The sequence below is a fragment of the Canis lupus genome, chromosome 11, assembly GCF_003254725.2.
Source record: "Canis lupus dingo isolate Sandy chromosome 11, ASM325472v2, whole genome shotgun sequence".
In the NCBI taxonomy this organism is placed as follows: domain Eukaryota; kingdom Metazoa; phylum Chordata; class Mammalia; order Carnivora; family Canidae; genus Canis; species Canis lupus.
Genome location: NC_064253.1, coordinates 3,625,294 through 3,895,146, shown reverse-complemented (window position 1 = coordinate 3,895,146; position 269,853 = coordinate 3,625,294). Strand labels below are relative to the sequence as shown.

General features: G+C 41.6%; 4 protein-coding genes and 2 long non-coding RNA genes across 16 annotated transcripts; 2 read left to right on the top strand and 4 right to left on the bottom strand.

The window, feature by feature from the left end:
• Positions 1–45,012: 45,012 nt before the first annotated feature.
• Positions 45,013–80,736, bottom strand: LOC112659694 (uncharacterized). 2 transcript variants are annotated; one of them, XR_003136444.3, is made up of 6 exons: positions 80,454–80,736; positions 79,249–79,357; positions 77,366–77,494; positions 51,479–51,574; positions 49,972–50,169; positions 45,013–45,898 (listed from the first exon to the last, which is right to left on the bottom strand). It is a non-coding gene; the product is annotated as an uncharacterized LOC112659694 (long non-coding RNA). The 2 variants fall into 2 exon arrangements; XR_003136443.3 differs by lacking the exon at positions 49,972–50,169 and having other exon boundaries at positions 80,454–80,731.
• Positions 80,737–81,263: 527 nt separating this feature from the next.
• Positions 81,264–133,958, bottom strand: LOC112659708 (uncharacterized). 4 transcript variants are annotated; one of them, XR_003136457.3, is made up of 9 exons: positions 131,783–133,958; positions 130,464–130,575; positions 121,908–122,052; positions 120,599–120,653; positions 110,560–110,862; positions 102,992–103,129; positions 102,872–102,907; positions 95,044–95,178; positions 81,264–85,260 (listed from the first exon to the last, which is right to left on the bottom strand). It is a non-coding gene; the product is annotated as an uncharacterized LOC112659708 (long non-coding RNA). The 4 variants fall into 4 exon arrangements; XR_003136455.3 differs by lacking the exon at positions 121,908–122,052 and having other exon boundaries at positions 131,783–133,954; XR_003136456.3 differs by lacking the exons at positions 95,044–95,178; positions 121,908–122,052 and having other exon boundaries at positions 131,783–133,953.
• A 10,863-nt stretch (positions 133,959–144,821) lies between these two features.
• On the bottom strand, positions 144,822–223,009 carry YTHDC2 (YTH domain containing 2). 4 transcript variants are annotated; one of them, XM_025446603.3, is made up of 30 exons: positions 222,618–223,003; positions 221,031–221,121; positions 214,880–215,076; positions 213,362–213,561; positions 206,589–206,755; positions 205,742–205,844; positions 204,262–204,418; positions 201,051–201,158; positions 199,349–199,497; positions 197,266–197,401; positions 189,731–189,857; positions 189,468–189,533; positions 185,537–185,715; positions 185,192–185,288; positions 185,024–185,111; positions 184,857–184,937; positions 182,777–182,859; positions 179,454–179,559; positions 178,004–178,123; positions 177,420–177,692; positions 174,403–174,529; positions 172,690–172,895; positions 172,148–172,343; positions 166,606–166,715; positions 162,976–163,268; positions 155,153–155,330; positions 148,901–149,104; positions 147,968–148,150; positions 146,670–146,757; positions 146,078–146,571 (listed from the first exon to the last, which is right to left on the bottom strand). In XM_025446603.3, the coding sequence occupies exons 1-29, from the start codon at positions 222,799–222,801 to the stop codon at positions 146,677–146,679; spliced, it is 4,290 nt and encodes a 1,429-aa protein (XP_025302388.2). In that variant the 5' UTR covers positions 222,802–223,003; the 3' UTR covers positions 146,078–146,571; positions 146,670–146,676. The 4 variants fall into 4 exon arrangements, with proteins under 4 accessions (XP_048971921.1, XP_025302388.2, XP_035552778.1 ...); XM_035696885.2 differs by having other exon boundaries at positions 222,635–222,751; XM_049115964.1 differs by lacking the exon at positions 148,901–149,104 and having other exon boundaries at positions 144,822–146,571; positions 222,618–223,005.
• An 11,384-nt stretch (positions 223,010–234,393) lies between these two features.
• On the top strand, positions 234,394–250,254 carry TMED9 (transmembrane p24 trafficking protein 9). Of its 3 annotated transcripts, none has more exons than XM_049115963.1 (5): positions 234,394–234,556; positions 247,413–247,513; positions 248,333–248,458; positions 248,817–248,963; positions 249,381–250,254. In XM_049115963.1, exons 1-5 carry the CDS (start codon positions 234,547–234,549, stop codon positions 249,528–249,530), a joined length of 534 nt encoding a protein of 177 aa, XP_048971920.1. In that variant the 5' UTR covers positions 234,394–234,546; the 3' UTR covers positions 249,531–250,254. The 3 variants fall into 3 exon arrangements, with proteins under 3 accessions (XP_048971920.1, XP_048971919.1, XP_025302525.1); XM_049115962.1 differs by lacking the exon at positions 247,413–247,513 and adding an exon at positions 234,688–234,788 and having other exon boundaries at positions 234,399–234,556; XM_025446740.3 differs by lacking the exon at positions 234,394–234,556 and adding an exon at positions 247,030–247,281.
• On the bottom strand, positions 236,869–239,411 carry LOC112659676 (transmembrane emp24 domain-containing protein 9-like). Its single transcript, XM_025446747.3, has 5 exons — positions 239,141–239,411; positions 238,649–238,749; positions 238,193–238,318; positions 237,503–237,649; positions 236,869–237,364 (listed from the first exon to the last, which is right to left on the bottom strand). The coding sequence occupies exons 1-5, from the start codon at positions 239,268–239,270 to the stop codon at positions 237,215–237,217; spliced, it is 654 nt and encodes a 217-aa protein (XP_025302532.1). The 5' UTR covers positions 239,271–239,411; the 3' UTR covers positions 236,869–237,214.
• A 3,210-nt stretch (positions 250,255–253,464) lies between the features above and the next one.
• B4GALT7 (beta-1,4-galactosyltransferase 7) lies at positions 253,465–262,367 on the top strand. 2 transcript variants are annotated; one of them, XM_025446694.3, is made up of 7 exons: positions 253,466–253,617; positions 255,494–255,655; positions 257,178–257,540; positions 260,130–260,355; positions 261,175–261,258; positions 261,467–261,571; positions 261,967–262,367. In XM_025446694.3, the coding sequence occupies exons 1-7, from the start codon at positions 253,568–253,570 to the stop codon at positions 262,120–262,122; spliced, it is 1,146 nt and encodes a 381-aa protein (XP_025302479.1). In that variant the 5' UTR covers positions 253,466–253,567; the 3' UTR covers positions 262,123–262,367. The 2 variants fall into 2 exon arrangements, with proteins under 2 accessions (XP_025302480.1, XP_025302479.1); XM_025446695.3 differs by lacking the exon at positions 255,494–255,655 and having other exon boundaries at positions 253,465–253,617.
• The last annotated feature ends 7,486 nt before the right edge of the window (positions 262,368–269,853 follow it).

Genomic DNA, 269,853 nt, shown 5'->3' with positions numbered 1-269,853 from the left:
TCCCACAACTAATAAATGGCCAGGCAAAGACTCTAGAGCCAGGCTGGACTAACCAGTTACCTGTGCTCTCACCACTCTTCCTACTACTCTCTCTCTCTCTCCCTCTCTCTCTCTCTCTCCCCTCCCCTCTCCTCTCCTCCTTGTCCTCCTCATCCTCCTCGTCCTCGTCCTCCTCCTTCTCCTCCTCCTTTCTATTTTAGCACCTGTTCACATATCTCCAGAGTCAGTACAGTTCCATTTATTAGAACCAACCCGCCAAGAACCATTCGACTTAAAAATATCTCAGACTGCTCTCTCTCCCACAATATTTTCAAAATGAATTGCCAACAAGTATGTAAATTAGCTAAGCAGCATCCTTAGGACAGAAGAGCCCACATCTGCCAGCCCTGCAGCTTCGTATCCCTTCCAGTTTTGCCAGCGCACCTCTCCTGTGCCTTATCCATAGCTGTTTTACAAGATCTTCATTACTTCATAATTGTTCCGGCTTCTACATTAAGTTTTCCTTGTGAAGACAGATGGGCTACATGCTTGTGAAGTTGGAATAATAAAAGGAAATAAGAATGCTCTATTAGAGCATCCTCCACCCCCGGTACCAATAAATCACTAAATGTTCCTGTTCCAGAGTGCCGTCAGAGCACACCACCTCTGCGGGCCGACTTACAAAATTCTGCAGGGCAGCAGAAGCCGGGAACAGATGAAGAGAATGCTAGGCCCTTTCATTAACCACAAAGTGTGTTGACCACAGAACTGGTCTACCCCATCATTCCCAAAAGTAAGTCATTTGCATCACCCTGGGGCTTAGCTGCATCAAGCCACAGCATCTGGAAGCTAGAACATTCTGGGATAGATGGAGAACAAAGAAGGAGGAGATGCATCTGGCAGCACAGAGGACAGAATGCCTGGTTTACCTTTTTGGTAATGCTAAACACGTGTATTTCCGCAAATAAGTGTGAGCTTTATTCTGGGATCCAGTTAAGTTTCTAGGCAGCACTGTGATTCTTATGGATCTTAGATTTAAGCTTTGTTTGGCAAAACCAGAGCAACATGTGGCTTAAAGTTGATTTTGTTCCATGTTGGGGGCACCATCCTTCTCAGTATTCAACCCAAAACCCCATAATTTATGAGACTTTCAAGTAAGGCTTTGGGGCACCTGGGTGGCTTAGTCAGTTAAGCATCTATCTCTTGATCTCAGCTGAGGTCTTGATCTCAGAGTGATAAATTCAAGCCCCACATTGGGCTCCACACTGATGGTGGAGCCTGCTAAAAAAAAAAAAAAGAAAGAAAAGTAGGGCTATAAGGAAAGGTAGCATTCTCCCTGGCCAAATGTGAGCATCTAGCATTGTTCCCTCTGGTCTGTTAAGGCACTTCTGCCCCAGCCGGGACGGTTCCCTTATGCCCATGTGTGGTCAGCGCTCTCCTGTATGCCAGGGGTAATGTGCGCAGAGCCCCAGTGTTCCTCTGTGTATATTTATCTTTCGTACTCTTCCCTGAGTCATCTACCCCTTTTCACTACCCGGAACCCATAGCTCCATCTTCTCAGCATAGGAAGAACACTAGGCTCAGCCTGAGTACCTCTCTCTGCCTTTCAGCTGGAAACTCTCTGAGCAGTCATCTGGGACGATGGTAGGGACCATCTCACTGGTCTCCCATCTCTCAAGGACTATTCTTCTTCATTGCTCTGTTGTTTGACATCTTGAGAACCACTGTTTTATATATCTTCTCCCATTCATTAGTTCCAGGCAAACCTTATCCCTTTATTCATCCTCAATTAGAAGCGGTTGTTTCTTTCTCTCTTAAAAATGCTACTTCCTGGGGTGCCTGGCTGGCTCAGTCAGTTAAGCATCTGACTCTTGGTTTCGGCTCAGGTTGTGATCCCAGGGTCATGAGCTGAAGCCCCTCATGTCAGGCTCCATGCTGAGTGTGGAACCTGCTTGGGATTCTTTCTCTCTCCCCCTCTCCTTCTTCTACCTCTCGTCCCTCTCCCTCTCTTAAAAAAAAAAAAAAAAAAAAAAAACAACTATTTCCCAAGCAAGCCTGAAGCTTACCTGCATTCTGTACCCCACTCACACTTCACCTCCATCTAGAAAATAATTTTTCACGTTTCCTCACATCTTCAGCTCCTACCCTGCAGGTGAGAGCCAACTAAAATACTACCTGCCCCCATAAAGTCTTTCCTACATCACCAGACGTAATCTCTGAACTCTGTTGGCAACGCTTACTCTCAAATATGTCACATACCAAAACATGCACATTTATCTCCCCACTAGACAGTAACTTCCTTACAGGCACAAATCACTTACTCAGCAATACCTGCTATTACCCAGCCCTACTAGCTGTTAGTAAATGTGAATGGGTGAACAAATAAAAATGCAAAAAGTGTCATCCCATCACAGAGCACTTAATTGAGATTAACTAGACACACTTGGCAAAGTGTAGAAAGATAGATCACAATTTACATATGGCAGAGAAATCTCACCCATCATTCAGGAATATCCTAGAAGTAAAGAGAACATGGGACATGTTATGCTCTTCTTCCAGTCCGAGTCTCACCAGGTATGCCCCTAGTGTTAAAAATCATTCTTTTATGATATGGTCCCAAATATAAACCAAATGTTTCATCAAGTACTTAACTAAAGAAATAATTGTCTGATTCAATGCTGGAAAAAAAATGTACGGCAGGGGCACCTGCGTGGCTCAGTGGTTGGGTGTTTGCCTTTGGTTCAGGTCATGATCCCGGGGTCCTAGGATCGAGTGAGCACACAACTCAAAGTGGTATCATAGGGAGCCTGGTTCTCCCTCTTTCTCTGTTTCTGCCTCTCTGTGTGTCTCATGAATAAACCTTTTTTTTAAAAAGTGTGGTTGAATTGAGAGATGATACATTGACGACAAACATGGTGCCTTCCCTTGGGAATTCTCAAAGGTAGTTTTGACCTCATGTGTTAGTTCACCTTAATCATGATTTCAGAACTAAATAAACATTGGCTTACTATGGGACTCTCTTAATTTTCTAAAGACCAAACCATATGTTGCCCATCTTGTATCCCCCATGCCCAGAAGCATGCCTGATACACTCCAGGGCATTGTTGTATAAGTGGTTCTGAGCTGGATGGAATCTGACTACAGTGTAAGCATCCATCCTAGTGTAGGCTGTGATTGGTAATTATGCCTCTTCCTTCCAAAAATTGTGCAAACCCTCTGCCCAAAATAAGTCATGTATTACTTAATATACAATGGAGTTGTTGGATTGCTCCTATACTTTCTTGAGTATCAAAGAGCTGAGTAGTGTAGCTTCAGGTTCTTCTCCAGTAGGTCCTTATTCCTCTTTTCCCATCATATCCTTCATACAATTTGGTTGGGTTTCACAAGGGAAACACCACAACTAACACCAGTTCTAAAACTCATCACTGAACTAAGCCATCTGGCAATCTGCTCAAGTTCCATATTGATGGGATAGTCTGTTTGAATCTTCATAATCAACATCAGTGATACCACTTTGAGTTGTGTGCTCACTGATATGTAAAAGATTGTCCAGAATCACTAAAGTTAGGCTGATCATTAACATAGCAAGGTCTGACTTCAGTGACAGTTACCACATACTCAGTGGCTTACAATAATGGAAATTTCTTCTCACACGTTCTGGAGGCCAAAAGTCTGAAATCAGTAGCACTGAGCCAAAATCATGGCATCAGTGGGACTCTCTGTTTCTAGAGGCTATAGGGGAGAATCCATTCCTTGCTAGTTTCAGCTTATGGTAGCTGTGGGCTTTCCTTGGCTCTTGACCTTGTCTCTCCAATCTTCAAAGCCAGCATCTTCAAATATCTCTCTGCCTTGTCTTCATATGGCTTTCTGTTCTGTGTTTGTGTGCTCTCTCTGCTTCCATCTTATACAGATACATCCAATGACATTTAGGCCCCTCCTGGATAATCCAGGATAACCTCTCTATCTCCAGATCCTTAATTTAATCATATCAATAAAGATACTTTCTGTATAAGGTAACATTTACAGTTTCCAGGGGTTAAGACCTGATATCTTTGAGGGACTACTCGGCCTATTAAATCTCCTCTGCAAATTTTAGATAAATTAAGAATATTCTGGAGGGTTCTAATAATGGATACTTACTAGAATCTAATAGAGCCAATGCCATAGTTCAAAGCCAATTTTGCCTCATCTCTGACATATCTTTTAATCAGGGTTAGTTTAAATGACTGGTTTCCTTGAGTATAAAAATGTATCTGATTTTCCATGAGCAGTCTTGGCTCGTGTGCCCACCATCATATCACCCTTAACTTTTCATCAATGAAAGGTTTCCCAAACAAGGAAAACCAACTTCATTGTGAGCAATACACACTTTACAGAAGACTGAAGGGGTAAGAGGATGGGAAGGGTGGTGGAAAAGAAAATTTACAACATGCAACATAATTTCATTTTTAAAAATTCCTGGAGCGCTTTGGCGACTCAGTTAGTTAAGTGGCCAACTCTTGATTTCAACTCAGGTCATGATCCCAAGGTCCTGGGATCAAGTCCCACCTCAGGCTCTCTGCCCAGCAGGGAGTCTGCCTCTCCCTCTCTGCTTTCCCTCTCTCATCTTCTCAAATAAATATATAAAATCTTTTTTAAAAACTAAAAATAGAATTACCTCCAAAAATATATAAAAATTTAAAAATAAAATAAAAATAGAATTGCTATACAATGCTAGCAATTCCACTTCTGAGTATTTACCTAGAAAACACTAACTAGAAAAGATATACGCACCCCCTAGGTTTAACATTAGAGCCCAAGATATGGCAGCAGCCTAAATGTCTATCGATAAATGATTGGATCAAAAAGATGTGAGAGTATTATTGGAGTATTATTCAGCCATAAAAAAGAATAAGACCTTGCCATTTGCAATAACACAGATGGAGCTAGAGAATAATCATGCTAAGTGAAATAAGTCAGTCAGAGAAAGACAAATACTACATGACTGCACTTACATGTGGAATCTAAAAACCAAAACAAGTAAACAAGCAAACAAATTAACACAAAAACAGACTCTTAAATAGATAAAGGGGATTAAGAGGTACAAACTTCCAGCTATAAAATAAATAAATCACAGAGATGAAAAGTATAACCTGGGAATACAGTCAGTAATATTGCAATAGTGTCTCAGGGTGACTACACTTCTCATAGTGAGCATTGACTGATGTATAGAGTTTTCAGATCCCTAGGTTGCACATTTGAAATTATTGTAACATTATATGACAACTAACTTCAATAATAAAAAAAAAATTTAAGGAAGAGATGTAAGATAAATTATATATTAAACAAAAATCCTCCTGAGACCATGCTTTCTCCTCCTTCACTTCTGCTCTGGTCATGAACACTTTACCATGCTTCTCTCCTTTCTTCTTCTAAAAGCCTCCCTAATGTCCTAAGCAACTAATCCTTCACTGAGCTTGCAAACTTCAGGCAGCCAAATAAGAGCTAGGCAGTTACCTCAATCTATCATCCTTAGAAAGTAACATGACAAAAGTCTGTGAGTCCCAAACATGCTTTTCTTGTGCCTCACATACCAGCTCCAGCCATTCATCAGCTTATGCATCAACCAACACAGCCCCTTCTAGAAAGGAATCTGCTAAGTAAAATACAATTTTTTATAAAGATTCATGAAAGACACAGAGAGAGGCAGAGGGAGAAGCAGGCTCCCTGCAGGGAACCCGATGCAGGACTCAATCCCAGGACCCTGGGATCACGACCTGAGCCAAAGGCAGACACTCAACCACTGAGCCACCCAGGTGCCCCTAAAAACACAAATTTTAATCATTAACTTAAGACAGTTAATCAACCACTGTTGCTTTCTTCATAGTCTTCAATATCTTGTGCACTGTGTAAGTTGGATGGGAAAGGACTCCTCTATTTCATCAGACTCCATGCAGACGACAAAGTTTCACAAAAACTAATTTTAATTTCTGTTCCTCTCAAGAAACTAACCTTCCTGCATTTTTGTTATCACCGTTCCCCGAAAACATTTTTATAGTAAACACATTTTTCCTATTCAGGGATTATGAGAGTTAAGAAAACATTCCTCAGTATTTGAAACATTTCCTCTGGACATTTCCTCTCACAAACTAGTAGGTTTCCAAGAGCTTTCCAAAATGCTCCAAATATGCCTGACAACATTGTGGAAATAACAGAACCCTGGAATGATTCCCTGGATCCACTTCTCCAACTAGTTTAGCTGGAAAGATTAATCTTTCCAATCAATAGCTTAGTAGCTAGAAATCCATAAATGAAATGGTTGTGCCCTTTTCAATTGTGCATGAATCATTTCCCCAGCTCTCTGACACATCACACTTTTTATATGAATTAAATTAAATCAGCTGAAGTCCCAATTAGTCTACCAGTCAGCATAGAGGGTATGAAAATGAGGTGAGACCATCCTTGCCACCAAGAAGGATCCAGAACAGAAGAGCACAGACAATGTAGCAGCTTACCGGATATTGACAAAAGCAAAGCCACATAAAGTCACCAGTAACAAATGTTGAACTGGGAAGCTGTTTTTCTCAACCTGTTTCAGGACCAAACTGCATTCCTAGATTAGAAGACCCACCTAGATCATCATCAGATAGTTGGAGCGTGCAGCCTAGCATGCTTTTTTTGGCCAGACCCTCCAAAACATCTATGTCAGAAATAACGACATCAACCAGAAAGTGGGTCATTTGTTGGGTTTAAAACCCGTGGGATGGATTGAAAATATCCAAAGGACGAAAAGGGACAGGAGGTGGAGAAAGGAAAAAGAAGGAAGGAAAGCAGAGAAGTATAAAAGGATCCCAACTCAAAGACCTAGCAGTCACAAATCTTGTGTACATGTAACACATTTATAAGCCCAAATTCTGCCCTGCAAACAACCAGGTTCAGCCTGCATCCCTCATTAGAGCCCACTCAGGAACATCAGAGGACCAAGAGCCAAGAGTCTGGTTCCAACGAGGGAGTCATTTCTCAATTGCAATCCTAAATCCTCGGGTAGCTGGTCTTCACATATGCTCCCGGCCTGAAGATTTTAAAAAATGAGGTCAGCCACCTTGGTGGAGGAGGAGGTAATGGGGGGGTGGGGGGCAGTATGTCATAAACAGAAGAAAGCCTGTGTCTATTTCTGACACTCTCTAAAAATGAAAATGCCTTTGGCTTTTTCACTGACCGTTCCAGAAGCTGCACCTCCGAACAAGGACAGGGCACTAGTCTTCACGGCCGACACCTTTTGGGAGCAGAACACTTGTGAAAATGCGGTTTCTAGTCTCACTAAAGAGAAAAATCGGATGCCTCCTGACAGAGACTGCAGCCAGGAGCAGAAGGGGTGCCTGCTAGTAGCTGGCCTGCAGTGAAGGGCATTGGCGGAGACAAAAGGTATTTCCCCTTCTGCGGCAGAGAGAAGCCCATCTGTTATCCTGCCCACCCCACCCCCTGCCACCCCCCAGGCGCAGTGCTGGGGAAATCCTTCATGAACAAGAAGCCTCCTGCCAGAGATCCCTGGAAACACTCCCCAGACGATCCCGCCCACGCATGCTTCTTCCCAGCCTGCACTTTTATGTTTTTTCATTTTGATTGCTTTGTGGAGCTAGGCAGAGAAGGGCGCTTGTGATTTACAACCAGCAGGAGGGTCTGCCTTCAAAGCTGTCAGAAGTGTGCAGTGTTGTTTAGCCCCGGAACGGCACTGGCTGCCTGAATCTGAGACACAGCCACGAAGGATGGCATCTTGTAGATGAGCCTATGGGAGGTGGAAGCTAGCCAGAGCTGTCAGTCTCCACCTCCCAAGCAGAGACCCTCAGAAGATCATGGAGGGATGATCGGGACAGAAGCAGGGTCCCCAGGGTGGCTCCTGCCACGGCCCCCTAGCCTGCTGATGGCCAGGTTTCTCTGAACCAGAGCCAAAATGCAAGTCTGAGCACTAAATGCAGCAGAGACCTGTGCTCCTCTGGTCCCAGGAGGAACGGGGAGAGAGGGCCAGTCTCACCGAGGACCCTGTGCACCCAATAGTTTCAACGGGGAGCACTCAGAATGGGAAGAAACAGTCATTGTTCTCTGGCTGAGGGCACCCAGGGCACATTGAGCCTATACCCAGAGGCAGGTAGATGCATCTCTAGTCTGTCTTTGGAATGCTTCTGCCCAAAATACCTATTAGCCCTTTACTTGTAGGCTTTGGGAATGCAGAAATCTAACCGCTCCACCCACGTGGAAAGCTCTCCTCTCCCTGTGCTTTTTTCAATAGTTAATTCATGTTTTTTATTTGATTGTTGATTTGTGCTTCGGGGAGTATTGGAGAGCTTTCTGGAATGAATGGAATAAGCCCTGGGTTTGCCTCTGCAGGTCACGCCATCCATCAGTTGCCAGGATCTGATGCCTCTCTGTAAAAGGGACACCAGCCCAGCCAGTGCACCTGGTAATCTTGTGGGACACCAGGCACAGGAGCCACGGAAGATGCCAGCAGGTCCTCCCCTGACCTTTAGAAGTCACTGGCTTGTGTCATGGTGTTGAATGGCGCTCTCTTCTTCCTTTACCTCGCTGCAAATGTTGATGACCAGGGAGCGGAAAGCCCAGCCCAGAGCCTGTAAGCATGAACAGGGAAACAAGAATAGGGCAGGAGCACCACCGTTCTTAAGCTTGCAGAACTGCAGGAGAGACCGTGAAAGAAAATCCGGATGCACAAAGATGGTGCTTCTAGTGCTGCCCACAGGAAACCCTTCCCCATAGCCGGCCTTCTGAACGGCAGGAAGAAGTCATGTGTCTCGCTTTTGTAACTATCACACAAAACAAGATGAGTTTTATTCATTATCCATTGCAAGCAACCAATCTGGATATTGTGATTATAAAACAACAGAGAAGGGGCACCTGGGCGGCTCAGTGGGTGAAGCGTCTGCCTTTGGCTCAGGTCATGATCCCAAGGTCCTGGGATCGAGTCCCATATCGGACTCCCTAATCAGCAGGGAGTCTACTTCTCCCTCTAGGTAGGAGTCTGCTTCTCCCTCTGCTTCTGTTACTCCCTTTGCTTATGCCCTCTCACTCTGTCAAGTTAATAGATACTATCTTTAAAAAGAAAACTATAGGAAAGATTTTCAAACTTTTCATTTTCAGCATTTCGATGATGTATAAAGATCAGCAGAGTCGTATGGGCACACCTCGTTTTTTCCCATATACTGCATTTTTTACAAACTGCCACAAACCCTGCACCCAAGAAGTCTATTGGCACCATTTTTCCAACAGCATTTTCCCACTTAACTGTCTCTGTGTCTCCTTTTGGTCATTCTTGCAGTATTTCAAACTTTTTCATTATTACTACATTTGCTAATGGTGATCTGTGATCAGCGATTATGACTTGCTGTGAACTCAGATAAGGGCTAACATTTTTAGCATAAAATAAAGTATTTTAAAATTAAGGTATGTGCTTTATGTTTTAATATAGAATCCTATTGCAAAAAAAAAGAATCCTATTGCACACTTAATGATGACAGTTTAATATAAACACAACTTTCATATGCGCTGGGAAACCAAAGAACTCAAGTGACTCCCTTTATTGTGATACTTGCTTTATTTGCTTTATTGTGGAATTCCGGAATTTAACCTGAAGTACCTCCAAGGATGCCTGTGTAATGATCAGATCTTCCCTTTATTTGCTTCTGTGTAAACACAGCCTTTTAGGCTACTGAAGGAATGTGTTCTGAGAAAAGAACTCATTCTTTTACAAAAATTATAAAGTCAGTTCCATCACGGCAACCACTGTGTATTTTTATACGAGCAACCAGTCCCCAGCCCATGGTGGTCTGTGGTGTATGGCATATTGCTTTTGCAAAACTGAAAAAACAGTCTGAGTTGAGAAGCCTAAAGAACATTATTTCTGGTGCAGTACAGACCAGATTGAGAAAACTCTACCAAAATGATAGATCCAAACAACAGTCAGTCCGTCTTTTCTCCAAGACTGGGAAGCATGATCGAGGACTGGCTCCCTAGGGCATAAAAACAACAAAGAGCCCGTGGTTGGGGTGGCTGGTGGGGAGAGATGTTCTTTCTGCAATATATAATAAGTAGAAGCACATAGCAGTGAAACATTTGCAAGAGTTTAGAAATTTCCCAGTGCAAAGCAATACCTAGGATGTTGCATTTTCTCCCACATGGCTGGCTCTGATATGAAAAGAAACTGTCTCTTCCAAATCTTGATGAGCCTTCATTCAGATTCTCGTCCTTTGAATTCACCCTATGTTCCAGGTGAAGAAATTGGACAAAGATGTGAACAGAAGAAGACATTTGCAGATTCCCCAGCCCAACCCCTTCGTTTTATGCAGAAGGAAGAGAAGCCCAGAGAAGCGAGGCGATAACACAAATCATCGGAGCAGTAGGTTTCAGAGCCAACACTGAAGTCTGGTCTTCTAAGCCAACAGCCCTCTCAAGTTTCATTTCAGGCTTCCTCTGAAAACCGTAGGACCTCATCCTGCCTTGCCTGCCCTGCCTCCCTCACCAGGCTGAAGGGACCAGCAGAGAAGGTCCTTTGTCTCTCTTAGTCCTTAAAACCCATCTTAAGCCTCCCTGGGCCTATCACAGTTTACTATAATCTCCCTCCCGACTGGAGAGATATAATAGCAATTATTTCTCATTCACATTTAGCTCTTTCTCTGTACTCCCCTGTGACCCTTCAGATATAGTCAGCAGCAAAACACCTGCATAATTGATCATAAGACTCGACCTTTCTATTTTGATTGCTACTCTGTACCTGTCTTTCTCTCTAGACTACAAGCTCCTTAAGAATGGCATCCCAATACCCAACACAGTGCCCGGTGAACAAGACTTGGTAAATAAACAGTGTGGTTACCTAGTGTTGTTATTTGCCTATAATTTCAGTTTTCATGGTAAATGCATTATCTGTCCCAACTCCCACGCAGATTTTCAGTTCCTTGACCTTAAGACTCTGTTTTCTTTATATCCCCGAATTATTGCAATATCGATGGGGAGGTGGAGTGATAAGTCAGGGGCATGTTTTATACCTCAGATTCTTTGGCAAGAGTCTGAGTGTCACTACTGGCTGTGTCTGAATTCTGCTTCATTCTACCCCTGTGGCAGAGTAAGAGGAAAGAGCTTCTCAACCTGACGCCATGGCTCATAGCTGGACCTTATCCACCAGGTGGCTCTGGAAAGGAACATGGCAACTGCCGGCATGGATGAGTCCATCAGCTCAGTCCCCTGGCTGTGCTGGAGCAGCAGGACTTTCTGTTAGGTGAGCAGGACTGCGTTCCTTAGCCCAGCGAGGGAAGACGGTGGCACTCCCCGAAGAAGTAATGCAGAACAGAAAACTTGCATCATTCCTCATTCCCTCATCCCAACTATAATGATTTTTCAGCAAACACAAAGTGGCAATCTTCTGCAGGAGGAAGGCTGGAGAATGGGGTGGCCTTAGAAATATTTCCAGGATGATTTATCTTTAGGTTTACTCATAGTGGTATTGTCCTACAGACTGTTTTGCTTCAAGAGCCAGAAAAAGATAATACACCTATCTGAACTAATTTTTCTCTGTGGTAGGCACTTTGCTAAGTGCTCTACATACTTTATCTCATATAATACAATCACCAGCTCTATGAACCAGGCATTTTTTTCACGTGTTGTATGCTAGATGGAACGGAGGCAAATGACATTAGGCACTTTGTCTGAGATCCCATGACCAGTGAATGGGAGAGACGTCCTTAATTACCCCACTGGGCTAGGAGGGTAGCTCCAGGGGAGCAGAGAGCATATCTCCACTGTTTCCAGTTGTAAACACTCCCTCCATTACACACACACACACACACACACACACACACCATAGTTCTTGGCACACAGCAGACGTTCAATTAATATTTGTTGAAGAAACAGGGAAACCTGGGTGGCTCAGTCAGTTAAGGATCCTACTCTTGATTTCACCTCAGATCATGATCTCAGTGTCATGGGATTGAGTCCCAGGTCAGGCTGCCTGCTCAGCGGGGAATCTGCTTCTCTTTCTCTCTCTCTCAAATAAATAAATAAAATCCTTTAAAAAAAATATTTGTTGAAGGAACAATTAAGCACGTGGGAGGAAAAGGAGTTGTCTCAAGAGTAGAAAGACTAAGATTTCATAAGTAAATCAATCTTTTGCCAATTTATGTTATATATTTAATTTTGTACTTTTGACCAAAAAAAAAAAAACTTCCACACTTTTATCACTTAATAAGAAATACATAACGTTAGAGTAGACTTGTTTTTTCCCAGCCATAGTAGAACATGACTAAAAGGATGAAAACTGACCATAATTTGAAATTCCTCCTCCTACCAGAGAGGAAGGAGCCTCTGGACCTTGTGGATTAGGAATGAGCAGAAATTGGGTTTTATGAACAATATACTAGAGTTTCAGCACCATTAATAAATTCTCACTGTCATCTGTTCTGCATCTTAGCTTCTAGCACAGAAACACCTAAATCAGCCATTGATTCTAAAGAAGAGATTTTATAAATACAAAGAAAGCCAGCAAAGATACTCTTTTTACTACATTACACTTCTCACAAAGCTGGAAGAGACCTTCAGGAATCAGTAGTCATTGACTAAGTCATCGAATATTTGAAACTGAATACCTTCCCTCATAGATATAAAAGGTACCTTTTCTTAATACTTCAGTTATGACATAAGAAAGGTCTGTGATAGAGATCCTATGTTCTTTCTATCTTAAAAATTTAAGTCAGGGCACCTTGGGTGGCTCAGTTGGTTGAGCGTCTGACTCTTGATCTCAACTCAGGTCTTGATCTCAGTGTCGTGAGTTCAAGCCCCACATTGAGCCCAGTGTGGAGTCTACTCTAAAAAAAAATTAGAAGTCATTTTGGGGCACCTGGTTGGCTCAATCAGTAAAGCATGCAACTCGATCTAGGTGAGTTTGTGCCCCACGTTGGGTGTAGAGATTATTTAAATAAATAAATCCTTAAAAAATTGGAAGTCTTTTTAATAGTTTTGCAGCATATACCTACTAAAATTAACCAGTATCTCTTACTAAAGAACCTTAATAATTCCTCACTGAAGTGCCACATCGCCTGTGTGTTGTGGATATAGTCTGCTCAAGGTCTGGCAAATTCAATTTACCTATAAATGTTCCCTTAAGGAACAATCTTACTCTAACTGCCTGGGATTTTACCACTACTCTCACTGAGAATGAGCTCCAACTCTTCGTTGAGAAGGACTGATAATTAAAAATTCAGTGGCCTGGCCCTAAAGCTGGCATTAATTAGGTGATCTCCTTGCCAAATGCAGTCATTCCTGATTAGAAATCTTTCCTCTTTCCAGGCCAATGTCAATCCGCCCAACCTAGATCCCATACTAAGAAATGGATGTCATCTAAAGAACTTCTTTTCATGACAATAAATCTTTCTTAACTAGTGTTTTCTCTAAGCTCTCAACTGTCAATGCCAGGAGACAGCAGGGAGGCTAATCACGAGGCTCAAGATTCTGTCCTCTTAACTACCCCATACACACTACTTCAGCTTTGAATCCCTACCCCCAGGGCCACCACGCAGTGCCACTTAATTATGCAAAAGCTTTGTTATCTATGAGACACTTCCAGCCCTGCCCACAGTTATACAAGGTACAGAGCTTCATGGTGATCCATGACACAGTTATTTCTTGCTTTTTATTAACCTCTCTCGTATCATCAAAGAGGAAGATAAATATCCACAGGGCTGGGGAGGAAATAGAGCTGATGGAGAGACTGCATGCAGTATTCAAATTCACCCTTAAGAGGAGTTCTCTCCCAGATGTCACCTCAGTCTTCTCACAGATGCTCTTCCAGGCTGCCTCCCCTGTGCTCAGGGCAACACAGACCCAACTAGCAGCACAGGGCGCTCTTTTGTGTAAACCTGGGGCCCCAGGGCTCCAAATTTTCATCAGAATCAATGGCAGGATAAAGAGAATTTCAATCCAACTGCTTCTGTAGCCACAAAGGAAAACTGAATCCCTGAGTTTTAGAAACTTCAATCCCATGTGCCAATATGCAAATGACAGCCTTTGTCAATTTACAGAGGAAAAAAATAAAATGATCATGAGTGAACAGAGCAGATCATCAGCAAAGCATTGAACTGACACGGCCAAATGAGGTCGTGCTTCACAGAGGGTAGGAGTTGCAAAAAGAAAAAAGAAAAAGAACTCTCTCTGGAATGTGTAATTGGGTTTTGTGATGAGTGATAAGAAGTATGATAAATACATATGCCTGAAAGATCACAGTAAATGTTAAATATTAATTGGATGAAAGGGAAAAAACAGCATTGAAAGAAAGATATGTTCTTTGTTCCATTTGCCATATACAGACAACAGTGAATAATATCAGGAATAAGAATGGATCTGAAAGCCTCTGGCAAATTGTAAATGCCATTCAAACAAAACATATTATTATGCAAATGCAAGATCTATGTTACAATACTTTGAAAATTAATCATTTCTTTCTTTCTACACTCAGATTTAATAAGGTAAAAAGGAAGTACCTGAAGAATGTGTATACTGAATAATAAAACGTAAGTGATCAGGGCTTCCTTTCAATTATCTCTGCCTAGTTTCTCCATCTTTTAGTCCATAGATTATAAAAAGAAGGATTTACATAGCCTACTTTTCCATGATATTTAACCTTACAAAGTATCACTTCTCTTCTTTTAACTTAGCTCCTTTGCTCCATACCTTATTTAAAGAAAAAAAAAAAGTCAAAACAAACTATGGTCCTACAAAAAGTGCCAAGGTCCATTTTGCTACTCAATTCTCACTGCTTTAAAAAAAATAAATAAATAATATTTTATTTATTTATTTGACAGAGAATGGGGAAGAGAGCGTACAAGCAGTGGGGAGGGGCAGAGGGAGAGGGAGAAGCAGACTCCCCTCTGAGCAGGGAGCCTGACAACATGGAGCTCGATCCCAAGAACCTGAGGTCATGACCTGAGGCGTAAGGCAGATGCTTAATGGACTGAGCCACCCTGGTGCCCCTCATTTTCACCTCTTTTACAAATTTCTCTCTTTTTCCCTTTTTTACCAATTTCCTTCCTCCCTCCCTCCCTCATTCTTTCCCACTCTCCCTCTTCTCTTCCCTTTCCTCCCTTCCTTTCTGTTACTTCCAATTCCTCAATTTAGCAACAGACTTATAAATTCCAGTCTTCCAAGTCTCTGAGAGTAGCTTCAGAGTCCTCTGAAGTTAGATGCGATACTCCCTGGGACACCTGGATTTCCTGCCAGTCACTAATTGTCCCTAATCATAATAATCATCATAACCTTCCAAAAATATGGGCCTCTTTTTATATAAATCATGTTGAAGGGCAGGAGCAGAACAGTCGTTGAAGTAATTGGTTTTCCAATTAAAACCACAGTCTCCTGTGCTAAAAAGTCACAATGTTGAAAATCATTCTGTCAAAAGAGTCCTGGGCTCTAGATAAAATTTGTATTTTTAGCTCTGACAAATGTTAATTGAAATCAGTGTTAGAAACATGGGTGGATCGATAAACTGGGGATCTGCAAGCTATCCCATTACAACCGGACAGAAACTGAGCAGCTGTCTTCCATACTGCAATTTTGGAAATTACTTTCTGAGTGCACAATATGAAATTGTAACGGGCTCACAGCATTGAAAGGAAATTCAGTGGCTTCATCATTAAGCTCTGATTTTATTTTATATTTTTCTGTGTTCAAAATAAGATTTACTTTTAGTGTATTTCACTTTTGGGTAGATAATGCATTCACATCATTGAACAGTGTAAAAGTACTCAGTGAAGGGTCTTGCCCCCCACTTTCCATCCCCTGATGGTTCCCTTACACACATATCCCCACCCCGCCAGGCAACCACTTTTTAATCTAACAAAAGGTGGTTCCACCAAGATCACCAACACAGTTTGTTGATTAGATGAAGCTGAGTTTGTTGCTTACTGCAGTGAGCAAAAGGACACCACATCCCAAAGCTCTATTGTGTTTCAGAGAGGGTAAGATAAAGTCAAAATTTATTGAGAATTGGAAGTTGGGCTTAAGGCTTGTCTTCAATGCTCAGTCTTGACTAAAACTGGGTAAGAATCACAATATAACAGCACAGGATAAATATAACCCTCAAGGTGAGAATTTTGAGATGAGGGGATTCAGAATCCTAACACACAAATTGATGTTTTTCCAATGAAGACTTCATGGGTCTTTTGAGAAGTTTGTGTAACAAGCAATCAAGTCATCTGCTTGGTCATGACAGTCCCCCAAAAGGGAAAAAAAATGGTACTAGAGAGAGTGGAAAAACAAAGTGGTGTCAGCTGAGACAGTAAGGTGTCATTTCCATTCTCCATAATCAGGTGCAGTAAGGGAGCAGAGGGTTGGGGCACCTGGGTGGTTCAGTGGTGGGGCGCCTGCCTTTGGCTCAGGTTGTGATCCCAGGGTCCTGAGATGGAGTCCTCTGGGCTCTGAGTGAGAAGCCTGCTTCTCCCTCTGTCTGTCTCTCCATCTCTCTGTGTATCTCCCATGAATAAATAAATAAAATCTTAAAAAAAAAAAAAAGTAGTAGATGGTTTGGGTTCTCAATTAGCTTCTCGTGCAAGTAAGATGAAACATTAATATATATTCTTGTTCCTCCTCCCTTCTATTAAACAAAAGACATCGTACACACTCTTCTGAATCTTGATTTTCCCATTTAACAATATATCTCAGGCATGTGTGTCGGCATTGGAGTTTCTTCTCTAAAATAGCTGTATAAGATTCTATAGTACAGATGTACTAAAACATATTCAACAATTCTCTGTTGTGTTGCTCCCAGGCTTCTGATAATACAAACAATGCAGCAGGAGTTCTGTCTGTCATCTTGCAGTCTGGAGGATGAACCCTCAGAAGTGAGATTGATCAAAAAGTATATGCATTAATTTTGAGAGCCATTGTGAACCGACCTCCACAGAGTCAGTGTTGATTTTCTCTTCTCCCAGTCACTCACAGCCCAGAAAGATCAAATCACCCGCTTAGTTCACCCAAACTGTTAACAGATGTGTGGCTCTCATACCTATGTCTCCTAAATTCTAGGAATATGTTCCTGTGTACCTGAATCTTTCCAAAGATGAACGTGGCCATGCGGACCTCCAGGAATCCAAAGGAAGATCCCTGAAACCTCTTGACACATGACCAGTCTAGCCAACCAAGTGCATTTCCTATTCTATGCTTCCTAACCCAAATGCAGTAGCTGAGTGGATCCTCCTAGAAGAAAAAGAGAGGGAAAAGAAATGTTTAAGTGGAAGGTTGAGAAAAGGAGAAAATAAACAGAAGGAGCAATAAACATAAAAGTCACCTTGTGCTATGAAATAGATTGGCTGTATTAGTGTGTCTTCAAAAATAGCAATCTCATTAACAAATACCATAGTCATTTGCATTTTCAGATATTTCAGACTCTACTTGGTTTAATACCATCTCCATCTCTTGCCATCCAAGTTGGTTTTGCCATCATTCCTTAAACTGTAGCTTACACAAATTAAAACCAGTAGATACATTTTGGAAGCTGTAATACTCCATATGCACAGATTATTAATAAACTTATTGTTTGTTTGATCTGCCTCTCAATGATTGCTTTAAACCAGCTCATCAAGAATCAACTCCCTTGATGACAGGCAGTTTAACTAAAGGAAAGAAAGAAAAGAAAGAAGGAAAGAAAGAAAGAAGAAAGAAAGAAAGAAAGAAAGAAAGAAAGAAAGAAAGAAAGAAAGAAACAAAACAAAACTTTAAGACACCCAGTGTCCCACGACATCCAAATATCTTTGCTTACCTGGTTCTGCTCAAGTCTAAAGCTAAGGACATAAAGTATGTATTTCTCCCTGGTCAAAATAAGCTGGAAATAAATGCTGAGTGTTTTACACAAAGGAGGCAATTAGTCAATGCTTGTTGGTAAGGTCTTTAAAGCAATTAAAAACTAGGGCACCTGGCTGGTTCAGTCAGTAGAGCATGCAACTCCTCATCTCAAGGTTTGAGTTTGAGCTCCACACTGGGAATAGAGATTACTTAAAAATAAGATCTTTCAGAAAAATTGTTTAAATAAGCAAATAAACATATACATTATTATTAGCCACCAACATTTGTTTTTTTTTTTAAATGGGGCATTGGAGGTGCCTGGGTGGCACCAATACTTAAAAGTCAGGTCAGGTCATGATCTCAAGGTTATGAGATCAAGCCCCATGTTGGGCTCTGTGCTAAGTGTCTGCATGAGCTTCTCCCTGTGTCCCTCCCTCTGCCCCTCCCATTCGTGCTCTCTCTTTCTCTCTAAAATAAATAAATAAATCTTAAAAAAAAAATAGGTAACTGGAGTACCTAGCTGACTCAGTCAGAAGAGCATGCAACTCTTGATCATGGAATCATGAGATCAAGCCCCACACTGGGAATAGAGAATACTCAATTTTTTTTTAATTTTTTTTTCTAAAGATTTAAAAAATGAGGGACTCAGGGATGCCTGGGTGGCTCAGTTAGTTAAATGTCCAACTCTTGGTTTTAGCTCAGGTCATGATCTCAAGGTCATGGGATCAAGCCCCATGTGGGCTCTGCGCTCAGCACACAGTATGCTTGAGATTCTTTCTTCCTTTGCCTCTGCTCCTCCCCTGTTCATACACTTTCTCATCCTCTTAAATAAATAAATACATACACACACACACATACATACATACATACATACATATAATCTTAAAACAAAAAATGAGGAAGTATGGGTGGACACAAGCCTGTTTTAGAATCTTATGGCACCAGAAAGAGAAAGACGAGGGAATTCACATGTGTTGACTATTGACTATGGTTCACCAGACTCAAGATTCTTATCCTAAAATGTTGCTGACTTGGTTCCAAGTAGGAGTTGAGGCCCCAAATCCACCTAGTCTCCACTCCACTCCAGGAAGCCCTTTTGAACTCTGGAGAAGACTGACATGCAGAGAGGCACAAAAGCTAGAGAGATTCTACATGGTTTGAGGTGCGGGTAGACATCTCACCATAGAAGGTACAACCTTCTATGCAGACTCTGCGTATCTATCTATAGATCAAATGATCAAAGACAGAGATGGCCTTGTGCCAAAAGAACAAGCAACAGCCTAAAGCATCTGAATTTTTACAAGCAAAACCCAAATATCTACAAAACTAACAAGATATTTGTTCATCTGTAACACAATAACTAGAAAATAATTCAGAAGGCAATGCCTTTTTTCTCTACATTACCATTGATACAATCAGTCCCTCAACCGAGGGTGATGCCTTCCCTGAGAAATCTGTAGTTTAATCTAATTTCCTCCAGGTTTTAGATCCCCAAGATATCTGGATTTAATTTCATGCATGTTCTAGGTTGGATAATTAATTCAACTAGCTATGATTCCTCAATTTAACAAACAGAAGAAGGAAAATGCAACATATAACACATAAAGAAAAAGTGTTAATTTTTTTAAAGATTTTATTTATTTATTCTTGAGAGACATAGAGAGAAAGGTAGAGACGTAGGCAGAGGGAGAAGCAGGCTCCCGATGTGGGACTTGATCCCAGGACCCCAGGATTACGACCTGAACCAAAGGCATCTGCTCAACCATGAGCCACCCAGGTACTCCAAAAAGTGTTAATTTCTTAAGGTATCAACCAGTCAAAGAAAAACAAGGAAGTTGCCTATACTTTTTATATCTAAGTCTGAAGATGTGACTTCACAGTTGGGTAGACTCTGTGTGTGTATTGTATGAGATTTGTCCTATTACCTTCTGGTCCCATAAACTCCATAGCTTTCACATGAATAGCGTGAAAATCACTTCATCAAGTTTTGTTCCTTTAAATACCTAAGCAATGCAGGCAATTCCTCCTTGCACAAACAGTGGTTTTTAGGTGTGTAGATGATATAAGGTCTCTGTTATTCTCCTTCATTACAGTCATTCCACTGCTTTCAAAACCTTCAATAAGATTTTTTAGAAAAAGAGTTTGATCCCATATAGGTAAAAAAAATAAAGTAATTCATTAATGACTTCATTAATTCATTACCCAGGGGGCGCCTGCGTTGGTCCAATTTTAACTGTCTGACTCTTGATTTTGGCTCAGGTCATGATGTCAGGATCATGAGATCAAGCCCCCTCTAGGCTCTACACTGGGCATGGCGCCTGCTTATGATTCTCTCTCTCTCTCTCTCACTCTGCCCCTCCTTCCCTCACATGCACACATTCTCTCTCTCAAAAAAAATTAAGTAAGCAATTAAAAGCTCAGTATATATTCACACATGTGTGCAAATCTAAGGGAAGTACCTGGAAGTACATACTATGAACCTTACCATTAAAAGAGGCAGGAGAATTGGAAGGGGGTATGCTTTTCATGTTAACCTGGTGTGCTTCAGCCACTGTCTTTATTTTTTAATACAGTGAGAATGTATTCATGTATGACTTGTAAGGAATGATCTAAAGGAAAAATTACTTGATTAAATTTCAGTTATAAAAGTTTCAATTAATGCAGCAAAATCTAGATGCTACATTGTAGGCCCCTGAGTATACCACCTCCCAGAAAACCTTTTTAATTTATTTTATTTTTGTGTGGAGAGATAATCATTTGTGTCCAAGGGAAGAATCCAAGAAGCATCATTTTTCTCTTCAAAAAGATTTTTTTTAATTTATTTCTTTATTGTGGGGGAGAGGCAGAGGGAGAGAGAGAATCTGAAGCAGACTCCTCAGCTGAGTGCAGAACCCAATGCAGGGTTTGATGTCATGACCATGAGATCATGACCTGAGCTGAAATCAAGAATTGGACTCTTAACCGACTAAGCCAATCAGACACCCTGAAAAGAGGCTTTTTGAACAAATTTTTTGAAAAGTTCAGTTGCTATAAGCATTGGCTGCTTTTGTCACTTGTATTTTCCTGCAGTGGAAGAGGAATATTATCCATCATAAGGGCTTTCCACATGTCTTCTTTTTTTATACAGTAGAGACTCTGTACAATCAATTCCAATCAAGTTTGTTCCTGTGTCCCTTTGGATTCTTTCAAAGACTGTTCTTTTTCAAAGCCAATCTCTTTGTACTATTAACCTTTGAACATCACCTTTAGCCAGGGCTCTACATCAGATTGAATTCTGACCACTCATTCCTCAACCTATGGCTCCTCTCTCATTGCTCTGCCTGGCTCCTGTCCAAGTTTCCAAGCACCGAACCCGCAGTCAAACACTGGCAAACCTATACAAACTGTTCCAAGAAAACAATCCTTTAAAAGCATTTCCCTGTATTTGATCAGGAAATCTACTCACTCCTCTTCTCCAAGGACAAATTAAATTGAAAAATCCTGTAGGCCACCATCTAATTCAATTCAGCCAGGATTCATTGAGTCTTGCTATGCTGAAGACACTCTAATAGATACTGTGGCATTTACAATGACAAAATAACACTCCTGTCCTCAAGCAGTTGACAATCTTTTTTTTAAGATTTTATTTATTTATTCATGAGAGACACACAGAGAGAGGCAGAGACATAGGCAGAGGGAGAAGCAGGCTCCCTGCAGGGAGCCTCATGTGGGACTCAGTCCCAGGACCCCAGAATCATGACCTGAGCCAAAGGCAGATGCTCAACCACTGAGCCACCCAGGTGCCCCAGCAGTTGATAATCTAGCAAAGGCAAATCAGCATTGTATCAAACCCCTGTATCCCCTCCATGAGAATGACACATACCTTAAGAATCTTCGGAGATGGACTATGTGTGATTAAACATACATAACACAAAATTTCCCATTTTAACTATTTTTAAGTGTACAGTTCAATGGCATGAAGTACATTTGCAATGGTGTGCAACCATCACCACTATCCATCTCCAGTGTTTTTTCCCGAACAGAAACTATGCCCATTAAACAACTTCCCATTTCCCCCACCTCTTAGCCCCTCATAACTTCCATTCTACCTTCTGTCTCTATAAATTTGTCTGTTTTAAGTACCTCCTATAAATGGAATCATACAGTACTTGTCCTTCTGTGTCTGGCTTCCTTCACTGAGCATAATGTTTTCAAAGTTTATTCATGTGGTAGCAGGTGTCAGCGCTTCATTCCTTATTCAAGCCAAATAATATTCCATTATATAAATACACTACGTTTTGTTTATCCACTCATCGGTTAATGGACACTTGTTTTACCTTTCAACTGGAGATTTTCCATGAAGTAAATCTTTCTTTTTCAGATTCCTACAAACTCTATGTCTGGTTTCATTTGAAAGACTCAGCTTAGTCTTTTTTAGGTGTCCTCAGGCTCTCGGATATGATTACAACACTCTCTAGAATAAAAAGCAAGTCACTGTCACAAAAGAGTACAACCATGTGCAGGGTAGATTTCCGTTTGAACAGGGCACAGCTGCTTCTACTGGTACTGATACTTCCATCTTCCAAGCATATGCGTGATGTCCAGTGAAAGGCATTATCAGGCTTGGTTTTTACTCAAGTCTAGACAATATGTCACACAATGGAGCAACCTCTCTGTTGTTGTTTTGGTTTTTTTAAGATTTTATTTTTAAGTAATCTCTACATCCAATATGAGCTCAAACTCATGACCTCAACCAAGATCAAGAGTTGCATACTGTACCAACTGAGGCAGCCAGATTCCCCAGCTGCTGTTTTCTTTGATTTGTTTTGAGAAGACATTAGTTAGTAAGAATAAGCAAGGACATGCTGCAGTAATGAATCAGCATCAAAGACTCTGTGGCTTAACACAACTTGTTTATTTCTTGCTCATGCTTCATGGCCCTCATGGGTTGGCAAACCTCAGTTCCACATGGTCATTCAGGAATCCAGGACAACAGAGCCTCTACTATCTTATAAGGGCACCATGGGGAATATGTGGCTTGCCAACTAGAAGCTTACCCATGGCCTTTCCTCTATCATATGCCGGGAAGAGACACAATCACTGTTCCTCATGTTCTATTGGCCAGCACTCCTCACTGAATCTCATCTCATTGCAAGCAGGCTGGGAAATATAGGAAAAGAAATGTAGCATCAGGAAGCATTACAGTCTCTGCCATGATAGCCTGAGGTGACCAAAGTCAGTGTCAGTTTTGGATGTATAAGAGTGCTTAGCTGACAAAGCTGATTTTTAAAAAAGCAGAATAATAAATTTAACACAAACTCAGTGGGTTGTTTTGGTAAACAAAGTTTTTCAAGATCACCTGAAAAGCAACACACTGAGTATGTCTTACAGATCTCAACAACACACTGAGAATATTTTTTAAAAATAGCTCTGTTAAATAACAATGTTAAGCAAATGGCTACTCTGAACCCAACACCCAACATCATCATACAAGGGTTTAGAAAAGTGATGTCTTCAGTAACTAAGGCAGAAGTGAAAGTGTTGGGACTCTAAGAAAATATGAGCCTAGATAAAAGCAATATCTTTAAAATCATCTCATTTTACATATGTATTTTTAGATTTATAATATTAGCAAATTAATAATTAAATATTATAGCCACAGAGTTGACATTTTATCAAGATCCTAAAGTTCATATACTCAGCTTGTCCTCCAAATCCATTTTTAAATTCCTCTCATAAGAAAAATGATAATATTGCCCTAATTTTGTGCTCATACAGTTTATACAGTGGATAAAAGAGACTACAAAGGAGAATTCAAATAATCTGATTTAAGGTAGCAGCAATATGTACTTAAGGATGCTGGCATCTGCTTAAATTCACCTGAGGAAAGAAGTTATATTCTGAGCTTGAATTCTGAACCACACGGTCTCGTATTGACTATACACCGTTTAGATTTATGCGCCCCCTGCTTCACTTCAGATTGCTATGTCTTGTCTCCCCAAATGGCTGTAAATGGGCAGGAGTCAGGATTGATCTAGTTCAATTATCTTTTTATCCCAGGAGCCCTGACACTGTCCCGGGTGCAGAGCAAGCCCTGTCCTATTAATATTTCTGAGGTATTTGCAGGGTTGCTATGGGCAATGTCACAACAGCTGCAAATTCCTGCAACCTCAGCCATTTTGGATAATGAATGAATTTCAACATCGGTAGTCAAATTGATTGCCAAGTAATTTGAAAATGCCAAAGTGCCATACATTTTTATCAACCTCATTATCCATCTCTTACACCTTCTCTTCTCATATGTATTTTACTCTATTTCATTTGTCTCAAACAGTCACCCTCCTGAGTAATTTCTCTGAAAAGGAGGTCAAAAGGAAGAAAGAAATTAATATTTTCAATAGTGACTCAGCAAGTTTTGGACTTTTTTTTCAATTGTGAAATAAAGATCAAGGTATGTTTTAAAATTAAAATAAAACCATTTGACTTCGTAACTCAGAAAATAAATCACACTCAGTATAAGTCATCGTGTTTACAGGAGCACAGAATTTTTTTTTCATTTATCAGTATTTTCTCAACTCACCAACAGATAGATCAATGCTTGGGTCACTTGAATAATTTAATATATATTTCTTTAAAAACTGTAGGATCTAAGGACATCTCCAAGATAAAAAGACAGAGAATACCCTTTAATAAATATGACATGTGCTAAATACTGACATAAACTCCAGACAGTAATCCCTGGGTTTCCCTTATATTTTTCTAAGGAAGGTAAGAGAATTCTTTGGTGTTCTGGTCATTAGAAAAGCGCACTTAAAAAAAATGCAAACCACAGAGATATTTCTATCTAAATATGTTCCCATTTATGGGACTCCAAGAGGCACTCCAACACAGCTTTTAAAAGGGGGAAAAAATCAGTCCTTCCAGAGAAATTCATTGGTCCCACAGAAATTCATTGGTTATCAAGGGTGAGGGACAGCAGAACATAGAAAGAATCTGATGTTGGAATGGATGACAAGCCTTCATCCCAATTACATTCCTTACTAACCACGTGACCTTGGACAAGTTACCTGGCTGGGTCCTCTTAGCTGTATTACTTATCTGAAACCTCGGAATAGAGTTATCAGACAAAATACAGGACACCTAGAGAAATCTAAATTCCAGTTAAGCAATGAATAATTATGAGGCACCTGGGTGGCTCAGTCAGTTGAGCAGTCGACTCTTGGTAATCAGCTCAGGTCATGATCTCATGGTCCTGGGAACAAGCCCCACTTCCTGCTCCACACTCAGTGGGGAGTCTACTTGAGGATTCTCTCTCTCTCTCTCTCTCTCCCCCTGTCCCTCCCCCGCTAAAATAAATAAATTTTTTAAAGATGAGTAATTTTTAAAAAGATGAATAATTTTATAGTACAAATATGTTCCATGCACACGAAAGAGCAAAGAACAGGAAAATGAAGGATCATACAACTGTGTATAGGAAATGCAAATTAAACTGGGTGTCCTCTCTTTTTATTTGCTATTTCTGGCAACCCTACAAAGAAAATAACAATCCTTACAACATTTGGACGATTCAATAAGTCTCTATTTCCTAGAGAATGTACCTGTGAGCTTTTCAATTAGTTTAAATCTTATTTGATACTGACACAAGTCCAATGAACAATGTAAAGTTGTTTTCATGTTCCAGATTAGCAAAAAAAATTGAAATTGGGAATTGGTACAAAGTTACAGTTGTAATGGCAGAGGCCAGATTCAAGATGGAGCTGTTTAACACCAAAGCCAAGAAACTTAACCTCCATGTTGCTATACCCTCACAGATTATGCCAAGGGTGGGTGATGGTCCATGACCAAAGACCTAGAGATGTTGAGCAATACACAGGCTTATGAGGGGAACTTATGTCTTGGGAGTCCAGGAGCAGAGACTGGACAAAACATCTGCTGCTAACTCTTATGGGATAGCAGCTAGCCTAGCAATTATCTGTAGCCTTTCTCCTCCTTGCATGGTGAGCATTCCAAGGACATCAAGTCCTGCCATCCACACTTTCTTCATTACAAAGGAGATGCTCTGGTTGGCCACCCAGGAACCCCTGACCTTGAATGCTAAACAACATGTTCTTCTACACATTCCACTTGATGGGAATATAGATGGAAGATGGGATCTCTCCGTTCTCTAGACAATGATTAACAAGGGCATTCAGGGTGTGCTTGTACCATCCAGCCTTCTAGCACATACCATACAACCTCCATGCCAACTGGTTCTGCAATTTTAGCATGCATCAGAATTACCACAATAACCTGTTCCAATCAGATTCCTGGACCCAGACTCAGTTTCTGCTTCAGTGGCTCTGAGTAGGACTTGATCATTTACATTTTTCACAGGTTTCCAGAAGTTGCAGATGCTGCTGGCAGGGACTATGCTTTGAGAACCACCACCTCCTGCTTCAGCACTGTGTGTCAATAACCAAGATCACCGCTGTAAGTGAGAACTACACACCAGCACTCATTATGAGACACAAAACAACTCCTGTGCCTAATTTTCATCTACTGGGTTTTTTAGTTTATAGGGTTTGTTAAACTATCATTATTACCTGTATTATTAGAATTATTACTTTCACATCTTTAGGAGCTTTCGTATCTCATAATTTTAGTACAATCTGCTTTTTATTAAAGCATAATTGAATGTAAGATTATATTAGTTTTGGGTGTACCACATAATGATTAGATATTTGTATACATTGCAAAATGATCACCACAGTCTAGTTAACCATCTGTCACCATATAGAGTTATAAAATTTTTCTTATTAAGAGACTTCCAAGGCCAACTCTTCCAAATACGCAATACAATATTTTGACTATTATCACCATGTTATACATTGCAGCCCCATGATGTATTTATTTTGCAACTGGATATCTGTACTTTTTGATCAATCATAATCTGAATTGCCCTCTCCTCTGGCAGCCACCAATCTGTTCTTTACTTCCAGGAGTTTTGTTTATTCATTTGTTTTGTTTTTTATATTCCACATACAAGTAAAATTACATGGTATTTGTCTTTCTCTGACTTATTTCACTTAGTATGATTACTTTCTAGCTCCATCTGTGTTGTTGCAAATGGAAAGATCTCATTCTTTTTTATGGCTCAATAATATTTCATTGTATGTATATGCCACGTCTTCTTTATCCATTCATCCAACAATGGACACTTTTGTTGTTTCCATTTCTTAGCTATTGTAAATAATGCTGCAATGAGCACAGCAATCCATATATCTTTACAAATTAGCGTCTTCATTTTCTTCAGATAAATACCCACAAGTGAAATTATTGGGTCATATGGCAATTCCATTTCTAATTTTTTGAGGAACTTCTGTACTCTTTTCCACAGTGGCTGAACCAATTTATATTCCCACCAACAAGGTTTGAGGGTCTTCTTCCCATATCCTTGCCAAACCTTGTTATTTCTTGTTTTTTTGATACTAGCCATTCTCATTGTGGTTTTTATTAGCATTTCCCTCATAATTAGTGATGTCAAGCAGCTTTTCAGGTATCTTTTGGCCATTTGGAGGATTTCTTTGGGAAAACGTCCATTCAGATCCTCTGCCCATTTTTATATTTTTTTTAAGATTCTATTTTTATTTATTCACGATAGACACAGACAGAGAGGCAGAGACATAGGCAGAGTGAGAACCAGGCTCCCTGTGGGGAGCCTGATAGGAGGCTTGATTCCAGGACCCTGGGATCATGACCTGAGCCAAAGGCAGACGTTCAACCATGGAGCCACCCGGGCACCCCAACTCTGCCCATTTTTAATTCAATTATTTGTTTTGGGAGGTTGAGTTGTATGAGTTCCTTATCTACAAAACCAACACCAAGACCAACGTAAAGGAGCCTATTGCCTATGTTTTCTTCTACTACTTTTATGGCTTCACAGGTTACATTCAAGTCTTTAATCTATTTTGAGGTTATTGGTTTTTTGTTTTGTTTTTTTTTTTAAGATCTTATTTTTAAGTAATATCTCCACCCAACATGGGCTTAACTTACAACCTTGAGATCAAGAATAGCATGCTCTCCCGACTGGGGCAGCTGGGCGCCCCTTGAGTCTATTGTTGTATGTGGCATAAGAGAGTGATCCAGTTTTATTCCTTTGTATGTCACTGTCCAGTTTTCCCAATACTGTTTATTGAAGAGACTATGCTTCCTAATTGCACATCCTTGCCTCTTTTGTTGTAAAATTGACTATATAAGCATGGGTTTATTTCTGGATTCTCTATTCTGTTCCATTGATCTATATGTCTGTTTTTATGCCAGTACCATATTGTTCTTATTACTACAGCTTTGTAATAAAATTTGGAAACAGGGAACATGAAGCCTCTAGCTGTGTTCTTTCTCAAGACTGCTTTGGTTATTAAGGATTTTTTTTTTTTTTTTTGTGGTCCCATACAAATTGTAGCATTGTTTGTCCTAGTTCTGTGAAAAGCCATTGGAATTTTGATAGAGATTGCAATGAATCTATAAATTGCTTTGGGTAGTATGGACATTTAAACAATACTAATTTTTCTAATCCTTGAACATAGAGTATCTTCCCTTTATCTGTGTCTTCAATTTCCTCTCACCAATATCTTATAGTTTTCAGAATACAAGTGTTTCACCTCCTTGGTTAAATTCCTTCCTAGCTATTTTATTCTTTTGATGTGATTGTAAATGGGATTGTTTCTTAATTTCCCTTTTGGATAGTCAGCTGTTAGTAGATAAAAACCACAGATTTCTATATATTTATTTTGTACCCTGAAACTTAAGTCATTTATTAGTTCTAACAGTTTTTTGGTTGACCACATTCAATATCCTGTTTACAGCCATTCTGCAGACAAACAAAAAAACCCTGTCTAAGATTCCAAGGAGTTCTCCAGTTTTTGTACAAAATAACTTGCAGCCAAACAAGTCTAACTAATAGAAATATTAGAATCTTTTCTCTATCCCCAAGTCCTTTAATTCTTTGGAAAAGAGGTAAATTTCCATGCATTTCTGTTTGTGATAATATGTTGATCTAGGATGCCATTACTCAGAGGGCGGTCTGTAGACAAAGTATTGATACCATGTGAGAAAGGCAGAATCTCAGGCCCCACTCCAGACCTACTGAAACAGAATCAACATTTTAACAGGATACCCAAATGATGCATATGTACCTTAAATTTAAGAAAACCTCATCTGAATAATTTTAAAACTTGTACACGCAAAGCATCTAAAGGAGTTTGATAATAAATAAATAAATAAATAATAAATAAATAAATAAATAAATAAATTTAAAAAAAAAAAAAGGAGTTTGATAAAATTCCACTTAAACACATGGCCAAAAACATAAAAGTAAGAGAAAACCCCCAAAATAAAAAGGAACACTAAGAAACTTTTTTCTTTTTTCATTAGAAGGTAAAATGGTAAGTGGGAGCTGAAGCTTCATTGACACCAGGAAACGAAGGGTGAGGAGTGGTAACAGAAGGATTTGCATATTAACAGTTACAAAGCAACAGGTTTTGGCCTGAGGAAGGTAGGTTGGTGGAAAAGACTCCACACCAAGGTGGGATCCTCAGAAGGGATCCACTCTCAGGACATACTGGATTAGGAAGAGATCCTCTCAACCATCAGAACAAAAGGACAAACATATTGGTTGAAGTAACACACAGAACTTTGGGAGATGAATACCATAATGCACAGAACAGATTTGAAATCCGAAGAGAAAACCAGTTAAGAGGAAGACAGATGTGGGGAAATGACTGAGGACAAATCAGAATAGGCAGAGAGATACAAACTGTGAACATGAGGTTAGGGGGAATGGAAGAGAGGATGAGAAGGTCCAATGTATATCTTTTAAGAGACTGGGAGGAGAGAACAGAGGAAATGGGAATGAGAGAGGTAATATTGACAAAAAGAATAGCTGTGAATTTTTTCACAACTGGTAAAAGACAAAACCTCCGTTTCAGAAACCACAATGAGCCCAAGGAGAATTTATACCGCTAAATCTACATATTAACCCTCACGGGACACTACAAGAAACCACAAAAAAGTCACAAGGCCAGAATAAAACCATCAATTATTTATAGAGGACTATTAATTATACTGACAATAGACTTCTTGATAGTAACAGCAGAAGAAAATAATTCAATAACACCTTCAAAGTGCTGAGGGAAAAGAGCCATTGTTCCAAAGTTTTAAATGCAGCCAAACCATCATTAAAGAATGAGACATTTTCAGACAAATGAAACTGACAGAGGAAAGCTCTCCCGTATTGACAATATAATAAAACTACCTCTCACAGCTTACTAAAATCAATAAAACTCTATTCCCTAAACCTGTAGCCTAAAGGGGGAAAAAGGTGACGATGATTCTCTCCATCGATGCCCAATATGACCACCTTGGAGAAGTCACAAGGCACCAACAAATTACTTCTGATGACAAAATGATTTTTGCCACACTAGGCAGTGTCTCTGATTGAAGTCACCCCTTTGTGGATCTTAGATGCTAAGTTAGGAAATCTGCATTCAAGTCCCACCCCAACCACTAAGTGGCTGCTTAACTTTGGACAATCTACTCTGGGTTTTTGTGTGTAAAATTAGGTAAATTGGGCGCCTAAGTGACTCACAGGTTAAGCATCCAACTCTTGATTTCAGCTCAGATCAGGATCTCAAGGTCATGTGATCAAGCCCCCTCTAGGGCTCTGCATTTCGGGCAGAGCCTGCTTAGAATTCTCTCTTCCACACTCGCTCTGCCCCTCCCCCAACTTCTCTCTCTCTCTCTCTCTCAAAAAATAATAAATTAAATTTTAAGATGGGGTAAATGAGCTCATTTGTTTTGTTTTTATGACTCCAATCTCCATTACCCTGAGGTTCACCCTGTACCTTCTGAATGTTGTGAATTGGCATCCATCCGGGGCCACACACAGAGTCATTTCACAGGACACAATCAAGATAGTTGGAATACTCTCACTTTCACTGCAAACCTAAAATCTAAGCTCAAAGAATACTAATTGGCAGGACATTAAGTGTTTAGACCAACTTCTAAAACAAAACAAAAAAAACAAAAACAAAGAAAAGCTCCTAAAAGTTCAAAACTGCAAATCGGTTCTCTCCTCACCCTCCAGCCAACACCCATACCAAAAAGCCCCAACTCTTCTGGGTCTTGCCACACATTTCAACAGATAAGACTCACCAAGACCCCTATGAGCTGGAATCTCTAATTTCCTCGTACCCCCTCCAGTAGCCTCAGTTCTTCCTTCTAAATACCTCAGCACTTTTTTTTTTTTTTTTTTTTTTTTTTGGTGTTTCCAGTTCCCACTCTCTTACTTCCAACAGAGAAAGAAAAGATTTATCGTCTTTCCTTTAATGACCATGAGAAATATTGAATTCCTCTGGCCCAAAAGAACATTTCCCACAGGGCATCATCTTAAATCTTAATTACAAGTTTATGTATTATTCAGGCAATGCTGGAAACTTAGCTTTGGGTCAGCATTATACCATTAGTCTTCATCCACCCTCATCAGTCTCTCCCCCTTCACTTCCAAACAATGGTCATTCCAGTCCTGTTGCTTCTTTAATTACACTTCAGTTAGAATCAGCTTTTCCCTAGAGCGCCTGCCTTTCTCTGCCAGAATGCCCACGACTCTCCAACCAAAGGGCTTGACTCTCTGCTGGGCTCCTTGCTGGCAAGTGTTAGGGATGCAAACAAGCTATTTATTACCCCTTAGAAATCCAGCAGAAGTACTTCTCATAGAAAAGGATTATCAGTGGGCACTTGGTGGCTTAGTGGTTGAGCATCTGCCTTCAGCTCAGGTCATGATTCTGCGGTCCTGGGATCAAGCCCTGCATGGGGCTCCCTGCTCAGTGGGGAGCCTGCTCCTCCTTCTCCTGCTCCCCCTGCTTGTGATGTCTCTCTCTCTCTCTGTCAAATAAATAAAATATTTTTAAAAAAAGAAAGGGATCATCAGGTTAATACAAAGATAGTTTTCTTGTGGTGTACACACACATACTGCACAGATATTCACACACATATAAACCCATACACACACCCTTGCCCAGAGAGTAAAATAAGGCCAGATGATCCTTCACCAGTGGCTCAGAGATGCTATTGGCTTAATCAAAAAACCTAAGATTTGAATAAGAGTAGCTATTACATATGAACACTCTGTGTGCAGGTCATCGGACTACACACCTACCTCATTTAGCCCTGCTCCAAGTACTGCTTCACTGCCTTGCCTCTATGCTTCCAAAGTGCCCCCAGGCACTTCAGCTCCCACTTGCTGTGAGATCTTTGTGGATGAGTCTTTTTCTGTGTATGCTGAGGTGTGATGAACAAACTCCCCCTGCCCTTGCACTCTCTCAAGGAGAGTCCTAAAATTAAAAGAGTTCCAGCTTGAAACTGATGCCATTCCTCACAGGACACAAAAAGGTCAACCTAACAGCAACCAACATTTCCACGTTTCATTCCCTTGTGTTTTGCCTGATGCTGGGCCCATCAGGAGGACAGGAAAGAGCCCAAGATCTCTCAGCACAACCATGGGAAACCCATTGCTGCTAAAGAGCTAAGCCAGGAGCAGGTAAACAAAAAAAAAGACATAATTTTCTTTTTTAGCTTTTCTTTTAAGTTTTTTTTAAGGGTGCCCAGGTGGCTCAGTCAGTCAAGCATCTGTCTTTGGCTCAAGTCATGACCCCGGGGTCCTGGGATGGAGCCCTGTGTCCAGCTCTCTGCTCAGCAGAGTCTGCTTCTCCCTTTCCCTCTGCTCATGCTCTCTCTCTCATATTCATTCTTTCTCTCAAATAAATAAATAAAAATTTTCAAAAGTTTTATTTAAATTCCAGTTAGTTAACATACAGTGCAAAATTAGTTTCAGGTGTACAATACAGTAATTCATTTCCATACAGCACCCAGTGCTCATCATAAGTGTGTTCCTTAATCCCTATCCCCTATCTCACCCATTCCCCAACCTGTTTTTTTGAAGTATGACTTTTTTTTTAAGATTTTATTTATTTATTCATGAGAGACACACAGAGAGAGAGAGAGAGAGGCAGAGGGAGAAGCAGGCTCCATGCAGGGAGCCCGACATGGGACTCGACCCCGGGTCTCCAGGATCATGCCCTGGACGGAAGGCGGCACTAAACCGCTGAGCCACCTGGGCTGCCTGAGGTATGAATTTTATACTATAAAGTGTACATTCTTAACTATACACCTATATAAATTCTTACTTATGTATGCAAGCACCACCCAGATCCAGATCAAGACATAGAACATTTCTGTCACTCCAGAAGATTCCCTTGTGCCTCTTTCCAATGTAATGACCACCTCATCAATAACCACTACTCTGATTATATTTGCCCATCTTTAACTCTACATATGTGGAATCACACAATATATACACTTTTCTGCCTGGTTTGCTAGTTCAACAGAACTTTTTTTTTAAGGTGTCTTTTGTTATGTTAGGGAGGTGACTTTTTTCTTGTTTGTTTGTTTGTTTGTTTGTTTGTTTAAGTAATCTCTACACCCAACACAGGGCTCGAACTCATGACCCTGAGATCAAGAGCCACATGCTCTTCCAACTGAGCTAGCCAGGTGCCCCTCAACAGAACTTTTTGAGATTTAGCCATGCTACTGTATGTCAGTCATTTCTTTTTATGCTGCAAAGAATTCTATTTTATGAACATACTACAATTTGCTTTTGCATTCTTCTGCTGTTAGATATTTATACTGTATCCAGTTTGGGGTTTTATGACGAAGGCTGCAAACAAAAACCTTCTATATGCCTCTTGGTGGATATATGCTCATTTCTCTTGGATATATACCTGGAAGTTGAATTTCTGGGTCACAAGATATGAGTGTGTTTAGCTTTAATATATAGCAACACATAGTTTTCCAAGGTGGCTCAGCCAATTTACACTTCATCAATAAGCTCCAGCTGCTGACATCTCACCAACACATTGAATACTGGTTTTGTGCCATTCTCTCATTGTGGTTTTGAGTTACATGCATTATCCTTATTGATTTATAGGTTTTTAATATCCATATTGGATATGAGTCCTTTGTCAAGTATATACACATGTGTGTATTATGATTATCTTAGCTTCTCCCAAACTGTGGCTTGCCCACCCACTCTCTTAATTATGTCTTTTGATGAACAGAGGTCTTTAATTTTAATGAAGCTCAATTTATCTTTTATTCTTTTCCTTTATGGCTTAGTGTTTTTTGTGTCTTGTTTGAGAAATCTTGCCTACTCCATGGTCATTTTCCTTTGTTATATTCTAGAAGCTTTATTATTTTACTATTCACATTCAGAGCTATGATCCATCTTGAATTAATTTTTATGTTATAAGGTCAAGTTCAAGTTTTTTTATTTCCAAATAGCTACCACTTTCTCCAGCATCATTTATTGAAAGGTAATCTTTTCTCCACTAAACTGAACAGTACTTTTATTGCATATCAAGTATGCAATACTATGCAAGTCTTTCTGGACTCTAGCCATTCTATTGGTCTATTTGTCCATCTGTGCACCAAAATATTATTTCCATGAGGTGGGATTAGCTTGCATGTCTGATGAACATAAATATATACCTCTGCACATTTTCCCACTTCACATCTGACCCATGTAATAGTAGGACAGAAGGACAGATGGGTCTACTCTGCCCCATTTTATGAGTGACTGTTTAATAAATAAATATTCTCTAGGCTTTTTTTTTTTTTTTGAGGATTTTATTCTTAAGTAATCTCTAGGCCCAACATGGGGCTTGAAGTTACAACCTGTAGAGCAAGAATCACGTGTTCCACCCGCTGAGCCAGCCAGGTACTCCCTTCTTGGCTTCTTTTTGAGAAAACTAAGAAGACTAATAATTGAAACAATAGATTATTTTTAGATGAATATGAATTAGAGAGGAGATGAAAGAATGTTAAAAAAAAACAGTACTACTCTGACAATACCTAGCCATCAATAACCTACATGTGTAGGATTCTATTCATTGTGAAAAATAGTCAAAACTTTGCATGAATTACTATTTGGAAAATCTCCTGTCGTAACTATGGCATACAGATTGTTTTCAACATCTGCTGGGCACATAGGCCTCAGAATATGAAAAGAAATTTTAGAAAATTAAAAAATAGAAGACTCAAAGCATAGGTATGTATTTATATGTACACACAGTTTTGTTCTATGAAGGTGCAACAGAACAGATGAAGCAAAAGCAATTTCAGAAGAAATGTTCCCGAGAAGAATAAAGTCTTGAGTCTGCAGATCACAATGAGTAAATTAATGGAAAACAGCTCCTAAGCCACAAAGAAATGAAGTGATAAAGTCGTCAGAGATAAAAAGAGGAGCGCCTGGGTGGCTCAGTTGGTGAAGCATCCAATTCTTGATCTCCAGTCAGGAGAGTATTAAGAAAGAGTATTAAATACTCTCTTAGTATTAAATACTAGGAAAGCTCCAGACTCAGAATTGGCAGGAAAAGAAGTCAAAGGGGCTGTGGGGTACTGTTCAAGGTAATTGTGTAATGAATCACCTTTGACAACTGGGCCAAGCCATCCATCCTCTACCTGGTGTAGACAGAACAGCTGTCTACAGCACCTGCCCTCAGCCGGAACTCTAAGAGCTACTTCCTAAATCCAAGCAGAGGGAAAGGTGTGCTTGACTAGTTTGTAATGGATGTTGGAGTCTGATCTAGCTCCTCCCAGGTGTACAACACACCAAGGCACACATCTCCCCCATCCCTCACCTGTAAAGTCATCCTACAGTCATAGGATGTCCACACGCTCCAAAAGGAAGTCCACCTTTGAAACAGCACCAATTTACAACTGGAAAGCTGAAAATTCACAGGACCATGCAAGGAATCAGTATATTGGACGACCATACAAATATTGGTTGCCCACTCCAATCAGAATAAAAATAAATGTATACCTAGGATAACCAACCGAGTATTAAGCTCAAAAGAAAATCTAATAGAATCTTGAACCCAACTGGTAAAAGTAATACACTCCATTTCTAGACCTGACCTACTTAAATTCTTAAATTCTTTCTTCTCTGTCTCCTGGCCAGATACAGAGGGTAAATTAGAAAATTGTCACTCAACTGAATAACTTCCCAGAAAGACAGAAATTACCAAAATTACTTCAAGAAGAGTTATCAGTAACAATACAGAAACGCTAAAAGGGAATTCTAAAAGCATCTCCGCAAAGAGACACAAGACTTAATTTTATAGGTAAGCTCTTTAATCTTTCAAAGAGCAGACAATGCTCTTGCCATGTAAATTATTCCAAATCATAGAAAAGGTGAAAAGCTCTGTGAATGAATCATACCAAAGTAGCCAATTCCTGATACAAAATCCAATAAACTAGGATGAGAAAGAAAGTTTCTCTTATAAATAGTGATGCCATGATTTAAAAGAAAATTGATGAAAGAAGAAGACAAAAGAAAAAAAGAGGAAAGAAAGAAAGAAGAAAGAAGGAAGAAAGGAAGGAAGGAGGAAGGAAGGAAGGAAGGAAGGAAGGAAGGAAGGAAAAAAGAAGAAAGAAAGAAAGAAAGAAAGAAAGAAAGAAAGAAAGAAAGAAAGAAGAAAGAAAGAGAAAGAAAGAAAAAGAAAGAAAGAAAGAAAGAAAGAAAGAAAGAAAGAAAGAAAGAAAGAAAGAAAGAAAGAAAAAGAAAATTTGGTGTTCCTCACACCTTATTTACAATAGCCAAGACACGGAAACAACCACCTCAGCGTCTATCAATAGATGAATAGATAACAAGATGTGGTATATATACATGCAATGGAATATCACTCAGCCATTAAAAAGGAAGGAAATCCTGGGGGACTTGGGTAGCTCAGTTAGTTAAATGTCTGACTCTTGGTTTTAGCTCAGATCATGATCTCAAGATCATGAGATCAAGCCCCATGTTGGGCTCCACACTCACTGGGGAATCTGCTTGGGCTTCTCTCTCCCTCTCTCCCTCTGCCCTTCCCCCTGCTCTTTCTCTCTCTCTCAAATAAATAAATCTTTAAAAAAAAAAAAAAGGAGAAGAAAGAAATCCTACCGTCTGTGACAACATGGATGGATCTTGAGGGCATTATGCTATGTGAATTAAGTCAGATAGAAAAAGACAAATACCAAATGACATCACTCACTTAGGGCATGTAAGCAAACAAATAGACAAAGACAAAAACAAACTCATGGATACAGAGAACAGATTTGGTAATTGTCAGAGACAGGGTGTCAACTGGCTGACAGGGGTAAAAATGTACAAATTTCCAGTTATAAAACAAGCAAGCCATAGGGATATAATGTACAACATAGTGACTATCATTAATAACACTCTTTTGTATATTTAAAAGTTGCTAAAAGAGGAAATTTTTAAAGTTCTCATCACAAGAAAAAAATTGTAACTACGTGTGCTCATGGATGTTAACTAGACTAATGGTGGTGATTGTTTCGAGACAAATATGGAATCCTTATGTTGTACACCTGAAACTAATACATTATATATCAACCATATCCCAATAAAATAATAATTTACCATATTTATATTTCAGTAAATCACAAAATTCAGTAAGTCCAAAAAAATACCAAATCAAGTCTAAGACTTTTTTTAAAAAATGGACAAATCGGGCAGCCTGGGTGGCTCAGCAGTTTGGCGCCACCTTCGGCCCAGGGCCTGATCCCGGAGACCTGGGATTGAGTCCCATGTCAGGCTCCCTGTATGGAGCCTGCTTCTCCCTTTGCCTGTGTCTCTGCCTCTCTCTGTGTGTGTCTCTCATAAGTAAATAAATAAAATATTTTTTTAAAAAATGGACAAATCAATTTCACTGCAAGAAAGTAAGAATGATTTAATATGAGGAGATGCATTAATATAATTTATCACGTACTTCAACTTTAAAAAAAAAAGAAAACTTGAAATCTTTTGAAACAAATACACAAAAGATATTTTATAAAACTCAGCATTCAGAGGCACCTGGGGGGCTGGTCAGTTGGGCATCTGTCTTTGGCTCAGGTCGTGATCCTGGGATTCTTGGATGGAGCCTCAAGTCAGGCTCCCTACCCAGTAAGGAGTCTGCTTTTCCCTTTCCCTCTGTGCCTCCCCTCATTTGTGTTCTCTCTCTCTCTCTCTCAAATATATAAATAAAACCTTTCAAAAATTTTTAAAAACTCAGCATTCAGTCCTGCTTCAAATTTTAAATATTTATTTTTATTTACTTATAATTATATATTTTCATAGATGTATTTTTGTATTTATATATAAGTATTTATATGTATTTTCATACCCATGAACATATATGTATTTATATATTTTTTTAATAATTTTTTATTTATTTATTTATGATAGTCACAGAGAGAGAGAGAGAAGAGGCAGAGACACAGGCAGAGGGAGAAGCAGGCTCCATGCACCGGGAGCCCGACGTGGGATTCGATCCCGGGTCTCCAGGATCGCGCCCTGGGCCAAAGGCCGGCGCCAAACCGCTGCGCCACCCAGGGATCCCCTGTATTTATATTTTTATATAAATATTTATATATTTATACTAAAAACCTCTTTGTAAACTAGACCCAGAAAGATATTTCAAGCACCTAATAGCCTATGATGTTGGAAGCATTCAATAAATAATTATCACATTATTGCATAAACCATGATTCCTTCATTTGATGAGGAATATTTACCTTAAGGCAAAAGAAATTTTTTCTCCACATTAATAACGGTGAAAACTTGAAAGGAAAAAAAAAAAAAAAAAAAAAAAAAAAAAAAAAAAAAACTTGAAAGGCATTTCATTACCAGGGCTTAAGGTGGGGGGAAATGCTCTCATTACCTCTGAAACAGGATAATTTTATTTAAAGGGCATAAATACCAATTTTAAAAAGAAGGGACAAAATGATTATTACTGACAAGTGATCTGATGGCCTACCTAGAAATTCCTTATCCTTCCATCTTCCCTGAATGCCTGCCCCTCCTCCTGCAAATACTTACACACAAGTAAGTCATCATGGAGCAGAAAGAAACCATTTAGCCCCACAAATATTTAGAAGCCAGATCTTTTTTATTTATTTATTTATTTATTTTATTTATTTATTTTACAGAGAGAGCACACACTAGACAGAAAGTGCTAGAGCATATGCAGGGGCAGAGGGAGAGGCAGACCCGCTGCTGAGCAGGGAGCACGATGTGGGGCTCAATCCCAGGATCCCAGGATCATGACCTGAGCTGAAGGCAGATTGAGCCACCCAGGTGCCCCTCAAACTTTTTTTTTAAACTGTTACCACCTTCCAGGGGAAAGTGGACTCATTGCTTACAGGGAATTGGAAATGAACAAAAGAATGAAAATGGCACAAAAATTCATGCCATTCATAATGGACTCATTTGCTCTCTGTTAGGATTTGTATTGTATAAAATGAAAGTATCCAGAATTTGAGATGATCCTCCTGGAGAGACAAAGAAAGGCCTTGGACTTTTCGGTCTGTTTTCAGTTCAGAAGGAAGAAGACCCACAGCTTCCATCTCCTCAGGTCTACATCATCAGGGACTGTGCTTTTAGTTCTTGATTCAAAGCCATAGAGTGAACACAGTGTTAGATCTGCTCAGTCAGAAAAGAAATTACAGAAATGAGATGGGAAGGACATTTGCTGTCCCAGAACAGCAGTTTCAGGGATGTTGATGGAAAGCCCAGGACAAAAGTCTGCTAGTGAACTCAACGTTAAAGATTTAGCTTCTAGGGGCACCTGGGTGGCTCAGTCACTTAAGCGTCTGCCTTTGGCTCAGGTCATCATCCCGGGGTCCTGGGATCGAGCCCTACATCGTGTTCTCTGCTCAGCTGGGAGTCTGCTTCTCCCTCTCCCTCTGCCTGCTGCTCCCTCTGCTTGTGCTCTCTCTGTTAAACAATTAAAGATTGAAAAATAAATTTTTTAAAGTTGGAGAGTAGATACTCAAAAAAAAGTTTGAGAATTGATACTCTAAGCCATTCATGTCTTTTATGTATCATAGTGACCAAGGACAGAACCTGAGCATAATGGCAGTTGAAGTGGACCTATAACAATTTTAAAAGCAGCTGGTAGTGCACATAAGGAAAAAGGGTAAAGATACAATTTCGGGTTGGTCGTAGAGCAAGTGCATTCAGACTCCACTCATCTAGCACTTCAAAGACTTTAATGTGTTTTGTTATTATTCTGAGTTCACAAACATTATTAGTTTTCCAAGAGTATAAAAGCAAAAATATTTAGGAGCTTACTAACCATTTTTGAAGCTCCGATCTATCTTAAATGTAGATTTCTTCTGAAAAACAATAAAGCTGACCCGTGCCATCAGGAATTCAATTAGACTACTTCACAGGTAAGGGTTTCTTATTTATAGGTGCGCTCATCCATAAAATAGAGTTCTTTCAGAGTTTACTAAGCCATTTTTAATTGTTTCTCCTTAAAGTCAACCTGAAGACTGCTATAAGAAGTAATGATCTATTTTCCTGGGTATGTTCAATATACAACACCTTCAACTGAAAGACTTGTTTTAGGTTTCCCATTCATTTAAAATCCAGACTTATATTTCTAAAGGTTCTGCAATTAAATATGTACACACACACATATATATATGTATATATGAATATTCTGATAGATATTCTGGTATTCTAATGGCAATGATATTTCATATTCTTTTTTTTTTACACACTTTTCCAGCCTTTTTTTTTTGTAAGATTTTATTTATTTATTCATGAGAGACACACAGAGAGAGGCAGAGACACAGGCAGAGGGAGAAGCAGGCCCCCCACGGTGAGTGTGATATGGGACTCAATCCCGGGGTTCTGGGATCACGCCCTGAGTCAAAGGCAGATGCTCAGTCACTGAGCCACCCAGGCATTCCCATATTCCATATTCTTAGAAGTTATTTCTGCTACAAAGCTTAAACTAGTTCTTGCTTGTAATAACTTATGTATGTTACAATGTATCAATGATTACTCACCCTTAGTCATTAAGAATGTCAACTATGGGGGCGCCTGGGTGGCTCAATGGGCTAAGTGTCTGCCTTCTGCTCAGGTCATGATCTCAAAATCCTGGGATTGAGCCCAGCATTAGGCTCCCTGCTCAGTGGGGAGTTTGCTTCTCCCTCTCCTTCTGCACCTCCTCCCTGCTCCTGCTTTCTCTCTATCAAATAAATAAATAAATAAAATCCTATTCATTTGAAGGGGGTGAAGTGGCAGAGGGATAGAATTTTCAAGCAGACTCTCCACTGAGCATGGAGCCCAACACAGGGCCCGAGTCCACAACCCAGGAGATCACAGCCTGAGCCAAAACCAAGAGTCAAACACCCAACCGACTGAGCCACCTAGGGGCCCCTCCAACATAATTACTGATTATAGATCTCTCTCTCTCTCCCCGAGGGGAGCACTTATCTTCAGGTGTAGGACCATGTCATGCTATAAGAGAAGTCTCATAGCATCTGTCCTACCATCAGTACTATAATTTATTACTTATTTTTTATTGCCTAACAATAACTGTGTCCAAAGCATCATCACTAGCATTTACCTTCATCCTAGCATTTATCTACATCTACCTTCCCGATAAGCCTCATAAGGAGATTGAGACCCCAAGAGGTTTAGTGGATGACCAAGGTAACACAGTTGTTAACAAGAAGTAGACCAATGGTGGAACCTCAAGCTCTCTGAATCTAGGACCTAGATTCCTGACCCCTAACCTATATAACTAATGTTTATTTCACAAGCTTTCTGGTAAAGACCCCATTGGCTCCTTACTCTGAGATCATTGGAAACTCACTCAAAAGAAAGAGCTAGAGGTTTTGTGCTTGTTCTTCTTCTTTTCCCTAAAGTAAGATTCTAGAACTCTGGGAAACTGCTGTGTTTGTGAAGGTGTCTTGTTAATGAGGCTGCCTGCCATCATCTTTGCCCTGTTCTGTAGCCAAGGAAGCATCCTTTCCCCACAGCTGTGTAGTTAGGGATCTAGCTGGGGAGACCAGGAAAGTCTGGAAAGACCAGAAATGAACTCAGCCAATCATCCTTTTGAAACAACACTTCGGAAAATTTGTCTGAAAGTTGGGGGTAAAAGGCAAAAGGTGGAAATAGGGCATACTTTCAGAATCAGATGGGGCAATAGCCACCCAAGAATTATGTCTGGGATTGTACTCGTACCAATGATTAAAGATTCAAGACTTAGTGAACTTGGTAACTCTTCAACAGAACAGATAGCTCCCAAAGATTTATGGCCCGCTAGACATTAAACAGTTTTATAACTCAGCAATATTACTCTATTATTTCTTCATGCAGTTGCCTATAAATGTCCTAGCTTCTTAATGTTCTTTCAACCAGTATTAATGTCTAATGGGTTCTTCAATTAATTAATAAATTAAATTAAATCAGTAACACATGTTATGTTTGCCTGGGAATCATAATTTCACCTCTTTAAGAATCATACTCTGTAAACATGTTAAAGATTCCACCTGAGTGGCTCAATGGTTAAGCATCTGCCTTCGGCTCAGGTCGTGATCTCAGGGTCCTGGGATCGAGTCCCACATCGGGCTCCCCAGAGGGAGCCTGCTTCTCCCTCTGCCTATGTCTCTGCCTCTCTGTGTGTGTGTCTCTCGTGAATAAATAAATAAAATCTTTAAAGAAAAAAAAGATGCCATATTCACATGAAGAGTTTCAACTGATAAAACACAATGACCTCAAGTAATCTTTTAAAAATCCATCTATTACTTAAAACTTTCCTTGTGCAAACAATGTCTTTTTTTAATGTGCTAAACTGAAGAATGTTTGACTATCCTCTAGATATCTTTTCAAAGGTACAGTTATCACAGATCTGAGATAATTCAACACCAGGAAATTATACCAGGAGTGTTCTCAGTCTGATGGAAATGACAGGTGGGCTGGATAAAGCTAAGTAAAAATAAGATCTCATGGTTGTTCATATCACATTTTGTTGTGTTACAGGTGAATTCAAAAGCTGTATTTTCTCACTTTCTGGAGAACTGATGTGAAATATTTTGAACTAAATTTAGTTACTACTGCCTTTGGAAAAAAAAAAAATAGTGTTACCTTCAGCAATAACTCCAGAGTCTAGACACGTAACTGCCATCCCAAACGTCTCATCCTTCAGAGAATGCACTCCCAGAACGATTTTAGAAGATCTTCTTCTCTCATTATGTAAGATTATTCAGCGATTGCCAGCCAGCCACGGTCTTTATCAGCACTGAAACTCTTCAGGTGTAGGACCATGTAGGGCTAAGCTGTGGGACAAGGAGTAGGCTAGGTAAGCTGCCCATGAGGATTCAAGATGCAAATAAGATCCTACTTCTTTATTGTAATGTGTAGATACAACTAAATTGTATTACACTCCAGATCCAACCCACTGTGATGAGCTGGCTGCGATGAGAACACACACCCAGAATATCTGACCTCATCTGGTGGCTCAGGAAGGGTTTCTCAGAGGAAGCAAATTTTAAGACTAGAAATAAAAGGCATTTTATGATGGGTAGAAGGAGAATTATAGGCCCCATCATGGTTAAACGGCTTGGCTAAAAAAGAACATGGGGAAAACTGACTATGGCTGGAACGCAGGGAGTGCGGGAGTAAATCACAAGACAAGCCAGAGACATGGGCAGGGCCCAGGTATGCAGGGCCTGTGGCCTGGAAGAGGGAGTTTAGACTTTATTCTGATGAAGCAGGATATGATCACGTTTTCATTTTAAGGAGACTGCTCTGGCCACAGTTTAGCTTGGCAATATTAAATCCAGGGATTCCACAGAAAACTATCGCAGAAGAACAAGTGACATGTGGTGGGAACTTAGATTAGAATGGGAACCATTAGACGGAAGTGGATGGATCCCAGGAATGTTTAGGAGGTGGTCGTAATAATAGCTCATGGGGGTTCAGGAAGAAGGGAGGGGCAAAACCGCCTCCTGGGTCTCTGGCATGAACGTCTGAGTGGGGGCTACTCATCACTTACTACAAGGGAAAGCACTGAGGGACCAGCCATCTGGAGTCAATGGTCATGAGCTCCCTTGGAGGAATATTAAAGCCACACTGAGTGCAATACATCCAAGTGGAAATTTCAAGCAGGCAAACCAACACTTAGAAGAAAGCCCGGATGAGAAAGATGGGAAATTATCAATACAAAAATAGCAAAAAAGCCATGGAAACATGTGCCATCGCCCAGGAAGAGTATACAGAGTAAGGAAAGGAGAAGGACAAGAAGGGAGCTGGGATGAAGAGAGGAAAGGGATAAAGCAAAGAAGATGGGGAAAGAGAAGCCAGAGAGGCAAGAAGAGAGTCTGGAGTCCTCCCGACCGTGTCAGCCTGTGCTACCAAAACAAACCAAAAGGAATCCTATTCTAGACCTATGGGAACATAATGGTGGGAATTTTAGCCCAGGTAGGGGAGGGGAGGGAAGGAGAAGATACCATGTGAGACGTGGAGGCACATTTTACAGTTGGATGTGGCTCCCTCCACACATTGTCCCTTCCCTCCACAGCCCTGCATCCTGCCTCAGACTCTCAACGAGCTCTGCTGACAGAGGGGATCTTGCTGGCTGTCCCTCTTTTTCCTGTGGCTGCACTCAGCCTCCCTCTGTGTGGCTGACCCACATTCCTCTGGGTCCAAGTGAGCAAGAAGAGAACAGAAGCTCCAAGAAGTGAGAAGAGAAATGCCCGCAGCCTCCAAGAGAGGAAGTGGTAAAGTCTGTATCTCCTTCAGAGCTTCTTCTCACTAACCACTCATCAGATTATCAGAATCTACATTTTGGAGGTGCCTGATGTTTCAGTCAGTGAAACATCAGACTCTTGATTTTGGCTTAGGTCATGATCTCAGGATCATGGGATTGAGTTTTGCATCAGGCTCTGCACTCAGCGGGGAGTCTGCTTGAGATTCTTTATCTCTCTCTGCTTCTCCCCCTGTTGATGCACACTCGAAGGAAGGAAGGAAGGAAGGAAGGAAGGAAGGAAGGAAGGAAGGAAGGAAAAGAAAGAAAGAAAGAAGAAAGAAAGAAAGAAAGAAAGAAAGAAAGAAAGAAAGAAAGAAAGAAAGAAAGAAAGAAAGAAGGAGAGAGAAAGGTATGAAGGAAGGAAGGCTCAGTCTACATTTTGGTAACATCCTTGGATGACTGGTATGAATGTTCAAGTTCAAGGCATACTGATGTGTAGTATGGGGTCAGCAAACTTTGTAAAGAACTGGAGTAAATATTTTAGGTTTTGTGGGCCACATGGCCTCTAGGACAAATACCCAACAGAGTGGCTATAGAGCAAAAGCAGACACAGACAATACGTGACAAATGAGGTGGCTGCGCTCCATTAAAGTTTATTTATGGACACTGAAATCTGAATTTCATATGACTTTTTTTACATGTCACCAAAAAGTAATTCTATTCTAGGAGGACCTTAGAATTTTGTAGGTAGGAGTAAGAGATGATTTCATAAAACCTAGGGAGTAAAAGAGACATGCAATTTTTAAAATAAGATCCTGTGTGAAGACTGTGTTTATTCTACAGTTAAAAAAAGCCGCCACATTCAACATTACTCATCACGCAGACGGAGTCCTATGCAGATGTAACTTGGCCTCACACCTAAAAACGGAAGAGCTAGAGCTTTTGCGAGTTGGTTTCGCATAAAAGTTTCATATTTTCTTAATTGCAAAACAGTCGCCTCACCATGCTGTGGTGTCTCAGACACCCACAAAGTTCTTGTGGGCTTTTAGACCAAATATTTCCTTCTTGGGATTAATTTTGTTTTTTTGTATCCTTGTTGGTTTACCATTCTCTCTCTAGACAGGTGGGTCAGAGGTTCATGTGAATTGCTGGCTGTATCCATTAATTTAAATAAGGAATGACCCATTCTTTATCCAAGAAATAAAACCACCAAAATGTCTCTCTTGCCAAAAGAAAGAGATCTTTTTCTTAATATTTGAACTGCTCCACCTTAAAACAGATGATTTTTTTTTGTTAATCCATTTTCTTGGCATTTCACATGACATCTTCCTACTCTTCTTGGATTTATTTTCATCATATCTTGCCAAAAGAATTAAAAAATGAAAGCTGGAACTTTTCATTTCATTTTTAAAGTCATTTGATGAGAAGATCAAATAAAATTCCATCGACTGGCCAAAGTCCATCTCTTCCAAATACTTCACTGTACACGTATGTAAATCACACAAACTTGTAACCTTAAAAAAAAAAAAAAAAAGATGTTCAATATAATACAATAATGGCAATAATTTAAGCAACTATTAAGAATCTGAAATTATTGGGGATCCCTGGGTGGCTTAGCAGTTTAGCGCCTGCCTTTGGCCCAGGGCGTGATCCTGGAGACCCGGGATCAAGTCCCACATCAGGCTCCCCACACGGAGCCTGCTTCTCCCTCTGCCTGTGTCTCTGCCTCTCTCTCTCTCTTTCTTTGTGTGTGTCTCTCATGAATAAATAAAATCTTTAAAAAAAAAAAGAATCTGAAATTATTCAAAACAAAACCCAGTCAAAATCTGCAACCAAGTCCCCCATTTCTTCATGACCTTCTTTTAAAAAAAAAATAACCTGTTCATTTAATATCAAAATATGAATATTTTATACTTAGGACTATGAGCTATAGAATGTTTAGTTCTTCATTCAACTGTTTTTTTTTTTTTAAGATTTTATTTATTTATTGGAAAAGAGAGAGCATGAGAGGGGTGGGATAGGCGGAGAGGCAGAGGGAGAAGCAGACTCTCCACTGAGCAGGGAGCCCAACCCAGGGCTTAATCCCAGGACCCTAGGATTATGACCTGAGCCAAAGGCAGACGCTTGACCAATGGGGCCACTCAGGTGCCCCTTCATTCAACTTTTAAAGAAGGAAGGATAAGGTGTCTTGATGGCTTCCATTTCTTTTCAGGTACTTAGAGACTTAATGATCACCTTTTTCCCCAAAGAGTGAAGAGTTGTTACCTACTCATGGCACAGGAGACTCAAAAAGAAAGTTAAAAATGGGAGATTTCCTGTTTGTCTTCCTCTTAGATGCAGAAAGCTGCAAAAGAACTGACCTTGAACTCACCTTGAAGGCAACAGAAAGCTGGATAATTAATAAAATTATGATTTGCCTTCAGTCCACCAGGAGCTAACACAGCTAGGCAGACAGATGAACTAAATGTCAGATGACAGGCCCCTAGGAGAGACCAGATGCTTGAACTGCTTCACCTATGGCAAAGCACAGCCTAAGGAGGCAATCAGCTTAGAAGAAGGTAAACAGAAAATGGATACATGTTTAAGGAATTCTTCAAGGCCCAGTGTGGACTAGAGTGACATTCACATCCCTGGTTGCTCCAGACAAGAGATCTGCACTCCCTCACCCCACCTCCCAATACCCCCCACCCAGGGCACAGGCACACAAGGCCCCGATCCCCTTCCCTTTGTGAAGAAAGACCTTTCTGGAAGCAGGAGCTGTGGTCTTGGGGAAGGGGCAGGAAGTGCCCACCCCCACCCCTCTGCATAGGCCAGGCAAAGATTCATTGCTTCTGGGCACGGATAGAAGCCAACAGAGATCGAAGCCAATATCACTTGTGGAGGTGCAGAAAACCCTCCATTTCTCCCCCTGTCCCAGGCAAAGATGAACTGTGAGGGCAGAGTCTGGCAGCCCCCCTCAAACCCACCACCAACTATGCATGGGCAACAAGGGCTAGCAATCTACCCCCAGGGCTGGGGTGTGAAGGAACAAAGCAACCCACCGGTCATTAATCTCAAGCAAAGGTTCCCTGCTGCTTCTGTTTTGACACAAAGTAGAGGTCAGCTACCACCCAGGGAAGAGCAGAGAACTATCTCCCGCCCAAAATTCTTCACTGATAGTTAAGAGTCTGGATGCCAGATGAGAGACACGAAAGTTGAAAAAGCCCCAGTCTTGAGATCCATGTCCCCAGGACCTAGCTTAGTGAGGCAGATCAAGAGAATGAAGAGCCCTCACTTCACACCCATCTTTGGCCTCTCACCAAATTACCAACAACTGGCAGGATACAACGTGAGAAAGACAAGAGCCACACAGAAAGACCCTTTATGCAGTCTTTGAAGGGCTGCTTCAAGCTGCAGGTGAATTGGGAACACAGAAAAATCCACCAGCATCCTAGAATCCACATTAAGTACCAGGCAGTGGCAACCCCCCCCCCCCCGAGGAATTAAAAGGCCATGATATATTAATAGTAATTATAGCAACAACAAAACCTACAATCAGCTGAAACTGAGGCTGCATTGGCTCAACCTTCTCTTATGAAACATTGAGAAGAGTCATGCCCATTTCTGGGCATAAATCCTACTCTTTTATACAAAATGTCCAGTATTCAATCAAAAATGATGAGACACACAACAATAACAGGAATGTGTACTATGCTAATGTTAGATGTATCCTATATATGTCAGATAGGTCAAGTTAAAAGTGATTTTCTTTTCTATTCTTATTTTCCATCTAGAAATTCCATTAATTAGATCTATTAAAATCTCCAACCATAATTGCTGAAACATCAATTTCTCCTTTCTACTCTGTCCTGCTGCATCATGTATTTTGTTGTTAAATATATGATCATTTACAAATGTTAGAGTATTCTGATGTATTGACCCTTTATGATTAAAAAATATTCCTCATTGTTTCTAGTAATATTCTTTGTCAAAAAGCCTATTTTGTCTGAAATTTATATAGTCACTCCTACTTTCTTATGGCTATTCTCTGCAAACTGTACCTTTTCCATCACTTTCTTTTCAACCAGTTTTGTGTCTTTAAACAAATGTGTATCTCTTATACACAGCCCATAGTGGGATCTTGCTTCTTTATCCAGTCTGGTAATCTCTGCCTTTTAATATAATTGTCGATGTATTGGACCAACGTCTGACATTTTGCCATTTGTTTTCTATATGTCTCTTGTCCTATTTATTCTATTCCTTTTTACTGCCTTCCTTTGTGTTAAATATATTTTCTAGTATACTATTTTAATTCCTCTACTATTTTCTTAGCTTTGGGGTTTTTCTTGGTGTGTGTGTTTTTTTGTTTTGTTTTGTTTTGTTTTGTTTTGTTTAGAGTTATCTCAATTGCCACAAACCATTAACTCATCACAATCTACTTTCAGGTTTATACTGACTTAACCTCTTTTTTTTTTTTTTGGATTTTATTTTTTTAACTAATCTCTACGCTCAATGTGGGGCTAGAATTCATAACCCCAAGATCAAGAGTCACATGCTCGAGGCACCTGGGTGGCACAGTCAGTTAAGCATCCAACATTTGGTTTCAACTCAAGTCATGATCTCAGAGCCATGAGATTGAGCCCTACATCAGGCTCACACTCAGTGTGGAGTCTGCTTAAGATTCTCTCACTCTCCCTCTGCCCCTCCCTTCCATGTTCTCTCTCTCTCAAATAAATAAATGAATCTTTAAAAAAGAAAGAGTTGCATGCTCTACTGACTGAGCCAGCCAGGCACTACAATACTGACTTAATTTTGATAAAATATAGCAAATTTCATCCAGTAGTCTCAGACAAGAGGGCCACTTAAGCCTGCTGTTCTTACCTAAAACTCTTTCATTTTCAAGGATAAGTTGTTCTCACTCTGTTATTTGCCTTTGGTCAATTTCTAGTGCCTTTCAATAGTTATTTTTGACAGGTTCACTCAGTTTCATACTTGCTTTCACAAAGAGGAATTACCACCATCTTTATCCCACCATAACAGGAAGCTGACCTCCCTCAATTTATAAATATTAATATTTCTAGGAAATTTTATTGATCTAAGCTATGGCAAGAGAATAAAGGGGAAAATGTCAGTTCTCTTCATAACTGGATGCCAGTTTATGGACAGCATTCTCAGATCTTTAAAAAATGGTCCACAGAGAAACTTGAAAGATACAGTTACCTGTGGAGAGTATCAGGTTTCTTGTATGGTTAATGCCAGTTCCCCCACAGTGAAGGAGTCCTTCTGGACTCTCTGCTGGTGGTGAAAATCACAACTTCGAAGTAGTAAATTCTCCACCAGCATGGGGAGTCTTGGGAAGGTCTGAGCTTAGTAACAGTGGAGGATGGGGCAGTAAAGTAGGAGACAAGCCAGCCCAAAGCTGCTTCGGGGCACAAAGACTGGTAAAGACAATGATTTGAGCTTCATTACTTACATTTTGTTTTCCCACTGAACAAGCAAACAAAGGATGCAAAAATACACGTGAGACCAAGGGATTTCCATTACTGTGTATGGATACAATTCTGCTGCCCTCCCTTGTTTCTCAAGAAAGTGCATCTGTTAGTTTTACCATTTTCAACAGCCTGCATGAAACTAGGGATCCTCTCCGGAGAGCCAGGGGAGCCACCAACTGCAGACTCTTGTCTCATTTACACCCGGGAGCTTGCATTGGAGGTAGGCAGGATCCGTCAGCATCAGTACCCAAGGACAGTATGTATTACCATGCATCAAGTAAGCTAATATCCAAGGTCAGGTTCAAAACATACCACTGCACGACAGTAACATAACACAGCTATTAGCATTGACAAAGGACTTTATATAACATAGTTATTGCCACACTTGATTCCTTGCCATGCCACTGGGCTGCCAGATGCTTCTACAGGACAGGCCTGGCGATGGTCTACCATAGAAAAGGGCAGATTTTTTTTTTAAGATTTTTTTATTTATTTGACAGAGGGAGAGCACAAGCAAGAGGAGCTATGGGGGGGGCAGACTCTTCACTGAGCAGGGTGTCCAACAGGGGCTCGATCCCAGTACCCTAAGATCATGACCTGAGCGAAAGGCAGATGCTTAACCAACTGAGCCACCCAGGCGCCCCAAAAAAGATTTTTGAAGTCAAAACCAGGTTTCACCACTCATCACTTGTGCAATCAAGGTTTTCTCAGACATAAAAGGAAATGCAAAGCATAACCCAGGTCTTGAGGGCCTATTGAAGGTTCTCTTAAAATTAAGCAACAGTTTCATTCCTTAAGCATTTCCCCATTTTGCCTCTGTGTGCCTCCAATTCTTTCTCTCCACATCACTGAGACCAAAATATTTTTAATATCTCAGATCTGCTCATTTTGCTCTCTCAACACAGGTCGGGCGTCTTAGAGCCTTAGTGCCATGCTCAGCATAGTGTTGGCAATGCATAATAACATCTAATACAGGCATACCTCATTTTACTACATTTTGCATTAGTGTACTTTGCAGATTTTGCATTTTTTACAAATTGACAGTTTGTGGCAACCCTGCATCAGGCAAGACCATCAGTGCCACTTTTCTACAGCGTGTGCTTACTTCATGTCTCTGTGCCATATTCTGGTAATTTTCACAATATTTCAAACTTTCTCATTATGACTCTATGTGTTATGGTGATCTGTGATCAGTGGTAACAACTCAGATGATGGTTAGCGTTTTTTAAGCATAAGGTATTATTTTTAATTAAGGTATGTACATTGAGGGGTTTTTTAGACATAACATTATTTCACGCTTAATAGACTACAGCAGTATAGTGTGGACATAACTTTCCGTGTGCACCGGAAAACCAAAAAATTCACTCGACTCATTTTACTGTGATATTTGCTTCGTCGTAGTGGTCTAGAACCAAACCTGCCGTATCTCTGAGGCGTGCCTGTACTTAATGACCTCTTACTGCAAGCCAAGCATTGTTCCGAAAAGTTTAACATGCACCAACACATTTAATTCTTAAGATGAGCCATTTAAAAAAATTAATTAATTAATCAATTAAAAAATGGTATGAACTATTATATTCCCAACTTTATGGATGAAAGCAGTGAGAAACAGCGAGTAATTACCTTGCCCAAAGTGATGTAGCTGGTAAATGGGAACACTGGAACTCAAAGACTCTAGATCCAGAGTCCACCCTCTGACCTTGAGGTCCCACTGCCTGGCTTTAATTAAAAGAAGAAGAAGGAAGAATGACTTTATAAAACAAACAAGTGAAATTCACTTCAGCTTGGCATTCCTCAGATCAGAGCAGTGCTACATTTTATACAGTTGCATTTTTAAAGGGAGCACTTCATTTAAACACCCTCAATGGAAAGAAATTTTGATTTATTCTCCCAGATAATTCTAAGAAGATTAGAAGTAGATGCACTAACTTGACATAAAGCTCCTGGGAACAATAAAATCTAAACCAACATAAATTAACATTTAGTTTCTACTAAATGTCATCCAGGCTGGCTAGTTAGCATGTTCCGAGTGTACTGTTTCATTTATCCGCCCCATTCCCTGCATTTCAAACACCCAACCACAGCAATCGGCATGAACGTGCTCTATGTGCTGTTTGCATCACAGCTTCTATTCCCAATCCATATGCTAATAAGGTATGTTTTTACAGTGTTTTTCAACGTATCAATTACCTTCTTATACATCATCTCACCTAACCTTCAAAACAACCCTATAAGACTGGCATTGTAATTCTCATTTTTCTCATTCATGTCAAATGACAAGCAAGGGTTTTAAGTAATTCTTTCAAGGTCACACAGCTTGTAAGTGGCAGGATACAGATTCAACCCTCAACCCAAGCTTCAGGTGTAAGCCCTTTCCTGCTGCCCAAAGCTGGCATTTACCAGGATACTAAATTCGATCCCCTGTGGTGCCACAGTGAGTACAACGGAGTAATAATATGAACAGTTATGTTAGAATCTTGTCTCAGAAGAGCTCAAATACTTTACGCCTCATTGATCTTGCCAAATGTCTCTAATGGCCCATAAAAAGGAAGCCCACGATGTGGACAAGAGCGCCCCGTTGGTCCCAATGCCAATGCCAACAACCCACCCAGCACACCCAGTTCTCTGACCTCCCAGTGGCTCCCCAGTCAGGCGACTTGGCCTTGGCTTTCTTTGCTCTCCAGCCACAGAACACAGAGTAAGAAGTGGAAAGTAACCTCCTTGTTTCCAAAGGAGATATGTTTAGGTATCTCTCTAACAAAAAGAACAAAGTGGAAGAAAGATCACAGATTCGCAGAGGAGTAAGCAGAAGAGGCGACCAATCTGGTTCCTCCGCTCACTAGGCGAACAGCTTTGGGCAAATCTCCTTCGAGGCCCTATTACAAAAAACAGGTGTCTGGAGCACCTGGGTGCCTCAGTCAATCAAGCACCAGCCTTCAGCTCAGGTCATGATTCCAGAGTCCTGGGATCGAGTCCCGAGTCAGGCTTCCTGCTCAGTGGGGAGCCTGCTTCATCCTCTGCCTGCCGCTCCCTCTGCTTGTGCTTTCTTTTTCCCTCTGACAAATAAATAAATAAATAGAATCTTAAAAGAAAAAAAAAAAAAAAAAAAGCAAGCAAGCTGTCTCGGTCAGTTGTCCACAAATGAGGGCCTGCGGGTCAGATCCTGCCCAACACCTGTTTTATAAATCAGGCTGACTCAAGCCTGGCCACATCCATCCATCACTTATCACTGATGGCTGCTTTCACACGAAAGCAGAGCTGCGCTGTTGAGACAGAGACCGTCTGGACTTCAAAGCCTCAGATATTTACTACTTGGCCCTTACAGGAAAGGTTTGGCAAACCCTAGGCTACATCATCCTCAAGCCTTCTGCCTCTGGCTGCAAATCTCTGGTCATAACAGAATATTTTAAAAATGCATTTGAATTCTGCAATAGCCATGAAAAACAAGGACAGTTATGATGTGACACATAAATATGTAAGGACTCCGTGAAAGACATCAGACAAGTGGGATCCAAGAGAAATGGAAAGCCCTGGCAGGTAGCAGGCACAAGAATGGGGCAGCCCCGGAATGTGGGAATGACCCCAGGGAACACCTAGCTCAGACAAGGAGGGCAGAGAGGAGACAGTCCCTGGGCAGCTGGCAGTGTGGCTGGCTGAGCCCTGACCCCACTCTCCATGCTCAGCCTCAGCAGCAAAGGCATCCACCCCCAGGCTGGAGCCATGAGGTAGAAAACATGAGCCACGGGGACACCTGGGTGGCTCCATGGCTGAACATCTGCCTTTGGCTCAAGTTGTGATCCTGGGGTCTGGGATCGAGTCCTGCATCCGTTTCCCTGCAGGGAGCCTGCTCCTCCCTCTGCCTCTCTCTCTGTCTCTGTGTCTCTCATGAATAAATAAAATCTTAAAAAAAGAAAGAAATCAAGCAAGTAAGCCTGAGCCAGGACATTAGGACAGTGTGTCCCCAGGGACTGGTCATCCCTACCCCTGGAGAAAGGGGAACAACATTCCCTGGCAAACAGCTGCTGGTATATGCTACCCAGCGGTGCAGTGCCCCAGGCTGGAGAATGGTGCCATAAAGAGATGAAGCATTCACAGGGGAGCGAAGAGGGAATCTTGGTGATGGGTGAGCACCCAGTGTCTACCATGAGAGGAAAATCAGCACCGTGACTGAGCAGCCCCAGGTACAAGCACAACCTAATTCCTGAGTAGACAGTGTTACTTCAGTAGACAGAATAAGACTTAAGAATGATAGCATAAAATATACAGGGACTTCTTAGAAAGAAATTTAAAAAGGCAATGAACCTTAAAAAAAAAAAAAATAGCCAAAGTATATGAACAGGCAAGGCAACTCACCAGAGAAGAAACACCAATAGCTGTAAATACACTTAAAGGTTCTCATTTAGGAAGATTTGGACTCAAACAACAATTACCTACTACCCCTGCCCCCATCAAACTGGTGAAAATCTAAGAGAATGTCGAGGGAAGGACTGTACTTTAGATCAGCCTATATGTAGATTTTTTTAAAAAGATTTATTTATTTTGGGGAAGAAGCAGGTGCAGAGAGAGAGACAATCTTCATTTTTTTTTCTTTTCGATTTTATTTATTTGACAGAGAGATAGAGAAAGAGCACAAGCAGGAGGAGCAGCAGAGGGAGAGGGAGAAGCAGACCCTCTGCTGAGCAGGGAGCCCAATGTAGGGCTCGATCCCAGAACCCCGGGATCACGACCTGAGCTGAAGGTAGACACTCAACCAACTGAGCCACCCAGGTGCCCCAGGGTGAGAGAATCTTAAGCAGACTCCGCACTGAGCCCAGAGCCCAACAAGGGGCTCTATCTCATGACCCTGAGATCATGACCTGAGTTGAAACCAATAGTCAGATGTTTAACCAACTGGGCCACCCAGGCACCCCTATGCACATCTCCTTTAATCCAACCATTCTTAGTATCTACCAGAAAGAAGTACTATTATGCACACAGAAAAGATGCACGGATGAGAACAGTCACAGCCTTGTTTGAATCAAGAAAATCAAAGCAGCATAAATTCCCACCTACAACAAATCATGAGCAAACTCTGGTACATGGGAGCTAGGAAATACTCTGCATTCTGTGCAGCGGGGTAACTGGGAGCTTCTGATGGACGGTGGCTTTTTTTAAAGATTTATCCATTTATTCATGAGAGATACGAGAGAGAGAGGCTGAGGGAGAAGCAGGCTCCTTGTGGGGAGCCCCATGTGGGACTCGATCCCGGACCCTGGGATCCTGCCCTGAGCCAAAGACAGATGCTCAACCACTGAGTCACCCAGGCGTCCCAGCTTTTATTTTTTTTTAACAGCATTCCCTTGCCCCTAGAACAACACCCATCATGCAGAGGTACCGAGATTTATTGGATGAATAAAATTTACATGAGTGTGCCTGTGTTGTTCTCGGGGTGCTAAGGCCTGTGGACCGACCGCATCAATACACACACACACTCTCTGGCTCTCCAGCTTCGAGTTAGCTTCAGCCCCTGAGACTCCTTCTAATCTCAGGAATGTATTAGTCAGCTAGGGCTACACTACAAAATACCCCAGGCTGGAAGGATTAAGCAACAGACATGTTCTTTTCTTTTAAGATTTTAGTAATCTATTTGAAAGAGAGAACGAGATCATGAGCAGAGGGAGAGGAGAGGCAGGGGGAGAAGCAGACTCCCCACTGGGCAGGGAGCCCGATGTGGGACTGGATCCCAGAACCTCGGGATCATGACCTGAGCCCAAGGCTGATGCTCAACCACTGAGTCACCCAGGCGACACAACAGCAGACATTTTCTTTCTTCCAGTTCTGGAACCTGGAAAGTTGAGGAGCGAGGTCAGGCAGGATTGAGTTTGGGGTGAGGGTTCTCTTCCCTGCCCTCTTCTCCCTGTGCTCTCTCACATGCAGGCTGAGAGCAAGAAAGCCTTCTCATGTCTGCTCTTTTGAGGCACTAGCCCCATTATGGGGACCCCACTCTCATGACCATGCAGAACCCTAACGGCCCCCCCAAAGGCCCCACCCCTGAATACTATCAGGTAGGGGGTTAGAGTTTCAATCACAGGAATTTGGGGGCAAACAAGCATTCACGCCATCATAGGAAGGGAGGAGCAGGAAGGGTTTTTATTTGCCTCCCTTTGGGACTGATGTAGACAGACTGACTACTACCCCCACAGACAATCTCAGGGACATATCCAGGGACATATCTCCCCCTCCCCCCCAGCCCCTTCCCTTCTCTTTTCCCCCCTTCTCCTACCCCTTCTCCCACCTGGTCTACAGGTAGGAACAGCTCCCTGAGGATGACTGACCTCAGGGTGCTGTGCACTCCTATGGTCTCCCTACATCCTGCTTAGTACATCAAATTCTCCTCAAATTACCCGGTTCGACTGAGTCATCTGTTTCTCCCCAGGTTCCTGACAGACACGGATATGTGTGTAGAGCATATTTTTTACATAAAGAAGGAAAGTTCCAGACCAGAGCACAGATAATGACATAATCCACATAGTCAAGAAACTACATATTTCTCTGTGTGCCTATGTGTGTGTGAATTCAGAGAAACGGAGGACAGAGGAGGCCCACGACAGTGATGACAGTGATTGTGTCTGGGAAGAAGAAGACAGAGGAGATGAGCCAAGGGGAAGAGGGGCCAAGCGGCAATCTCGCTTGGTGTATATTGTTAGAATTCCGAACACTGAGCATGTACTTGGTTATTGCACGTTTAATTAAAAGATCTTGAAAGAAATAATGTCTGAAGGAGAGACAATGTTCACTCTATATTTTTATTTATTTATTTTTAAGTAGGCTCCACACCCAATGCAGGGCTCGAATGCACGATCCTGAGATCAAAACCTGAGATCAAAAAAAAAAAAAAAAAAAAACCTGAGAGGGCAGCCCTGGGTGGCTCAGTGGTTTAGCGCCACCTTCAGCCCAAGGCGTGATCCGGGAGACGCAGGATCGAGTCCCACATTGGGCTCCCCATATGGAGCCTGCTTCTCCCTCTGCCTGTGTCTCTGCCTCTCTCCCTCTGTCTCTCATGAATAAATAAAATCTTAAAAAACAAAGTTACCAGTAGCAGTTAGCATTAGACAATAGCATCATGCGAGATCTGTTTTCTTCTTTTTGTCTTCAAAGTTTCCCGACCCAAAAATTACGTGACTTTGGTAATTATGAAATTATTTACATCACAAATTGGATAAGTTAAGGAGAGAGGACTGGATCAGATAGACGATCTCTGAAGTTATTTCAAGTTCTAAACTCCAAACTCTCTGATGTCTCATTTCAACACAAAATTATCCAAACAGCAGACAACAACAGGATATCCGTGATTGATCGAGTGGTTCCAGGGAGCATAAATAAGGAGACCTCAAAATATTCACAACAGGTACATCCACAGTGAGGCCATAGCCAGGGGACCGGCAACACAGGCGCTGGGCCCCAGCGTGCGGGCGGAGAAGGGAGGAGCACCCTGGGTCAGGAGGGAGGCTGGCCTTCTCTCTGTGGGTAAAGATTCCCTCCTGGCACCTGGCACATCACATAGGAAGGGCACACAGATCAAGCGATCCCCCTCCAGCAGAGTCTGGAGGGAAGAAAGAATGGAGAGGGTGTCCAAAGCGCAAGGTCTGAGGCTGGTGCACAGCTCAAAAGTGAATCGGCCTATCCTCTGGACACACATAAGGAACTGGCTTATCCTTTTGGCCAAAAGTGTGTGTCAGAGCAAAGAGGCGATGAAAGCAATTGGCAAAAGGGAGAGGAGAGTCCCTCAAGACCATGATTAAAAACAAAACAACACAACACAAAACAAAACCAAACTTGACTTTATGGAAGAAGTAATTGGGGAAGCACAGCTACGTTCTGGCAGCAGAGACACGCCGGAGCGCACCACAAGGAGATGATGCTGGCCCTCCCATGCAGAAGGGAGCACCTAGACAGGGGGCAGCACTCCACTGAGCCCTGACCTAGGCAGGCCCTTGGCAGGGAGAGTGCAAAAAGGCTTCATGCGGCTGCATGGTTGCATGACGATAAGGGCAGCAGTCCCCTGCCCCCCCCCCCCCCCCCCCCCCGCTCCTGTTCCCTAACTGCCCACCTTGGGGCAAGGTCCGCGCCCTCTCATTCTGCAGATTACATGAGCAGGTCTGGCGCGTGGAAGATTCTCAATCAATATTAGCAGCCTTCCCCCATCCCCACCTCTCAGTTTTCTCCTTCCCTCTTGTATTTATAGATTTATGCAGATACCGGAGATATTTTTGGTGCTGATTCCAACCCCCTGAAATAAATCATGTTACAGGAAGTAATTTGTTTACAAAGCAGCTCTATGAATCTGCATGCTAAAAAGGAATTCCCTTCCCAAGCATAAAAATAACTGGTCTCTTATTGATTAGCAAATAACCTGCTGGCAGGCAAAAGTGGAGCTTGACTTAAATACACCATGATTTTTTTCCACAACGCCTCCCGATCTGAAGACCCTACAGAAGACCATTCAGCAGTTTGGTGAGGAAAGAAAGCCAGATCGATCATCAGAGGAAAAGAGATGGAAACTTCTTAAGGATTAGGATACAACAATCTGCCACTCTGTCATTCCAATTCCACCTCCGAATGGTAAGCGTCTGAGATAGGCTTCTCCAGAGGCAGACTCTGAGACTCAGATCTGCATGAAACTGATTTATTAGGAAGTAGTCTCAGGAACTAACAGTAGGGAAGCAGGCAGGATTGAGATAGAGAAGGAAGCCATGCAAGGGTGAGACTTTGAGCCAAGTGTTAGAGAATATAGCATTCGCTCCACCCCAGAGGGGGGAAACGGTGGCACCTCTGGAGACAGTGTAAGCCATCCCATCAGGAGCAAGGGATGCTGAGAATTTATGGCCTCACACCTGTCTTTCACCAGGTAAGAACTGGCTCTGGGGGCACTGGATTGCCAGACACTCCCTGCTCTCCTTGCACTAAGGCAAACCCATCCCAAGGGCCTCAGGGGCAGCCCTTCCAGAGAGAAAGTACCAAGGAGACAGTGCACACAGGTCAATGGAATTGACATTGGGGAGATTTGGGAAGATACTGTATGCATATGTGGGTGTTCATGTCCTGAAATCTATCCCCAGTACCTCTCCTGCTAAATCATCTTAAAAGAAACAAAACATAAACACTGGCATGTCTCAGAAGCTGTACATTTTGTTCCCATACACGAACACAAATTAATCCATGTATTCATCTAAAACAGATTCCACTGTAAAATGCAAGTCAGTCTTAACTCTGGATCTTAGAAGAAATTCTACATTCTTCTCTTTTACAGCCACATTTGCAAACCCTCAAAAGAGAACCTATTCAAGTGTTGTTCTAGAACTGTGTTTACTCAGGAGTATCAAGTTCTTGAGAAGTAAGATTCATTAGGCCACTGTGATGCTGGACCTTTTTTTTAGAATAGAGATATGTATTGAACATATGATGCAGCATAAAACTCAAATGGAAGGGTCTCCACAAAGCGGCAGTCATTATAGGGGTCCAGCTGCCCGCATGCATCCCATGCTCCTCCTCCTTGATACCCACTTCAGCTCACCAATGTGAGAGTCCTAAGCTGTAGGAGCACAGAGAGGAAACAGTATTAGGTTCCACTCAAAATCATCTGCTGCCAATAATAGACAAAATCAAGCTACTTGCATGAATCATCTTTCACTCTCCAAAGAATCGGCAGCTTGGTGTCTTTTGACTGCTGTGGCACAGAGGATCAAGGTAGACAGCCCCCCCAGGACAGCTTCCCTCTGACCCATGGATCATCCCCCTACTCTTTTATCCATATCCTTTGGTGGTAAAGCATCAGGACCAGTTACTTAGACTATACAGTCTACTCCGCTATGTAATTGAGGGGACTTGCAGACACACGCTATGATTGGGCCTGTCTGTCATTCCTTGGTGATTCACTCACTTCATTTCCATGCAAGAACTGTTTCCCTTGGGGGATCTGGGTGGCTCAGTCGGTTAAGCATCTAGGTCTTGACTTCAGCTCAGGTCGTGATCTCAGGGTCTTGAGATCAAGCCCCATATTGGCTCTGTGTTCAATCCAGAGTTTGCTTAAGACTCTCTCTCCCTCTTCCCCTGCTCTCTCTCTTTCTCTTTCTCAAACAAAAAACAAAACAAAAAAACAAAACAAAACAAAACAAAACTGTTTCCCCTCTGGCTCTTGGATGCAGAGGACACTGTAGAGGTCTTTCTCATCTGGGTCTCTTGATAGGTTTCAGATATATTTGCCCCAATGCCACCCACCATGGAAGCTCTATCATCCCTTTTCTGGAATGCCAGAAAAAAATGCCACTTTTTTTTTTTTTAACAGCTCACTACCTCATCTCTCATTTGGGAGTCACCTACCCCGCCATTGTCTTCACTCAGAATAGTAACATAACCACCATGCATGCACTGTAATTATTAGCTATCCAATTACAATATCTTTACTACAGACACCATCTAAAGGAAGATCCTTAGTCAATCAAAAATCTGAAAAAAATATATCCTTTCAATTATGGGCAAGAGATAGGATAAAGCTTAATGTTCCAATGAGCCAGGAATAAAAGAGGAGAAAAGTGAAAAAAAGAAAACAAAACCAAGGGGAAAAAAAGCAGAGAACCTAAAACAACTGAAAATAGGGAAGAATTACGAAATGTAGAAATATTGAAGATAATTTGCTCAGGAGCTGATAGAAGGTGCTGGGTAGAGACCAGGCCAAGCTCTCCAGCACACAGAGCAAGGCTATGGAGAATGAAGGCCAACCTCTAAGTCTAAATTCCATTAGGGTTTCCCTACTCATTTCTGACTCAAGTGGGTGTCTTGCTCTGCCTATTTTCCCATTTATAAAATATGCATAAGAATTCCTGAGACATAATACCTTTGGCACTCCGTTGTGAGAATTTTAAGTGTGGAAAGTGCTTTGAACTTGAGAAAATGTAGTTTCCAAGCTGCAAAATCATAACTGCCTGCAAGCAAGCCACCTATTCATAGATGCCTTTTTTTTTTTTTTTTTTTTTTGACCCGGATATCAAGACCTGAGCTGAAAGCAAGGGTCAGACACTTAACGGAGTCACCCAAGCACCCCACATAGATGCTTTTAAAAATAACTGCTGGGGCATCTGAGTGGCTCAGCCAGTTAAGCATCTACCTTTGGCTCAGGTCATGATCCCAGAGTCTGGGATGGAGCCCCAGGTCAGGCTCCCTGCCTGCTTCTCCCTCTGCTACCTGTTTATGCTGTCTCTCATTCTCTCTGTCTCTCTCGCCCTCTCCAAAAAAAATAAGTCTCTTTTTTTAAAAAATGTGTTTATATCAAGCCACATCTTCACTGTGCTCTTTGCTAAAAAGACTTCCTCCCATTCCCATTAATGTCATATAGATGGACTATATTATATTAAGGAAATATATCATGATATATGCATTATGATAACTAAAAGAATTTTTTAAAGAGGTCAAAGTGACAGTGAAAGGACAAAATAGAAGCTCAAAGTAGATTTTACCCCTCAACATTTAGCAAATAATTCAACCTCATTCAACAGTTATTTAGTGACACTTTCTATATTCCAAGGCACCATAGCATGGGGGTTATGAAGCTAAAAATCAGACTCTGTGCTACATAGTTGAGGGTATATATCCTACAACAAGTATACTCACTTCTCTTTTCTTTCTTTTTTTTAAAACATTTTTTTATTTTTTATTTATTTATAATAGTCACACACAGAGAGAGAGAGAGAGAGGCAGAGACACAGGCAGAGGGAGAAGCAGGCTCCATGCAGCGGGAGCCCGACGTGGGATTCGATCCCGGGTCTCCAGGATCGCGCCCTGGGCCAAAGGCAGGCGCCAAACCGCTGCGCCACCCAGGGGTCCCCACTTCTTTTTTCTTTTAAGATTTTATTTATTTATTTATGAGAGACACAGAGAGAGGCAGAGACACGGGCAGAGGGAAAAGCAGTCTCCCTGTGGGGATTGCGATGCAGGACTCGATCCCAGGACCCCAGGATCACATCCTGAGCTCAACCGCTCACTGCTGAGCCACCAGGTGCACCACATATCCCCACTTCTGTAAAGGTTGCTGGAAATGCCCTTCCCAGCGCACAGGCCACTATCAAATATTCAGCCCCACATGGACATTTTCCAGAACATGCACTTGAGTACTCAGCCACCCCGTCAGCACGGACACCCAGAGATGGGTCTAGAAAGCATGGAGGCATAAGCTACTCCAGCGATCAGATTCCATCATCATTAGGAAGTCCAGCAATAAGACTGAGATGATCACAAAAATTGCACAGCACCTTGCTCCAACGAATTGTTTGGAGAATTGGCTTACTTAATGGGTACTTCTATCAATGTAATACAAACACAGGGTTGAAGAAAGCAAACACACTGCAAGGCCAACGCAGAGAAACCACACCCACTTCTCTCGCTTTTCCCAAATGTCCACTCGACTTTCAGGGATCAAAAGGTTTCAACTGCCTCAAGGGTCTCCTCTAGTATGCACTTTCCATGTTTCTAAATAATATATTTACTCTGCCATTTACTCACTTCAAAACTTGGGATGTTATCTACTGACTTCCAAATATGGGAAATGATAATTTAGCTTCTAAATTCCTACCACCTATTTACAAACCTCCAGAGGGAGTAACATGACAATTAAGTTTAGATCTATCATGGGCAGTCATATTTTTGGGGTTCAGTAAAAGCATTTTACTGCAGAGGTAAGTAATGTAGAATTATTTTATTTCCCTTATTATATAAGTTTTATGCAATTATTTTACAATTACAATTGTAGTACGTTGGGGGCAGCTGGCTGGCTCAGTTGGTAGAGCATGCAACTCTTGATCTGAGTCATGAGTTCAAGCCCCATGCTGGGTGTGGAGCCTATTTAAATAAATAAATGAGTGAATTAATGAAAGAAGGAAAGAAGGAAAGAAGGAAAGAAGGAAGAAGAAAGAAAGAAAGAAAGAAAGAAAGAAAGAAAGAAAGAAAGAAAGAAGGAAAGAAATCGATGTAGTATGCTGTAATTATATCAAATTAAAGTACATAATATTGTAATATGCTAATTATATTATATAATCATAATGCAATCTATTGCTTTATATATTATTTATGTATTATTTATAATATAAATAGCAAAATACTATTTGATTCCATTTGCTTCAAAATACTTATATTTCATATTATAATTTAATATTTGTTACTTGTTATATTGTTACAAATATGGAAACGATGTTATGATTTATAACACTGTATTACCTGAATATCAAATCATGTTATAATAGGGTTCAGTTTCCTTTATTATACACAAGGTTTCCTATATTATATTGATTTCCTAGATTATAAACAAGAATAGCTTCTTTTTGTTGTTCAACTCTTCAACTGGTGTCAAACTGCTCTGTGTACCAGCTCTCATGCTAAGTACTTGGAAGAATTGTGACCAAAGCCTCCTGGCTCCATGGCTCTGACATTCCAGTAGAACACTATAAACATAATAAACAAATCCAGAAGTTGGTAGGTGGTGTTAAAAAACAACAACAGCAACAAAACACCACTATCGCCTCAATTTTCTACATACGATGCTAGTTTTCTGGGTACCATGATCACTTTTTCTCCACATGCTCCATCATATCTGTCAGATGCCTACCAGTATTACTTTCCAAATGTTCAAACATCATCAGATAATCTATTTTTCTTTAAGTAGGCTCCATGCCCAAGAGGGCGCCCAACGCAGCGCTTGAAATCACCACCCTGAGATCAAGACCTGAGCTGAGATCAAGAGTTGGGATGCTTAACTGAGTGAGCCCCTCAGGTATCCCTATAATCTTATTTTTTTAAAGATCTCCCCACCAGCAAAGAGCTGGGCATTTACTGAGGTTTGTCCAAGTATCAATATCTGGACTTTTTTTTTTAATCTGAACAAGAAACTTACCCCCTCCTCCCTGGTTATCAGTGTCTGAGAAGAGAAACTGGCAGTCTGATTCTCAGCATGCGGTGTTTTGTTGAAGCTTACCATATGCCACGGTGAGCTCTGCCCCGGCCCTCTGTGGTGTACTCCTCCAGCTGGAGGCAATGCTCACTAAGGATGGCTGCCACCTTCAGGATGTGGTATGCATGAGGAATCAGAGACCTCTAAGAATACATGGATCCAGAAACCAAGGCATAGAAGCAGAAATCGCCCCCTTAGCATCATTCCCCATATCCCACTGAGGCATTTCATGCTTCCGTTTCTTGCAGCTCGGGGCTCTGCAGGACTAAAAGTCTTGGTCCACTGATGAGGGGCATGCCCCCTTGGAACCTTCTATCCAGTTGTGAACATAAATGGACAAGTGCCACAGCCCCACCAGAGAAAGCCAGCACCTCCAGGGACTCAGACCCCTCTGGAATGAAGGTTTGAGCCACACCCCCCAGTGAGGCACCAGGGACAGCAGAGGAGACAGCCGAAAACAGGGGAATTTAGAATGGATGAGGGAGGAGGAAAATGATGAGGACCAGAGGCAGCCCCGAGACGATTCCACCACCTGCCCCCTGCTAAGTCTCCCTAATGAAAGAGCCCGCTGCAACCCTTAGGGGGCTGCAACTCCAAGCATGTGGATCCACAGGACACACACAAGGTGTCGACTGTGGCAGCCACGGACATATGGTATTCAGACCTCTCTTCAAGAAAGTATGTGCCATTCAGCTTCAAGAATGAATCCAGGGGACATCTGGCCGACAGCACCCTCGAGATCTGCCTCAGCTTTCAATTGAAGGCTACACTCTTCCCAGGCTGCCATCAGTGCAGGACTCTAGAAGGCACCATTGCCCCAGGGACTCCCTGTTGACTATGTCAGATGTACATCCAGGTCTTCACCTTGCCATCACCAGTCTTGCCTCCTCTCTTCTTTTTTTTACAGATGCCAGATTCCATCATAGCTTTTCCATACCCTATTCTGCTTCATCCCCTCGTAATCTTTCAAAGGCATTACATCTACTTCCAATACCCCCTCACACTCCCCGCTCATTCTCAGCATTTATTCCCTGGAGGACTTGACCGACTCGTCAGTCCAGCAGCTTCTCAATGATATGGGATGAAGTACAGATGCCATGGTCACAGGCCTCCTGTACACCCTGTTTTCTAGAAAGCATATCCCTTGGTCCTATGTGATATAATGCAGGACCCAGTGCTGGTGAGTCATTCTTTGAGCCCTTGAACAGTGGTTCTGAAAGAGGTGTTGCAAGTGGAAGGGTCAAACCCATAATCAGAACATGTATCTGCCCCAGCCATGATGAAGTGTTGCTCTTTCCAGGGTAGAAGGTGTTCAATTTAATCAACTTGCCACCAAGTGGCTGTTTGCCCACCTTGAGGAGTATTGCTGTAACAGGAGCTCAGCATCAGACTCTTGCTGATAGGTCAACCATTCAGCAGCAGCTAGCTAAGCCTAAATGGAGAGACCCCACGCTATGGGTCCATACCTAGACTTCATACCTCCTACCATAATTACTCCAATCACTGCCCAAACACTAGGGTGGCCAACAACGAAGATTAGCAGACCTTAACTGGTTGAATCATTGTGTCCACCTGGCCAGTGACTATTCCCCTGTAGAAGCTATCTGCAGTATGCTAGCATGCATAATTCACACTTTAAGTCTTCTTCCAGATGTCCAACCACTGGCCTCCTCACAAAAATCTCTTCCCTCCTACCTTCCACGTTGCTTATTCCAGGCCCCTGACTGATCAGCTAAGCCACTCCACTGCTCATGAATCCATATATATTCTTACCTTAGGCCACTTCTCCTTCCATACAGTGGATGGCCAAGTCTACTGCCCAAAGCTCTGCCCACAGGTAGTATTTCCCCACACCACTGTTTATCAAAACCAGCCCTCAGTGGGGATCAGGTGTGAGAGCAATGATTTTCACTTTCACTAAATACAGCAGGCCTACTCATTCACAAACCCAGATCTGGTTTTCCCATCTTCAATGGCTGATTGTGGGGAACCAACCCGTGAAGTCACAGGCAAGTGGGACCTAAGGGAAAGGCTTCATTGCAAATCTTCCACAATCGGCCATAGCCAATTCCAGCTTCTCTACCCCATGTAGTGGGGCTGTATTTTTTCCCAAGCTTCCAAGGCCCATCCCAGCAGAATACTAGACCTATATCCAGGGTTCTTGCCAGGCTATTAAATCCTGTATCAAAGGACAGTCTCTTGCAGTTAAAAAAAAAAAAAAAATCTCTTGAGACACCTGGGTGGCTCAGCAATTGAGCATCTGTCTTCAGCTCAGGTGTGATCCCAAAGTTCCAGGATCAAGTCTCACATTAGACTCCCTGCAGGGGAGCCTGCTTCTCCCTCTGCCTATGTCTCTGCATCTCTCTGTGTGTTTCTCATGAATAAAGAAATAAAATCTTTTTTTAAAAAAAATTTTAAGTTAAAAAAGAATCTCCCAGTAAAAAACATGCGGTATATACACAATGGAATATTACTCAGGCATCAGAAAGGACGAATATCTACCATTTAGATCAACATGGATGTAACTGGGGTGTATTAACACTGAGTGAAATAAGTCAGAGAAAGACAATTATCATGTGGTTTCACTCATATGTGGAATATAAGAAATTGTGGAAGGGACCATAAGGGAAGGGGGGGAAACTGAGTGATGAAGAATTAGAGAGGAATACAAACCATGAGAGACTCCTAACTCTGAGAAACAAAGGATTGCAAAAGGGCAGGGGGATGGAGTAACTGGGTGACGGGCACTAAGGAGGGCGCACGATGAGATGAGCACTGGGTGTTATACTATGTGTTGGCAAATTGAATTCAAATTAAGTTAAATTACAAAAAAAAAAAAAAAAAAAAAAAAGGTGCCTGGGTGGCTCAGTCGGTTAAGCATCGCCTTCAGCTCAGGTCATGATCTCAGGGTCCTGGGATTGAGCCCCATGTTGGGCTTCCTGCTCAGCGGGGACTCTGCTCTGCTTTTCTTCCCCTCACTATCCCCCTCCTCTAGGTTCGTGCTCCTTCTTTCTCTCTCTCAAATAAATAAATCTTTCAAAATAAATAACAAAATAATAAAATTTTTAAAAATCTCCTTATGCAACTTTAAACTCCACATCCCCTATTCACTCTCCAGCATGCTCTCCTGGTTGCCAATGGGTCCCGCAGCTCCTTTTGCATTTAACACTCCTCCCCTCCCCTAGCAAGCCTAACTCTTCCCCCTTTGGGTCCTGCTGGGGCTTGACCTCAGCTATTTGGTCGGGTGGCTAGGAAGACAGAAGGGGGGGCCAATCTTAGAGAGCCTGTATGGTCCTCCAGGCACTTCTATCCAATGTGACTCCTCCACAGAATTTAAGCAAGCAGGAGGGAATCTACTGCAGTTTTAAGAATCTAAAGGAATCTGGGGAAAAAAATAAAAATAAAAAAATAAAAAATAAAGTAATCTGGGAATTCGAGTACCTGAGTACAGATCTCAGTCTTGCTCCCTCCCTAACAGGGACCTCGCCTGTCATAGAAGTCACAGACCTGCCATAGACTCATCCTGGCTGACATCTCAGCTTTCTCCAAAGTGCCGTCACTCTTGCAACTTGGTCCCGTGCCTGGTCTGCATTCTGTCACCCCTTTCAATGCTGCCAAGAACATCCTCTGACCTGCACACTTTCATTTGAGTTAGGGATTGATTGCCACGAGCAGTAGGGGTATTCAGCAACAGTCCTTATAATGTGAATGCCCCGGAGCCTCTCCATTCCCAGGGATATTACAGGAGCCACTACATCTCCTTCCATCTGTGTCCCTCCCCAGATCCACACAAGTAAAAGGCTTAACAAGGGCAGTGCACCTGCAAACCAAAGACTATCAGCACATCACCTACCACCAGGGATGGGGACCCCCTGCCAGCCACCTCGGAAGTGATCCAACTTCAGAATCTCCTAGAGTCTGCTTCCTAGGTCCCTCTTCTGGGACCAACTACCACAGGTCAGGTTCTCTAGAAGTAGAGTCTGGACCAGATTTAAATACATGGGTAAAGGGGATCAGGGCAGGACACCAAAACTGTCCACCAAATCCCCCACTCACTAAGTGTTTCAAACATGAGCACTGCTTGGCCAGATTGATACTCACGGGATTAGAAATACCTATTTCAAAATGATGATACTGAGATGGTAATTGTGCCCATCAGTAACCCAAAAAATTGTGCCCAACCATAAAAACAAACGTATCATTTTCACTCCGTGGACTTTGAATGAGAAATCCAGATGGTGTTACAAACTCAGAAAAGGTTAGCAATCATAGATCATCAACAAGGAATCAACTGTAAAACCAAAAACAAAAACACCAGGCACTGATTGTCAAGGAGGCATAGGAGTCCAGGCCACCAATTGTGTAACAGAATGCAAATGATTAAAATAAATAAATTGAAAAATAGGTAGGGATTCAAAATAAAGCATGCCTTCTATTAACTTTACATAAGGCTAAGCATCTCATAATTCACTATATCAGAAAATTAATGTACTCTATAAATTCTAAAGAGAAAATGTGCAAAGAAGGGCTTTAAAGACATTTTTAGCTCATATTTCTCTGTTTGAATTCATCAGCTCCCTTCTGGTTTCCAATCTGTCACAAGAAAAAGTACCTAATTGACTGCAATTTCAGAATTGGTGGAAAACAGAAACAATCCAAAGGCCAATAATAGAGTCGAAATGCTTTTCTTTTTTACCAAAAAGGAGGTTTGCATCCAAAGACACAGGCTCTGAAAAATGCATTATTTATTTAGCACTGAGAATAGGGAAGCCAGGCTCTGCTCAGGAGTTTTCTTGCTATTATCAAAATGTCATTCTGCTTTACAACCACACTCCCTACATAATAGGCTTGCTATTTCCATTTAAAATGTTTAGACCTTTTTCCCAGAGGGCAAAAGAAAAGTCACACAGTAGAGCCTTCTGAGCCTTTCAATATGGAAATGGTCCAAATAACGTACAAATTCAGCACAGTGATCTGGGGGCGGGGGGGAGACCTTGAGAAAACATTGATATATCTGTATTTCAGTTTCCTTCCAAAAATCAGAAATTTCCAGCATTAATGGTGGAAGAAAGTAAAGCTAAGCAACAATTCCAGCATACGTCTAGGGTGTCCACGATTGCCAACATGTGGTCTGGTTCACATATTTAAAAAGAAATGTAGGCGTGGAGCTCAAAAATGGAACAAAGATGGATGTGAGGGAAAGTTTACAACCCTTGGGTGTTGACGAATGCCTCATGCTTTTCCAGTGAAAGAAATATCCATACATGGTTGAATTTCTATACTCTAATCTCAAAATCAAAGAATGTAGTATGCAATAGACTATCTTGAGTAGCGTTCATTCAAAAGTCTAAAGGAAAAGCTTTGAAGAAGCCCAAACCTAGAATCACAAGATTTAGAGCTAAAGAGGTGAGGAAATCATTTCACAGATGAGATAGTTAACGGGCACTTCACTTAGACATTCCTGAAAATGTTCATAGACTCATAGCTGCTCATTAATACGTTCCTTTGGATAGTAGATGCCAGCATAAAACTGAAATTTCTTAGAGTCACAAAAATGTTAAACCAAATAGAAACTTTGACCATGATCCAGAGGACTTGCTGGCTCTCCTATGAAATCCAGATCCAGTTAAGGACATTCACCAATCCTTGCACAAGAAAGGCCAGTACAGGGGTGCCTGGGTGGCTCAGTGGTTGAGCGTCTGCCCTCAGCTCAGGTTGTGATCCCGGGATCCTGGGATGGAGCCCCACATTGGGCTCCCTGCAGGGAGCCTGCTTCTCCCTCTGCCTATGACTCTGCCTCTCTCTGTGTGTCTCTCATGAATAAATAAATAAAATCTTAGAAGAAAAAAATGCCAGTACAAGCCATCCAAGTGTCCACTGTTGGCTTCTCAAATCAGTGGAGAAAACAGCTGTCTCTTAAATAAATGGCATTAGAGTGACAAGCCCAATCAGGGGAGAAAAGGAAGTTAACCTTCTATTCCATCAGAGCTAAAAAAGTAAAATACAGAGCCATGAAAGAGGTCATCTTTAAATTAAGAGTTCTAAATAAATAGAGACAATTCTGTTGATACCTATTGCTGTATCTCAGCAGACGTCTGCATAAGAAGGCAGCATCCAGGTAAAGAAAAACCAGTGCAGAGGCTCTGATGCCAGAATGAGCCTGGCACGCTCAAGGTCAAAGAAATCCAAAGAGGCTACAGTGAAGAGAGCAAGGAAGGGAGCAGAAGAACAGGAGGGCCCAGAGCTAGGAAAGAGCATGATTTGGTGAAGCCTTCTCAGCCAGGTCAGGGAGACTGAATTCTATTCTAAGTATAATGGAAGCTTTCGAGTATTTTCAGCAAGAGTGACACAATCCAATTTATGCTTGAGAAAGATGGGGCAGGAACATGAAAGCAGGAGCCAAAAAGCAGAGCTAGGGACTCGAAATAATACACTGATTGTGTGGACTCTAACAGGGAATCAAGGGAAAAAGCAGTGAAGGAGAACACACGTGTTGCAGTCTAGACTGGATGGTGTGCTGTCTGGGGGCGGGGGCGGGATGGGAAGTGGGGAGTTGGGAGGAGGGGAGTGAATGGTTCTGTTTTGGACATATGACATCCCAGATGCCTACCAGGGGCATTCCTGTGGGAATAAGCAGTGTGATACCTGAGTGAGAAGCCCGGGGAAGAGATCTGGGGCTAGAAATAACAATTTGAGGAATCTCCACCATATAAATGGTATCTGAAGCCATGGGACTAGGTGAGATCAGGGGGATGAGAATTTAGATAAAGATCAGGACCAAGGGGCTCCAGGGTGGCTCAGTGGTTGAGGGTCTGCCTTTGGTTCAGGGCATGATCCTGGGGTCCTGGGATCGAGTCCCACACCGGGCTCCCTGCAGGGAGCCTGCTTCTCCCTCTGCCTGTGTCTCTGCCTCTCGCTCTGTGTCTCCCACGTGTAAAGAAATAAAAATCTTTAGGGAAAAAAAAAGAGCAAGACAAAAGAAAGAGTGGCTGGAGGACTCTTATTTTCAGAGGTCTGGTGAACAAGAGAAGAGCCAGCATTAAGACTGAAGAGGAGAGACCCTAAAGGTGGGGGAAACCAGAATTGCCATGACAGTGAAGCCCAAAGAAAAGCCCTTCAAGGAAGGAATCATCAACCATGTCCGTTGCTCTTGAGAGGTCAGCTGGGAACAAGGAGAGAGAGAAGTGACAATGGACTCTGACAAAGTATAAATCACTGGTGACCTTGATCAGTTCGACAGGAGCTAGTTCATTGAAGCGGTTTGGATGAAAGCCCCATCCACTGAGTTGAGGAGAGAAAGGAAAATGAGAACAAGACAGCAAGTAGAAACTCTTTTAACCACTTTTGCTGTAAAGCAGAGATGAAAATGGGACAGGAGCCAGAGGGGGACAAGAGCCCAAGAGATGTTCATTAATGAGTGACAATGAGGCGTTTTATATGCTGTTGCAAATGTTACTTTTAAAGATTTATTTATTTATTTATTTGAGAGAAAGAGAGAGCAAGAGGAGGGGGAAGGAGAGGAAGAGGGAGAGAGAATCACCAGCAGACACCCCGCTGAGCACAGAGCCCAACACGGGGCTTGAGACCCTGAGATCTTGACCTGAGCTGAAGTCAAGAGTCGGAGGCTTAATCGAATGAGCCACTCAGGTGCCCCACGAATGATTTTTAATAATCTGCTAGTTAACATTTACTCAGCATTTACACTGTGCTGGGCCCTGGCCCCCATACTTCCTTGTATTGCTTGTTTACTTATCAAAAGCATCACCATTGGGATCCCTGGGTGGCGCAGCGGTTTGGCGCCTGCCTTTGGCCCAGGGCGCGATCCTGGAGACCCAGGATCGAATCCCACGTCAGGCTCCCGGTGCATGGAGCCTGCTTCTCCCTCTGCCTGTGTCTCTGCCTCTCTCTCTCTCTCTCTCTCTGTGTGTGACTATCATAAATAAATTTAAAAAATTTTAAAAAAAAGATATAAAAGATATCTATCTTTAAAAAAAAAAAAAAAAAGCATCACCATTTTAGAGAGAAAGTCACTGAAACACAGAAAGTCGATTAATCTGCTCCAAGTCACACAGTTAGTTGCAGGGCCAAGATTTGAAAATTGGCCATATGACCTGTTTACCACCACGCTAGAAGATGCAAGAAATAAAGCAAATACTTGCAGAAATGTGGTCCCTGAGAAAGTGAGAGGAGGGTGACTCCAGCACACAGGCAGAGGGATTGGTCTTAAAAACCAAAGCAGACGGAAAAACAGTATATTGATTCAAACACAGGGAGTTAGAATTTGTGGCAGGAGTAGGTATTTCTCCTCCGGTTGTATCTATTATTTGCATAATTAAAAGCCAATAATTTTAAAATGAACATTTAGGACTCTCCCTGCTCCATGGGGAGATAGATCTGTAACGCAAGTGGGCTAGGTAAGCCCTCGGAACAGCTCCTGGAACAGAGGGGAAACTGTGTGGTGTGGGGTTCATTTCCATTATGCTGCATAATGTGACCCGATGCTCTTGAGAAGCATACGTGGGTTATAGCCAGGACTTAAGAGAGGGATAGGTCAGTTCTACTGTGGGAATGAGAGGAAGGTCTTTGAGGCAAAAGATTCTTTTTTTTTTTCCTAAGATTTATTTATTCATGAGAGACACAGAGACAGAGTCATAAGCAGAGGGAGAAGCAGGATCCCTGTAGGGAGCCTGATGCAGGACTTCATCCCAGGACTCTGGGATCATGACCTGAGCCGAAGGCAGACATTCAACCACTGAGCCACCCAGGAGTCCCCAAAGGATTCTTGAGTACACACTACAAATCGAGTTTTGAAAATTGAGTAGGTGTAGTTAAGGCAATTGGATGGATTACAGAGAGAGGGCAGACAGGAGCCTCAGGGGGCTGCAGAAGAATCCATACACAATTCCTCATGGCTGAAACAGAAGTTTCAAGATGGGTCAGTACAAGAAATGAGGGTTGCAGAGATACATGAAGGGCCTTGCACACTATACAAAAAGCTCCTTTGGGCTCTAAAATGTGGAAGGAGGGGGAGGGCACAAAACTGGAACCAGGAAGACCCCACTATTCACCTCACAGAAGGAAGAGAAATAAGGTAGCTCTAAAGGAAAATAAGAGTGCAGGGGTGCCCGGCTGGCTCAGTCCATAGAGCACGAGACTCTCAGGGTTGCAGGTTCAAGCCCTGCGTGAGGTATAGAGATTACTGAAAAATAAACTCTTAATGAAAGGAAGAAAAGCAGAGACAAATTAAGCAAAAACATAGGGCGTGTACAGTATTAAAAATGGAAATAAGTGAGAGAATGATGAGGATAAAATATAAAAGAATAACTAGGGGCACCTGAGTGGCTTGGTCGGTTAAACAACTACCTGCCTCTTAGTTTTGGCTCAGGCCGTATGATCTCAGGATCCTGGGATGGAGCCCTGCAGTCAGGCTCCCTGCCTCAGTGGGGAGTCTGCTTGAGATTCCTGCTCTCTCTCTCTCTCTGCTCCTCTTCTCCTCTAAATAAACGAAACGGGGGAGGCCACTGCCAAAAGCATACCAAAAGTGTACGGAGAGTTGAAGGAGGAGGAAGAGAAAGAAGGAGAAAACAAAAAGAAAAAAGATGGGTCAGTTACAGCTAACCTCAGAGAAAGATCATGAGCAGGGGAGCATCTATTCCTTGCAGAGTTTTGGGTGCAGAAGCAAACTATTTGGAAGGAAATCAACTGGCCTTTGGGTTATCAGAAATTTATGACCAAGGAATAGCTGAGTAGATGCCACATAAGTACACTGGGCACACCAGGCCACACCCTTCATTAAATATGAAAAATACAAGAAATGGGAAGCAGAAGGTCACATACAAACAGGTGGCTTTGCAAGACTGCCCGAAGGAGATCCAGACAGAAACTACCAAGGGGTTAGGATGTTCCAGGGCACCAGAGCTCTACTGATTCTCCAAAAGGTTCCAATTCAATCCATGTGGATAACACACCGTCTCCATGACGCCAGGAATAGTTTACTAGTTGGTTTCATCATATGAAAGGAACCAAAGATGAGGAAAGTAGAATGTTCATGCTCCCGAGGGGGTCGGCCAGGGACTTAGGTATTCAAAGCAGCCTGGGTCAGACCTAGGACAAGAGACTAACAGTAGCACAGACACAACTGAAGAAGTGGATCTGTCTGAAAGGAGTTAAGGAGACAGAATCTACAGGATGCGATGCCTGAATTGGTTTGCTGAATGAGAGAATGAGAAGAGTCCAACTTGATACCCTATTTCTACAGAAATGAAAGCAGATGCATGGAGAAGGGTAGATACGAATTCCAACGAGATATGCTGTATCCGAGAAGCCACAGAAGCATCTGTCATACGTGGGGATCAGGGGCTCCGGAGAAAGGTCTAGGCTAAAAAAGCGGTTTCTAGACATTGGGACATAAGTGATTGTCACACCATGCATGTTGCCACCAGATCCAGCCATACAGCAAGAGCAGACCAAGAAAGAGGGTCCAGCCAGAGGGACCTACAGATATCGGTCCAGGAGATAGAGTATTTGGGGAAGACTGGATGTCAAGGAGACCAATCAACCAATAATGTCAGGGTCAAGGCTGCCTTTGTACTTTTGCTTTAACTTAGTCAACAAGCAGAAATTATTTTAATAAATGCATTACTGTTCACTTAACACAGCTGACACAAAGCAGGCACAATGAACATTTCTAACAGGAACACAAGCACATCTTGCTGTAACAACAGCATGACCTTCACAGGAGAGCAGCTTTTAGAGACAAACCCTCTCCCTATACTCTCTCTTCTCTCGCAATTTTCTCCCCTGAACAATTTTGAATCATTAAGAGGCACAGCTTCTAATTAACCTAGTAATACCTCCTAATTACTGCATGTGCTCAAGTCAAGACTTTGAAATCTCTCTAGATCGCACAGTCATGAGGCTGCAAAAAAAATTTTTTTGGCCAAATACAATGCGCTTTTAACCAAAAACAGATACCTTCTTTCTCTACGCTGAAATAATAATAATGATGATGATGGTGACGATGATGCTCCTTATACACACTCTTTATCACCAAATTTCATTGCTTTTGAGGGAACTGAAGTGGAGGAAGAAATATTAAGGACCTGTGAGAAAAGCTAATTGATAAGTTAACCATTGACCAACTGCTCTTACAAAAATTTAAAAATTGGGGGATCCCTGGGTGGCGCAGCGGTTTGGCGCCTGCCTTTGGCCCAGGGCGCGATCCTGGAGACCCAGGATCAAATCCCACATCAGCCTCCCGGTGCATGGAGCCTGCTTCTCCCTCTGCCTATGTCTCTGCCTCTCTCTCTCTCTCCCTGTGATGACTATCATAAATAAATAAATAAATAAATAAATAAATAAATAAATAAATAAAAATTAAAAAATTGTGCTTTGAAGGGCACCTGGCTGGCTCAGTCAGTGTAGCATATGACTCTTAATCTCAGGGTCATGAGTTCAAGCCCCATGTCGGGAATGGAGCCTCCCTAAAACAAAAATAATAATAATAATTAATAATTAATTATTTTTTAATTGAATAACTAGAAAGAGAATACATCATATTTCTTCCGACTCTTTGTACCCTGAGAAGCCATAGGCAGGTGCCAAAGACCCTAAAGTACATGCTCTCATTTCCTATAATCAAGCCAAATTTATAAGTGGTAAATTTCTTTTTTTTTTAATTAGTTTTTTTTATTTTTTTTTTAATTTTTATTTATTTATGATAGTCACAGAGAGAGAAAGAGAGAGAGGCAGAGACATAGGCAGAGGGAGAAGCAGGCTCCATGCACCGGGAGCCTGATGTGGGATTCGATCCCGGGTCTCCAGGATCGCGCCCTGGGCCAAAGGCAGGCGCCAAACCGCTGTGCCACCCAGGGATCCCAGAAGTGGTAAATTTCTTCACTGCAGTGGACATGATATTTAGACCCATATATGTTTGTTTCCAGAGTTTCCTATGTCCCCTACACAGGGAAGCCCAAAATCTTCTCCCCTACCTTATAGAGGGTTTTCAAGGTGATACTTTCTGCCACAACAATTTTGTGATTTTTGAGACATTTTTAGGGTCCTAGGACACAGGTTCTCAAACTCTTCCCCAATGCCTTCCTGAATATTCCTGAGAGATAATGACCCTCTTCCCATCTGTGAAACAGCTCGTACAGAATCAATCCCCAAAGCGCACACTCTGTGCAGGGATATAGAGGATTTGAGGTTTCATCTGACCCACAATTTCCCTCCCAACTTCTAGGGACCTTTTTAGAGACAGAGAGAGCATGGGTGCACACACTTGAGCTTGGGGTGAGGAAGGATCCTGGGGAGAGGCAGAGGGAGAGGGAGAAGGAGAGGGGGAGAGAGAGAGAGAGAGAGAGAGAACCTTAAGTAGGCTCTACACTCAGCGCAGAGCCCAACACAGTCTTTATCTCATGACCCTGAGATCATGACCTGAGCTGAAATCAAGAGTCCAATGCTTAACAAACTGAGCCACCCAGGTACCTCGACATATCTTTTTTTAAGCAAGCTCTACATCCAATGCGGGGCTTAAACTCATAAAGGATAGGGTACAGTGACAAGCCCCCCAGAAAGCTCTCTGCTTCAGCCCTCTTTTTGCCACTAGGTAAGAGCTCACTGACATTCGTCGAAATCACTGGGGAACAAGGACAGCTTGCATGCCATCATCATTTTTCTGCAGCTACCAAGACCTGAACCAAGACCCTGCTGAGGAAATCAGACACAAAAGCAAACCAAATACCAACACTCTACACTCCACATGTGTACCTGGCCACATGATTTTATTCCTCAACCAAAGTCTCACTTGACATCCAAACCAAAGATGGATTTAAGAGGGGGCACGATGTGATAAATCACTACAGAGGCAATACCATTTTCACAGCCTAGCCGCATAAACAGTGGACGACATTATAAAGAAGACAAACAGCATTTCGCGATGTAAATCCTATTACTGGCAAACAGACGCAACCTTGAGAGCATCCTTGGGAGCCCCAGCATAACCGAAGCTGACAGCCCGCACACAACGTGCCCATGCTGTGAAATTGCACATTCTGTTTCTGAGGAATTATGACTCAATTCTAAATAAAACCATTTCTCTGCTTATCTGAGCCCCAAAGTGGGGGAGGGGAGCCTGGAACGAACTGGCAATGTGGTCACCTTGGAACCCAAGTGATCCACCCTTTCCTTTTCTTCCCAGGGTCGGAGGAGTGGCAAGTGGTTGAGAAAAAGGAAGAGTATGGCCATTGAGATGATTGTGACATACTGGAGAAATAGAGAAAAAATTGAGTATCACCCCATTAATCTAAAGAAAAGCCTTTCCAGTGGGGTCCTTGAAATCGAAGTGGACAGGGGGAGTCAGCTGGCTGAGAAGCCGCACTTTAGCCTCTGGATCTGCATTTTAGCCTCTAGATCCTGGCATTTCAACTCCCGGAGAGCCAAGATTTGCACTCGCCACCAGAAAAACTCATTCTCTGGCTCTCTTGACTCTCTTCTCCCCACTCCCACCCTCTCCCACATCATTCAGTGAACCATACCTTTACTGAGGGCACACTATGTGGGAAGAAGTGCATACTCTGGCCAACCTGACTGCCCCACGGTCAGACATTCCCTCAGAGGACCAGCTGGGTTGATCCCAGTTCCCTCGTTTCAAGGGAATCCAAGCTCTGAAAGAGAATGAGGAGTCCATTCACGTGAAAAATGAGGTTTGTACGTGTGCTTATGTACTCGTATTTGCGCCCACAAATAGCCGTGCCCAGGTGCACAAATCCACGCAAACATACAGAAATACCCACGGTGATCACTTACCACTTCCTTTACCTAGAGGACTATGTAGCGTAGCCATCCCCACTCAAGCAGCATTTCGGGACACTTTTGCTTTTTTGTGACCCTCTTTTCCCCCCATCTACATTAACGCTAATGTTCATCTTACCCAGACTTCATCCCTATAGAAGTGCTGAGGAAGAAATAATATTTTGTAATATACTGTGATTTGTCCCATATTGGAGCCATGACACTGTGCTGTTTCCCACGAGTAATTCATCGGTAACCCAAGAAGCATCTCTACCACTGGAGAACTAAGAGCTAAAGGCATCACAAAGCACCCCCAGCCTTGGTGTTCCTTGTTGTCTGCTGGCAGGTTTTCTTAATTCAAGCAAGAGGACACTAACACACGATTAGCGACTTCAAGTACTCCACTAAACGCTAAACTACTGTACTCCACCCATGTCACTTGACTCTTCCAAATGTCCAGGGTTTTTGGTAGAAATGATCTCAGTGATCCATCAAGGGTTAAATATCCAAAGTGCTAAAGCCAGTCCGACCAAGCAAGGCTCCTTTGGCTTTGGTCTTCATTTCCAACAGGGAGGGCTTTGAAAAATGGATGCAGTTCCCAGGCAGGCAGAGGGAAAAGACAACTGCGGATTACAGATGTGTCTTTCCTGCCCCACTCACACCAAGCAAACTAGAGGAAATTCGCTCTGCAAGGTTTCCCAGACTGCTGTTTGCCTTACAGGAAAACTATCAGCCTTGCCTTAAACAGCCTGGCTTAATACTAATCGCCTTTCTAAAGGGCAGAGTGTTATCGTAAGCTTCCTGTCAGGTGTCCTTCTAGATCCAGAGTCCTACCACATGCAGAGGAACCTCAGGTGTACACACAGGCACCCACATCCAGCCATGTCCAGCCCAGGGGCACAGACACCATTGAGAGAGCGCAGTTCTAGCCACAGGAAGGGCTGCAGGTTTCTTTAGCCTTTGCTCGAGAAGACTGCAAAAATTCCACTCCGTTTGGCTGCTTTTCCATCAAATGGAAGAAAACCACTTAACCTAAGATTTTTAAGCTTTAAATCCCTATATTCCTTCTCTAGGAGAGAAAGAAGTGTGGACTCTGCCCTGTCTGGTTTGACTGTATTGCTAAAAAAAAAAAAAAATTACCCATAAATCACTCATAAAAAAAAAAAAAAATAGGGATCCCTGGGTGGCGCAGCGGTTTGGCGCCTGCCTTTGGCCCAGGGCGCGATCCTGGAGACCCGGGATCGAATCCCACATCGGGCATCCCGGTGCATGGAGCCTGCTTATCCCTCTGCCTATGTCTCTGCCTCTCTCTCTCTCTCTATCATAAATAAGTGAAAATTGAAAAAAAAAAAAAAACTAAAAAAAAAAAAAAAAGTTAAAAAAAATAATAATAAAGAAAGCTGATTTCTCTTTTAGAAAAGGCTGGGTTAAGAGTAAACTTTTAAAGAAAATAAAAGTTTTATTAAAAAATTAAAAAATAAAAGCCGCCAGGGAGACTCTCCCGGTAAATCGTGGGTGATTTCGAGGGACAGGAAAGCCCCGGCAAGGGGCAGAGGACGCTGGGCCGAACGGGCTCGGGGTGCAGCCCCCGCCCCGGGAGCCGGGCTCTCCCCTCGCCGCGGCTGACCTGTTTCCGACAACCGCGTCCTTGGAGACACTTTAGCCACCAACAGGTGAAAAGTGGTCGGTTCCACCTGAACGAGGAGGGCGAGGGTGAGGGGGGTTCTTTAAGCCTCCTGTTAAAAAAAACAAAAATAAAATGAAATTTTAAAAGGGCCTTCCTGAAAGAGAGAGAAGGCGAAACTGGAAACCGGCGCGGACTCCGGTTGCGGCGCCTCCCCGAGGGCTGTGTCAGGCCCTCCCCGCGGCCCTCCCCTCCCCGCGGCCCTCCCCGCAGCCCTCCCCTCCCCGCGGCCCTCCCCTCCCCGCGGCCCTCCCCGCAGCCCTCCCCTCCCCGCGGCCCTCCCCTCCCCGCGGCCCTCCCCGCGGCCCTCCCCGCATCCCTCCCCTCCCCGCAGGCCCTCCCCTCCCCGCGGCCCTCCCCGCAGGCCCTCCCCTCTCCGCAGCCCTCCCCTCCCCGCAGCCCTCCCCGCGGCCCTCCCCTCCCCGCAGCCCTCCCCGCGGCCCTCCCCTCCCCGCAGCCCTCCCGCGGCCCTCCCCTCCCCGCGGCCCTCCCCGCAGCCCTCCCCTCCCCGCAGCCCTCCCCGCGGCCCTCCCCTCCCCGCGGCCCTCCCCGCAGCCCTCCCCTCCCCGCGGCCCTCCGCTCCCCGCGGCCCTCCCCGCGGCCCTCCCCTCCCCGCGGCCCTCCCCGCAGCCCTCCCCTCCCCGCGGCCCTCCCCTCCCCGCGGCCCTCCCCTCCCCGCAGCCCTCCCCGCAGCCCTCCCCTCCCCGCAGCCCTCCCCTCCCCGCAGCACTCCCCGCGGCCCTCCCCTCCCCGCGGCCCTCCCCGCGGCCCTCCCCTCCCCGCGGCCCTCCCCGCGGCCCTCCCCTCCCCGCGGCCCTCCCCGCGGCCCTCCCCTCCCCGCGGCCCTCCCCGCGGCCCTCCCCTCCCCGCGGCCCTCCCCTCCCCGCGGCCCTCCCCGCGGCCCTCCCCTCCCCGCGGCCCTCCCCGCGGCCCTCCCCTCCCCGCGGCCCTCCCCTCCCCGCAGCCCTCCCCGCGGCCCTCCCCGCAGCCCTCCGGCGTCCAGGACGCGAGTCCCAAGGGCCCGCGGGCAGCCTCTTCACTCTGGTACGTTCACTCGTCCCCGTTACGGGGTCCAAGTCCCTAACCCAGATTTCTGGGGCTCTGATACTCGTGTCTGCGGGGAAGGAAGCTGCCGCTGCGGAACTCACCAGAACACCTTTTAAGATGAACCCGTGGGTTGGCTTTTTGTTGTTTTTTTTTTGTTTGGGGGGGGGGTGTTTTGCGAACCCCCAGGGGAAATTGCGTGACGAGGGAAGAAAACAAAGACGGGGAGGAGGCGAAGGGAGCACCGCTGCGGCTGCCCTGCCGCTCCTCGGCCGGGCTCGGGGAATCCGCAGTGTCACGCGGCCGGGGCTCCGCTGCCAGCCATCAGCCCCAACCGGCACTGCCTGGAACAGCAGCCGGAGAAGGGCCCGCCGCCCGCCGCCCGCCGCCCCTCGGCTCCAGCTTCTCCGGGCCCCCACCCCCACCCCAGGCCAAGCCCCTGGCGGTTCTTTCTAGTTCCTTCTATTACGGGAACTTAGAAATAATAGTCTCGGTTTCCTTTTGTTGTTGCCGCGTTGACTTTGCGAGCTAAAGGAATAATGTGGAGACTCCTGGAGAACCACATGCAGAAATCCAAACTAGAAACATTTTTTTTTTTAAATTACCGTGTTACTCTTGTCTGTAGAAAAAGGCTGCATTCTCTCCCTGGGTTTTTAGACTAAATGCCAGTGTTTATTATAGTGATTCTGTTCATCTCCAAATCAAGACAGGTTTATCCCCTCTGCATCTCTTTAGAATTTAGTCCTCCTGGGGTCTTGTCCATTTTACTGTTTGTTTATATGTCCCTCAGTGGCTTTAGGATTTCCATGGAAAGCAAATGTGCATTTTTCTCCTATTTGTCAGTGATGTAGAAAAAGATGTTAGGGTTTGAAGCAGACGGCCATGAAAGAATTCTTGAGACATTGTTACTGCAAAAAGGTGATTTTATTAAAGCACAGCGACAGGACCAGTGGGCAGAAAGAGCTTCACTGGGGTCATAAGGAGTGGCCTGTTATGTACTCTCAACTGAAAGGGGTAGTGTGAGTTTCTAAGAAATTTTGGAAGCAAGGTCTCCAGGACCTTGAGGGGGCTAGCTATTGTTGGGAAAATGTCACTTATTACCCTCCAGTAAAACCCGAGTCATGAGACCCTGCAGATGTATTCTCAGTGGACCATATGCTTGGGAGGTGATTGCCAACACACATTTTGGGAGGGTACAGATAAAGGAAGTTTCTAAAGGAATTTTTATATTAAAGTAGACTGACAAGGTCCTAGGGATGAGGCTAAAATTGCCTTTTCCCCTTAGGAAAGTATCAACAGGGAGGCAGCTGAGTCCCTATAGGACTGTCACTCTGCCTGTTTCAAGGACTTGTCAATGGGTTGCAGGTAGCAAGGAAATTTAATCATTATTCTTCTGCCTTTGTTTCGCACATCAGTCAACATCTTTGTTGAAAAGTTTTGTGAAGGATGGGGACTCGAACTATAGGTATTACAGTATAGAAAAAAATTAGTTCCCAGTAGGCATGGTTCATGCAACAAAAATGAGTGAGACACTAGCATCAGTGACACTATGTTTAAAGTGTGTGTGTGAGGTAGAAAGACAAACACTCTTCTCTTGACTTAAATTCTACAAAGAAAGATGATGTGTACGTGCTGCAAAAAATTCCAAAGGGAAGTCAGCATTGCTAAGAGGATCATTCAGAATACACTGAGGATACTGAAGAAGCAAAGTCTATGCACATCTCATGTTTCAATTCTCAAAACACTTTTGAGACCTTTGTCAATTGCAATTTGTTGATTTCACCTGGACTGCCTTCTAGAACTTTGGACAGAAATAGAGATAATGTAACATGTTAGCTAAATAACTGTTTCTGTATTAGTCAGTTTAATGCTGTCAGCACCAATCCTAATTCCTTCAATACCTGTTATGTAACCTTGCAGGTTTTGCCTTTATGAGCCTGCACTCACTGCTTGTGTCCAGAGACACTTTGAACTTCAGTCCAATCCCCAAGACCCTAGATGAACACTTTTAGTTGGTTTACAGCCTCTTCCTCTTGGTCAACAATGCTTTACTATAATATAAGAAAAATATGGTAAGGATCTGAAGAGACATAACATTTTTTTCTTTTAAAGTTTTGTTTATTTTAGGGGGCATGAGGGGTGAAGAGCAGAGAGTCTTAAGCAGACTCCATGCTGAGTGCAGAGCTACACTCGAGGCTCCATCCCATCGCACGTCCCTGAAACCACCACTTGAGCCAAAACAAGAATTGGACTTGTTCAATTCTTGACTGTGCCACCCAGGCCCCCTGAGAACCTTTTGAGAGACAATTATTTCCATCTGTGGTGTGGAAGAAGCCAAGATTTCAGGGTGACAATGGCATTTGGTGCAGACCAATGAATGGGTAGAATTTTGATAGAGATCTAAAGGGCAATCAAGGCGGTGGAAATGGAGTCACCAAAGGCATAGAGGGTACGAAGGTACAAGTGACTTCCAGGAATAAATTCGTCAATGGTCCGGTTCGGTCAATACACATGATACAGGACTGCCAATTTCAAATGTGGAATATCAATCAATCAATCCGTAACGATGCCTTCCACATTTCATTCACTCATTCATTGCCCAAATATTTACTCTTCTTGGCAGGAACTTAAGAGAATTTTTTTTTAATTGTAAACCAGGGGTGCCTAGGTGGCTTGGTTGGTTAAGTGTCTGAGTCTTGGTTTCAGCTCAGGTCGTGATCTCAGGGTCCTGAGATTGAGCCCCTAGTTGGACTCTACACACTCAGCCCAGAGTCTGCTCGTCCCTCTCCCTCCTGCTCTGCCTCTCTCCCCAGCTTGTGAGCTCTGTCTCTCTCTAAAATAAATAAATACAATCTTTAAAAATAATAAATAGTTAACAAGTAATCCTGCATTCATTTTTCACAAGATCCTTCACCAGAGTTGTTAATCAAAAAAGACCACACCTGTTTTAAGATTGCAATAATACCACAGTTGCACTAAAGTTGTGTTCAGTGTGATATTCATGAAGAAGTTGCATCATTCCGTGGGAGCAATAGAACCAGCTTGTTGGAAAAAAACGAGTTCAAAGCACAAAGTATCAATGCATAAAGGGTTCATGCCATTAGAACATCCCAACCAACCACACCCAACTGTACCTCCCAAAGTGCTATCTAAAGAGTTAAGTGTTTAAAAGCTTGAAACTTACAGGATGACTGACTGGCTCAGTAGGTGGAGTATGTGACTCTTGATTTCGGAGTTATACATTTGAGCCCATGTTGGATATAGAGAGTAGTTAAAAACAAAATCTTTAAGGGGCACCTTGATGGTTCAGTCAGTTCAGCTTCTGACTCTTAGTTTCAGCTCAGGTCGTGGTCTCATGGATTGTAGGATGGAGGAGCACGTTGGGGTCCATGATTGCAGGGGTTGGGGGGACCTGCTTGGGGATTCTCTCCCTCTGCCCCTCTCCCAGCTCTCTCTCTATAAACTAAATGAATAAATCTTTAAAAAAATAAAAGGGCGAAGCAGCCATTTCTCTTAGAACTAGCCACTCAATCAATTCACTTAAGAGCTGGTCATATACCTTTCATTTGAAAGGAAAAAAACATCCTCAAACAATATTGTCCAACTTGATGGACAAAAGAGAAATAAACACGCTTGCTAGGTCTACCTCATAGATTTAATGTAAGGATAAAAATGAGGCAGCTGGGATGCCTGGGTTGCTCAGTGGTTAAGTGTCTGCCTTCAGCTCAGGGCACGATCCTGGAGTCCCAGAATCAAGTCCCACATCGGGCTCCCCACGGGGAGCCTGCTTCTCCTCCCTCTGCCTATGTCTCTGCCTCTCTCTGTGTCTCTTGTGAATAAATAACTAAAATCTTTTTTAAAAAATAAAATAAAATAAAATGAGGCAGAATATGAGAAGTAACCTGTAACCCCCAAGCACTAAACAAGTATTAACTGGGTCAATGCCTCTACAGCCCTCTCCCTGAAGATACCCCCAGAATGCACTATAGGGCACACATTGTATTATGACAAGTTGGAAGGCTATCATAAGCTATTTCTTGGATTTCAGAAGGGGGTGAGAGGCTGCACTGGTCACCAATCAGTCCAGGGAAGCAGTAGCAATCACACTAGCAATGAAACTGAGCAGATATCTTTGAGAAGCTGCAAATTTGCTAATTGCTCTGTAGTTCATGGAGATGTATCCTGGCAGTAACATTAAGATCATGTGACCTCTTGTAGGACAACTGAATCCAAGGTAGGGTAATAACTATAAACGATGCTTCCATCCATGCGGCTTGACCACGGGAGTCATTTGAGGCATTATCATTGGTTTAGAGTCATCTCACAAGCATATTTTGGCTATACTAGCTGAACCACCAAATGAACAAGGACATTAGGTCAGCATAACTCATTATATCATCATAATTGCTGAAACTGAGTTACCTAATATTTTTCTAAACCATCTTTGCTGGTCTAGGTTATTAATTAAAGACAGACAGATAAAAACCAACAGCTATTAACTGGTTGCTCTGTGCCAAGCACTCTAATTGGCATTTACACATTAATTATCTCATGTCACATCCAAAAGATAGATGCACGCCAAGGGGTGTATGATAAAATGTAATGCTTTTGTTTCTTTTAACTTGTTGTAAACATAAATCTCTAGCCCAATGTCCTTGACCTCTTTTCCCCCCAGCATTTTCTAGGATTTTTAGAGGTCATCTGAAAGACTAGAGCAGAATTTAAAATGAGGCCAAGTTGTTAGGGAGTTGGGTCTGCTTCTCTGGAGAATCAACCAGGAGGGAGGGTCAGCATAAATGATTACTGAGGGCAAATAGAAGGGATTCACCGCAAACTGATCAACGTGACATCATAGCTTCTTCCAGGACGAGGAGACTAAAGGACACAGCTTTGAGATTCTCATGGCCTTCCCTGGGAGAAGAAAGAGAAGTAGCTAAAACAGTGACAGCAAATAGTAAGCGGCATTAAATTAAAAGGATTGCTCCTCTCTATGGTATGTTCTTCAAATCCACATGGATGGACACAAAACTTAAATTCATTTTGTGAAAAGCTTGCTTTCTTGAAAAATCCTCATCAATGGAATTCCATGATTGGCATGTACTAGATTAAGTTTGTATATAACTGATAAATAAGAGATCTGAGGATTTTTTAATTATCATTCACTAATTTCTCTCTTATTCTTACCCATAAAAGACTTTCTCTTTTCATCTTCAAGCCAGTACTATAACCTCAACTTCACCCTGATGATCTCCTCACAAAGTCACTGAGCCCAAAAACTGCACGATGAGACCCCCTGAACAACCCTCCCTTCTTAGAACCAATATCTTCCTCCCTTCACTGCTTTTGTAAGAAAACTAACATTTTCCTTACTGAGTCTGTGTGTTGGAGATATTCAGGAAAGGCATTTCAATTAAAGTATATATTGTAGGATATGTGGAAATTACTCATCAAAACCCACAATAAAACTATTAAGTGTAATACATATAATGCTATGATCCTAACAAGGTATTTCTCTATTATTTAACCATTCTAAATACTTAGACTAATTAGAGAATCAATTTGAGAAAATTTCCTAAGTATTAGCAAAATGGCATTCTAAAACTGAAGATCTGGGCAGTCCAGGTGGCTCAGCGGTTTAGCGTCACCTTCCACGTGATCCTGGAGATCCAGGATCGAGTCCCACGTGGGGCTCCCTACATGGAGCCTGCTTCTTCTCCCTCTGCCTGTGTCTCTGCCTCTCTCTCTCATGAATAAATAAATAAAATCTTTTAAAAAATAAAAATAAAACTGAAGATCTCATTAAGAGATTAGATCCTTTATACACACACGGAAACTCTGTCCATTTTTTAGTTGTACCCTGTAAGAAGCCAAATATCCTTTTGTGAAGTGGATTTTAGGGTGGTATGAAGAGCAGATGAGATCATTTATGTGAAAACATTCTATAACCACAGGACATAATGCAAATCTAAAAGATTAGCTCCGTTTCTATCTTGTCTGTTCTTCAGATGAGACTGACTCACAGTAAACAGGGATAAAATCTGAGTCTGTCCCTCTGGTAAATAACATAATGTCTCAATTGATAAAACATAGTCACTACTGAAGCTTTATGGTTGCATTCAAATTAATATGGCATCTACCAACAGCATCAAATTCAATTATGCAAAATTTCCAGTATTCAGTGGTTTTCAACTTATGAGAGTGTTCATTTCATAATTCCATCAAACAAAGCATTAGCTTTACTTTGAAGATTCTGTAAAACTACAGACATCGTAAAAATTCATTATTATGGGGCACCTGAGTAGCTCAGTCAGTTAAGCCTCTGACTCTTGACTTCAGATCAGGTCATGATCTCAGAGTCGTGAGATTGAGTCCACGTTGGGCTCCACGCTCAGCACGGTGCCAGCTTTGGATTCTTTCTCTCCCTCTCCCTCTGCCCCTCCCCCTGCTCATGCAATAGATAGATAGATAGATGATAGATAGATGATAGATATTTTTTTAGATTCATTATGATTCTGGGATGTCTGGATGGCTCAGCGGTTGAGCATTTGCCTTCAGCTCAGGCTGCGATCCTGGTCCAGGGATCAAGTCCCACATCGGGATCCCTGCAAGGAGACTGCATCTCCCTCTGCCTATGTCTCTGCCTCTCTATGTCTCTCATGAATAAATAAATAAATAAATAAATAATCATTAAAAATAAATAAATAAATAAATTCTAGTTAGTTAACATATATGATAAAAGTATAGCACAAGCCTGTAGTGTTCATTCATTCAATAAATACCTGTCAAGTACTACTATGTGACAGGTATTATTCTGGGCATCCGGATACAACAGTGAACAAGGGACAAATTCTTTCCTTTCAAAAGGCTCACCTTCCAATGAAAGAGTCAGATAAAACAAATAAGAAAATATATAGCATGGTAGATAATTCTAAAACACACAAACACACACACACAAACAGCATGGATGGATAAGGAGAGGGAGTTTGCTTGGGGGACTGGGATGCATACTTGCATATTGTTCCATTAAATAAGAATCGTTAGTTCTAGTACATAACATAGAGTTGACATTTGGGCAAAGACCTGGAGGAAGTGAAGGCACTGAACAATTTGCCAGTGGATGAAATGCCACCACCACTAGATGCTGCCATCACCACAGATGAATACTGAGGGTGGCAGCTACCAACAAATTCTAACCATCTCTCCATTTTTGTCTCTCCCATTCATTCCACACCCTCACTCCAGGAAGAACATCTATGTGGCTGAAGGAAATCAGAATACGTCACCCCAAATATGCCTCTTTAACATAAAAAAGATTTTGAGGGGTGCCTAGGTAGTTCAGTCAGTTAAACATCTGCCTTTGGCTCAGGTCATGATCCTGGGGTCCTGGGATAGAGCCCCACATTGGGCTCTCTGCTCAGAGGGGAGTCAGCTTTTCCCTTTCCCTTTGCCTCTCCCCCTGCTTGTGCTCTGTCACTTGCTTTCTCTGTCAAATAAATAAATAAAATATATTTTTAAAAAGATTTTGAGCTGAAAGCAATTAAGAAACAACAAATGCAGGGAAAGCTCTTTCTATCCTCCCACCCTATTTCTGGAAACAATCTTATCAGCCCAGAGTCAGAACAGAGGAACCTGCAAAAAAATCTCACTTCATTAGTTTCCTCCCATAGGTTTATCTTCCCACAGTCCTGCCCTTGGGATCCTGAAATCTCTTTCCTTTGTCCTGTCACCTCTCCACAAAATTTATTGTTCTTTGTTGAAGATGGTATATAAACTGGAGTTCTAAGCTACCACTGTCAGTTAATCTTTGTAAAAGTTGTATACTATACACATTGACGAGCTGTTTGTTTCTTGTTACTCTTTTTTTTAATATTTTATTTATTTATTCATGAGAGACACAGAGAGAGAGAGGCAGAGACACACGCAGAGGGAGAAGCAGGTTCCATGCATGGAGCCCGACATGGGACTCAATCCCAGGTCTCCAGGATCACGCCCTCAGCTGAAGGTGGTGCTAAACCACTGAGCCACCTGGGCTGTCCCCTGCTACTCTTTTTTGAAAGAGTCCCAGCTGGAAAGCTAGGATGGATAGAGGTAGAGTTTTACCACCACTGCCCCCAAAATGCCAAACCAGGATTACGTATCAAAGATGAGTGGAGGGAGGATGGGCTGTGGTGACATTCACTGGGGAATTCCCTCCAAATGGGAAGAATGGATACCCACCATACTGTTGTCTTTGAGAACCCACTCTGTGACATGAATTCCCTGAGAGGGGATTACGACTCAACAGAGGTTAAATGGCTTGCTCTTGCACTGTGAGAGTCAGCCTGGCTCAAGTCCCAGCTGACTCCAAAGCCTATGACCCTAATCACAATGAGAAGTGCTTCCCTGAGTAACAGACTATTCATTTTCTTGCCAGTGTGTCTGGCAGGAGGAAAGTGATTGTCCCCAGTGCCAGTGTCAACCAAAGACTCCTCAAAAAGCATTTCACATCAAGTCTCAAGACATTCCCTCTCATTTTAGGTATTCCTTCTAGATTTCCTCACCTCCTATTCTCTGTAAGTGGCCAGTTCCTAATCAAGCTAGGTGGTTGTCTGCTTAGTGTTTCTCAAAACGTGGTCCTCAGAACAGCTGCATCAGCATCCTATGGGAACTTGTTAGAAATGCTGCTCTCAGATCCCACAGCCAGATCTGCTGAATCAGAAACCATCTCTGTTTTAACAAGCCCTCTAGGTGATCCTGATGGAGGCTTAAGTTTGAGAAACCACTGCCATAGGTCTGTTTGGGATGCCGTATCTTCTCAGTGTGGTTCTCCACACCGGGAACAGCCATCTACCTGCCTCTTGTCAGACCCCATTCCCCTCTCCCAGGCATCTGCTGATCTCTCTCATGAAGCTTCCCCACCCTGGACAAAGGAAATCTCTACTTTAAAAATTCATTAAGAACCTGTCCTAGGACATCTGGGTGGCTCAGTGGTTGAGCACCTGCCTTTGGCTCAGGTTGTGATCCCAGGGTCCTGGGACCGAGTCCCACGTCATGCTCCCTGCAGGGAGCCTGCTTCTCCTTCTGCCTATGTCTCTGCCTCTCTCTGTGTGTCTCTCATAAATAAATAAATAAAATCTTAAAAAACAAAAAAAAAGAACCTGTCCTTACCTATAAAGTTCACAGCAAGCCTATAAAAAACCTTGAGAGTAAAATGTGCAATATTGTATTTTGACAATCAAAGGTAAGATGGATGCCATGGTACCCAGAGTTATGAGACTGTGGAGAAAAACCATGTATTTTCATTATGGCACCCAAGATGTCAGCAGTGCTTAACAAATATTTTCAAAATGCTTATCTACTTATTGGAACATTTGAATCCTGACTATATTGTTGGGTAACCACCTATTATAGGCTCTCTGCAGGTACAGAGTTCACTCACAGTACAGGAAACTAATACAGTGAGTCAACATGGAGTCTTTTTTTGCTTCAAGTCAACCAAGCTCAGTAACTACCTTCCCTCATTTAGATATGATGATTCCTGCCCTCACAGTAGGATGCATGGCACTTAACTCTGTGAGGTTCCCTTCCCTTTAGAAAGGTCTGAAGTTGTAAATTAACCACCAGAGAGGGACACCTGGGTGGCTCAGTCAGTCTGACTCTGGATTTCAGCTCAGGTCATGATCTCAGGGTCCTGAGATCAAACTCTGCATCAGGCTCTACACTAAGCAGGGGGTCTGGTTGTCACCCTCTCCCAATACGCTTCTCCCTGTTTGTACTCTCTCTCTCTCAGATAAATAATAAATAAGTCTAAAAAAAAAAAAAAAAAAAAACAGAGATCCTTTTCATTCTTTCACAGAGCTAAAGATCACCTCTACTGGGAAACTGTTGAATTTAGTATAGCTCTAGGCTCCTGTTAAGCTAACCTTAAAGAATGGAGAGAACTAGAAAAATCAAGAGTAGAATCTCTGATCTCTTCACTCCTCTTTCTATAAAGCAAAAACGTAAGGATTTATTTAAACAACATCAGTGATTCAGTTAGCTATGCTTTCAATATACACTGGAGGTATAGGAATCTCAAAATAACCCCTGAGCAAGAAAGAGTTCCTAAGGTACTTTTATCTTTATAACTTTTCTATATTTGTTGTATAACAAACATATATGGTAACAAGTATTTACCAGGTTTGAGGTGTCACAGACGATTTTTCACTCATTTAACAAATATTTACAAAGAATTCTATGTGCTAGGCATTGTTCTAAACCCTTTTTTTTCCGTAAGATTTTTAGGGATGCCTGGGTAGCTCAGCGGTTGAGCATCTGCCTTTGGCTCAGGTCATGATCCTGGGGTCCTGGTATCCAGACCTGCATCAGGCTTCCCTTCCCAGGGAGCCTGCTTCTCCCTCTGCCCATGTCTCTGCCTCTCTCTGTATGTCTCTCAGAATAAATAAATAAAATCTTTAATTTTTAGCTAATCTCTACACCCAGAGTGGGGCTCAAACCTACAACCCTGAGATCAAGAGTCACACTCTACCAATTGACCCAGCCAGGTGCCCCCCTAAACACTTTTTAAATTTATTAGTCAGTAAATAAAACAGCAAAGTACTTTGCCCAGGTGACACAATGAGAGGAATAAATAATAAACCAAGAATAATAAACAACTAAGTTATGCCTTTAAAACTGATAAGCACCTGAAACCAATAATACATCATGTTAATTAACTTTAAATAAAATTTTAAAAAATAAAATTTTAAATTTAAAAAAATCAAAAATAAAAAGTAAAAGTGATAAGCATAATTTAAAAATACAGTAAGGAAGCTATAGCTCAGCACTGAGGAGGATAGATGAGGTACAATATAAAAGATGGAGGTGAGCATTGGCCTCCATATGTAAGTAGGAATCTGAGCAAGGACTTACCACAAAGGATGGATTCAGTCAAGCAGACATCTGAGACACATTTCAGATGGAGAGAACAATGAGAGCAAAGGCCCTGAGGCAGAAACATTTCTGCCACTCCTCAAGGAAGACCAGGGAGCCACTCACTTTAGCCCAGAAGTTCCTGAATTTTCTAAGTTTGAGTTACTCTTACTGTTTCAGTAATTTTTTCACCCCTATGCCAAAATAAATACCTAACAGCTCCTTTCATTAAGTCATTACATCCAGAAAGCCAAATAAGCATTTATGTCCTAACCATTGAGTGGCCATTTGGAAAAACAATTCATAGATACTGGAGGCAAAATTGTTCCATTTAATTATTAAATAACTAATTACTTATGAAAGCAATGTAGATGCCTCTTGGACAATGCCTCTTAAACATCGGCATCAGATTAGACAATGCCATCTTTATTAACTATTCCATCTGATTTTTATACAGACTTGTTTTGTATCCCATCACCTCCTGAAGACTCAGCTTCGCAGAAATACTATGTCACCTGAAGGAAAGTAGTGCAACCTAGTATTTCAACTCAGAAGCAGTTGGCTTGCTCTCTGACAGATATTGTTCTGTTTTTCTCAAAAATCAGAATGTTTCAGAGCACCCTTGTGAGTTTGCTGCAGAGCCCAGGGGTGTCAGATCACACAGTTTAGGAACTAGGGAATTAAAATATACCTAAACTTCTTTCTTTCTTGAGGTGCCTGAATGGCTCAGCTGGTTGGGCATCTAAATCTTTTTTTTTTTTTATTGGAGTTCAATTTGCCAACATATAGCATAACCCCCAGTGCTCATCCTGCCAAGTGCCCCCCTCAGTGCCTGTCACCCAATCACCCCATCCCCCCCACCCACCTCCCTTTCCACTACCCCTTGTTCATTTCCCAGAGTTAGGTGTCTCTCATGTTTTGTCACCCTCACTGATATTTTCACTCATTTTCTCTCCTTTCCCTTTATTCCCTTTCACTAATTTTTATATTCCCCAAAGGAATGAGACCATATAATGTTTGTCCTTTTCCGATTGACTTACTTCACTCAGCATAATACCCTCCAGGTCCATCCACGTCAAAGCAAATGGTGGGTATTTGTCGTTTCTAATGGCTGAGGAATATTCCATTGTATACCTAGACCACAGCTTCTTTATCCATTCATCTGTCGATGGACACCGAGGCTCCTTCCACAGTTTGGCTATTGTGGACATTGCTGCTAGAAACATCGGGGGGCAGGTGTCCCGGTGTTTCACTGCATCTGTATCTTTGGGGTAAATCCCCAAGAGTGCAATTGCTGGGTCATAGGGCAGGTCTATTTTTAACTCTTTGAGGAACCTCCACACAGTTTTCCAGAGTGGCTGCACCAGGTCACATTCCCACCAACAGTGCAAGAGGGTTCCCCTTTCTCCACATCCTCTCCAACATTTGCTGTTTCCTGTCTTGTTAATTTTCCCCATTCTCACTGGTGTGAGGTGGGATCTCATTGTGGTTTTGATTTGTATTTCTCTGATGGCAAGTGATGTGGAGCATTTTCTCATGTGCTTTTTGGCTATGTGTATGTCTTATTTGGTGAAATTTCTGTTCATGTATTTTGCCCATTTCATGTTTGAATCGTTTGTTTCTTCGCTGTTGAGTTTAGTAAGTTCTTTATAGATCTTGGAAACTAGCCCTTTATCTGATACGTCATTTGCAAATATCTTCTCCCATTCTGTAGGTTGTCTTTGAGTTTTGTTGACTGTTTCTTTTGCTGTGCAGAAGCTTTTTATCTTGATGAAGTCCCAATAATTCATTTTTGTTTTTGTTTCTCTTGCCTTCATGGATGTATCTGGCAAGAAGTTGCTGTGGCCAAGTTCAAAAAGGGTGTTGCCTGTGTTCTCCTCTAGGATTTTAATGGAATCTTGTCTCACATTTAGATCTTTCATCCATTTTGAGTTTATCTTTGTGTGTGGTGTAATAGAATAGTCTAGTTTCATTCTTCTGCATGTGGATGTCCAATTTTCCCAGCACCATTTATTGAAGAGACTGTCTTTCTTCCAATGGATACTCTTTCCTCCTTGATCAAATATTAGTTGACCATAAAGTTCAGGGTCCACTTCTGGATTCTCTATTCTGTTCCATTGATCTATGTGTCTGTTTTTGTGCCAGTACCACACTGTCTTGATGACCACAGCTTTGTAGTACAACCTGAAATCCGGCATTGTGATGCCCCCAGATATGGTTTTCTTTTTTATTTTTATTTTTTTTTAAAGATTTTATTTATTTATTCATGGCAGAGAGAGAGAGGGAGAGAGAGAGAGAGAGAGAGAGAGAGAGAAGCAGGCTCCATGCAGGGAACCCGATGTGGGACTCGATCCTGGGTCTCCAAGATCACACCCCAGACTGAAGGTGGCGCTAAACCGCTGAGCCACCGGGGCTGCCCTGGTTTTCTTTTTTAATATTCCCCTGGCTATTCGGGGTCTTTTCTGATTCCACACAAATCTTGGGCATCCAAATCTTGATTGCAACTTGGGTCTTGGGATCAGGCCCGCATCGGGCTCCTCACTCAGCACAGACTCTGCTTGTTTCTCTCCCTCTGCTCCTTCCCCTGCTCAGGCATGCTCTCTCTCTTTCTCTCTCTCAAATAAATAAATAAATAAAATATTTTTATAAAACAAAAAATTTTAAAACCTACTTTCTTTCTCACAGATCTAGCTACTCCTAGCTTCATGAGTAGCTTTCTTGGCTTCTTTTCTAAAATTTCTCCTTCTCAATTGCCTTTTTGAGTGGTCCAGATCATCTTAGTATAATAACGATGCATAAATAGGTAGAGGTAAAGATGTATAGTTATAGATAACTATGCATCTCATTACATGAATGCAGCTGTTGAGACGCCTCTAATCTGGTGAAGGATTCATTGCCCTCACTCCCTGGGTTCTTTAAAGGAGCTAACCCTGTTTGAACGTTTTAAACACCAAACAGATCAGAACATAATTAACAAATTAAAACACTCCTTTTATCTTGTAAAAGATGGAAGGCTAAGGGGAATATTCTGTCTCCACAAAGATAATTCTAGGTATGTTGGAAGCCAGTGATCTCATCTGCTAGAATTTGCTTTTAGAGATTACCTTAAGGCTTAACTGTTTAATTATTTCAAAATCATATTAACAGTTTGAATCATTGCAAACTTTTTTTTTTAAGATTTTATTTATTTAATCATGAGAGACACACAGAAAGAGGGAGAGACACAGGCAGAGGGAGAAGCAGGATCCCCGTGGGGATCCCACAGGGAGCCCAATGGGGACCCAATTCCAGGACCCCGGAATCACAACCTGAGCCGAAAGAGACACTCAACCACTGAGCCACCCTGACACCCTGCAAACTATTTTTAAAGGGCAAAGAAACATTTTAGCCATTATGGGACTTTCCAAGGATTATGAGAAAACAAATATAGTGACCTTTGAACTAAGTGGGAGCTAGGGGACCGACCCCATACACAGTCAAGAATTCCCATATAACTTTTGGCTTCTCCCAAAACGTAACTACAAATAGCCTACTGTTGGCCAGAAGCCTCACTGCTCACACAGACCATTAACTCGTTCTGTACATTATATGGGTCATATACTATATTCTTGGAATAACACAAGTTAAAGGCCAGAAAATGTTAAGAAAATCCTGGGCCCAAATACATTTACAGTGCTGTACTGCAACATGCAGAGCAAACCCTGTTGCTCAAGGGTCAACTGCATTTTCATGCCAATGAAAATTAAATAGTCATTAGCTTTCAGAGAAGGAAAGACATTCTCATTGTTAGAATCAATCACGCACCCTCAATTCTCCAAATCTCAAGTCACCTTCGGCGTGCTCATGTGACACCGAGTTAGCGGCAAGAGGGAAGCTGTCATAGTCCATTGCCAAACGCCACACATTGAAACAGGGCAGGCAGCAGCCTGGCATTCTCTCCTGCAACGCGAGAATTAAATCATATTGAACTTGCTTTATGAAGACGTAAAAAAAAAAAAAAAACATACAGTGCATCCTTAACTCACCCTTCCAAAAATAAAAAGGTCGTGATTTCTTATCAAGTAAAATGAGGAGGAAATGAATTAAAACTCTTCCCTTCCTGGCTAATCACAAAATCAGAGAAATCCGGCCCCCACCACCAACCCCAGGGGCCGGTCTTCCACGGTGACATCGCGCCATCTAGTGGCAAGATCTTTCTAAGGGCCTTCAAAAGCGCCTGAGGGAGTCGGGGAGTCCTAGAAAACGTGGGTAAAATAAAATAAAATAAAATAAAATAAAATAAAATAAAATATAAATAAAATAAAATAAAATAAAATAATAAATAAAATAAAATAAAATAAAATAAAATAAAATAAAATAAAATAAAATAAAATAAAATAAAATAAAAATATTTATTGAGCATCTACTATATATAAATACGTTATGCCTGGCTTTTCCCCCGCAACTCTGCACAAGCCTTCTGAAGCTTGGATTGCCCCGAGTTCTGGGGAAATTGTTGACATTATGATAAGAGAAAAGAAAGAAGTCTCTGTTGGAAGTTTTACTGTGATTCTATCAACATTAAATATGCATGTGAAGGTGGCCATCAAGCCTCCCAGCTTGAGCAAAAGCCCTGATTACATTTACTCCACCTCTTCTCTGAAAAATATGTGGCTACTTAGCATTTATATTGGACTTTCCGTCTCCAAACCACTTTATAGAACCTCTCTGATTCATTGCCCCAACGCCCTTCCAAGTAGTTATTACTTCATGCTATTAGCTTCTTTATGAAAGCTTTTGATGATCATTTTCACTGCATGTGGGTGAATTGCATTTACCACAGCAAACTTCTCCCAAACTCGTGTCCAGAGTCAAGGAACCTTTTGTTTTTCCCTTTTTCAGAAAAAAGGGAAAACTCGTGTCCAGAGTCTAAAACCTTTTGTTTTTCCCTTTTTCAGAAAAAAAAAAAAAAAAAGTTGATAGTTAAACAGTGGACACATTACCCACCTTCCTCTTCAAGGGTAAGAATGTTGAAATGGGGGCACCTGGGTAGCTCAATGGTTGAGTATCTGCATTTGGCTCGAGTGGTGATCCTGGAATCCTGGGATCTAGTCCCACATCAGGCTCCTCACAGGGAGCCTGCTTCTCCCTCTGCCTGTGTCTCTGCCTCTCTCTTGTCTCTCATGAATAAATAAATAAAATCTTTTTTAAAAATGTCAAAATAAAGGAAAGTATTGGATCATATTAGATTTCTATCCAGTTCCTCCTTGCTGCGACCAGAGGACTCCCCTCTAAAAGAATGGCATTATTGTGTCTTCAAAATAAAGAAAGCCTAGGGCACAAGTAAGATGGGCAGCCTGCTAAGGAGGACCTTATAAATTAAGACTCTGATACATTGAGGAGTTGACTTTTTTTATCTCCAAGCTAAGCATCCCTCACTCCTAACTTACCTTCCATAAACCAGCTATTCCTTATAACATTTAAATTAGTGGTGTAATTTGGAACCAAACGGAAAAAAATGGTAGAGGTGTTGTAATTTCAATGAGTAATGTTCACACTTTTTTCTGTACATAATTCAAGTCTGAGCAACCTAACCTTCCTTTCTTAAAAAAAAAAAAAAAAGAAAGAAAAGAAAATGATAGGCATTTTTAAAATCACAAAGTACATTTCCTAGGTGACTCCCACGCAGTATGTGATTAAAATGTGAGTGTTCAGGGTACCTGGGCGATTCAGTTGATTCTGCCTTCAGGTTAGGTCATGATCCCAGGGTCTCTGATAGAGTCCCTGCTTTTCCCTCTCCCTCTGCCTGACACTCCCCCTGCTCATGCTCTCACTTTCTCTCTCTCTTTCTCTCTCTCAAATAAATAAATAAATAAAATCTTTTTTAAAAATGTGAGTGTCCCAAGAGAAGGAATACACATTAAGAAGCATCCCAAGGATGGGATGTCTGGATGGCTCAGTTGTTGAGCATCTGCCTTTGGCTCAGGTAGTGATCCTGGGGTCCTGGGATCGAGTCCCACATCGGGCTCCCCATGGGGAGCTTGTTTCTCCCTCTGCCTATGTCTCTGCCTCTCTGTGTATGTCTCTCATGAATAAATAAAACCTTAAAAAAAAAAAAAAAGGGCCTTCCAGGGAGAAGCTGAACACAGCAGGAGGAAGAGCAGGATTCTGAGCAAAAGTGTGATGTCAGGCAAGGGAGAAGCCAAGACAAACCAACACCGTCAATGAACAGCCTGCCCTCACTCCCATTTATTTTTCTGCTTTCATGTTTATTTGCCTTCATCCCTGGGATTACCAACCAAAGAGACATAAATGAGAGTATGTCACAATGCACGTCTGATGATAGGAAAGCATTTCACGTTAGAAATAATCATCCAATGATTTCAGCTAAAAAAGAAAAAAATATTCCAAGGTATGTGGGAAGCAGTAAGTCAGAATTAACGTATCACATGCCATTTCGGAAATCCTTTCTGCAGGCCCAGGAAGATGCTTTTGGTGATGTCTCAATGCCAGTTTTTTAAACAGGCTCTACTTATAGCCACTTTTGTGTAAGGAGATTCATCACCATTCTGTTACCTAATGTATTTTAGTATATTTTAAAATTTAGGAAGAAAAGGTAGATAGTGGGAACTGAAATAAAAACTCCAATGAGCATATTCATGCGGCCAGATTATTTCCTAACCAGAATACTTTTTTTTTAAAGATTTTATTTATTTATTCATGAAAGACAGAGAGAGAAAGAGTCAGAGACACAGGCAGAGGGAGAAGCAGGTCCCACACAGGGAGCCTGATGTGGGACTCAATCCTGGGACTCCAGGATCACACCCTGGGCCAAAGGTAGGTGCTAAACCGCTGAGCCACCCAGGGATCCCCCTTAACCAGAAAACTTAACAATTTTCATTAACCAGAGATTTTACTTTGAGTTGTTGAGGAGAGCAAAGATGGGTCTTTTTCCAAGAGCAGTGAGTCCAGCTTGGACAGATTTGGAAAGTACAAGTGAGTAAAAGGGACAAGAAGGTGTATTTACGATCTAGATAGAACACAGAGAGCCGAGGCTACCAACAAATGCTCAAAGCCCGCCCCCTCCCCCCATTGCAGACCAAATGAAGTCTAACTCCTCAGTGGGTACAGGATGCTCATTTGCTCACACTGCTTTCACATGTGACCAGAAAGCTTAATTTCTTCTTTCTGGAAGGCCGGCCTGATCTTTCACCTCAAGCTCCCACTTAGCTGAGTTGCATGGATAATTTAAATTTGCAATTAATAATATTTTAATTGCTTTTGTTTCAGACAGTTTAAATAACTTGATTTAAATGCCTCTTCAAAGTTCAGTGAGTTTCCATGATCTTTTTTGGATGACATAGACCCTTCCACCAAATTTTCCGTCTTTCAGATTTTGCTCCCTCATCTCCAATTTCCCCAAGATGGCCACTGTGTATATAAGAGGGACTTACTGTTCCTTCCTGGCAGCAGCAGGGAGGAGTCCTCAGGTCACCATTGCATCCTCTGGATCCACTCTGATCATTGCTGCAAAGTGTCATTTGCCACATCTGGCTCTTTGGGGTGTTGTATGAACAACTACCTCTGGGTCCCAGCTGCTTGACCCCAGTGTAGAAGGCCCTACCCATGGTAATCTCTCTCTTGTCACCCCAGACTGCCATTAGCTCCTACCCATCTGGACAGCTTTAAAATTCCTGATGCCTGACCTATGTGGCTTCCCTTCACCCCTTCTGTAGGAGGGATGGCGGGACCTCAGACTTTTCTTCCTCTAGATCAGTGCTTCCAATTCTTTTTCATAACAAACACAAAATGTGGTGATATTTGTACTGCACACTGAGGTAAACTGGAGATCTGGGGACATCTACACGTGGCTTTCTGAAAAATTTATTGCATTGTTTTTATAATATGCAATTATAATAAATAAAAGGCCAAGTATTGGGAAATTTATTAAATTGTGAATGTTTATAAAACATGCAATAAGATGGAGGCTCATGCATTGTGAGAGCAGCCTGGTGCATTCCTAGCATGGGCACTCTAAAAGGGTGCATCTGTTACACTTGGGCAAAAGTATCTGCTATATGGGAAAATAGCCTCAAGAGGTCTACCAGAACTCCTGCTATGCCTCCAACCCCACTTACTCTGAATCTTGACCTCAGGCCTTCAAGTTGCATGCCACAGTCCTGAGCTCACCCTGGAAGAGCAATCCCCCGCAGCATCAGAGACCATGTGTCCACCTGGACAGCAACACTCCCTACCCCTTGGCCAGCTACTGAAGTCCATGTGCAAGTGTAGAGCATCTCCTAGGCCAAGCACAGGGAGAGTGCCCAATTTCATTTTGCTTAAATCCCAGATAAAACTGTTCATGTCCAGAAGCTACCAGCCAAGGAGCATGGCTATGTCAGGTCACACCAGGTATTCCTGAAGACCAAAGGTTGGAAGGTGCCTCTAACCCACACAGGTTGGGAAGCCCCATTCTGTCTCCTTCTTGATTCCTAGATGGGCATCAAGCTTCCAGGCCTAGACAGGCCCTGAAAGGGAATCTTTTAAACACTGTAGCAGAATCATATGACCTGAAGCCTCTGGCATCTGTCCTCCACCTGATAAAGGAAGTCAGAAAGCTGTCTTCCTTTTAAGACAAAACTTGGCTTCCAAGCTAATTGTCTTGCTGCTAAATTCTGTTTTGAGTTTCATTAGCTAAATATTAACACTGGCTTTTCATTTCCATCTTAACTCTCAGAATGCCAACCTCTCTGCTCCCAAGGAGCCACTTGGCTCCACTTTGGCTGAGTGAGTGGAAAATCAAGAACAGGGAAATAAAAAAAAAAGGAAGCTCATCACCACTTTTCAGCTGCCTTGCTACTCAGGCATTCCACATACCTGGGCTACCTGTCCACCCTCATCTCTTCCTGCCCTTCTCCACACGGGAATGTTGCCAAACTAGACAACATGGCACATTTCTCGAACAGGTACCACGCCACCCTCCTCCCCCCGCCCCCGGCCTAGAAAACCCTTCCCTTCCTGTCTCCAGCCAGAACCAAAAACAAAACAAAACAACCAAAAAAAAAATCTTTCCTTTTCCATCTTTTCCCAAGTCTTCCCCCTTTTTTTGCTCCATGCTACACTTATATGTCATTCACCCTGAACCACCTACAGCATCTTGCACATCCGTCTGCATTCTTCCTACTTGACTTTGTGGCAGCGTGAGTTGTGCAGGTTTTTACTCATCACACAGGCTTGTGGAATCCCTGAGAGTAGCAATGAGGTCCCATTTCCCTTTGCATCTACCCGGTACTTACTAACTCGAGTTTGAAATGATTAGGGTAGCAATATCACTTAGAAGTAGATTTGGCTCTACTTAAAGAAAAAAGACTAGGGGATCCCTGGGTGGCTCAGCGGTTTAGTGCCTGCCTTTGGCCCAGGGCGCGATCCTGGAGTCCTGGGATTGAGTCCGACGTCAGGCTCCCGGCATTGGAGCCTGCTTCTCCCTCCTCCTGTGTCTCTGCCTCTCTCTCTCTCTGTATCTATGATAAATAAATAAATCTTTAAAAGAAAGAAAGAGAAAGAAAGAAAGAAAGAAAGAAAGAAAGAAAGAAAGAAAGAAGAAAGAAAGAAAGAAAGAAAGAAAGAAAGAAAGAAAGAAAGAAAGAAAGAAAGAAAGAAAAACTAGGAGCTTAAACACAAAGGAGGACTCTCTCATATAAAACAATCCAAGCGTAGGGCTGTTTGTCTCAGGGGAGGCAGCCCAGGGCAGGGATTTTTGCTCCATGAAGGTACCTAGGCTCCTCTTTGTCTCCTGCCCTGCCAGCCTCAGAATCTGACTTACACTCTCAAGGACATCTTGCAGCTTCTCCAGTTGTCATATATGAACTTTAATCATCCAGAAAGAGAAAACAGGAAAAGGAGCAAAAATAGTACACCTAGATCTCCAAAAACAAAACCTCAAAAAATGAAGAAAACAAGCCACACACACCTACACACACAATATACTTGATAGAAATAGAAGTCACAATTTGTGCCCATTGTTTCAGAGTGAAGGAACATGAGAGAGAGTGTCAGAGACAGCCCAGGAACAAAGGATTCTAATTATTTGCTTTGGTACTTCCAAGTCCAGATATGAGACTCATAGGTGACTACTTGCAATGAAAATTTCTCACCACGCCAGGGGCTGTCTCAGCTGCATCATCAGTCGGAAGGGAAGCAAGAGGACCAGAGACTGGCCCCAATAACTGTGGCCCTGATGACTGCCTCTGCCCTCTTCAGCAGAAAAGGGACCTGAAAAGGACCTGAAAATGTCCACCATTAAATGTGGGGATGTGTGATCGGACAAAATCTGAACTTTCACTTCCTAAGTGAAACCTAGAAGTGACGTGGCTACCAGACAGAGAGAGCTTAAGACAGCCACCACTGAGTTCCCATAACCCACTACAGCTTGAAAGAGCATCACAAGTCTCCTTGACCTGACCCTGTGGAGGCTCTGTGTAGCAGAGACAGCCCAAGCACCTAAAGAAGTCTTGAGGTCAGTCAAACTGAAGAAGGAGAGACTATCTTCTGGAACTTCCACTTGAATCCATTCGAGAAAGCCCATGTTTCATGGATGCCAGCAAGGATGGAAGCTGATGACTGAGACAGGCAGGAAGGAGCCATTGGGATTAAGATAGCCACATGCCAATATGGACCAATGACCCCAGAATAAGATGCCCCTTTCCCTCCCTATAAAAAAAAAAAAAAAGTAGGACGCATCAGAAAGGATGAATACCTATCATTTACATTGGAACAGAGGGTATTATGCTGAGTGAAATAAGTCAATCGGAGAAAGATAACTATCAAATAGTTTCAATCCTATGTGGAATAAAAGAAATAATGCAAGGGACCATAAGGGAAAGAAGGGAAACTGAGTGGGGAAGAATCAGAGAGGGAGACAAACCATGAGAGACTCTTATCTCTGGGAGACAAACTGTGAGTTGCTGAAGGGGAGGAGGTGGGGGGGATGGGATAACTGGGTGACCAGCATTAAGGAGGGCACGTGATGTAATGAGCAATGGGTGTTATTTGTTGACAAATTGAATAAATAAATAAATACATACATACATACATAAATAGAAGTAGGATGACTCAGAATTAACTGAATGGGGCTCAAGTTAAATGTTAAATTCAATTTTAAACAAATACGGTTCTATTTTATATATACAGTGTCTTTAAAAACTATACCCAGGCCAACAGTGATGAAAGTAACTGCCTGACTTTTTTGAGAAAAAGCCGAGGAAGTGGCAGGGTGGCAGGACTGAGAAGGCTTCACAAAGTGGTATCAGATCCAAGAATAAGGACCAACTAAAAGTTTCCCTGGCTGACCAGGTGGAGTCCAGGAAGACGTTCTTGACAGAGAGTCCTTACACATAGAAACGGTGGACCCTCCAAGATGGAGAGAAGAGCCTGTGTGGGAGACAGGACCTGGGCTCTTAGATCATTCCCACCTTCTCCTTCCTTGGGTTTTGCCTCTTCACACTCTGGATCAGCCTGTGTGGCATTATTCTTCTTTTAATTCAGAAGAGCTAGTTCCTCAGGAGTACACTCTGACACTGGAGAGCAAAATCTCCATGGAATTAAAAATTTAAAGGAAGTGCCTTGGATACTAGCTAGAGAAAGTTAAATATACCTGTTTATGGGAGTCATTCTGGATGTTCATCTCTTCCTAAACAGGAGAAAAAGAAACATGATCAAACAGGCTGCATTAGCCCCATCAGCCTAATCTCACCTGATGGGCAGCAGGATGTACCTTGCTGATTTCCCCTGGGCACCATTTGGGAGGCGCTGCTGCATACCACTCCATTCAAAGAGCTCGACAAACACCACTGGATTCCATTTGATCTGATCCGATTTGATTTGATCTTTGTTATCTGTCAGGTGTTGGGACCTACAGAGAAAGCAGCCATGCTTAATGTTGGTATCAGTTGCTAATTTTTTTTTTTGTGCTACCATAATAAAATACCACAGGAGGGGGTGCTTAAACAATAGAAATGTTTTTTCTCGAAGTTCTGGAGGCTAGAAGTCCAGAATTAAAGTGCCAGAAGGTTTGGTTTCCCCTTGGCATGCAGATGACCACTCCTCATTGCATCCTGACAGTCTTTTCTCTATGCACACACAGCCCTGGTGTCTCCCCATACGTCTAAATTTCCCCTGCTTGAGTGCTTAGGTGTCAGTGGGTTAAGCATCTGCCTTCAGCTCAGGTCTTGATCCCAGGGTCCTGGGATCGAGTCCCGTGTCGGGCTCCCTGCTCAGTGAGGAGTCTGCTTATCCCTCTCTTTACCCCTCCCCCTCACTTGTGCACTCTCTCTCTTCAATAAATAAATATCTTATAAATAAATAAATAAACAAATAAAATTTCCTCTTCTTTTAAGGACCCCAGTCAAACTGGATTAGGGCACACCTTAAAAGCCTCATTTTAACTTAGTGACTATCTCTTTAAAGGTCCTGTTTCCAAATACAGCCACATTCTGCAGTACTGGGTGGGGAGGGTAGTGGTTTGGGTCTCAACATATGAACTTTGAGGAGGTACAGTTCAGTGCATAAAAATATAATTGACTATTTCCTGTCGGAGGTTTTGAGTATTTCTGTTACTATTTGTGTAACAAGTCAAGAATACATACACCATCCTCAAGTACCAAGGGTGTGGGGAAACAAGTTTGAGCAAAAGCACCTCAGCTTTAGAGGAATATCATGGGCATGTTTGACAGTAAGCATACTGTTCTTATGTGGTAGTCACTCCTCTTCTAACTTTTCCTCAGGAAGGTCAAATAAATATATTCCTTGAGTACACAGGCATACCCACTCACAGAGACACTAATTTGCAGCCAGACTATGGTTAAAATGGAAACGCTCTTGAAATGTACTTCAGTGGAATAAAAGACACTTGGAAAAGTCACCCATCAAAACACTGCAAATTGAACAGGTGTTCTTTTCCACCACCTGCCCAAATCCCCAAAATAACACTAAGGAATAAAGGGGTTCAACAAACAAAAGGACAGAATATAAAAAGACAATGGATGAGTGATCACAAGAAAATTCTAGAAGATGGTGAACAGAGGAATGAGTGGTCATTGATTGCTCTGGTTATCTATGGTGGTGTAACAAACTACCACAAAACTTAGCAACTTAAAACAACTATTTTTTTTTTGTGCTCACCAATTTTGCAAGTCAAGAATCTGGAAAGGACATGGCAGGGACAGGAACAGCTTGTCATTCCACATAATGTCAGAGACGTCAGCTGGGAGGACTCAGAAATTGGGGTGATTCAACAGCTGGGGTCTGGAACTATCTGGAGGCTTTGTGACTCATGTCTGGGAGGTGAATGCTGATTGCTGGCAGGGACCTCAGTTTGGGCTGTTGGCTGGCATGCCTGCATGTGATGTTTCCATATGGTCTGGGCTTCTTCAGAGGATGGCAGCCCAGGACTTCTCACATGGCAACTCAGAGATCCAAAGATGAGTGTCTCAACAGAACCAAACAGAAGGTCTATCTTTTCTGATCTAGCACTTCATACTATTTCACTGCACTCTACTGGTCAACCAGCCACTGAGGTTGGCCCATATTTGAGAAGAGAAAACACAGACCTCACTACCACCACCTTTCATTGGTAGAAATGTCAAGGTATTTGCAGACATGTTTTTAAAAAGCCCCACATTGGGGAACCTGGCTAGCACAGTCAGTGGAGCATGCTACTCTTGATCCTGAGGATGTAGGTTCAGACCCCAAGTCAGTTGTAGAGATTACTTTAAAAAAAATAAAACGAAATCTTTCAAAGCACCACAGTGACTTAGCAGAGTGGAAAGGGCGGGAACTTTTGAGTTTGTAAAGGAGGGTATGAATGAAAACAAGGCAATCAATCCTGTAGAATTCCACTAAGTCTTGGAAATTAAATACACCAGATACACCAGATACCAAGGTGAGGAGGCAGAAGTTAGGGATGAGGGTGAAGCTTGGGTCAGAGGACTGAGGGAACCTCGTTTCTAAGAAGCACTTAGACCCCGGATCCTTTCCCCCACTTGCACAGATGGCCAACCCATTCCCATCCCAGCAGGAGGAGGAAAGTTTGCTTCTGATAACAGCAGTTCTTACGATGTAGAGTCCCTAAGACACCTTGAGGAGGTCTACAAAGTCATAGCTATCTTTACAGTAATGCCAGAATATTATTTGCCTTTTTTACTCTCATTAGTCAAGAGTGCAGTCTTCCAGAGAATATATGCAGAGCAGATATGAGATTCCAGCTGTCTTCTGTTTAAGCTAGGCACTTAAACAATTTGCAAAACTATAAAATAATGCTACTCTCCTCCCTAAACTGCTCATTTTAGAAATTTTAACTGTTTTTCATAAACATGTGTTTATATTAAAACACAATGTGCTTATTATAGTTATTTTTAATGAATTAATAACTACTCTTTACATTTCTGTTTTAAATTCCAACATGGTATCAATTGATATAATCAACATAAACACTCTTTGGAGGTCTCCATAATGTTTAAGATCATGTAGAGGGATTCTGAAATGAAAGACTTTGAAAGACTCTGGAGAATCGAACTTGAAAGATTCTGGATGTAGGGACATCCTAAACAAAAATAGGCACAAAACAACGGAATTATTAAGAGCCCATGTACTGATCTATAGGATCTCTCTACCGCTTTCCTCCATTCAGCACCCAGGAATCTGGGATTATATCACCCCCACTCGAGGCAGGAGATGGAATTCTTTTCTGGAGAAACCAACCAGGTAAAGGGGACAGTCTGATATTTGGGAGTCCCCTTATAAATAACCCCCCCCAAATCATCCTATACTGAAGCCACCAATAGACAGGCCCTGCCCATGCACAGAGCCTACATCAGCTTGTTAGTGCCTTACTTAAAGATGAATGGACAACTTGGGGAAAGCTTCCAATGTGAGAGGCAAACCAGACGAGAGAAAGGCCACAGAGCAAAAGAAAAACTTAAACAAAATAATCATCTATATCCTAAGTAGGAGATGACTTCAAGAAACAAGGATGGGTTGCTTCAAGAAACAGAGAATTTGGAAATTTAAAACAAAATTTTAAAAAATCAACAGAAGGTTGGAAAATCAAATTGAGAAAAATGTCCTGGAAAATACAGCAAAAACAGAAAAACACAGGAAGCAGGAGAGGAAAGGCAGTTGGAGGCATGGTTTAGAAGGTGCAGCATCTGACTTTAAGAACAACAACAACAACAAAAGAAACAGAAAATATGAGACAAAATTATTAAAGAAATAATTCCATAAAAAGCTTTCCCAGAGCTAAATGACATGACTTTCCATATAGAATGGGCTCATTCAAGTATTAGCCTCCAGAGAGGAAAATGTCATAAACAAAAGATAAGGAATCAAAATGTCATCATAACTTCCCAGGAACACCAGAAGATTCATGACAATTGAATAATGCCTTCAAATATTAAGGGGAGCATTACTCAGCCATAGAAAGAAAGAAAGAAAGAAAGAAAGAAAGAAAGAAAGAAAGAAAGAAAGAAAGAAAGAAAGAAAATCCTGTCATTTTTGACAACATGGATGGATCTTGAGGGCATCATGCTTTGTGAATTAAGTCAGACAGCAAAAGACTAATGCTATACAAACTCCCTTATGCATGGAATCTGATAATAAAGCCCCAAAAAGCCAAATTCATGCTCCCAAAGTGTTTCCAAATGCTAACTGAAGACCAAGACTAAAATGTTCTATCTGCTAGAAGAAATTACAATGAATCAGAACCCTAGTCATTAAAATTTGTCTTTGAGACAGACTCAAATGCTCAGGAACATATCTAGACATGGGTACTCTTCACCGTGGCTCAATCCAGTATCCTGCCGACCACTGCCATCAATCAAGCAATTAGCATCTGGCCCTCCCACCTCAATAAAGTGCCTGGAGTCAGAGGCCATATGGTTGTGAGGACATAAAATCTGTAGCCGCCCTCAAAGGACAGAGCTCATTTGAGCGTGGAGCCCAAGTGGAGAGGACAGAGTTGGAAGATGAAAAGAAATTCTACCCTATTTCCAGAGTTTGATCCCCTAATGAAGCCATTGTGCCTTCCACTAGGATCCCTCAATCAATCGTCCACCTGCCAGTTTGGGGGAGGCCAGATGGACTTTTTTCCTTTGGTCACACCTGAAAAAGTCCCAAATAATACAAAAGTAAAAGGATACTCAAGGTAGAGGAGCTTTCCCTTTAGCAGACAATGGTCCACCCAGCTGTTACTCCAGCCCAGCTCCCTCAGTAGAGACATCTGAGCCTGCGATTACAAAGCTGCCCTCTGGCTACGATGCATTTATGGCACGAAGCCTGCATTTATCAACTTTATTCCTCATTTAGCATCTGTTTGCTGCTACAGCAGCATTAGGTAATAGCTTAGTTTTCTGCAGCTGCCATGACAAATCACCAAAAATTGGGTGGCTTCTAGCAATGGAAATGTATTCTCTCAGAGCTCTGGAGGCCAGAAGTCTGCAATCAAGACACTGGCAGGGCCATCCTTCCTCCAGAGGCTCTAGGGAAGATTCTATTCCTTGCCTCTTTCAGCTTCTGTTGACTATTGGCATTCCTGGACTTGGGGTACACCGTTCCAATCTCTGTCTCTGTGGTCACATGGCTTTCTCCTTCTCTCCTTTTCTGTGACTTATGTCCCTCTGCCCCCTTCTTAAAAAGACACTTGTCATTGGTTTAGGGCACACTCAGATAATCCAAGATGATCTCCCCTCTCAAGATCTTTTTTTTTTTTTAATATTTATTTTTTTTTTTTATGATAGTCACAGAGAGAGAGAGAGAGGCAGAGACACAGGCAGAGGGAGAAGCAGGCTCCATGCACCGGGAGCCTGATGTGGGATTCGATCCCGCATCTCCAGGATCACGCCCTGGGCCAAAGGCAGGCGCCAAACCGCTGCGCCACCCAGGGATCCCTCAAGATCTTAATTTAATCACATCTCTGTGAAGATCCTTTTTCCAAATAAGGTAACATAGGACATGGACATATCTATGGGGGTACCACCAGTGAGCCCACTACAGGTAATTAATGTCTGTCAAACCTGTCACAGATCATGAAGCATCTTTTTGAGGAGATACTCTTTGACATGGTGCTTCCCTGGTGACACCTTGTGCCCACTAAATTACAGTATCTGAAAGTGAGAACTGTGTAATTTTCAAGGATTCCCCAAGTCTTCTGACATGCAACAAAATTTGGGAGACACTTCTTTCTTAAAAGCTCTTTGTTTCTGTATATTTTCACTAACTTTCAAGTTCAAAATTCTCCAGTCTACTTTTTCTGTTTGTTTATTAAAACTCGGAAATGTTTCCCTTGTGATTTCTCATACATTTAAAATGAAGTTGTTGAAAGGGAGACAGAACATGAAAGACTCCTAACTCTGGGAAACGAACTAGGGGTGGTGGAAGGGGAGGTGGGCGGGGGGTGGGGATGACTGTGTGGCGGGCACTGAGGTGGGCACTTGGCGGGATGAGCACTGGGTGTTATTCAATAAGTTGGCAAATTGAACACCAATAAAAAATAAATTTATGAAGATGAAAAAAATAAAAATAAAAAATAAATAAAAGTGAAAAAAATAAAATAAAATACAGTTGTTTTACAAAAGTAAAACAAAAGAATATCTTCTTGGCTATTTGGTTATGTTTTTCTTGAGGCTTTGCTTCTAAGAACTAAGAATAGCCTTCACCCTAGAGACCCACAAATCTGCTTGTCCCTGCCTCAAGTACGCACATCTCTGCCAAAGGCAAAGGCAAGTGGCTTCAGATTTAATTCCTTTGAGTAAAGCTTTGTACCTATTTGAATTATATATCACTTTCAAAGAATTCCCCTAATTCCTAAAAGGAATTTAAACATTCAAATTCCTAAAAGGAATTATTAAACATTTATTTTTTAAAGATTTTATGTATTTACTCATGAGAGACACAGAGAGACACAGAGACACAGGCAGAGAGAGAAGCAGGCTCCCTGCAGGGAGCCCGATGTGGGACTCGATTCTCGGACCCAAGATCATGCCCTGAGCCAAAGGCAGATGCTCAACTGCTGAGCCACCCAGGCGTTCCGGAATTATTAAACATTTAAAGTCTCTAAAATATTAACCCCAGAGAAGAAAAGCAAGGGATGGAATCTATTCCTTCTCTTTCAAGAGAGAGGGTTTGGAATGAGGCCCCTGATCTTCAAGATAATTTTAGGGCACAGCATTGGTCCTGAGGCTGAATACATTCAGGTAGATACTTTGTCTCTTTTTACAAATAGAAATTCACCTTGAACCACACTTGTAGTTAAACTAGCTCCTACATCACCCATCTTCCCGTTCTCCTTATTAATTTTTTTAGATTGTATTTAATTTTTTTTAATTTATTTATGATAGTCACAGAGAGAGAGAGAGAGAGGCAGAGACCTAGGCAGAGGGAGAAGCAGGCTCCATGTACCAGGAGCCCGACGTGGGATTCGATCCTGGGTCTCCAGGATAGCGCCCTCGACCAAAGGCAGGCGCTAAACCGCTGCGCCACCCAGGGATCCCTAGATTGTATTTATTTATTAAAGAGACAGAGGGAGAGAGGCAGAGACAGGCAGAAGGAGAAGCAGGCTCCCCTCAGGGAGCCTGATGCGGAACTCGATCCCAAGATCCCAGGATCACAACTTGAGCCAAAGGCAGATGCTCAACCACTGAGCCACCGAGGCATCCAACCTTGTTAATTTTTTTTAAGATTTTATTTATTTATTCATGAGAGTCAGAGAGAGAGAAAGAGAGGCAGAGACACAGGCAGAGGGAGAAACAGGCTCCGTGCAGGGAGCCCGACGTGGGACTCGATCCCAGGTCTCCAGGATCACGCCCTGGGCTGAAAGCAGGCGCTAAACCGCTGAGCCACCCAGGCTGCCCCTCCTTGTTAATTTTTAACTAAATCTGCCTTCATTCTAGTCAAATATTTTAGGTAAAAATATTTCCCAGTATGCATGTCTCCACTCACACTAAATCTTAAAGTTCTCAGCACAGATATAACCAAAAGATGTTGCATGATCCAAAAGCCCAGAACAAATTAGAACACAGTTTATATTTACCAAAAGAAGGATTTTGTATCTAATGTAAAATAGATTCTCCACATTAGAAGTTTGACACCAGTAACAAACTACTTAACACTATTCATTTTAATATGCATTGACTAGATTTATGAGACTTTTACATTATACTTTAATATTTGCTACAGACTTTCATAAAATCCCAGATATCATACTCTTCTGTCTTCCAAAGTCGTACAGCTAGAGGACACAGGAGAACTCAGAGCAAAGACGTTGTCAACCTTTATTTATTGAGTGCCTACCTTATACAATGCATGTTTCCAGGAGTGAGCTACTAAGAGGTCCAATGCCACAGCTGGGTGGGAAAGATCTGCCCAGCCATGAGGGATAACTAGGATTCGGATAAGAAGTGCAGCTAAGCAAGAAAATCAGGAGGAGGGAAGGGCCACAGATCTGGAACTACTGTACATCGTAGGAGCAGACGTCTGGTCACTGCTTGCCCCACATGCACAACTTCCTTTTCTGGTAACCTTGGAGGATCCACTCAGTGGCTACCATTGAGGATTCCGGCAGAGTGAGACAGTCGGCAGTTACTTAGACAGGAGCTGGAAGCAAAGGCGGTGATAAATATGTGACACATTAGCAGCCTGAGGGCACAGCATCCTAACTTTGTGGCTTTTAAGGTCTTGGCCTTACATTTTCCAAGTACTGGGGCTGACAGAACAGGAGTCACAGGTGCAGAACATGTGCTGTCCTTTTCCATCTGTTCCCCCAGGGTAACCTACAGCTGCTTTATAACACATTTACATGGTTTCAGCACACGCACTCCTTGCGGGGAAAGATGGCCATGACAGCTCTGGCAAGAACTTTGTAGGGCCAAAAGCTCCCTTCCCACCCACCAGAAGGAGCCCTGTAGATGACTAGAAACAACCTCAATGGGAGACACACACACACACACCCCGCCCCAGCTATAATCCATGACCTCTGCAAACGTAAGAAGAAAAGATACTCCTAATCCTGGAGCAGGTGCCTCCTCTGGGCCTGCCTACTCTCCCTTCCGGAGTATACTGTCCTCAGTAAACTGCTCTGTGCTTGCTACCTTCCTTCTGGCTGTCTTGATTTGAACATCGATCCCCAAGTTAATCTTTTCACAGAGAATCCAAGAACCAAGACCTCTGTTCACATGACACAGACTCTCCCACCAGGAACAAGAGGACACAAAACTCTCGGGTCAGAGTCAAAACACCTGTCACTCACAGCAATGGCAGCTGCCAAAATATTTGCATTTTATTTATTTATTTGAGAGAGAGTGCACATGATCACAAGTAGTTTGGCACAGGGAGAGGGAGAGGAGGGTAGGCTCCTAGGCGAAGCCAACTGGAGGCTCGATCCCACGACGCTGAGATCATGACCTGAGCTGAAATCCAGAGTCGGATGCTTGAATGACTGAGCCACCCGGGCACCCCATTATTCGCATTTTCTTATGCCAATTCCCTGAGCCCCAGACCCCAAAGGGCAATGCAGGGGGAGTCAGGGGACACCTGCACACAGGGAAATGTGTGAAAAGTTGACATGACCGGAACCATTTTAAAATGGAGAAACTTACTTCCCCATCTCTGGGCTGGGCAAAAGAGCATTTGTTTTAAACAATTGCCTGGAAAGTTAGTGAAAGAATGAATATCTTGATCACAGGATTGATCGTTGTCGACTTTCTAAAGATAGAATCAATGCAAAACCCAGAGGAGCTTAGCTGTTAACACACATAGAAAGCTTTTCCCTTGTACCTTTTCCTCATAAAAACCTCTTGCTTTTGGGCTGCCTGGGTGGCTCAGTCAGCTAAGCAGCCAACTCTTGGCTTTGTATCAGGTCATGATCTCAAGGTCATGGGATCGAGCCCCACGTCAGGCTCCCTGCTCATCGGGGAGTCTGCTTGAAGTTGCTATCTGTCCTCTCTCCCTTTCCTTCTGCCCCTCCCCCACTTTCTCTTCTCTTTCTCTGAAATAAATAAATCTTAAAAAACAAACAACAACAACAACAACAAAAAACGCTCTTGCTTTCACCCTACAAGCAGGACACTATTTGGATTTCTACTTAAATCTGTGCTCTACAAACTACAGTTCTTATCAGAAGTAAAAGCACATTTGCTTCTCACTGTGACTCTTTATTTTAGGTTAACAGGTATGTTGCAGGAGCCCAGCATTTACAAGGACAGTAAACATGCCAGCTCTGGGTTCCAGAGGGAGATACTGCTTCTGTCTTCAAAGGTATTGCTACAGAAACATCACTGTAAACATAGCCCAAAACAAAGTCTCTCAGTGCCTCTGGTCATAAGACAGGCAGAAATGCAAGAGATGCGGGAAGAATTGTCTGGCAATCTTGTCTGCTTGTTTTCCTTTTTCTTTTTTCCCTTCTTCCTAGGAAGTATGCTGCATACAACCACTCAGTTGAAAATGACTAGTCATCTAGAGCTTATTTCCTTAATTCCCCAGTGAAAAGGAAGGCCCAGAATACCCATATTCTGTGCTGTGCTCAACCACACCTCAGGAAAGCACAGAAGCCTTGCTGGGAAATTCTGTCCCAGACAAGAATCCCCAAACTTTAGCTCTGGAGAGAGAGCTTTGAGTTTCACAGTGAGAGACAGCATGCAGCCGTTTTAAGAAATCATCTTTTTTTTATTATTATTATTGAGGTAGAAAGAACAGTGTTTTCTATGCTTCTGCAAATAATTGATTTCATTTGCCAGGTCACTTTCAAAGGATCTAATTTATTCTTTTTTAAGATTTTATTTATTTATTTGAGAGAGAGCAAGACAGCATGAGCAGGGCCACCTGGGTGGTTCAGTGGTTGACCCTCTGCCTTTGACTCAGGGCGTGATCCCGGGGTCCTGGGATCAAGTCCCACATCAAGCTCCCCAAAGGGAGCCTGCTTCTCCCTCTGCCTGTGTCTCTGCCTCTCTCTCTTTGTCTTTCATGAATAAATAAATAAAATATTTTTTTAAAAAGAGAGCATATGCAGGGTAAAGAGGAAAGGGAGAAACAGACTCCCTGCCGAGCAGGGAGCCTGATACAGGACTCTATCCTGGGATTTGATCCTGGGATTTGACCCTGGAACTCCAGGATCATGACCTGAGTAGAAGGCAGATGCTTAACCACTGAGCCACCCAGGCACCCCCAAAGGATCTCATTTTAAAGACAAGTATGCATCATGGATATAAAAATATGCTTCCCTCATTTCTTTCTTTGATAAAATAACCAAGAAAAACTCTTGTGTTTGAGAGAGGTGGTTTTATTACAACTAAGAGAAATTTATTTTCTTAACCTAGAAATTGTGGGAAAACTGAGAGAGCCCACTACTTTGAAGAGATCATGATAGTGTGCTCGCTTCAACAGCACAAAATCTAAAATTGGAACAATAGAGGCACCCCGGTCACACAGTGGGTTAAGCACCTGACTCTTGATTTCAGTTCAGGTCATGATCTCTGAGATTGCAGAGCCCTGCATCAGGCTCTGTGCTCAGCGTGGAATCTGCTTGAGATTCTCTCTCCCTCCTTTCTCTGTCCCTCCCACTTGTACTCTCTCTAAAATAAGTAAATCTTTAAAAAAAATTTTTTTTAAGGGGACACCTGGGTGGCTCAGGAGTGGAACATCTGTCTTCGGCTCAGGGCATGATCCTGGAGTCTCAGGATCGAGTCCCACATCGGGCTCCCCACATGGAGCCTGCTTCTCCCTCTGCCTATGCCACAACATGCTCCAGGCTGGTGGGGGGTGGGGAAAAAAAAGTGGAAGTTTTTCTTTTTGTTTTTCTTTTTTTTTTTAAGTGGAAGTTTTTCTTTAAAAAAATTTTTTTAATGCAAAAAATTTAAAAATTAAATGTACTATACTGAAAATGCATTTTCACAAAGAACACTTGGGTCTCAAACAGGACTAGTGAGACAAGGGAAAGCCAGGTATCTCCCTCTTTGATTTTAAAATCAAACATTTCCTTTATTTTATTTTTTTAAGACTTTATTCATGAAAGACATAAAGAGAGAGGCAAAGGCATAGGCAGAAGGAGAAGAAGGCTCCATGCATGGAGCCCGATGTGGGACTTGATCCTGAAACTCCAGGATCATGCCCTGAGCCGAAGGCAGAAACTCAATCGCTAAGCCACCCAGGAGTCCCAAAAATGATTTTTAAAAAGAGAGATCATACAGTGAATTTTTTTTCAAAGATTCAGATACACTCGTGCATAAGAAATGGAAACCAACTTACAGGGAATACTTAAATATTGGAGACAATTATAACTAGCCCTGCAATGAACTCTACTATGACATTAAAAATGTGTATACTAAGCTAATCCATAACCCGCTTATTATGTTTCATGTGTGTATTCTGACCTTTGAAAGTGGCATTTAATATGATCAAACCAACAGGATTCTTGCTAATGACCCATTCATATCATTGTCTTTTTTTTTCTTTGCTCTTTACTAACAAAGTGAAATCATGATCCACCATCTACTGAAGAATGTGCACATTTCAGAAAAAAATACTGCCAAGTACACAGACCCAGGACACTCACAGAGAAGCCCCTCTCTCAGGACACTCACCATCTATCTACTCCCAGGCAGTTCCCTCTAGCTTATGATCTCACACAAGGCAACAGTTCACATTTTTTTTAATGAGAGTGAATGTTTATGAGCACTTACTAAACAATTTATGCATATGAATACCACTCAAAGAAGCCGTTGGATCCTTCCACCTTCAGATGAAGACAAAAGAGTCCAGCAACTTCCCCAAGCTCCAGGGAAGAGAATGGTGGAGTCAGGTGTGAAACCCAGTGCCTATGCTCTCACCTCTGCATCCACCTGCCTTAGGAATAGTAGCTATTACTCCCTACCTGGTAAGATACCAGTCAGAATCAACCCCTAGGGCATATACCATTTTCTCAACACATTTCTAGAATTCAAAAATGTCTCAAACTGTCACAAGGGTTCTCTTTCCCTAAATGTTGTGACTATCATTTGGCACACTATATAGTTCGGGTTTTTTAAGTGTTTTATTGATTTCTTGGAGCTATAAATTTCTCACCCTTCACTCAGATGAGCAGAGAAAATGTACATTTTTTTATATTGCCTATAATTCTGATAGTGCTCACAAGCACCCACCAGCTAGTAGCAGATGGAAAACATTTACATTTTTAGTGCAATCTAGCAATCTGTCTGAGACTTTGAGCTATTTCTTTGAGGTATTTCTTTTTTGAAGACTGCAAGGCAGATCCTCTGGCCAGGATCACGCCGGAGATAGAGCCAGATTTCTGCTGGAGACTCCCAGGCTGGGACAAGGCCGGGCTTTCAGAAATCCTTCCATCTGCCACTCCTGCTCTCAAATGGGGCACTCACTCATGACACTGGAGAAGAGACCTATGATCTGGGTAGTATCCTTTTGCTTCTCTGATCTCTACATCAACCCCCCTAGTGGACTAGCTTACTTGGCCCCTGGAAGTCTTGTGTGTGTTAGGGACAAGGGTAAGTCACCCCAAAATGTGCCACTTTGGCATGCTGATTATTTCAAGCTAAAAACAACCAAGGCCCAAAAGACTCCACAAGAAGCCCTGATCTTAACCACCTTAACTTTAACCACCTAAAAGAATTTAGGGTTAGAGGATCTCCTCCAGGAGGAGACTTATCACCATTGATCTCTACGTTATAATATGAACAACGTGTGGTACAGTGAGGAACCTACCAGGGCCTGTTTGACCAAAGTCCTCTCTCTGTCTCATTGTTTCTGAGTGGCCCAGCAAACATTTATTTACCAAACATTTACTCCTTTTATCTTCCTGTGAATTGCATTTCCTTCCTTTGAAGTTCCAGATCCCTTCCACCCCCCTCCCATCCCCTTAGTTCAGGTTGACATATATATACCTCATTTTGCCTTACTGTCTTTGAAATCTCAAGTTTATTTTTTTTTTTTTTTTTTTTTTTAAAGAGACAACCTCTCATTTATTTGAACACAGCTTCTGGATGGAAATCTCAAGTTTATGTGGATTCCCCATAAGTACAAAATTAATGTACCAATGTCAACTCGATTCTTAAACCAGCCAGAAGAATTTTGAAGGGTAGGAGAAAATTTTTCCTCCCTAGCATGTGTCTCCTGGGTGACCCTGGCCCAGGGGCTCTGCTTTACAGCCTTCAACCACATGATGACTCCCTTACCCTCTGCCTCAACCTAGAGGAAATTCCTCAGCTATACTCTTAGCAAAATTTTGTGTCTTGCCTAGAGAATTTTGGAGGCTTCTAGATCTCTTCTAGGCTCCCCACTAACCAAAAGAGAGTGGGAACACAAAGCTCAGGTCCCTTTTTTATGCCTAACACTTCTGAGTCACCAAGTATAATTTGATATGGCTTCTGCAACAAATTACAAATAATCCCCTACCCTCAACACCAAAATACCAATCAAGAATGCAGCTCTCTGCCCTTGGCATTCTCTTCATATTATTTAATATATTTCAGCCCAGAGAGGAAAGGCTGGGATGTCTCTCACTCCCTACCTACCCTGCCTCTATCACTCCATCCCATCCCACAATCAGTCAGGAAATAGGAATTCATTCCATCCTCAGAGCAGCAAGTCTCATGGAATAGCCATCATAGATACATGGGGATTTTTGTTTACTTTTATGGGAGAAACTCTGATACTCTCTCTGGTCCAATTCTCCCCGTTTGGTTCTTGATATGCTTAAAATTTGAGAAAATTGCCTCTTCCTCAATAAAGTCTGTCTTGCCTATTTCCTGCAAAATTCTGTCTGCAGTAGCAGAAACTGAATGTTAATGCTTCCCTATATTCTTTATAGGCCTACTGTAACAATAGCCTATGAATACCTCACCTCAGCCATATGAATCCCACAAGGTGTAGAAGAAAAATACATGGAAAAAGACAAAAAAGAAAAACACAAATATTTTTAAGAATACCAATCTAGGGGCACCTGGGTAGCTCAGTTGAGTTAAGTATCTGGCTTCAGCTCAGGTCATGATCCCAGAGTCCTGGGATCAAGCCCCAGGTCAGGTTTCCCACTCAGCAGGAAGCCTGCTTCTCCTTCTCCCTCTCTCTCTTCCTGTCACTCTTCCTGATTGTGCTCTCTTTCTCTCTCTGTGTCAAATAAATAAATAAAATATTATTTTTTAAAAATGCCAGTCCAGTTGCACTCATATTTCTAAAATTTTGTTTTAACTAAAACAGTGGACAACTTTATTTTCACATTTCACAACACAAATAAAATTGCTTGCTTTCTTTTATTTGGGGGGGTGTCCCACTACTCCCCTACCAAAATTATTCTTTGATAGGAAGGAGGAGCAAGTCTTCCCTGTCACGCTGTTAGAAAACACCCAGAGTCACAGCACCATGATTCCTGGTGAGGTAGAACAAGTATTATAAAAAATGGTATACAGAAGTTCCTGTCTCTCCTTATCTGTCTGGTAGAGTCATTCCTGGCCAAGTGGGCACCATCATGGGACAGGTGGGAGGTCTCATCACTGGGGGCACAGACATTATTGGCATGTGGCCTCCCAAAAGGTGGCCTCATTCTAGGAAGAAAAGGGTCCATCCTTGGCATCATGGGAGGGGCCTCCTATATGGTGTGCTGGTATCATACCAGGATGAGAAGGACCCAGGAGACTGAGGGGAGGTAGGATCATTGCCCAGGCAGGAAGAGGAGCAGGGAATGGAATAGGAGACATCTTTCCTTGTTAAAATGCAGTGGTTGTTCTGTGGATCAGGCTCTGACTCTGCTCTTCCATTTGTTTCTGGTAGTAGTCTTTTACATTCGCTTTGTGTTTCCTACCACTGTAGTGTTTCTTTCTCCCAGATGGAGAGTCATGGGTGAGGAATGTGTGGCAGTGCACACTGTAAAATTTAGGGATGTTGCTCTGCAGACCATTGGCCACTTGGTCCCATACCTCCCAGAAAATGAGGCAAAAACGATGCACTCATATTAAACAGCTATACATGCATGTATATTTTCTATGACTCTTGCATGTAAATACTGCTCCTACTTTCCTTTTTTCCTTTTTTCCTTTTTTTTATAGATTTTATTTATTTTTTCATGAGAGACACATAGAGAAAGGCAGAGACATAGGCAGAGGGAGAAGCAGGCTCTCCATGGGGAAGCCAATGTGAGACTTGATCCCAGGACCCCAGTTTCATGACCTGAGCCAAACACAGATGCTCAACCACTGAGCCACCCAGGTGCCCCTTAATTTTCTTTAAAATGTTCCCCTATTCAACTTTGGAGTCATTCTTTTATCACTTATGCCACCTAAGAGGTTTTACATTGATTTTTTCCTAGAGCAAGAACAGGTACCTGTAAGTCTTTATTATTGAGATAAAACTACTGGGAAAAATTAAATTAATGACAAAAAGTATTCTAAAAATTAAATTAATGATAAAAAGTATTCTTTGGGCAGCCTGGGTGGCTCAGCGATTTAGTGCCACCTTCAGCCCAGGGCCTGATCCTGGAGACCCGGGATCAAGTCCCACATCGGGCTCCCTGAGTGGAGCCTGCTTCTCCCTCTGCCTGTGTCTCTGCCTCTCTCTCTCTCTCTCTCTCTGTGTGTGTGTCTCATGAATAAATAAATAAAGCCTTTTTTAAAAAGTGTTCTTCATCTTCTTCTCATCTTTTAGCAACACTTTGCTTTAGGTATTATTTCATTTCTGAGCTATTTTGACTCCAGTTACTGTGTTTCTGATGGCCTGATTCACAGTATATCCAGTGGGTGTGGATTTTCATGGGTGAGAAACTGACCTCCATAGTTTTTCTTGGTATCAACAATAATACAAGGCAGAAGCAAATATCTAAGAGCTTAACTCTTCTGAAGACAGTGAGGTGAATACAATGCATCAAAGAGCAGCAGCATGAGTTGCTCTAAGAACATGTAGAGAATACACAGATGTGGAGGCCGAGAAAATTAAGGCCATTCCACCTTGAGTTCAGCGTTAGCACAGGTACAGCCATCCCGGGCCCCTGTGAATAAGAGCTGACATTTACATTACTTCAGCTACAGGAAAAAAAACAGCTTACAGCTTAAAGTCCTAGAAAGCCTCATATTAGAATGAGAACAGAGCCCAAGCCAGTGGCAGGAAGCCCCATATTAGAATGAGAACAGAGCTCAATGCCCTTGAAAGCCCCATATCAGAATGTGAACAGAACTTGAGGAATTGCTCCAGCCCTTCTGGAGGTCCCCGAGACCAGCCCTTAAAACTAAGCTGAAACCCACCTCGGGGTCCAAGTCCCTGCTCTGCTGTGTCGGGTACACTTGGACCCAAGCTCGAGCTTGTTAATAAACCATCGTGTGTTTGCATCGGTGTCGGCTCCTTGGTGGTTTCTCGGATATGTAATCTTGGGCACAACAACAGAAATGATGGTGGCTTCTGTGTGTGGTGAGAAGAGCCTAGCTGAGACACAGGGAAATGCTCATTCCAATGAAAAGCCCAGCAAAGTGTGCCTATGGGAGGAGAGGGAGTAAAATACACAGTTCTCCCTTCCCAACACTGGCTAGGGGCAGATCCGAGTTGGGAACCACTGGGTACCCATATCTGAGCACAGACATCTGAGCTGCCTTCTGAAACATTGGAAGCTAAAGCCAAGAAGAAAGTTAGGATTTGGGAAGTCAAAGTGACCAACACTCTCTAAAGTCAATCAGCACAGACCAATCTGAGAAAGATGTCATCAGAAAAACATTTTTCCACTAGCGTTCATTTACAAATTGAGCATCCTGGGTGGCTTAGAGGTTTAGCGCTACCTTCAGCCCAGGGTGTGATCCTGGAGACCCAAGATTGAGTCCCATATCAGGCTCCCTGTATGGAGCCTGCTTCTCCCTCTGCCTGTGTCTTTGCCTCTGTGTGTGTGTGTGTGTGTGTGTGTGTGTGTCTCATGAATAAATAAAATCGTTAAAAAAAATTTTTTACAAGTTTTATGCTTCAGACTACCAGGCTATGTCCTAGTGCTTGAGAAGACCCTCCTTGCTCTTATGCTAGGACACTCTTCAAGGATGAAAACATTAACCCAGATAAGAATAATGCACCAACTCCATACAAACTGTAGATATCATGCTATTTTTTCAAGGTAAAAATCACTAAGCTCCTAAACAGCTGTTCACTCAGGTTCAGGAGTCATTATTCACAACTGCCTAACAATGGAAACAACCCAAATGTGTATGGATAAACAAAGTAGGCCATCCATACAATAGAACATTATTCAGCCTTAAGAAGAAAGGAGATTGTGATGCATGCTAAACATGATATGAAATTTGATGACATGGTAAGTTACATAAACCAGTTCACAAAGGGACAAATATTATATGATTCTACTTACCTGAGGTACCTAAATATTCAAATTCACAGAAACAAGGAACTGAGGTTGCCAGAAGCTGGGGAGAGAGAAGAATAGAGTTCAGTAGGTAGGGAGTTTCAGTTTGGGGTGAGGAAAAAGTTTTGGGGTTGGATGGTTAGTGATGGTCGCACAGCAGTGTGAATGTATTTAGTGCCATTGAGCTGTCCACTTAAAAACTGTTAAAAGGGAAATTTTTATAATATATATCATATAATATATATATAATAAATATCATATATATAATATATATGATATATATAATATAATATATATCATATATATTATATTGTTGTGCCCAAGATTGTGAATCCGAGAAACCACCACGAAGCCGACACCAATGAGGGTTTATTTACAAGCTCAAGCTTGGGTCCAAGTATACTCCACACAGCAGAGCAGGGGCTTGGATCCTGAAGTGGGTTACAGCTGGGGTTTTTATGGGCTGGTCTAGGGGATTTTCAGAAGGGGTGAAGGAATTTTTTTCATTCCAATATAGGGGAAAGGGTGGGGGAGGTTCTTAAGATCTGATACGGGTTTCTCTGCTGAGGGCGTTCTGAGCTCTGTTGTCTTTCTGATATGGGATTCTCTGCCAAGGACACGCTGCAGTTTTTCCTGTAAAGTTCAGCTCTTATTCCCAGGGGCCTAAGATGGCTGTACTTGTGCTAATGCTAAACTTGAGGTGGAATGGCCTTAATTTTTCTTGGCCTAAAAAAAAAAAAAAAAAAAAAAATTTCTCGGCCTCCACAATATGTTTTACCACAGCATACACACATACATTCCAAAGTTGTGTCCTTGTGCTGAATACAAAATGTTCCTCAGCCATGCTCTTATACTTGCTTATGTAAGACTGAGGATTTGATTTTCTTTTTAAGGTCCCAGTCCTGTTATGCCATATGTTGGCAAATTGAACTCCAATTTAAAAATTAAAAAAAAAAAAAGGTCCCAGTCCTGGAAAGCACACTTTCACCAGTTGTAAACCCACTTCCTCTGCCTCACGGGCATGCTTCTCAGCCTGCACATTGGACCAGAGGAGGTGGAGGAGGACCCCAGGACTTCAGTCTCTCAGGCTAAAGCATCATGCCCCACCTGTGCCACCTCCCTGACTCACCCAGGTGACAGCTACCACTCTTGGTGACAGCTGAATTCAAAGGGCTCTTTGCTCAGAAAACAGCCTGACAGTGACAGGTATCACTCTGAACATGCATTAAAGATTCAGAACAGGTTGAAACTTTATAGAGTGAAGCAGGGAGAGAGGACAGCCAGGACCTCCCAGCTCTCATCCTAGCTAACCTACCGTAGGGAGGTAAAGGGTCCTGATGGGGAAGTCAGGGAATCTTCTAGTTCCTCTTCCTCTGGACCTTGCCCAAGACCACGTGAATGTACTCTGGCTTGGACCCTGCCCTGCTTGGTAGCACCATATTACCTCTGCATTCAAATCCCTACAACATAATGAGTTGGAGTAAGGGTTACGAACTGAGGCAGTAAATCCATTTGTGGCCTTTATTAAACGCCTTCTATCTGGAATTGGAATATAACTAGAAACATATATTGAGGTCTTGCCATCCAGACAGCCCCACTTGCCTGTCTTCATCCTGGCCCCTCTGTCAACATCTCATCTGAGAGGGGGACACCAAGTATCGGATGCAAACTTCTTAGCTAGATCACTGTAATGGACATTTTTTTTTTTAAATAAGTGGACCTTCTGACAAGAGTAGGTCAGTCCTGGTATCCTTGCAGAGCTTGTTCATTTCAAATCTGTCTGCGTGTTCCAGGGCTCACAGTGACAAGGTCTGGGACCTGAGACCTTTTGTGGGAGATTCAAGGAAAGAGGCAAAAACAACACAATCTGAACAGGAACAGGAAAGCACTTGGGACTGGTTCAGCTCAGGCTTGAATTAAAACGTTCATTAAAGCTCTGAATTTCCTCTAAGCATTTGGCAGCAATTTCCACCCACAAATGGCTTACAGTATCACTTAATTTCCCTTTGGAACTTAGGAGAAAATAATGATGCTAAGAGTAAAATGAAATAATAGATGTGTAAGCACCTAGCTCAGGGCCTGGTATGATGTCAGCACCTGATTGATTTTGAAAAACAGTAATAATTTATTTCATTTAACCAGTTATAAAACATTTTTCTATCAACACTTAATAGCAGTTTTGAATGGGGATGTTAATTTGTCTGTTGGTTGCTTCCATCTCAAACACATGTGCCCCTGGGTGTGTGAGGGAAGGTATGCACAGAGCACCTACACCTATCACTTAACAGGAAGTAAACCTAGAGGGCTCGACTCAACTCTCTCTCCTAACCTCCAGAAATGGTAATGGTTCAGGAATGGGACAAGTCTAAGATTGAGCAACAGGATGAAAAAAATCAGATGAATCCATTCTTCCTCCTCCCCAGTCCTTGCATAATAGGATTAAACAACTTAAGGGTACAGTAGACCCTCTGGAAACATGACCAACTTATCTTATGGATTTAGGGAAAGAACTATAGCTTCCTTGCACATCATCTGGACTCTCAAGAGTGAAAGAGAATTGCTGGACCAAGACAACTGTATTGATGAAGGCTTGTTTTCTCATGAAACTTTACATGACAGGGCTTAGTTTTATAAGCCTAAATGAAAGAAGCTTGCCCAGTGGATGTTGAATTCCTCCTTATTCATAATTTGCTCAGCTTAATGGCCTGCTTCTTATGTCACCTGGGCCACCTGAAAGTTTTTACTTTTGATGTAGCCATTTGACTTTGAGCAGTAGCCCAGGCTTTGTTTCTTGGATGTTTTCAACATTACTTCTTTTTCTTGATCTTATTTTCTAAACACTGTTGCCCTAGATTCTACTCCACCCTGGAGCCCATTTTTACACTTTAAAACCGATTAGGTAATTTCTTTCCTTTGTTTGTTTTTGTTTCCTGACTTTTATGTTTAGTGGAAATGAAGCCTCATGTTAGCGTATGCCAGTGTCCTATGGCATGTTTCAGAAGCCTCTAGAATGACCTTAAGAGAATCTGCATCCAGAGAAGAAATACACTGCAATGAAACCATAACTTGTGCACGATCTGTACAGAAGACAGAAATGTCTGAATATGTTCAGATCTTCTCTCTTGATCACCAAAAGAACACTAATTTTCTAGGTGTAAGCCATCTTTCCCTAACCCACAGCTATGTCTCCCCTTCTCAGAACCACTTTAAGAAGAGATTAAAAGCTTCAATGAGAGGCTCTGGGCTTGGGCTGTAGCATATCCTCAACACTTAAGAACTTATAATCCTACTCAACCTCCATCTCCTGCTTGCCGAAGGCCACAATGTCAATGAAAGGTGAGACTAAGACCTTCCCAAGTCTTTTCTGGGTGTGCTCACAGCCCTACAGATGCACATGGCCTTTTAGATTCTCAGGAATAAGTCAGAACTTTTCAAACCCCCTGTGTATATCTTATTTCCCAGAGTTTCCTCTTAAGTTTCTGGCCAGGTTTGTTCACCCCAACTGGCATCAAAGCTTTAGGCAGCTGTGATGTCAAACAATTGCTGTTTATTGTTCTTGACAAACACCTTGGAGTTAGAGCTTTTCTCACAGTTTCAGGTCAGATCATGTAATTACAATATCATTTCTCTCACTAATTGTATTTTGTTTCAAAATATATAATTAGTTTTCATTAAAAATATATTCTTGGGCAGCCTGGGTGGCTCAGCAGTTTGGCACCACCTTCGGCCCAGGGCATGATCCTGGAGACCTGGGATCGAGTCCCACTTTGGGATCCCTGCATGGAGCCTGCTTCTCCCTCTGCCTGTGTCTCTACCTCTCTCTCTCTCTCTCTCTCTGTTTCTCATGAATAAATAAATAAAATCTTTAAAAATAAATGAATAAATAAAAATATGCTCTTTATGTTAAAATGTCACTAGTGATTTTTAAATGAAATAAATATTGAATATATTAAATATTGATAGATTGATAGACATAATCAACATAAACATTTCTTTTGGGTCCTCAATGATTTTTAAGAATGTTAAGGAGTTCTGATATCAAAAAGTTTTAACACTATCAGTTTAGCTGAAAGATTCTAAGTTTAAAGGATTTTTCCTCAAAACTTCAAAAACACTTCCACACTTCTTATATTCCATGTCATTGAAGAGAAGTGAGCATCAGTTTTATTCTTGTTCCTTTATAAGTTACCTCTTCTTTCTTCTTCAAAACTTTTATAATTTTAAGTGGTTTTTAGTTCTTAAATTTTACGACAATACACATAGGTAAAGACTTCTTATTCTTATCTATCCTATTTTGTACTCTATGAATTCTTTCTACTTTCACTCATTCTAAAAAGTTCTTAGTGATTATTCCTTAAAATATTTACTTATCAAAAAAAAAATATTTACTTATCTGCTTATTTTAATCTTCTCCTTTGAGGCTTCCTATATTTTTTTTAAAGATTTTATTCATGAGAGATACAGAGAGAGAGAGAGAGAAGTAGAGACACAGGCAGAGAGAGAAGCAGGCTTCATGCAGGAAGCCCAATGCAGGACTCGATCCCGGATCCCCAGGATCACACCCTGGGCCGAAAGCAGGCACCAATCTGCTGAGCCCAGGGATCCCCCGAGGCTTCCTATTTTTATCCAAATGTTAACACAGTTCCTTTTACTATTCATATCTCTTGACTTTTTGTTCATATTTTCTACCCTTTTATATTTTCCTAATCAATGGGCATTCCTAAAATAATCATATAGGGTTCATTTTTTTTAAAGATTTTATTTATTCATGAGAGACACATAGAGAGAGGCAGAGACATGGGCAAAAGGAGAAGCAGGCTCCATGCAGGGAGCCCAAAGTGGGACTCTATCTCTGGACCCAGGATCATGCCCTGAGCCAAAGACAGACTCAACCACTGAGCACCCAGGCATCCCATCATATAGGGTTCTAATTTATTTTTATATTTTTTTATCTTTATATTTTTGAGTTCTCATTGTATTCAATTATTTTCATCTCTTTCATTGTGAAACACAGCAAACATAGAGGAAAATACATAAAACATAAATATATAGCTTAACAAATTATTACAGAGTGAATACTCATATAATCACCCCCAAGATTGACTTCATTGGCATGTAACCTGTGCAACCACACAGGTTTAGAAGGGCACCATGCTTGGCCTGATGACCTGCCGTCATTGTCTTGATAGTCCTAATAGTTTTAAAAACAAGTAGTCCCATATCTCCATGTTGTATCGACTCTGCAATTCATGTAGCCCATCCTGACAACTGTCCATGTCAAGAAATAAACAATTGCCAGATGCCTGGTGGCTAAGTTGGTTAAGTATCTGCCTTCAGGTCAGGTTGTGATCCCAGAGTCCTAGGATCGAGTCCTGGATTGGGCTCCCTGCTCCTTTGGTAGCCTGCTTCTCCCTCTTTCTCTGCTTCCCTTTCTGTGTCTCTCATAAACAAACGAACAAACAATTGCCATACTTCAGAAGCCCCCAGCCTTTCCCTTCCCAGTTATAATCCTTTTCATCCCATGAAGATAAATCTATCCTGACTTTTATGGTAATCACTTCATTGCTCTTCTTATAACTTTACTACCTGTGTATGGTACATAGGTAGTAAATACTCAACACTACAGTTTAGTTTTCCCTGCCTTACTGAACACCTCATATTCTGACACATCATTATGATTACAGAAGCCACCAAAATATTATTTGTAAAAATTATAGGGAATGGAAATCCTGACAAGATGGCTAATTATCATAGGTCCTGCTTCCTCCCCCAAAACAAGTCTGAAGATGACATATAGAAAAGAGCCATGAGGGGCACCTGGGTGGCTCAGTGGTTGAGCATCTGCCTTTGACTCAGGTCATGATTCCGGGGTCCGGGGATGGAGCCCCGCATCAGGCTCCCTTCAGGGAACCTGTTTCTCCCTCTGCCTAGGTCTCTGCCTCTCTCTCTTTTTCTCTCTCTCTCTCTCTTTCTCTCTCTCTCATGAATAAATAAATAAAATATTTAAAAAGAAAAGAAGAAACCCATGAATGGAGCTAAGGAATTAGTGTAAAAAGAAAGGGACAAGCTATAATATCTCAAGCAGCATGTCACTGTATTGCACCTAATAGGGTACCTGCACAGGCAATTTTGAGCAAGCAATAACACAATGAATGTGTGTGATAAATGTTCAAGGAAAAGGTACCTGTTGCAACAAAAGCATATAATGGGGATTTGACCAAGCTTGAACTACCTGAGATCTTCCCAGGAATAATTTTTACTCTGAGGTCTGAGGAGTTAACTAAGGTAAGATCCCTGCTTTTGGAAGGAGCACATCATAGCTAAAGGATTCTAAGAAGACAGCATGTAGCAATCAGATGAACCCAGAGAGATAAACAGGGTCCAAATCAGACAGGGTTTATCCCAGCTGCAAAGATTTAAGATAGGTCAGTGACGTGATCCAATTAGGTTTTAAATGGTTATTTGAGTTGCAGAGAGTACACCGGCTGGGAAACAGAGAGGGAGAGACCCATTACATGGATATTTCAGTACTCCAGATGAGATATGCTCATGGCTTGTCTAGGCAGTGGCAATGAAGGTGGAGAGAAATAGATCAATTTGGATGATACTGAGAAATAGAATGGTCAGTTGTGGTTGTGGAGATTGAAGGCTAAAATATATCCGGATTAAGAACAATGCCCAATTCCTGACTTATGCATCTGGGGGGATTGTGGTGCCATCCACTGAACTGAGAAATCCAAAAGGGAGAATGTGTAGGGGGAGTCCCAGTGGTGAGCTTGGTACAGTTCTAGACGTGGTAATTTAGCTTTCCTTCAAGACATCTGATGGAGATGTTGAGCAGGCAGCGTGGACCGTAAGTCTCTCACATGGCTTCTAATCACACTTGGGAGTTTATCATTTTGAACAAAAGAAAAGGCACAAAAACAACATTCTCCTCGTGCACCTTTTTACTCCTATCTCCAGTTTCTAAGAAAATTAATGAAGCCACTAGCACTATTCTTACTAGGACAGTCCCATTCCTAGGCCATGACTCTATCTGAAGAGCACTGCAGTCTATAATCTCTGGTAAATAAATATTACCAATCCCTGGACATTAAATAATACTAGGGATCCCTGGGTGGCGCAGCGGTTCGGCGCCTGCCTTTGGCCCAGGGCACGATCCTGGAGACCTGGGATCGAATCCCACAACGGGCTCCCGGTGCATGGAGCCTGCTTCTCCCTCTGCCTGTGTCTCTGCCCCTCTCTCTCTCTCTCTGTGACTATCATAAATAAAAATAAATAAAAAAATTTTTTAAAAATGTAAAAAAAAAAAAATTTTAAAAAAAATAAATAAATAATACTAAATATAATACTACTAATTTAAAAAATAATAAATTTAATTCAAAACAATTGGGGGGAGCTCTTTAAAGAGCATTGTATAGATTCTGAGTTCTTATTATTGGCTGCCCATAATTGTATTGAACATGAATACTTAGAATGGTGATGAGACTGTTCTTACTAAAAGAGACCAATTATGTAGAAGAATATGACTTTCTACCTCAAAAACAGGTGCATCACTTTTCCTTAAAAGGCTGCAGATGTATTCTATATGAATATAATATGCACTAATCATTAATAATTCAAGAGTTCTAATCATACCATTATTCTAACAAAGTTTGATGACTTCCATAGCATGAGAGATCCATGCTTGAAAGATGGACATTCATTTTACCATCACAATGGGATGGGGGGTAAGCAATCTACCATGTCAGCACGTTAGCCAAGGTCAAGCCACCCTTCAAGCTTTCCTTTTGTTCTAATAGCATGTCTCTAATAGAAACATGCATTTCTCACTTGCTGTTTCTGCTTCTCCTTGCATAATACATTAAAATCTCTTAGCACCAATTATTAATTTATTAATTATCAACAAGTAAAAATCTGTTAAAAATGCCCAGAGGACAGGTCCTGTAGGTTCACAGCTGCAGATCCAACAAAGTTTATGAACTCATTGCCAATGAATTAGGAAGTGTCCATATGTTCAGAGGCCATTATCTGAACCAAAAATAAAATTTCTAATTATTTCCATCCATAAAATGTCCAGCAGAATGCCATGCTATGCTAATTTTAAAAATAGAGAGTAATGTAACAGATGTCTTGGGTGGGCTACTACCTAGGAGGAACAAAATCCTTCAGTGAAGGAAGCATTCTTTTTGGCATTATCATATTTCATGAGTTATGAACTCTTATTATCAAATAAGAAATAGAAGTGCTATATTGTATGCCCTCTCCATCCCAGACTCTGAACCAGGTTTTTCCCATAACATTTTGCTTAATTCTCACAACTTATGAGGTGCATATGACTTGCATTTTACAAAGGCAAATACTGAACACGTTATGAAACTTGCCCCAAGTCAAGAAGATAAGTAAAGAGCAGAGCTATAAATTAAAGAATGCCCGTCTTTGGACTACAGAAATACTACAGGAAATAATGATAAGGAACAACTAGTAACCTGCATATATTAGAAGTCTTAGAGGGAGAAAAAGAAATCATCCAATGACAAAAACATTCAATTGTTTTTCATCTCCAGTCAATTCTTAATCATCTCAGGAGACAGAAATCAGAAAAGACCTAAACCTAAGACCAAGAAATCTTAGGAAAACTTCCAAATTTGCTTTACCAATTCCTTTTCTTATTTGGCGTAAAAGAGGTTAGATTAGGTTGCAAAGAACTAATGCACAAAGATCTAACATTAACTTGAGTTACAGGGAGATCATAGTCAAATAAAATTGGAGTCAATGGTGCATGTAAGCAAATGACTTCAAAATTATTCCAATCTCCCTCTTTCTCTATGTCCAAACCAGGAATTAGACGTTTCCTCAAGACAGAAGAGCATTGAATAGTACCACATTTTCATAATGACTTTTTTTCTTGATCATTTTATCGTCAAAACCATTGCTTTAAAGTATCTCTGCTACAACTTTCATTTTCCCCCTCATTTTTTTGGATTTTTAAATTTTTTTTATTTTTATTTTATTTTATTTTATTTTATTTGCCTTTCCATTGAAACCTTGGCTTCATATACAATCTTTTCTTACAAAACTGAAGAATCCTCTGTTATGTAAACATACTGGTTCTGTGAGGGTGCTCTCTCAGGTCCTGGCCACTCTGAAAGTTATTTTATTCTGGGGCAGGTCACAGATCAGATGGAGTGGCCACAAGACCCCTTCCAACATCATCTCCCTGGACACCTTCTGGAATAGAAATGTGCCCAAGGTTCTCCCTATTTCTCCCTGATTCAACCACAAGACTTTTTTAAAGATTTTATTTATTTATTTGAGAGAGAGAGCATGCACAGGGAGAGGGAGAAGCAGACTCCCCACTCAGCAGGAGCCTAATGCGGGGCTCGAACCCAGAACCCTGGGATCATGACCTGAACTGAAGGCAGATGCTTCACCAGCTGAGCCACCCAGGTGTCCCTATCCAACCACAAGATTAATCCCTTCCCAATATCAGAATACAGGAGTCAGCTTTGAGTATCCCTCAACTGGATTCAAATGATGTTGTATCTAGAAGATATTCTTTAACCTGTGGTGAGGCATTTAGCAGTTTCCTATTTTCATTATAGATATTTTCCTCTGATATTTGATTCTTTTTATTTATGACTATAGTTTTCCAGAGAGAGGAATAAGGTAAACCTACTTTTATTTTATCATCTTTCTAGAAATTTCTCTCACTTGAATATTTAAATACCTGATAAAATAATTGAATATTCATCAAAATATTGATTAAATATTGTCTATTTTAAAAGGCAGAACTTTTGAATATCAAGAAAAGACACCAAAAATGCAAACACCTAAAACATCCTCTGACGGTCATTGTTGAGGTACTTACCTAAGCTTTGTTCAAGTGTGAACCTCTGACACAAGCTTGAGAAATCATGTCACTCACTCCCTCTTAACCACCGGCTTGCCGGGAGTACTGGTCTCTGTATCTTGCTAGGATCCTGCAGGAACACAGACATGAGGGTAACTATTCAAAATGCACATACACCAGTAACAACAACTGTTATGGTGAACAAGTAGGTAAATTAGTTTGAAGTGTGAGCAGGAACCACAAATGAGTGGTTTGCATGCCATCTAGTAAAGAATTACTTGATGAGCAGCAGCAATGAATTTCAGAGCATGAATTCCAAAGTTAGACACTGTTTATCAACTAAACTTGGACTACAGTATGAATCAGCCCCAAAACCACATGGCCTGGGTCACCAGATTATACCATGACCCTTGACACAATGGGCTACTCACTCCTCTATATGGCCCACAAATATCCATCCTTCTATCTGATCTTTTCCATTTCTGCCTATTGATGTTATCCATCCTTCCACAACTAACTCAAATGCTTTCTCCTCCAGGAAGTCTTTATCATCGCTTTCTCCAATCAAAATTAACCTTTCCCTACTCTACATCTCTATATCTCCATCCATTTGGTAATTATTACTCAGCACATACTATAGGCCAAGCCCTGTCTAAGGAGTATGATAGCCATACTTTTTCATACTTTTCCGTGCTGAAAAAGGCACAATTCTTGCTCTAGGAGCTCACCTTCAAGTAGACAATACAAAGCAACAATCAAAAATAATTTCACTTCAAGAGCAGTTTGATGCTGTGAAGAAAAGTTAAGCTAGGTAAAGGGTAAGATGAAGAGAACAACCCGGAAGGGTCAAGGAAGACCTCTCTGAGTAAGTGACATTTGGGCAGAGATGCAAACAGACTGAGAGAGTGATCTTGGAAGGTAAGAGGAGAGCTTCCCAGGCAAAGAGAAAGGTCTTGCAAAGGCCTCAAGGCCGGAATTCAATGCACAACTTATCTAAAGAGAAGTTAGAAGGCTAGCATTGCCTGGGGTGGGGCGGGAGGCATCAGAGTGGAAGGACACATTGAGTAGAGCCTTGGAGGCCATAATAAGGACCTCAGCAACTGTTGCTGGATACCTCATCTTCCTTCTCTTTGGTGAACTCCCACCTTCCCCTGTGTGGTTCTGCTGAATCTCCATCACGATGACCTGATTCCTGGCTGCAATGTATATGAGTAGGTCCAGCCTCTTCTCATATAGTCCACTGTGAGGAGGCGGTCATGTGGACTTGATCCAAGCAGGATCAAGTTTCAACAACTGCATTGCTACCTTGTCCCAGAGGCTGTCTGCGCCCCACTCACCACTGCCGATAGGAATCCTGTCAAGCAGTTCGTGCATAATCCAGATCCAAATTCTAATCCCAGCATCTGCATTTTGGGGTTACTTCTGAAACCAAATGTCACAGGTTGGGGCCGACCCTGAGGAGAATGACACGCAGGAGTGTTCTAGTGAGAGACACCTGAAAGGGGGAAGCAAGGATCAGAGTTGGCCCCAAGGAGAAGATAAGCCTCCATACAGTCTCACTGGTGGTCTCTGACCTTCCCAGAGGAAGTCTTGAGGCTGGGATGACTCTTCAGAGTTGAGTCTTAACACCCCAAAGGCCAATCAGTCCCTGGAGATGGGCCACTCTAGGGAAGGGGACACAACTCGGGCAAGGCAGTTCTCTTCAAGTGGAGCAACCTCTGTGAGGGTCTGACATCTGAGGACTTCTGTTGGCAGCCCACCCAGTACTGGAGGAGTAAGTCCTTCCTTCCCAATGGGATGCCTGAGTAACTGACCGTGGTGTTTATCACAGAAGCTATGACTAGCAGTAAATAATGGATTCTTAAGAGAGTGTTTTAAAACACATGTACATACACAATAAAAATGTCAGTGTTCAATTACTATGTAAATGCCTAAAAACCATCAACTATAAAACCCTCAATTCAACCTAGCATGTCCCTCATGTGTCACCAATACTGCTTATACATACATTTATAGGGTCACCGTTGGCTCTGGAAAGAATGCAATGCACGTAATTATAAGATGTCTAAAGCCAACCAGGGAATGGGGTAGAGGAAGACTGTGCAACTTCCCTCCTTAACTGAATAAAATCCCTTCTCAGCAATACCACCATCCGGCAGGGTAGAAGCACCAAATTCCGTCATGACTGTGACTGAAAAATACAAATGCCTCAGAACCAAAAAAATCTAAAGTCCACAACCAGTACCACCCCCAGTCCTTGGGCGGCCAAAGGCGCAGCCTTCAAAGTAGTTTGGTAGGAGGAGAGCTCCAGCTCTGTGGGTTCTTCCACTCAGCGCATCCTTTCGACTTTTCAAAAGGTCTGGTCTCCGTCAGAGCTCTTCCTTCACCTTTTGGGCATCTGGCGGTCTATCTGTAAAACAATGCGACTGTACTACTTGATTTCAAAAATTCCTTCCAACCTAAAATGAACTTGAGGACTTGCCATTTAAACCTGGGCGCTTTTTCACTCCATAAATCAATGAACCTTGTGATTGGTGTTTGAAAATGCATGTAGCAGCACCACCTAGCGGAAAGAAGGTAGTAGTACTCGCGACAATTAATATGAATGAACTGAAATTTCACAACGAGAAAGTAATTATGTAGAACATTCCAGTTAGGCTCTTTTAACTTTTTTGTAGATTGTGGGTCTCCTGGAGAAGCTAACAAAAATTATGGACTCTCCTAACACCCAACAATGCAAAAGGCACACATACCAAAATTCTATAATTTATAATTTCAAGGAATATGTGGCCTTCCCCAGCCCTCCCCATCATGCATGGGTCACAGTTGAAGATCCTTCACTGTACACGTTATTGGGAAAATGAAAAATGATCCTATAATCATCAGAAATCAATAAATGTAACAAATCTATGACTTTTTTCACATAACCATAACCCAAACTTCCTTTCTACTTACAACCAGCAGGAGGCAGAAAAGAATAGAACCTCCCTTTTTTTTTTTTTTTCTGTAGGCTACACACCCAACATGGGGCTTGAACTCACAACATGGAGGTCAAGAGTCACATGCTCTATCATCTGAGCCAGCCAGGGACACACTCCACTCCTTGCCCCTGGAAACTTCTGTTTCCTACTGCTTCGCGGGAAGGGTACCTGCTTGGCCAGTCATTTGCTTCCATCAACCTTGATTCTTCAGAGTGTGACAAAGATACAGGGGAGGCTGGAGAAATGAGAATCTACCAGTGGCAGTGTCCAGTAGTATCCAAGCCTGGGGTGAGATCCTGACCGCAGCCTTTTCCTAGGTCTAATTCCATCTCCCTCTGCCCATGTCCATACCTGATTCTTCAATCGCACTAATTCTGGGACTGTCTGATACTCTTCCAATAAATCCCCTTACCACTTTAAGTCAGAATGTGTTACTTACAATTAAGTAACCCCAAAGTTTGTGATTGATGCACACCCCAAATTCCTAAGGGTGACCAGAAAAGTAACTCTTCCTCAGTCCAACATATTTTATTATGTATTTATAATAGCACTTTTACTTAAATCAAAAGACCACAAAAAAAAAAAAAAAAAAAAAAGACCAAAAGCTAAAATTTCCAGAAGATGAGGCACATGGGTGGCTCAATTGGTTAAGTGACCCACTCTTGATTTTGGCTTAGGTCATGATCTTGGGGTTGTGAGACAAGCCCCATATTGGCCTCAGTACTGAGCATGGAGCCTGCAGAAGATTGTCTCTCTGCCCCTCACTGCTCACACACACACACTCTCTCAAAAGATAAACACATACATATATACATGTTTTTTTCAGGAGCCACATCTCTAAAGATGATCCAAGTATTGGCACATTATAGGTGCCCTTCCTCACCAGACGACCCTCCAAGAAATCATTTGTTGTGTTATTTCTCCCAACATTCCACACCAGAAATTAATACAGTCTCAAATCCTTTTTGAAACAAGACAGAGTATTTTACATATTTACATACTCACATAAGGGTTTCTGATAGTTAGCCAGGGTAAATTAAGAGTGGATGAAACATGTTCTTAGGAAAAATAAATTTTAACTATGGAATTGTTTTTTAAAAAATTATTGCCACATGGAAGAGAAAGAATCAACAGTAAAAACAGGTGTTTGCTTTTTAAACCCAAAGACTATAGGCCCAATTTTTTTTAAAAGATTGTTTTCCAAAAGCACCTGGGTAGCTCAGTTTTTTTGACTACCTGACTCTTGATCTCAGATCAGATCCTGAACTCAGGGTCATGAGTTTGAGCCCTGTGATGGGCTCCACATGGTATGTAGAGCCTACTTAAAAATAATAATAAAAATTTTAAAATTTAAGAAAATAAAGACTATTTTCCTGATTCAAAAATTGTTGTGCCCAAGATTATGTATCTGAGAAACCACCAAGGAGCCGACACCGATGCAAACACACGACGGTTTATTAACAAGCTCGAGCTTGGGTCCAAGTGTACCTGACACAGCGGAGCAGGGACTTGGACCCTGAGGTGGGTTCCAGCTTAGTTTTAAGGGCTGGTCTCGGGGACCTCTAGAAGGGCTGGAGCAATTCCTCAAGTTCTGTTTACATTTTGATATGGGGCTTTCAAGGGCATTGAGCTCTGTTCTCATTCTAATATGGGGCTTCCTGCCACTGGCTTGGGCTCTGTTCTCATTCTAATATGGGGCTTTCTAGGACGTTAAGCTGTAAGCTGTTTTCTTCCTGTAACTGAAGTAAGGTAAAGTTCAGCTCTTCTTCACAGGGGCCTGGGATGGCTGTACTTGTGCTAACGTTGAACTTAAAGTGGAATGGCCTTAATTTTCTCGGCCTCCACAAAATAAATTTGGAAGTGCCTGGGTGACTCAGAGTCAATTAAGCACCTGACTCTTGATTTCGGCTCAGGTCAAGATCTCAGAATCATGAGATCGAGCCCGGCTCTGGGCTCATGCTGAGCATGGAGCTTGCTTGGGATTCTCTCTCTCCCTCTCCCTCTGCTCTTTCTCCATCTCCTGCACACACACACTCTCTCTGTCTCTTAAAAATAAAATTAAAATTAATAAAGCTAAAAGAAAGTTTAACAAAATAAATAAAAATAAATTTTTTTAAATTTACCCAGGTATAGCTACAACCATTTCTATACCCAAATCATCCTGCTTAAGGAACCATATGCTCCACTGGTAGCTAAGTATATTTTAAAATAATGTAATATAATCATTCATACCCTTTCATCTAGTGATACCCTTCCTGGGTATCTGTCCTAATGAAACTATTTGAAAAAAAAAAAAAAAAAAGAAATTATTTGACATAAGAAAATGTTTACAATGGAAACATTTATACTATTTATTATAATAGGAATAATACTATACTATTTAGAATGGGAAAAAATGACTTATCTTATTATAATGAAATTTATTAAATATCATATACTCATTACTATGAATGAATCAGAAGTCTGCAATAGCATGGGGTAAACATTATCCTATAATTTTAAATGAAAATAAATAGAATAAAAAAAGAAAATAAATGGAATAAAATATTACACTATACTAAAAAGAGACTAGGTAAAATTCATATTCAAAAATGAATTTTTCTCATTGTTATTTTCTTTATTCCTCTAAGTAACTTCTTAAGCAATTATGTATTAAATGCCTACTAGACATTGTGCAAGAAAGTCTATAAAATTGAAAGATTCTCCAACTCCAGGGAGTGGATAGTCTGTGAAGAAGGGGGCAGGACATGAACACAAGCAATATGATTACTATAATGAAAATATGCAAATCAGGGAAAACTAAATCAGTACCTAAGAGTGGAATGTGGTTAAGTATATGTTTAATTTTTTCAGAAAATATCCAACTACTTTCTAAAGTGGTTCTATCATTTTACATTCCCACCATCGTAGATGAGAAGTCCACTTCCTCCACATAGTTGTCAACACTTGGCATGGGGAGTCTTTTTTCATGATAGCTGCTCTAATAGATCACAATGATATGTCATGGTGGGTTTTAGCTTGCATTTTCCAAATGACTAATGGTGCTGAGCATTATTTTATGTATTTATTTGTCTTCTGTATATCTTCTTTGGTGAAGTATCTGTTCAAATGGCCCAATTCTCTAGTTGGGTTGTTTTTCTCCTTATTGTAGAGTTTTGAGAACTTCCTTTAGGTATTCTGGATGCAAGTCTTTTATTAAATATATGTCTTCTAAATATTCTCCTGCAGTGTATGGCTTGTGTTTTCACTCTCTTAACAGTGTCTTTTGAAGAACAGAAGTTATAAATTTTGATGAAGCCAAATTTATCTTTTTGCTCTTTTAAGAGATAGTGGATCTTAGAAATCTCTGCACAAAAAAAAAAAAAAAAAAGAAAAAAGAAATCTCTGCACAAACCAAGATAAGATTTTTCTCTTGCTTCCTCCTAGAAGGTCTATAGTTGTAGCTCTCACAGTTAAGCCTATGATGTATTCGGAGTTAATTTTTTTTTAAGATTTTTTTTTAATTTATTTATTCATGAGAGACAGGGAGGCAGAGACACAGGCAGAGGGAGAAGCAGGCTCCATGCAGGGAGCCTAATGTGGGACTCCATCCCGGGACTCCAAGATCAGGCCCTGGGCCGAAGGCAGGGATTAAACTGCTGAGCCACCCAGGGACCCTCAGGAGTTAGTTTTTGTATATTATATGAGATAGAGATCCAAGTTCATTATCTTGAATATGGATAGCCAACTGTTCCATCTGTTGGAAGGACTATGCTTTCTCCATCATATTGCCTTTATATTTTTGTTTTAAAAAAAATCAATTGTCCATAGATGTTGGCTTCATTTCTGGACTTTCCATTATGTTCCATTGGGCTATTTTCCTATCTTTATGCCATTATCAAGTTGTTTTGTGTAGTATACCTTTATAAGCCTTGAAATCAGGTAGTGTGTGAGCCCTCCAAAGTGGTTCTTTTTCAGAGTTGTTTTCACTCTTCTAGATCCTTTGCATTTCCATATAAATTTTGGAATCAGTTTGTTGGTGTCTACAAACTGCTGGGATCTTGATTGGGATTGTGTTAAATCTATACATTTTGGAAAGAATTTACATCTTAACAATATTGAGTCTTCCAACCCATGGACAAGGTAAATTTGTATTCATTTTTTAGGTCTTCTTTAATTTCTCTCAGCAGTATTTTGCATTTTTCAGCCTATAAGCCTTTTACATCTTTTGTCAGTTATCATTCCTAGGTATTTGATATATTTTATTATAAATGGTGTTATTTTAACTTCCAATTGTTTTTTGCAATTATATAGAAATTTTACAATATTTGGGGTATATTCACTGTATACTGCAATCTTGAAGTTTTCTAGAAAAAAAAATCTAGGGTCAGCTGGGTGGCTCAGAGGTTGAGCATCTGCCTTTGGCTCAGGTCATGATTCCGGGGTCCTGGGATCAAGTCTCACATCAGGCTCCCCATAGGGAGCCTGCTTCTCCCTCTGCCTATGTCTTTGCCTCTCTCTGCATGTCTCTCATGAATAAATAAAATCTAAAAAAAAAAAATAGAAAAATATTCTAGCTTTGGTATTGGATAGCTAATAATTTTGCCTGCCCCATAATTTTCATTCTGGTAATTTACTTTGATTTTCCTTTAGAGAATCATTTCTCTCCTGTTCTTGGCCCATGTGTTTGGGATGAGCATTCACTCTACATTTAGCCAATTATCATAGTGACTGTAGAATGGTGTGGAGATAAGCACATGACCAATAGGAATCAATCCTGGAACTTATGGGAAAACACTGCTTTTTCTAGCTAGTTTGAAGTCAGACATTACTCATTTCTAATTTAAGACCGTTGTGGTCAGAGAACACACTTTGTAGAACTTGAATCTTTTTAAATTTATATTGTGATTTTTTTTTTTTAAAGATTTTATTTTGAGGGAAAAAGAGCACCCACAAGTCAGGGGAGGGGCAAAGGAAGGGAAAGAGAGAGAATTTTAAGTACACTTCACGCTGAGTGTAGAGCCTGACCTGGGGATCCCATGACCCTCAGACCATGACATGAGTGGAAATCAAGAATCAGATGCTTAACGGACAGAGCCACCCAGGAGCCCCAAATTTATTGAGATTTTTAAAAACAAAATTGCATATTGATTCAGCAATCCTACTTCAGAGTATATATCCAAAAAAATTGAAATAAAGATCTCAGAAAGATACATGCATTCCATGTTTGTTGCAGCATTATTCAAAACAGCCAAGACATGGAAACAACCTAAATGCCTATCAACAAATGAATGGTCAAGAAAATGTGGTACAACAATGAGATACTTCTCGCAATCACCAGTCCATCTAAAATAAAGCACCAGGTAATCACAAGTGTTAGTGAGCATGAACAGAAACTGGCACCCTCACACATTGCTGACAGGGACACAGAATGTGGAACTGCTTCACAAAAGTAGGTAGGCACTTCCTCATTATCTGACCTGCAAATAAGGGACATGAAAATACAGACCCATGCAAAAGGTTAAATGTGAATGTATATAGATAAATATTTAGTATGTGAATAGCCCAAAATGTAAAAGGAATCTTGATATTCATCATTTGAGTGGATAAATAAAATGTGATATATCCATACAGTAGATTGTTATTCTGTAATGAGGGGGAATGCTGACACACAGTACAACACAGATAAGCCCTGACAACATTATCCTAAGTGAAAGAATCCAGACACAGAAGGCTATATATTGTGTGATGCCATTTATGTGAAATACTCAGACAGGGACCCCATCATGATAGAAGTATAAAACAACTGGGTGGTTGGGGGGGTGGATATAATATGTCTTTTTAAAGTGATTAAAATGTTCTGAAATTTTTTTAAAGTGGTACATACATACATTGGAATATTATGCAGTCTTAAGAAAAAAAAAAAAAAGAGGGCAGCCCAGGTGGCTCAGCGGTTTAGAGCCACCTTCAGCCCAGGGTGTGGTCCTGGAGACCTGGGATCGAGTCCCATGTAGGGCTCCCTGCATGGAGCCTGCTTCTCCCTCTGCTTGTGTCTCTGCCTCTCTCTCTCTTTCTCTCTGTGTCTCTCATGAATAAATAAATAAAATTTTTTTAAAAATTTAAAGAAAGAAACCCTGCCACACACAACATGAATAAAGTTGGAAAACATTATGTGAATTGAAATAAGCCAGTCACAAGGGGAACAAATACTGAATCATGCCACTTACATGAAGTATCTAAAAATAGTCAAAATCATACAGAGAATAGCAGTTGCCAGGAAGTAGGGGGAAAAGAAAACAAAGCATTGCTGTTCAAAGGGCACGTTTAGTTATACAATATTAATACATTCAGAGATCTGCTATACAACGTTGTGCCTATAGTTAATATAATTGTGCATTTATGAACTGAAGAGGGTAGATTTTATGTTAAGTGCTCCTACATAATAAAAAGTAAATTTACTGAAATTTGTTCTATGACCTACAAAAATGGTCTATCATAAGTATTCTGTGTGCACTTAAAGGATGTGTATTCTGCTGCTGTTGGGTGGTATGTTCTGTAAATGTTAATTAGATCAAGTTGGTTGATAGTGTTCTTCAAGCCCAAAGTATCTTTTCTGATGTACTGCCTACTTTTTCTATCAATTATTGAGAAGGGAGTATTGAAATCTCTGACAATAATTGTGAACTTATGTATATTTTTCCTTTCAGTTCTATCAAATTTTACTTATTTTGAAGCTTTTTTACAGGTACCTAAGTGTGTAGGATTGTTATATGCCTTGACCATTTTATCATGACTAAATGACTGTTTTTATCCCTGATTATATTCTTTGCTCTGAATTCTTTTGCCTGATATTAATATAGCCATACTAGCTTTTTTCTTCAATTAATGCTAGCAAGGGAGAACTATTCCATTTTTTTAAAACTTGTGTGTTTTGATATTTAAATATATTCCTTATAGACATCATGTATTTGTGTCTTGATTTTTTTATCCTAATAAGTTCTTTTTATTGGGATTTTTAATTTTTTTATAGTTTAAGAAATCTCTACACCCAATGTGAAACTCGAACCTATGACCTAGAGATTGCACACTGAGTCAGCTAGGTGCCCTAGTTGAGGTTTTTATACATTTGATATGATTATTGATTTTGTGAGTCTATCATCGTGCTGCTTATTTTTGTTCACTATTTTTGTTTCTATTTGTTATTTCCATTTGTTGTTTCTTTTTTTTTCCCTCTTTTCTGACCACTTTCGAATTTTTACAAATCTGGCTGGTGGAAACAGTACTATTCCCTTTAATCTTTTCAAGTGGTTCTTTTGCTGACCATTTCTGCACACACATGCATGGGCCAGCACTCTGCTGAATATTCCAGGGAGACTGTCTATACATCTCTGGAGTTCTCTCTGTATGCAGTTCTCCCTCTGTTATTCTGTTCTATGAACTCTAGCTGTTTGGTTTCCCCACTCTCAACTCTGTTGCCTCAACTCAGGACTCAGTCAAGTTCTGCTTCAACTCCCCCTCCCTGTGCCATGGCCTGGAAATCTAAGGTAGTAGGCTCAGGCAGGTCTGTGTTTCTCATCTCTCAGGGATTACTGTCCTTCACTGCCTAATGTCCAGTGTCTTGAAAACCGTTATTTCATGTGTTTATATATGTTATTTCAGGCAAGAAAGTAAATCTGGTTCATGTAGCCCTGTACATAAAGGGGAAGTACTGTTTATGATGAACTCTCAAAACTCAACAGTAAGAAAACAATGGATTTAATTTAAAAATGGTCAAATCACTTGGAGGGACACTTCACAAAAGAAAATGAATGAGTGACTGCTTTATGTTGAATATTTGCGTTTCTTCCCACCATGAGGACACGAGAAGTCAGCAGTCTGCAACTGGGAAGAGGGCTTCTACCAGAACCTGACCATGCCAACACCCTGATCTTGGACTTCCAGACTCCAGAACTATGTGAAATAAATTTCTGTGGTTTGTAAGCCACACAGTCAGTGGTATTTTGTTTCAGCAGCCTGAATAGACTGAGTGACATAAAAAGTCACATGAGAAGATATTCAACATTAGGAGCCATTAGAAAGATACAACCTAAAACAATGATCAGATACTATTGCACATCTAAAAGAATGATGAAACCAAAATATTGACCTATTGTCAAAAACACAAGAAACAACAAATGTTGGTGAGGATGTGAAGAAAAAGGAACCCTCTTGTACTGTTGGTGGGAATGCAAACTGGTGCAGCCACTTTGTAGAACAGTATAGAGGTTTCTCAAAAAATTAAAAACAGAACTACCCTATGATCTAGTAATTGCACTACTAGGTATTTAACCAAAAAAAGTACAAAAATATACTAATCCAAAAGAATACATCACCCCTATGTTTATTGCAGCATTGTTTACAAGAGCCAAATTATGGAAGCAGCCCAAGTGTCCATCCACTGATGAATGGGTAAAGATGAAGTAGTGTATATATATATAATCGAATATATTTCAGACATAAAAAAGAATGAAATCCTGCCACTTCCAACAACATGGATAGAGCTAAAGAGTAATGCTTAGCAAAATAAGCTGGTCAGAGAAAGACAAATACTGTATGACCTCATTCATATATGGAATTTAAGAGATAAACAAATAAAGGAAAAAGAGAGAGATCAAGAAGTAGACCCTTAACAAAACAAATAGTTACCAAAAGGGAAGTGGTGGGAGATGGGGAAAATAGGTGATAGGGATTAAGGAATACACTTACGATGAAAAAAATAAAAAATGAAGAGAGGTTATGAACATATCCTTCTTAGATATGATGGACTGTCTCTAGCAGGTGCCTCCATTTATTTTCTTTCCTTTTTTTTTTTTTTTATTTATGATAATCACAGAGAGAGAGAGAGAGGCATAGACATAGGCAGAGGGAGAAGCAAGCTCCATGCACCGGGAGCCCAACATGGGATTCAATTCTGGGTCTCCAGGATCGCGCCCTGGGCCAAAGGCAGGCGCTAAACCACTGCACCACCCAGGGATCCCCATTTATTTATTTTATTTATTTATTCATGAGAGACATAGAAAGAGAGAGAGAGACAGAGACACAGGCAGAGGGAGAAGCAGGCTCCATGCAGGGAGCCCGACGTGGGACTCGATTCCGGGTCTCCAGGATCCCGCCCTGGGCTGAAGGCGGTGCTAAACCGCTGAGCCACCCGGGCTGCCTGGTGCCTCCGTTTAAATTGAATTACAGTATATTTATATTTATGAAGTTACTGCACCAAATATGACAAAATAACATGTAGAACAGGCATTTTATAATAATAGCTATATTGTTCTTCAGTGGAATTTAGCAACAATTTAATAAAATTGATGTATATTTTCAAATTCAAGAGAAAAAAAGATACTGACAATAGTAAATGCTGTCAAGTATGTGGAGCAACTGGAACTCTAAACCACTGCTGGTAGGACTGCAAAATGGTAGAGCCACTCTGGAAAATAGTTTGGCACTTTCTCATAAAACAGACACTTACCATATGATTCAGCAACCCCAGTCCTAGGTACTTGCTCAACTAACAGAAACATATTTCCATCCAAAAACTTGTGCACAAATGTTTAGCTATTCTATATATAATCACACGTGTATGATCGACAGGTAAATGGCTTTCAAAAATGTGGCACATTCTGTACAATGGAATACTACTCAGCAATAATAGGAAATGAACTTTGATATCCACAACTTGGATCCATCTCAAAGGCATTATGCTGAGTGAAAGAAGCCAGCCAGTCCCACAAGGTTACATACTATAAGATTCTATCTGTATCATGTTCTCAAAAGAAGAAAATTACAATGTCAAAAACAGATCTATGGCTGGATGGCATGAGTTGTGAGAGGAAGCTGAAACTACAAAGGGATGGCATAAAGGAGTTTTGGAGGTGATGGAATTGTATCCTAATTGAGGTGATAGTTCCATAACTCTGTGTCAAATTTCAGAGCTGCACAACTATGAACGTTGACTTTTCCTGTATGTTACTTCTAAAAGTGAAATAAGCTTTACAGAAAATTTTACAGTAAACCTAACACTACATGGTGGCAACCAGCTGGCCAAACAGATATTCTGGGAAGAGCATTCCAGGCAGAGTCAACAGCTCACACACATTTCTGGGCTACAACAGGCCTAGTATAGTCAAGGAACAGTGAGGGGGCCAGTGGGGCTGAAATGGAGTTAAGTAGAGGAATGATGGCCAGAGATATAAGAGTGTTTGATCATGTAGTGTTTGTGCCATTTTAAGAACTTTGGCTTGTGAGAGAAATGGGGAGTCAGGGTTTTGAGCAGCCAAGTAATGCAAACTGTTTTAAAGGATCACTAGTTTCTGTGTGGAAAATAGATTGGTGGCACCAGGTTGATGCCCGCCTGGTCGATGGATGAGGGAAGGCATCTTAGGAAGCAATTTCAGTAACCCAGGTAAGAAGGACCATGGTTCAGTCCAGAGCACCTCTGACAGATGGGGAGAAAAGAGTTGGGGATTAGATCTATTTTGAAGGTAGACCCAAACAAATGTGCTGGTGGATGAGGTTGAGGGAAATAAAGATGTCAAGGAAGATTGCAAGTTTTCTGGCCTGAATCACCACAAGGATGGACCTGACAGCAGCTGGAGAGAGAACAGCTTTAGGCAGGAACAGGCTGTAGGAAAGAACAGTAGTTCCATTTCCAATATGGAGAGTCTGTGATTTTATGAGACAGCCAAGTAGAAATTTCACCCATGACTGCAAAGCCCAGGGCATGCCCAGTGGTAACTGAGTGCGCTGCATGGTGGTCCTCTGAGTGAAGAGGAGTTGTGGAGACTTCTGGAGCACAGCGAGCAAGTGCACTGTGGGCAGCTCACGCAGATGGGAAGGTGTTATCACTTCTTAGTGACATGGTCAGGTGCAGAATTTGTGCCCTGGTGTGTTGCTTCAGGGATGAAGCTCATTTGACTTCATCCTCCAGACTTTCCCTGTCATAGGAAGTAAGACTATATGTTGAAGAAGGAGTCTCCGAGGACAAAGTCTTAAATGAATCAGTCTCTTCTTGAAGTATGCATTTGAAATGATGCTTTTCCTTGCTGCCAAGCTCTGCTGTAACTGGTAGAGTGAGGCCAGGTGTTCAGTGGATACAAGGGCATGTTACAAGATGCAGGGTCCTGATGGAGAACACAAGGCTGCACCTTTTATCATATTTGAAAGAATTTTATGGAAGACGTCTTGAACTTTTTTCCCAACCACTTATGGTAAAATAAGGCAGTTTTTCAAGGAGGAGATACTGATACTTATATGAAATCATCACCTTCTCTATCAATTTAATATTCTTCAGGATGTTTGAAATTCACTGCTATATCTCAAGGGATATTGTTGATCATTGTTCCCTTAGCCCTGTTATAGCATATCAGAAATAACAACAGAATTTCATTTAATAAGTATATTTAAAGTTCATCTCTTCTAAAAACAGCATTTTAATTCCATTCAAATTGTGTTTCATTTTAAATAGCAACAAACTCATCATTTACATAGAGCTAAATATTAGAAAACAGAAGGAAATTAAAACAAGTTTTATTTTTTTAAAAAGTCCTCACTTCCAAATTTAGAACACTGTAAACTGCTAAGTATATACTTAAACAAGATGTATATACATTATCAGAAAAAAACACAAATTGCTCTAATAGGAGGATAACTGTAATACACATACAGCAGAACATAATCACATAGGCTCAATTTACAGGTATATATCTCAAAGTATAAAACAAACAAACAAAAAACCAGCAGTACAAATATAGGTAAAAATCACAGCTGCCATTCTAAACTACTGTGACAACATACTATGCTTTCCAAGAGAAAAAAGGTTCTCAAGATCTTATGCTGCCCCATGACTTTTCACCTCTTTGTTCTCAAATGCAGAAGCAAAAAACTTAAGAGTTGTGTTCCTGCCTTTAAATTAGATTCAGGATAGTTTTTCTTCACACAGCAATAACCCAAATATTTGATAGAAGTGCTATCAAAACTGCTCTATTTAGAGCTCAATTACCAAGACATTTCTTTCATTTTTTCCCTGTTCCTCTATTTCCCTTCAAAAGGCCTCTAGGGAAACTTTATAGACTGATGGTAAAGATATCAAATCATCCCAAGACGACAAAGAAATAGAAGAGTTGGCACTAACACAGGTTTACAAAAAATTACTTCGCATTTACTAACCATAAATGCAAGAAAATAGGAAAGCCAAAAACGTTAAGTACGATGGAAAGTACTAGAAAATAAATAGAAGGCATTTAGAATTGTGGTGCTATGGGCTTTAATTTCAAAGACATATACCAATTAAGCTCCCACTGACTGTTGGGCACTTTTTAACATGTTTGTTTTCCTTTTTAACTTGTCTCAATAAAGTTTCTCTAGCCAAAACAAAGAGGAAGTAATTATTGTGCTCGCATAAGAGGTGTGAAGATTGTATCATGGGAGGAAGGGAGAGGTACACATCAGGTTAAAAGGCAGAACCAGTAATAAAACCAAGGACTAAATCTGATCTGACCAACAACAGGGAGAGAAAACCCTGATTTTCTTCAGATTTTACTGCATGCACTTCATCATCAAAGAAAAAGAACATCTCTCCTTTTTTTCTTAATGTACTTCAGGTTTAAAATGGCAAAATGAATAGTCCTTAATCAGCACACACTATTTTCAAAAGGGACATCTTTAGAATTGGGTTGTTTGCTTTTTTTTTTTTTTAACAACAAATTTTAAGAGCTGACTCTGCTAAAATGGTGCTCAGATGTACTGAAACATTCAGGCCTTTCTTGAAACAATTTAGTTTGCATTAAAAAAAATCGTCAATAAGAATTATAAGTCAGTGTTTTCAACAAATGAAATGTTTAACTTCAAATTAAGTATGTTTCAAATAACTGCTGTTGTATCAAATAATGAAACTACTACTATTTTATTCAATTATAAACATATAATTAACAAACATTACATAATCATCCTTTAGGATCGCTATAAAAATTTAAATTATTCTTTTCCCTTTTACGTGAAGATGGTGGTTCTAAAGGAACACTCTAAACCAGAAAAGCCCATTCATTCATAACACATATCTCCACCTTAGTTTTTAGAAGTCCGTGCATTCAGTGGCTATAAATAGGTACGATGTTCTTCTGTAGGTAAGAGCTCTGAAAAAGGAAAAAAAAAAAAAAAAAGATAAATAATTTGAAAAATGTCATTAGTGATCATAAATACTACCAGTACTCAAAGTCAAGTAGAGTATAACCTGAGTGTCAATCAGCTGTGGTTTTGTCTCCCAATGGAAGGCGTTCCCATAACTGGAGCAACTGTTCACCAACCTGAGGTTCTAGTTCCTAGATAAATCAAAGGTCAGAATAAACACAAAAGGAACTGGATTGAATTTTTTTAATCACCAATGTACACTGATTAAAATGTAAGAAAAGTACTTGAAATTTCATTTCTTTACCAGAACATGATAAAATCATATGATAGGCATTGTTCTACTTCTCTGCATTTGGGTTTGTGAAGTTCACTTCCAGACTTCACGATTATAGTTAACTTGCAAATATCACAACTATTTGTGACAAAATGGTAAGAGATTTCCATGGAGTTTTTCCAGAACTTCTATCCAGAAACAATGAATTTTGTTTTTAATGAGATTTACTAAAAGCACTCAGCTTTAGCTTTCAAAGGTTTACATGAAACCTAGCATATCAGATGGTTGAGGGGCTTTTAAGAAATTATCATGATTATATAATATTCTTATCTTAGGAATTAGACCTATTTCAAAATCCTTATTATAGAAGAAAAATTAAAATATTCTGATGTAGTTGAAAAGAAAGTCATTTATCTTCCTCTTATGACATGATGTGCATTTAAAAAGAACCCGAACACTTCTCATATGGTGATTTAAAGTGAGTCACATTGGTTTAAATAAATTATTAGCTCTGTGACCATAGAATAATTTCTCCTATTTCTTCTACCTAAAATTGGGCTAATAACTCAATATGCAGTAAATTAAATTACCCCATATAAAGCAGCTAGCACAGTGGTCCATGTATATGGTAATGCCCATCCCCTTAACTAATTTAAAAAGTATGTCAGCAGCCTGATAAAGGAAAAGTAAATACAACAGAAATAAAACAAGCTACAAAATACAAAAAGGCTGTTATTTATGCTACATAATTAGTTAAAGGTGCAAAGAAGTCAGATACTGTTGTTATTCTTAGACTTTGGTAAGATTACTTCAGAATCACACTCGGTTTTGATTCTATCTTCCATTAGTAAGACAACAGGAACCTCCATGAGGTACCTTATAAAAGATTTTATATGTACATAACAACAGAGAGAAGTCCAATTTACAAAATGTTAAAAAAGCAATGAGTTCTGTCAAACATATGTACAAGCAGGTTTTTACTAGCTTTTACAAATCTGAACCATGATCTTCCTTGTGCATATGGAATATATAATTTGTACTTTTACATTTCCTCCTCAAATCACCAAATAACAGCAAAACAAAACAAAAAGAAAAGGAGAAGGCAAATATTAAATGCCACTGTATACCTGCCCATCTCTGCTGATCTGGACTTTCTTGTTATCGTTCCAAGGATTGAGCAAGTGATGTGCAAACTGAAAGGGAAGACTCTCCTTCCGGACCCACTCCACTTTAAATACTCCTCCCAGTCCAGCTGAGCCCCAGTCCTGGCTCTTCTCCCTTCCTATCTCAGAAGACATCCTAGAGAATCCCTGTGGGTAAAATGAGGGCAAGGGGAAAGGTGAGGATGATATTAAAAACATCTGCATTCAATTTATCTGAGAAAGCTCTGAGGTTTTTTTAAATTATAAGGAAAAAATATAATATAAAAATAATAGCTCACAAAAACAAATATAAGTTACTTATTGTTTTTTATAAAAAGATGCATTAGCAAATTTTATAGGGAAGACCAATTCCAGCCTTCTAACATAACTTCAGTATGAACAGATACTTTCTAAATAATGTATTAACAGCCCTAAAGCCACATTTATTCCATGATAAACATATAATCTAACCTGTTTTTACTTCCAAAAATTAGAATAATATCAAATAATAATTCCTTATTTCCTAAATTCAAATATACATCAAGTCACAATGAGTTAAGAAACACACTCAGTTTTTGGACTGTCATTCTAACTTCCTTGCCTATTTAAATAAATATTTTACCAAAAAAACAAGCTTCTCATTACTCTTAATCTGCCTGAGAAATAGTAAATTTTAAGCTGTCTTCAGAAGGAGAAATGGCTTATCTAGAGAGGTTCTGGTAAGACAAGGAAAACAAAGCGATCTCTAGAATCATTCCCCTGAAGAGGTATGCTACATTCCTCATGCTCAGTCAAGCAAAATTCATTCTTGTATTCCGATACAATAAAAAGCCAGGGTGTTTTGGGGTTTTTGTTTTCATCTGGGTGGTCTAACCTGCAGCCAGAACAACCACATTTTACTGGTTCAGGATGGCTCACCTGGAAATGTCCAGATCCTTGAACAGAAAATACCAAGTAAACCATGCTGCTTTCCCAAAAGGCTCGATTTAGCTTCCGCTCATTACTAGGGGTTGTAGACCAGATACCCTTCTGTTGAGAAATTTCAAGGTTTCTCAAATTGCTACTCTTCATTATGAAGTATCGAATAGGCATGTTTGGTCTTGGTGAAGGAGATTTTGAGCCCTATAAAAGAATGCATAAGTTCTTGAAAGGTAATTTGACCTTTCGAAATCAATAGGCTCCATTAAATAACATCTTCATAAACACATAAACCAAAATATTTTACTAAATATTCAGCAAATGCAAATAGCTCCATCCTGCCTGAAAAGCTACATGAGGCTCAATCAAAATGAGGTTTAAAGAGCCAAAACCAAGTACTCATTTTCAAGAGCATTCAAAATCCCTTATCAAGAAAGGATTCTGGATTACAAACTTTGATTTATACTCCAAATGTACTTTCAGAAAATATTTTAATAAACTTTCAAAGGCTGAAAACAAAACAAAAATTGCTCTAGCTTACTGCCTGGATACAGTTTCTAGGCAACAGTGAAGGGAAGGGAAACAAACAGAATCCAGCAATCTTACTGAACTAAAGACAGAGCTGGGAGTTGAGAGGCCAAGGTAGTCAGAGTTTGCACAGCAGCATGCTGGATATAAATGAGTTGCGCAGAAAAAAGAGATCCTGAAGAACTGCAGAGGGGCCCCCACAAGTTTCTGACTATATACTGACCTGCATGTGAGTGAGAAAACATTACTTAAAGCCAGGGAAAGATTCAGAGGAATGGTTTAGTCGGCTAAACCATTCCCAGAGCTAAATGGCTCCCACACCAGATTGGGAGTATTTCACGTTATCCCTAGCCAGAATGGAAAGGACTGCTAATACAGAGGGCATTAGCCCGCAGTAGGCTCACACCTTAGTACTGAAACTAAATTAGTACCAGAATAAAAACTGCTCTGGAACTGTTGTACCATTGCTTAAAAGTAAATCTCAAAAAGATGAAACTGATTGCAACTAACTTAGCTATGTACCAGAAGGATGCCTGACACCACTTAAAGGAATACAACAAAAATCTAACAGCTAAACAAAACTATAAAGAAGGCACAGGAACAGGCGAATGTGACCCATAACCAGGAAAAAAATGAACGAATAGGGAAAGATTCAGATCTGACAGAGGATGGAATTAGAAAAGAATGTCAGAGCAGCTATTATAAATACAAGAAGGTAAAGTGAACATGAACATGCCTGAAAGGAGATATGGAAGGTATTTTTTTAAGGGCACTCGGGAGATGAAAACAGAATATTTGCAGTGAAAAATACACTAGGAAAGAATGCACAGCAGATCAGACACCACAAATAAAAACATCAATGAACTTACAGACATAGCCAGAGAAACCATCTCAAATGAAACAGACAAAAATTGCAAAAAAATGAAGAAAGCTTCAGTGACCTGGGGAACTGTATCAAGTGGTCTTATACTTGCATATCCAAAGTCCCAAAAAGGAGGGGGAAGCGGTGAGATAAAAAATGTATATGAAGAATAATGGTCTTAAACTTTCCAAAACCGATGCAAACTGTAAATACACAGATTAAACAAAAACTACAAATAGAAACCTATCAAAACCAAATTGCTGGAAACCAGTGATAAAAAGAAAATCTTAAAAGCAGCTAGAGAGAAAAAAAAATACACTATATACAGGGAAATAAGAATGACAGTAAACCTCCCTCAAAAACTGTAAATAAGAAGATAATGGAATGACATCTTTGCAGCAATTAAAACCAATGGCAACCCAGAATTACATACACAGTAAAAATATCTTCCAAAAATAAAAGCAAAAATGGTTTTCTAGACAAAAGCTTAAAGAATTCATTTCCAGAATATCTGTACCAAAAGAAATGTTCAAAGGTTTCCAGACCAAAGTGTATGATCCAAAGCAGAAATTATAAAAGGATAAAGAATAAAGAGCACAAGATACAGTAAATACTGAACAAATATAAAAAATATTTTTCTGACTTTAGGGAAGATAATTTACTGCAAAGTAAACAATACTCCATTGTGGCACTTAAATATATGTCGAAATAAAATGCAAGAGATCAGTAACACAAAGGACTGAGAGGGTAAAATAAAAATACACTATTGCAAGGTTCTCAAACTATACCTGAAATGGCATAATTACTGGTACACTAGGGAGAGGTAAAAATAGCCTCAGTAGTGAATGCTACAAAGCATTTAAGGAAAGAAATCCTATCGATGCTATGCATTTCTTCCAGAAACTTGAAGTGGAAAGACTTCCCAACTAATCTTATGAGGCCAGCATTCCCTGATACCAAAACTATATAAAATAACATGAAAAAAAAAGAGAACTATAGAATATCCCTCATGAACAAAGATCCCAAATTTAATAGAAGTTTTGATAAAGCAAAATCAAATCCAATAATATTTAAAACAATCATGACCAAGTGAAGAATTAGAAAATCAGTGAAATGTACTTTATTAATAGATTTAAAAAAGAATTTTTATCAGTTCAATAGATGTAAAAAAAAATACTGGACATAATTCAATATTTATTTCTAATAAACTCTCTCAGCAAAGGAAACGTCTCACAGTTATCATAAATGGTGACAGATTTAACTAGTGGCTAGTTTTCCCTCTAAGGTCAAGGTAAAGATGCCTATTCTCAATACTTTTTATTAAACATTTTATTGGAGGTTCTAATCAGAGAGATCAGGCAAGAAAAGTAATAAACAATCCTGGAGAGGAAAAAAGCAAAAACTACCTTTATTAACAGATGAAATGATTATCCACGTAGAAAATTCTGAGAAATCTACATAAAAAGCTAATAGAATTAATAAATGAAATAAGATCATAAAGTCAATTGTATTTCTATATGTTAGCAATGAACGACTGGAAAGTAAAATTTTAAAGAACAGAAGCAAAAATATAAAATACTTAGGGATCAACTTAAAAAAATGTGTAACACCTGAACTTTGAAATTTACAAGACACTGTTGTGAAAAATTAAAGAATATCAAAAGAAATGCAGATATATGCCATGCTTATGAATTAGAAAACTAAAAACAGTTGTCGGTTTTTTTCAAACTGACCTACAGATTCAGTGCAATTCTACTCAATACCAAAAGAATGCTTCTGAGAAATTGACAAGCATTTTCTAAAGTTTATCTGAAAGAACACTAGAACACCTCGAATACCAAAACAACTTTAAAAAAGAAGAAACAGGGGATCCCTGGGTGGCTCAGCAGTTTAGCACCTGCCTTCGGCCCAGGCTGTGGTCCTGGAGTCCTGGGATCGACTTCCGCATCAGGCTCCCCACAAGGAGCCTGTTTCTCCCTCTGCCTGTGTCTCTGCCTGTCTCTCTGTGTCTCTCATGAATAAATAAATAAAATCTTAAAAATAAATAAATAATAAGAAACAGAGCCGGAAGAAAAAAATTAACTGGCGTCAAGACTTAGTATAAAGCTACTATAATCAACTCACTGCAACAGAGACAAAACAGACAGGTATACAGACCAATCAATGCAACAGAACAGAATCCAATAAATAGATCACATTATTTAAGGTGAATTGATTTTTGACAAAGGTGCCAAAATAATTCAATGGAAAAGGTAACCTTTTTTTTATATAGCTAGATGTAAGAGCTCTCACTATAACAATTCTAGAAGAAAACATAGGAGAAAATGTTTGTAATGTTGAGTTAAAGATTTCTCTTTTTTAAATATTTAGTTATTTATTTGAAAGAGAGCGAGTACATATGCGTGTGTTGGTGGGGAGAAGGGCAGAGGGAAAGAAACTTCAAGCTGATCCCCTCTGAGAGTGGAGCCCCATAGGGGTCTTGATCTCAAGACCATGAGATCATGACCTGAGCTGAAAGCAAGCATCAGATGCTCAACTGACTAAGCCACCCAGGCACTCCAGAGTTAAACAAAGACTTTTTAGGACACAAAAAATATGAACCATAATAGAAAAATAGGTGAAACTAAAATAGAAGAAAACAGACATGAAGAATGGACTTCATCAAAATTAAAAACACTGTTCTTCAAAGACATTGTTAAGAAAATGAATTCGCAGGCACAGACTGTTAGAAAAAGTTGCAAAGTACATATAATTAAGATTTGTAACTAGAATATATTTTTATTTTTATTTTTTGTTTTTTAAAGATTTTATTCATTTATTCATGAAAGACACACAGAGAGAGAGAGGCAGAGACATAGGCAGAGGGAGGAGGGCAGGCCGGGTTGGCTCAGCGGTTTACCCCGCCTTCAGTCCAGGGCGTGATCCTGGAGACCCAGGATAGAGTCCCATGTTGGGCTCCTTGTGTGGAGCCTGCTTCTCCCTCTGCCTGTATCTCTGCCTCTCTCTCTCTCTCTCTCTCTCTCTCTTTCTCTGTGTCTCTCATGAATAAATAAATAAAATCTTTAAAAAAAAAAAAAATAGGAGGAGGAAAAGCAGGCTCCATGCGGAGAGCCCAACATGGGACTCAATCTTGGGACTCTAGGATCATGCCCTGAGCCAAAGGCAGATGCTCAATCACTGAGCCACCCAAGCGTCCCTGTTTTTTAAAAATTTTATTTATTTATTTGAAAGAGAGAAAGCGAGAAAGAGTGCGCACAAGCAGGGGGTAGGGACAAAGGGAGAGAGAGAGAAGCAGACTCCCCACTGAGCAGGGAGCTTGACATGGGACTTGATCCCAGGAGTCCAGGATCATGACCTGAGCTGAAGGCAGATGCTTAACTGACAGAGCCACTCAGGTGCCCTCTAGAATATATTTTTTAAAATCTTACTATTAAATAAAAAAGATAACCAAAAAAAGTTGAACAAAAATTTGAACAGACACTTCTCACCAAAGAAAATTCAGGATGAGCAAATAAGCACATGAAAAAATGTTCAACATCATTAGTCACTGGAGAAATGCAAATTAAAATTAAAATGGGATATCACTATATACCCACTAGAATGGCTAACATTAAGGAAATTAATAATGTCAAGTATTTTCAAGAATACGGAGCAAATGAGATTCTCCTAGATGACTGAAGGGAATGGAAAAGAGTACAACCATCTTGCAAAATAGCAGGATAGTTTCTTGTCAAGTTATACATACACTTAACCATACAACCCACGATAAAACTCATCAGTTTAAACTGTACAATTCAGTGAATTTTAATAAATGTATATAATTATGTTACTGTATCACAGCCATGTTCAGGACATTCCCACCACCCTGATTGTGATGACCACCGAACTGCTCTCTGTCCCTAGATTTTTGCTGTTTTTGCAATTTGCTATAAATGGAATCATGTGTATGTAGTTTTTTTGTGACTGGCTCATTTCACTTTTGAAATTCATCCAAATTATTCAGTGTATTATTAATTCATTATTTTTTATTGCTGAATAGTATGGCTAATACCAAAGAATGTTTGGTTGATGGACATCTTGATTATTTCCACTTTTTGGCTATTATTAATAAGACTGCTATAATATTCCAGGACAAGTCATTGTGCATATATATGGTTTCTATTTTGGGACATAGAAAATTGTAGTTTAAACTGGTGAATTTTATTGTGTATATACCTAAATAAAGATATTTAAAAATAAAACGCCCTAAAACCAAAGAATGCAAATCCACAAAAAACATTTATTTCCCTCTTATTTAATAAGAGTGTTTCAGCAGACATTTTCCCCAGAACACAACATATAGCTAAATAATCCTACTCGAAAACTTACTCAGTACCAACAACACAGGAAAAAAAAAAGTAAATGTACCCTAAACATTTGAACTCATTCATATTACAAATTTTTTAAGAGATACATAATTCTCAATTCCCTACATTTCTTATCTTCCTAACCCCACCCTATCTTGTACTTTTTAATATAGTTACAAACCAAAACTAATTTGAGATCATCTTGTTATTTAACAAAAAATGATTCTAACAATATAAAAAGGAAATGGCAGACAGCTGAGTTACGTGCCATCAGTAAATGATCTTTTAGTTTTAAAACATCCCAAAATGGTGATAACTAGAAATCTTTGGCAAGCAGGAAGAACTAAAGCATTTATGCAAGATGTCTCAAGTTTTGCCAGATTCAATTTACATCTAGAACAAAGACCACAATTAGTAGTAAGCCAAAGTAGAATTGTTTTGTCATTTTGCTTCAATACGTAACGTGAAACGTGCTAGCAATCTGTTCCTTGCTACATCAATTTGTGGATACTCTACCTTTCCTGAGGATGGAGGAGAAGGACTAGCACAAGGACTTGGGTAGCTACTGCTGTCTGTAGATTTCACAGAAGATTGATCTGATCGGTCATCAGTGCTTCGTTTAGGATGTAAAATCCCTCTATCTTTGTACTTCTGAGGTGGGTGCAGTGCTGGAGATGGAGATTTCATCAACACTCTTGAGTGGGAAGAAAAAAACAGGATCAATGACACACAAGTTCACACTACAAAGCAGATGCTGTTTCAAACCAAAGTTCCAGTGGCGTTATGATATATGAAGTAGTATTTAAAAAGGGAATTTTCAGGATGCCTGGGTGGCTCAGCAGTTGAGCATCTGCCTTTGGCTCAGGGCGTGATCCTGGTCTCAGGATCGAGTCCCACATCTGGCTCCCTACGAGGAGCCTGCTTCTCCCTCTGCTTATGTCTCTGCCTCTCTCTCTCTCTGTTGTCTCTCATGAAGAAATAAATAAAAAATTTTTTTAAATAAAATAAATTAAAAAATAAAAAGGGAATTTTGTTCTTCTCTCACATTTAGAAGTTAAAAAACATCTAAGATATTAGGGTTCACTTATACAAATAATAGGTAAAAATATAATTTTAACAATCTATAGAAATCTTTAAGTTAATGTTAACAAATACTCAAAGTATTATTTCCTTTACAAAATTCCTAACCTCCTATAAGATGCTATAGAAAGAAGTCTTTAATAGTATATAATTATTTAAATACAGCTATGCTAATGGCCCTTAATAGAATATCACCCACTCCACTTCTCTCCCACATTCATAGAATATCTTAAAGCCAAGTAAAATATATTTTTAAAGTATACTAAAAAGTTATAGTATGATAAAGTATTAAAATACTGTTGGACTAGAGTCAGGAGAGAAGATTTCTAGGACAGTACTAAATTCACAACTAACTAAGGTATGTGATCCTGGGCAAGTCTCTTATCTGAGCTTTAATTTATGTGTTAAATAAAAGGATTATACTAGATAAACCGTATGGTTCTTCTATTCTAAAATTCTATGAATAAGTGCAGCAAAGCTGGCAGTCAGGAATTTTACAATTTTCCTAAAAGTATAGGTCTTTGTGGAACAACCAGCCATTAAAAAAAAAAAAAAAAGGGGGGGATCCCTGGGTGGCGCAGCAGTTTGGCGCCTGCCTTTGGCCCAGGGCGCGATCCTGGAGACCCGGGATCGAATCCCACATCGGGCTCCCTGCATGGAGCCTGCTTCTCCCTCTGCCTATGTCTCTGCCTCTCTCTCTCTCTCTCTCTGTGTGACTATCATGAATAAATAAATAAAATCTTTAAAAAAAAAAAAAAGACATTTGAATACTTCCTACTTCCTGAAGTCATGCAATACACAAAGTTCACAGCACCACCTATAAAATACACTTGCCAAAATAGTGGCTCTAATCAAACCCCAAGAGCTATCTACCAGAGTTTACATAAAATACATGTAGTATGGCAACAAATAAGGCCAAGAAGAAACAGACAAACTCAGAATGTGGTATACCTCACAACACCACCAACGTATTTTCTTCAAAAAAATCAACAGAAAGACTCCTAACTCTGGGAAACGAACTAGGGGTGGTGGAAAGGGAGGAGGGCGGGAGGTGGGGGTGAATGGGTGATGGGCACAGAGGGGGGCACTTGACGGGATGAGAACTGGGTGTTATTCTGTATGTTGGGAAATTGAACACCAATAAAAAATAAATTTATTATTAAAAAAAAAAAAATTCAACAGAGAGGGCGCCTGGGTGACCCAGTCGGTTAAGTGTCTGCCTTGGGCTCAGGTGACGATCCCAAGGTCTTAGGATCAAATCTGTGTTGGACTCCCTGCTTGGCGGGGAGTCTGCTTGTCCCTTTCCCTCTGCTCCTCCCCCAGCCCACTCATGTTCTCTCTCTCGCTCTCTCAAATAAAATTTAAAAAGTTAACAGAGGAACCGTTCTAGATCACAAGACTCAAGAAACATGACACCCTGATACAATGCATGAGATCTCCCTGGAAGTTAATTCAAATAAATGTATAGTATGAGAACTGGGGAAATGATGATTTTACTGGGACTGATAATTGGATTTTGATTATATAGAAAACTTCCTCTATTTTTTTTAAGTAGGCTCCATGCACACAGTATGGAGCCCAACATGGGGCTTGAACTCACAACCCTGAGATCAAGACCTGAACCAAGATCAAGAGTTAGATGCTTAACTGACTGAGCCATCCGGGCACCCCAAAATTACTCTATTTTTAAGACATGCATATTTAAACATGGAAGGGTAAAATGACATGATGTGTGGGATATATTTTGAAATATATAAATCAAAAAAGAAAGCCAAAAGTGAACAAAAGAAAATTTGGTTAGATACTGCAAACAGGTGAAAATCTTGGTAACTGCTAAATGTGGAATATGGAGTTCATTATAGCTTATCGTTTAGTTTGCTGTGTTTAACAATATTTATAATAAATAAGTTTAAAACAAAAAAGGATGTGTTCAATAATTCATACATGTCCATAGACTCTTGCAATTATAATTATTCTTCCTTCAAAATAAGTTCAAACAGCTTATCTCCATGAGTCACTTCTCTTTCAGTAACTATCTTAGATCCAGGATTTTTCCTTTCACAAATGAAATAAAATACCAAAAGCCTAAAGATATTAACAAAAGACTATATAATGAACGCACATCTGAGTCATTAACAACCTCCTAAGAATGTAAAAAAACAACCTTTCAAGGGTTTTTTTCTCAAATTCAAACCACAATCCTATTGTTCTTACCTTGGCACCTTGGTGACCTGAAAATTAGGCAACAGAACTTAATGAGGGTAAAATCTTATTACAATGAAAATGTATTTTCCAGTCTACCTTTTGGTTTTCAAATTGATCTTTAAGTCTGAGCTCCATTCTAGCTTCCCTCTCTCATATTTGGCTTCCCTGGAAAATTTCATTCAGGTAGAAACAAAGCATTCTGTGAACCTCTCCACCTGAATTTTCATTTAAGTAGTTCTGACATGGAATTCATTTATCTCATTTCTCTTACAGAAGAGATGCACTTGTCCTCTGCCATCAAATTATTATTTAGAAAATGAAGGCAAAAAACACATTGGTTTGATTTTAGGATGGAACATGGGCAATTTCTATTATTTAAATAGTTTCTAAAACCATTTAAAATACTTTCAAAAAATGCTTTTATTAAAAGCAGTTATGAAATCTATATCTTACCACCGTAGAGTGAAACATTAACTATAAATACTTTCTCTCCAAGAAGTAATCTCACAAAAACTGTTAATTTCTCCCTTCAAAAATAAATCCTAAGAGTCCTCATTCTATTCCCCACAAAATCCATCAACTCCAGGCCTTAACTAATACTACCAAAAGTCTGAAGGTAGATGAGATTCCAGATCTCACTGATCAACAGGTAAGAGAATGAAGATTGGGGGATCCCTGGGTGGCTCAGTGGTTTAGCGCCTGCCTTCAGCCCAGAGTGTGATCCTAGAGTCCCGGGATTGAGTCCCATATCGGGCTCCCTGCATGGAGCCTGCCTCTCCCTCTGCCTGTGTCTCTGCCTCTGTGTGTGTGTCTCTCCTGAATAAATAAAAATATTAAAAAAAAAAAAAAAAAGAATGAAGAATGTCAGGCTACAACTTGTAAGGAAATGAAACTGCTTGGTCTTGGTATATCATAGGGGAAAATGGAATTTATAAGCCAATATCTGAATTATATTACATTTAAGAATTTTAATTTTATTAATTTTATTAAATTTCTAACTTTTACTAAATGAGCATGTACTACTTTAAGAAAAAAGGAAACTATTTTTTCTAAAACTGTGTGTTTGTGTCTTCAAAGGCAAGGGAAACAAAGGCAAAAATTAACTATTGGGACTTCGTCAAGATAGAGTTTCTTTTTTTGTTTTAGTTTTGTTGACTGTTTCCTTTCCACAAAGGAAACAAACAACAAAACTAAAAGGCAACCTATAGAATAGGGAAGATAGGGATCCCTGGGTGGCGCAGCAGTTTAGCGCCTGCCTTTGGCCCAGGGCGCGATCCTGGAGACCCGGGATCGAATCCCACATCAGGCTCCCCGTGCATGGAGCCTGCTTCTCCCTCTGCCTATGTCTCTGCCTCTCTCTCTCTCTCTCTCTCTGTGTTACTATCATAAATAAATAAAAATTAAAAAAAAAAAGAATAGGGAAGATATCTGCAAAGGACTAGTATCCAAAGTCTATAAAGAACTTATCAAACTCAAAACTCCCCACAAAAACAATAATCCAGTCAAGAAATGGGCAGAAGACATGAACAGACATTTCTCCAAAGAAGACATACAAAAAGCACCAGACACATGGAAAAATGCTCCACATCACTTGGCATCAGGGAAATACAAATCAAAACCACAATGAGATACCACCTTGCAGCTGTTGGAATGGCTAAAATTAACAACTCAGGAAACAACAGATGTTGGCAAGGATGTGGAGAAAGAGGAACCCTCCTACAGTGTTGATGGGAATGCAAACTGGTGCAGAAACTCTAGAAAACAGTATGGAGGTTTCTCAAAAAGTTAAAAACAGAGCTACTCTACGACTCAGCAACTGCACTACTAGGTATATCCAAAGGATACAAACAGTGATTTGAATGGGCACCTGCACCCCAATGTCCACAGCAGCCGTGCTCACAGTAGTCAAACTATGGGAAGAGCCCAGATGTCCATCGGCAGATAAATGGATAAAGAAGAGGTGGTGTATATATACAATAGAGTATTACTTGGTCATCAGAAAAAGAAATCTTACAATTTGCAATGACTTGGATAGAACTAGAGGGTATAATGCTAAGCAAAATAAGTCAGAGATCATATGATCTCACTCATATGTGGAATTTAAGAAACAAAACAGACAAACATAGGAAAAGGAAAGGAAAATAACATAAGATGAAATAGAGAGGGAGACAAACCATAAGAGACTCCTCACTATAGGAAACAAACTGAAAGTTGCTGGAGGGTAGGGGAGTGGAGGGATTGGGTAACTAGGTGATGAGCATTACGGGGAGCACTTAATGTAATGAGCACTGGGTGTTATATGCAACTGATGAAGCACTAATTCTACCTCTGAAACTAATAATACACCATATGTCAAATAAAATATTAAAATTTTTAATTAATGAATTTAAATAAAAATAAATTTAAAATTTTTAAATTAGAAAAAAGTGTTCATGTACGTGAATATATGCACACACACACATATACATTTGCATTTATAAACACAGACACATACACACAACACACAGTCTCTATGAACCTAACAGATTTTTATAGATGGGCCTATGAATAATATTATCACATAACAATTTCTATGGAAATCTATTCTCACATTCTAAACCATTGTTCAAGTAAGCTTTTAAAACAATCTTTTCAAAAAGTGGGTAGAGTCTAAAAAGGAAATGTGCCTTTTACTTTTCTATTGTCCAGTAGGGCCTATCTACATCAGAGAGAAACATTCAGGAACACACACAGTTTCCCTGGCAAATGACTGAATTTTTCCTCAACTGTTGAAGAACCTGGAAACCAGTATGTACTACTCCCCTTTCACTGAAATCTGACCTGATGAAGACTTATGCTTCATTCAATTATGCAAATCTGACCAAAAGAAGATACTAACAGCCCTATCAGATACTTAAAAAACAGTAAACATCACATATCTTTTATGTTTTCACTGTTTCTATTTTCAGTGGGGTTTTTTTAAGATTTTGTTTATTTATTCAGGAGAGACACAGAGAGAGAAAGAGGCAGAGACACCGACAGAGAGAGAAGCAGGTTCCATGCAGAGAGCCCTATATGGGACTCGATCCTGGAACCCCAGGATCATGCCCTGGGCTGAAGGCAGGTGCCAAACCGCTGAGCCACCTAGGTGTCCCTATTTTCAATGTTTTTAACAATGAAATACTCTTACCACACAGACTTTCTACCAATATTGCCAAAACTAGCATCACAGACAAGAATATTGTCTTTGTGATGAATTCTAGCAGGGTAAAATGTTTTAACTGATATAAAGAAACTTTGATTCTAACATGTTTTGACACAACGTATTTCTGAATCATGACCAGTGATTCATTACAACTATTATATAATCAAAATATACTTTTAGATAAATAATTCAATTTAAGAGCTCTATTATTGTTAATAATCATACAATAAATAAAAATATCACATTTAATTGCTAAATGCTGGAAAGAAAAGAATTTGGCTAAAGTGTAACAGATTTTGTCACTACAGTAAATTTATTTATTATATGCCTTCCTCAGAAGATAAACTCTCTGAAGGAAGAGATCTTGTCTGGTACACTACTGTATCTCTTACATCAAGCACACACGTTTAATGCATCACTCAATAAATGCATGAATAACTGATCTTTTGTAAGAATACTGTCAGCAATATTTTGACACCTAGGTAAGACTTGTGAGGAGGTTGTTCTTTTAAATGGCCACAGCCCGTACTTCTTGCTGTAGGATATCTGGGAAAGATATTACCTGACATATATCAACAAAAATACATAATTTTAAACTATTGGTAATTTTTTTAACAGACCCTAAACTTGTGAACTCTTGAAATTACACATTTTTACTTTTCCTTGATAAAAGAATTTCCTAAACGACAAATACCCACCATTTGCTTCAACGTGGATGGAACTGGAGGGTATTATGCTGAGTGAAGTAAGTCAATCGGAGAAGGACAAACAGTGTATGTTCTCATTCATTTGGGGAATATAAATAATAGTGAAAGGGAATATAAGGGAAGGGAGAAGAAATGTGCCGGAAATATCAGAAAGGGAGACAGAACATAAAGACTCCTAACTCTGGGAAACGAACTAGGGGTGGTGGAAGGGAAGGAGGGCGGGGGGTGGGGGTGAGTGGGTGACGGGCACTGAGGGGGACATTGACGGGATGAGTGTTATTCTGTATGTTGGTAAATTGAACACCAATAAAAAATTAATTTATTAAAAAAAAAATTCCTAATTAAATGACTCCTAAGATACGAGTAGCTTAAAATCTTTCATATTATCTTAATATTTATAAGAATATGTTTTAAAAGTATAAAACGTGAGGTTGCTGGGTGGTGCAGTCAGTTAAGTTTAAGTGTTCAATTCCTGGTTTTGGCTCAGCTTGTGATCTCAGGGACATCAGATCAAGCCCCGAGTATGGCTCTGCACTCAGTGCAGTCTGCTTAAGATCCTCTCTTCCTCTGCCCCTGCTCAAATAAATAAATAAACCCATTTAAAAAAAAAAAAAAAAAAAGGGATCCCTGGGTGGCGCAGCGGTTTGGCGCCTGCCTTTGGCCCAGGGCGCGATCCTGGAGACCCGGGATCGAATCCCACGTCGGGCTCCTGGTGCATGGAGCCTGCTTCTCCCTCTGCCTGTGTCTCTGCCTCTCTCTCTCTGTGACTATCATAAATAAATAAAAATTAAAAAAAAAAAAAAAAAAAAAAAAACAAGTAAAAAGTTCTTCCCATTTTTACCGTAACCTTTTTGTGTATTTTTTTTTAAGATTTTATTTTTTCATGAGAGACACAAAGAGAGAGAGAGAGAGAGGCAGAGAAACAGGTCTCTCTAGAGAAGCAGGATCCATTCAGGGAGCCTGACATAGGACTCGATTCCGGGTCTCCAGGATCACGCCCTGGGCTGAAGGCGGTGCTAAACCGCTGAACCACCTGGGCTGCCCTATTTGTGTAGTTTTAAAGTAATTTTTAAATAATATAAAAGCACATGATTCTATGATAAATAACTCATTTTTCTAGAGAAAATATCTCCCATTTTGATAAAATGTCACCAAATGTTTACCTTTCTGCAGTAGCAGACTCATCAGAAAATTCAGTATCTGCTGAAGTTTTCCTACTGTTATTTGACCTCCAAGAAGATGCCAGGGGAAGTTCTTCTGAAGACATAGGCCTTGGCCTCTGACCTATTCCAGATGGCTGTTGTAAACCTGCAGACTGTTCTTCAGTGCTCAGAACAGCTATAATGGCTCTTATGGTAGCTTCATCAACTTGAGACCAAGGTTTAGACGGAGCTCTCATTCGGCGTAAAAATAAGCTGTGCCACTTCTGTCTGAGTTGCAGCAATAAACTGGCTGCCTGTAATACAACAGTTTCTTCAGTTCAAGTAGATCCAAAAATGTATACCCTCCCTGCAAAACATCCATTTATTAGTGAAGGTCTGCAACTATTTCCAAAGGATACTTTGCCACTTGTCAGGAAGTAACGTATTCCATTCTTTTTGTTGCACAAATGAGATAAAGTTTTTTATTTATCTAATTTAAGGCACTAGACACAAAATCACATGAAATAGTTCAACTGAAGAGATAGCAAATAATGTGTGGTAGAGTGTGAGTAAAACTGGAAAGGTAGCAGCAGAGTAAATAAAGAAAAATACATTTAGTTCCATTTATAGTTTTAGTGCCTGTAGAACATCCAAATGTTCTACAGTCCAGAGAAAGACCCAAGCTAGATATATAGACAGACTCGGGAGTCATCAGTGCATAAATGGTTACTAAATCTACGCGTGTCAGTAAGGTCCCCAGAGATGGTGCAGAGACATGAAAACAGCAGAGGAAAGCCCAGAGTACTGGAGAGTATCTAACATTTAAGGCACAAATATATACAGAAGAGTCCGTGAAAGAACCTAAAAAGAAATGACTTTTTGAGGAAGAAGAATCAAAAAGATTAATGTCACAGTAACTTGTGACAAAGTTGGGACAGGAGTGAGGAATAAGTGGGGAAGGGCAGAATGACACAAGGAAGAGTAGGGACAACAGCTCCTAACATGAGGGGAAGGATGAACTCAAAGACAGCAGGCTGGCCTTGACCACGTGGGAGACATGCTGACCTTGGCCAGGGCAGTTTCAGTGAAGGGAAGGGCTGATGCAAATGGAAGTGGGATTCCAGTAGGCTGAAGTGATGAGTGACCATAAAAAATTTGTAAAAACATAAGCCTAGCCAGTTGTCAACTACTGACAGCTTAACTGACCACCCTCCCCCCTACCCAGCAAAAGAAAAAGGATATAGAATGATCTTTTAAAAATACAGCTGGAGCTTTTACCAGAATCTATCTTTTGTAATTATGTATCATAGTTAAGGCACAAAAGTCTGAAAGAAAGCAAGGATTCATTAACTCTCTGAATTTGTTAAATACTAACAGTTGACCACTACAAGTGGTTCAATGACCTAAGAGTCACATCGCATCAACTTATTCCCTGTTGTAGTTTCTAAAATTGTTGACTTTTAGCTATCTGACAGATTCAAAGCAAAATAATCATGCCATTATTTAGTCCTGGAGTTCAAGACTAAATGTTGATGTGAAAAATTATTGTAGTAAACTTTTAAAATAACAAAGAAACTTTGGGATGCCTGGGTGGCTCAGCAGTTGAGCACCTGCCTTCAGCCCAGGGCATACAGGATCAAGTCCCACACTGGGCTCCCTACATGGAACCTGCTTCTCCCTCTGCCTGTGTCTCTGCCTCTCTCTCTCTGTGTCTCTCATCAATAAATAAATAAAATCTTAAAAAAAAAACAACAACAACAAAGAAACCTTAAGCTCTATTTTAGCCAAATGAAATGATGAAATGGAATCTGAAATTATAATAGAACACTTTCCTTGTCTTCAAACTATTTGGTGTAACAGAATATTGATATACAGCTTGGTGGATTTCACCACTTAATGCACATTCTTCTCCTTTCCTTCCCCCAATAATATGCATACCAGAAAATGTGCGTTTCTCTAAGGAATTATTTTGTTTGCTACCATTTAACGAATCTAAAAATTTTGAGTAAATGTACCTCAGTCTAATCGGATTTTTTATAACTACACTTAAAACCCTTAATTCCTGGGGATCCCTCGGTGGCTCAGCGGTTTGGCGCCTGCCTTTGGCCCAGAGCATGATCCTGGAGTCCCGAGATCGAGTCTCGCATCAGGCTCCTTGCATGGAGCCTGCTTCTCCCTCTGCTTGTGTCTCTGCCTCTCTCTCTCTCTCTCTATGTCTATCATGAATAAATAAAACCTTTAAATAAATAAAGTATTAATACTTAAAAAAAAACCTTAATTCCTGAGGCACCTGAGTGGCTCAGTCAGTTAGGTGTCTGACTCTTGATTTTGGCTGAGATTGTGATCTCAGGGTCATGAGATAGAGCCCCGCATCAGGCTCTGACCTCAGCGGGGTGTCTGCTTGAGATTCTCTCCCTTCCCCTTTGTCTTTCCCCTGCTAATGTGCATTCTTTTCCTTCCTTAATCTTAAAAAAAAAAAAAAAAAAAGTTAATTCCTATTTCTGTGTATTCACAGGTGTGACTGCTATCAGGAAGTAAAAATTTATTACTCTGGGTATTCACTAGCCAAATACACAGAGTTCTTGTTTAGCAAGCATACACTGCTCCTCATCTCTTTCCTCCAGCTCTTGCAGGGTCCTGGCATCCCTAAAATACTTTGAAAATACACCTTGATCCATCGATTAAATCATAATCTAAGTGAATGTGTTGATATTTCATGGATCAGATCCACATAAATGGGAATATAGCATATATCTGGCTATTCTTAGTTATCTAATACCTTATTTTTTTCATTAATTGTATAACAACATCAATTTTGTAACTTGAAACAAACTGATTTTGAATCATTAAATGTATCAAGCATCTGCATTAACTGATTTGATGGCATAGTTAAATAATAATGTTCTTTCATTACTACTCCAACAGGAGAAAACTATGTAGATAGATTAAGGTAACAATATAGATTTGAATATCTTGAAATAAATAAAGAGAGAGAGAGAGAGAGAGAGAGAGAGATGGAATGAAGGGAAGGCTTTGTCAAGAACGTCTTTAATTTGGGGACACTTGTGGCTCAGTGGTTTAGCATCTGCCTTTAGCCCAGGGCGTGATCCTGGAGTCCAGGGACTGAGTCCCACATTGGGCTCCCTGCATGGAGCCTGCTTCTCCCTCTGCCTATGTCTCTGCCTCTGTGTGTGTGTGTGTGTGTGTGTGTGTGTGTGTGTGTCTCATGAATAAATAAATAAAACCTTTAAAAAAAAAAAAAAGAACGTCTTTAATTTGAAAAAAGACATTCAATTTTCCCAATTTGGAGATACACAAAAAGAGAAAACAGAATGAACTCATATCTTTCTCTTACAGAGTTATATGAAATATAGGGAGTTCTTGTATACCAACCAACACTCAGTATTTTCTTATATATATAGAAATACTCAAATATTGCTGTGCTTAAATATGAGCCACCCTGAGGCTTTTCAAATCCTTTATTTAAATAAACCCCAGTATGTCAGAATGCACAGGGGCCCTGTGAAAACTGAAACTTTATTCTCTAATACTAAGAGCTCAATAGTAAAGGCATCATTTTCATCATACTGATATGTTAAATCATACTCACTGAATAAAAGAAACTTACCACACTACTGAAAAGCAACTTACCTCAGGGTCTAGTTTGAAATTGAGCCACTCATCAAGTTTCAAAGCTGCCAAATTAGCAGTAGTTCTATCTTCCATTTCACTATCACTACTGTCATTAGGAATACCATCCACTGTTCAAACACATATTGAAAGGAAAAATTTCACTTTTACCATCTCATAGCAAAAGAAGTAGACACAGACATTCCATATTTACATAAACCCTCCTGACATGCTAACAGTTTGGGTGGGAGTTCTCCAAATCCGAGAGTTTACAAATTAAGTCTCAATATTTATAAAAAGGGGGAAAAGACATTTTAAAGACTATAATCTCGGGCAGCCCTGGTGGCGCAGTGGTTTGGCGCCACCTGCAGTCCAGGGTGTGATCCTGGAGACCCAGGATCGAGTCCCATGTTGGGCTCCCTGCATGGAGCCTGCTTCTCCCTCTGCCTGTGTCTCTGCCTCTCTCCCTCTGTCTCTCATGAATAAATAAATAAAATCTTTAAAAAAATAAAAAATAATAATAAAGACTATAACCTCTAATCAAAATGCAACAAAATGAGCAGCCTGGGTGGCTCAGCAGTTTAATGCTGCCTTCAGCCCAGGAGCCTGCTTCTCCCTCTGCCTGTGTCTCTGCCTCTCTCTCTCTCTGTGTATCTCATGAATAAATAAAAATTTAAAATCTAAAAAACCAAAAAACAAAATTTAAAAAAAGTACTTAAATATCAAAACACAATATTTAAATAATAACTGGATGAAGAAAACTAAGAATAAAGAAGGGAATGAAAATACTATAAATCAAGAAATACTCATGTAAATTCACAGGTTTCAATTTAAAAGAAGAAAAGGAGATGTGGTGCCTAGGTGGCTCACTTGGTTAAGTGGCCAACTCTTGATCTCATCTCAGGTCTTGATCTTGGAGTCATGAGTTTGGGCCCCATGGTGGATGCAGAGATTCTTTAAATAAACATTTTTTTAAAAAGATAAAGATGCCAAATATAATATGCTTATCATGTAGCTTCCTAAAAGGAAATAAAGATAATTTAATAAATGGAGGGGAAAGGTGAGAAATACAATAACTGAAATGAAATATAGGGACGCCCAGGTGGCTCAGGAGTTGAGCGTCTGCCTTCGGCCCAGGACATGATCCCGGAGTCCTGGGATCGAGTCCCATGCTGGACTCCCTGCATGGAGCCTGCTTCTCTCTCTGACTGTGTCTCTGCCCTGCCTCTGTGTGTGTGTGTCTCTCTCATGAATAAATAAAATCTTTAAAAAAAATGAAATGAAATATAAACTAAAGAGAATCAACATCAGATTAGATGATGTAGAACAGATCAGTGATCTGGAAGAGGGTAGTAGAAATCACTTAAGATAAACAGCAAAAAGAAAAAACTTTTAAAAATTAGAATAGATTAAAGGGATCTCTAAGATAATATCAAGTATACTAATATTTGTATTAGATGGGTCTCAGAAGAAGAGAAAGTAGGGAAGGGCAGAAGCTTTATGTGAAGAAACTAGAGCCAAAAACTTCCCTAACCTGGGAAAAGAAATATACATTCAGGTCCAATAAGCACAAAGAGCTCCAAACAAGATAAACCCAAAGAGGTCCACCGAACACATAATTAAAAGGTCAAAAAGTAAAGATAAGGAGAAAGGAAAACTGTAAAAGCAGCAAGAGAAAAACAATTAGTTACATACAATGGAAACTCTTTAAGGCTATCAGCTGATTTTTCAGCAGAAACTTTGCAGACCAGAGGAAACGGGCATGATATATATTCAAAGTGCTGAAAGAAAAAAGTTACAACCAAGCATATTCTACCCTGCAAGATTATCATTCAGAATTGAAGCATAGACAAAGCTTCCCAAATAAAACCTAAAGGAGTTCATGACCACTAGTCTGGCCTTACAAGAAATGTTAAAGGGATTTCTTTAATCAGAAAAGTAAAGGCCATAATTAAAAGAGAATTATGAAAGAAAAAAATATCACTGGTGAAAATAAACATATAGTGAAGGTAGTAGATCAATGACTTATAAAGCTGGTATGAAAATTAAAGCCAAGATTACTAAAATAATCTTTACCTAATTACTTAAGGGATATATAAAATAAGAAGATAAAAATATGATGCCAAAAACATAAAATGTGGGGTGAGGGAATAAAAATATCACTTTTAGAATGTGTCCAAACTTATGCAAATACCAACTTAAAATAGACTGCTGTATACACAGGTTGTTATATATAAATCCCAAGGTAACCACAATCAAAAAATCTATAAAAATCTATGCACCCAACATATAAAGCATCTAAACATATAAATCAAAAATAATAATAATAATAATAATAAAAATAAAAATAAAAAAATAAACATATAAATCAAAAGGCAGACATAAGGGAGAAATTAACAGTCACACAATAACAGTAAAGAAACACAGCACCCACTTATAGCAATGGATAGATCATCCAGGCAGAAAATCAGTAAGGGCTTAACACATTAGGCCAAAAACAAACAAACAAACAAACAAACAAACAAACAAACAAAACATTAGGCCAGATATACTTAACAGATATATACAGAATATTCCATCCAAACACACCAAAATACACAATCTTTTCAAGTCCACATGAAATATTCTCCAGGATATACCATGTATTAAGCCACAAAACAAGTTTCAATATTTTAAGAAGACTGAAATTGTATCAAGCTCCTTTCTAACCACAATAGTATGAAACTAGAAATCAATTATAAGATAAACTGAAAAAAAGAAAAAAAAAAGATAAACTGAAAAAACACAAACACATAAAGCCTAAACAACAGGCTACTAAACAAACAATGGGCTAATGAAGAAATCGAAGAAGAAATCGAAAAATACCTGGAGACAAATAAAAATGGAAACTCAACACTCTGAAATCTATGGGATGCAGCAGAAGTTGTTCCAAGAGGGAAGTTTATGTGATATAGGCCTACCTCAAGAAGGAACAAAAATTTCTAACAATCTAATTTTATAACTAAAGGAACTAGAAAGAGAACAAAGCCCCCAGTTAGTAGAAGGAAATAACAAAGATCAAAGCAAAAATAAATAAGGGAATAAAACACAACAGAAAAGATCAATGAAACTAAGAGCCGGTTCTTTCAAAAGATAAACAAAATGATTAACCTTTACACAAACTTATCAAGAAAAAGAGAGAAGGCCCAAACAAATAAAATCAGAAATGAAAGTGAAGTTACAACCAACACCACAGAAATACAAAAGGATTGTAAGACAGTACTACAAAAAAAATTATACACCAAAACATTGGACAACCTGGAAGAAATGGATAAATTCCTAGAAGCATAGAATCTTCCAAGATGGGATCAGGTAGAAATAGAAAATGTGAACAGACCAATTACTAGTAATGAAATTGAATCAGTAATCAAGAAACTCCCAACCAACAAAAGTCTAGGCTTCACAAGTGAATTCTACCAAACATTTAAGAAGAGTTAATACCTATCCTTCTCAAACTATTTCAAAAAAACTGAGAGGAAGGAATGATTCCTAACTCATTCAACAATGCCAATATTACCCTGATTATCAAAACCAGACAAAGATGACACACAAAAAAGAAAATTACAGGTGAATATCCCTGATGAACACAGATGCAAAATTCCTCAATAAAATATTAGCAAACTGAATTCAACAACACATTAAAAGGATTATACACCACCATCAAGAGGGATTTATTCTAGGGATGCAAGGATGTTTCAACATCTGCAAATCAATGTAATTTACCACATTAACAAAATGAAAGATAAAAATTTTATAACCATCTCAAGAAATGCAGAAAAAACATTTCACAAAATTTAACTTCCATTTATGATAAAAACTCTCAACAAAGTGAGAACATACCTCAACATAATAAAGGTCATATATGATAAACCCACAGCTAACATCACACTCAGCAGTCAAAAGCTGAAAGCCTTTCCAGTAAGATCAAGAACAAGACAAGGATGCCCACTCTCACACTTTTATTCAATATAGTCTTAGAAGTCCTAGACACAGCAATCAGACAAAGAAAAAAAAAAAAGGCATCCAAATTAAGGAAGAATTAAAACTGTCACTATTTGCAGATGACATAGAAAACCCTTAAGATTCAGATAGTAATTACACTTATCATAGTGAGCATTTCATAACATACATAAATGTTGCACCACTATCTTCTAAACCTGAAGCTAACATAATATTGCATATCAACTATAGCTGTTTAATTTTTAAAAATCATTCAGAAAACTACCACAACCAAAATCCTGAAAGTTAATGACCCCTCCCTTTCATTTAACCACCCATTCAATCCAGCAGTTACTAGTAACTCCAAAATAATTTTGAATCTACTTCTCTTCCTATCAGCTGACACCATTGTAGTTCTGAATCATCCTTATCTATCATTAAGACCACTCACTGCAAAAGCCTCCAACCTGCCTCCTTCCTTCCATTCTTACATCTTCAACAATCCATTCTCACAGCTAGAATGATCTTTTTGAATATAAATTACATCATGTCACTCCCTTACTTAAAATCCTTCAATGTCTTCCCTTGCATTTACCATGGCTTACAAGTTCATGCCTTTCTTTCAACATTATCTTATCCCCACTCTCCCCTTGATCATTATGCTCCCAATCCCATAACCTTTGTCAGTTCCTAGAACATTTCCTAGTGGAGGATCATGGCCTTTTGCCATCTTCTCCTATTTCTATATCTTCACACGACTAGGAGCTTCTCATACTTTAGGAACTCATACTCAAATCACATCACCTCAGAGAAATTAGTTCCAACGTCTCTTTCTAAAGTAGGTCACCACTAAGGCAATCCTCTTTAATTCCTTCATAGTACAATGAAGATTATTTACCTTTTTGCTGTTTACCCCAACTACAATGTAAACTCCTAAGACAGAAACACCTTGTCTATACTGTTTTCTATTACATCATCAATGCCTAACACAACAGCTGACATAGAGGAGTTGACCTATATGTTTGCTGAATCACTGAATAGCAAAAAATTGAAAATAAGCAAGATGGTTAAGTGTAAAGGAACATTTTAAATGCATTATGCCACTGTTAAGTGATAGAATATTCTGCAGCCCTTAATATAAAGTATTTTTGAAAATGTATATTCCATCCAATGAAAATAGCAAAATGCAAAATAAATTAAAATACATAAAACTTTTAAAATATTACATAATATTCTCAAAATAGTATTAAAAAATGTTTGCATAAGGGGAATGGGATCATGGGTTACTATTATTTCCCTTAAACAATTACCTTTATGTTAATTAATTAATTTAACATTTAATTTCAAGTGGGAGAGAAAAGTGAACTTCCTCTCAGTAAGATTAATCAAAAATACACAAATCAATAACAAGTTACCTTAGAAATCAATTTTTAAAACTGAGGTACACTTTAGTATTTTCTAATCAGTCTTAATATATCAAAACAGAATTACTACTGCATAAATTTTTTGAATTTCAATTTTCATTTGATCTAGTAAAAACATATTTCATTTCAAACAGATTTTTATTTCCTTATAATACAATTACCTCGAAATGATGAAGGTTCTTGAAGAGCATTACTTGCCAACCTAGCTGGTCCACAGAATACCAATATAGTAACAGGTGTCACTGCTGAACAACATCTAATATTAGCTATTCTATGGGCTCTGGTCATTTCATCATAAATAAGCCAATCTGTAGGCAGTGCCTGAATTGCTGCAGCCTGACCATTGGCTGGAGGAATCTATTAAAAATATAAATCAAAAAATTGTTAACTCTATTTATCAACCACCTAGTTTACTGGTAATACTTTTAAACTGTAAGAAGTCCCCCAATGCAACAGATAGTGAATATTAGTAGTCACACAAAAATTAAAGCAAGTCACTGCTCATGCAGCTGGAACACAAGTCTTACATTACCTCTTCCAATTCTAAGATTTCATCAAAATTTTGTTCCAATGTTGAATTATACATATATAACCAATTAATTTCTTAAAGCAGATTGGTATTTCGAGCATTTTTTGTTGATTTTCAACTATGTAAATTAGATTAGTTTCACCTCAAGGCCTAAAAGCATTAAAAATGTTTTACCTTTTTATACTGAGGCTGACTGAGAACCGAAGTGGGATGAAACCGAACTTTTTTCTCCTTTGGCCCTGTCAACACTACATTCTCTCTGTCCACATGGACTAAATTAGGATACATGCCTGCCACCAATGCAGCTTTAACAACAGCCCAATTCTCAGAATTTGTGTTAACATCTCGAATGTCACCACCACCTCGAGCTCTAACAAAACCTTAGAGGAGGGGAAAAAAAAAAAACAAAAAACTTTTTCTATTGTGCAAAATATATTTTGAAGTGCATGCATTTTTTACAAAGCTGTATAACCCAGATAAGTTTAATGATATTCAAATTCCATAATAATTAATAAAGTCTCCTCTAGAAAAAATAAGTGGGAAATATCAGAAAGGGAGACAGAACATGAAAGACTCCTAACTCTGGGAAACGAACTAGGGGTGGTGGAGGGGGAGGTGGGCAGGGGTGGGGTGACTGGGTGGTGGGCACTGAGGTGGGCACTTGACGGGATGAGCACTGGGTGTTATTCTGTATGTTGACAAACTGAACACCGATAAAAATAAATTTATTTTAAAAAAATAAAATAAAGTCTCCTCTATAAAGTTTATAATACAGAATCAATGTTCTAAGAAGGTTTAGGTTTGCTCAGGCTAAAGTAAATAGGAGATTTATTGGGGACTTAAGGACTCTTAAATATATATATATTCTTGCTATAAAGTTCTTTATAAGCTGCTATCAGAATGTACTACAAGGGACAGCCCAGGTGGCTCAGAGGTTTAGCGCTGCCTTCGGCCCAGGGCATGATCCTAGAGACCCACGATCAAGTCCCAAGTTGGGCTCCCTACATGGAGCCTGCTTCTCCCTCTGCCTGTGTCTCTGCCTCTCTCTCTCTCTCTGTATCTCTCATAAATAAATAAAATATTTTTTAAAAAAAGAAAAAAAGAAATGTACTATAATTTTAAAAAAAAAGAAATGTATTGAAATCAGAGCTGAAAAGCTAAACCTTTCTTCTTACTGGTATTAATAACATTTTGGTTATGACAGACATGAATTCTGGAGTAAAGACAAGTAAAAAATTCTTGCTTGAATTTCCAAAGTCCTTGGGATTTCCCAATATTTGAGACAACTCTAAATCCCTTTGGTTTGCTCTTTATATTATTACTTTGTCACGTTAGCTTATCCATCCATGCATCCAGGCTCTAGTACACTTCTTTGACTATTTTCTCAATGTACTATGCTAATCAAAAGGAAATTTAAAGAAACAACTCTAAAATAACAATACTGGCATTCTCTTTAAAAAAAAAAAAGGCACCTCAAAGATTACTGGCTGTTTTATGTCCAAAATTATGAAGACCAGCATTTTTATCAATCTACTTAAATATTTAAATCTATTTCACAGAGTTAATTATTTATTAATAGTGATAATACAGAACTACAATATCCAAATTGATTTTTGCCAACAAATATACTATAAATTGCTCTCTACGGTATCAAAAGGTATTCGTATATTTCTCAGCTTCAGCTTCTACAATATCATTTTTTTAACCAACAAACAAAAGCTGAGATCACATAGTAGTCTACAAAGAAGTTCTCATATACAAGATTTACAACAATGTGAAAATGTCATAAAAATAATATACAATGGCATCAGTTAACACTAAAAATACTATGAGATATAGGTAAGGTACTTTCAGTGGTCTAAGTAAGTTCTTTAGGGAAAACTTTACCTGATGCTCTAAGTTGACCAAGCAACTGAGTTCTCATGCCAATGATTATTTCCATGGTGGCTTGTGAAAGAAAATTCTTTTCACAAAAGGCTCGCTCCCACCCATCACTTCGTGCTTTCTGCCATGCCTACAAAAATATAATTATATAACAAGATACATTTACTAAACACCTTAGTTAGGCAGCAAAATAACTGAAAACCACTACATTAGCTACTCAAGGTCAATTCTCTAATTATTTGATAAAATCTAGAACTTCATTAAAAAAAAAAAAACTCAAAAAATACAGAGAACAAATTGGTAGTTGCCAGAGGCAGGGGAAGAGAGGGAGGTGAGATGAGTGAGGAGGGTCAAAAGATAATACAAATTTCCAGGTATAAAATAAGTTAAGTCCTGGGGAGATAACTTGCAGCATGGTGACCATAATTATTAATACTGTATTGTATATTTGAAAGTTGTTAGAGCACCTGGGTGGTCAGTTAAACATCTGACTTTTAGTTTCAGCTCAGATCACAATCTCAGGGTTGTAAGATCAAACCCTGTGTCAGTTTCCACATTCATTGCAGAGTCTGCTCTCTCTCTCAAAAAAATGAAACAAAAACAAAAACAAAGACTCTCCCTCTCAAAAAAATGAAAAAACAAAAAACAGAAAAAACCTCTGCCTCTCTCTCTGCCTCTTCCCTAGCACAAACACACTCTCTGTCAAATATATAAAATGTTTTTTTTTAATTTGCTAAGAGTGTAGATTTTTTTAATTTTATTTATTCATTTTAGAGAGAAAGATAGCACAAAGAGGGGAGGGTAAAGGGAGAAGGTGAGAGAAGCTCAAGCAGACTCTGAGTGCAGAGCCCAACTCGGGGCTCAGTCTCACAAGCCTAAGACCCCAACCTGAGCAGAAACCAGGGGTTGGATGCTCAACTGACTGAGCCACCTAGGCACCCCAAGAGTAGATTTTTGGGGGGGTAAACTTTTTCTTTTAATTATGATATCACTAACATTTAACATTATATTCATTTCAGGTATACAAAACAGTGATTCAATATATATATTATGAAATGATCATCACAATAAATCTAGTTAACATACCACAAAGTAAATCTTAAGAGTTCTTAGCATAACAGAAAAAAATCTGTAACTATGGGCAGTGATGGATGTTAATTAGACTCACTGTGCAGATCATTTCCCAGTATATACAATTATAGTATCTTCATGTTTTATACCTGAAATTAATGTTATATGTCAATAACAGCTCAATTTTTAAGTATAAATTTAAAAATTAAATATAAAAAAATAAAACCTAAGACTTTATGATTAAACAAAATTTATCATTGATTTATACTCAAATGCTATGAAAGCCACTGAATTTCTAAAATTCCATTAAAAACTAAGTATCCATTAACCTAAATGACCAGCTATGTAAAAATATCTACCTTTTCAGATGTTTGCTAATTTTCTTCCACTGAAGTGTCGGAGGTTTTTAACTAAGCCATCATAACACCATTTATATGTAAGAACTCTGCCACTCCAGTCCTCTGAAAATCACCTCTATATCAACCCTCTTAATTTATCTAAGAATGGGAAATGGGATTTCTAGAAACCATCTATATGAAGTATAAGAAAGGTCCCCTTTGAAAATGACTTTTCTTGCTTTGGAATATAACCAAAAGACCAAGGCAGTAATTTATCCTCTCTGCTTTTGAAGGAGCTAGGGAAAAAGCTAAGAATACATAGGAATCCTACTCCAAATTTCCCTCTATTATCCACTCAACTAATCTACTATAACATATGGTAGCTAACAGACTCAATAGCGCTGCATTATCTATTGTTCAACAATGCTTACAAAACAGTTTGTCATTATTTATTTCAAACTCTATACATTGGAAAAATCCTGTAAACCTGGAAGAGTACTTTCTGCAAAAACAACATGAAATTTTTAAAAAATGTATAGTCACAGCTTACATTCAAGAGAATTTAAGGATAAATAACATGCCTACCTTTTCAAGAAATAACATCATCTTGTCCACATATCTGAAATTCTAAATTATGTATCATTTCTTTTCCTCAGAAACCCACTTTCTTTATCTTTTCTTTCCCATGTATCATATTCCTCAATTTCTCACTACTGTTATCTTAAAAAGTTTTAAGTAGGGCAGCCCCAGTGGCATAGCGGTTTAGTGCTGCCTGCAACCCAGGGTGTGATCCTGGAGACCCGGGATCGAGTCCCATGTCAGGCTCCCTACGTGGAGCCTGCTTCTCCCTCTGCCTGTGTCTCTGCTTCTCTCTCTCTCTCTGTGTCACTCATGAATAAATAAAGAAAATCTTTAAAAAAAAAAGTTTTAAGCAGTATTTGGAGTTTACTTTATAAAATTTAGTTCATAGGCACAGTGTCTTAAGCACACAAGAAAAAGATATTCTCTAAAAAGAATCAATAGATACTAAATTCAAGATGATTTTCTTCCAAGGTTTGTTCTACACTTTGAATGATATACACTGCTTCTTAACTAAAATTTTAGAACGTTCCCTGCCCAAGATATGATTAAAAAATAAGGAACTTGGGTATTAGAAAATGAATACAAGTAAGTAAACATAAATATATGCATACACATATTCCTACATGGAGAAAACAGAAAATGAAAGAATAAAAAGTAGAGACAAACAGTGATAATTCCAACATATTAACAATAGGAAGGTATTTTTCTGAGCTATTAATAAAATGTGACTTTATAATTAAACAAAACTAATGAATCATAGCTCTTTTTTTTTTTTTAAGATTCTATTTATTCATAAGAGACACAGAGAGGCAGAGACGCAGGCAGAGGAAGAAGCAGGCTCCATGCAGGGAGCCCGATGCGGGATTCAATCCCAGGATTCCAGGCCGAATACCAGGCCGATACCCTGGGCCGAAGGCAGGTGCTAAACCACTGAGCCACCCAGGGATCTCTATCATATCTCTTTTTTTTAATTTGTTACTTTTGCCCCAGAGACATGTTCAGAAATAAAATGATAGTAATAAACAGTACCTGGAATGCTCTGAGAAGTGCCATGTGGTCACTGAAAGTTCCTGCAGTGAAGCGTTTCCTACACAGCATAGCTGCCCGTTTTTGAGAGGCCTGGGTTGGCAGGACAAAAGGATCTCGATAGGCTAACGTGCAGGCAATTGTGAGGATGGGGTCCAGACACTTTAAAACAACAGCGCACAGGACCATTTTACCAAGATGTGGTTCTACGGGCAAGTCAGCCAAATGATACCCCAGCTCAGTGAGATCTTCCCATGCATCCATTGCATCTATTGTCTAAATAAAAGAACACAAAACAGAATTTGACATTACCAAAAACTATGTTTAATCAAATCACATACCTAAAAAACATTAAGAAATAAAAATGTAAATTTTCTTTTGTCACACCTTATAAAAAACATATTTTGCTTCAAATATTTTTTGTAAAAAAGAACTATATCTGTTTTACTATAATTACCATGAGGGTATTATTCAAAGCCCATGATTATTTAAGATAATCCTTTTAAGTACAAAATTAGTTAAGATGTATTTTCACTTTGTTTAAATTTCAAGTAAAATAGGTAAAATAAAACTATGAAGACACCAACCTTAAGCATTTGTACAGCATTTCTTACAATTAAAGCTGGTGGGGGTTCAGGAGCTTTCATTAGGAAGTCAGCAATAGGACAATTCACTGGGGCTAACAGCTTAGTATGTAAACAAAGTTCCTGTAAAGAAGAAGAGCAAATAATTTTGAAATGTTGAAATTTATGTTTTGACTTTCAAAGCAATCACGGGAAACAGAGTCCCCAAACAGACTAGCAGAGTCTCTGACTAAAATGAATGTACAAAAAACAAAAAACAAAAAACAAAAAACAAAAAAAAATTGTTTTCAAAAAAAAATAAAATGAACTATAGAGGGATATCTGGGTGGCTCAGTCGGTTAAGCATCTGACTCTGGATTTCAGCTTAGGCCCTGATCTTAGGATCACAAGATTGAGTCCCGCATCAGATCTGCACTCAGCACACAGTCTACTTAGAGTTTTTCTCTCTCTCTCTTTCTCTCTCTCAAATAAAGTAATAAAATCTTTAAAGGTTTGGAAGCCAGCATTTAGCTCAGTACACCAGAGAATCAAATTAATGTATTCCCAGTAGTTTTTACTAGAAACTACAATGTCTGGCTATTCCATGAAGTCAGAAAACGTAAAGCAAAACAATAAAGACCAGGAGGGACGCCTGGGTAGCTTAGTGGTTGAGCGTCTGCCTTTGGCTCAGAGCATGGTCCCCAAGTCTTGGTATCGAGTCCCACATCGGGCTCCCCTCCAAGAGCCTGCTTCTCCCTCTGCCTGTGTCTCTACCTTTTTCTGTGTTGCTCATGAATAAATAAATTAAAATCTTAAAAAAAAAAAAAAAGACAGGAAATCTCAGTGGACTCAGTTCCAAACTACCAAGGTTAAATCTCAGCATCTTAAACTGAGATTTTGGTATTATCTTTTGGACCTTAAAGAATTTGTTTTCTAATCCTCAGTAAGAATGTGAAAGGTGAACACTATGTGGTTGTCAGATTTCTAAAATGTTGCATTCTTTAAAAAAACAACATATCTATAAACTGTACCATAATTTAAATGCACTCAAGTCATTCTTTAAAATTTTGGAGGCTGGGACGCCTGGGTGGCTCAACAACTGAGCATCTGCCTTTGGCACAGGGAGTGATCCTAGAGTCCCAGGATCAAGTCCTGCACTGGGTTCCCTGCATGGAGCCTGCTTCTCCCTCTGCCTATGTTTCTGCCTCTCTCTCTGTGTGTCTCTCATGAATAAATAAATAAAATATTTTCATTAATTAATTAATTAATAATTTAAAAATAAAATTTTGGAGGCTAATGGATTAAACTTTCTTATCTAGAAAAAAATTAAACACATAACCACCTCCCATCATATACATTTTATAATTTTGTTTTATGAACTGATAATTTAAAAGTCCAACTGGTATTATCTTGAAATGGTCCCTCTCCTCCCTTACCCTTAAAAATAGTCTTTTAGAGTTTAGTAAATTTCTACCTGCAATGGCATTCTCAAAAGTTCTGGAGTCTGAAATTCCAACATATTCTGGAATCGGAGTCTACTGAACAGCCGAAAACAAATTCCAGGTCTGCATCTCCCTGCCCTAAAAGTGAAATAAAAAATTAAGACTCAAAGAAGGATAAAGATTAGACCAAGGCAACTCTGAAAACAGTGTGCTTTCAGAGACAGAATAATATAGACCAGTGTCAGGACATTTGTGTGTGAATCCCTACTGTGATGTGTGTCCTGAATCATCCCAGAAGGCACTTCATTCATCATTTATAATGATTTATAAAAACTCATTAATGATATCGACCTGATATACCTTCTAGGGTAATAATAAAAGCAAATTTTTACAGTGACATACGTTTGAAAGTGAGTCAAAATAATGAAAAAATGCATAGTTATTTATATTTCATCAGCTTTACTAAGCTGACACAGCACTGCACTCAGGCCCGCTGTTCAGAGCTGTGCAAAGTAAGCATTACACAACTCCAACAGAGTGGCATTTCCCATCACCAGAGACTTGTATCATTTTCTGGGAAGTAGCAGAAAAATATAATGAAGAAAAGCAGCTTCTTATTTCCCCCATAGTCACTGTATCAACTAACGGCAAGGATGAATATGCTAAGTGATGGAGATTCAGAAATATCCCTACCTTCACAAATCAGACTGGCAAATATAACTACAACACACTGTGATACAAGTTACAAAATTAGACGCTGGACCACTGCTTCCTTCATCAGTACTTTCCTCACTATCAACCCATCACCTTTCCCTCCTATCCAGTCCTCTGAGACCTTTCTATACTTCGCCAATCCTTAAATGTTGATGTGCCTGTGAGGCTGGAACCTGGCCCTCTGCTCCCTACTCTATCTTCTCTCCTAAAGGGATCATAATTATCCTCCTGACTTCAATTTCCATCCACTGAGATCTCTTCATCCTAGCCCTACACCTCTACTTCAGAAGCTTCTTAGCTCCACTTGGATTTTCCAGCCAACACAAACTCAACACAATCAAAATTTCATTCTTCTCCCCAACATAACCACTATTCCCGTTTTCCCTGATGATGGCACCTCCATCCACAAAAGTTTCTAAGATAGAACTATATGACATTCTTGACTCTGCACTATTCCTTACCTCTGGCCATATCATCACCAATACTGCTCCCTTTAATATCTCCTGAATGAATGATTCACTTTATTTCTACCACCACTATAATAATCCATACTGTCATCTCTCCCTTATTGTAAACACAACTGTTAAAGAAAGAGCCTTCTCCTGGGTCTTCTTCCCATTCATTTTGTCTCTACCAATTCATTCTTCAAAGAGCTGAAAGAATACAATCATCATGCCATCCTTGTTTTATTAAAAGAAGAGAGAAAGAGAGAACATAAAATGGTCCTTAAGGACCTGACCGCAACTTACTTCTTTCTGCTCATTTTTCACTGTTCTCCCCTAAACTAAATCCCATCCAAATAACTCTGTTGCTCACTCTTGCCTGTAGGCTTTTGTGTATGCCCTGCCTCTGCCATAAAAACCTTTCCACGACACCTGTTTACTCGTATTGATCTCAGATTTTACCCTCACTCCTCTAGAAGCATTATACAACAAATCACATGCTATTAAAACTGCTTACTTTACTGGATTCCAAGACAGACTGCACCATTCTTCTCACCTCAAACTTTACTCATGAGATTACAGCTTATTTATCACTGCATTCCTAACACTTGCACAGTGATTGCTGTCAAAAAATATGTTGAAAAGATGACAAGGAAAACTTCTACAATTTCCGATTTTAATCCCTGATAATAATATACTATTAACAGTAGATTTATAAATCTACCTAGTGTATCAAGGCACACCCTGTCATAAGAAAACAACTGGTACAGTGACAGCAAGCCCTCCGGAACATTCTATGAAATTATAAATTACAGAAATAATGCATCCACAATCTTCAGCATATAAGGCACAGTTTTATGGTCAGTATCTGACATTTTCCTATTAGTTAAAATGCAAAAAAATCAGTCAAATAATTACTGAAAAATATACTTTCTAATCTTCCCTTTTTTTAAAAAGAAGAAAAAGTAATGCATGCAGGTACTAAAATAACCAAACTACAAAAAAATAAAAGAAAAAGAAAATGAAATCTCCTTCCTTTAAAGAGCCCCAAAAATCCTCCTTTTCAGAGTCAACAATTGTTTTTCAATGTTTCTCTCAAATCTGACAATGCATTTCTGCCCTAAATATAAACATACATATCCATACATAGTTAGCAGAAATACTATAGCTGCATGCTCTACACCTTACTTTTTTCAGTTAACAATATATTCTGAAAACCAATTCCACTTAAAATACACATATATACGTCTTTCCTTGGTAACAGTTATCTAGTATACCACTGTGTGGCTATAGCATAATTTATTTAACTGCAATACTTCCAGACTTTTCACTATTACAAACAGTGAGTGCTGCAGAAAACATTCTTACACACATCTCTGCACACATGCACAAGTATACTCAGGATAAATTATGAGAAGTGGAATCCACTTGCAAAGGGTAGATCTTGGACAGTTTCAAACTATCCTCTGAAAAAGTCACAGCAATTTACACTCCCATCAGCAAACTATGAAAGCTTACTGGCCCAACTTTTGTCAACTCTATTCTAGTACTATTAAACATTTTCATCAATGCCAATCTGGTGATAAGCAAAAAATATTACCTCATTAATTTGCACTTATTTTGGCATATATGAGGTGGTATATGTGAGGTTAATGTATTGGTCTTTATGAACTGACTTTAAAGAGTTTTTTAGGGATCCCTGGGTGGCACAGCGGTTTAGCGCCTGCCTTTGGCCCAGGGCGCGATCCTGGAGACCCAGGATCGAATCCCACGTCGGGCTCCCTGCATGGAGCCTGCTTCTCCCTCTGCCTATGTCTCTGCCTCTCTCTCTCTCTCTATCAAAAATAAATAAAATTTAAAAAAAATAAATAAAGAGTTTTTTACATAAAACAGAAATTAGCCTTTTGTCCTATATTGCAAATGTTTAAAAGATTTTCATTTTCATTTTGATTTTTAAGTTTCTTACATCTTCTGAAGTTACACTATAGTAGTCAAAAATGTTTAACATAAACTGAATTCAACTTTCAAAAAAAGTATTAAAATGGCTCGACTTGTAAAAATGGTATAAGAATTAAGACTAATATGAAAATTTTAACATCTTACAGAATATGGAATATATGTTAAATATGTAATACATTTCAAAATGATTCCATCTTACAAGCAATTGAGTGAATAAATGTACATTAAATATACATTACCTGCCTTTTCGTTGTACAGCACTAGCTTTGGAAATCCACACCATTTTTAACATTGTAACAAAATTCAGTGCATCAAAGGATTTCTGTAACATTTAAGTTATCAACATGGTAAGACTTTTATAAAAGGTGCTTAATAAGAAATAGCAAGAAATATTATGAATATATTTTGACATTCCAAGTTTAATTTAAGCCTCTCCCAATCAGATAATTAGCACAGGTACTAATTAGGACTAGGTACTGATTTAAAAAAAAAAAAAACCAGATCTCTGGTTACAAACATTCTGAGAAAAAAGAATGAAAAATAAACTCAGAAGAGCTGCAAAAACTTCCTTGTTCCATGTCCTGCTATTTGTTTCTCTCTGCTACACTTGGATAATAGTAGTCAGTACTCATAGACATCAAGACTAAAGAAATCTGATCCATTCTCCTGAGGTCATTTCCTATCAAATTTCTATCACCACAAGGAATGGGAGTGATCAGGGAGACAGGTTCTAAAAGTGTGCCAGGGAGCTGACCTGGAGGAATAAGGATAACAGTAATCACTGAACCAATCCTATTCCCAAAGTGAAAATTTTTTAATCCTTTCCATCTACCCCCTGAGCTGCTAATGCAGTTAGCCTATCCAGAATGTTATAAAAGAGAAAGTAAGAAAGAACCATAATTATCCACATATCTCCTCAAACAATCTAAAGCCAAAACAATCTAAAGCCAAAATTAGAGAAATCTTTTAAAAGGATGCATTCTGGGCGGTCTGGGTGGCTCAGCGGTTTAGCGCCACCTTCAGCCCAGGGCCTGATCCTAGAGACCCGGGATCAAGTCCCACATCAGGCTCCCTGCGTGGAGCCTGCTTCTCCCCCTGCTTGGGTCTCTGCTGCTCTCTCTCTCTCTCTCTGTGTGTGTGTGTGTGTGTCTCTCATGAATAAATAAAATCTTTAAAAAAATAATAATATAAAAGGATGCATTCCTTTTTTTTTTATTTTTTTATTTTTTTTAAAGGATGCATTCCTAACCAGAATATATACTTAATCATTCAGTGACTTATACTTTCCCTTTCATAAAACAACTATTTAGAGCAAATACAAATGTGTTCTCATTATAGTTTAATTATGGGATTTTTAGAAAAGATGCTACTTATGTAGTTTTAAGTGTCACATTTGTTAATTTTGTATGTAAAATAACTTCTGACTCTACCATCATTTTCTAAACCATGATTTACTAAAAATTACATTGAAAACATCATAAAGCAATTAACAATTTTTTTCACATTAAAACATGATCATTTGCATCCACTAGAACCGACATCATTTGCTTTCCACAACATAAATAGTATCTTTCCTTGAAAATCGACCACCTCTATCACTATCAACTCTTTCAGTGAAAGGATCTGCCAAAGTGAAGGGTATCGAGAATTGCTGAGCATTCCAATTCTAAAGGAAAATAAATGCTTTTATTTATATCGGGGTTGGCAGTAAATATTTTAGCCTTTGTAGAGGGTCTCTGTTGCAAATATTCCAATCTGCCACTGCCATGTGAAAGCAGCCATACACAATAGGAAAGAGTGAACATAATACTGTTCCAGTGAAATTTATGTTTATAAAAGCAGGTACTGGGCCATGTATGTGGCTGCTAACCGTAATTTGATGATCTCTGGTTTTGATTGTTAATGCTGTCTCAGTACGGTTCTCTTGGAAGAAATATCTTTTGAATACCTACTACACCTGGAGCACTGGAGATTAACACTGAACAAAAGGTCATGGTCCATGCCCACGTGTAGAAGGAAAGAAGGAAAGCATATAAAACATGTAATCAAATTCCCACACTGTGCATAAAATGTTCACAGTTTAACTAGCCAATCCTTTACTTTCTTCCTAATATTTAATTTGTATAATTAATTACAATTAGATCCTATATTCTGAACTGCTTAAGCTAAAATATTCACTTTAGAGAAATCAACAATTACTATTATATTCATGCAGAATCAGAAATTTTCCCACTGAAGTGAATTCTGCTTATAAAAGCACTTATTAGAATGTACCTTAACCTTCTTCATTTAAACAAAATATAACTTATCCATACATACCTCTTTCACTTTACCAGAATCAATAACAAAGACAACATCATTGACTGTGATGCTGGTTTCAGCAATATTGGTGGAAAGGATCTGCAAGGGGATGTTACATTACAGTTAATATGAAAACAGAACCAATGACTAATGAAATGGACAAAAGAAGATTTTATGAAGCTTACTATTTTTCGAACACCGGCAGGTGGGTTTTTTAATACTTTCTTTTGATCAGATGTTTGCATATTTGAATGAAGCATAAAGACTTGGTATCTGTTGACAATTGAAAGGGAAAATACACTATGGTACCTATCTGTTACTTAAAATAACAAATATAGGGCTTTACCCGTTACCTATGTGTGTTGTCAGCAAATCGTTTATCATCAAACAGGATGCGATCCCTCAATCCAACAATTTCATCATATCCAGGTAGGAAAATTAATATTGCACCTTGGAGAAGAAGGATTTTTTTTAATATTAAGTCTCTGGTTTTACAAATCAGAACCAATCAACAGAACTAGCTATACTGAACTCTATCATGTGCTTTCAAATACTAGTAAACTAATATTTATGACACATAAGAGATGATTTATTCAATATTGCCAATGGAATTCTGAAAAATCTGTACACGTAAAATATTAATTTTGAAATTGAAATATACACTGTTGTTCCAGTTGTTTCAGACAGTACTTACTTACCAGCATCGCAACCATGGCAGATATTGTATAGAAGGTGCATGATCAAATCCAAGTCTACTTTTTCATCATCAAAACTATGATGATAAGCTTTCAGGAGCTCTCTGTCTTCTGCACTGAGGTCACTTCCGTTTGTGTGAACCAGAGAACTTTCATCTAGATTTCCAAATTCCAGTGAAGCACTTAAAAAAGAAAAGAAAAGATCAATTCAATTTTCATCAAAAAGAGTAATCCTTTAGGGACGCCTGGGTGGCTCAGTGGTTGAGTGTCTGCCTTCAGCTGAGGGTGTGATCCTGGGTCTGGGGATCGAGTGCTGCATTGGGCTCCTTGTGAGGAGCCTGCTTCTCCTTCTGCTTATGTCTTTCCTCTCTCTGTGTTTCTCAAGAAAAAATAAAATCTTATAAAAGAAAAAAAAAGAGTAATCCTTTAAGGTCAATGATTCCCATGATGTCCTTCAAATTTAGAATATGCCCTAAGGAGGGTAAGTGGCACTTAATGCCTTAGCTACAATTCAGATTTTGGTTTACAGTACTATATTCAAAGTAAAACCTGTCAATAAGTGCTTTTTGAAAACACAATCCAAAGACATTTCTCCAAAGAAAATATACAAATGGCCAATAAGCACATTGAAAAGATGTTCAACATCATTACTCATCAGAGAAATGAAAATCAAAACCACAATGAGAGGGATGTCTGGGTGGCTCAGCGGTTGGGCATCTGCCTTCGGCTCAGGGCATGATCCTGGAGTCCGGGGATTGAGTCCCGTGTTGGGCTCCCTGCATGGAGCCTGCTTCTCCCTTTGCCTATGTCTCTGCCTCTCTCTCTCTCTGTCTCTCATGAATAAATAAATAAAATCTTAGAAAAAAATGAGAAAGACTTCACACCCATTAGATGACTATAATCAAAAGACAGAGGATAGTGTGTTAAAGAGGGTGTGGAAAAATTCTAACCATCATACACTGTTAGTGAGAACATAAAATGGTGAAGCCACTTTGAAAAACAATGTGACAGTTCCTCAAAATGTTAAACAGTGTTACAAGGTGCCCCAGGAATTCCACTCCTAGATATATAAACTGATGTACACAAATGTTCATACCATTATTCCTAACAGCCAAAAAGTAGAAACCACCCAAATGTTTATCAACTAAAGAATGGTTAATCAAAATAATATATGTAAGTAGTGTTAATACACAAATGGTTTTATAGAAGTTACAACAAAAACCTCTCTCCATACCCAGCCACACTGCCTAGGAACTTTTCCAATCCTTTTAGCCATTTCCTTTGGTATTTGTGACCATATTTCCAAGCAACATGCATCTACTGCCATTTACTGATTTAACAACTTCGTCATTCTCTGTGAAACTCTATTAATGAAAACTTTGGTTACCACCTCCACTCCCGGATACTTTCCACCCACACAGGTCCATACAATTTTTATTATATCTTCATTTGACCTTTATTATTTATCACTACATAAACATTACTTACCACTGAGCCAAAGCCCAAGAGCAAACTATGATTACACCTCCCTTCCTTTTTTCTTCTTTTTGGTTTTCCTCAAGTAATTACTATCTAATTTTGATTTGCTTAGTTTTCCATGTACTTACCGCTAATTCTTCCCAAAGTCTCCAACAGATTCATAAATCCTATTTACTATGGTCAGAAACATCAGGTGATCCTCCCCCTACCCCCATCCCCATCTGGGGCTCAGGGCCCTCCCCCGCCTAGAGCTCTCTTAGGACACATGGCCTAGCGGGCAGCTATCAGAGTCACATTGCTCTGGGCTGGCACACTGAGCATTTCTTTCACGACCTCCTATGCAGGGTTGCTGTTTTCCTGTTTTAATTTACTTCCTCAATTTTGTGGAACACATTCTCTAAAGCCTCCTGGTAAACTATATATAGGAAATAAATGTCTTTTTTTCTACAATTTTCCATCTCTTGCCCTTTTTTCTACTTTGTGAGCAAATTTCTCAACTTTATCTTGACACTTTCCTGAATTTTTTTTTGCTATCATATCTTTATTTGTAAGAGCTTTTTCTTATTTATTCAGTCTCTCAAAAAATATTCACTGAATATCTACTACATCCAGGCACTTCCTCTGAACAAAAGCAACAAGGAGCTTCGGGTGGAGCAAAGAGAGAGATACTAAACCAATGAATATAGTAAAAAAGTATATAATTATTCAGAGGGTGGCAGGTCCTACAGACAAAAGAAAAAATATAATAGATCAATAGCAAAAGGAGGTACACTACACCCCCAAGATAAATTTAGGTAGCCCTCATTGAAGATAAAATTTGAACAAAGAGAAGTGTTTTGTTCCTGTTTTATAACACATTGTTTCTGTTTTATGAATATTTTCTATTAGTTTTTTAAGTTCTCTTCTAGTTATCGATGCTTAGTCTATCCAAATTCTAGGTTTTTTGTTGCTATTGTTGTTTGTTTGATTGTAGGTGCTTTTTCCCCTCAAAGATGCCTGGTGGTGGGATCCTGGGTGGCGCAGCGGTTTGGCGCCTGCCTTTGGCCCAGGGCGTGATCCTGGAGACTCAGGATCGAATCCCACGTCGGGCTCCCGGTGCATGGAGCCTGCTTCTCCCTCTGCCTATGTCTCTGACTCTCTCTCTCTCTCTCTGTGTGACTATCATAAATAAATAAAAATTAAAAAAAAAAAAAAAAAGATGCCTGGTGGCCAATCCTGAGCAGTCTGTTCATCTTTAAAGAGAATGCACAAAAAATTTCCATGTGCACAGGTGAGGACTGTTGGGCTATCTGGCTTAAAAAGATGGTCATTTCACAGAAGGAATACCAAATCTTCTATAACTAATTCTTTTCCCTAGGCTTGGTCTATTTTCCCAAAAAAGAATTCTCACATTTTCTGCAGAAGAACAAAAGCTTCAAACAGGAAAAGATGACAGGGACAGCAACAGAAGGGAGTGGATGATATCTCAACCTTCAGTCTGTAAGAAGACTTTTCTGTTTGATGCCCCACTCCTACTCTCCCACCGTGCCTGGTAACCCCAAGTCCAAAGCTTCCAGGGCTTAATTATTTAATAAATTTCCCACTTCCTGCCAAGGTGGGGAAAAGATATCATCTGATGGCAGGGGAGGTGGGAATCTAGAACTAAATGTTCCTCAAAGGGAATTTCAATCAATGCTGGGTTGGGGGACGCCTGGATGGCTCAGCCGTTGAGCATCTGCCTTCAACTCAGGGTGTGATCCCAGAGTTCCGGGATTGAGTCCCACATCGGGCTCCCTGCGAGGAAGCCTGCTTCTCTTTCTGCCTATATCTCTGCCTTCTCTCCATGTCTCTCATGAATAAATTTTAAAAATCTTAAAAAAAAAAAAAAAATGCTGGGTGAGTTTGGGGTTTTTGGTTTTTTGGGTTTTTTTTCTTTTTTGGCTCTTTCACTGTCCTTCAGAAGTAGTTAAATGAGCCTCTAAGAACCTAAAATGAGTTTGTTTCTCATTGGCATTCCCTCCATAGGCACTGTTTTCTTAGCTCGGCTAAGTCAAACACTACTGATCCATTAGCCTTCTATTACCCAAAATTTATTCGTTATCTTCTATCAGTTGCTATGTCCTCTTCCAATCTCTTTGACTTGGTTAGCTTGCACAGTTTCTATTTCTTCCTTACCAATTTAATGAGGTTTTGGGAAAATGCAAAAATAAATTACGTGATGCATCTACCGTGTTTAACTGAAAACCCCCTCCTGTTTTTCGCAATAAAGTATTATAGCACAGTGGATCTTATTGGCACCCTACCAAAAAAAAAAAAATTTTTTTTTTTCAGACAAAAATCTCTTAGAATTCAAAAAAAGGAAAAAGAAAACCTCTGGATAAGAAACTAGAGACTACCTTGTTATATTCTATAATTTACATGGCTATAAGCTTTTAAAAAAGAAGTTAGGGTTAATTAGCACAGTATAAAGTTTTACCTGTAAGATTCTAGAAGATCCACAATTTCAGTCTGTCCAAAGTGTTTAGCCCAATCTAAAGCCATCCTACCAAAATTCAAAGAGATCAAATTTAAAGAAATTATGTTCTCAAAATCATAAAACTAGTCAAATTATTCATTCACCCATTAAAAATAACCCAGCAATTATCACAGAATAGCTTTTAATATAAAGACAAACATAAGAAAAAATGATATGTGTAGGTATACAAAGATACACAAAGAACAGATGTAGTTTTAAATTACCAGCCATTTGATGCTTTACTATGAACGTTGGCTCCCATACTAATTAACTGCTCTACTTGACTTGAAAAACCTCGTCCTGCAGCAACCATCAGAGCTGTTGCACTGGTTTCACTATGCCTGTAATCAACTAAAGCAAGGAAAAGATAAAGATAGGTCATATTTCCAAAATGTTTTCATCCATTTTAATTTTTTAATTTAAATGAAAAACTGAGTGTAAAGAATTAACCTAAGATTTGCTCCTTCACCCAACTATATGATAATAGTATTACATAATCCTTGCCTCAGACCATCCCAGGAGATCTGTTATTAATATGCTTTTAGCATAAACAGAATGGAATAGGAGCTATCATTTGGAAGACAGGAGAAGGAAAGATAGTTTTTCAGCTGTCTTAAGCTCACCACGACAATTAAAACAGAAGAAGAAAGCTAGTAACTTGCAGAACCCTTAAATAATCTTCCTAAGCCTAGATATTGTCTTGATAAATGAATGACAAGATATAATTAAAGAATTAAAAAGTTAATGTTCATCAGTAACTGGTAATGAATGCTTAAAAGTACAAATGCAAAGTTCAAGACCACTTTTTTTGTTCTTTTGTTTTGCTTTTATTCCCCCATCATTCCAGACTGTTACTTTCTGAGATGCTTAACAGAAATAATATTGGCAGAAAGTTTACTTCCCATAAAAGCCCTCCATGAGAAAAATAATTAAAGTTGCATTGAATTTAATTTCCTTCCTAAAATATATTTCTCAAGAAATGAAATATAATTGCTTAGCACTAGTTTGCTTAAATTACAAAATTGGTGATTTCAAAAAGAAATCATCACTAAAATAAAAACCTCTGCAGTAAAATTTAAGATAATTACAAATGGGAAATTGCAGTTTTCCATAGATACTCAATTATCCTCATTGTTTAAAACACAGTAACCATTATTAATATAAGTCAATGGTCCTTACAGGGGAGAGGAGGACTTAGGATTATCTCAGGCTTATTTCTGAAAGCACAGAGAGCCATGACTCACTCCTAGATTCAGGGTCAGAAGGTCTGGGATGGCCAAGCACACATATTTTTAAAAAGGTCTGAAAAGATTATGACCTGTACTCACTATATGAGAATTACTGCTTCAACTGAATATTCAGTTGATGACCTTGGAGAACAGAACCAAAATGTGTATGTATATTTTGAGCTACATGTGGTGGGTATGACTACATGTGGGTGTTTTAAAACATCCAATAATTTGGATGCCTCAGTAGTTTGGTTCATCAGCCTTTGGTTCAGGTCATGATCCCGGGGTCCTGGGACGGAGACCCAAATCAGGCTCCCTGCTCCATGGAGAGGAGCTCCTCTCCCTCTGCCTGTCGCTCCCCCTACTTGTATTTGCTTGCATAGCTCTCTCTCCCTCTAAAAAAACAAATATATATATATATAGGAATATATATACATAAATATATATAATATATATAAATATATATATAAAATATATACAAAATAAAATAAAAAAACAAGTAAATAAATCTTTTTTTAATCCAGTAATTCTTTACTACTCCTCCCTTCAAGAAGTGGAGTCTAATTCCCTTCTCTTTGAGTATGAGCTACACTAAGTAACTCACTCTAAAAGGTACCTACAGCCTCCTGCTTGCTTCTTCTCCTTCTCTTTTGAATCACTCACTCTAAAAGAAGCCAGCTGCCACATCCTGGGAAGAAGACAGCCAGCCCTTCATATGAAGAGGTCCAGAGGGCAAGAAGTGAGGCCTTCAGCCAAAAGCAGGGATGCCTCTTGCCAACAGCCACACGAGTGAGCCTTCGTGAAAGCAGATCTCCCAGCTCCAGTGAACCTTCAGATGATGAAAGGTCCTGACAACAGCTTCATTACTACTTTATAAGTCACTAGATGCCAGAACCACTGAGTTATGCCACTCTCAGATTCTTGCTTCTCAGAAACAACATGAGGTAATAAATATTTTAGGTTGCTAAGTTTGGGAATCATTTGTTATGCAGGAATAGATGGCAGGACAGTAAGCATGACAAAAAATGACTAAGTCTCACTAATTACCAGCTGCTTCCACAGGATCATATGGAGAAACTGATGGCATTAAAAAGAAACCTACTAAGCCAAAGGTAACCTAGATTACATGAAGTATTTTCAACTCTGGTGCCAATTAAGAGTTGAGAGGTTAGGGGATCCCTGGGTGGCGCAGCGGTTTGGCGCCTGCCTTTGGCCCAGGGCGCGATCCTAGAGACCCGGGATCGAATCCCACGTCGGGCTCCCGGTGCATGGAGCCTGCTTCTCCCTCTGCCTGTGTCTCTGCCTCTCTCTCTCTGTGTGTGTGTGACTATCATAAATAAATTTTTTTTTTTAAATTTAAAAAAAAAGAGTTGAGAGGTTAGAAGAGAAACAAAAAGACAGGAAGTCAGTAACTGTTCAAAGAGCTACCACAACATTTTCGTTTACTTCACATAGCTTAAGACATTAGAAGACTGCACTCTAGAAAATGTCTAGTGAAACTTTTATAAAGATGAGGGACCCAGGGGCACCTGGCTGGCTCAGTCGGTGGAGTACGTGATCCTGATCATGGGTTGTGAGTTTGAGCCCCATACTGGGTGCAGAAATTATAAAATATTTTTAAAAATTAAAAAAAAAGATGAGGGGCCTGGATCCATAGGATGATGACATCAAAGTAATAGCCTAGCATTACACTAAAGAAATATCTAGGAAGGTCAAGAATAATACATTAATGTTTCATAAATATTTTAAAGCAACCAACACGCTTCAGAGTTCAAATTTTCCTAACTTTCAGTTAAGATTGCTAAGTTTTTTTTCTTTGGGAAGAAAAAAAAAACTGCTAGAAAACTGCAGATGAACAAATGTCCACATTTCCAAAATACAAAAAATTACTTTTTAAAATACAGATAATTTTTCAATGACTGATATGCTGAAATAAGAAGTAAATCAACAGAAACAAAAATACATTTGCAAAGAACATGATGCCAAAAGAGCTTTGCTTGTTTCCTTAAGAGGTTTGTTATATTAGTAGATGTATGAACCGGGATCCCTGGATGGCGCAGCGGTTTGGCGCCTGCCTTTGGCCCAGGGCGCGATCCTGGAGACCCAGGATCGAATCCCACATCGGGCTCCCGGTGCATGGAGCCTGCTTCTCCCTCTGCCTATGTCTCTGCTTCTCTCTCTCTCTGTCTCTCTCTGTGACTATCATAAATAAATTAAAAAAAAACAAAAAAAAAAAGTAGATGTATGAACCACCTGAACAACCACACCCAAATACTGACCTAAAGCATCCTCTAGGGTACATAGCACTTGGTCATTGACTCAGGCCTCTTGAGTTCATAAACTGAGAAAGTTTATTAATATATTAGGTAACAATTAAAACTGAAAAAAAAAAAGTTATTAAGAAAAAGCAGGGGATCCCTGGGTGGCGCAGCGGTTTGGCGCCTGCCTTTGGCCCAGAGCGTGATCCTGGAGACCCGGGATCGAGTCCCACGTCGGGCTCCCGGTGCATGGGGCCTGCTTCTCCCTCTGCCTGTGTCTCTGTTTCTCTCTGTGACTATCATAAAAAATGGACAAGATAATCTCAATCAAACTTGTCCACTTACAATGTCAGTTTCAGGATAAGTTAAATGAGAGGTTGTCTACATGCTATATAAGTGATGCTTCTCCCTATTAAAAAAAAAAAGAAAAAGAAAAAGCAAAGGGACAAATCTAATTATGAGATTTAAAAGGAATAAATAGAAAATCTTAAAATCAAAAAAAAATCAGAACAAGTAAATGATAGGGGGGATTCATTTAATAAAATCACATATTAAAAAAAAAACTAGAAGTTTCAAAGGCAATATGACTCAATAAGACAATATGATTGGCAAAGAGCTATACTGACCATAAGCTGAATTAATGTAGATAAAGAGTAGAGGTTTTTTAGGCTGATTGACCTACTGTACCTGAAGCTAGTAGCTAACATTCAGGATTGGACAGATGCTTTGTAAAAGGGACAAACTCAACATAATCAGAGAAGGCAGACAAGGGCAGAAGGACAAAATAGCATCTTACATTACAAACAGCTGAAGTCAGGTCTGGTCAGCCCAGAAAACAAAGAAAGCAGAAACAACTATCTTTATACTTGAAGGTCTGTCAGGTATAAACAGATACTAAATCTCTCATTATCACCGCAAAGGTAGAAAATGGTAGAAGCTATATAGACAGATTTCACTTCACTCCTCATAACATATAAAATAAATTAACAATTAGAGGGCACCTGGGTGGCTCAGTCAGTTAAGTGCCTTCAGCTCAGGTCATGATCCCAGGGTCTTGGGTTCAAGCCCCACATCGGGCTCCCTGCCCAGCATGGAGCCTGCCTTCTCCCTCTCCATCTGCCTGCTGCTCCCTCTGCTGGTGCTTTCTCTCTCTCTCTCTCTCTCTCTCTCTCTCTCTCAAATAACTAAGTTTTTAAAAATCTCTTTAAAAATTAACAATTAGGGCAGCCTGGATGGCTCAGCGGTTTAGCACCACCTTCAGCCCAGGGCCTGATCCTGGAGACCCAGGATCGAGTCCCGCATCAGGCTCCCTACATGGGGCCTGCTTCTCCTTCTGCCTGTGTCTCTGCCCCTTTCTCTCTCTCTCTGTCTCTCATGAATAATTAAATAAAATCTTTTTATAAAAAATTAACAATTAAACCAAATTTGAAAAAAATATCCTGAAGAAAGGTAGTGAGCTGCCTATCACTAACCATGTTCAAAAAGATTATCGTTTGGTAAGATGCTTAAAATCTGTATCATTTTTCAACAAATATTTATTGGGCACTTGCTACAAAAATTCTGAGGATGGGGAGGAGTAAAACAAATGAGGTTTCTCCCTCATGCCATTTACATCCTAGTGAATGAAACAGAGTAAAACAAATTTTAAAGATATGCTGTCAAGTAATGAAAGTACAATAGTGAATAATACAGTGGGGTATGGAGAAAGAGTGAGTAAAGGGCACAACTTCAGTAAAATGACCCCAAAGAGGCCTTCCTGAGAAGACAAGATCTAGGCAGAAACCTACATGAAGTAGATGTTGGGCCAGAGGATCATTTTGTGGGGACGGCATTCCAGGCACAGGAAACAACAAAAGCAAAGACTCCAAGATCGGAATGTGCTGATATGTGAAGAGCAAGAAGGTAATGGTGGCAAATGGTACAGAGTAGTAGAAGATGAGATCAAAAAGGCAGTTAGAGACCCCACAGGGAAAGAACTCTGATTTTTATTCAAAGTGTAAGTGAAAGCCATCAGAGAGTGGAAAGAGGGGAAGCAACATTATCCAGTTGTTTGTTTGTTTGTTTCTTTTAAAGGACCAATCTGATCGTTCCCTGGAGAATACACTATGAGAACATAAGAATAAATGTAGTTAATAGGCTACTGCAATCATCCCCGGGAAAAAACTGTTGGCCCGGACTGGAGTGGCAGCAGTAAGGAAGGGAGACTGGGTCTGACTTGGGATTTATTTAGAAGGTAAAACTATCAGACTTGCAAATGGATTATATGTGGAGTATGAAAACAAAATCAAGAATGACTTTATGGGATCCCTGGGTGGCGCAGCGGTTTGGCGCCTGCCTTTGGCCCAGGGTGCGATCCTGGAGACCCGGGATCGAATCCCATGTCGGGCTCCCAGTGCATGGAGCCTGCTTCTCTCCCTCTGCCTGTGTCTCTGCCTCTCTCTCTCTCTCTCTGTGTGTGACTATCATAAATAAATAAAAATTTAAAAAAAAAAAAGAAAAAAAAAGAATGACTTTATGACGGGATACCTGGGTGGCTCAGTAGTTGAGCGTCTGCCTTTGGCTCAGGACATGATTCCGGAGTTCCGCAATCAAGTGCCACATCAGGATCCTCCTGCATGGAGCCTGCTTTTCCTCCCTCTGCCTATGATTCTACCTCTCTCTGTGTCTTTCATGAATAAATAAATAAAATCTTTAAAAAAAAAAAAAAAAAAGAATGACTTTATGGGGTGCCTGGGTGGCTTTAGTCAGTTTAGTGTCTGCCTTTGGCTCAGGTCATGATCCTGGGGTCCTGGGATTGAACCCCTCGCCAGCCTTGCTGCTCAGCGAGGAGCCAGCTTCTCCTTCTCCCTCGGCTCCTCCCTCTCCCTCTGCTCCTCCCCTCTGCTTGTGCTCTTGCACTCTCTCTCTCTCTTAACTAAATAAATAAAATCTTTTTAAAAATGACTTTATATTTTGTTGCCTCAGTAACTAGGTGAAAATTCAGTTTCAGGAGACCTGTGATGGTCAAGCACATCATTTTTAAAGAAGTTTACTACTGATTATGAACGCTAAGGAAACACTAAGAAAAAGGCAGGTTGGGAGGGAAGTGAGAAGGTTTGTTTGGGGCATATCTAGTTTTATTCCCCTAATATACATCCAGTGGGAGATGTCAAAGTGATCAGGCAGGTGACTCAAGTCAGCAGGGAGGTCAGGACTAGAACAGTAAAATTAGGAGTCGTTTTAAACAAGTATTGAAAACTATGACTAGATGAGATCCACGTAAGGAGTAAGTGTAAAGAAAAGCAACACACGTAGCAATTGAGGCCTGGGCTATTCCATATTTAGAGGTCAAGAAAAAAAGGGGAAAATTGTGCCAAAGAATCCAAGAAGTTCCAACTGGGGAGATGAGAAAGAAGAAAATAATTCAAGCGTGGAATATGAGAGGTTAATTAAAGAAAATGTTTCAAGAAAGGAATGGTCAATAATAATTATAATAATAATGCTGAGAAATTTAAGTGAGGGGATAAACTAGCTGACATCTAAATCCTTTTCAGTACAAATCCTTTTCAGTACTGACCTTCTGTGGTCTTTCATTCTGTCTTCTGCCTACAAGCCTCAGGGATCTGAAACTGACCTTTGGTTACCAAAATCCACTATAATCAACTAATAAAATTAGAGTATGTCATTAGTGAAAACATATCACATGACATAAAGCATATGCACGTGAATTAGTACTTGAGCTTATTACATAACTAAAGTTACGCTGAAATTCTCCACATACTAAATATAAAATCTAGAGCAAAGTTATCAACCTTTCTTTTCCTTCCTTTTTTAAAATCACAAATTTCTTCAAACTCCAAGATATTCCCTTGGGAGGAAAGGGGAATATATTTATATGCACAAGACATATACATAAAAATACTTTTCCACATAACTGTCATATATTCACAGACCCCATATAACCCTCTGGAGACAACTGGATTAAGAATCACTAGATTTAGGGGCACCTAGCTGACTTAGTCAGTAGAGCACAGAACTCGACCTCAGGGTCATGAGTTCAAGCCCCATGTTGAGTGTAGAACTTACTTAAAAAAAAAAATCCCCAATTTAACACAATATTTACTTATTCTACTATACTAATAAGATCCTAATTTATCCATTTGAAATAAATACTCCAAAAGAACAAATTATTGGTTATGAACAAAAAATGTAAATATACTTTGAATTAAACTATACTTCCCCCATAAATAACCATAAGTGTAATAAAAATATGTTCTAAGAAATTACACGTACCACTAACATTTTCAGTTAAAATAAGATGAAAGACCTGAGCAAAGGCATCAACATCTTTATGCAGCCATATGTCAGAGAGACAAGCATCCATTTCCTTTATTAACCATGGCTCAAGACAATTCACATCTTTTTCTGTCTTTAAAAAAAAAAAAAAAAGCAAAGAGTATAAATTACATGACAGCTTAACCTTTATGTGCAAAGAATGTGAGATAACCATAATAACCACAAAAACTACTAACCATATTTTATAGCACAGGCTTTGACATAAAAGTCTCTCATCTCAACATGAACACTCCACTTACAATATGGTATCTTGTTATATCTATCTCTTATCTGAAAATGCGTTTATAAACAAAGGAGTATGATTCGGTCAAAATATTAACCAAATGTGCTCTGGCAGAAGGCTGCTAAATATACCTGTACAGCAGTAGTTCTCACTCCTAGCTGCACATCAGAGGGACCATCACTTGTGTTTTTCAACACTTATGCCAGGTCCCACCCCAGAGCAAATTCATTAGAATTTCTGCTGATTGGGACGCCTAGGTGGCTCAGTGATTGAATGTCTGCCTTCGGCTCAGGGCATGATCCCAGGGTCTGGGATCGAGTCCCACATCAAGCTCCTTGCAAGAGAGCCTCCTTCTCCCTCTGCCTATGTCTCTCTCTCTGGGTCTCTCATGATTAAATAAATAAAATCTTAAAAAAAAAAAAAAAAAAAAAAAAAAAGAACCTCTACTGATGGAGACCAGATTCCATAGGGCCTTAAAAGTTCCTGAGGTGATGCTCATGTACAGCCAGGCATAAGAAACACTAACAGTCAAAATGCTGTTCAATGAACCAAATGATGTTCCCCATACTATAAAACAACTTTTAAATATTCTTCAAAAGCATTTTTGAAAACATGTATAGTTTATTTGGATGCATTAGAACTCTAACCATATCTGTTTATGTACTTTTTCATGCTCAAAACTGTTAAATTTTCTAAAAAGTGCACAAGCGCAGCAATATTTTGCATCAGACTAATCACTGATGCCTTTTAAAGAATTCTAGACCAGAGATACCTGGGTGGCTCAGTAGTTGAGCATCTGCCTTTGGCTCAGGGCATGATCCTGGAGTCCCAGGATCGAATCCTGTATCAGGCTTCCTGCATGGAGCCTGCTTCTCCCTCTGCCTATGTCTCTGCCTCTCTCTCTGGTCTCTCATGAATAAATAAATAAAATCTTTTAAAAAAAATTATAAACCAGAATTAAAGACCAGAAGGAACCTAGGCAACCAGCTAGTTCCACTTTTCAAACGGGTTCCATGAAACCCAAGGTAGCAGAGGCCCCAACTAGGGATGGAGGTGGACACTGAGGATGAACAAGCATGGCTTCTACGGCACATTTCATTTGTAAAAGATTCTCTGACAAAATAGAAAAAAAGAAAAGGAGCAAAGAAGAGACTGAGGTGTATGGTGAACTGACTTTATCAAGTCACACAGCTGGTTAGTGGTAGAAATGACACCAGTATTGATTATGTGCTCTATTTTTTTTTATTTTATTTATTTATTCATGAGAGACACAGAGAGAGGCAGAGACATAGGCAGAGGGAGAAGCAGGCTCCATGCGGGGAGCCCGACATGGAACTCGATCCCGGGACTCCAGGATCACACCCTGGGCCAAAGGCAGGCGCTCAACCGCTGAGCCACCCAGGCATCCCATGGTTATGTGCTCTAATATCAACAGTATTTTCTTGATTTCCTTTGAGTTTATCTTACATTGTTTAGCTCACAGGTTCTTAAACTTTTGAGATGAGAAAATATCAGGCAATAATAATAAATATGCATAAGATCTATAAACTATCCTCTCCAAAAAATTTAGAGAAAATATTGAAATAATTTAAACTGAGAAGAAAACAGTAAAAGATGCTGCATTATCTATCCCAAAAAAGGTACATTACAAAGTTGTTCTGAAAAATATGTTGTAGCCTAAGATAAACTAAGAGAATTACACTGTAAATAATACAGTAACAATTATAATCTCATAACATGTTCTTTAAAAGTACGTTTTTCACTCAAAATATCATTGTGAAACCAATGAGGTCTTACCAACTGACTGAAGACAGCATCACCGCCATCATCCAATAAATCATACTCTTCAGTCACATTTGGAACAGTTCTCTGCCTCTGAGATTCAGGCTTGAAAGTATTCTCTTGAGCTGAATACCATTCCGTAAGGGTGCTTTGTTGTTTCTCTTCTAAATTAATAACAAAAAAAAAAAAAAAAAGTAAGAAAATCCTTCACTTTAGGGAATATATTCCTTTAAGAAAATTAAGTGAATCTGAAAATATTTAAAAGTTGGCCTTATTGTCAGCCCAGGTGGCTCAGCAGTTTACCTCTGCCTTCAACCTGGGGCATGATCCTGGGGACTCAGGACTCGTTCCCAGGATCGAGTCCCGTGACTGGCTCCCTGAGTGGAGCCTGCTTCTCCCTCTGCCTGTCTCTGCCTCTCTCTCTCCCTGCGTCTCTCATGAATAAATAAATAAAATCTTAAAAAAAAAAAAGTTGGCCTTATTGTGAAGTTACTTTTTCAAAACACATTAATGAGAAACATTCAGTAAAATGTATTGTGTTGAACCTTAAGGACACATGAAACTGCTTAAAAACGTCATCTATTTCTTGTTATTAGTGAGAAGTTTCTTCTAAGTCCAAATTCAAAGAATAGTATTTTAGCCATACAATAAACAATGTTTAAATCAATGACTAATTTTTATAGAGCACTTTGTAGAGAACCATGTATTGAACTTCTGCCACCATGCCAGTTGTTGGAGATAAAAGTTATATACCATTTTCACCTTCAGAAGTTTAGAGATCTACTAGTTTTACGATGTGCATACTATTTGTACTTCAGCACTGCACTGTGAAATAGGCATTGCTAACTGCTTTTCTTCAAGTAGAGAATCCAAAGAACTTAAGATATTCGTCCAAGGTCACACAGACTAAACAAAGGAATCAAAGCTTGAAGCCACCAAATCTTCTACCATGAATAATGTAGTGAAAAGTCAGCAAAACAGAATCTCATCCTAACTCAAAAGCTGAGATATAGTGTAAGTCATGATAAGGGATGTATTAATGGGCAAATAATGCTAAATTCTAAGTACAGATATAAGTCATTAACAAATCAAGATTTGAGGGGTCCATGGGTGGTTCAATTGTTTAAGTGTCCAACTCTTGCTATGGGCTCAGGTCATGATCTCAGGGTCACAAGATCTAGCCCCACACCTAGCATGGAGACTGCTTGGGATTCTCTCTCTGCCTCTTCCTCTGCCCCTCCCCACCACTTGCATTCACTCTTTTCACTCTCTCTAAAAAAAAAAAAAAAAAAAAATCAAGATCCGAAGACTTGACATTTGTATCAAAGATGAGCCTGTTATTACATGCTACCCTTTTCAATTCTCCCCACTCACTCCCCACTCTGGGGCTATGCTGGGGCATACCACACTGTTATCACATGTGGCATATTATATATGCAGCAGCACATACTCTTCTGCCTCCTTATAACAGTGGTTGTTGCATCTTTGGAGACAGACACACTCCTCCTCAACTCTGGCATCCACTTTCAATTCCTCGCTATAGATTATAATTTATGGGCATAAACCACAATGTAAAGAGTATGCTTAAGACAGAATTCTAATATAATATTATACAATTATATACAAAGGAAAAACACTTTCAAGTGTCCTTGTACCTCCATAGTATAAGACTCCAAAAACTCAGTTATCTTTTATATTTGTTTGATAAAAAGCTTACCTCGTTGTTTTTCCTTTTTGTATTTTAACATTTCTTTGTTTGTGTACCCAGTAGTTCTTAAGATGTCTTCCAGAAACATTTCTTTTACTTCAAATGGTCTTCCCTGTACTAAATAATAGGAATAAAGAGTCAATTTGCATCTTAGAGACAATGCACATAAAAAAATAAAACAAATACCATGACGTAATGGATCTGAATGAGTTAATGAACCTGAGTATAAAATCCAAAAGCAATTCCAGAAGGCAAATTATCCTCATCATATTGTCCTTTAAATATGATTCCAACTCGGGATCCCTGGGTGGCGCAGTGGTTTAGCGCCTGCCTTTGGCCCAGGGTGTGATCCTGGAGACCCAGGATCGAATCCCATGTCGGGCTCCCGGTGCATGGAGCCTGTTTCTCCCTCTGCCTATGTCTCTGCCTCTCTCTCTCTCTCTCTCTGTGTGACTATCATAAATAAATAAAAATTAAAAATAAATAAATAAATAAATAAATAAATAAATAAATATGATTCCAACTCTTATGTTACAGACTGTTCATTTGCTTGTTTTTTCCAGTGTGTACTTACTTATCATGTGTTTGCCATCAGGCTAGGCACCAGAAATATGAATCATAAGCAGAAGCACAGCTGCCTTATGTATCTTATCATCCAAGAACATTATAAAAAGAAAGATAGGTTTGTGACTTAGGTGACTAGGTTGATGGTATGATTAATTAAAATGGGCAACACATGAGTAGATTTTGTAGAAGAGATTAAATATTTAGCTTGGGACATATCAGAAATGAGCTGCTTATATGACATCTAAGCCCAAAGCTCTGGAGAACAGTTTGAATTGGAAATAAAGATTCAGGAGTCATGAGTATAAAAAAGAAAGCAGAAGCCAAGGACATAAATGAGAGCTTTCAGGGAAACTACATGTGCCTCTCCAGTACCTAGTAGAGTACAACACAGAGAAGGAACAAAGAGGAAAAAAAAAAAAGAAGGGAAAGAAAGGAAGAGGGAAAAAAATGGATCAAGAGAAGACCATAAAACACCAATATATAAGCATATATATAAAAGAGACCATTAAAATATAGGCTCTAATGCAGAACATAAAAAGTAGGAGGCAGTGTTGTCAAATTATGGGATGCAAGCATTTCATACACACCCAAAAAGGGGGCCAACCATGAAATATAGAGAAAATTTCAGATTTTTGTGTAAAATTTAAATAGTAGGCTTGGCAATTAAATCAGCTTCAAACAATACTGGTAAGAATACACAAATGAACAGCCCCATACACTATAGAAATATATATAAATCATTTCAGCTCTTTGAAAAAGTACAGTGGCAAAATCTGTTAAAATTAAAAACAGGGATCCCTGGGTGGCGCAGCGGTTTGGCGCCTGCCTTTGGCCCAGGGCGCGATCCTGGAGACCCGGGATCGAATCCCACATCGGGCTCTCGGTGCATGGAGCCTGCTTCTCCCTCTGCCTGTGTCTCTGCCTCTCTCTCTCTCTCTCTGTGACTATCATAAATAAATAAATAAATAAAAAATTAAAAACAGATACACTCTTTTTCCTCAATAATTTTACTTTCAGAAATCTCTTTCTAGAAATAAGAGTGCCAGTATATAAGGATATATACACAAGGATGTTTATTACAACACTGTTTATGGTGGTGGAAAAGGAAAGTCTGAAACCAATCTGAGTGTCCAAAGATATAAATGGTTAAATAAATCTTGGTACATTCATATTATGAAATATTAAAACAGCTGCCTAAAATAATGAACTACATCAAAAAAAATGATGATGATGAACTATAGTTACAGCTAATACACTACAGAATTTTCCATGATGTACTGTTATATAAATAAAGCAAATTGCAAAATAATGTATAAGGCATGTGCTCATTACCGTAAAACCAATTTCTGTACACCTCATGTATAAGTATGTGTTTTCATATGTAGTATGAACATGGACGGTGTGAGAAAGAATATGCAAGTGGCTTTAAAATCAAGTAATCCTATCAGGAAAGTAGAACATAAAATGTAAAGAGGATGGGGCAATTTTGAACCTCTCTCCATATATATTTATACTCTATCATTGAGCTAAACATATACAACTTTTTCAATTTTTAAAGAGAAATGTAATAATTTTTTTTTAAACACTGGTGGCAAAACCAGTTTGGATTAAAGGTCAGGACAAAAGTTAAGTGGCAGTCTATTCAAAAGTACACAGGAAGTTAAACATAGGCGTGTAGACTACTGTTTCAAGGAGTCTAGCAACAAAGGGGAAGCTGTAGGGACGCCTGAGTGGCTCAGCAGTTGAGAGTCTGTCTGCCTTTGGCTCAGGACATGATCCCAGAGTTCCAGGATGGAATCCTATATCCGGTTCCCTGCAGGGAGCCCGCTTCCCCCTCCACCTATGTCTCTGCGTCTCTCTCTATGTCTCTCATGAATAAATTTTAAAAATCTTTAAAAAAAAAAAAAAAAAAGGAAGCTGTAAGACAGAATTAAAGGAAGACATGGGGATCCCTGGGTGGCGCAGCGGTTCGGCGCCTGCCTTTGGCCCAGGGCGCGATCCTGGAGATTCGGGATCGAATCCCACGTCGGGCTCCCGGTGCATGGAGCCTGCTTCTCCCTCTGCCTATGTCTCTGCCTCTCTCTTTCTCTCTGTGTGTGACTATCATAAATAAATAAAAATAAAAAATTAAAAAATTAAAAAAAAAAAAAAAAAGGAAGACATGAGGGACACCTGGGTGGCTCAGTTGGTTAAGCATCTGCCTTTGGCTCAGGTCATAATCTCGGAGCCCTGGGATCAAACCCGTGGGGCTCCCTGCTCAGGGGGGAGTCTGCTTCTTCCCTCTCTCTGCCCTGCTTGTGCTCTCTCTCGTTCGCTCTTTAAAATAAGTAGTATCTTAAAAATAAAATTGCAGCATGTCTATTAAAAAATATATAAATAAATAATAAAATAAAGGAGGCTATGGAAATGAAAATAAAGCACATTTTCTTTTACAACTGAAGAACTGTCCTCACAACATAATACCAAAAAGTATGGATGGAAAAGGAAAAGATGAAAATACAGAGAAATGAATGATGAGGCATACCACACAGAAAACAAAGTTTTCAGACATTCTACTTCAGAACATTCCCCAATTCCAATTACAGTAAATATAATCATGCCAAAAAGTATACTTTCATAAAAATCCTAAAAGAAATCTGATCATTTAACTTACTATATATCACTGGACAACTTCCAAAATATCTTATAAAAAGATTCACATCCAAGGCAGCACTAGAAAGAATAAGTTTCAAAGTTGGGTGCTTTTGCAACAGATCTCTCAACTTTGTAAGTAAAAAGTCACTAAATCGATCCCTTTCATGTACTTCATCCTGTAGTGAACAAAAATAAAATGATGGAATGGTTAAAACATGGATGACTAAGTCTTTAAAATTATGGAGCTGCTAGGTTTTCTACTAATTAAATGTGAACAAGGCCAGTCAGGACTCATGAAAATTTTGTATTATGGACAATTCAGAAACTATCAGACATTAACAACTCACTGTGGGTAACAGAACACTGCTTCTTAGACAAGATAAAAGACACACAAACTACAACCAATTCTGAATTAATGGAGTCTAATTTAATGTACTTTTAATAAATATAAAATTTATTTAAATATGCTTCAGTTAGGGGCGCCTGGGTGTCTCAGTCAGTTAAGTGTCTGCCTTCAGCTCAGGTCATGATCCCAGGGTCTTGGAATTGAGCCACACATCAGGCTTCTTGATCAGCCTGTGCCTCTCCCTCTCCTTCTGCCTGCTGCACCCCCTGCTTGTGTACTCACTCTCTCTGTCAAATAAATAAATAAAATCCTTAAAAACACATATGTTTCAGTTAACATCAGAGTACAGGTGCACCCTTTGGTTTGAATGCACAGAAGTAGTACGTTTCCAAAAGCCGCTTATTGCAAGCTTATACAACTTAATCTAATTCTTTTCTGACACTAACTGGATAAAACCTTAGAATTTTTTAATGAGGTGGTAATTCATCTACTTCATCAGCAGCTACCTAATTGAGCAGCTTAACTATGAAGTTAAATGACTATATTAGGTGCCTGGGTGGCTCAGTTGGTTCAGTGTCAGCCTTCGGCTCAGGTGATAATCCCAGGGTTCTGGGATCCAGCCCCATATCGGGCTCCAGCCCCAACACTGTGTTCCATGCTCAGCAAGGAGTCTACTTCTCTTCCTACCCCTGCTCTTTCTCTCTCTCTCTCTCTCTCTCTCTCTCAAATAAATAAAATCTTAAAAAAAAAAAAAACTAAAAATAAAAATAAAATTTAAAAATGACTATAAAGTGTACCCCTAAGACTGGGAAATACATATTAGCTAAAGGAGGAATCAGATGACTAAGCACAGAGGAAAAAGAAAACTTTCACCGTTCTGGGGAACACTAAGTACATGTATCATTTTCCCATATAAAAATCACTTTTAGAAAACTTACTTACTTTCTTTATTTGCCGTTATAAAACCTCATAGTAAAAATATCTCTACTTAACACAAGTATTTATAATAATTATAGGCAATAAAAAGTAACTTAATTATAATAGCTGTTCAAAAAAATTGGTTCTCATGCACATCCTATCCCAAAAATCTCATTACATATTCAAAGTTTTAAGCAATCTGAATTGTATATGGTAAACTCAGCAATATTCTTACCACAATAACATGTGTCACAGTAGACAATGTACTATCTCCTGCCATCAATGTACGAAGTAAAACCCCGTTAGTGCAAAATGTCAGAAGTGTCTTTGGAGAAACCCTTTTTAAAAAAATTAAAGAACACAATTACAACTCTTATATGTAATGAAAACATGATCACATTAAATGTTAGTCTCATACATACTTTAATAAAGGTTAAAGTTACTAATATAGTGGTGAACTGGTATGTATGCTTTATGACCCAAGTCATGTGAAATATATATTTCATACCTGACAACCTTGTAAAAGATTTTTATTACTAACAGCCCTTTAATAATTAAGTCATTATTTTGTTAAGAAATCATAAATAGATTTTTTTTAAAAAACCCTGAACACCTTTTGCTTGAAAAAAGTGTATCATAAATGAACAGCTTTTTGAATTACTACATGCAAATTATAGAGAGCAAAGAAACAGTACTACTATTAAGAAAGTACTACTAGTACCACCACTAATAATCAATTCAGTTATTACCATTTATTTACTATAAACATCACATCAAACCTGGGCTCTAGCTGCTTTTATTGGCCCCATTTTATAGATGAGAAAACCGAGGTTCAACAAGGTGAAATAACTTGTATTTGATCAAAAACTATGAAATAGGATTTCTATCTATGGCCCAACTCTTTCTACTATGTATTCAAAAACTGTACTAAGTTCAATCATGACCTCAATATCTTATCAAAGACTTACCTAGAGTAAAATAATCATCAAATTTTCAACTAATATTCTCCGTATTTAGTGCAATATAAACATCAGTCTTTTCAAAGAACAATCAAAGATAGGCTACAGGAGAACCAGCATTACCTGCTTTCTAATCGGATCTGATATCCAATTGTTTGACCAATTCTTTCCCTTCTCTCTGCAGCAACTCTTTCAGCCACGGCAATTGCCGCTAACCGTCTTGGCTGGGTACAAAATATACGGCAGGGGATACCATTTTTAAAGCAATCATCTAAAAGGAACTGAGGAATCTGAAATGGAAGTTTTAAAGTCTTGTCAGATGAGATGATTATACACCCAGAAGGTCCAAGTCAACCACAATGGAAAAACTATGGGAACTAAAAAAGTTCTGAGACATGTTCTACCACAAAATAATCATAAAATCAACAACTTTCACGTAACTTCTAACAGTCAACAAGGAAATGCAATTTTAAAAGATCTCATTCACAAAAGAAACTAAAATATTAAAAACAAATTCATATACAGGGCACCTGGGTGGCTCAGTTGGCTAAGCATTCAACTCTTGATTTTGGCTCAGGTCATGATCACAGGGTTATGAGATCAAGCACCATTGTCTGGCTCCACTGTGAGGGTGGAACCTGCTTAAATTCTCTCCCTCTCTGCCCCTCCCCCACCCTCTTACTCTAAGATAAAATAAGGGGAAAAAATTCATATAGAAATAGTTAAGGCGGGATCCCTGGGTGGCACAGTGGTTTGGCGCCTGCCTTTGGCCCAGGGCGCGATCCTGGAGACCCGGGATCGAATCCCACGTCAGGCTCCTGGTGCATGGAGCCTGCTTCTCCCTCTGCCTATGTCTCTGCCTCTCTCTCTCTCTCTGTGTGACTATCATAAATAAAAATTAAAAAAAAAAAGAAAAAAAGAAATAGTTAAGGCTTACACAAAGAAGACTATAAATTACAACTAAAAAATATAAACTGAACAAAGAAATCTTGAGTGGAAATAATCAACAATGCAAAAATGTCAATTCTTCCCAAATTAGTCTATAAAACCAATGAAACAACAATGATAACTCCACTGGAATTTTTGAAATAGTGAAAAACATAAAGAAAACAAAAAGCCTAATATTAGGACTGTAGAAAACTTTCTATATTCAATTCAAACAGGTCAGGAGGACTTAAAAGAAAAAGTAAATCTTTCCCACTCTATGACTACCAATACTTTTCAAAAAAGTAACTACTATTTCTTATTAACTCTTTCAGGGAAAAAGTGTTTACACAATCTAGAATATTTGATATATAAACAGTTTTTATTCACATGAAGTGATTACTGTACTTAATTTTGATAATTTGCAGAGTTCACTTAACACTCAGATCTACCTAATCCATTCTGCTGCATATTCCATCCTATAGATGTGCTATAATTTAACAAATATCACATTAAATAAGTAATCTCCAGCTTTTCCGGTTATTCTTGATGCTACTGTTTGCTATTTTAAAAAGTGCTACATGTGGGATGAGCACTGGGTGTTATGCTATATGTTGGCAATTTGAACTCCAATAAAAAAAACTTTTTTTTTAAGAAAAAAAGGTTGTTATATTAGCAAAAAAAAAGTTCTACAAAAGGGATGCCTGGGTGGCTCAGGGATTGAGTGCTTCCCTCAGCCCAGGGCGTGATCCTGGAGTCTCGCATGGGGCTCCCTGCATGAAGCCTGCTTCTCTCTCTGCCTATGTCTCTTCCTCTCTCTCTCTGTCTCTCATGAATAAATAAATAAAATCTTTTTTTTTAAAAGTGCTACAATGAATACCTATCTTCACAGATTTTTGCAAAAAAAATATATATGACATATATATATATGTATCATATATATACATCAGATCAAAGAGTATATAAATTTAATTTGGACAGAAATATTATCAAACTGCCCTCCAAAACAATTTATACTTCTACCAATGAAGAAGATGTTGGAAAAAAAAAAAAGATGCTGTTTGCCAAACACTTACACAAACACTGGATATCATCAATTTTTTAATTCCTACCAATCTGATAGCTAAACAGTGTAATTGTTCTTTTTGATTTCATTTCTTTAACTATGAGTGAGAGTGAACACCATTTCATGTATGTCTTAGCCTCTAGGATTTTTTTTTAACTCAACTAGTTTATCCGGAAGTGTACATGAACACAAATTAAGAAATAATTAAAAAGAGAAGATAATAAAGAGGAATACTATGCTACACGTTGTAAAACTACAAAAAGCAAAAAGAGGAATCTTGACGCAAAAATAGGTAAGTAAAGATATAACAAAAATTCCAGAAATAGACCCAGGTATTATAGAAACTTAGTACTTGATCAAAAGCAGTACCCTAACTGAAGGGGGAAAGGATAATTAAATAAAAATTACATTGGAACAACCAGATAGTAACATGAGGAAACAGTAAAATTCCTACTTGATATGGTATCTTAGAATTCCAGATGGATTTTTAAAACTTTAATACAAAAATACTAAATAAAATATTTAGAGGAAAATGCTCTTACTCTTGGGGTAGCATGGCTCAAAGCCCTGAAAAGAAGACTGACAGATTTGTCTAAATAAAAATGTAAAACTAATACACAAGTCATCATAAGCAAAACTTTAAAAATCAAACAAAAGACAAATGATTTTTAGGATATCTAACAGTCAACAGGCATTTATAATATATAAAGCGCTGTGAAAAAAAATCCAAAATGCTTAAGCTAAATGAAAAATGAGATATAAACAAGCAACTCACAGAATATAGAGAATAAACAAAAATGAAAAGATCTTCAACTCTCTAAGAAGCAAAGAAATGCAAATTAAAACATTATTTATCAGATTAGTAAAGGTAAATCACTACTGCCTAAGCTTCAGAGAAACGGGAACTTTTAATACTTTTTTTTTTTTTTTTTTTTTTTTTTTTTTTTTTTTTTTATGATAGGCACACAGTGAGAGAGAGAGAGGCAGAGACACAGGCAGAGGGAGAAGCAGGCTCCATGCACCGGGAGCCCGATGTGGGATTCGATCCCGGGTCTCCAGGATCGCGCCCTGGGCCAAAGGCAGGCGCCAAACCGCTGCGCCACCCAGGGATCCCACTTTTAATACTTTCAATCCCATTTTAATACAACTCTTTTTTGAGTTAATAGACAATAACTAGTTAATCTAGCTAAAATTTAACTGCCATATTCTTAACCAAGCATTTCCACTCCTAGGAATTTATCCTATTAAAACACTCCCATAGGGATCCCTGGGTGGCGCAGCGGTTTAGCGCCTGCCTTTGGCCCAGGGCGCGATCCTGGACACCCGGGATCGAGTCCCACGTCAGGCTCCCTGCATGGAGCCTGCTTCTCCCTCTGTCTGTGTCTCTGCCTCTCTCTCTCTCTCTCTCTTCCTCACTGTGTGCCTATCATAAATAAAGTAAAATAAATAAATTAATTAATTAATTAATTAAAACACTCCCATAAATTAGCAAAGAAATAGTAGAATACAATGTTATAAAGTACAGGAACACCTCGGTGGCTCAGTGGTTGAGCGCAGGGTGTGATCCTGGGGTCCTGGGATCGAGTCCCACATCAGGGCCCCTGTGGGGAGCCTGCCTCTCCCTCTCCCTGTATCTCTGCCTCTCTCTCTGTGTCTCTCATGAATAAATAAATAAAATATTTTTAAATATATTAAAAAGTACAATACAAGAATAAGATCCTTGCTCTGCCATTTCCTAGCTATGAGAATTTGGACAGATTAACATCTGTAAATTCCAGTTTTTATTCCTTAACTGCAAAAAGATAATAAAAAGCCCACATGCCTTGAGGTCATTGAGGTTTAAAAAGAGAACTCAAAAATTGAGCACATAGTAAACTGTCATTTTTTATTATTGTTGTTGGAAAATCTTCAGGAATACTATAAAGTTGTTTAAAAATGAGTTATATCTCTAGCTACTGAAAAATATCCAGTATCTATTAAGCGAAAAAAGATGCAAAATGTACAGTATTATTTCATGTTTGTTTAAAAAAAAAAAAAACAGTATCAATCCTCTAAAGAGAACGAAAAACAAAGGTGCAAAAAAAATTTTTTGTATAACAGAAATATATACTACCAAGTTTCTAAAAAAAAATGCATGAAGAGCAGCGAGAGAATTAGAAATCTTTCACTCTCTATGTACCATTTTCCATAATGTTTGAACTTTACATGAACATAAACAATGAACATGAAAATGCAAAAGGTAATTAACTTCCTAATGCTACTAAGGGCAAGATGAAACTGGCTAATGATATGAACTTTAAATTCTGTTACATTTATATTTCATAAAACAGACACATCAGTACTTTAACTCCTCAAAAAGATGCAATCATTTAAGTGTAAATCCATTAGATTAATAGTTACTTCTTGAAAAGCAAATAATTCATTTCTAATTAAATTCTCAAATATCTTCATATCTAATAAAACAATAAACATAACTGTGAAAATATTTATCAAAACTTTCATAATCTCTGTTCAGCATATATGCCGCCAAAGAAAGTGCTTATAATCTCTTAAATATATGGGATGCCTGGGTGGCTCAGCGGTTAAAGCATCTGCCTTTGGCTCAGGTCGTGATCCTGGAGACCCGGGATCGAATCCAGAGAGCCTGCTTCTCCCTCTGCCTCCATCTCTGCCTCTCTCTCTTTCTGTCTCTCATGAATAAATAAATAAAATCTTTTTAAAAATAAATTTTAAAATAAAAATAAATAAATATAATTAAAACTCATACAATTAAAACCTACTGGCAAAACTTCCTCTTGGGATCCCTGGATGGCGCAGCGGTTTGGCGCCTGCCTTTGGCCCAGGGCGCAATCCTGGAGACCCGGGATCGAATCCCACATCGGGTTCCTGGTGCATGGAGCCTGCTTCTCCCTCTGCCTATGTCTCTGCCTCTCTCTCTCTCTGTGACTATCATTAATTAATTAATTAATTAATTAATTAATTAAAAATTAAAAAAAAAAAGGAAAACTTCCTCTAATACTAAAACAACAACTGAACAGATTCTCTAGGATGACTCTATGGAATTTCAATCATAAAAGGACTCACACTAAAGAAAAATCTTAGGGAAGCCCAGGTGGCTAAGCGGTTTAGCGCTGCCTTCGGCTCAGGGCGTGATCCCAGTCCCACGTCAGGCTCTCTGCATGGAGCCTGCTTCTCCCTCTGCCTGTGTCTCTGTCTCTCTCTCTTTCTGTGTCTCTCATGAATAAATGAATAAAATGTTTAAAAACAAATGAAAAAATAAAGAAAAATCTTACATATTGTGCTCAGATAAAAATTTCATTCGGTTTTTAATTATTTAATTTTAAAGCTTCAAGTTTTAGGGATAGTTTTACTTCTGTAAATCTGGCTAAGTCCTTCAAAGGCCTTACGTATGGACTAGGTTTATTACACCAACCAATATAACCATAGGAAATATTAAGCAATCATCAAAAGCAAATTCATGTGTCCATAAAAGAAAAAATGTAAAATCATATCGACTATTGTATCTGAACCTCTATCAAAATCAAAGTAATTTTACTATTTTAACATGTGACCATGTAAAGAACAAAAATAAGGTCAAATCACTCTACCAATACTTACTTCCAATCTGAAACCCAATGAAGGAAACTTCATAATGAAGTACTTTGATACTAAACATCCAAGTCAAACCTGTCATATTAATTCCATTCTACAGTCAACTTTATTTTTTTTGAAACTGTATTATTATTATTTTAATATTAAGGAATCCACTTTTACAACTGTCATGAAGCCCTGGCTGGGTTAACAGTAATGAGTCCTGGAGGTAACTACACCCAACTCTGGACTTTCTGGTTATAAAGCACTGCCTTCTCTATCTCAGCTGACAACCCAGACTCAGGAGGCCTCAATCCCTGCCTCTCTATTCCCAGAAGATGCCAAAGTCAATTATGTAGGAGGCTTTCTCAGAGAAGAAGACGACTTTGTCTTCCCAGAAGACAAACCCTCTACTTTGCTTTATGAGACGGATAGCATCCCCAAACCACAGACAGGTTGGGACCTGCGCAGGCCTCAATGTCTACAGTTGACTTTATATTAACATTTGTTATTATTAATATTGTTGTTAATTTAGCTGCTACATACAACACAAATAGGCACGTTATAGACATCTCTAAACTTTACCGAGAATGGGAGCTATTACTAGCTCCATTTTTAAAAAAAGGGCTCTGGCTCATGGAGGCTACAAGACTAACCACTAGGACTACCGTGTTCCTTTAAGATGCCAAATCAAAAAAAAAAAAAAAAAAAAAATAAGATGCCAAATCACAGCCCCACTTCTATTTTTTTTTTTTTAAGGGAACCCCTGGGTGGCTTAGCGGTTTAGTGCCTGTCTTTGGTCCGGGGCGTGGTCCTGGGATCTGGGATCAAGTCCCACGTCCGGCTCCCTGCATGGAGCCTGCTTCTCCCTCTGCCTGTGTCTCCGCCTCTCTCTCTCTCTCTCTCTCTCACTCTGTGTCTCTCATGAATAAATAAGTAAAATCTTTTTTTTTTTTAAGATTTTACTTATTTATTCATGAGAGAGAGAGGTAGAGACACAGGTCCTGACGTAGGACTCGATCCCAGGTCCCCAGGATCAGGCCCTAGGCTGAAGGCTGTGCTAAACCCCTGAGCCACCCGGACTGCTTCCCTACTTCTATTTAAATGAAGACCCAATATGCTAGCTTAAAAATAAATATTTTAAAACATTTCCTTTCTACAAATTCTCAAAATGCACTCCCAGTAATACTTCTAAAGTAGCCATTAAAGTAACCAAAAGGGTTTTTTCTTTGTTAAAATACATGTACTATTTTATAGAAAACTATCTTGTGCAACAAAATATTTTTCTTCCATAAACAACAAAGAAGAAACAAACCTGTGTAGTCTTTCCAGACCCAGTCTCTCCTACAATCAAAACTACTTTATTTTCTTTAATTATTTTAACAATTTCTTCTTGTTTCTCAAACACAGGGAGAGACTGCCTGAAAGAATCAAATTCAGATTCTCCTCTTTTCACTGGAATCTGAGGTATGCCATTGTTGAGTCGCCCACTTGTTTTGCTCATTTCTCGGTTTTCTTTGAAGATGAATAAAAGAACAAAAAAAATTATGGTCAACATTGTTTAAAAAGTGTGAAAAAACAAAGATAAGTAATTTCCAACGTAATTCCATTGAAGTGTTTCTTCTCTACTCAGTTTACATAAAGTTAGCAAGCAATACGCGACTGCTGTACTCCTATGCTTACTACTCTTTAAAAAACAAGTTATAAATTTTGGCATCAACTAGAAAGCAAATTTCTAAAAATATTTCTGGTGCACAATGCTTACAAATGAACAAAAATCAATACCTTTGTAACTACTAAAATAAAATGTGATTCTAATATCTTGAAACAGTTTTCAAAAAAAAAAAAAAGAAACAGTTTCATGCTTGCTTCTACCAATAACACAGAAAATTAAAATTTTGTAAGAAGGAAACAATGAATTATAAAGTCTGCTAGGTACAATATGAAAACACATTGTGAAAAAAATATTCTATATGTTTAAAGTTAAATACATAAGATTATGTGATCAAATAGAATAATATGTGTAAAAATAAGGTCCTGCTTTAGCAAGCATCTACATTTAATTAACAAGCAGAATGGAATAAAAAAGAGGCATGATGTGTTTTATATTCTTCACATAACTCAAAACATTTAAAAAAAAAAAAACATTTTTGCATACATGTATTTAAAACTTAAATTCCCTGCCATCTATGGCCATGTATTTTCTATATTCTCCAATGGAAATTATGCATATCTGCCGCTTTAGAGAATTAATAATTTTCTAAGAAGTTATTTTTCCAAATAATAAAATTACAAGTTCATTTTATGACCTAAATATATTATGTATCTACCTTTCAGCAAGTTAGTGTACTTCTGTCCTTTACCAGAAGCTAAAGCTCCAATTCAAAAGCTCACTCATTAGAGCAATAATATAGGAAAGTCCAAACCCTGGAGTCAAATCCCAGCTCTGAGGCTTAGTGGCTGGTGGAGCACCTTGAACAAATTATTTAACTGCTCTGAACCTGTTTATTCACCCCTGAAATAGAGGAAATTCTTACCTTAGGAGGGCTGCTATGGGGCCCTATTTAATGAGGTTAACATACCGTCTAGCACACAATAGGTACTCAATAAATGATAAGATACCACTGATGACACTGAAAGACTTGTCTAACTTCATCACATGCCTAAACACTGCATTTCATTCCAAAGTTTTCATAGTTCTTTCTCATTTCTGACAGGTTATTCAAAATGAGAAATCTTATTGCATCTTAGTTTTTTTAAACAAATTTAAAATGGTAAAAGAACAGTCATCAAATAATAAGATAGACAAGGAAGCTCCCCAGAAAATACATACCAGCTTCAACTGCAAACACATTTCCTCTTTCTGTTTTAGGCAGAAGTTCAGTACGCTCTTTATTGGTGACAGGAAATCTTTGAATTAGGCTCCTAACAGCATGTTTTGTATTATGAGTCAAATTACAGGTCATCATTGCATGAGCTGTTTCTGATCCATCTTTCTTCTTCACAGTTAGGTATCTATTTGCTCCCTTTCTGAATATTAATAAAAATCATTTATTTACTATATACAGTCAATTTGTTCACATATGATGTATGCCTACTTAGAAAACATGTCTCAAGCAAAACATTGAAAAAATTCAAAATGCTTTGGGAGAAGATGCTGAAAATCCAAAAAAAAGATCAATAAAGAGGGGTTTGGTGCCGAAGTGGCCACAAGATCATTTGCAATTAAAATTTCAAAATGCTGTAAACCCAGTTTTTAAACCTCAAAAATGGCTTACTTACCCACCAAATCTTAAAGTTTGTCTTAGCAGACTTCATGCTGGATGAAACATCACCAGATGGAAGCATACAGAGGGAGAAAACTAATCTGAATAACAGAATCTAAAAATCATAACAAAAAAACTTTGGTTCACTGTCCACACTAATACAACCCACTGAACGTTTCCACAGTATGCTAGTAATGTACATCCCATGAAAACCTGTTAAGAGAACCAAGCTTAGTGGCTGGACCAAAAAAGCATAAATCCACATTACTGATAACTATTGTCACATGCATCTTGGGGAAAAAAAATTTTCAAGGTTTTGGACTCTAGCTTTTAGTTATAAGGTAGTAAGGATTTATAACTGTTCTCAAATCATTTGATGTAGGTATACTTGTTTCTCCAATGGCTCAGGATTGACAAGGTCTTTTCTGACTTTTGTAGCTCTAAGAGTACTAGGTACAATTTTATACATACAGAAAGTCCTCAAACGTGCTTTGACTAATTTAATAATGCACGTCTATAATCTAGTACGATACAGTACTGGCAAAGTGCTCAGGCTCTAAAAGCATACCAACCTGGGTTTGAATCCTAGCTCTATCACATATTTGCTCTGGGACTATAAGCAAAGTATTTATTAGTTCTGAGCCTAAGATAATCATAATACCTGCCTCAAAGAATTATTCCTATAAGGAACATCTGTTACAAAGTAAGTATTAATAAAAGCTATTATTATACAGTCTGGAAAAAAAATCACTCATTTTTAAACAGCTACCTAAAGCAGTTCATAAAATATTTTATCATTGGTTAATGTCACTATCATATTACAGAAATGAGGAACAAAACCACAAATAGAATTAAAAGTACATGTACGCTTTTCTTAATTTTCATTAGATTTAAATTTTTTCAACAATATTTTCACTGTAAAAACAATGTAAAACTGGAGATTAACCTATACAGTTTTAGCTGAGCCTTTCTAAGTGGTGAGGCTTTTGATTTACCAAGATTTTTAATTTCTGGAAACTTTTTATGGAATGCTTTAATGGATCATAAGCGTTCAGTACTGTCATCTAGCCCTTAACAAGTATTTAGTGATCTTCAACTTATGGGATAAAGATGAAATAACTATATTTATCCTGATCTGAGGAATTTCAGTTATTTCCATGAAGTAAGAATTACTGGATTCTAAACATGATCTCTGCAATAGGTTCTTTTCCCATGAATCTTTCTGAAAATTCAGCACAGTCTTTATGGACTCCATCATTCACTCCCCTTCTATACCATTTACTTCATAAAACTTAACTACAGAAGGCAAGAAGTGCTGAAATGAGCACTAAAGCTAAGAGCCGGGAGGCTTGTGTTCAACTAAGCAGCTATGTAATCAAGAATCATTTTATTTCTCTGACACTGTATACAAGTTGATTTAAAAATCTCTACTATTTCTGTCAGTTCCAAGAAGCTTTAATTTTCTTGAAAATTATCTTGGGAAAGTTTTGCTGTATTTCACCTTTAACTCATTTTATTTCATTCACTCATTCATTCAATCATTCATCATATATTAAGCACCTATTGTATGCTAGGCATTACGCTAGAAGCTGGGATAACAAAGCAGTAAAACAAGCTCACAACTAAAATGGATCAGATTCAAATTTTCCTAACATAAGCCGCCTACTAATAACATAGCATTTATGTACAAAAATAACTCATAGTAAGCATGTGTGAGTACTTAGCCATTACCATTTAAAATTTACTGAATTCATTTTGAACACAGATGGTGGGGCAGAAAGATATAATAAACTTGATAGTTTTTACATTTTAGTAAAAGATCCTAATTGTGCCTCTTAGGGCTCATTCCTACCACATTCAGCACCACAGTGACACTGGTAAATGATAAAAAGATTAGTGAAAGGATTGGTAAAATTTTTGTCTTGTTGTGAGCATGAAAAATATCCAATACGCAGACATGTGTGCCACTAACACATTGAGATCTCATTACATTTTCCTTCCAAAGTGTAACTATTCTTTGAAGAAAAATGTTAAGAAACTCCTTTTCAAAGCAAAATTAACTAGAAACTAGCTGCATGATGTGGAAAAGTTAAGGGCCATGACCAAAGCTAGATAATGAGGCAAGGAGACACTGAGAGTCAAATCCAAGTTTCCTGCCTCTTCCTCCACACCAGGCTCTCTCCCAAATACATATTAAGGAACCATGATATTAGGTACAAAAGAAAAAAGCAGGATAACTAACTCACTAAGTTAATGAATTTATGGTAGGCAGTGAAAAAAAAATCCTTTATTCATGGTGAACAGAAAAACCCATGAAAATGTAAGTCAGGTAAAAATTCTCATATAAGTGAAAAGAAAGGATGTGACAACTATAGCCAAGTTCTTCAATTACGTGAAAAGAAGGAAAGGGATTTGAAAAATCACAAAGACCACTAGATAAACAACGTGCTATCTCTAATAAAAGATAAAGAGGAGAGGGAAAGTGCTAAGACATTTCCTAAGAAGGTTTGTAGAGCATGAGAAATAGGTACTAGGGACTAGATGAGAATGCAAGGTTGCCTGGACTTTCCTTAACATATTTATTCTTCTCTGTCTCTTCAGTGTTTCCTTGCCCACCTTATTTTGTCCTGATAACTTCTATCTTGCCCTCTCTCCTTCCCCAGGTTTCAAGTTCTGGAGAAACAATCATGCTACTGGACAGAAGAAGAGGTAGTCCATTCTAATGGACTGCTTTTCTAAGGGTAATTTCTTTTTTTTAAAGATTTTATTTATTTATTCATGAGACACGGGGGGGGGGGGGGGGGCGGTGGGCAGAGACACAGGCAAGAGAGAGAAGCAGGCTCCATGCACGAAGCCGGATGTGGGACTCGATCCCGAGTTTCCAGGATCACGCCCTGGGCCGAAGGTGGCGCTAACCCGCTGAGCCACCCAGGCTGCCCCACTAAGGTAATTTCTAATGGTCATTTCCAAGTTAACACTTCAGAATTCAAAATCCATTTAACCATAGAAATGATGTAGTTACATGAGATGACTGGGTGATGGACACTAAGGAGGGCACTTGATGGGATGAGCACTGGGTGTTATATGTTAGCAAATTGAATTTAAATAAAACAAAACAAAATCTTTAAAAAAAAAAAAAAAAAGGGCTGCCTGGGCGGCTCAGTGGTTGAGCGTCTACCTTGGGCTCAGGTCGTGATACAGGGGTCCTGGGATTGAGTCCCACAACAGGCTCCCCACGGGGAGCCTGCTTCTCCCTCTGCCTATGTCTCTCTGCCTCTCCCTCTCTGTGTCTCTCATGAATAAATAAAATTTTTTAAATAAATAAACAAATAAATACAACAAAACAAAATAAAATGAAACTATGTAGCTACAGAACTGGGCCTTTACAACAGATGCTTTCTAACAAGGACCTACAACTTGTTATCTGTAACTCTTAACCCCAAATGTCAATGAAAACTGCACAATTTTTTCAGTTTGGAATGTGAAAATTAATAAGGGGAAACCTCACTCAAGTGGACCAGGGATGCCAAAAAGGGAGGCTGGTATGGAAAGCCAAACTACTCACATCAATTACAGACCCAACTGGAGACTCCTCAAGAGGAGAGAAGCTTGGGGGCATCTGGGTGGTTCATTCTGTTAAGTGTCCGACTCTTGATTTCAGCTCAGGTCGTGATCTCAGGGTTGTGAGATCAAGCCCTAAGAGCCCTGTGTTGGGCTTCACGCTGAGTGTGGAGACTGCTTAAAATTCTCTATCTCCCAGGATGCGTCAGTGGCTCAGAGGATGAGCTCTGCCTTTAGCTCGGGTCGTGATCCTGCAGTTCCGGGATTAAGTCCTACATCGGGCTCCCTGCATGGAGCCTGCTTCTGTCTCTGCCTCTCTCTTTGTGTCTCTCATGAGTAAATAAATAAAATCTTTAAGAAAAAAAAAAAAAAAAGATTCTCTATCTCCCTCTCCCTTGGCCCCAAGAGAGCCCCACTCTCTCACTCTAAAAAAAAAAAAAGAAAAGGAAAAGAGCTTCAATTACAGGCCCCAACAGGAAAGATGTACGTTGCATTTTTTACAAGAAATCAACCACTTCAGCAACCTAGTCAATGAGAAACCATTATCATCCTTCTTGCTTTTCTCCAATGCACTTTTGTTCAAAACAACCCCTCCAACTTCCTCCTCCTTCTTCAAAAAAGAATATTCTTCTCTTTTGTGTGATGGACTTGCAAATGGTTTTGTAGTAGCTCACTTGTTGCAGACTATAACTATTTCCAAAGAAATCCATCTCTTGCTGGTAAAATAACTGCCAGTTTTATTTTTAAGGTTAAAGGCAGCAACTTTATTTGGCAAGAAAGCCTGATTACATTGACATGAGACTATTTCCAGTATTCAGTTCTTACTGTGAATATTCACATTTTCCAGCAGAAATATTGTAATCAAAGGTGAGGTCTACCTTATGAGGGGTATTATATAAAATATACTCTAAAATTTTTCTAAAATCTGAATCTCGAAGTGTACTTGTTCCAGGTGTTTTTGGATAAAGGATTATGGCACTGTACTCTTCATCTGCAAGGACAGTATTTAACTTACCCTGAAGACCATGATATGTGCATGCTCAAAACCTACCACTGCTTCCAGCACTGGCCTTAGTGATGTTCAAAATCCACATTCACCTAAGCTAAACCTCATCTTAGTTATGTATCCCTGTAGGCATTCAAATGCCAGACAATCCTACATCAGATACTTTCATCTTAGGACACACACAGAGAGAGGGACAGAGACACCGGCAGAGGGAGAAGCAGATTCCACACAGAGAGCCCGACGCGGGACTCGATCCCAGGTCTCCAGGATCAGGCCCTGGGCTGAAGGCGGCACTAAACCTCTGAACCATCCGGGCTGCCCTATTATCTCTCTTCTTAACCTAAACCCTGCTAAGCTGAAATTTTATCTTTCTTTCCCTCCTCACTGGAAATTCTGCTCCCCACAGAACATTTTGGCAATGTCTAAAGACATTTTTGGTTTTGCAGGTGGAGGTACTACTGGGTAAGGTCAGATATGCTACAATACACAAGACAGCCCTCCACAATAATTATCCAGTTCAAAATGTTAATAGTGCCAATATTAAGAAACCTTGCTATGTATCAATCCTAGCACCCTTATTCCCAAAATGAAATTGTTCCACATAATTTTAGAGTTCTTCAATTTGGATGGTTCAAATGACTTTTTTCCGTTAGGGGTCAGTGGCCCTCAAAAAAACATATGCTGTTTCTTCCTGGTCCATTGTATTTAGCCATTTCTAATTATCAGATTCTTGAGCTGGTAAGAAAGAAAACAATGATTATGTATTCTACAGTTACCACTATAGTACAGTAACATTAAAAGAAATACTTCTGTAGATAATCATACTTATTATCTTTAGTCTATCTATCCTTTTTAAAAAAGGAGATTTAGTTTCTATGAAAAAAGAAAACATTTCCTCAAGCAAGCAATTTCAACTTTTAAACTATTTCCTTGCATTTAAAAATTTTTTTTACCCCTAAGGAAAAACAAAAAAGGGCAGGATACCAGGAAAAGGAAAGAGCTGAGTTTGGTATAGATACTAATCAATTTATCTACAAACAATATAATTAAGGACATGAATCTAAAACAATAACTCCTTAAATGGAGTGAGAAACATTTCTCTCTTTTTTTGGTAAATAATTCTTTTTAAATAAGAAAAGCTATCAGCTTACCCTTTGCTTTTAGAGACCAAACCAAGAGACTGACTCAATCGATGAATAAAGGCTCTTTCAGTGCTGGTCAAAGAAGAAGGAAATTCCATTTCTACATTAAAAAAAAAAAAAAAAAATGGGAATATACAATTATCTTTCAAGGTGCCTCAATATACAAACATAGATATAAAAAATGAAAAAAAATCTTGATTTCTGCTCCCCTCATGATCTTAGGGTTGTGAGATCCAGCCCCAAGTAGGGTTTCTTGATGGGCATAGAGCCTGCTTAAGATTCTCTCCCTCTCTCCCTGTCTACCCCTCCCCCCCACCTGAGAAACTCCACTCTGGGAAAAATGGGTTGCAGAAGGGGAGGGTGTTGGGGGATAGGTAACTGGGTGAGGGCACTAAAGAGGGCACTTGATGGGATGAGCACTGGGTGTTATACTATATGTTGGCAAATTACATTTAAATAAAATATGGGGTACCTGGGTGGCTCAGTGGTTGAGCATCTGCCTTTGGCTCAGGCCCTGATCCTGGGGTCCTGGGATCAAGTCCCACATCAGGGTTCCTGTGCCGAGCCTGAGGCTTTCTCCCTCTGCCTAAGCCTCTGCCTCTCTATCTGTGTCTCTTATGAATAAATAAAATCTTTAAAAAAAATAAATTTAAATAAAAATTTTAAAAAGCTCTAAAAAAAAGAAAATCATATAAGCATATAATCAAATTTATATTTTGTATGAAAAGCAGATATTATTTCAATAAAATTGAATGTCTGCCAGAGTTACCATATTAATAAAAATTAAATCTAAACGTGATAGAGGATTCTAATGTTCACCAAAGATTACTCCTCTTATTTGTGCTGAAATCTTCTTTTGGTATGATGACAGACTGATGAATGTGTTTTACTATTTTAATTCAGTCCTTAACTTGCATCATTAACAAACGGTTCATCTCCTCCCGTGCTGAGGTATGCTCAAGCATTATGAATGCTCAACATCACACTGTCTTTGCTTGCAAAACTGCACAGAATTCATATTTCACTATCTTAGACTGGATTTGTTGTTACATATTAGTGAGGCTCTGTTTAATCTAAGTTCACTCCGTCCAAGTCACTGCCTGTTCTGGGCTTGAAGAGTCCCCTACTTAGGCAAGAAAATGAATGGGCACTGGTCCCCGCGGGTTGGCTGAGGGTTCTGCACGGCACGACGCAAGACAAGGAGCCGACCCTTAAGAGGCGTGAAAGACGTTTAATCTACCAAAACCAGTTTTTACCAATATCTAAAAACTGTGGCTTAGACGCCCCAAGCTGCCTCCAGCCCTCTCTAGGGAAAGAACCGCCTCCTGCAAGGGGGCAGCCCGACGCTTCCCACCTTCTCAGGAGTGCCCGGCAAGCGCCTCAAGCCTGCGGAGCCGCCTGACGCCGCGCATCCCAGGGAGCGCTCCCCCGCGTAGCGCCTCCCGCCCACCCGCCGCGGAGGCCGGCTGCAGTGGGCCGGGGGGGCAGGGGGCGCCCAGGTCTTCCCTCCCCCACCCCCTGAGGCAGCCCCTTCACACGCCGGGTCGCGGCTTCGCGGGAGGCGGAGCAGCCGGCGGGCCCGGTCGGGAACCTCACCTCTCTGGTCCCCGTACCGGAAGCGCTCCAGAGCGATATTGACCGCGATCTTCACCTCCTCGTCTATACGAATGTCCTTCAGCCCCTTAGCCCGGCCCCCGCCCCCCGGGCCGCACGGAGCTGGGCCGCCCCCGCCGCCACCAGGAGCCGGCGGCCGCGGGGAGACGCTGCTCGGCCTGGACATGGCCCTGAGGAGTTCTCCCCGCGGCGGAGCGGCCAGGCCTGCGCGCTGGCGGTCAATGACAGGGACAGAGGGCCGCTGCCGGGCCCGGCCCGCTCCGCTCCGCAGGCAGCCTGCTCTGGGCCAGGGTCACCAGAGAGCCCCCGTCACAGCAGCCGAGGAGGCGGCGGCGCCACTCGTCCCGGCGGAGCGGAGAGCGCGGGCGTGATGACGTCACGGGGGCCGCGGGCGCCGGTGACCTCAGCGCGTCGGCGGCCCCTCGCCGCCCGGCCGAAGCCGGCCCCTGCTGTGCTTCCCTCACCCGGCGCCGGGCCAATTCTGTCGGTCCTCTCCGGTCTCCGCGTCCTCCGCCCACACCCCGCCGCACGGAGGGGATCCCGTGCGTCCTTTTATTCAGTCACTCATTCTTTCCTTAAATCCTTCGTTACTTCACGCCGTGAGCCGGTGCGGGCTTCCGCTCTGTGCCCGGCAGGCGCTGGGCTGCACCCCGGGTACAGGAGGGGACCGGACAGACAGACGTGCCTCCTGCCCTCACCGAGCTCACATTCTAGCCGGGGTAGAGTTGCTAGGTTTAGCACACAGAAATGCAGGATGCCCCGTTTCTTTGAATTTCAAAAGAGGAGTCGTTTTTTAGTATTTCCCATGCAATATTCCGGAACACATATAGTTTAAAAAAAAAAAAAAAAAGTTATTCTACCCGAAATGCAATTTTAACAGAGCGCCTGTGTTTTAGGTGGCCGCCCTAAAGGAGAATGACAAACAATAAACAATTGTGCTTAAATGATGTCAAATGATGATTATAAGGGGCACCTGGTGGCTCAGGTCTTGATCCTGGGGCCCTGGGATAGAATCCCACATCGAGCTCCCTGCAGGGGGCCGGCTTCTCCCTCTGCCTGTGTCTCTGCCTATCTCATGAATATATATAATATTGTTTTAAATGATAGTCGTAAGTGCTATAGGAGATGATGAAGAAGGAAAATGGAACTCCTGTTTTGAAGGTCAAAGGAGGTTGTGAGAATGTGCAATTGCTTGCACACAACGCCACTAAGAGAAACCTGATCCCAGCCACCCTAACTGCTTCCACTCTGGTTTTCCCATGGTCCATTCTGCAGAGAGCAGCCAGAGTGAACCTGGCTTATATTTTATATTATAAAGAAAATATAAATTTTATATTTAAAATATAAACCAGGTAGGATGACACTCCTACATGAAGCGCTCCTGTAGCTCCCCCATTGCAACTACTACAAGCCCACAATTTTTTACCATGACTCAAAACCCTGCCTGAGGGCAGCCCCGGTGGCACAGCGGTTTAGCGCCGCCTGCAGCCCAGGGCGTGATCCCGGAGACCCTGGAGACCCTAAATCGAGTCCCACGTCAGGCTCTCTGCTTGGAGCCTGCTTCTGTCTCTGCCTCTCTCTCTCTCTGTGTGTCTCTATGAATAAATAAATAAAATATCTTTAAAAAAAAAAAAAAACTTGCCTGAAATGGCCTCTGCCCTATTTCCGTGAATCTCATCTCTCACCATCTCATCCTCATTTTCAGGGCTCAAATGCACTACTTTCTGTCACTTGAACACATCAAGTTCATTACCATCAGAGGAACTTTACATTTACATAGTTTCCTCCTGCACAAGACAATCTTCCTACCAGTACTTTCTCATCATTTAAGGCAGGACTCTATCCCTTACCTAGACAGGCTCACCCACATCATTTACCACTGCTTGAAATTATTTTTGTTTATTTATTTATAATTTGCTCTTTTCACTAGAATATAAGCTCAAGAGCAGGAACCTTGTTTATCTTGTTTGTGAACTTCATCAGCAACTAAAACTGAAAGATGTATAATAAATGTTCTTTGGTTGGCCATATTTTATTTTATTTTTTTAAAGATTTATTTATGATAGACATAGAGAGGCAGAGACCCAACACAGGCAGAGGGAGAAGCAGGCTCCATGCCAGGAGCCCGACGTGAGACTCTATGCCGGGACTCGATCCCGGGACTCCAGGATTGCGCCCTGGGCCAAAGGCAGGCGCTAAACCGCTGAGCCACACAGGGATCCCCTGGTTGGCCATATTTTAGAATCTGGACTCAGGATTGATCATCCCTACCCTATGAAAACTTGCTTAGTAATTCTTGAGCTCCTAATCTATTTGGTTGGCTACTAGAAAGAGTTGTAAAAAAGCAGAAATAGGTTCTCCTTTTTTCAATTTTTTATTTAAAATCTAGTTAGTGGAAAAAATAAATAAACAAATTCTAGTTAGTGGGATGCCTGGGTGGCTCAGCGGTTGAGCGTCTGCCTTTGGCTCAGGGTGTGATCCTGGGGTCCAGGGATAGAATTCCGCATCGGGCTCCCTGTGAGGAGCCTGCTTCTCCCTCTGCCTGTGTCTCTGCCTCTCTCTGTGTGTCTCTCATGAATAAATAAATAAATAATCATTAAAATAAATAAATTCTAGTTACTATGTTAGCTAACTAGATAAAAGTTGTTTCAGGTGTAGAATTTAGTGATTCATCACTTGCATATAATACCCAGTGTTCATCATAACAAGTGCCCTCCTTAATACCCGTCACCCTTTAAGCCCATCCCCCACCCACCTCCTTCCATTAACCCTCAGTTTGTTCTCTACAGTTAAGACTCTCATTGTTTACTTCCCTCTCTCTTCTTTTTTTTCTTTTCCCCTATGTTCATCTGTTTTGTTTCTTAAATTTCACATGTGAGTGAGATCATATGGTATTTGTCTTCCTCTGACGTATTTTTTTTTCCTCTGACGTATTTTGCTTAGCATAATACACTCTAGCTCCTTCCACATGATTGCAAATGGCAAGATTTTGTTCTTTTTGATGGCTGATTAATATTCCATTGTGTGGCAATAGTTATAGATAAATATGGATATAGATATAGATCTTATTTATCCCTTCATCAGTTGATATACATTTGGACTGTTTCCATAATTTGGCCACTGTTCATAATGCTGCTATAAACATCAGGATACATGTGCAGCTTCAAATCAGTATCTTTGTATCCTTTGGGTAAATACCTGATAGTGCAATAGCGGAGTTGTATGGTAGTTCTACTTTTAAATTTTTAAGGAACCTCCATACTGTTTTCTAAAGTGGCTGCACCAGTTTGCATTCCCACCAATAGTGTAAGAGAGCTCTGCTTCCTTCACATCCTTGCCGACATCTGTTGTTTCCTATGTTGTTAACTAGCCATTCTGACAGGCATGAAGTGGTATCTCACTATGTTTGTTTTATTTTGTTCTCTTTTGTGAAAGAAAGCATGCACTCCAGAGCTGGTGCGGGGGGTGAGGGTAGGAGACAGAAGAAGAAAGGGAGTCCCAAGCAGGCTCCATGCCCAGAGCAGAGCCAGAATCAGGGCTTGATCCCACAACCCTGAGATCATGACCTGAGTCAAAATCAAGAGTCAGACACTCAACCGACTGAGCCACGCAGGTGCCCCTCATCATGGTTTTGACTTATAGTTCCCTAATGATGAATGATTTGAGTATCTTTTCATGTGTCTGTTAGCCACCTGGATGTCTTCTTTGGAGAAATGTGTGATCATATTTTCTGCCCATTGCAAAAATAGGTCCTATATTCTGGCCCTGGCATAGATATCACTGAACTACTACCTTGATCTCTGTGTATGCTAAGTTCCTTAGCTGTGCCATAATACCTGCCATTTTTGCAGTGCCCAGGGGCACTGCCTTTATTTTCCCAAGCCTCACAAAACCATACAAAGTAATATTACCCCATGATACAAATAATACGGATAAGGAAGCAGCCTGGATGAAGTTAAAATAACTGGCTCAAGGCTATGATTAGTAATTTTTTTTTATGATTAGTAATTAATGAGGTAAAGATAGAAAGCAGGCCCAGCTTTTTTTTTAAGTTTATGTATTTTTATTAGTAATCTCTACTCCCAACGTGGGGCTTGAACTCACAAGCCCAAGATCAAGAGTCACATCAGGACACCTGGGTGGCTCAGCAGTTGAGCGTCTGCCTTCGGCCCAGGACGTGATCCTGGGGTCTGGGGATCAAGTCCCACATTGGGCTCCCTGCACGGAGCCTGCTTCTCTCTCTGCCTATATCTCTGCCTCTCTCTCTCTTTGTATCTCATAAATAAATAAATAAATAAATAAATAAATAAATAAATAAATAAATAAAATCTTTAAAAAAAAGTCATATCTACTGACTGAGTCAGCTAGGCATCCCATCATTCCTTCCTTTCTTTTTAAATGAATGCCTAAATGCTTATATTCCTGGTGCCTGGTGAAGAGTAAGGAACATGTTCACTCAAATAAAAAAAGAATACTTGCATAAAGTTACATAGCAGTAAATCATAAGGTTAATCAGCTCTATAGTCTTTGGTATTTTTCCATACCCTTGGAAATTTCCGGGTACTGAGCGTGAAACATTGCAATCCTACTTTTACAGATGCTTCCAAGAAATTAGAGAAAGTATAGAATATTCACAAGTGATTTCAAGTTATCCTTTGCATAGAAGAGACCTAAAGTTGTCATCCTTGTTTTTACCAATTAGGGTTGTGTCGCCTCATGCAATGATTTAACCTGCCTACTCATAACATGGATTTGATAACACCTATATCACAGTGTTATTATGGGGATGAAATTAGATTATACCATCTTTTTGAAGATGAAGTGCTTATCACAATTCTTGGCTCCTGACTCAGCCTTAGCAATCTGATATAGTTAGATGCTTTTTACTTTAACTGACAGAAAACCCAAGCAAAAAAGGACCAAGTAAGGACATTTCTTACCTTATATAACAAAAAGTCTAGGAGTAGGTGGTTCCAGGGCTGATTATTTCCACAGGGTGCACCAATGCCCTCAGTAATCCAGTATCAGTCCAGTTTACCGCTCTGCCATCCTTAGAGTGTCCACCACTCCCCTCTTGGTTGTAGCTCTAAGGACTCACATCATAACACACCACCAGATAAAGGCAAGAAAGATAATTGCCCACTGTCTGATGTCCTCTTTTAAGAGAGAGAGAGAGAAATCTTCCCAGAAGTGCCAGAAATAGACATCCTTATGACTCTTAGCCAGAACATGGTTAATGCATTAACCACCAAATAGGAACGAATGGGATTACCATGAATGATGCAGTTTTTCCTAAAGTAGATGTCACCCAGAAGAGAGAAAACAGAATTGGGGCTCTTTTTGCAAGTAGTAAGGGATGGGAAATGACTGTTGGGTAGGCAACTGAGGGTGTTATGATAGTCATCAGTGATTGTCACCAAATATTTCTCATTTTCTTCCTTTACAGGTGTGTAGTAGAATTGTATTTCCTGGCCCCCTTACAGTTGGGTGGGAACATATTATTAGCTCTGGCAAAAGGGTAGTGAGTTGGAATGGTATATGTCACTTTTACGTTGGCCCCACTTTTCACTGTAACTAACCACAAATAACTAGCAAAACACGCACAAGAAAGAAACTGAATTATTTGATTCAATATGATTGATGCAAATAACCAAAAACTACAAAAGAACATGCTCAGAAAAGTTAAAGATCTACATAAACAAAAAGATATTCAGGGACCAGAAAACTTAATAATGTTAAGATATCAATTCTCCTTACATTGGTCCACATCCTTACCAACACTTGTTTTTTCTGGTCTTTTTGATTCTAGCCATTATGACTACTGTGAGGTGATTACCTCATGGTGATCTTGTTTTACATTTCCCTGATCTTAAGTGACATTGAACATTTTTTCATGTGTCTGTTGTCTATATGTCTTCTTTGGAAAAATGTCTATTCAGGTTATCTATTTTTTAATGAGATTGTTTAGGGGGTTCTGGTTTGTTTTTGTGCTTTTTTTTTTTTTTTTGGTGTTGAATTGTATGAGTTCATATATTTTAGATATTAACCCCTTATCAGATTAAAGACATTTGCAAATGTCTTTTCCCATTCAGTAGGTTGCCTGTGCATTTTGTTGATGATCTCCTTTGATGTGCAAAAAACTTTTTAGTTTGACATAGTCCCAATAGTTTATTTTTGCTTTTGTTTCCCTTGTCTTGTCTTGCCTTCCTTTCCCCTCCATAAACATGTTTCTGACACCAATGCCCAAGAGATTACTGCCTATGTTATCCTTTAGATGTTTTATGATTTTAGAGCTTATATTTAGGTCTTTAATCCATTTGGAGTTTATTTTGTGTATGGTATAAGAAAGTGGTCCAGTTTCATTGTTTTACATGTCTCTGTCCAGTTTTCCCAACATTATTTATTGAAAAGACTGTCTTTTCTCCATCATATATTTTTGCCTCCTTTGCTGCAGATTAGTTGACCATATAAGTGTGGGTTTAAAAAAAAAAAAAAAGTGTGAGTTTCTTTCTGGGATCTCCATCCTGACCAATAGATCTATGTGACTCTCTTTGTGTAATTACCATAGCTTGTAATCCTTTCTGATTTAAAGTCTGTTTTGTCTGATCCTAGTAGAGTCTCCCTGTTCTTTTCTCGTTACTGTTTTTGTGGAAGATCCTTTTCCGTTCTTTCACTTTCAGACCTCCTTGTGTCTCTGGATCTAAAGGAAGCTACTATAGACAACATATATACTTGGGTTCTGGTTTTCATCCACTTCACCAGTCTTTATCTTTTCATTGGAGAGATTCATCCACTAATGTTTAAAGCAATTACTGATAAGGAGGGATTTATTTTTGTCATTTTGCTATTTTGTTTTCTATTTGCTCTACAGCTTTTTTTTTTTTTGGTCCCTCATGTCTTGCATTTTATGTCTTCTTCGTGTTTAATTTTTTTAGTAGTAATGAAACATTTAAATTGCTTTCTCATTTCCTTTTGTATATTCTCTCACTATTTTCTTTGTGGTTACCATGGGAATGGCATTTGTATCGCAGCTCTATCATTCTAATTTGAATTTAACCGAGTTTACCTCCAGCAACACTCAAAAACTTTGTTCCTGGGGATCCCTGAGTGGCTCAGCGGTTTAGCGCCTGCCTTTGGCCCAGGGTGTGAACCTGGGGTCCGGGGATCGAATCCCACATCGGGCTCCCTGCATGGAGCCTGCTTCTCCCTCTGCCTGTGTCTCTGCCTCTTTGTGTGCGCGTGTCTCTCATAGATAAATAAATAAAATCTTTAAAACAAGAAACTTTGCTCCTTTAAAAGCTCTGTTCTTACCCTTTCATTTATGGATATCACAGAATTATATCTTTGTACATTATGTGTAATGGTCACCCTTTACCATCAAAAGAAGCAGTTGGGGCAGCCCTGTGGCTCAGCGGTTTGGCACTGCCTTTGGCCCGGGGCGTGATCCTGGAGACCCAGGATTGAATCCCACGTCAGGCTCCCTGCATGGGGCCTTCTTCTCTCTCTGTCTGTCTCTGCCTCTCTGTGTGTGTGTCTCTCATGAATAAATAAATAAAATCTTAAAAAAAAAAGTGGTCGAAACATGCAATAAGCTGAATAAATGTCCAGAAGATTATATTCAATGAAAAAGCCAATCTCAAAAGGTTGCACACTGTCCAATTCTACTTACATAACATTCCTGAAATGACAAAATTGCAAAAATGGAGGATACAGATTACTTGTATGAGGTTAAGGAGAGGGTGAAGGAAGAGGGGAAGTGGGTGTGGCTTCAATATGCAACATGAGGAACCTGTGGTGATGGAAATGTTTTGTGTCTTGACTGTATCAATGTCAGTATCCTGGTTGTGATATTGCATTATACTTCGGCAAGATGTTATCATGGGGTTACCTGAGTAATGGGTACACTGGATCCCTATGCATTGTTTCTTACAAATGGATGTGAACCTATAATTTATCTCCAACATAAAAAGTTTAATTTTAAAAATACTACAAACTATTATTATAAAATATTATCGTTCATTAATTATGCAATCATTTGCTAATTACATCAGCATTCATAGCATGTTTTTATAATAGCACTAAGAAAAATACAACCATCAATTCACAGAAGAAATCAAATGACCAAGAAGAAACACTTAGTATCTGAGGAAATATAAATTAAAAGGATAAGAAAGAAAGGAACTAAACAGAAAACAAAAGGAAATACAACTTTTCACCCACTAGTTTTGCAAAGATTAAAAAGGTTTAGCGTTTGACCAGAGCATGAAATTAAGCACTATGACACATTTTGCTAAAACTGTACTTGGTACAAAATTTGAAAGGGCAATTTCATGATCTTTTATCAAAAAACTATGTCCTGCAGTACTGCTTTTTTATAAAATGAACACAAATTTTTATTGCAGCAATATATGTAAGTGCAAATAATTGGGGGGCGGGGGGCGCCTGGGTAGTGTAGTCAGTTAAACCACTGGCTCAGGTTGTAATCTCAGAATAGGGGAATTGAGCCCCGTGACCAGCTCTGCTCTCAGCACAGTCGGCTTGAGATTCTTTTCTTCCTCTGCCCGAGATTCTCTTCTTCCTCTGCCCTTCTCCCGCTCATGTGCTCATATGTAACTGCTCTTTCTCTCTAAAATAAACTGAGGAGGGCAGTCCAGGTGGCTCAGCGGTTTAGCACTGCCTTCCGCCCAGGGTGTGATCCTGGAGACAGGGGATCGAATCCCATGTCAGGCTCCCTGCATGGAGCCTGCTTCTTCCTCTGCCTGTGTCTCTGCCTCTCTCTCTCTCTCTCTCTCTCTCTGTCTCTTATGAATAAATAAATTTTTTAAATCTTTAAAAAAATTTAAAAATAAAATAAACTGATGAATCACTAAAAAAAAAAAATTGTGGAAAAAAATCTTAACCACTTTCATCAGAGGAATGATTAAAAAATAAGGTACTATATGACCAAAAGGCAACCTACAGAATAGGAGAAGATACTTGCAAATGACATATTTGATAAAGGGTTAGTATCCAAAATCCATAAAGAACTTATCAAACTATAGGGATGCCCAGATGGCTTAGCAGTTTGGCACCTGCCTTCGGCCCAGGGCATGATTCTGGAGTCCGAGGATTAAGTCCTGTGTCAGGCTCCCTGCATGGAACCTGCTTCTCCCTTTGCCTGTGTCTCTGCCTCTCTCTCTACATGTATCTCTCATGAATAAATAAACAAATAATTTTTTTAAGAGAGAACTTATCAAACTCAATACCCAACAAACAAATAATCCAATCAATAAATGAGTGGAAGACATGAATAGACATTTCTCCAAAGAAGACATACAAATGGCCAACACACACACACACACACACACAAAAAAAAAAAAAAAAAAAAAAAACAAATGGCCAACACACACACACAAAAAATGCTCTACACCACTTAGCACCAGGGAAACACAAATCAAAACCACAGTCAGAAAGGCTAGAATGAACAAGTCAAGAAACGACAGATGCTGGCAAGGATATGGAGAAAGGGGAACCCTCATACACTGTTGGTAAGAATGCAAGCTGGTACAGCCACTCCGGAAAACTGTATGAAGGTTCCTCAAAATGTTGAAAATACAGCTACCCTACAACCCAGCAATTGGACTACTGGGTATTTACCCCAGAGATACAAATGTAGTGATCCAAAGGGGTACCCGCACCCCAGTATTCATAGCAGCAATGTCCACAACAGCCAAACCATGGAAAGAGCCCAGAGGTCCAGCAACAGATGAATAGATAAAGAAGATGTGATATGTGTATACAACAGACTAGTACTCAGCCATCAAAAAAACGAAACCTCGCCATTTGCAATGGCATGGATGGAACTAGAGGGTATTATGCTAAGCAAAATAAGTCAGTCAGAGAAAGACTACTATCATATGAGCTCACTCGTGTGGAATTTAAGGGGATCATAGAGGAAGAGAGGAAAAAATAAAACAAGACGAAATCAGAGACAAACCATTAAGAGACTCTTTTAATTTTATTTTATTTCTATATATTCAGGAGAGACATAGAGACACAGGCAGAGGAAGAAGCAGGTTCCGTGCAAGGAGCCTGACGCGGGACTCGATCTCAGGGCTCCAGAATCATGCCCTGGGCGGAAGGCAGGGGCTAAACCACTGAGCCATTTAAGGCATCCCAAGAGACTCTTAACCGTAGGAAACAAACTGAGGATTGGTGGAGGGGAGTTAGGTGGAGAGATGGGGTAACTGGGCGATGGGCATTAAGGAGGTCACGTGATGTAATGAGCACTGGCTATTATGTAAGAATGATGAATCACTGACATCCACCTCTGAAAACAATAATACATTATATGTTAATTAATTGAATTTAAATAAAAATTTTATTTTATTTTAAAGATTTTATTTATTTATTCATGAGACACAGAGAGAGAGGCAGAGATATAAGCAGACGGAGAAGCAGGCTCCCTGCAGGGAGCCCGATGCGGGGACCCAATCCCAGACCCCGGGATCACACCCTGAGCCACCCGGCGTCCCTTAAATAAAAATTTTAAAATAAGGTACTGTATGAACCAAACTGATATTATATTGCTACTGTTAAGAAAAATGAGATAAAGACTTCCAATGAGGGGGAAATGTCAAAACATCCTCATTAAATTCCCTCATTCCCTCCCCAGGGCCAAACAAAACAACAAAGAGAACCCAAATTAGAAAACCTCCAACTTCTATGACCAGATTTAGGAGTGGCTGGGTTTTGGAAGGCAAAGAAGTGGTAAAGGGAGTCTCCTAGGCTTTTTTTCAAAATGTTTTCCAAAATTAGTTGGTGCACTATTTGTGTCATTTATTTGAAGTTCAAGTTGGGGGGGGGGGGGTGTTGTTATCTGCTTAAAATTTTTTTTTATTTGTTGGGGTACCTGGGTAGCTCAGTCAGTTAAGTAGTTGCCTTCTGCTCAGGTCCTGGTTTCCAGCGACTCCTTAGGCTCTCTGCTGAGCAGGAGCCTGCTTCTCCCTCTCCCTCTGCCTGCTGTTCCCCCTGCTTATGCTCTCGCGCGCGCTCTCTCTCAAATAAATAAATGAAATCTTAAAAAAAAAATTATTTGTTTATCCTAGAGAGTGAGAGAGTGTGCCAGAGAGAAATGGGGGAGGAGGGTGGAGAGGGGTAAGGGGAGTGGCAAATGGAATCTAAAGCCGACCCCACTAGGAACCACTAGCAGGAGCAGGACTCAATCCCAGGACCCTGAGATCATGATCTGAGCAGAAATCAGGAGTCGGATGCTTAATTAATCCACTGAGCCGCCTAGGCACCCCTATTTTTTGCTTTTTAAATTAGGCTCCACATCCAACTAGAGCCCAACATGGGGCTCAAATTCAGGACCTCAGAGATCAAGAGGGAGCCGAAATCAAGATCAGGCGCTTAACCACGGAGCCACCCAGGCCCCCTCAAAGCTAAATTTTAAAAACGGAAGCAAGCCCGGAGCGTGGACGCATAGATGCAGAGGAAGTCAGGGAGCCTCTATTTCAATCCTACATCTGTTCGTGATTCACTCTGCGACCACAAACAAACGGCGTTACTTGCAGCATCTGTGAAAAGCTGATCATCACTACCATTCTCCGGCCACCACGACAGTCAACAGAAGCAAGGTCTTAATTCCGGAGTTCCGACTCCCTTGCGAGCAAAAGCGGCTCCGGTACCCAGGACCGCTGGGCTGCCGCACCCCGGCCGCGTAGTCCGGGCGGTGGGACTCGCCGCCCCAGCAGGCCGTGCGGCTGCGTCCGCCTGACGTGGTGCCGCCGCCCGCAGCCCCGGGGACCGGAGCCGAGCGGACGCGGAGCGAGCGTGGGAGGACGTGCTTGCGGCCCGCGGAGGCGCGCTTTACTTCCACACCGGGGAGGCCGAAAAGAAGTGCTTTATTGAGGAGATTCCGGACGAGACCATGGTTATAGGTGCGGGCCGAAGGGGGAGTCGGGACCGAGACCTTCCTCGGTCGTGGGGCGGGGGCGCGGGGCGTCCGCCGGGAGCCGACTCCACCCCGCCTGGCGCTAGTCTGACCCGGGTCCGCCCCACTCCCCTCCAGGAAACTACCGGACGCAGCTGTATGACAAGCAGCGGGAGGAGTACCAGCCGGCCACCCCCGGGCTGGGCATGTTCGTGGAGGTGAAGGACCCGGAGGACAAGGTGAGCCGGCCCCTCAGCCCCGCCGAGCCCTGCGCTCCGCACTTGAGCGCCAGAGCCGGCGGCCGCGGGTACTTCCGCTCCTCCTCGCGGCAGCCGCCAAACTGCTGAAGAGACTTGGGGTGTTGGTGAGAAGATCCCGGGTTTTCGCTCTAGGCCACACCTGGGCTGCTGCAGGGCTAGCGGCTCCTCTCGGTTTCTTGCCGGCTGCTGCAGGACTCGGTCGAGTCCCTTACCTGCCCGGAGCCTTTTCTCCTGCTCTGTGAAGTGGAAACTCACCTGCCTTGTAGGTGTGCTTGGTGCACACCTTCACTGTGGTGCTGGCCATCAAAGAATTGTGGTAACTCTCACGCTGTGACCTATGACGTATAGGCTTTAGGAGGTCGTTCAACAGGGTGCTTTCCAAACGAACGAGCAGCTTTGAATTTCGATAAATAGGGATATTAAAATAAAGCAAAATAAATCTTTAGTTGTCACCTTTCATTAAAAAAAATAAATCACACCAGAAGAATTGACATGGCAGGAGCTCTGAATAGAGCCCTTCCAAGAGCAGTCACATGTCAGCTTCATCTGACTCTTCACTCCTGCCCCAGAAAGTTCTCAGACAAGCTCTGGACCTTTTAGTATTGCGAGATGCCTAAGGCTCTGTTTGCCAACTTTTGAGGCACTGAGAGCCCGAATTTGTTTCCTTCCAGCGCCCCCTCCCCCCAACACTTGCTGAAGCCCCTTCTCTGTAGGTCATGCTGGGTGGGCAGTGTGGCTCTGAAGGCAGGTTTGCTTTCACCTCCCATACTCCCAGCGAACACCGGATCTGTTCTGTGGTCTTCGAGTCAGGATCATGATACTGTAGTCTTCTTTTGCTTCTCCAAATTGCCATATTCTTTTTTGCCTCAGGAGTCCTGCATGTGCTACTCCCTCTGGCCAGAACACACTTCCCCCAGCTAATTCCGACTAATCATGAATGCAGTTCTAAAAAGCAGCCTTCTCTGACCATCTAGACTAGGCCAGAGCTCTTATCATGTCATTCTTAGTGCATACCCTTCTCAGAGGCATGCTTCACCTTTATCTGTTGTTCTAGCCCTGCCTCATTTAGTATCAGACCATAGGATCCATGTGCAAGAATGTGCCTGTCTGGGTCACTCTACTTCTCCTGTGGCAGAGAGCAGAGCACCCTCCCACACACACCCCTTCAGGTAAGGGTAATGGGCGCTAAGATCACACACTCTGGTCTGAGGTTACTCTCCAGTGGTTCCCCCCGCCCCTCCCCAACCTTCGGGTCAGTCTATTTATACTTTCCAGAGGCCAGTCATGACCACACCCACAAATAAGCAAATCTCCAAGACTTGGCCGTGTTCCTCCAGCATATCTTAGGGTAGGGTCTATCTGTCTCCAGGGCCAAGTGCTGGAGCTGTCCTGACATCCCTCTCCTCATGGGGAGTCTCCCTTTATTGACATCTTGGGCCTTGGTGATTTGGACTTAATTTTGTCGAGGGTACCAACCAGTGAATTTCCTTATAACAGAAAATGTCAGATTCACGTGAGAAATGACTATTCCAACAGGGCAACCAGCAGAAGTAAAATGTGGGCTAGATCAGGCAGATGCAGTAGGTACATGGATGTCTGGCCATCACTTGTGTGCACTTGTGAAGGAGGAGATGCTGACTATAATGGAAACAGTTACTTGGAATCCTATTTTCAAAAAGAGAAAAAGAAGCATCTCCTGGAAAAATTAACCTATGACATCACAAAGAGAGAGACAGATTGCCTGAAAAATACTAGGAAGACAGAGGTGCCCATCTGACTTCCTGGAAGAACCCAGCAGTCCACGTAACTGGAGTAAAATAGCACAGGAACCCGAGCCCAGAAAGAGGCACAGGATCACCACCAGCACTCAGGCTACCCATAAGGTGGGCCCAAATTGGACTTTTCTGGAAAGGGCTCCACAGGTTGCTAAGGCTTTCAGAGTATAAACTCTTCACATCATTCATTTTGGGATCAGTCCCCCCCAATGCATGAGGAGCATGTTAATATCTGGTTAGAAACAAAACACCAGAATGAATTGCAGAGCAGGAGGCAATAAATGTTTAGGTCAGAAAGTTTGCAGTTTATATTCACTCTTAATTCTCCATCTTGGGTTAGTTCATCTATCCAGTTTTGGTGGGGGCGGGGGAGGGTTGGGGTACCCTCACTCTCCTCCGAAGCACAGAGCCACAAAGAATCCTGCAGCTCCCCAACCAAGTGTGTATGGAAAACCCCTCCTGTCCCAAGTGCTGGCTGAGAAACCAGTTCAAAGCAGTCCTCTGTCCCCCTGAGAGTACCAGGAACCCCTGCAGGGTTGGGGGACTGGGAGCCAGGAAACAGACCAGGGCAGGCCACTTTCCATCAGTTAAGAGAAGGAGAATGAGTTGGGGCTAGGTTTCAGGGCCCACCTACACCAGCTTCTTGGCTTTAAAGAAACTCTTGAGGTGCTGCATCTGCCAGACACCTGTGGCTACAAGGATGAGGGTCTGCAGAATGGACCACCATAGCACCCGCTGATTGGTGCTCTCGCTGGTCTGCCGGAAGCGCTCCTCTCGCCACTGTGGAAGGAGAGAAGGAAGAATACTCCTGTCTAGAACTGAATTTTACCCCCACCCTCTCTGGGGGAAGAGCTGGAAGAGCCACCTCCCAGGAGATTACACATCCCCTGTCCCAACTGTCCCAACCCAGCCCCTCACCCTCTGGTACTCCTGCTCCTTCTGGATCAATTCCACCTGCTCCACAAGCTGCTGTACACGCAGATGCAGCTGGGTCAGCTTGTCCTTGGCTGCAAATTCCACATAATCATTGGTGTGTTCACCTAACTGCATATCCAAATGAATGGCCTGGAACAGGGGAATCAGGATGGGGGTCAGAGAGCTTAGCTCCATGAACCTGCCTGAAATCTAGTCCTCCATCCCACTCTGGGCCTGACACTGGCAGTTCCATTCCTCACACCCCGACTTAGTGACTGGCCCTGCTCTAGATGATCAGGACTCTACTTGTGTGAAGTTCTATATTCAAACACAAAGGATGGGACATGTGCAGAGAAATAGAGGTATGACTCTGAAACAGGCAGTTTACTAGAAGTTCTATATTGGAAGGTGACAATGGAGAGCCCTGAAGGACTCAGATGCAGAATAGCTCTGAACTTCACATTATGAAGTTTGGTCTTTATCCTAGGGATGGCTGGGAGCCAAGGGAGGGCTTTAAGTCCAAGTGACTCCCTCCCAAGATCCCCTTTCGTCCTCAGGAGCTGTTCTTGGTATGCTCACTTCAGGTAAAGTCCCAGCCCAACTCAATAGGCAGCATGCCCTGCACCCTTCTTATTCTAGAGGCTGTGAAATTGAGCCCCTGGGGATGGTGGAGCACCCCCCTGCCACACTCACCAGCTTGCCATCATAGAAGAGGGCGAATCGGATGGACTCAAGGTGGAGACAGATCTGGTGCTCTCCTGGAGACTGGGAGGTGAAGGTGAAGCTGCCCTGAGGGCCATACTGCCGGGCCAGAAGATTCTAGAGGAAGCAACCTCCAGTGAGCACAGAGAAGTTAGCCATGTACCTGCTTCTGGGAGAATTCTGAGAGTATCCCAGGTGCAGACCCCCACAGGCTAGAGGGGTCAGTATGAGGGAAATGGCATGGGTTTGGCCATAAAGTCTCAAATGCCAGCATTGCCAGTACAGAATACAGAATACAGATTGCAAAGAGCATGGCCCTCCTTGAGCTACCTGCCTGTGAGGAGACTGATCTTTCCGTGAGAAATGAAGGATTAGAGAGGGCTATGCTTTGACCCGTGGCCTTTGGGGGGGGGGGGGGGGGCTGCAAGGGGTAAAGGCCTGCCTCACCTTGTTCTCGGGGTCCTTCACAAACACGAACAAATTGATCCACTGTGGGGAGGGCTGATACTTTTCCATAGCAGGGTCGTAAAGCTCCGTCTTGTAATTACCTAATGGAGAGGCAACGGAGGTGTATTCGCATCCATTCCCATGACCGAGTCGTGGTGGTCGGGGGAGGAACAGAAGGATCTCGAGTCTGAGGGGCCTGACCAAGGGCCTCTGCCTTCTCCTCCCCTCTCCAGCCCCACTTCTCTGCCATCAATCGAGTCTGAATCAGACGTGCCTCCTCGGCGCCCCTCCCCCAGCCCCGGCACACGCAAAAGAGAGGATGCCTTGGCGAGACTGCTGTCCACTCATTTCTCCCCGGCCCCAGCCCACTCCCCACCCCCCAGCAGGGAAGGGAAGGCGCGGGCCTGAGCTGGTGCCACGGCGCCCCATTCCGTCCCCTCTCAGGACTCTGGGTGCAGGGAGGGCAAGGCCGGGAGTGGCCGGTGCGCGCACCTATGACCACGGTACCATCGGGGATCTCCTGGATGAAGCACTTCTCTTCCAGCTCGCGGACCTCGAGGTAGAACGCGCCCCCGTGGCCCATGAGCGCCAGCAGCTGCCCCAGCAGCAGCGGCAGGGCCATACCGGTTGCCTGAGCTCTGCCCCATTCCCGCCCAGGGCGAGCCCTGGGCCCAGCTCCTCGAGCCCGGCAGGCCCCCGCCACTTTCCCAGGCGAGTCCACCGGTCTCCGCGCGTAGGCTGCGGAGACTGCGAGCTCGCGCGTAGACTACAACTCCCAGGAGCCACGGCGCATTCCCGCCTACCCTCGCCGCCGAGGGGCCAGGCGAGCCCTCCACCCAATCGCCGCCAGGTTCTAGAGCGCTCTCCGCCCGTGGCTCTTATTCCGCGCAGGAACTTGGGGAGCGTAGGTGTTGTAAGCCCATCTTCCTGATTGGGGTCACAGCCTCAGAGGGGGAAGAGGGTTTGCCCTCTGCAACTTGCAGGGCAGCCACTCAAGATGTGTGCTGAAAGGATGCGCGATTAATGGGAAATGTATGACCTGGATTTGAACATAGAAGACCTTAGAATTGATTGGGGAGGACCTGGAGACCTGGAGAAATGGAATGGGAAGCCCCGTGGGGTTGAATCTGAAGCAGTAATTCAGGAAGGGCAGGGGGGAAATGTCGCGGTTTTCATGGAAGAGGTAGATTTGACCCCAGCCTTGAAGGATGGTTAAAATCTCCCTGCGCAGTGGGGGACGAGAATAATTTAGGTAGGGGGACCTAGGATTGCCTAACAGCCAATAGGCGAGTTAAGGAACTAGGGGAAGAAAAGCTATAGGAACTTAGAGGGTGGAGGTAATTGGGCTGAATCTGAGGGCACAGGAGGTGCCAGGCCTGCTTGAACAGGGGAGTCCATCATCTAGTGTACTTTTCTCTGCACTAAAGACTAAAAAGAGGTTGTGGGTGAGCCTGGAGGGGAGAGAAGATGGCAGGAAAGCCACTGGTAAAGGATAGGGATGCACAACTGAAAGGGGTGGGAGAGTGGAGCCAACATGACAAAATGGGGACCCAGAAAAAGCAAATCTCTAGAATTCCAGAGCACACAGTGCCCTGAGTAGAACAGTGTAGACCTAAACATATCAATAGAAAGCTGTAGCCCAACCCAAGTAGTGGGATGAAGTCTTCCACCTCCTAGTGCCTGGTGATAAACATGCTCAGTTTATTCAGCAACCTGTGATGATGCTCCTTTTTTTTTTTTAAGATTTTATTTATTTATTCATGGGAGACACAGGCAGAGGGAGAAGCAGGCTCCATGCGGGGAGCCCAATGTGGGACTCTATTCTGGGACTCCAGGATCATGTCCTGGGCTGAAGGCAGGTGCTCAACTGCTGAGCCACCTAGGGATCCCCGATGATGGTCCTTTTTAAATAAGATTTTACTTATTTAAGTAATGTCTGTACCCAATATGGGGCTCTAACTCATGACCCCAAGATCGAGAGTTGCATGCTCTTCCAATTGAGCCAGACAGGTGCCCCAGTGATGATCCTTTTTATTCTTTTGTGCCAAGCACTGCTCTCATCACTGTTAAACTCACTAACTGAATTAATCTTTTAAAAATTATTAGGTAGGGGATCCCTGGGTGGCGCAGCGGTTTGGCGCCTGCCTTTGGCCCAGGGCGCGATCCTGGAGACCCGGGATCGAATCCCACGTCGGGCTCCCGGTGCATGGAGCCTGCTTCTCCCTCTGCCTGTGTCTCTGCCTCTCTCTCTCTCTCTATCATAAATAAATAAAAAATTAAAAAAAAATTATTAGGTAGACTGTAATGCTATTCCAGTTTAATAGCTAGGAAAAAGCGGCAAAGTTGATCTTGCCCAAGATCATCCAGCTGATAAGTGGCAGGCATTTGCTGACACAGACTTTGGTCCAGGCGTCTGACACATGTTGGACGTCCAGGCATCTGACACATTAATTAATGAAAATTAATTAGACCTATCTCCTAGTCTCTAGGAACCCACTGAAAGCAAAAAAGCAATGTCAATACGGTGTTTTAAGACTGAGATGAGAATTGTCCCCTCATTTTAGTGGTGTGGCTCATTGGAAATCCTAAGAGAGTGTTTTTTATTTACGAGGAAGATCATTAAACAAACATGACAAATTCATATATTAACAAAAGTCATGCTTTAGAAAGGTCAAATAAGACAAGAGCTGAAAAGCATCTGTTGGGTTTGGGAGTCAATCAGTTGATTTAGCCAGAGTTGGGAGCAGAGGCAGAAAAGTGAGGATTCAGGCTTGGGAAGCAGAGGTGCTGTCCGTGGTCCTGAATAGTTGCTTTCTAGACCAGTACCACCACCATCTGTAGTAAAGCTTTGGCTTTGTTTTGTTGTTAATAAAATTTGTAATCTCTCACAAGCCAATATTCTTTTTTTTTTAAAGCCAGTACTCTTATAAAATGAAAAAAAAAATAAACTAATCATGTGCTTGAATATCACATCAATATTAAACTTCTGTAAAACCTCCTAAACATTCATTTTTTGTACTTACCTAATTGCAGACCTATAACAAACATGGACCAGTACCAGCCCCCACACCACACTGTGAGTACCACTCTTGAGTGGCAGTGGTCCATTGGCCAGACTACCCACAGGAATCCCCCAAATGGTCAAAAGTGGAAAATGCTTGCAACCACCTACATGTAAGGAGATAGTGCACTGGTGAGATTTCAAGGCCCAGAACCCAGACATTTTGAAGGGGGAATATAACTCTCCAAGTAGCAAAACTGTTTTGCTAAAAATAGAACAACCTGAGGCTGCCTGGGTGGCTCAGTCAGTTAAGCATCTGACTTTGGCTCAGGTCCAGACCTCAGGGTCCTGGGATGGGCAGCATGGGGGGTGGGGTCTACATTCAGCGGGGAGTCTGCTTCTCCCTCTCCCTCTCCCTCTGCCCCCCCCCCCCCCCCCGCTCATGGTCTCTCTCCCTCCCTGAAAAAAAGAAAGAGAGAGAAACAACCTGTTTCTGACCTATGACAAGGCTAGGAACATAAGACCAGCGAACCCACACGGTCTGGGATCGTCCCACATGGCAAAAATCTAATTCCACAATGGTTGTCAAGATTACTGAACCTGGGTGCCATTTGTGAGATTCAAAGAAGACACTGAGAGGCTACATCTACTTGCTCCACCTGTGGTTCCCCAAGATTTCAGACTTTGATGGATTTTTTTTAAAGTTTTATTTATTATTTATTTGAGAGAGAAAGAGAGCACACAAGGGGAAATGAGGGACAGAGGGAAAGGGACAAGGGGACTCTCTGCTTAACGTGAACCTCACCCCCATGCCGCCCATCCCAGGACCCTGGGACCATGACCTGAGCTGAAGGCAGATGCTTAACTCACTAAGCTACTCAGGTGTCCCTGATTTTTTTTTTAAAGGACAGATTTATTTGGAAAAATATTACAGCATATAACACTGCATAAGGACTTAATTTCTATTCATACACTGGTAGATTTGATATAATCCATAATAATAAAAAAAAAGACTTTAAAAATCCAGAATCACAAAGCCCAGGCAAATCCAGGCCTCTCTTACATGCTGTGCCCTTTCTGGGAAATGCCCTGGGCCTCAATCCCCATCCCCTTCTCCACTTGCCTAATTTCTATTCATCTTTTCAAGACTCAAATCCAGAAGCACTGTTTTATTTCTTTCCCTCCTCCTAGGGACTTTGTCAACACCTCTATGGCAGTGTAAACCCCATTGTATTGCAATAGATAATTCATGAGCAAGGCCCCCTGGGGCTGATAGCTGTAAGAGATAAAGATGCAGGCTTCTGCCTTCGATTTATGTCTGCTAGCAAAAAACCAGCAACATCAAGAATATGCCTATGCAGTTGATGTTTGCTTGGAGAAAGGGAAGAGAGAGGAAGAAAAAAAAAGGAGAGAGTATGGAGGAGAAAGGAGGGAGAGGGATGAAAATCAAAGAGAAGACAGAAGAAGAAGGAGACAGTGAAAGAGAGAGAAGAGAAAAGAGGGGACGCCTGGGTGGCTCAGCGGTTGAGGATTTGCCTTTGGTTTGGGGCATGATCCTTGGGTTGGGGTGAAGTCCCACATTGGGCTCCCTGTGGGGAGCCTGCTTCTCCCTCTGCCTCTGTCTCTGCCTCTATATCTGTGTCTCTCATGAATAAATAAATAAAATCTTAAAAAAAAAGAGGGAAGGAGGAAGACAAAGGGAAGCAAGCAAGGATGAAAGAGAGGAGAGAAAGAAGGAAGAAGGGTAATGGTGATTCATAATTATGGAAAAAGGCAAAATCTCGTAATCTATGCCTGGTTTTGCTGTAATGTTTCCTCCTGATTATTTCCATAGACATCTTGACCTGGGCATACATCAAGGATAGAATGTTCTGTACATAAAACCAGAGATTCCATGTGCAATTCTTCTGCTCTAGTGTTGGGTGGCTTCTTTTGGTTTGCTGCTGACTTTCATACCATCCCTGGAGCCCCACCATGACACTATCCCTTCCTCTGAACCATGTCCTTCTACATTTATCTTCCCCCCTGGTGTGTGGAAAAACAACTTCTATTCCTTGTGACCATCTCTACAAAGATAATTCCTATGACAGTTTGTTTCCTTGTGCTCTCAATCCCAGAACACCTAGACATGGGAGTGGTGCTGCTGAATTCAGGGATATCACAAACAATATTCTGCTGAACGTGTTTCACCATCTTCCTTAGGCTTACAGTGGTCCCTCTAACAGGATCCTTCCACTTCTGGTGAGTTTTCTCAGAAGTCTCACCGTGTCTTCAGTCCATTCCTCCTGGAGATCTGGGCAGTCTGTCCCCCAGGTCTGTGCCTGACTGAATCCTAACTAAGAACTTCTGTCCTCCAGCCCCCAAAACTGTGGGGGTTCCCATATGTAGGGCAAGGAAAGTGGTTGGGCTGTGCCTCAGTCACTGAGAGTCAAGAAACCATTGATCCCAGGACTCAGAAGACTTCTAGGGGAAATGTGGCCAAAGGCTACACACATCGGCCCACTGAAGTCTCGACTTTTTTTTTCCTTTAAAGATTTTATTTATTTATTCATGAGACACATAGAGAGAGAGAGGCAGAGACATAGGCAGAGCGAGAAGCAGGCTCCCTGTGGGGATCCTGATGCCAGACGTGATCCCGGGACCCCAGGATCACTACCTGAGCCAAAGGCAGATGCTCAACCACTGAGCCACCCAGGCATCCCTGCTATTTGTTTTCTATTTGCCCTATAGCTTCTTTTTGGTCCCTCAATTCCTGCATTTACTATTTTCTTTTGTATTTAGCTTTTTTTTTTTTTTAGTTGTGAAACATTTGAATTCCCTTCCCATTTCCTTTTGTGTATATTTTATAGCTATTTTCTTTGTGATTATCATGGGGATTATACTTAATATCATAAAGTTAAAACACACTAATTTGAATTTATCAGTTTACCTTAAATAACAACAACAAAAAAAACCCTCTCTGCTCCTTTAACAGCTCTGTTCTCACCCATTTCTATGGTTGATATCAAACAAATTGTATCTTTATACATTCTATGTAATGGTTACTTTTTTGCAATGATTGTTGATATAAGTAATACACTGATTAAATATCCAGATAATTAACTGAGTGAAAAAAGCCAATCTCAAAAGGTTACATACTGTGTGATTCCATTTATATAACATTCTTGAAATGACAAAATTGTAGAAATGGAGAACACACATTACTTGTTGTATGAGGTTAAGAAGAGGGAAGTAAATGTGGCCAATACACAACACGAGGAATCTTGGTAATGGAAATATTCTGTGTCTTGACTATATCAATGTCAATATCCTGGTTGTGGTATTGCATTATACTTGGACAAGATGTTACCATGGGATAACCTGGATAATTGGGTACACTGGGTCTCTCTGCATTGCTTCTTACAACTGCATGTTAAATTATGTCAACATAAAAAGTTTAATTTTAAAAATTCTAGAAACTTATTATGAAATTTTATCATTTATTAATTCTGTAATAATTTGTTAATTCTGAATGGTGGTAACATCAGCACTCATAGCATGTCGTTATAATAGCTAAGAAAAATCAGCAGTGATTCACAAATGACCAACAAAAAATGCTCAGTATCCAAGGAAATAAAAATTAAGAGGATAGCGAAATACAAGTTTTCATTTACTTATTTTGCACGATTAAAAAGATTGAGAACATTTGACCAGGGTGTGGGGTAGTAAGCACCAGGACACACTGCTGGTGAGACTGTAAATTGGTATGAAATTTGAAAAAGAAATTGTGATCTATTATCAAAAAACTATGTCCTACAGTAATGCTTTTTAAGAAACTGAACACAAATTTTTTTAAAGATTTTATTTATTTATGATAGACATAGAGAGAGAGAGAGGCAGAGGGAGTAGCAGGCTCTGTGCTGGGAGCCCGAGTGGGACTCCATCCCAGGACTCCAGAATCACGCCCTGGGCCAAAGGCAGGCACTGAACCGCTGAGCCACCCAGGGATCCCCTGAACACAAATTTTTATTGCAGCAATATATGTAAGAGCAAATGATTAGAGGAAAATCTTAACCACTTTCATCACAGGAATGGTTAAAAGTAAGGCACGAACCAAGCTTATGTTATATTGTTACTGTTAAGAAAAATGAGATAAAGACTTCCAATGAGGGAGAAATGTCAAAACATCATCCTTAGGGCAGCCCGGGTGGGCTGAATAAATGAATAAATAAAATAATATAATCTTAAAAAAACAAAAACACAGGATCCCTGGGTAGCGCAGCGGTTTGGCGCCTGCCTTTGGCCCAGGGCGCGATCCTGGAGACCCGGGATCGAATCCCACGTCAGGCTCCCGGTGCATGGAGCCTGCTTCTTCCTCTGCCTGTGTCTCTGCCTCTCTCTCTCTCTGTGACTATCATTAAAAAAAAACAAAAACAAAAAAAACACCATCCTTAAACTTCCCTCTCCAGGGCCAAATGAAAGAACAAAGACAACCCAAATTAGAAAACCTCCAACTTCTATGAAACCTTAAGGTGGCACAATCAGAAACTGCTAACTCCGAAGAGCTGCCAAAATCCACTGGAATTTGGGTAAAATCCAGGAGAGGTATGGAGGGCAGACCCAGACCTCTGGATCTCACATTGAGTGCCGAGCCCTCCGACACGGACGACTGTGCCCCCAGGACCTTCACAATTATGCCTTTACCTGCGGGCTCAGAACCACGTTCTGGAGAGGAGCCACCAGGGCGCAGCTCCGGCAGCAGAGTCCACGTGGATGATGTCTGATGCTGAAGGGTACAGGGGAATGCCTGGGATTATACAGACCAGATCAGACTGGATGTAGGAGTGGCTGGGTTTTGGAAGGCAAAGAAGTAGTAAAGGAAGTCTCTAGGCTTAAAAAAAAAAAAAATTTTTTTTAAAGATTTTATTTATTCTTTCATGAGAGACACAGGCAGAGGGAGAAGCAGGCTCCATACAGGGAGCCTGATGTGGGACTCGATCCCGGGGTCTCCAGATCAGGCCCTGGGCTGCCCTTAAATTTTTTTCGAAGATAAGCTGGTGCACTGTTGGTGTCACTTTTTCAAAGTTCAAGTTGTTAAAAATAGAAAGCTCAGAGTTTCGCACGCAGAGATGTCAAGTCAGGGATCCTCGGCTTCAATCCTGTATCTGCTCATAATTCATTCAGCGACCGTAAACAAACTGTTACTTGCAGCATCTGTAAAAAGCTGATAAACATTAGTAGTCACCTGCCCGCCACTGCGATCTATGAAAAGAAAGTTTCAATTCTGAGGTCTCAGTTAGGTTGCAGGCAGAAGCTGCTCTCCAATCAGATACTGCCTCGCCGTGGCCGTGGGGCATCTCGGGACTTGTAGTCCAGCTGGTCGAACTCGCTGTCCCAGCAGACCCCGCGGCGGCGGCGGCAGGGCTACGTGGCGCCGCCGGCTGCGGTTGCGCCGGCAGGTGGGGCAAGATGGCCGCGGAGCAGGGCATGAGGGTCGTCGGGCCCCGGCCTGGAGCTGGACTGGGGCGGGTGATTCGGGCCCTCTTGCTGCTGCTGTGTTTTGCGGCCCGCGGAGGCGCGCTTTACTTCCACATCGGGGAGACCGAAAAGAAGTGCTTTATTGAGGAGATTCCGGACGAGACCATGGTTATAGGTGCGGGCCGAAGGGGGAGTCGGGACCGAGACCTTCCTCGGTCGTGGGGCGGGGGCGCGGGGCGTCCGCCGGGAGCCGACTCCACCCCGCCTGGCGCTAGTCTGACCCGGGTCCGCCCCACTCCCCTCCAGGAAACTACCGGACGCAGCTGTATGACAAGCAGCGGGAGGAGTACCAGCCGGCCACCCCCGGGCTGGGCATGTTCGTGGAGGTGAAGGACCCGGAGGACAAGGTGAGCCGGCCCCTCAGCCCCGCCGAGCCCTGCGCTCCGCACTTGAGCGCCAGAGCCGGCGGCCGCGGGTACTTCCGCTCCTCCTCGCGGCAGCCGCCAAACTGCTGAAGAGACTTGGGGTGTTGGTGAGAAGATCCCGGGTTTTCGCTCTAGGCCACACCTGGGCTGCTGCAGGGCTAGCGGCTCCTCTCGGTTTCTTGCCGGCTGCTGCAGGACTCGGTCGAGTCCCTTACCTGCCCGGAGCCTTTTTTCCTGCTCTGTGAAGTGGAAACTCACCTGCCTTGTAGGTGTGCTTGGTGCACACCTTCACTGTGGTGCTGGCCATCAAAGAATTGTGGTAACTCTCACGCTGTGACCTATGACGTATAGGCTTTAGGAGGTCGTTCAACAGGGTGCTTTCCAAACGAACGAGCAGCTTTGAATTTCGATAAATAGGGATATTAAAATAAAGCAAAATAAATCTTTAGTTGTCACCTTTCATTAAAAAAAAATAAACCACATCAAAAGAGCGGAAATGGTAGCAGCTCTGAATAAAGCATGGGGACAGGACCCGAGGGCAGAAAGAGCTGCAGGTAGCCGCTCTAAATAAAAAGCCCTTCCCAGGAGCAGTCACGTGTCAGCTTCATCTCAGACTCTTCACCCATGCCCCAGAAAGTTCTCAGACAAGCTTTTGGCAACTGCTACTGAGCAGCTCTGGACCTTTTAGTGTGAGGTCCCTAAGGCTCTGTTTGCCAACTTTTGAGGCACTGAGAGCCTGAAGCTCTTTCCTTCCAGTAGCTCCCTCCGCAGTAACACTCACTTGAAGGCTTTTCTCTCCAGGTCATCCTGGCCCGGCAGTATGGCTCTGAAGGAAGGTTCACTTTCACCTCCCATACCCCGGGTGAACACCAGATCTGTCTTCACTCCAATTCCACTAAGTTCTCCCTTTTTGCTGGAGGCATGCTGGTGAGTTGGAACCACGTGGGATTTGTAGCTTACAACTCCATACCCTGGTCAGGACTGGAGACTTGGTGCTTTGGGTGTAAGAGGGTATGTTGGATTTTGTGTTTCCTAATACACCTGGGTTTCCAGTGAAGAGCCAAGCACAGTTGCCAAGCTCTTCATGTATGCCTTGGACCAAGTATTAGCCAAGCTGATTCTTGCCTGTTTTCCCAGAACCCCACAGGGCTAGACACTGAGGATGCCTCAGTCAGCATTGGCTAAATGCACAAATGAAGGAAAGTGGGGGACCAGCTGTTAGTTCCTGGCAGGAAGATGAAGCAGAGCTGCCTGATTTCTTCTTATCGTCCTTCTCTGTCCTCAGAGAGTTCACCTGGACATCCAGGTGGGAGAACATGCCAACGACTATGCAGAAATTGCTGCCAAAGACAAGTTGAGTGAGTTGCAGCTCCGAGTGAGACAGCTGGTGGAGCAGGTGGAGCAGATCCAGAAAGAGCAGAACTACCAACGGGTATGTCGGGCCGGGGGCTGCTAGGTGGGCTTCTTCCCGGAAGCTTTCAGGCTCAGCCAGAAGTTGCATGCCTGCAAGGTTCATTAGGAAACTCAGGGGACTTACCCTTCTGTGCTGCTTTGCAAGTCTAAAAGATGGGGTGGGTACTACTAACTCCAGTTTGTAACCAAGGAGACAGGCTCTCAGGAGACTGTCATTCTTCTAAATCACAGTGACACATGCACAGTGACAAGAGCAGGAACTGATACTAATGCCTTAGGTGTTTTTTCCATGGCTATAGGTGTTTCCAAGACCAGCTATTTCAAACTCACTTTGGTCTGGGAGCCAGGGTGCTGCCATGAATGAATCTAGCAGTTAGAGTGGCACCAGGTGGTGCCCAGCAAACTTAGGCTCCTCTTCCCTTCTCTCCTCCCACAGTGGCGAGAGGAGCGCTTCCGGCAGACCAGCGAGAGCACCAACCAGCGGGTGCTGTGGTGGTCCATTCTGCAGACCCTCATCCTCGTAGCCATTGGTGTCTGGCAGATGCGACACCTCAAAAGTTTCTTTGAAGCGAAGAAGCTGGTGTAGCCATCCCAGGCCTCACAGACCATCCCTCCTCCTCCGAGGCTGTGGGAGAAAGGGCCTCCTGGAACTGATTTCTCTCTGGCAGGAGGACTGGTTCCAACCCGTGGATATATTGGAGGGGGCAGGGCTACAGGCACCCGAGGCACAAGCTTAGAGCAGCAGCTTGCTTGGCTGGCTACTACTGAGCAGGTGGTGGGGTCATGCCTGCCCCCTTCCCTGGGCTCTGAGCCCTTTGCAGTAATCATCCAGGGGCTGGTGAAGCCACTGGGAGCCTCATTGGCACCTCAGAATCATAGTGTTACTGATCAGGGATGTGAGACTGTTGTCTGGGGTGGCTGGGGGGAGGGGAGTGGGTGGGCAAGCCAGTCTTTTTTTCTGTCTTCCTTTGCTAACTTGGGATTTTGAGCAGGTTGGGATGTGCCTGTGATTCCCTGCCACCCTGGGAACCACTATACCCTCCTTGGGCCCAGACTGCTGATCCAGGGTAGGGTGTGTGTGTGTCAGTGGAGGGTGGGGTGGAGGGGGTTGCAGTGTGGGAAAGTAGCTCTGAGGTTGACCTCAGCTTCTCAGCATAGTTGTCCTTTGGGGAGCTTGAGGAACTGGGGTCAGGCCAAGCAGAGGCCTTGGTGCTGGTTGGGGATGGGGCCTGCAGAGTCTTAGTTACTGATTTCATTTTCAATAAGTCTAGGTTTGTTACATTGGTTTCCCAATAAAAAAAGAAAATTGATGACTTGTCCAGCGTAAAGTTACTGTACTGTCAGTGGCTCATGGAGGAGCTCAGGGAATGTCATCAGTTCTTCCACTGTGTGAAGCACTTCATATTCCAAGATGAAAACCCACGCGTGGGCTTTATCCTTTCTGTCCTCTCTCCACCTTGTCGCAGGGGATAGTGGGTTCGCCCAAGACCATAAAACAGGTGAATTGTGGGCTTGGTGCTCAAACTGATAGCATTTTCCTCTGTGTCCACTCCCTTGTGACACAAGTGCCCTCCCTGCATTTCCAAAGTAAATGGATAGCACTGTCATGCTGCTGCCAGGAAGTACCTCATTCAAGAAGGTAGCGTGTGTTGAACAGAAAAGGGCTGCGGGTTTGGGAAGGGCAGAAATCCCTGCGCTGGTGGGCATGAGGATGCTGATGGTCATAACCAATAGCACGGGATATTGGCAAGGACCTTGGAGAGGAAAGATTCTGATGGAAGAAGGCAGAGCTGGGGGCATGGGAAGCAATAGCAGATGGAGGTCAATAGGCATTTTTTCCATGAATTTCGGAAGGGGGTTTAAGGAAGCTTATGTTAGGGAAGGTTGGTCAGAATTAGAAGACATTTGGGGACACCTGGGTGGCTCAGCAGTTGAGCCCCTGCCTTCAGCCCAGGGTGTGATCCTGGAGACCCAGGATCGAGTCCCACATCGGGCTCCCTGCATGGAGCCTGCTTCTCCCTCTGCCTGTGCCTCTGCCCCTCTCTTTGTGTGTCTCTCATGAATGAATAAAATCTTTTTAAAAATTAAAAATAGGGATCCCTGGGTGGCGCAGCGGTTTGGCGCCTGCCTTTGGCCCAGGGCGCGATCCTGGAGACCCAGGATCGAATCCCACATCGGGCTCCCGGTGCATGGAGCCTGCTTCTCCCTCTGTGTCTCTGCCTCTCTCTCTCTCTCTCTGTGACTATCATAAATAAAATAAGTAAATAAATAAATAAATAAATAAATAATAAAAATTAAAAATAAATAAAAACGCTTTCTAAAAACAGCTTTGTAATTACAGAAAAATTGTAATAATAGTTCCCCCCCATTACTAATGCCTTGCATTAGCATGATACATTTGTTAAACACTAGCGATACATTATTTTTAAAGTCCATACCAAATGCAAATTTCCTTAGCCATCACCTAATGCCCTTTTTCTGTTCCAGGATCCTATCCAGGGCACCACATCACATTTAGTCCCTTCTTGGCTGTGACTTTCTCAGACTTTCCTTGTTTTTTATTACCTTGACAATTTTTAGGAGTACTATTCAGGTTTTTTGTAGAATTTCCTTCAGTTGGGATGTGTTGGTTTTTCTCATGATTAGACAGGAGTCCTGAGTTTTTTGAAAGATCAGAAATGTGCCATTGTCATCCCATCCTATCTAGGATGCTTATCAACATGATTGTGGGTGTCACTGTTTAAGATAGGATTTTTATGTGAAATCTTATTTTTTTTAAAGATTTTTTTTATCTATTTGTCCATGAGAGATAGAGGCACACAGGCAGAGGGATAAGCAGGCTCCATGCAGGGAGCCGGACGCGGGACTCGATCCCCAGTCTCCAGGATCAGGTCCTGGGCCTAAGGCGGCGCTAAACCGCTGAGCCACCCGGGCTGCCCAAAATCTTATTTTTTTAAAACGATTTTATTTATTTGAGAGACTGAGCATGAGCTGAGGGAGGGGCAGGAGAGGGAGAGCTCTATCCCAGGACTCAGAGATCACGACCTGAGCTGAAGACAGACACTTAACCGACAGAGCCGCCCAGACGCCCCTGAAATCTGATTTCTTGAGACAGATCTGATGCCAGTTGGGCTTCATTGTGATGGACAATGAACTGGACCAAATGGTAGGTGTCCCCTTTAGATGGGCTTATACTCTCAGGTCCTAATGCCACCCTTCCTGCTTCCATTTTTGGCCTGACCTGGCTGGTCTCTGCAAGGGGTCAATCAGCCTTGCCTTTATCATCAGCCAAAGCTAGGCTGCATTTGCCATGGTTCTGTTCTAGAGTGCAGGGCAGAGGCAGAGTTCAGCAAGGTCCCTGGTGGGTTGTACACCAGGTGTAAGGGAGAAAGGGAGCTGCTGGGGATGATCACATTTGTCACCTAAGGAAAGTCCTTTTGCAAGCACAGTGGTTGAGACCACAGACTGCAACCAATGCGTTTTGGTTTACACCCTGAACTGCGTCTCTGTGCCCCGGTCTTTCAAGTGGGCATAGTAAGGTCATTGCCCATAAGGACTGAATGACAAAATAGCAGTAAAGAATTTAGAACAATGACTGGCACATAGTCAGAACTCAATAGATGTTAGCTATTTATTAGAGAACTTTACATTTGCCTGAAGAGCAGGGGAGATTAAGCGGAAGGACTCTGTTACTGTCTTTTCCTAGGTGGGAGGCTGGGCCATCCAGGCAAGCTCCCACTGTGCCAGGGCAGACATACGAAATCTTAGGGGCACCTGGGTGGCCCACGCCTTTGGCTCAGACGTGATCCTGGGGTCCTGGGATCGAGTCTCACATCCGGCTCCCCGGAGGGAGCCCGCTTCTCCCTCTGCCTATGTCTCTGCCTGTATGTCCCTCATGAATAAATAAATAAAATCTTTTTAAAAAACTTATCTTACTCCCTCTTCCGTGCTTACCTCAGCTCCAGCAAAGCGGCTAACAGCCGCCAGTGACCGAGAGCTATGTGCCCAGCAGCCTACCAAGTGTTTGCGGTTTTCGCACCGCAGCAACCAAGTAGATAAACTATTTATACGCTCAAGTGAGGAAGCAGATGCAGGGAGATGGTGCCTTGGCCCCGCACGCAGCTGAACTGGCGGAGGGGGGTTTCCCGTGCGGCGAGGGTGTCTCTGCGGCCTGGCTCCTCGCGAGTCCTTGGGCACTGCCCGGGCGGAGGCTCAGCCCCGAGCCCGGCCTCGCCCCCAGCCCCGCGTGCAGCGGAGGAAGCAGGCGCCTCCCCGCGGGGCCGGGAAGAGGAGGAGGAGGAGGATGCGCACCGTCCCGGAGCGCTGGTGTGGAAGGCTGGAGTCTCGCCGGTCCAACGCCGGCCCGGTGCCTTGCGCTCGCTCTGGGCTCTCGGGCTGGCGGGCGGCGCTGGGGCGCCGGGGCGGGCCTCGCACGCGGAACCTTTCCGGAGACGGCTCCGGGGAGCGGACGGCGCGGCTGGAGCGGCGGACCCGGCGGACCGGGGGGCGGGGCGGACCGGCCGGGGCGGGGCGGGGCGGGAGGCGGAGGCGCCGCGTAGGCCCGGGAGGCCCGGCCGGCCGGGCTGGGAGCTCGAGTCCCATGCGCCGCCACCTCCCCCCACGATGTTCCCCTCCCGGAGGAAAGCGGCGCCCTTGCCCTGGGAGGACGGCAGGTGAGCGGCGGCGGCCGGCCCGGGCCCCGTCCTCCCGGGCGCCGATCCTTCCCGGGCCGCCCCGCGGGAGCCCGGAGCCCGAGGCCGTCGCGTCCCCGCCTGCGGGGCTTCCTGAGGGTCTGTGGTTCTCTCCGGGGGTCCCTGTGTGTCTGTGTCTGCGGGGCGCCGTCCCCCCGCGCGGGTCTCCGCGTCTCTCCGGTGACCGCCCCCTGCGAGCCCCTGTCCTCGGTGGAGGCCTCCGTGTCCGTGTTTCTGCACCGGCGTCTGTCTCCGCGCGGTCTCCGGCCGCAGTGACCTCCCCACTGGGTCTGCCCTTCCGTCTGCCGCTGGCCCCTTGCCCTGGCCTGCGCGAACCCGGGACCCTGCGGGCCTCGCGCCGCCCCAGCCTCTTCCCCGGCCGAACCCTGCGGCCACGGACTAGGCGCTCGGCACGCGGAATCTGGTTCATTTCCGGTGCAGCTGGACCCGAGCGGGTCCCGCTCCCGGTGTTGGGTGCGAGCTTGGTCCAGACCTTAGCCAATGATGTTTCCACCAAAGCAGAATGGGGCGGGGGGTGGGGGGGGGCAGGGGAGCTCTTTGCCCACCTAGATTTGGGGGGACAGCCACACTTCATTCTTCAGATGTGCCCCCCCAAGTCTTCTCACCCCAAACAGGAGAGCGGGTCTCCACCTATCCAGCGAATGACATTTCCCTGTAGGACTCTTGGGTTTACCAGGTGCCAAAGATTCTGGAATATAGTGGGCACCACTCTTTGGTTTGGAGGGATTTTTCCGACAGTGTGGAAGGAGGAAGACAGGAATCTAATAGAAGGAAAGCCTGGACCGTGGAGTCAGCCCTGGGCGGGAGTCCTCTTTATGGGCCATGTGACCAGAAACAGATCACTTAATCTTTCTGACCTCAGCTTTTCCACCTCTGAAACAGGGATCATAATATGTACTCTGCAGGGCTGGGTGAGGAGTAAAAGAGACCACGAATGTAAAACTCTTGACACTGTGCCTGGCACAGAAGGAGGTGTCTTCTAGTTCCCTTTGCAGTTGGGAGGTGCTGTGACCAGAGCGGCTGATATTCAAACTTGTACCACTAAGATTTGTGTAAGGGAGGAAAAGGAAGGTGATGGAGGAGAACTTCCATTCTCTGATCCCTTCCTATAATAAACCTTTGGAATGTACATGTGTTCCCCCCAAAAAGTTACCCATGTCAATTCCTGCTTTGGACACAGGGCAAAAGTCCATGCAACAGATACGGGCCAGTGTGGCAATTAAGAGTGCTGGCTCGGGATCCCTGGGTGGCACAGCGGTTTAGCGCCTGCCTTTGGCCCAGGGCGCGATCCTGGAGACCCGGGATCGAATCCCACGTCGGGCTCCTGGTGCATGGAGCCTGCTTCTCCCTATGTCTCTGCCTCTCTCTCTCTCTCTCTCTCTCTCTCTCTCTCTGTGTGACTATCATGAAAAAAAAAAAAAAATCCCTGCTTTAGAGAAAAAAAAAAAAAAAAAAGAGTGCTGGCTCTGGGGCCAGCCTGCCTGGATTGGAATCTGCCTTCTCTAGCCTCAGGCACAGGTTGATGAAGACAAAGCCTCATCTGGTCTACCCCATCATAGCAGGGTGCCCTGGCCTGGGAGCACCTGGGACTGCAGGTCTGGAGTCTGCCACCAGGTGGCACCAGGAGTGTTTTCAGTGTCTGCTATCCTGAGGACTTGAGATTTGGCTCCAAATTTAGTTGCTCAGCCATTTGGGCCCTTAGAGCCCAGGATAAGATTGCCCATGAGAACCTGATCCTGAAAGAGAAGCTGGACTGAAGGAACAGCATGTGAAACTGCACAGAATGCCCAGTCCGTGCCACACCCCTGGATAACGGTCACTGCTTCTTTTCCTGAAGGTGGGATGTTTCCTCATGTCCATATCCCGGGTCTCCATCCCACCCCCAGAAAGAGGCCCGAGGGCGAGAGAGAATCTGTAGAGGTTCCAGCCTTCCCAGGCCACTGGCAGGATTGGGCTCCCCTCCTCCCCAGCGGAAACCCCCACCACAGGACAATGGGGGGTAAGTCAGCAGCCTTGTCAGGGTGCCTTACCTGGCCACCTCTCTGCTGTGTGGGGGCCCTGGCTTCCTTCCGGGGTGCTGGCTTCCAGGTTGGCAGTTATGCTCTAGAGGAAGTCAGGAGTTGGTGTGGCTGTGGTGTGTGACTCAAAGCATGCCCCTGACTGCTTGAACCTTCCTGTAACTCAACTTAGCAAGCCCTCTGCTGTCTAAACTGGGGCCACAGGCAGGAACCGATTACGCACAGAGAAGATGAGCAGGGACACAAGTGACTACAGAACTCTAAGTGTTTCAAAGAGGAAAGGACCAGAGGCCACGGAGGGGGCACGTGTATCCATTTGTGTGCATGCAGAGGGGTGGGCAGTGCTGGTGCTGGCATTGGAGTTGAGGCGGAGGGACCGAGCTGGCCATACATAGGAGTTTGACCCTGAGAGATGAGAGGGGGGCTTCCAGGAAGATGAGCTGAGGAAGAGCACTGCAGGCAGAAGTGGCAGGCCGAGTGAGCGCTGGCACAGGAGGGAAGATGGTGAGTGGCGGAAGCCCTGGGTTACCCCGTACACGCCGTCTGAGTGGTAGGGAGCAGGTGGGGGACGAATCAATACCACCTGCTATACCTCACTGGAGGCTAGAAAGCCAAGCGTTCTGCAGGTTATTTCAGGGAGTGTAGGTAGAGAACTCTTTCTTTTCCTGAGATTGTTCGGCTCCTTCACGCTCCTCTGCAAAGCAATCAGGTGAATCCCACCTCCTGACCCGGAGGGCAGCCTCTGCCAGCACTCCCTGTGTCCGAGCTACACCTGCCCTGGGCTCCATACCCGGCCCTCGTCCTTTCCCTCTCCCAGCTCTCATCACTTGTCACATGGGCTGCACCTTGGACCAAAGCTTTTTGAGACCCGTTCAGTGAACTGCCACTGTCAGTTTGGGCCTTGCGGGTTTTAGAGGGCAGATTCAATCTTCCCAGAGTCAACGTAGGTCTTTTCCCTGGGACTGATGTCAGCACGGGGCCGCCATGGGGACCTTTCTGGCGTGAGCAGCGGGCTGAAGCCAAGGTTTCAGCTGGGGGCCAACTGACAGGGGAAGGGGGTTGGAAGGCAGTGGGTGGGATCTGCAGGGGGGAGGGGGCTCCTGTTCCTGCCACGGGCTCTGGTTCTGGACCTTCAGCCATTGTCCTGGGAACGGGCAGGTGCCAAGGACGAGTCTCATCCCTGTCCTCCAGCAGCTCTCCATCTGCCCTGCATCCACAAACAGAAAGTAAGGGGGTGTGAAGGAACTGGGGCAGCTCCTCCCTGGGGTGGGAGGGCTTCCTGGGAGTGGGGTGACGCAGGCTAGGCGAGGAGCAGGGAGCAGGACTCTGATGCGTGGTAGGTAGCAGCATGACCAAAATCACTGGAGCGGCTTCTGCACTAACTCACAGGCGCTTGGGGCAGACCCGTCCTGTGTGCCCCACTCCCGGGGAGGCCGGAGGAGGGCCTATCAGTGGGCCCCGGCTCCACCCGCCCTTCTGACCCTGTCCCGGCTCTTGTCCCAGGTCCAGGCTGGTCCCCGGCGGCCTCCCCCGGAAATGCTCCGTCTTCCACCTCTTCGTGGCCTGTCTCTCCCTGGGCTTCCTCTCCCTGCTCTGGCTGCAGCTCAGCTGCTCCGGGGACGTGACCCGGGTAGCCAGGGGACAAGGGCAGGAGACCCCGGGCCCACCCCGGGCCTGCCCCCCGGAGCCGCCGCCCGAGCGCTGGGCCGAAGACGCGTCCTGGGGCCCCCACCGCCTGGCCGTGCTGGTGCCCTTCCGCGAGCGCTTCGAGGAGCTCCTGGTCTTCGTGCCACACCTGCACCGCTTCCTGAGCAGGAAGAAGATCCCGCACCACATCTATGTGCTCAACCAGGTGGACCACTTCCGGTAGGGCCTCTCCCCGCCGGATTCCTCCCCTTCCCACGGGGGGGCAGTGCCCAGTGGGCCTCTGGCCTCCCAAAGGGCTTCCCTCCCCATCCCTGGGCAGTGGCAGGAGCGGGGAGCGGTAAACCCTTCTCACCGGTGTGACGTTAATTTGACAGCAGGGTTTAGAGCTAAGGAGGATCCTGATCTGATATCCGTTTTGAAAAAGGAATCCCTTTTACCCAGACAGAAGGGGTGGGGAGACCCGCTGGGTGGGGGAGGGGCCGGTGTCTTGGCTCTGGGGCCCCACGGGTGGAGAGATGTAATGGGGAGAGGGCGCACACAGAGCTTTCTAGTAGATTGGCTGCAGGGCCAGGGAGACGGAGGGTCAAGAGCAGGTCAAGAGCACCGCCTGGAAGTAGTTCACAGTCTGGTGTTACCCTGAGATCCCTGCCCTTTCCCGCACTGCTCCCTCCCACCAGCCCGTCCACATGTCTCCCACCCTACCTCCACCTCCTTTCCCTCCACCTTGCTCTGCTGGGAGACAGGTTCACCCCCAGCCCTTCAGGCCACAGTTCTCCCAGTTTTCATGGCCCACCCTCCTGGTCCTCACTTCCTCCTCCCCCAGCTTGGATTCCGTGGTCCACCATTAGCATCGGCCCCGGGCACAGCTCCACACCTGCACCTGGGTGGCTGGATGTAGTTGGAGACTTTGCTCACTCGTCCCCCTAGCCCTGAGCCCTGGCCTGGAAGCCCCGCAGGCCTGCCGGGAAGCCTTGCGTTCCCCTGGCCTGCTGCCTGCCCCTCTGTGAGGCAGCTTTGCACCCTTTCTCTGCATCGCCTTTTCCTCCGCCTCGGCTGGTGACTGCTTCCTGTTTGAGAAAACAACCAGCTTGGAAGAGAGCATGCCCAAGTGCCCACCAGCCTCCTTGCAGGCGGACGAGGCTCCCGCCATGCTGGGGATGCCCTGTCCCAGCGCCTGCAGGGCCAGCTCTTCCGCTCGGGCCCTGGACCCCCTTCTCACTGTGGCTCCCCAGCCCCGGCTCCTTTATCTCCCACATAATCCATTTTTCTTCTCTCCTGGAGCATTCGCATTAGCAAACGCACTGAAATAGCTCCCTTCCAAAGAAAAAAAGAAAAAAGACCCCATGACCTCCCATCACCTGCTTTTCTCTGCTCCCCTTTATAGCAGAACTCCCCACTCTCAGTCTCTCCGGAACCTGTTCCACCCAGACCTTTACCCCCATCGTGACACTAAAAAGGCTCACATCATCAGTGAGCCCACTGCATTAACCCAAGCCCTGTTCTCAGCCTTCATCCCACTCACCGCCCCCCACATCTCCCCACCTCTCCTCACCCCCTCAGCATTTGCATTTGCCAACTGGGTTACTTCTTCCTTCTTAAAACACCTCTGGTTGGCTTCTGAGAGCAGTCTGCTTGTCCTTCCTCACTGCCCTACACCACGCCCTTTGCTGGTTCTGCCTCACCTCCCTGACGTCTCGGCCCTGGTGTTCTTGGGGCTCAGTGCTTGGGCATCCTCTTCTCTGGCTCCAGTCACTCCCTGGGGATGTCATCCCATCTCCTGGCATTAGACCCCATCCATACCCTGCTGACCCCTGAGTCTGTGTTCCCAGCCCAGACCTCTCTCCTGACCTCCAGACCCGTGCGTGCAACCAACCACCTGTGTCAACCTCCATCTGGGGGTCTTGGGTATCCCAAGCTTCATGTGATCAAAACTATTTCTGATTTCCTACCCACCCCCTTCCCCGTTTCAGGAGATGGCTGCTCCTCTCTTCCCTCACACAACGCATCCCATCTCTCAGAATACATCTAGAATCTGCCCACTTCTCACCACCTCCCTGAGCTAAATTACCAGTATCTCCTGACTATATTAGTGTGGTAGCCTCCCAGCCCGACTCCCCACTTCCACCCCTGACTCTCCCACCTCAACACCCCAGCTACAGCAATCCTGTGACACCCAAGGTCACAGCGTGTCCTGCCTCTGCTTGAAGGCCTGCAGTGGCTCCTGCATCTTAATCTGGGTTGCAGCCCCTGCCGACTGCATCCCTTAAGCCCTCCTGGGTCCCTCTGCTTTGACCATCGTGGCATCTGTTCCTGCCTCGGACCTTGGTGGCTGCTCTCACCTCTGCTCAGAGCCCCATTCTACTTACGCCCTTCTGGCTCATTCCCTCAGGCCTTCGCATGCTACCCCATTCCCCAGGCCCTCGCTGACCACCCCCCCTGCCCCACCCCAACCCCAGCATGCTCTCCCCTCCTCGCCCTACTCTTCTTTTCTCCATGGAGGAATGGCCTGGCTGGGTACATATTTACTGATCTGTGTCTCTTCTCGTTAGAATGTCAGCTCCTGGAGGGCAGGGCTCTGATTTGTCAGTGCCGTGACTCCAGTGACCCAGACGGTTTCTGGCACATAGCAGGTGCTCGGTAGACATTTGTGAGACGAGTGGAGGGCAGCCCCACAGGGGAGTCAGCATCAGGCAGGGGGGCCCGACAGGTGCCAGGGGCTGAGTACCACAGAGGGCAGAATCTCACTCAGTGTGGGGAGAACGAGCTCACTGCCCCCGGCCCCAGCTCAGCCCTGGCCTCCCTGTGCAGGTTCAACCGGGCAGCCCTCATCAATGTGGGCTTCCTGGAGAGCAGCAACAGCACGGACTACATCGCCATGCACGACGTGGACCTGCTCCCCCTCAACGAGGAGCTGGACTATGGCTTCCCTGAGGCCGGGCCCTTCCATGTGGCTTCCCCGGAGCTGCACCCACTCTACCACTACAAGACCTACGTGGGCGGGATCCTGCTGCTTTCTAAGCAGCACTACCAGCTGGTGAGGCCCCACGCGGCTCGGGGGGCAGGGGCGTTGGCAGGAGCCACAGCAGTCTTGGGGACCCAGCAGATGGAGGAGTCCTGCCCAGGCCCATCACGGGAGCCCAGGAGCAGGGCCGAGTGAGTCCGTCAGGGAGGATTCTGTACAAGCTGGCTTCACAAGACTTGGGATTCGTAGGCTCTCAAAGTGGACCAGTCTGGGCAGGGGCAGGGGCTGGCTTCAGGTGTGGCTGACCCAGCCTCTCAGACAGTGTCCCCGGGATGCCATTTCAACTGCCATGTGGCTTTCTCCAGAGGGGGTTTACTTCCAGACATCCACGGTGATCAAATGACTTAGACCCCTGCCTCCTGTCCCTCTCTCCAGGCTGTGACTGAAGCCAGCTTTATGTAAACAAAGCCCCAAATCTAGTGGCAAACAGAGCTGTCTGCCACAGAGCCCCAGCATCCCTCTCCCCATGGAAGGACATCAAGGCAGAGCCTCCCTGGGGAGAAATGGGGGTATGAGGCATGCAGAGGCCACGCCAGAGGTGCTGCTTCTGCCCGTCACCATCTCCCCCAAGAGGTGTCCTCCCGCCAGTCAGACATTTTTGAGAAACCGGCAATCTCACCCAAGTTCAGGACCCCATCAGAACAGGCAGAGGGACTGGGCTGTGGTGGTCATTCTGCAGTGCCACAGCAGCAGGCACCGAAGGCACCCAGGTGCCCATGAGGGCCTCCAGCAGAGGATGAGCAGGAGGCTTTGGCCCACTCCCAAGTGCTAGGAGACCGGAGAGCGCCCCAGCAAGGATGGGGCAAGTGATGTTCCCTGTCTCTGTGTCAGTGCAACGGGATGTCCAACCGCTTCTGGGGCTGGGGCCGTGAAGATGATGAGTTCTACCGGCGCATCAAAGGGGCCGGGCTGCAGGTAATGCCCTCTGCAGGGCCCCCCACCTCCTCAGCATTTGGGGCTGCCCTGAGGTTCCCTTCTCTGCCCTCCGATGCAGTTCCCTGGGCTTGGAGGTTGCTCCCTGCCTGCAGCCTGGTGCTGGGGCCAGCGGGGATCCCAGAAGACTAGTGGTGAGGGCCAGGGCTTCAGGAGGGCGGCCTGACCCAACTTCCTTTGACCTTCTTAGCTTTTCCGCCCTTCGGGAATCACAACCGGGTACAAGACATTTCGCCACCTGCATGACCCCGCCTGGCGGAAGAGGGACCAGAAACGCATCGCAGCTCAAAAACAGGTGCTGACTGGTCCCCTGCCTGGGGACAGATCGGTGTTATGTGGGGAAGAAGCAGAGCCAAGCCTCTTACCACACTGTCCTCAGGCCCAGCTGGCCCTGGGCTACCCCGCTTGGCCCAGGTCAGGCCCTGAGCATTCTGCCGGGACACTGTGCCCCGCTCTGGTGGCTTCCACATGCTTCTGGGCACCATGGGTCAGCAGACACTTTGGGGTCCAGGCAGGCGGGGGCAGGACCCCGCTGTGGGTGACCTGTGACACAGGAACCACCATCCTGCAAAGGGCTTCCCTTTTAGAAGCCAGACTGGTCCTTCTCTCCTGCTTACTTGGGGGTACAGTTGGGGCCAGAGAGCAGCCACAAAGCTCTGAGCCGCGCCATCTCCCCCTTTTCCTTCCCAGGAGCAATTCAAGGTAGACCGGGAGGGAGGCCTGAGCACCGTGAAGTACCACGTGGATTCCCGCACAGCCCTGTCAGTGGCCGGGGCCCCCTGCACCGTTCTTAACATCCTGTTGGACTGTGACAAGGCTGCCACCCCCTGGTGCACCTTTGGCTGAGCCAGCCTGACAGGAAGGAAGCCTGTGCCCCAAGGCCACACTGCTCCTCAGGCTCAGGACATCAGACCCAGGTTCCCACACCAGGAGGACAACCAAGGTTTGCAGCAGCCCAGCGCCCCCAATGTCCTGAGGCAGGCCTGAGCCGGGACAGGACACGCATGGGCACCCAGATGAGTTGCTAGCAATAAACAGTGATGGGGAGAGGCTGGAGCGCCCGCCCCTTCCTGCTGCCCTGCTGTACCCTCCTTTGCGTGTTCAGACTTGATGGCTTTCCGTTCCTTTCCCAGGACCACGTCGGCAGCAGCCACGCCACCTCCGCTGCTGCCGCCGCGCATGGCCAAGACCATCCAGAAGGTTAAAACTGCAGACAGACACCCGTGTGCGAGTTCTACCAAAAGGGAACTGCCAAGACCCGCTGTCACTGGGTGTCACCGTGCAGGGATGGGGGCCTAGTGTTGCTGGATCTTGATTTTTTTTTTTTTTTTCAAAAGAAACTAGGATTCTGGATTCTTACGTGAAATCAGTTAATTTCTATTTTTTTTAAGATTTTATTTATTTATTAGAGACACAGAGAGAGGCACAGGCAGAGGGAGAAGCAGGCTCCCCATGGGGATCCTGATGCGGGACTCCATCCCAGGACCCTGGGATCACGCCCTGAGCCCAAGGCAGAGGCTCAACTGTTGAGCCACCCAGGCGTCCCAGAAATGGGTTAATTTCTATATGATAGCACATAATCGAAACCTTGGGAAAGTATGGCAGGCCAAACAAAATGTGCTGCGGACCACCAGTTTGTCACCTGTGACTGAGTGACTGAGCGGAAGGGGAGGGGGCAAAATGGCACCTCTCTTAGTGATAAGCTGGCAGGGGGTTGGGGCAGGCCTGGGGACACCAAGGCCAGGAGCAGCTCTGGTGAGAAAGAAGCCAGAGGGCAGGGTCTGGGTGGTCTGATCCCCCACACTCTGATGGTCTCCAGCTCTGGGCGCGGGGGGGCGGGTGCTGCATCCTGCTACACTGGGATGGACAGAAATAGAGCCATGGACTGGACTCAGGGTAGGTGCAGAATGTGCCAGCAAGGAACTGGCCATAGCTTGAGGGTGGGAGGACCACATTTCTGGGGCGGGCGGAAGAAGATGAGAAGCAGGAGAATCCTGGAGTGTTGCCACAGCATTAGAACAGATTACCACTGATCACACAATGTCCAGTAGAGATGAAGGAGGGGAGCCAGGGGAGACCATGGAATTGGGGAGTGACCTTGGAGGAATAACCTGAAAGGAAGGCTGGGGCCAATGAGAGTGGGAGATGAGGTGATCTGCAAGGTCGATCACTCCTTCAAGGCATCTGACTGCCAGAGGTTTGGGCCAGAAGTCAGAGAAGTCTTGGAACCAGTTAAGATTGGTTTGTGTAACAATAAACAGAACACCTGAAATGCTAGAAGACAGGATGGACATCTCAGTTCAGGAGACTGGATTCAACAGCTGTGCTCCAAAAAGACGACCTCTTCTGAGGATGATTTGGGCTGCTGTGTGCAGTTGTGTGGGTTGTGCACTGTACCACCGAGCACAGTGTGAAAGAGTGCAATGTATCTCTTCAGATGTATAACAGGGTCCTTGTTATCCTAAACTGACCTCTTGCAGTAATTCAGCTTTACTTTGTAAAATGAGGGGCAAACATGCTGCGATTATAGTGCAAGGGTGGTGGGAGGGACTTTCTCAACTTGAGACCTAGGAGAGGGGAATGAAGCACTCCCTGTGTGCCAGTTTCTGGACAACCCTGGCTGCATCATCTTAGGACTTCTGTAACCTGGAGGCAGAACGCCAGCCTCTTTGGAGCTGGTGAGAATGAGTGTGCCATCAAAGCCCGCCAGCTCTGTACTCCCTTAGTATGTAGCCACACCCTAAAGAATGGGGAGCTCCCTCCTTGCCACCTGCATGGAGGGAGTAGAATGGAGCTGGGGCACAGCTCCAACCACGTGGCCCCTCCACCATGGCCACTGCCACCACCTCCTTCAAGAAGCCTGTGGACACCGCAGGCCAGGCCTGACACAGCCTAAATGTGCAGCCTCCCTGCCAGCCGGGGGCCTCCCTCAGCCACTCCAGGAGAGGAGGAGAGGTCCGAGCGGTGGCTGGCCAGGGGAGGAAGCAGACAGCCCTGCCACTCCCACAGCACCTCGGCGGCCTGCTCCGCAGAGGGGAACTGACACCCTTGTCTTGCCACCCAGGGTAGCAAATGGGTCCAGGACAGAGGACGAAGTGGACCCAGGACACAACAGCAGGTGGCATGGCGTGTGGCCAGCATGGTGGCTCTAATAACACCTAGCACTTGTTGAGCTTTTACCATGTACATGCATTGCATTCAGGAGGCCTCTCTCTCCCTCAGCTAGGTCCCTGCATGAACCTGTCCAATACACGAGGCTGGTGAAACAGAGGTGAGTGGCTTGCCAAGTTCAGAGAGCAGAATACATGGTGGAGCTTGGGATCTGGACCCCAAGACTTTAGCTTCAGAGCCAAATTCCTTCATCCCTGGTCTGTACAGCAGGTGTCAATACACAAATGTTCCTTCCCCTGCAGACCTTTCCTCCCCAGCCGGAGGGAGCCAATGGGAGGGTTAGCCAATGCAGTCTGGTGCCCTTCCCACTTCTGGGACAAAGCAGAGCCTGGGGGAGATAGGAAGTGTCTGTGCACCCCCCCCCCCCCCCGTGCCTCCTCTGCCTGGAGTAAGGTAGGGATTCAGCCTGGAGGGGCCCCTTGGGGCATCAGTGGGATTCACAGCACAGCACTGTGCCTGAGGAGTGGGCCAGAGGCTTGCAGAAGGCCTCCCCAAGGAGCCAGGATCTTGCTGGTGGAGTCACATTGCAGTCATGATGACGGGGAAAGGTTCCAGAGGGATCAGCAGGTGCAGGGCAGAGACCCCGGAGACAGCGTGTCATGTTGAGGGACCTGGAAGCGGTTCAGGGTGTCCCCAGTACCCTAATGCAGGATAGGCAGGAGGTGGGCAGCAGAAGGAAGGCAAAGCTCAGCCATGAGGATCTGTGAAGGCCACACAGCAACATGCACATTATTCCATGGGTGCAGAGCTTTTCTGAGTGGGGAGCCGCATGGTCAGGTCTGCCTTACAGAAAGATCCCTGGGGTGCTGGGCCAGGGGGGAGGGGCAGGGAGAGCTCAGGCTGAACAAAATGTGATAAGGCCAGGCTGAGGCAGGAGGCGAAAGAAGTGGGGTCCCCCAGGGTCTGCAGGAGCCAGGAGCAGGGCACGCCATTGGCCTTCCTTCCTGGAGGGTCTGCCTCCCTGCACATTCTGGCCCAAAAGGCCAAACAGATGGCCACCTGCCTCTTTTAGTCAAGCTCAGCCCTCATACCTTGGGGCATTTGTTTTAAGGACAAACCAAAGGAAAAGCAACTTCACTTTCAGTTTCCACCTGTAAAGGGCCTGGAGGTCAGGCACTCCCCACCCCACCCTTACAACGGAACAAATCTCAACAGCAAAACAACCACTTTTCTGGCCTGATGTCTTTCCTCACGCAGGGTTAGTGGATGGTAAGATATTACCCAACCCCAGTTCCCGCTAGCTTTTCTGCCTCACCAAAGGAAGAGGGGACAAGGCTGAGACTTCAGGAAAGGTCACAGCCTAGGGATACACACCCACTTAATACTGAGATTTCATCATAAAATTAGAAAACACTTCCTAAAGCCCGTGCCACCAAGTCACCAGGGCTCCGCCAGGACGATAGCAGCTTACAGCTGCAAGAGCTTCCGGGCACAGACTCTTTAAAAAGAAATTCTGGGGGGCACCTGGGTGGCTCAGCCATTGAGCATCTGCCTTCCACTTAGGGCATGATCCCAGGGTCCTAGAATCAAGTCCTGCATCGGGCTCCTCGCAGGGAGTCTGCTTCTCCCTCTGCCTCTCTGAGTATCTCTCATGAATAAATAAATAAAACCTAAAAAAAAAAAAAAAATTCTGGGACACAAAGACAACAGAGGAAAACAAAGACACTATAAGAACTTAGAAAAAAACTGGGGACACCTGGGTGGCTCAGCAGTTGAGCATCTCCCTTTGGCTCATGTCGTGATCCTGGGTTCCTGGGATTGAGTCCCACATCGGGCTCCCTGCATGGAGCCTGCTTCTCCCTCTGCCTGTGTCTCTGCCTCTCTCTCTGGGTCTCTCATGAATAAATAAATAAAATCTTAAAAAAAAAAAAAAAAAAAACTTAGAGCCACTGGCACCTAAATCTACAGGAAACATTAAACCAATCCAACTCCTAGCCAGACTAACATCAAACCTCATATTAAAGTTCTGTTTATAAATACCAGTCCCTTTACCCAATAAATCACACACTACAAGCCATGCTAAGAGGCAAGGGGGAAAAAAACCAAACAGAACAGAAGAGCAAGAATCAGAACCAAACTCAGGTATGACACAGATTTGGGGATTACAGACAGGACATTTAAAATAACTATGACTAAAATAAAATAAATAAAATAAAATAACTATGACTCGTATGTTAAGGGCTTGGGATATTATGATTTATTATTTGGGATCATTATGATTTGGTCATTCAGATGACCAGAGGTATTTCTTCTCATATATATGGTCTTCATCCATAGTTCTTGGCTCAGCTCATAAAAACGCTTGGCATTTCCTCAGCAAAAAGAGTAATGAAAGCATCTTTTGTTATGATATTTGGTCTCATGTCCTCAGTTCCAGAAATCACTTGAGAGCTATAAAGGTGAAACAGGTGTCTTGTTCTTCATTATAAGCCCCTTTCCACTACAACTGGGTTTATGTTTTTTTGTTCTGTTTTGTTTTTTGTCTGACAGCTGCACAAGTAGGCAGAGCGGCAAGCAGAGAGAGAGGGAGAGGCAGGCTCCCCAAAGAGCAGTGAGCTCAACTCGGAGCCCAGGATCTTGGGATCCTGACCTGAGCCGAAGGCTGAAACCAACTGACTGAGCTTGTCATGTTGAGGGACCTGGAAGCGGTTCATTAGGACCAGCCACCTAATGGTTTTGTTGTTGTTGTTGTTGTTTTAAGATTTATTTATTTATTTATTCATGAGAGGCAGAGACACAGGAGGAGAGAGAAGCAGGCTCCATGCCGGAAGCCCGACGGGGGACTCAATCCCGGGACTCAAGGATCGTGCCCTGGGCCAAAGGCAGGCGCCAAACCACTGAGCCACCAGGGATCCCCGAGTTCCTTTCTTTTTAAGCAGACTCCAAACCCAGTGTGGAGCCCCTTGTGGGGCTTGAACTCAAGACCCTGAGATCAAGACCTGAGCTGAGATCAAGAATTGGATTCTCAACTGACAGAGCCACCCAGGTGCCCCTCATTTTTAGCTTGAATAATGTGTGTGTGTGTGTGTGTGTGTGTGTAATCCTTTAGGATTTTCTATATATGAGATTATGCAATATGTAAGTAGAAGTAGTTTTTCTTCTTCCTTTCCAGTATAGGCGCCTTTAATTTTTTTTAAGATTTTATTTATTTATTTGACAGAGAGATAGCACAAGCAGGGGGAGCAGCAGAGGGAGAGGAAAAGGGAGAAGGCCCCCAGGTGCAGTAGGGAGCCCAATGTGGGGCTTAATCCTAGAACCCCAGAATCATGACCCAAGCTGAAGGCAGATGCTTAACTGACTGAGCCACCCAGGCGCCCTGCCTTTAATTTATTTTTATTGCCTAATTGTCATGGCTAGAACCTCCAGTACAATGTGACAAAAGCAGACATCCTTGTCTTATTCTTGATCTTAGGGAGAAAACTTTGTTTCTCAACACTAAGTGTGATGTTAGCTCTGTTTTTTGTAGATATCCTTTTTCAGGCTGAGAAAGTTCCCCTATATTTCAAATATTTTGAATGTGTTTATCTTAAAGGAATGTTGAATTTTGTCAAATGCTTTTTTCTGCATCTATCAAGATGATCAAGTGGTTTTTGTCCTTTATCGATATGGTGTATTACATAAATTGATTTTCAGATGTTAAACCAATCTTTATTCTCGAGATGAATCCCACTTGGTTATGGCATATAATCCTTTTTTATACATTACTAGATTCAGTTTTTTAGTATTAGGTTGAGGATTTTTGTATATCCTTTCATGAGAGCTATTGGTCTGTGGTTTTCTTGTAGTATCTTTGGTTTTGGTATCAGGGAATACTGGCTTCAAAGAATGAGTTAGAAAGTGTTCCTTCCTCTTCCATTTTTGGGAGGAGTTTGTGAAGAAACTTTTTTTGTTTGTGAGGAAACGCATTCATTTTTCTTTAAATGTTTGGTAGAATTCTCCAGTGAAGCTATCTGCGCTTGGACTGTTTGTGTGTGTGTGTGTGTGTGTGTGTGTGTGTGTGTGTCAAATTTTTAAATTATAAATTCAGTCTTTTTCCTTGTAGGTCTGTTTAGGTTTCCCATTTCATCTTGAGTCAGTTTTGCTCATTTGTGACTTCCCAGAAATTTGTCCATTTCATCTAATTTATCTAATTTGTTGGCATAGAGTTCACAATATTCCCTTATAATTCTTTGTATTTCTGTAAGGTTGGTAGTAATGTCCCCTCTTTCATTCCCAACTTTAGTAATTTGAATTCTCTCTCTGTCTCTCTCTCTCTCTCTATCTCGCTGCCCCCTCCACCTCTTCCCCCTGGTCAGTCTAGCTAAAAGTTTGATAATTTTGTTGGTCCTTTCAAAGACCCAAGTTTTGGTTCCATTGGTTTCCCTGTTTTGTTTTGTTTTTTTTTATTCTTTATATAATTAATCTTTACCTATTTTAAAAAATTTATTCATGAGAGACACACAGAGAGAGGCAGAGACACAGGCAGAGGGAAAAGCAGGCTCCATGCAGGGAGCCCGATGTGGGACTCGATCCCGGAACTCTGGGATCATGTCCTGGGCAGAAAGCAGGCGCTAAACCGCTGAGCCACCCAGGGATCCCCGAGATAGCCATCTCTGACATGCAGTGGAGTCTAACACACATTCTAGCTTCCTGATCTCAAGTGGGCTGCTCAATCTCCACCTGCAGTTTCCTCATCTCAAAAATGCAATGCCTGCTTTGCAACTTTGCTTTGAGTATTAGGAACACTGCATAATGTACCCATGTCAATGTCCAACATGGGATAATTCTCAATAAACACTATCTATAATCACTATTAGGCTATTTAGATGCATCCTATCTAGTTTAATATGTAGAACACCATAAACTAGATTTTATTAAATAATGACATTAGGGGCACCTGGGTGGCTCAGTTGGCTAAACATCTGACTCTTGATTTCAGCTCAGGTCATGATCTTAGCGTTGTGAGATCAAGCCCTGAATCAGGCTCCATGCTCAGCCTGGAGTTGGCTTGAGAGTCTATCTCTCCTTCTCTCTGCCCCTTCCACTGCTCACTCTCACTCTCTCTCTCTCTGTAAATAAATAAATAATCATGACATTATTGAATCTGTATTTCTTTCCTTCATAAATTAGACATCATTGGAAAAACTGAGGCTATAGTTAAGTGACTTGCTTAAGTTATCTACCCAGAGAGTAAATGCCTGAATTTCAACTCTGGTTTATTTTATTTCCTTAACTCTTTTTTCTCTTTTCTTTTTTTTTTTTTTTTTTTTTTTTTGTATTTGGAGTTTAAGAGCAGAAAGAAAAAAACTTGAATCAGGCTAAACTGAATTATCAGGGAAAAAATAATAAGGAAGCAGAGCCCATTATACTTTTTTTTAAGTTTTTAATTAAAAAAAAAGTTTTTAATTTATTCACCTGGTGCTCATC

Bases quoted from the DNA above. Each gene is read 5' to 3' on its own strand.
- B4GALT7 (XM_025446694.3), top strand. From the start codon at position 253,568: ATGTTCCCCTCCCGGAGGAAAGCGGCGCCCTTGCCCTGGGAGGACGGC. The intron at 253,618-255,493 runs GTGAGCGGCGGC...CTTTTCCTGAAG, and splicing joins TTGCCCTGGGAGGACGGCAG to GTGGGATGTTTCCTCATGTC. The intron at 261,572-261,966 runs GTGCTGACTGGT...TTTCCTTCCCAG, and splicing joins GCATCGCAGCTCAAAAACAG to GAGCAATTCAAGGTAGACCG.
- YTHDC2 (XM_025446603.3), bottom strand. From the start codon at position 222,801: ATGTCCAGGCCGAGCAGCGTCTCCCCGCGGCCGCCGGCTCCTGGTGGC. The intron at 213,562-214,879 runs GTATGTATTTTC...TCATCTTCAAAG, and splicing joins TGTGTTTGCAGTTGAAGCTG to AAAACCGAGAAATGAGCAAA. The intron at 189,534-189,730 runs GTAATTTAAAAC...GAATTTTGGTAG, and splicing joins AGTAAAGCATCAAATGGCTG to GATGGCTTTAGATTGGGCTA.
- TMED9 (XM_025446740.3), top strand. From the start codon at position 247,098: ATGGCCGCGGAGCAGGGCATGAGGGTCGTCGGGCCCCGGCCTGGAGCT. The intron at 248,459-248,816 runs GTGAGTTGGAAC...CTCTGTCCTCAG, and splicing joins TTTTTGCTGGAGGCATGCTG to AGAGTTCACCTGGACATCCA. The intron at 248,964-249,380 runs GTATGTCGGGCC...CTCCTCCCACAG, and splicing joins AAGAGCAGAACTACCAACGG to TGGCGAGAGGAGCGCTTCCG.
- LOC112659676 (XM_025446747.3), bottom strand. From the start codon at position 239,270: ATGGCCCTGCCGCTGCTGCTGGGGCAGCTGCTGGCGCTCATGGGCCAC. The intron at 237,650-238,192 runs GTGAGTGTGGCA...CCCCTGTTCCAG, and splicing joins TCTTCTATGATGGCAAGCTG to GCCATTCATTTGGATATGCA. The intron at 237,365-237,502 runs GTGAGGGGCTGG...CTCCTTCCACAG, and splicing joins AGGAGCAGGAGTACCAGAGG to TGGCGAGAGGAGCGCTTCCG.